Source organism: Furipterus horrens, unplaced genomic scaffold, assembly GCF_987537825.1.
Source record: "Furipterus horrens unplaced genomic scaffold, mFurHor1.1.pri manual_scaffold_3, whole genome shotgun sequence".
Classification (NCBI taxonomy): Eukaryota; Metazoa; Chordata; class Mammalia; order Chiroptera; family Furipteridae; genus Furipterus; species Furipterus horrens.
In genome coordinates, this window is record NW_028327173.1 from 109,840,661 (window position 1) to 110,129,018 (window position 288,358).

The 288,358-nt window shown below is 42.1% G+C and overlaps 2 protein-coding genes and 1 pseudogene across 3 annotated transcripts; all 3 read left to right on the forward strand.

Moving 5' to 3' along the window:
- Window positions 1-23,975: 23,975 nt before the first annotated feature.
- UACA (uveal autoantigen with coiled-coil domains and ankyrin repeats) lies at window positions 23,976-123,339 on the forward strand. Of its 2 annotated transcripts, none has more exons than XM_090270073.1 (19): window positions 23,976-24,208; window positions 68,183-68,316; window positions 73,915-74,003; window positions 77,445-77,509; window positions 78,306-78,363; window positions 95,141-95,211; window positions 95,313-95,419; window positions 100,256-100,437; window positions 101,772-101,809; window positions 105,487-105,555; window positions 106,617-106,724; window positions 107,835-107,867; window positions 108,384-108,482; window positions 110,503-110,539; window positions 111,356-111,408; window positions 114,171-116,909; window positions 118,606-118,758; window positions 120,637-120,702; window positions 123,193-123,339. In XM_090270073.1, exons 1-19 carry the CDS (start codon window positions 24,134-24,136, stop codon window positions 123,262-123,264), a joined length of 4,248 nt encoding a protein of 1,415 aa, XP_090126199.1. In that variant the 5' UTR covers window positions 23,976-24,133; the 3' UTR covers window positions 123,265-123,339. The 2 variants fall into 2 exon arrangements, with proteins under 2 accessions (XP_090126199.1, XP_090126200.1); XM_090270074.1 differs by lacking the exon at window positions 23,976-24,208 and adding an exon at window positions 66,035-66,085.
- On the forward strand, window positions 112,366-113,053 carry LOC150015739 (GTP-binding nuclear protein Ran-like; annotated as a pseudogene).
- A 58,761-nt stretch (window positions 123,340-182,100) lies between the features above and the next one.
- LOC150015740 (large ribosomal subunit protein uL22) lies at window positions 182,101-182,706 on the forward strand. Its single transcript, XM_090271819.1, has one exon. The coding sequence runs from the start codon at window positions 182,118-182,120 to the stop codon at window positions 182,670-182,672; it is 555 nt and encodes a 184-aa protein (XP_090127945.1). The 5' UTR covers window positions 182,101-182,117; the 3' UTR covers window positions 182,673-182,706.
- Window positions 182,707-288,358: the final 105,652 nt, after the last annotated feature.

Sequence of the window (288,358 nt, forward strand, 5' to 3'; positions counted from 1 at the left end):
AATATATATTATATGTATCATGTGTATTATACTATGTATAATATATTCTGTATATCACAAATATATATATTTACTTAGGAGGGTATTTTAATGATTTAATATGGTTTTATTATTGATTCTATAAAGTAGGTGAGATTATGAATATTTTGTTATTTGTTTTTTGAACTTATCTACATATTCTAGTTTTTCTATAATAAACAGCAGTGCTTTTCAATAAGAAAAAGCAATAAAAGAAACTTTATTTTTAAAAAATAAAATGGGGTTGACTATGATTATTGAAGTTCAATCATGGCCGAGAATTCTGTACGGAAAAACTGTTCTTTCCAAAACCGAGGTGTGATGGGGTGGGGGGGTGCCATGCCCAGGGAGAGAGCTGGGGGTTGGGGAAGCAGTTTCTCCCTCCAAAGGCTCCTCTGGCACGCGCTCCTGCTCTCCCTAAATACACTCTCAGCCCAGCTCCTGCGTGCTCCAGCCGGGAGTTACTCATCTCGAAATTTCTGGCCTCATTTTGACTCACTCTTCAGACATCACATAAAAGGAATTTCTGTTTAACCACAGTACCCACAGGAAGAATCTTACTAAAACTTCATTTCAACTAAGTTCTAGCAGACAGATGACTTAAATTAGCTCCCCCGGCCTCTCGGAGGACACCCCGAAGTCCCCAGCCGTGGGAGCAGTAGTTGGGCCAATCAAACCCCATTTTACATTGACACACACTCACACTAGCTGCATTTGGGGTGCCTCCATTCTCCCCCTCTCCTCTGAATGCTGATGTTCCTGTGTTTATCTTTCCCCTGGGACCCACCCTCGGGAAGCTCTTCCACCCTCTCAGCATTAAGAGAAGTTCATGTGGGCTTCAATGACATTCACTTGGCCCGCCCTTTGGGAACGCCTTGATGTGCTGTTATTTTCCCTTTTGTGTTTAAGATCCCCTGGGTTGCCCTTGACCCTTGTGGGTTGGTCACATGGGGCTCCAGCCTGGACTCCACTGTGTGTGACCAGAGCAAAACAGCAGGGTGGGGATGGTGGGAAATGGGGGTGGGGGGCTTTTCCACATTTTTAAAGATAATATAATACAATCATGGTTAAGACTAATATGGAAATATGTTAGAGGAAGCTCGATTGTGAGACAGATGGAGAAACGCATCTCCCACTACCCTGCCAGCCAATGGTAGAACCCTGCCTTGCCCAACCCTGCCACCAGGCATTCTCCCTGCTTAGCCCCTAACCATTGCCCTGCCTGTGACAACACTCTCCCTGTGATTTCCCGAGTCCCCAGGATGATTCCCACAGATTCTGTCTGCTCCCAGCGCCTGCAGTCTTGCTTGCATTGTGTCTCAGTTTTTCCCATGACGACGCAGAGGCTAACCTCAGCCCTCCATCATTCCAAACAGCATCTCTGCGATATGAGCTAGGGAGCTCCCAAGCAGGCCTCGTGGGCGTGGGCGAGGGCTCCAGTCCCCTTGCCTCTGCCCACCACACATTCTCTTGCTGACTTGGAGAGCCCTCACTTCCTGCCCCCACTCTTCACTTTCCCATTTCTTATATGCAGCAAACTCACCCCTTCCTCTGAAGCCTGGGCACCTGTCCCTCTCTCTTCAGCTCTCGTTCAACTGTGAACACCTACCATCCATCATGCAAGTTGTTCCTCCTCAGCATCAGTTCAAAGGTGAAGGTTTGCCTCATCCTCCCATCTTTCTCCTGGGCCCCCTAATCTGAAGCCCCAGGAAGCACTTGATACAGACTTCTACTTTACATCTAGTACTTTGAACCATAACTAGTTCTCTCTCCTCTGACTAAACAGTGAGCTTGGTGAGGACCAAAAAGTGGTCTTCTATGCCTGTTTCCAGTTTCACTTACTACCTATTTCTTTAATACGTGCTTAAGCAGACCTTGAATGAACTTGTGCTGGGTGACACTGGAGATGAGACCGAGTAATGTGTAATTGTGCACTGGATTGTAGACTTGTGTCCCCAACCAAGAGGCAAGCCAGAAAAAGCTTGCACCGGGCAGAGGAAATTTGTCTGGGGTCAGTCTGGTGTGGTAGGGGAGGGAGTGCCGCTACTGTTTCCTCCCAAAGGGGAGAAGTCCCTGTGAGCTTGTTCCTGGGCATGCTTCATGAGCCCTCCCTATCTCACTCTTTGTCCTTCATTCAACACTGTCGATCCAGAATTTATGTCTGTAAGCAATGTTAAATGGGGAAACTGAGGCACAGGTCAAACAGCTTGTCCAAGGTTCCCCAGATAGTTAGTAGAAGAGCTGGAAGACAAATGTGACTCTCATACTTCCTCTCAATGCCAAATGTTTGAGATGAAGGGAAAAACTCCTCGTCGTTTCCTGGGATATTTCCAGACTGCAGTCTGCTAGGATCTGACCTCCTAGCTGCTGGAATCTGCCAGCCTTTAGGGCAGTTAGAGGGAAGCAGCAGAGCACACCCCAAAGTCTCTAGGTGGGGTCACCCGTTTAGCTGGCTCCCTGCCTCAACTCACTCCTGCTGGTGGTGCACAGGATGGGCACTTGTGGGGACAAGTGAGTGCGCCTCCGGTTCTTGGGACGAGCAGTGTGGCGAGGGCTGTCCAGGATGTTTGAAAGTAGTGTCAGCATTCAATAGCATAACCCAGATTTGGGTTCCTGAGATGTCCTAGGCAGCTGCCCCTTGGATCATTCTCCTTCTTCCTGCCACCTGTAGTCTAAATTTAGTGACAAGCACAGTAGAGCATCTTCCAACTTTGGCAGGCTACTAAGCTGCACCAACTCATCAGGCCACCATGGGGGTAGGGAGTGGGATGGGAGCCCCATGATAATTATCCTGGTATGGTCTCCTGAACTTAAATTTTTTGCTTTGGTTATATAAATAGTATATAATTTGGAAAAGTGAAGAAAAATATGAAGAGGAAAATAACATTTGAATTCTTTCAATGAGAAGTTTTATTATTAATATTTTGTCCAGGCATGTTCCTTTTTATTTGAACCATACTTTTATTTTATAATAATAAAAGCTTATTAATAAAAATAGATGAACATGAGCAACAAAGAATCCCAACATTCAGAAATATCACTGTTAACATTTTGCTGTACTTCTTTTCAATATTTTTTTATTTATATTTTGTTTACAGAGTTAAAATCACACCATATAGCGAATTTTGTATCTCTCTCTCCTTATCATTTTGCAAACTAAGCAGTCTCAAAGTTGTTATTTCATACTCTTTAAGGCCACTTATTAACACAATATTTCACTGTTTTTACAAACTATGACTTATTTAGCCATTCCCTTATTCCAGACATTTAGTTTGCTTCCACTTTTTGCAATTATAAATTATACAATTCGACGATGAACATCTTTATGCCTGAATTTTAAATGATATTCAGAATTACTTCCTTAAGGTAGATTTCTGGAAGGAATTATAAGATAAAAGGCTATGAATATTTTTAAGCACTGTGATCCTTCATGCCAAAATGGCTTTGCAAAGGAGCTGGATCATCTTACATGATGTCCCCCCAGCAGCGCAGGGGAGTGAATAGACAGCATTTGTTTTGTAAATGAAATCAGGTTCAAAGAAAGACAGAAATTTGATTCACTGGTAAATTTTAGCCTAAAGGAAAAGGTCAGAACTGGAGAGAGTGAAGTGTTATCTCTTTGAGAGAGATCGACTTTTGCAGAAGGGTTATAGGAATGAGAGCCTCCTGGAACCTTTTCCAGATCAGATGGCAAAGTCATCTGCTTTCCCTCTGCTCACCTCCTGGGGCAACTCCCTGCCCACTTCTCCTGGGTCAGAGGGCTGAGTAGTGGTAACAGCCAGATCCCCTGGAAACAGAGGGCTTGTCCCGCCACAGTAACCATCCAAAAAGCAGAAACATGCCCGTAGACGAGACCTTAAAGACTCTTTGCTCCAACCCCTTATTTTATCTGTGGAAGGCCTAGAAAAAATAAAGTGACTTGCCCAAGAAGTTATGTAGGGCAAGTGTGTGACCAATCTTGGACTAATATCCACATCTCCATCCACATTATGTGACAAATAGAAACCATTGCACTTCATCTGCAGGCACAGTCCTCATACACATGATTCCTTGTACACATGTATGTTTATACACACGATTTCTTCATTTAGTTTTGAGGGTGTGGGATATTTTCACAGTTGATGGTAGAGCTTAAAAGATGTTTTTAAAAATCTGATCAAATGAGTTTCAGAGTTTTTCAACTGATTGGTATATATTCCCAGAGTGAATGGTTTCTCAAATCAGCTAATAACCTGGATGCTCTTAAAGGAAGTTAATTAACCTGAGATTTCCATCCATCTGTGCTCCAATTTGTCTGTGTACCTTCTATTTTTGAAGTATTATGATAGATCATGGAGAGAATTGTAGCATGAAGGTATGAGTCTTGAGGCCTTTACCCTCTCAAATACATTGAAACTCCTGAAATGGGTTGAGCTGCAGATAAGATCCTGCTGTTAAGAAATTATTATTCAAGGCTTAATTCAAATCTGATCTCTTTCAGGAAAAAAAAAAAAAAAAAAATCCTTTGACCTGCCCAGGTTTAAGTATTTGCTTTCTTTGCTACATTTCAGCTGTCTATGACAGTGATTTGAATAACCCTATTTGATTATGATAATGTTTAACTTCAAAAAATGTTCACAGAACCCACATGACAATAATTGTTCTTTTGGTACCTATTTTAAAAGTTCTTGATGACCAAAGCAAAGCATGAAATCCTAAGCTTTTCAGTGGCTCTTTATTTTGCCAATCACAGTACACATTTGAAAAAAGTAAATATATGCATCTTCTGGTATTGGCTGAGTCATCTTACTGATATAAGGATTGTGATACTTAGTCCAACTCATGGACAACAAAGGATCCAAGGCCCAAAGTTTGGGACCCACTGGTCTATTGCATTTATTTACAGTGAATCACAGGTCAGGGGATATTTCTTGTGTTGTCCTTTAACTCTTCTGGTTGGACTATATCCTTCATTTTGATTGACTCTTTCCTGAGGACAAGAACTTTTACTTACATGCCTTTGTACATACACAGTGCTAATGGACCAATCAATTAAGGATTATTAATTAAGCATGAACAATGTGTAAGACACTGTATTTGAATCTGTGGGGGATACAAAATGTAAGAGCCAGTTCCTACCCTTGAGAACGCACAGTCTGGTTATAGAGACATAGCAAATGGGTGGATTTGCCTATAAATCTATGGGCAAGAAATGGATTAATGGATTAATGGATTAAGTCTCTGAGAATAAGTCTTGAGAAATAAAGTAACAATATACTGGCTAACCTCTACAGGTTATAGGATTAATTGCGAAATTAGTTGAAAAGGATTTGAGAGTGTGCCAGCGAGCAGGGAAGCTTTGTGGAGAGGAGAGCTCTGAGTATGAACCTGAAAGATGGTTAGGACTTGGCTGCTTCTTTCACACCTGGAAGGTGAATGAATGCACGCATAAGAAAAGCACGTTGGGTCATGTTTTACCAGCTAGGTACAAAGTGAAACCCTCATTCTTTTAAAGAAATTTTTTTCTAAAACACAGAGGAGTCAATTTCTTGGAAGGAACAGTGGATGAAGAGGAGACGTGCTTTCCTAGTTTCTTCCCTGAGACCTTGAATCCCATAATCTCTTGGACTGATATTATTGGGGTCTGGGATCATAGTAACTATTAGTAGCAGAGCAGGGACTTGACCTCAGAGTGCTGGACTTCAAGCCTAGTACTTGTTCCATTTTATCTCTACGGCTGGAATTCCCTCTCCTTTAATGAACGTGTCTCCAGTGAGTTTGCCTGAGGCTAAGCCTTCCCACTGCCTTCCTAACTCTAATCAAAACTGCTAGACTGGCCTTTCTTCTCTTGCTATGTAAACATGCCCTAAATTAGAAATTAGAAGCAACAGCTGGGCCCAGGCCAATGCTTCAAAGAGACTGTGTACAGGGGCCCAATGTGCCAAAACAATCTTTGTGAAAGAAAAACTATTAATTACAAAATCCAAACCATTGTTTTGTGGGTTGTGGGACTCCCATGAACGTGGGTGGGTGATGGGGGTGGTTTTGGATGAGTCCTCTCCACTGCCATTAGTTTTCACCCACAACAAAGAGCTGCCTCCTCTGGATACTACAATTACATTGGGACCCTTCCAGAAAAGCTGCCACCAACTGGTGAATATTTGGGCAGCCTGGGTGATCTGAAGAGTCGGTGGGTGGGCACTGGGAAACACAAGCATGCTTTCCGGCCAAGGATGCTCAAGGCTCAGGAACCTGGAGAGCAAATGACCCCTAGAAATTATCTCCCCAAACCCTGATCATCTGTAGGCTGAAGTCAAACTATTGGTTTAGCCTGTTCCATTGTGACTAATTGGCAATTTCTTTGCTAAGGGGTCTTGGCCTCTCCTAACTGTGTACTTTTCTTATCTCTGATAACTTTTTTTATCACTATCAAAGACTCCTGGGCCTTCAGCAACAAAGCCTTGCTCTCTGAGCCTTCATTCATTAATCCATCCACTCAGCACCTATGTATCACGCAGGGTTAATATAGTGCAGTCACTACTTAAATTGACCAGTAGGTGATGTGAGTTCCACCTCTAATTCCACTGCTCACTAGCTGTGATTTAGAAAAGGCATTTCTTTTCCTGGTCTCTCTCCTGGCCTCTCTGGTCCAATTTCCTCAACTATAAAGTGAGTAAGTTGTATGAAATGATCCCACTTATTCTATCTGTGTTATTCAGGGTCCAGTAAGGAGAAACCACACAGTACTTGGAATTAATAACAGAGAACTAGCTACTTTGGGGTAAAGTGAACTCTGAAGAACATTGGAATAGCAGACAGAGCAGCCTAGCGCCTACCCAAGGGCTGAGGCAGAGTACTTAAGGAAGAGACAGATTCAAAGAGTCCCCACTCCCAAGACTGAAATAACGATCTTACAACCATAACATGATGAATGACACAAAAATTCTTGAAGGTGTCACAGGCTGGGACTGGCAGGCAGGGAGTCATCCGCTGGGGTGCCAGAAAGTTGCTGAGAGGCTGCCCATGGGAATGCTGCTGGTCTCACTGGAAACCAGCACAAGCAGGGGCGGTGGGGAGTATGCTGCTTAAACTTACTTGAAGTGAGTGTGCCCCCTACCTTGTCCTCTGCCACAGGAAAGCCACAGGAGAAAGAAGCAAACAAAAGCACACCAGAACCAGGAAGATAACTCCCTTTCTCTTGTTGCCCTGCAGTATCCCTCCAGAACCTCAGCTGACAAATCTTAAATTAACATCATGCCACCCAGTAAAGAGAAATGTTTTCAGGTCCAGCTCTAGTACCACACATTGGCAATGAAGGGTAGATTCAGAGATGAGAAACAATAGATCAATAACTGACACAGTATCATTCTATAATATATATATTTTAAATTCACTCAATTTTAACATTAAAATTAAAATAAGTGAATATGAAATAAATAAATCACTTGTACCTAGCCTAGACATGATTGTAGTCTATTCTTCTATGCATCCCTCACCTCTGTTCCTCAATAATTAATGAATTGTTTCAGAACAAAACATGCCATAACCATGTTTATATATGATTATAAATATGCCCATATTTTATATTTTATATAATTAAAAATTAGTTATTAGTTGTATCTATACCAAGGATAAAGGAGGGTCTGATCTTCCAGGAGAATGAATAAAAGATGTCAAGTCTTTCAATATCCTTCCTAATGACAGCAAATAACTCAGAGGAAAAATAAGATTAAGTGAAGTTAATCTCCAACCAGATATTACCAAGAACCAGGTGAGTGACAGAAGACATGATAAAAGTTCATAGGAAGGAAAAAAATCCATAGGCTGAAACGGTCAAGGAAAGATTAGCGATGGCAACCAAATCTGAGAAGAATGTTGAGTAACAGGCAGAAGTCCTATGTCAAGTGCAAAGGGAAATAGCCAAGATATGGCTACAGAATGAGAAACAGACTAACTGGTCCCTTGACCCTGAATCCACTAGCCCAGCGGTTCTCAACCTGTGGGTCATGACCCCTTTGGGGGTCAAACAATCCTTTCACAGGGGTCGCCTAAGACCATCGGAAAACACATATATAATTACATATTGTTTTTGTGATTAATCACTATGCTTTAATTATGTTCAATTTGTAACAATGAAAATACACCCTGCATATCAGATATTTACATTACGATTCATAACAGTAGCAAAATTACAGTTATGAAGTAGCAATGAAAATAATTTTATGGTTGGGGGGTCACCACAACATGAGGAATTGTATTAAAGAGTCGTGGCATTAAGAAGGTTGAGAACCACCGTGCTAGCCCAAGGTTTGAACTGAGCCAGTCAGCAGCCAACAGATGTGAAATGCACCTAGGACAGATCCCAGTGAGACCAGCACAAAGGCCTCTGAGAGTCACTGGATCCCACATGGCCTCCTTCCAGAAAACACCATTATACAGTTTATCATTTAGATAAGCCCGTGGTTCTCATATCAGTGGGTTTATATGAGATCATATCAGAGCATTTCCTAGTATAGAGGATTTACCATTATTATAATCAACTTCTGCTCTGCATATCGTTTAATTGAAATAGTGAAATACAATACCAAAAAAGAAGAACAAATTAATGTCCCAAGTAATTGTGATCAACTGTGCAAAGACAGCATTGCTGTGTTGGGTGCCTTAAGTTTATTTATTCTCTCATGAATGAACATTGAGCAGGGGTGTGGCTCAGAAGTGTTCTGAGTGTTTGGACAAGCTGTGCTTTGTGTGAGGATGGCAGAAGGAAACTGGCTGTTGACCTCTGTCAATATCACTTGCACTTGATATTTACCTGAGAATTGGCTGGTGTGGGTTTCTCCACCCGTCCTCTTAAAGCTGCTGTTCCTCAGTCTCTGTCCTAGCCTTGCATCACTCTACACACCTCCTGGGCGCTTTCATCCATTGCTACAGCTAAAATCCCATTTGTATATGCTGACAATATTTGAGTTTTTATCTCTGCTCCAGACTGGAATATCATCCTTGCTGATGGATGTGGATGCATTATAGGTGACGTAGCTCAGCACATGCCAAGCTGAGCAAACTGCCTTACCCTACAAACCTGTTTCTGCTCCTCTGTGCCCTCTTAGTAAAGGGCAACCTTGTTTCACTCAGGTATGCAAGTTAGACACCAGGAAGTCATCCTTAACTTTCCACTCCACCTACCATCTCCAAATAAGTCATCAAAGCCTGCTGATTATCCTTCAAAACCCCTCAAATCCACCTCTTACTTTCCTCCCCACTCTAATTCATATGTCAGGACCTCTATCCTGGACTACCACAGCCTCTTAAATGGTTTTTAATCCTGCAAATAGTTTACTTACTATAAAATATATTAAGAAGAAAACTGTCAAACCTGGGCTGAGGGGGTGTCCTCTGAGCTGGTTTTGGTTGGCTTCTGCCAGGGGTGTCAGTGGCTTAAGAACAATTTTTAATGCAGATTTCTTAGCTTCAAGGTGCCTAGTCCATTCAACTGGTATAGTTTCAACCCCCTCAAATGATGTGAGGCCAGACATAGGCTTAAGAATCCTAGTGGAGACTACCTTGTCCCCACCTGAAGACCAGGCTGACCCTGACACACTTCCCCATGCGTCTCTTTGCTGGAGAATGGAGACCTTCCACTGCATCCTGGAAGACCCAGCTTTAAGAGGGTTTCCCAGTTCCAGCTCCTAGTCTCTTCTCCCCTCCGCCCAATATATTTGGTAGATAGCATACTACTACTTACTGTTATGGCCCTGGCTGGTTTGGCTCAGTGGATTGAACGTCGGCCTGCGAGCTAAGTGTCGCTGGTTCGATCTTCCAGTCAGGGCACATCAGAGAAGGAAAACTCTGACTCCAAAAAACCTCCGCTGCCTTGCGGCATACCTCTTCAGGGGGAAAGGCTAAGGGAGTAAACCCCGACAGAAAATCCGGAGCCGGAGTCCCTAAGGCGGTTTGACGTTGTAGTCAACACCGGCAACTCCTGCGGCGCACCTGAACCCAAGCTGTATCGACTCCGTCTTTCCCTTGGACCCTTCAGCTGCGAAGAGAGGGGGGGTCTGCTGCATGGGCAACAGCAGACCCTCCATATCACCCTGCCCAGGCTCTGTAGCTTCAGCTTCACTGGAGAGGACACTCCAGCGTCATCACAAGATGTCGATTCAACACGGGAGGAGACAGAATTCGAATACCGTGTCACTCCCGAGTCGGACTGCACAGCCATTCTCGGCGGTGCAGATAGACTTTTAAGAAGCTACACCATCGTCTCTCGAGACGGACGGCTGCCGCCGCTGACGACTTACTGTTATTTTTCATCATCAAAAAGGCTAGTAAAGCTGGAAAACGTGTAGTGTTGTAAAATAAAGTGCAATCTCATCTTTTGGTTAGAATTTACATTCTTCCACAATCCTGCTTTACAAAGTGGTGTACAAAGTGGTGTAAAGATTCTACTAGTTAAAGGTCCTGTTTTCATAAAAGCAGCCACATTGATGGTATCTTAGAGCACACAAATGAGATACGTAGAGCTATACTGAAGTCCAATAAGAAGCAGGCATCTCCCTCAGCCCCCTGCACTGAGGAGAGTCTGTTATTCCCTCAGCACCCACCACTCATGGCGTGCTACCTGGGGCCTTGACAGAGAGAATACAAGGGATGTCACCTGTGTCGGTCCACATAGGAAATACTAGTAAAACTTAATTTCTTTCTTATTTTTTTTTTTTTAGGAAAAATATAAATAGAAATAAAAATTTCAATATTTTCTTTTCTTTCCTCAAAGGATCATCTTGTGTACTCTGTGGGGTTCTCACCCCACTTTGTAGATCATTGCTTTATAGGAGGGTGGTACAGGTTGAGCTATGTCCCCCTTGATTTTGAACTTCCAGCCTCCAGAATTGTGAATCAACACATTCTGTTGTTTCCAGCCACAAAGTTTGTGGTACGTACTTGTTATAGCAGCCCTAGGAAACCAATACAAAAGGGGATCCAGAGAAAATCAAAGGAAGTTCAGAGAGGCAGCAGGAATACCAGTAGGGCAAGGTGACTCAGGAAACTGGGCAGGGGAGAGCTCAGGAAGGAGGGTGTGGGCAATGGTTTCAAATGCATCCGGAAAAGCAGGAGGATGTGAGCAAACCTACAGGAATGTGCTTGGGAGGCAGGGGAGCTGGAGGAGGACATGTGCCTGCTTTGAGGGGTGTGGCACCGAGGGAAGTAGAGGGAGACGCACCTGGATGGGTTGGGTGGGCAGGAGCTGCGAAGGGCCCTGAGGGCCCATTGCTTCTGCTCTCTTGGGCTTCCCTCTTCTGGCATCCTCTTCTTCAGTGGCCTCCTGGCTGTTGCAGCCCTGCCTACATTGCTTTCCTTGAGATTTGCTTGTGACACACGTCTGGGCTTCTGGGTGCCTAATCTACACCACAGTTCCCACCAGTTTTTTCCCACACAGGACCAGTCATATTTACTGCCTCGAATGCCTGAAATTCTACCATATTCGAGTCACCACTTTAGTGTCCTATATATAAAGATTTAATAAGTTGTTGAAGCTCTACTTAATAACACACTAAGCAGCTGATGGAAATATTGACATGGTCAAATAAAAATACAAGGGGTAGAAAAGCTTGTCTTAGGATGCTTCCATTTTTATATACAAGAGTTGTATGTGCATAGAGTTAGATTATGCATAATCCTGCTAGATTAGACATAAGAGAGGGCAAGGAAGAAGAACTGATCCTGTTCCCAGAGAGGGCATCCCCTTTCCCTTGAAGGGATTAGATATCATCTGTTGTGCCCAAAGAAGAGATCGCTCCTATAGCAGCTTACATGAAAGTACTGGTGTACTCAAATTTATTTGTTCATTCAATCATCCAACAAATACTACTTCAGCGCCGACTTCATGCCCTGGGCTAAGTGCTCAGAACAGGTGAAAAACAAAAGTGAAACAGTTTCTACTCTGAGAAAGACGATAGTCTTTTAGGGAATCCTGGCCTTTATAATGCAGTAAGGTAAATGTCAAAAGGAAAAATGCATGTTTTATATTCTTAATGCTTATTTATCTATGTGTCAGTCACTGGATGTGATAGGCAGAATAATGACCTGGATAGATGTCCATGTCTTATTACTCAGAACCTGTGAATATGTTACCTCACATAGCAAAAGGATCTTTGCAGATGGGATTAAACTATGGACCCTGAAAAGGAGATATTGTCCTGGATGGTCTGGTGGTCCCAATCTAATTATATGCCTCCTTACAATCAGAGAAGCTTTCCCAGTTGATTTCTGAATCAGAGGGAGATGTGGCTATGGGAGCAGAGTCAGAAAGATGCAGACATGCTGGTGTTGAGGATGGAGGAGGGGCTGTGAGCCAAGACACGTGGGCAGCTTCTAGAAACTGGAAAAAGCAAAGAAAAAAACACTCTGCTGACATGTTGATTTTAGCCCAGGGACTTGCGTCAGATTTCTAAGTAACAGAGCTGTGTTGTTTTAAGCCACTACGTCTGTGGTAATTTGTTACAGCAGCAATAGAAAACCAATATACTGAGTTAGCCTATGTGCATACAAAGTTGAATAAAACAGGGTCCCTGTCCTCACAAAACTCACAAGTTATTGGGGGAGAGAGACATGTAAACAGTATAATGAAAGTGCAAAGATTAGAGTGTTTATACAGAGCTATGTATACAAAATTAATTTTGAGACATCCTGTTAATCTCTACCATCTAAGAAAAGCTTCTCTTGATTTTATTTTCTCCGCCAGGTAATGCCCCATTTCCTCACTTCCTTTTGCACCAAAACTCCTTGATGAAGTAATCATTTATTGTAGTTTCCAATTCTTCTCCTCCCATTTCCTCTTAAAGCCACTGCAGTTAGGCCTTTGTACCCATTACCTCATCATCTCTTTGCCTGTGGTCCAGGTCAGCAATAATGTCCATGATGCTATACCCAGTGGTGATTTTTGGTCCTCACAGGTACAACTAGTTAGCAGCATTGACACACCTGACCCTGTCCTCCTCCTTGTTACAATTCCTTTATTTGGTTCCCAGGACTCCACACTCTGGGCTTTCATCTTTCACTGGATGCCACGTCTCCCAACCTGTTAATATTGGAGTGTCCCAGGGCTCAGTCTTTGGTCTTTTTTTCCCTTATATTTCCTCCTTCGGTGACCTCATACAGTCTCATCCCAACTATCTGCTGACGACCCCCAAGTGTATCTCTCTATTCCAGACTTCTCTCTTGGACTCCGGTTGCATCCATTCAGCCTCCTACTTGTCACTGCCACTGGAATATGTACAATAATAGACATCCTGTACTAAATATGTCCAATAATGAACTCCTAATCTTCCCTAACCGCTTCCCACAGTCTGCTCCACCCACAGCCTTCCCCACTTCAGTGGACACAACTCTATCCTTCCAGGTACTCAATTCATAATTGACTCTCTGACATTTCACATCAACCCACCAGGAATCTGACCATTTCTCTACTGCTACTACTCTGGTCTGGTCACCAATGCCTCTTGCCCAGGTTACTGAAAAACCCTGATATAGTTTTCCCATGTCCCTTAGAGAATGGTCTTGAGCCCTGACAATATCCTACCAGGCACCACATGATCTACGTCTCTCTGGTCATCTCCTCCATCTCTTGCCCTTTCTCAGTTTGTTCCCACCATAGGGGCACTTATTTTCTGATCTTTGTCATTTAGGAACAATGATTAATCTCAGCAAGTCTGAACAATGTCTAGAACTTAATAGGTACTCAATAAAAATTTAATAAATTAACGAATGAATTGTTTTAATCATAAGTGCACATGTCGCTTAATTTTTCCCTTTCCAAATAATGCTGTTTGCTACTTCGCTTGTTTTTTTGAGATATTTATCTAGAACCTCAATTTTGGACGGCATTGAATAAATTTTTATTTAAAATGACAAAATAATTCAGTGTTCCTATAATACCAGGAACACTGACATAAAAAAAAAAAAATCTAGGGATCACATATAAAAGAAAATTTGATTCTGCCCTAAAGTCCTATTTCAACCTTAGACTCTAAACCATACTTGCTCTGGCATGAATCAGAAATGGAACCGAAAAGACATAATTCTGAAAGTTCACATGACAATCAACCATGACTTGGTAAATGCACTACTCTGGTGAGTATTCATAATCTTAAATGTGAAACTAGAAGATCAATGAATGCTTTGTTTAAGATGGCATTAAGCTAAATCTCTGTGTGGATTGTTTCCATACAGAAAACTCAGTCATTTACATTATCCAATAAATCAACAGCAACTTCTCAGGCACTTACGTGAGTCTCAAGCTATATAACTACTGCTTAAGAACATAAAGCCTTGAATTACACAAACATGTTGAAACATAGGAAGTGACCTCTCTGAATTGTTGTATGTGATTTTATCTTATTCACTTAGTTTTTTCAATATTTTTGGAAAAAAGAGAAAATACAGACACCTGTTCTTAACCTTAATATCAAAAATATGTTAGAATCAGTAGAATTCATGTCTAGAGTGTCCTTTTTATTTTATTCTCTTGGCCCATAGGAAGAAAGCTACAATCTCAGACCAACTGAAGCTCTGAGGTCTCAAAGTTGTCCTTACTAGACATACCTAAGGGAACAAGAGGTCTGCTGGTACGAGAAGGAGTCATGCTGGCTTATTCCTGTGGTGTGCTGGAGCTCACGAACAAGAATGAACTGGTAGTTTTTCAAGACTTTTTGTGATTTGGTTGAAGTCACATTGTTAGCTTGAACTCCATGGTGGAAGTATTTACACCACAGAAATTGGCAATTACTACAAACCAGCCGTCACCCCATACTCCCCAAAGCCAGCTGTTAAACACTTTACAGGTACACCAGTGACTGAGTTTCTTCTTTAACAGACTTTGTTATGTCAACAGGGGTTTCTAAATGCCCATTTTTTGACTCTGTCTGAAGTATTTCAACTTTCATGTAAATCATTTACAGGTATATGTCATTTTATTTATGTTTTAGCTTTATAGTTCTGTTTTCCTATGGGAAAATTATTTACAAGCATGAATACCTTATTAAATTTTGGCTTTGCATTTATTTATACAACTCCATTCATAACTACATGCTGACTCTGTCCTTCTGTCTCATGAACAACTACATGGTTGCTCATATTGCTGTAACTTAGCCTTTGTAAGCTTCAGCTTCATCATTTATAAGATTTGGATAATAATAGTACAGGCTGCTCATTTAGTTGCTGGGGGTATTAAAAGAAATTAGACATGTAAAGAACTTATCACAGTGCTCGGCATATAATAGTATCTCAATAAATTTTAGTTATTATATAGTAATATCAGCAGTAGTACTTTGTACTATGGGCTATACACACAAAAAGAGTGAGATGAACAACTATTTTGGCCAATCCCTGTACAGTTTAGGAACACAAATTAACCAGTACTTGTTGTTCAGTGATTTAGATATTGGGGGTCCCTATCTGAGCTGATCCCTTTGCTCTTAGAAAGATATATATTAAGTAATTATCTTCATGTTCTCAAAATAACATTGGGGATTTAGTAGATCAGGCACACCAAGTTGATATTTTGGAGTTGAAAAACATAAATATTGGCCAGTTATTACCTTCTTGTTTCTCCTCAAACTTTCAAAAGCCCTGTTTCCTCACTACCCATCTTACTTTTAACTGATGATCGTGATTCCTGAGAAAACAGAAGCAATCTACTTAAGACCTTCTTCTTTTCCTTCCACTAAATACGCCAACCTGTATGTATCTGTACCTGTGCTTTTTGCCTTTCTGTTACTACAGATGATGGGCCCAAGCTCCTATCTCAGGGATCACATCCCTTTCACCAGTTTAAGGACTTAACTCCTTTAGATGTCCTCTTTCTCTGCTTCATCAGTCCTTCCCTTCTACTGGATCAGACCCCTCCCAGCTTACAACAAATGTTAGTAAAACACACCCTAAAATGAAAAGATTTCTGACCTCTTGTCGCCCTCCAGCTGCTATCTCCATTTCTCTGCTCCCCTTCACACCACATTGGTCATAGCCTCCATCTCATTTCCTTTCGTTCTCTCTTGAACCTACTTTAGCCAAATGTCTCTCCCCCAGACAGATGGAAGCTGGTTTGCTAAGGCTTTTAGTAGCATCCATGATGCCACACCCCATAAGCACTCATCTGTCTTCGTGCTTCTCCATCCTTTGGCAGTATTTGTCAGGGCTGACCTTCGAAAAACCATCCTCTCTTAGCTGCTGTGCCACCACACTCTGGTTTCTGCCTGGTCTCTAGTCATTTCCTCTCAGTCTCCTTTGCTGGTTCTGCTCCCCTGCTTGTTGTCTAAATATCGTGGTACCCACATCTGGGTCTTTGGCCCTCTTCTTCCATAATGGATCTCATCTTGTTCCATGGCCTTAAATTCCATTTATTTGCCCTTGAGTCATAAATGTGTATCTCCAGTCTCACCTCTCCAGTGAGTTTCACTCTTGCTGTTTAGGCCATCTTCTTCATATAACCCCACTTGGATGCTCAATGGGAAGTTCAAACCAGGATGGCCACATTAAAACTCTTGACTTTCCCTTAAAAACATAGCTCCCATAGTCACCCCACTCAATAAATGGCACCAGCATCCACTTAGTTGTTTAATGTCTCACTCTGTATACAATCTACCAGCAAGTTAGCTCTATTTGTAGACACTATCCCAGTCTTGTTCATGCCCTCCCACTTCCCCTCTTTGTCATTTATGATCAATTCTCTCTCCAGAGCAAAAAGATATTTTTAGTATATAAACAAGATCCCATCATGCCCTGCTTAATTAGTTCCCATTAGAAAAACTTAATTAGCTTCTCATTGGAATGATCCAAAATCCTTACTTTGGCCCACAGACCCTACTTGTGTTGGCTCCAGTCTGCCACTCTAAACTCATCTAGTTCATATTCTTCTCCCACTGTGCTCCAGCTACACTGGCCTTCAATATTCTCCTGAGACATGCCAAGCTGACCCTCCCCTCAGGGCCTTTGCATGTACCGTTTCCTCTGCCAAGAGTGTTCTGCCATCACATCTGCACTTGGCAGGCACTCTCTTTTCCACCGTTCTGAACCTAGTTCAGTCTCTTCTCTAGAATGACCTTCCTTGACCACTCAAACTACAGTAACCCCAACCCTCTTGTTCTCTAGCACATTACTCGTTTTATTTTCCTCATGTTCAGTATTTAAATTTATTTGTTTATTGCTGTCCTTGAATTTGAAATTTGACTTTCAGCTTCCAAATAGCCAAGGTAAAACAAAAATGGAAACAATTAATGATAACTTCAATACTGGAAAAGGAAAGACACAGCAAGTTCTCAATAGAGGTAAAGTTTTCCTGATGCTGCTTTCTAAAATAAACTAATTTGAATTTATTTGTCACTTATTTGTTTGTTTACTTTGTCTCCTACCTCCCACTACTCTTGCTGGAATTAAATCCCTTGAGAGCAGATCCTTTGTCTATCTTGTTCCCTGCTGTTTTCCCAACATTTACATCTAAATTATATACAAATGTATTCACACACAATATTTACATATAATGTATAGTACATATGTCTCAATCATTGTGACTAACCAACAATTGCTATATGAATGAATGAACATTCTAGACACATAACAAGGATATTTCTAAATACTACAAAATGAATGTAGTTGAGGAGATTGTCTACTACACTGCTCACTGTTTTATAAAGCCACACGCCCATATGAGAAATTTGTTTTAGAAAGCAGCATCAGGAAAACTTTACCTCTATTGAGAACTTGCTGTGTCTTTCCTTTTCCAGTATTGAAGTTATCAATCATTGTTTCCATTTTTGTTTTACCCTGGCTATTTGGAAGCTGAAAGTCAAATTTCAAATTCAAGGACAGCAATAATAGTTGTTCTAATAGTAAACCAAAATTCTTCCTTCTTCAGGTTTATTTCTTACTTTAGTTATCAGAATTACGGTAGTGAAATTTCATATAACTTACTGCAATTTATTTTTTGGAGAGAAGTGTGATTTAAAGAAAAGCACTCACAGTGTTCAAATTCTGGCACAGGCTAGAGAGTGCTGACTTGGAACAATGTGATATTGTTTGGGAGCTTTCCGGCTGTAAGTGTTTACATGGTAGTGTGAGCAATCTTTATTGTTGTAGGTGATTTGCTGTGATTCATATTAGGGATTCCCTGAGGTTACTTTAGTTAGGGTTTAGTTGCCTAACAAGATCCCAACCTTCTGCATGTTAGAGTTTTCTGGCTTATTTTGTTGACTTGATGAGTATCACTTCAGAGTTATGAGCTGAGAAGTTGGTGGCTCATGAGAGTTTCTGATTCTCTTGGAGCTTGATGTCTCAGTAGTGGGAGAGACATGGCTTTTAGTTTAATGTTAAAATGCTACACCTTGATCTTAGGCAAACTCATGGACTACACCCTTCTAAGATTCAAAGGAACTGTTCTTAATTGATGTTTTGGTTTAGGAACAGATTTGAAGTTTATGGAGCACAATACATAATGCTTCTCTCTAGCATGGCAAAATAAAACTGTAACTTTTAAAGCCCAGAATATGTTGGTATTTTAATTTATTAATTTTTAAATATATTTTGCTTGTGGCAACAGAATTCATAAAATAGCAATAGAAAAAGCACACATTGTTCCTTTATTATTGAATATCTTTTGATACTTGTATAAGATTGATATAGATGATGTAAAAATATATACGTAGTTAATCCATGAAGGCCTAATAGTGAACAAACCTCTTCAATCTGTATGTTTTAAAAATAGCCCTGAAGGCTTATATGCGATGTGAATAATGCTGCTGTATGCAAGAATTGTACCTTAATTAAAACTTTTCTCTCAAATAAACATTGCAATTAAAGATTACTTAACGATTTGATACAAGATTGTATCTTAACTTTTAAAATTTAAACATTAGTGCAAGTAGTTTTAAAGAGGGAGCTTGTAGAAATTTTTTCATAAGCTATTCTCTTCCAGGAAGTAGAAGTCTGGGTTTTTTGGTAACCAAATCCAATCATACGTACATCATACATACATCCTGTATTATGCCATGCAAGGAACTAATTTTTAAGATTAACCTTTAAAAATACACATATTCCCCATACAAATAAGTGTAAAGAACCTATATAAGGGTTCAATTTTTTATATAAAAATCAGGACTTACATAAAGATGTACTAATTCATAAAGACATTTTCTGAAAAATTCCAAATACTACATTAAACATATAATACATAATCTTATATAATATACAATATACTAATAAATGTGTTTACATATAACTTTATTAAACATCTACATATCCAATATTGGTCCTATGACCCTCCTTTCAGTGTAACTAAGCCACATAGTCAGCAGTAATTCTAAGTTAAATGACTGTAAGGTCATTGTTAAACGTACATCATAATAAAGTTTGGGCCATTTACCTAGTCCATTTGAACATTATATTTGCCATGACTTTTTCTGTCTGCAATGTTTTACATTAGGATAAATAACAAAGATTGGCATGGAGTAACTGGTGGTATAATAGTCTCGTAATTTACTAGTAACTTAAATATCCTATCAACAGTATTCATGAATACTTTGTCAGAATTTTAAAAGGCCCCTGTAGATCTGGAAGGAAAAAAAAAAGATAAGGAGGACAAGTGAAATTATCATTTATAATCTGTAGAGATTGTCTTTATTTGCTATATTTTCAATTCAAAAGCAAGAAACTTTTCTATTCTAATTATCTAACAGTGCTAAAGTCTTGAAATCTTTTTGTTTTTTGTTTGTGTATATCCTGGTATCCTGCCTAAGATAAGTAAACTCCAAGGTCCAGGAAAGTTTGTCATGGAGTCAGTTACTGAACCCTGAACCAAATTCCTTACATTTATCTGGGCTCCCGGATGAGTAGCCTGTTTTAAAAGAGGCAGTCATAAGCTTCTGCCTTTGAACCATACTGACTCAGGACCATCAATCTTCTCATTAAAGAGAAGCCAACAGTATTTCTGGAGCTTTCTGTAAGCAAGACTTGATAACAAAGGTTAATTTTCACCAAATGAAATGAGTTCAGTTTACTTGACATTAAAACTGAATTCAGAGAAATAATTGTGGGTATCTCAACTACTTTTATGTGTAAGCTCAATTTTGACAGCAAAGTCTAGTTTTGTTCCTGACTGAGCTCTCGGCTTTTTTTTTTTTTTTTTTTTTTTTTCCTGCTTCCTCTTTCAGTACTGAAATTAATGGGACACTTGCTGTGAATGGCAGTCTGTAAATGGCTAAAGACAGAAGGACAGTGGAAAGTAAATGTCTTTGGGAGGTAACTGGTAGGTTCAAGATGGGAATAGCGGAGCATAAAACAACACTCAGTAGGGAAGATTAAAGAAGTTTCTGTAAGAGGGAATTGGTATCTCAAGTTTTAGTGCTAAGTAACTAAGAAAACTCACATAAGTGTCTGTGGTTATATGCAGCAGAAGCTATCTCCTCTTCCCACTTCTTCCTACTCTAGTTTTCCGGGATGGAGTCTTTAGAGAGCTTACTAGAAATGCGGATGGTTTCACAATTAGTGCCCAAAATGACTTATTATTATTTTTAAAGCTCTCTTATACAATGTGTTTTAGTGTTGATTGTGGCAAGGGAAGAGGGTGTGAGAACTGCCTCAGATCTTTTATTCCTGGGGCTGCCATATGAGTTGTGGGTGGAGGTGCCCTTGCTCATGACCCTGTGGCCCTGAGGTGGGAGAAAATGACTGATGTCCTGGGCTCCTCCAGGGAATATTGACTGACTTTGATGGCCAGGCTAACTGGAGCTACCAGGAACAGCAGGAAGCTCAGAAAATGAAGAAGGAAGTCACTGGATATGGAATTCATAACTGAAACTGGTCTGGAAAATATTCCTGTTTGAAATGGATCGTTTTATATGTAAATTTTTGATTTTGTGTGTTAATTCTTTGTTCTCTTCCTAAGGAATGCATTTGTCACCTTGTTGCCATTATTATCACATCATTATCAATGAACACCTCCCGAGGGTGCTTTCCTACTGCTCTGGCTGGTTCCCTGAACATCTGCCTTCCTGGTGTTCCTTCTTATCAATGTGCTCTCAATAAAGCTCCCCCCAACCTTGAGAACCCACCCTTTATGCAAACTTATTTCATAATTTTCTTTCTTGAATACTAGGTACATCTACTATCCTACCATACAGTTCAGTAAGTAGTTATTCTCCAGTTGAGCTTTGTTCCCCAGTCTAGAACACAAGTTCTTTGACAGCGGAGGCCAAAGGATAGAGCTGGTAAGGAGACTAACTCTTACTCTTGCATTATTTGATGTTTGTTTACATTGTACATGTATAACTTACTAAAATAATTTTTAAAATGTATTTCCCTTCCTGGTTTTATATTGTAAAACATGAAGACTTAAACAAAAAAATTCATAGATTCAGAACGGTAATAAATAAAAACCTATCTAGGTTTCATAAGTGCCTTTTGTTCTGAGGGGAAGACAAAAATAAGTAATACCAATAATAGTTAACCAAACAAAACAAAACCTGTCTGGCTGAATGCTAATAATAGTGACTTTACTTCATGTAGGGGGCTTGCAGATCAACATGAAAAAAAGCCTTACTGCACATTCAAACCAGTGCTATTTACTTAGCTGCTCTCAAATGGGAATAAGTAGACATTAGCTATCAAGTTTCTAGTGTGGAAAAATCCATCAAGGCCTCTGGATACAGACACCATGGGGACATCATGCAGACAGTTCATAAAAATAACTTGTCTAACATTTTTGGAAACTGATGCAAGCTGTATTTGTGGCTCTGTCTGTTGCTTTTGCTTTAACCAGTAACAACAGAAAAGGTCCCGTTACCAGGGCTGCGAGAACTTGGATGCTACAGGAGACACGCACTATTCACAGTAGGGGGGCTATCAATCATTACATGAGCATGAACAACAAGAATTCACTCCAATAAGCAAAAAGAACACATCAGTCTATTCAGAAGTATTTATTGAGCACCTAACACACGTTAAGAATTCTAGAGAATTCAAACATCAGTTTTCCTTGGTTTTAAGGAGTCTGAAGTCTAGTAGTAAAATAATGCTTGTTCAGAACAGATGTATTAGTATCATATGAGATGTACAATTTAACTATTCAGGAGATGGAGAAATCACTTTCAGTTGAATGACTATTAGAGAGGAGGGCACTTGGAATGGATGTACAATTAGAAAAAAAAATTTTTTATTGAAGTATTATATACACCTAAAAGTGCATGTATCATAAACACTGCAGGCTAACTGAATTTTCACAAACCGAGCACACTCTTTATGTAACCACAGAGAATAGTACAATACTCCAGAAGCCCCCTCGTTCCTCTTCCTGTCATTCTTGTGGGGAGTAGAATTTTGTTAGATGAATGTAGACAGAAAGAAAATTACTGGAGGCGGGATCAGCATGCATAAGTATGTGGAAATTAAAAGGCAAGACCGGTGTTTGAGGAGTGAGCTGAAGAGTAATTTGCTCGGAATATCAGTTGGCAGAGGGGGTTGGGTCCATATTGTAGCCTTACATGTCAGGTAAAAAAGTTAGATTTTGTTCATCAGCCACTGAAGTTCTTTGAGCAAAAGAGGAATAAGGTGTTTGATGACGGTTGGTTATTTTATGGCAATGTGAGAGGTGAGACTGGAGGTTGGGTGACTGGTTGGGAAGCTTCTATAACATCCAGGTATGAAGTAAGTTTGGCTCTGCAGTGGCAGGTGAGGAGATAGAGTAACCATCCACAGACACTATAATGAGCCAACAAAAACTGAATGGCTGTGAATCTTGAGGAAGGAGTAGAAGTCCAAGAAAATCTCCTTCTGTAGAACTAATCAAGAGAAAATTGTTATTTATTATTTTGTCAAGAGATACCATAGTCTTTGAATGCTGTCTCTCCAAGAGAATTCTAAAAACTTTCTTACAGTATTTGAACAAAGCCTTGAGTTACTCTAAGGAGGCTACAAAGAAAGCAACTGACCTTTCCCACAAAAAAGAGTTCTTTGTTAGTCAGAAATGTGGATTGTTTGTCTTTTCCTATGGGTGCATGCTAGAATAAACATTTTGGTGGGAAAAACTGGCTGTAAGGAAGACTTTTGAGCAATCAAGTTAAAAAAGATTATTGAGTGTTGCTCACCTATTTGTTCTTTCTTCCTTTAAGTTATTCTCATCCAGATTTCTGGATAGGATGAATTACTTTCATTGTATACTTCTACCTCTGATGTGTTTCTACAGGAAGCAAAAAAATTTTGGAAGTAAAAACCATAATATTTTTTGACAGCTTCTCATATCACTGGCTATGTGGGTCATTTTTCATTAAAGGCAATCCCAGCCCGCACATTCCATCTCTTTCCCTCCAAAGCACTGGGTTCTTGACGGAACAAATAATTATTGAGTACCTGACTTGTGCTTTGGTTTACTATAAGGTCTTTCAAAGTCTTTCTTAACTGTTTGTCCTTCTATACAACTGGCAACTTATTCCTAGAGGCTTTTTGTGCAGTCTTTGATAAGTGTGGTTGTTCCCACGTACCGGGATGAGTGTAGTGAAACATCAGCAGATGGAAAGGAAGTTGAAAGCCAGTGTGTGTGCAGGTAACCTGAAGTCCTTTCTGGAACCAGGTGGCAGGAAGGGAACCTGACTAACTTTCCTTAAGAAGGAGCACGGAGATGGGCAAAGGGAAGTCCAGTAAGAGGAGCGCTGGCGTAGGCTGGACCGTGTGCTCTCTGTAAGCCTGAGACTCCACCACCCAGGTAGGTGGGTGCCGGGGGTCTGAAGCCTCGCTCGAGCGTCTCTCCGTGCCACTAGCTCCCCACCCCCGCACCTCCCGTATCCGAAGTTTCAAACTTTTCCTCCCGCAGGGAGAGAGGAAGAGTGTTATTAATTTCGGAAGGGAAGTCCCTCCCTCTTCCAGAATTTCGATTGGCCGAGGCCAATCCTACCCGCGCCAGGGCCGCGGGCGGATTGGCTGCGGGGGTCCGGGCGCCGCCGCCGCAGGGCCGGAGCCCTCGGCTGCCGGGGGCCCCCAGGTGGCAGGTGGGGTTGGGACGCCTGTTCCTCCGCGGGCGCTAGCTTTCCGCAGACTTGAAGGTTCGCCTGCGGAGCAGGCTCGCTGCGCCCGCTGGGAGCGGGACTGTCCTGACTTGGTCATGAAGAGCCTCAAATCCCGCCTGAGGAGGCAGGACGCGCCCGGCCCCCAGTCGTCCGGCGCCGCCACCAGCGCGGTGAGTCCCGCCACCCGCGCGCGTCCGGGCTTCCCGGGCTACCTTCCCGCGGAGTCCTCCCCTGCTCCGAAGCGCGCGCTCCTCTCTTGGTTTTCCCTCAGTGCGCCCTGCTCCAGCGGCCCCGGCGACTCCACCCCCTTCAGGTCGGGGCTCCGCGTTGGCTCTGAGACCCTTCCCACCCGCCGCTCTCGGGCCTCGTGGGGCCCCTCCCCCGCCGCTCTACCCGAGGTCTGCGAGCTCCTGGCCCTTCGGGATCAAATCGCCCCCTTCTCCTCGGTCCAGTGTTTCTAGGTTGTCCTCCACCGCGGCCCTTACCAGGCGATCCTGGGGCTTGCCCCGCTCCCTACGGGCACTCTGTCCGCACCCGGCTCCGCGGGGTCCTTGCGGGAGTCCCTCGGTCCCGGGGGTTGCGGGCCGGGCAAGGGATTCGCGCCCCGTAGCCAGGTGGTCGGGGCAGCGCACCCGGCGTCCTCCCCTCCCGGACACTGGACCTTCTGTGAGTCAGAGACTCATAGCATTGAGCGCTGCACCGCTGGGTGGATGTTTTGTTCTGGCCGCTGTCGCCCGTCACTGGGAAAGTGCTTTCTGAGCGAGGCAAATGGAATCAGGCGTAGCTGGAAAGACAGAGCCCCAAAAGGGTGTTAACTCTGGAAGTGGGGGTGAAATTGGGAAGGTGGTTATTCTGTTGGGCCGTGTAAGCCTCACCTGTGGGACAGACCCGTATCACAGAAGCAAGTTCCACCTGTGGGACAGACCTCCGTTCTGCACTCACGTGGAGCCTGCCCTCAGTGTGCACGCTGGCAAGTACTAGGGCCTCTTTTTGTTGGCAGGAGAACAGAAATCTTGAGAAACAGCCTGACTGCAGATGTTGGGATTTAGATAATTTGGTAAATTAGAAGAATGTCTATATCATCAAAATTTTATATTACTGAAATAAACGTTATTTAAAAGCCTTGAAGAGTCAGAAACGTAAAAGAGATGTGCTCGAACTGCCCTTTTGCCCATTTGGAGTAATTAAAATGGACCTTTATACTTTACATAGATTTTACCAAATGATTGTATGCTTTTTGTGAGAATACTAATTAATCTGCTTTTGAGTTAAATCAGAATTGTGCCTTTCTCTCCAACTATTTCTAAGATGGTTTTCCTCAGACTTAAAGGAAATTGTCGTGACTAGGTTCTTTCATTCCCAATTTTTTTTTAAAGGGATAGCATCAGGTCGTATATTTGATAATTTGATGTTGTTTATTAAAGCATGAATGTTTTTACTAATATAAGCACCTACAAGGAGAGATTACTGTGTTTCACGTTGTTTAAAAAAATAATTGGAAGAAATGTTATTTAGTGATGTCACAAGTCACTATAGTTGAGTTGAAGATTCAACTTATTTGTAGTACAGGTTATGTTTTCAGCTTTGAAGATATACTTTTCCCAGGGGAGGGGAATAAAATGGTAATGGGAAAAATACAATTAAAAAAAGAAAAAAAGAAACACTTTTCCAGGTTTATTCACTGTATTTTCCCACTCGTTTTCCACTAAGGATTCACGTCACCCTTGGAGGTTCATACACCTTAATTTTATCTTTTTTTTTTTCTTCTAGAAATGCAGAGTAGTTGTTGGTATTACCAATATGCCAGTTTGCATTTTGTACATTTGGAACATGAAGTGCATCTCTTTGAGCTTAAATCTTTAATACTTGCTAAACTGAGCATTTTATTATTTTTCTTAAAATAAAGAGAAATATGTGGTCTAAAAAATAGAACCTACCTGATTAGAAAAAGTGAACACCTTCCAGTTTAAGTTAAATATTGCAATAAGTTTTGTAAAGTAGTCAATGAAAATAAATGATGTGATGACTAATAATACCAAGCCAAGCATTGATAACAAAATTTTGTTGGCTGTTAGCTAATTCTGGCAGGAAAGGCAAAAGAAGAATGAACTTGTTAACTCCTAACAGGGTAATTTCTGAAGATGAAACTTTATAGCTCCAGTCAGCAATCTCTGTAAGCAATGGTTTAAACTTGTAAGGAATTCAAAATTTTAATTCAAATTAAAAAACAAAAGAAAGAAAGAAAAACCTTCCTTTGACTCTATGCCGCAGCTGCTGTATCCTCTCTCCTTACCTTCACTTCTCCACACCTCATTTGTGCCATCTGCTACCATAACACCAAACTTAGTTCCCAAACCTTGTACTCTCTCCCCAGGATATATAATTCCACTGCTCCTCATCCTAGCACTCCCTGTTCTTTTGCTTGGAAAACCCTGCAAACTGTCTTTCTGGTCCAGGTTCAAGCTTTACCTTTCTACCTTTTCCCCTGAGCTACCCTACCCATCCATGCTCCCACAGCAATTTATACACACCACTCTTACGGCTCTGAACGATACTGTATTGTTATTTTATGTCTAGCTCTCTTTAAGTTCGTTTTATTTTTTCAGTTAAAATCTGATTTACTGAGTGAGGCAAAGGATGTTAACTAACCTTAAAATTCTTGAAGGCTAAGATCTTTTTCATAATAGAAATTTTAGAACATATACAAAATACAGTAGTGTCACAAAAGTAAATACAATAGTTACAACAATTATTAGCTTATGACCAATCCTGTTGCAACTATACACCCCACTTACTTTTACTACCCACAGATTATTCTGAAGTAAACCCCAGACTTCATATCATTTCACCTGTAAATAGTATACTTGCTAAATGTTTCTCTGAAAGACAGGACATTTTATAAACATACCCACATCAATACCATTGGCACATTTAAATCTTTTAAAATAATAATTCTATAATATCACCAAGTACCAGTTAGTGTTTACTTTTCCTCAATTGTCTTATAAACTTTTATTTTTTACAATTATTTAATCAGGGTCTAAATGAAGTTTAACATTACAATTGGTTAATGTCTCCTAAATTTCTTTTAATCTGTAGATTTCTCCTTTTTTCCCTCCTTCTTATAGTTTATTTTTGAAGCAACCAGGCCATTTGTTCTTTAGAGTTTCCCAAGATCAGAATTTTGTTTGTTGCATCCCCCATTCCTTTATCTCCTGTATTTTCTGTAAAATGATGCTTAGATCTAGAGGCCTATAATATTCAGGTTTGGTTCTTTTGTCAAGACTATTAATAGAAATGAAATTTCTGTCAGGAGATAAATTATGTCTGGTTGTTTTCCTTTCTGAGACATTAGTAGCCACCGATAATCACTGTCTAGACTCCAGATCTGTTAATTCACTAGGAGCTGCAAAATTGTGATATACTAATTTGATCACCCCATCTTCATCTATTAGCTAGGATACAATAGCTTTTAAAAAGAAACTCCCCCTTATTGGATATTTGGTTACCCTGAGAAAAAGCATGATGTTTCTTTCTCTTGATTTTCTGTATATTAAAAGAATACATTGGTTTCCCCGACATTTTCCAGAAGTGACATTTCTTTCTTTCTTTTTTTTTTTGTAATCATTATGAACTCATAGATTTACAGATTTCAGTCTACTGCTGTACTTACTATCTCTAATGAGGATCAAACTGTCACACCGTTTGTCAAGTGGTAGCCTTTTTGCCTTTGTGTGTGTGTGTATGTTCATCCAGTATATTATCCTATTATCTTTGGCTTTAGATATTTAGGAGGACATTTAGGTGAAGTAGGTCCTGCGGATCCAAACTAAAAATCATTGGCTTATTATCTGGAGGGATATGTGTGTGTCTGTGTCTGTCTTGCCTGTCTAAAAGGGTATGCATACTTTTTGGGAGCAGGAATGATAGGTTTTAAAATTAACCTTATTGATATGTTTTCAAAGTTTGACATTACCTCTATAGTAAGGTTTTCCCTTTCAGGTGCACAAATATATATATATGTTTTAATCTTAGAGACTTCTGGTTATTTTTCTTCTTACCAAATTGTGACATTATTAAAGACAGAGGAAGGGGTGGGGAGGGGAGGACATATACATCATGCCTACTAAACTAAAAATGCGAGTGTGTAATATTTCTTCCAGCTTGTTACTCCATGTTTTTCTCATCTGCGGAGTATTTACCCTGTGCAGGGGTTGGGGCGCTATGAAAATGAGTCTCCACTGGGGAAGCCATGTGGGTGTGGTTCTAGTGAGGCTAGCACATTCTGATCTTTTCAGCTGTGTACATGAAGAATAGGTCACAAACACTTGCCGATTTAGTGTTTTAATGGGAGATCTTTTTAATAAGAGGGTTTTAAAAAAAGGGGGGGCGATCTTGTTTATGAGTCATCTCTTTTTAAGAAGTTAACATTTTGTATTTTAAAAAAAGTACTTTATGGTATATAAACAGCATTCATGGCAATTGATAAGTAGAGAAATACCGAAAAAGGAGTGTTTTCTCAGTCTTACAAAAGGCAAATTGTACCCAAGAGTATCCATTCACAGCCTTTAAGCAGTATGAAGGGGCAGGGTGATGTCTTGTTGTTATAGGATCGAGCTCTGCAGTCTAGGTGACTTGGGTTTGAATCATGCTGCTCCCAGTGACCAGCTTTGTGACCCTAGGCAACTTACTTAAATATATTTGTTTCTGCATTTGGAAAATGGGAAAGTAGTTAAGAAAGCAATAAATGTTCTTATTACTAGTAACTGGAAAACCTCACCAGAAGTCATTTCATTTTTGTCGTTTATAACCAGATGAACTGCTATCTTTCCTGATCTTTCCCTTTCCAATTAATACATGCCTTGGCTTTTGTGTAACCTAGATCTTCGCATCATCTGTTCTAGCCTTCTGCCCCAAGGGAAGTAAGTGGCATTTCTGTTTTTCATTTATTTAAAAAATTTTTTTCTTGAGGGCCTAGGCTAAGCACTGGAGGATGAGAAGATGGAGGAAGACAAGAGTATAAAAGTATTATGGGGTGCTCTGTAAACATCATATAAAGTAAGAACTGCTGTGAGAGATCAGTGTACAAGGTGCCGATTCAGTCTGCTGCTGAGGAGTCAGTGCAGGTTTTTTTTCAGGATGAGGTGCTGCTGCTGCTGCTTTTGAAAAATCGAAGTGAGATTCATAAAACATAAAATTAACCTTTTAAAGTGAGTAATTCAGTGGCATATTGTATATTCACAGTTGTAAAACTACCATCTCTATCTAGTTCCAAAACACTCATCACCCCAAAGGAAATTCTGTGCCCATTAGCAGTTGCTTCCCATCTCCCCTTCCTCTAGTTCCTGGCAACCACCAATCTGCAGGGCACCTTTCTTAATCTGAAGCTAAAAAGAAGTGGGTTGGAGTGATCCAGGAAAGGACCAAATTCCTTTTAGAAGAAACAATAAGAGCAAAGGCTTGCAGTTGAGACATGTCACGGACTTGGGGGAGGCTTAGCTCTGGTGGGTTCTAGAATAGGCAAGGGGATTGGGTGGGAGATAGGCAGGAGAGGGGAAGGTGGGGCTAAATTTTGGGATGGTTTACAATTTTCCTTGTTTTAAGAGTGTTGGGCTTTGTCCTGTATATCCATAAATGGGGAATTGCATGGTTAGGTGTGTTTCTTAGATGGACTACTGTGGTAGCTCTGTCAGGCCTGGAGACAGGTGGGTCATTTATGATGCTGCTGAATAGTAGAGGCAAAAATTATTGAGAGCCTGAATCATTAATTACTGTGTTGGAAGGATGGAGAGGAGAGCACATGTTAAAGAAACAGGAGTCACCTGAGACCCAGAGGTGTTGTGACTTGCCAAAATCACATAGTCAACAGACAAGTTATCAGAGCCCTTCCCAGCCAGCCCTGAGTGATTCCCACTAAGCCCCCTGGACTTGATATAGTGTTCGGAAGCCTCAGTCCCTGACTTGAGGTAATTTCATTCTAGGTGAGAGAACACTCTCTGCATCTTCCTGTATGCTAGCAACTTAGTGTTGTTGTAAAGTGTACCTGTAATCAGTTTGGACGAACAGCTCATTGTCCTGATGATGGTGGCTGAAAATACTTTTGAAAGTTTAATTTACTATGCTGATGATCATTATAATCACAGATTTTAAGCAGATACCTAATTTTCTCCAACTTTTTATTACAAAAAATTGAAACATACATAAAATGAGAAAGAATAGCACAATAAACTGGGATCCGCCTGCTCACTACTTAGAAGTTAACATTGTGCTGTGTCTGCTCTACATATGTGTGTACACATGTTCACTGAAACTTTTGAAAGTTGCAGACATAACATTTTACCTTTAAATACTATAGCATCCTTCACTTAAGAATAATACATCTTTTTACTTATCTATAATATAATACTGATAGTTTAAACTGTAACCTGTATTTATAGGTGAGGAAACTGAAACTTTATATAACTTAAAAGGATGAAACAGTTGGAAGAAATAATATTTTCCAGTTCCTCAGACTGCTGTATCTTATATTGTACATGATAATATGATACTCAAACTTTGGTATTATCTTGATGATTTTTGTCTCATTCATGGAACACTGTGATAATTGTTAATATTCTTTTAAAATGACTTTCTTGAGCCCTGACTGGTGTGGCTCAGTGGTTTGGGCATTGTCCAGCAAGTGAAAGGCCGTGGGTTCCATTCCAGGTCAGGGTACATTCCTGGGTTGCGAGTTCGGTCCCCGGTAGGGGCGCATATGAGAGGCAACTGATCAATGTTTCTCTCCGTCTCCATCTCCCTCTCTTTCTTTCTCTATAAAAATATATAAATAAGATTTGTTTTTTTAAAGAAATATTCCCAAGGGTTAAAAAAAAGTGACTTACTTAAAAACACTTAAATATCAATATTTATTTAGAAAGGAATCTGTATGAATAACAGGAAGAAAACGGGATCCTATTCATTCTCTGAGCTGCGGAAATAATCTCTTTGAGATGAGCATCTATCTCCAGGGAAGGGGCAGTAGTAAAGGGGCGGGGGCAGGTGGGAGGAAGAGGCTGGGTGCAGGCAAGTCGCTACAGACTGTGTGTGAGTACTTGCATTCTGCCGATCCTGTCACTAGGTTGAACCAGGGGCCAGGACTTTGGTGCTGGCTCCTGTTGGGCATTTTTCTTTATTTCTCACTTCATGCTTCAGGCCCCACTGCTGCACAGATCCTTGCTGCAGGTTGATATTAAATGATCTGGAACCTTAGAAGGGGCTGCTAGTAGACTGGGTCACCCACGTTTGTCCTTGTGCTGGTGAGGCCTATACGTACATCTGCATAGTGGTGTATAGACCACACTCTGAGAAAAGCTTAGTATCAGCATTCTGCTACTATGTAAATACTTTGTGGATCGATTTTTTAAAACTTTGCTTTATAACTAATTTATTGAAGTCCTTAATTTATTATTATCCAGTCATGTAAATTGGAGAATGTACATTTTTTAAAAGTCAGCACATATTCTTTAGGGACTGTTTACCAGGTACTGTGTTGCCTGGTAATGTAAACAAACTCGTCGGCAGCCGTCCGTCTCGAGAGACGATGGCGCAGCTTCTTAAGAGTCTATCTGCACCGCCGAGAATGGCTGTGCAGTCCGACTGGGGAGTGACACGGTATCTGTCTCCTCCCGTGTTGAATCGACATCTTGCGATGACGCTGAAGCTACAGAGCCTGGGCAGGGTGATATGGAGGGTCCGCTGTTGCCCATGCAGCAGACCCCCCCCCTCTTCGCAGCTGAAGGGTCCAAGGGAAAGACGGAGTCGATACAGCTTGGGTTCAGGTGCGCCGCAGGAGTTGCCGGTGTTGACTACAACGTCAAACCGCCTTAGGGACTCCGGCTCCGGATTTTCTGTCGGGGTTTACTCCCTTAGCCTTGCCCCTGAAGAGGTATGCCGCAAGGCAGCGGAGGTTTTTTTTTTTTTTTTTGGAGTCAGAGTTTTCCTTCTCTGATGTGCCCTGACTGGAAGATCGAACCAGCGACACTTAGCTCGCAGGCCGACGCTCAATCCACTGAGCTAAACCAGCCAGGGCTTGTAAACAAGCTACTCAGTGTATATTGAAGATTATTTGAAGTTCGTTTTTCTTCAATTCCTTTTCTCTGAATTTAAAAATCACCTGCAATTATATTAAAGAAATACAGCAATACCATTTTTGCATAACATATAAGTTGCTAAATATTCGGAATCACTTATATGAATGTGGAAATTATTGTATCCAATATTTTAATTTGACTACTAAATAAATATTCTAGTTTAGAATATTAGATGCATGGCCATTTTTGTTTTCTTTTATTGGTTTATTTCATTAAGATTTTAATAAAATCAGTGATTAACATAAACTGTTATTTTACTTTTCCTTGTATAAGTAGAAGGAAAAATGTGTTGCAATTTAAAAAGTATTTTCTTTCATTTTTGTGTCAATACCATTGAAGTAGGCAAAATAGGCAAAAAGATTAGGAATGACAAGATGTCAGGAAATCTGGTTTGAGTCCAGGCACTTTTTCCTGAAAAACTGTGACCTTGCATGGATCACTTTACCTCAGTGAGTTTCAATTCTTCCTCTTGGAAGATGGGGATAATACCACTTGCCTTTCAGTGCTACCAGAGATTGTACGTACTAATGGTTATCATTGCTTAATCCATTAAATTAGGTTTTTTAAGCGTGCCTAAAATTGTACCAATCCAGTTCTGAAAATACAGAAAATGTTGTTTTTATTTTATAAGGCGAAGAGTAAAGTTTATTGTTTATATGTAAAATGAAAATATATTTTGTATTGTAATTTGAATTGCATTTTATATTGATTGCATGAATGGGGACTAAGAAGAGTACAACTTTTGTTTCTTACAAAGGAGTTTTGAGTTGATTAGCTAAATATAGCACAGTTGGGATGGAAAAATCCTTTGTAAGGTGACAAAAATACATATTTTCCCCAATGAATTTTCATCATAGAAGAAAGCAATGAATGAGGAAGAGTGTTTTGCAAGCTGTGGAAAACATTACGCTTGTACATTTGATAAAGAGTTGAAGCTGTGGTTAGTGTTTTATAGTTATGGCTTTTATGAGCTTCTCATTCCATGGCATCATTCATTGCTGTCAATATTCTCCTTCTACTTACTGGTTAATACCAATAGGCAGAATCCTGGCTTATTTTGCTGGGAACAGATCTTTGGAGTTCTGTTGAGGGATACTGTACTTGCTTCTGTATTTGCTGTTGTGTAAGTTGTAATTACTTCAAGACTAAAAATTGCAGCAAAATTCAGATCCAATAATAAATAGCAGATTTTTTTTTCTTTTTCTTTTTCTTTTCTTTCTTTCTTTTTTTTTTTTTTGTCTTAACACTTCTATTGCTTGCCTTCATTTTCTTCTGTGAACTCCTAGGAACTGCTATCCAGTCCCCTTGCAGACTGCCCCACCTTGGATTCAGTGTCAGTGTATTGGCAAGTTGTTAGTAGTTTTTAGTCCAATAGTAGCTGATATTTAGGAAGAGTTCACTTCTTTGTCTAGGGGGTTAAAGTTCCAAGGCTAACATTTATGCTATATTACGTTTTACTTCAATTCAACGAATATTTATTTGGCACCTATTATCTGACTTTTTTCTTTCTTCACCAGAGGTTATGACTAGAAAAATCGGTCCCCTAAAAGGTGACAATTTCACAAAAACACATCTCTTTGTCTTTTAACTAGGAGAAAGTTTAGTTCCCCCCTTTTAAAAAAGATTTTATTTATTTATTTTTAGAGAGAGAGAGGAAGGGAGGGAGAAAGAAAGGGAGAGAAACCAATTGGTTGCAGTCTGGTGCGCCTCCAACCAGGGTTGGCCCTCACCTCAGGCACCTGCCCGTGTGTCCTGACCGGGAATGAAACTGGCAAACTTTTGCTCTGTTGAACAATGCCCAATCCAACTGAGCCACACCAGTCACAGCAGTTTCCTTTTTGATTTAACTAACTTTAAAAGTCATATGATTTTATATTCTTTCCCAGTTTTAAAATAATTGCATATTTTATTTCTTTAATGTGTTTATTAGACTTTTAGCATTTTAGAATTGGAAAGGACCTTAAAATTTTTTAGTCCAGTGGCTAGATGACCTTTAAACTTTGTTACTACCACCCACACTTTGAAATACACATTTTCTACTGTGGTGTAGAGATGTGACAGGCAGAATTCTAAAAATTCAAACTGTCCCCACTCCACATGATCTCTTACTCTAATCCGTAGGACTTTGAATATGATGATAAAATATGCCCATGATTATGTTATGTTACATGGTAAATGAGGTTTTGTGGATATAATTAAAGTTATAAATCACTTGAGTTAGTTAAAACAGGAAGATTGTCCAGGTGGACCTGTTCTAATCGCATGAATCCTAGGGGAATGAAAAGAGCCAGAGAGAATTGAAGGAAGAAAGACTTGGGATGTTGCTGCTGGCTTGAGGATCGATGGGGCCTTGTGAGAAGGAATGTGAGTGGCCTTAAGGAGCTGAGAGAGGCTCTGCACCAATGTGCTGATAGCCACCGAGGAAATGGGGGCAGGACCTCAGTCCTACCGCTTCAGGGAACTGAATTCTATCAACCACCTGAATGAGCCTGGAAGCAAATTCTTCCCAAATAAGAGTCCAGCCTGGCTGGCATCTTGATTTTGGCCTTGACAGACCCTAAGTAAAGAACCCATACTACTTCAGCTGGACTAATGACCTGCAGAGCGGTGAACTAAGTTGTTTTAAGCCTCTAAGTTTGTTGCAATTTTTTACATGTAATAGAATATTAATATGCAAGGCTATTTTGCATTCATATGAAGAAATTCTGTGGAAAAAATGGAACTCCTATATGTGAAAAAATCAGAATGAAAAATAACTTATGTTTATATAGTCATGTAAAATATTCACATTATATTAATATCAGTTATAATAGAATTTAATTTAAACTAAGAACTTAATTTTATTTGGGAATTTGTTACTGGAAGCATGCATATTAATAGTCCTGAAAGACTCCTGCTGGCAAATGTTAAACTTGAACAACAAATGTTTTCCCTAAAATTGCTTAATTACTGAAGATATCATTAATATGATTGGTATCAAGAACCTGTAGGTAATAAATGAAAAACCCTATATTCCTTAACACTCACCAGTTCACTAATTTGCTGAGGAAATAGACTTTGCTGTCCTGTGTTGAGGAGCATGCTCAGGCCTGCATGTTTTTTTGTAAAGAGATTCTAATATAGCGGTCTAGGAGTGGCTGTTTAAAAGATAGATTTAAAGTTGCTTATGTATGGCCTTTAAAATAAAGATGTCAAAGGACTTGTCTTCAAGACACTTCCAATCATTTAGCCTTCTTAAAGAGCGCATTGCAAGGGGTCCTGTAAGTTAAGTTTTATTAATCACATTGAGGAAATAGTACAGCAGTTTTCCTAATTGCTTAGATCTAATTACATGCCTGCTATTGAACTGTTTTATAGCTCGGGAAAGGGTGAGTCACAAAGGAGGAAGGAACTACACTTAGGACCCATTCTGAACACTTCTGGGAGAGGTGGTGTGTTAGGGTGTACTCTAAAGACCAATGAAGTGTCTCATCTAATGCAGGGAAGCTATCATGTAGGGTTTTTTGTTGGTATTAACCTGTAGGGTAAGCTTTTCCTTAGCATTGAAGATACACCTTAAAGAGGACCATAAGTAGGGATGGAATAGTATTGTACTGTGAAGTGGAAACCCTATGTTGTAATAATTTTTGTGTGAAACTTAAAATGAACGTTCCTAACCACACAGTATTCAGTGTTACTGGGTAATAACATTGATTCAGTTAAATAGCAATAATTGGAAAGATTGACTAAAATAACATTTCCATTAAAAGTGAATACAGACACTTAAAAATTATAAACCATTTTTAAACACAAGGCCAACTTTATAAAGGGAAGAGTTATGAAGTTCTAGAATGCCTGTCTTTTTTACTGTCATAATCTTAAAACTTTCAAGTAATCCAATTGTGTATGTGTAGTGACCCTTCCTTTCTGCTGGATTCCTCATTCCCTGTTTGGTGCCATCACTGTAGCAGGTGAGGCAGGCTATGTGGTTCTTTGAGGGGACACAGAGACGATAATGAGTAAAGTGTAAGTACTGAGGCTTAGTATAGGACATGCTTTGGGGATGCAGAAATCCGGGAGCTGTTTTCTGCTGTGAAATGCATTTCCTGCTGAACTGGAGGTGGGATGAAAACAGCTGGCTCTTAACTAATATCCTGGGTCAGTGCTGGCCTTGAGAGTGCATCTTTCCCTAAATTTGGTGACCTAAGCACTTCACTCCTCTTACCCTGGTCCCAGCTCTGCTCATTGGTGCATCACTGGGTTAGCAAATTACCCCATTTTCTTTGCTCTGAAGGAGAAACTTATTTTTCACCAGAGAATCCATAGTGAGGGTCATTGGTTGATACTATCACAGATTTATGCATTATTGTAATGTAGAAAATACTTAGTTTACAAAGATTCTCAAGACTTCCTAAGCATCTGAAATGGTTTCATTTATATATAGAATTTCAACAACGTAAGTATTGTGGAAACAGTATAGATCCATCAATATTTCATGACTATGACTGCTAGATCTCTAGTATATTTCCTGGTTTTCTTAATTGTCTAGGGATATTCTGATTTGTTATTTTCCTTTTTAAAAAATATTAATGCTTTCTACTTCTGTAATTTATTACAGAGGCTTTCCAAGGTGTGTTTCACATTTATTGTATTTATTAATCCTCACTCAAGGATAGGATTACTGAAAGAAACAGAGAAACACACACACATTGATGTCAGAGAGGAAGAAACACCGATCAGTTTCCTTCTGTATACTCCCTAACCAGGAACCTAACCCACAACCTTTTGGTGTACTAGATGATGCTCCAACTAACTGAGCCACGTGGCCAGGGCCAGTAATGATTTTAAAGCACCACAACTGTTCTGGATCTCACATCTGCTCATTATTAAACATTTTCTTCATCCTTAAAATTCAGAAAAATAATATGATGGATAAGAGACTCCCCATACCTATCACAATACCTTAGAGTCCCACTCGTCAACATCTGAGAACCAGTGAATTGAAATTTGTTACACACAAAGCCTGGGGCTTCCATTAGCAAAGTCATGAGCTGTGTCACTGTCAGCCAAATGGTTGCAAGTATAAGCATTTATTAAGTGGGATTAGAATAATCACCTCAATATACTTCTCTGTTAAGGTGATAATAAAGATATTGAACTTTAACTAAGGACTGTAATCTCTCAAGTACAGGACATATTATTTAAAGCATGTTGACTATATCAGCATTCTATTAAAATCAATATAAAATATTTTAATTCTAGTGGTATAGTAAAATATAATTTTTAGAAGTTTGCTACAAATAGGAATTTGACTATAAAAACACAATAATTAAAGCACACTAATTAATATGGAAACTACTTATTACTCCATGCCAAATTCAGTTTATTTCTCATATACAGCTATTTGACTGATGCACAGTATAATGTGAAACATTCAAAATTGCTTGTAAGAATTATTAAATATTTCTAAAACATGAAAACTAATTTAATTAACCAATTCAGAAATCTGGCAATTAACTTCCAAACTTCAAACCAAGGGTGTCTCTGATAAAGGTATCTATGAGTACAATATTCATATTATTTTCCCTGACATTAACTTCTAAATTCAATTAAAAGTACTCAAAATAACAAAACTAGCAAAACTAAAATATTTGTTATTCACCCCTTAAAAATGTATTTTCTCTGATTATAGAAAATTGAAAATCCTTAGAAATTATCATTTAGAATGTGAAAATCTTCCATATTTACATATATGTGACATGTGAAGATGTCCAAGAAATATTTGCGATGTGAAAAAGCAAGTTGGAGGACCATTTATTAGTCTAGTTTGTTAGTGGAGATGTTTTTTAAATTGGAATAATTTACACCAAATTCTTCACCAAACTCTTAAAAATAGTTATCTATGTTTAAGGTGTACTGAATGAAATACATAGGAAACATAGGGGTTCTCAAACATTCCTGGACCATACTTCCAGAGATGGATTTAGAAGCTTGGGAGTGATGTCAGTCTACATTTTGAATAAATACATGCGCCAGGGCATTTTGATACAAAGTTTTCTACTACAGTTTCCTTCAAACAGAGCAACTCCTCTTTGTTCATTTCAATGAAGAGTAATGACTTCTTTGAAGAAAATTTTTGAAATTAAAAAGATTTGAAAACCACCGTCTCAGATAACTGAACATATCAAGTAGAAGTTCTAGGACAGTTTGAGGGTGTTTAGTAATTAAAATTTTAAACATAATACCTTATCTATATTTGGATTTTAGTTTTTGAGAACACTTTCTCAATTATTTTTATGTTAGCCAATTTAACCTGAGAAGGACAAATGAAAAACATACTAGGAATTAAAATATTTCTACCATGATAGAATATTTCAAATAATTTATAAATAGGCTGCCAATCTAAATTTATCTGCTCTGGATGGTATAACTCAGAAAAATATCTATTTAAAGTAGAATCAACTTTCCCGTCAAGATGGAGGCCTAGGCAAACAACTTCACCTCCTCTCACAACTATAGCAAAAATTGCAACTATACTCCAAAACGTATCACCCAGATTTTTCAGGAAATCAAGCCGTATGGAAGTCCTACAACCAAGGATTTGAAGAAGCTACGTTCATCCAAATGGGCAGGAGGAGCAGAGAGGCATGGAGGTGTGGAGTGGCCTGGAGAGGTGAGAGGATGCCTAAGCGGGCTGTCCCCCACTCGCATGTGGTGGATTAAATTGGGAGGGCTACCTCAGGTGGGAGGGATCCCAGCCCTGGATGAGACCACCCAGCCTAGGGTTCCAGCGCCAGGAAGATAAGTCCCCATAACTTCTGGCTGTAAAAACTAGTGGGGGTTGGAGTGGCAGAAGAAACTGAGGATTCTCAGGAGACTCCTCCTAAAGAGCTCACAGTGGTCTTAGGACTTAGCAAAACCATCCCCTTTGGGATTTGGCACCAGGGAAACAGCTGGAAGGGCAGCAGTGGCATATTGGGAGAAACTGAAGTGACTGGCAACAGGGTGAGTGCTGGGAGACAGCTTCCTCCTGGACAAATATCCAGAGACCAGGCAGTGACATTATCCCCTCTTTGAGCCCTCCCCAATAGAGCAGTGACTCTGGTTGCCCTGCCTGGCAATTACCTAAGCTCTGCTCCATCCAACTTTTTGGTGCGCTTCTCTATAACAGGCCATGCTACTAAGACAGGGAGTCACAGCAGCTCTATCTAATACACAGAAACAAATGCAGGGAGGCTGCCAAAATGAGGAGACAAAGAAATATGGCCCAGATGAAAGAACAGAACAAAACTCCAGGAAAAAAACTGAACAAAATGGAGATAAGCAACCTATCAGATACAGAGTTCGAAACACTGGTTATCAGGATGATCAAAGAACTTATTGGGTATTGCAATAGGATAAAAAAGACTCAGGCAGTAATGAAGGTTACATTAAGTGAAATAAAGAAAAATTCACAGGGAACAAATAGTCAAGGGGATGAAGCCGAAAATCAAATCAATGATTCAGAACATAAGGAAGAAAAAAAGCATTTAATCAGAACAGCAAGAAGACTAAATAATTCAAAAAACCAGGGACAAACTAATGAGCCCCTGGGACATCTCCAAATCTACTGACATCCGAATCATAAGGGTGCCAGAAGGAGAAGAGGGAGAGCAAGAAATTGAAAACTTATTTGAAAAAATAATGAAAGAAAATTTCCCTAATTTGGTGAAGGAAATAGACATATAAATCCAGGAAGTACAGAGAATCCCAAACAAGTTGGACCCAAAGAGGACCACACCAAGATCATAATTAAAATGCCAAAGGTTGAAAATGAAGAGAGACTCTTAAAAACAGCAAAAGAAAAGCAGATATTTACTCACAAAGGAGTTCCCATAAGACTGTCAGCTGATTTTGCAAAAGAAACTTTGCAGTGAAGAAGAGACTGGCAAGAAGTATTCTTGCAGTGATGAAAAGCAAAGACCTACAACCTAGATTACTCTAACCAGCAAAGCTATCATTTAGAATGGAAGGGCAGATGAAGTGCTTCCCAGAGAAGGTAAAGCTAAAAGAGTTCATTATCAGCGAGCCATTATTATATGAAATGTCAAAGGGACTTATATGAGAAAAAGAAGATCAAAACTATGCACATTAAAATGGCAATAAATTCACAACTATCAACAACTGAATCTGAAAAAAAAACTAAGCAAACAAGCAGAACAGGAACAGAATCATAGATATAGAGGTCATTTGGAGGATTATCAGATGGTAGCTGGAAGGGTTTGGAGATTGGGGGAAAAGGTGTAGGGATTAAGAAGTACAAATTGGTAGGTACAAAATAGACTGGGGATGTTAAGAACAGTATAGGAAATGGAGAAGCCAAAGAACTCACATGCATGACCCATGGACATGAATTGAAGAGGGGGATTGCTGAAGGGAAGGGGTTTACAGGGCAGAGGGGAGAAAAGGGGGGAAAATTGGGACAACAGTAATAGCATAGTTAACAAAATATATTTTTAAAAAAATAGAATCAAATTAGAGTGTTTCATATCATTTCTATATGTATGATATCAAGTAATTTTAAAGTATTCTTTTTTCATGTACATTTTCTAGTTTATACAATGATTATTTAATAATGAATGAGGAAAAAACTTTAGATATTGTGCTTTGCTAAGTAATATATTTATGATTTTTAGAAATATAAATATATTTCTTTTATAGATTACCGCCACCCCCAAAAAAAAGTCAAAAGAGGAGGGAAACTTTCCTTTTTTACCCTTCTCTATGCTGTTGGCTCTTTCTAAAAACCATGCATATGTATTCAATTCATAATCTAAAAAAGTAAAATTCAGTCCTTCAGCCTTATACTTAAAGTGGAAGAAATTTGGAGTTTAAGATGGCAGCAAAAACAAAACAAAACAAAACAAAAAACATTCATCGCTGATTATGAGAGTGGAAGGATGTAGCCGGACTAGAGGTGAGCAGTTTATTAGGCAGAGCATTGGTGGGCTTCCTACAACAGAATTGACTCCAGTGCCATCCTCAGTTCCAGACTTGGTACAGCTCAGCTCAGTTGTGGTCCCATTACTTGATTTCTGTGAGATTTCCATAGTAGCACATTGTATAGCTTTATGATAAATGTTTTTTTAACCACAACTCAAAGGATGTTTATTTCTTGCAATTAAAGAAGCCTGAACAGAACAATATTCATTGTAGAAAATTTAGAAAATAAGAAACCATAAAGAATTCAATTCTTCTCTAATCCCACATTCCTAAGTTGTTAACTCTTTATTTTCTCCCATTATTTTTCTGAATGTTTATTTCTTAAAATTGTCAAGATTAACATTTGCATGCCTTTTCGTTGTACTGAACTCTGTGATCTTATTTCTAGTTAAGATGAAAATTAAAGCTAAGTGAAAGGAGATTAATTGGAGAAACTATTTAATGGATATGTACTTTTAAAACCTGAATTTTGGAGAAATTAAGTATCATGAAAAGAACAGCAAAGAATATGCTGCTAAACTAATGAGAAAAATCAATGATGTTTACAGTTTGTATGTACAGTTTCCTCTCTTCTGGTCATATATTAACATATCTTGTAAAGGTGTTAAAAGTTTTGTTAGGGGAGACCCAATTCTCTGTTGCCATGGCAAGGCCTTCTGTCACCTTGATAAATTCACTTTTGGCTTGTTTAAGATGAAACTCAGTTTTGATTGGATTCAAAGATGCTGATTTACAGTGGAAATTCCCTGAGGTATTATATGTCATCTTATTAATGTATAATGAGAACTAAATAGCTGACGAGTAGGCTGGATACTTCATCCAGTTTCTCTGTACTGTATAGGGAAGCAAGTTTGTCAGAAGCTTGCTTGATGAAGTTACCATCAGAACAATGGGAATGAATGATAGGACTCACATGTTTAAAGCCATGGTGTTTTGATGACTTGTCCCCATCATCTTTTTTGGATTGTTCCTGCGTGGTTAGTGTCAGAATTCCTGAAATGCACCTCTGCACTTGTTCAGGTACATTTATAGGTACCTGGTTCGTACTTCTTGGTTAAAGTAGGAAATAGATTGTTTAGTAAGATCACAGCCCATCCACCTCTGTGGACTGTGGTCGAATTTAAGAGATCTAACACCAGAGATCCGGAAGGACATTGTGAAAATTGAAAGATTTCCTTTTCGAACAGGGAGGAAGGACGTTTGCCAGTTGTGGCTACCTCCTTGCCCAACCATTAGCAGCATTCAGTGCTCTCTTGGCATTAAAATGACCCTGCTTTTCTTTAGTTAGTGCTTTGTTCTCAGGAAACAGGAGGTCTGTGGACATTCTTCTGGGTCAAAAGGAGAGTGCTAAGATTGGTACCTGTATACACTGTGGGAGTGGACACATTTAATGCCAAGCATTTACCTTTCCTGGACAGGATGATCCCCAAAGGGCTTGTTTCTATTCTATGTGAGATATAGTTTAAAATTTAATTCCCTTTAAAATAACAAAGAAAGAAACTAATTTTTAGATTTATTAATATGATAATGCAGCTTTTGGGGAAAGTGACATCTGCTATTTTGAAATCATAGGATTTGCTAAAAAATCTGTCAAAGATAAAAATATCAAAAAATCTGTTAAATATCCTATCAAATGAAGATTTAACTCTAAGAGATGTGTTGTAAACCTTATTGCTTTTTTGGGTTGGTGTAAATGAATAGGGGAAATGCCATTGAGGCCAAAATTTACTGTATACTTGGGAATGAATGCTTATTATGTAAGAATGAGTTTACACTCTTCAAGTTCATACTCTTTAAGGCAATCACAGGTATGCTTTGGTTTAAAGAAATGCAGTTTGCATAATTTCCAAAGAAACTGTGAAGCATACCTTTTGGCTGGTTTTAATTAGCTCTACTAATTTATTTACCACAGATTTCCTGGAAAAATAAAACTGTACTATAGTATAAAACACTCAGTTTCAGACAAATTTTCACTTAAATATTTGTTACAAAACCAAACCACATACACCTTAAAAACTTTTTAAATTTAAATCGTGTTAAGAGGACTATCATATATTCAGGTTTCTGTCCTCTTAAAGATGCTCTTTTTGAAGAGCACAACTTATTCAGTGAGTTTATGTGTTAAAGATATTTCTGTGTATGATTCTGTATCAGACCTTAGCTAAATATTTGTAATGTTATTTTATACTTATATGGCCACCTTTAACTGATGTAGTCATGTTTAGAAAGAATTCTTTAATTCCATATTTGATAATTTCAGTTTGTTCAGTTATTGAACAGATACCTAAGGGCCTATTCCATGTAGGTAAGTGCTAGATTATGAGGATACAATGTATTCAGTACTTCCCGGCTCTTGAGGAATTTGTGGACAGCCAAATGGGGGAGACAGTATTACCATGCTAACACATTTAAAGATAAAGCTACAGCTCTATGTAATAAGCTGTGTGGAGGAGAGGTATCATCCAGAAGGCCTGACTTGGTCTGGGAAGTCAGAGAACATTACCCTGAAAAAGTTGAACCAAGATCTACAGAACAAGTTATTGTTAAGTAGCAAAGGGGAAGGGAATGCTGTTCCCCGGCGCCCTGTCGAGGGAACTTGGTACTTTTGAAGAACTTCACTATGAAAAATGATTGGAGGGCTCAAGGGAGGGTATCCAACTTGAAGATTACACTTCTGAGGTCAGTAGGGGCTGGACTGTGAAGAATTTTGGAAGTCATATTAAAGATTTTGATCTTGAGAAAATGAGAATTTATTAAAAGAGTGTAATTACAGTAAGTTTATATTTTAGAAGTTATCTATTTGAATTTAGTAGCTCTATAGAACTTCTTTAGTAGTTATGCTATCGAACCACAACTCTGCATCTTGGTAGGGGCGTGGTTTATTTTGCACTTACTCTGTATCAATGCTTTGGAGCATAATCAAGTATAAATATATTAGCTCATTCTTCTAATATGTAAGGCAGTTGAGATTAGCTTTATTTTACAGATGAGGAAAATGAAACTCAGAATTAAGTAATTTGACCAAATAAGTGATTAAGCTGGGAACTCAATCCAGGTTTTTTCTGATGCCAAATCCTTGCTGGCTAATAGGAATTCACTAAAAAATTACTCACTGTACACTTTCTGGCCAAATTTTACATTTAGACAGGTTCCTAAAAATGTTTTTAGTGATAAATTAGTGCCTCAGAGTTTGATTTTTCAAATCAAATTGAATTTTAAAAAAGCTTCTCTTAATTACCAGCAGAGGGAGCCAGAAAGATTATTTTAATAAACTTTGGAATTCTCCAAGTTGGGACTATTCATTCATAAGTAATTCTGTTGAACTCATGTTAAGCATAATCATTTAAATGAAATATGTATGTACCTGGTAGTATGATATTTTGATATAAAGTAAATGTGTATCTAGGTATTGAAAAGAAGTCTGGAAAGACATGTAACAAAATATATTGTTACCACTTAATGGTGACTTCGCTAGGTTGTCTTTTCCTCCCTTTAAAAAATATTTACTAGTCTCATCTAATTTTTCTATTAATATTTATTAGGTAATAAAAATAATTATTTGTAGTACATGAGCAGTATAAGGGCTACTAAATGGTTTATAAACTATTTACAGTGTTTGTTCTTGTAGTCTAAAATGCATTGCCCGCCACTTAATACATTATTAATTTGCTTGGGAAATCTTTCATATTGATGGGGTAAACTGAGGTCAGCACTTACCTGAATCTTTAAAATCCTTAATTACTATAGCTGAAATTTAAGAAAATTTAGAAATAAAATTATATTGTTTTAGATTGTTGTTTGTCACATTAATAAGAACATTATAGAGTATAAGAAAAATTTGTTATGAATAATATATTTTATAGGATTCAGACTTAGATCCAAGTTCATGGTATCAGCATTTTCCTGCATCCATCTTGTAGAATGGGAAAATAATATAAAATTAAGTTATCACTTTTTTTTAAAGACTTTATTCATTTTTAGAGAGAGAGGAAGGGAGGGAGAAAGAGAGAGAGAGAAACATCAACGTGTGGTTGCCTCTCACACGCCCTCAAACGGAGACCTGGCCTGCAACCCAGGCATGTGCCCTGACTGGGAATTGAACCGGCGACACTCTGGTTCTCAAGCTGGTGCTCAATCCACTGAACCACACCAGCCAGGGCAGTTATCACTTTTGTAGAACTATTTATTACTAAATAATCTGTACTTTGGTTGACAGCATGATATAGTAAAAAATTGAAGAATTAGTCTTCAGCTTCACCAACTATTAGGGGAAATGCAAATCAAAACTACAGTAGTCCCTCTCTATATCATGGTTCACTTATCGTGGCCTCACTGTATCGCGGGATTTTAAAAAAAATATTGTATTTAATTATTTATCACAGATTTTTTGCTATATCGCGGGATTTTGCGGTACTGTATACATATGTTGTTAAAGTTACGTAGGTTTAAGAGTGTAGAATATGTTTAAGAACATAAGTAGTGTTTATAGAAGTGTGGAAAAGGTTAATAAGGGACTGGGAATGGTTTATAATTGTGTGGGAAGAGTTTATAAAGCCTTAAAATATATATAAATACTAAAATGTGAGGTTCCTACTTCACGGATTTTCACCTATCGCGAGGACATCTAGAATGTGATACCCGCGATAAGTGAGGGAATACTGTACAGTGAGGTACAGCCTCGCACCTGTTAGAATGGCTATTATCAACAAGACAGGTAATAACAAATGTTAGAAAGGTTGTGGAGAAAAAGAAATCCTCTTTCACTGTTGGTGGGAATGTAAACTGGAATAGCCACTATGAAAAACAGTATGGAGGCTCCTCAAAAAATTAAGAATAGAGTTATCATATGACCAGCAATCCCTCTTCTAGTTATCTACCCCAAAAACTTGAAAACATTTATTCACAAAGATATATGCACACCTATGTTCATTGCAGTGTTATTCATGGTGGCCAAGACATGGAGACAAAGTGTTTTGGGAGAGCAGTGGATAAAGAAGATGTGGTACATGTTACAGATGAGATCTGTCTGGAAAAAGTCCAGCCATTGCTAACACAATGAGAGCTGTTTACGCAACATCACTGTAACCTGGAAGCCAAGGAGAATGGACGGGAATGCACATGTGTGAACAATGAAATTAGTCAGTGAGGGTAGTAGACGCTGCTGAGGGAGCATGTGTACCATTTGGCTGTCACGTCACAAACTGAATAAGTAGAGCAATGAGTCTGCATCAGATTTTGCATTGAGCTTGAACATTCTTCCGTCGAAGCTATTCGGATGACTCAGAAGGCTGCAGCTATGGGCAGCTGGTGATGGGCAGCTTCATCACAACAACATGCTTGCTCATGCATCAGGTCTCCTGCAGAGTTTTTTAGCGAAACATCAAATCACACAGGGGACTCAGCACTCCTGCAGCCCAGATTTGGCACCCTGTGACTTTGGGCTTTTCCCAAAGCCTTTGAAAGGGAAGATATTTCATATTGTCAATGAGATTCAAGAAAATGCGATGGGGCAGCTGATGGTGATTGGGAGAACTGGGTGAGGTCATCAGGTGCCTATTTTGAAGGGGACTGAGGTGTCATTGTCCTGTGTACAGTTTTTCTTGTATCTTCTTCAAAAATGTGTCTCTTTTAGAGTACATGGCTGGATACTTTCTGGACATACCTCCTATGGACTGCTACTGAGCCATAAGAAAAGATGAAATATTGCTATTTGTGAATACATGGATGGATCTTAAGAATATTATGCTAAGCAAAATAAGTCAGTCAGAAAAGCTAAGAATCATATGATTTCACTCTTATGTAGGATATAAAGCTGAAACTCAGACACACAGACAACAGTATGGTAGTCGCCAGAGAGAAGGGGATGGGGAATGGTAGAGGATAAAGGGAGCAAAATAATACGGTGATGGAAGGAGATGATTTGACTTTCGGTGGTGAGCACACGATACAATATATAGATCAAGTATCATAGAAATGTACACTTGGAACCTATATCACCCTATTAACCAATGTCACCCCAATAAATTTAATTAAAAGAAGAATTAGTCTTGAATTTGAATTTCAACTCTGTCACTTGTAGCTATATTTAATGTTAGCAAGTTACTGAACTTCTCTAAGGTTCTTTTTGTGTGGAAAATCGTGGTAATGAAAGTCTTTTCTATTACAGTTGAGGACTATATGAAGTGTGTGTGAAGTGTTTATTATTAACAATAAATGTTAAAATATCAGGTAACAACCTTAGATTTATCTTTGCCACACCATCACCTCCAGCAAGTAGCCTGATTAATCCTTTATAGAATCTTATATACCCATACCCATAGGCCCTTCACCAACTGTGCGTATGTACAACCATAGGCATCTCACACTATATTCAGCAACCAAAATAATAGCTATGCATTACATAATTCCTCCCCCTTTTACCTTTCATTTCATTTGATTTCTGTATTAATCAGCTTTGCTGCAGAAACAAATAACCCTCAGATCTTGGTGGTGTATATCAACATTACATTATATGTAGACTGGGCTGCTTTTGCAGAGTGACTCTTCCACATTTTAAAAAGATTTTATTTATTTATTTATTTTTAGGGAGAGGGGAAGAGGGGGAGAAGGAAAGGGAAAAAAACATTGATGTGAGAAACACCGATTGTTAGCCTATTATGCACACCGACCAGGAATTGAACCTGCAACCCAGGGATGTGCTCTGACTGGGGATCAAACTGGCAACCTTTCGCTTTGTGGGACGATGCCCAACCAACTGAGCCACACTGTTCAGGGCTCCACATGTTTTTATTCTAAGTCCCAGGCTTAAAGCAGCCTTTATCTGGACCTGCCGTTTGCACGGTAGTAAGGACTCAGGGGGCTGGTAGAAGTGTGTGATACCTCTTAAAGCTTCTGTTCAGGGGTGGAGTGCTTCATGACTTCCAAAGCATGTCACATGGCTAGACTCAAAGTCAGTAAGGCACAGTGAGAAATACTCTTCACACTGGAGTTATAGCCAAGTTATAAATCAGTGAGCAGGGATGTGTAAACTTCTTCCAAGGATAGCGATGGCAAATAGTGAACAATAATATAATCTACCACAATGTCCTCTTGATCAAAACTGTTGACTTTTTTTCCCTTCTGCATACAAAATGTATTTATCCTTTTCTCAAGGAAAATACTTTAAGACTTTCAGTCACAAGCTTGAAGTCTAGAACCTTACTAGAATTTCTGCATTTAGGCATGTAGATTTTCTTGATCCAAAGACCAGTAATCTCATACCTGCCGTCTTTACAACATACAGTAATGGAGCAGAGATAGAGCGTCCACAGTAAACGTGCCTGTTAAGAAAGGAGAAGAATGGAGGCACACTGCAATCACAGGCCCTGGCCTTGTAAAAATCCTGCTGCATACATGTAATGTGGGCTTCTTTTCTTGGCACTAGGGGTTGTTCCTTGATGAGGCCCTGGTTTTGCTTCTGTGTGTAGCTTCCTAGTCCATTGTTTTCCATGGCTCTTGGCTGTGCCCTCTACGGGGTATTTCCTGTAATATATCATCCTTGTCCATATTTGAAGAGTATTAGAGGATATTCCCTTGGCTAGAAAATGAGGTAAGAGTTGAACAGCTGTCCTGGCCTGCCTCTTGCCGGTAGAAATCTGGGACCAAGGATGATCTAGAAGAGTAGCAGACCCTTAACTTGAGGTAGGGGTGGCTTTGGAAGTTGTCTTTGGTCATTATCTATTTGATGTCAGATCCACTTGCTAATAATTATATTCTCAACTCTCTGGAGTGTGCATTTTTCTCTAGGCTTCTGCAGTTATCTTAAGCTTATTTGGCTTCTGTGGGACCACATCCTTAGTCTTTTCCTGTGGGGAATCTCCCTCCAAGTTTCACGAGAAAGGGCTTAGTGGGTGAAAGAAAACACGTGTTTCCTTTGCTCACTATTCACTGAGTACCTTCGTACTACAAGTGTGTGTGGGATTTTTCTGCACCAAGCAGTTCTCTGTCGGCACAGACAATTTAATTCCGTTCTGAGACTAAGCACCCAGAGTTAGCTGAGACACCGCAGGTTTAGGGCTCAGCCCCACAAAACTGCCCCTCTCGCACTTCAGATGCCAGTCACATGTCCAGTCTTTTTTACCAAGTTATCTAACTTTTTATATGTAACAGTTTCATTTACCACTACAAATGTGCTTTACCATTTTTTCAATCTCCAATAACAGTTTCTCTGCTGTCCGCCAGCTAGCTGGCTTCAAAGCTTACATCACAAATTTTTTTTTATTTTTGGAGGCGGGGGTTGTTAAGATAGTACACCACTTATGTACCAATTTTGTGGTGTTCAGCTTTGTCATAATAATTGCTTCTGAATTTCAGTGGCTTCTCAAAATAACAAAGTTATATTTCATACTAAGTTTAGGTTGTAGACTGTGGCTCAGCCCTGTAGAAACAGCCTGTGGCTCCCCTCCAGAACCAAGGGTGAAGAAACAGCCCTTCTATAAAGTATGCCAATCTCTTGACAAAGTACTGAAGCAAGAAAGAATGGCCCAAATTCATAGTGCTGCTTTAAGTTTTTGCTCAATGTGATGAACAGTATATCATATCATATTCTGTTGGTCAAAACATATCACAAGGGTGATCCCAAAATTGATAACTTAGGGATGTCCATTCTTTCTCTGTGAGATATACACAAGTCACCTGTTTACATATGGATATATGAGGTCTGTCTGGAAAAAGTCCAACCATCGTTAATATATAACAAGAACGGTTTCCGCTGCATCAATGTAACCCGGCAGCCAAGGAGAGTGGACTGGAATGTGCATGCGTGAACAGTGACGATTTCGCTGCACTAGTCAGTGGGGGCGGTAGACACCATTAAGTGAGCATGTGTACTGTGTGGCTGTCACATTCAAAATGACTGAGCAAGTAAAGCAATGAATCTGCATCACATTTTATATTAAGCTTGAACATTTACTTGTGGAAACTATTTGGATGATTCAGAAGGCCGCAGCTGTGGAAAACTGGTGATTGGCAGCTTCATCATGACAGTGTGTCTGCTCACACATCACGTCTCGTGCACAGTTCTTTGGCAAAACATCAAATCACCCAAGTGACTCAGTACCCCTAATAGCCCAGATTTGGCACCCTGCGACTTCTGGCTTTTCCCAAAACTAAAATCTCTTTTGAAAGGGAAGAGATTTCAGACCATCGATGAAATTCAGGAAAATATGATTGGGCAGCCGATGGTGATTGGGAGAACTGTGTGAGGTCTCCAGATGCCTACTTTGAAGGGGACTGAGGTGTCATTGTCTTGTGTACAATGTTTCTCGTATCTTATACCTTCTTAAATAAACGTGTCTATTTTTTAGAGCATGTGGCTGGATACTTTCTGGACAGACTATACACACATGTGTGTATATATATTCATTATCTTGCAAGGAAGCAAGGGACTGAATATGCCAAATAATAATACAGTATACCTAAACTTTCTTACATAGTTTTGGATGATGTATAAAAAGAAATCAGAGTATATTCTTTTTTAAATTTAAGGGTATATTACATTAAAGTACATATCAATAGATCTATATATCTACACTTATGAGAGAGATATATACGTTAAAGAATTAGCTTACATGTTTTGGGGGCTGGAAAACCTGAAGTTTGTAAGGAAAATTGTTACAGTCATTAGGCAGAATTGTTCTTTGAGAAACTTCAGTTTTTGCTCTTTTAAGTCTTCAAGTGATTGGATGAGTCCTACTCACTTTATCAAGGGTAATCTCCTTTATTTTAAGTCATCTGATTTTAAATGTTAGTCATATATACAACATCATAGCAACATCTGACTCATGTTTGACCAAAAACTGGGCTCCATAGCTGAGCTAAGTTGACACATAAAATTTACCATCATATATACATAGCATTATTTTGAAGATAGTGGACTATGGATACAGAGAGTAATTTTTAATAGGTCTCATAGTAAGGCAACAAATTAGCTTTATCACAGCTAGTAAACTATGTGTATTTTGGCTGACGATAATTAAGCACCTAAAACAAAAGTTGGCAAACTATGGCACACTGCCTGTTTTATTAAATAAAGCTTTATTAGAACATAGTCTTACTTATTCTTTATATATTGTTTATGGCTGTCTTCATTCTACAGTGGCAGAGTAGTTACACCAGAGTTGAGTAGTTAAAACAGATCACATGACCTAAAAATCCTAAAATATTTACTTATCCAACCCTTTACAGAAAATGTTTGCCAACCCTTAAAGAATGCATAGAAAAGGCACTTAGGGTTCTCACTCTGTCAAGGTTCCAGTGTAGTGTTCCATTTAAATATGAATGTGGGCTTAGTAAATGTTACAGTAGCACTGGTTTGTTGTTTAAAACCATAAATTTTATTAGATTCATAAAAATTAATAATTTCTCTCTTTTTTTGTTTCACAGCCATTCAGATTTTCTTTTAGACACGTGGCAAGTTCAGTTTTTGTGGATAAAATATGTATGAACATTATTAAGTTTTAAATGAATATTTGTGTATCTTTGGGAATGAAGAGACAGTACTTCTATAAAATTTACCAGCTTCCAGCTATTATAATTACAGATTTCAATGTATGTGTCTGTTGTCCTTCTTATAAGGCAGTGAAAATGTGTGTTTCTTTTTTTAGATAATGAATAAAAGATGTAAGCTGTTATTTCTCAATTTGATTGTTCTTGTATTAGACTATAAAATTATTTGTTTTCAAACCAAAGAATAAATTGCAGCTTTAGTTAGTGGAGAGAGTCTAGGCTGTGGATTCAGACAGTCCTAGGTCTGAATGTAGTGGCTTAAAACAACAGCTATTTTATTTGCTGCTAACTTCATGGGTCAGCAGTTTGGTCTGGGTTCTGCTGTTGGTTGTGCCTCTGGTCTTGTCTGAAAGGTTACTCACATGGCTCTGTCATCTGGTTGCTTCCCCTAAGACTGGATGTTCTAAGATGGCCACACTGTTATATCTGACACTTTATGGTGGCTGGGCTCTTTCAAGATCTCTAATGCTCTAGGAATCTAGCTTATTCACGCTGTGCAAGTGGCATCCCAAGAAGATACTGAGACCTATCCTCAGAGGTCCTACAAGGTCACTTCTGCTGCATTCTCTTTGTCAAAATAAGTTATAAGGCAGGCCCATATTTCATGGATCAGGAAATAAATGCCATCTCTTGGTAGAAGGCATGACAGTGTCACATTGTGAAGTGATGGACTTAACAGGAGTGAGAGGAGTAAATAGCAGCTGTATAGACCACCACCATAAATTGCTTAGTTTCTTTTTGCTCCTTTGGAAAGTAGAAATAACAATATGACTTGAAGAGTTCTTCTTATAGTTTAACAATTATGTATATGAAGAACTTAGAAGTATTTCTTAATTCTGAAATTGAATCCTAATATTACTTTCTGTTTTTTATATACCTAAATATTATAAGAGTATGAATTCTTTCTTGTTATTAATTTGACCAAGTAGTTTAAATATGGGAGACATATTACGACTCACCAGAAGGAAATCTGTAAAACAGCTGTGTGGGAAGAGTCACGCATTTGTGTATACTTGTTCTTCATTTAATAAATACAAAAAAGAAAGCAATTAACTTTTACTGTCTTTACGGAGACATACATTTTTTCTATAACCCTCTTTTTATATACATTTCTTTATATTTTCCATTTAAAAATGTAAAAATAATTGACTTGTAGCATAAGGTTTGTTGTCAGTTTATTTCTTGAAGAGTCTTTTGAATCTAGCAAACTTATTTTTGTTTACCTATTTTTTTTTTTTTTTGCAAAGCTGAGAAAAAATAGAAAGTCAAAGAAACAAAAATCTCTTTTTTTTTTTATTGTGGTCACATCATCAGAGGCTCTATTATAAGCATATCTGTTTTTGCTTAGTCAGGAACGTGGAAGGCTTCCTAAATCTGTTCTGTTTTGAGATAAGTATGTGTATATGTACATATCTGATATATATATCAGACATTGGCAAACATGTTTGCTAAAACTCACCAGAAGTATTCTGTTCATTGGTGTATGTAGGGTGGGGTGGGAACATAATAGACCCTACTTCGTTTTTTCCTTTGTATTTTAAAAATTTCACTCATGACATTTAGGCATTTTAAGAAGGCTAACTTGAATATCTTTTTCTACAAAATATTCTAAAGACAAAGTTTTTATTTATTTTTCCCAAATAACTGATTGCTTAACATTTTAAAGGGGATATTAAACAAAATCTTACTTAATCCAGCCTGAGAGCTCTATTCTTATATGGTATACATTACAATTTGCTGTGTTTAAGACCCATGTATAAGACAGGGGAACAATTTTTAACATAATTCCTGTTGAGTTTGATTTTTCAGCTGTTTTAGACTTAAATAGGCATGCTGATATCAAAACTGCAGTTAGTTTTCTTCTATCACACCAAGTTTTTCTCTACAGCTTATCTTAATGCGAGCACCCTAGGCTGGATCGAGCCTGGATCTAGGGAAGCACTAGTGCTCTCCTATTGGCTGACAGCAAACCTCCCTTGAGTAGGGAGGGGTCAGGGTCAACCTGGGAGACCAGAGACAGGTTCATACTTGTCTAGGCTATTCAGTTACACATGAGACAGTGTGGTGAGAGGTTGTGTGCCACTGTATATAGTGAATTGTATTCTAAAATGTAGTCCGAGTTCTTGTCTGTATACAAGGAGTTAGCAGAACTTATTTTTTTATTTACAAACGTACTTATTTCCTTCCCTTCGGATCATGTCTGCCTCTGCTATTTCTCGTCGTAAGTGCCTAAACCACCCTGATTCCTTTGTTATATCTGTGGCAGTTTCACCATTCCCAGTCAAAGGACAAACATCCGCGCTTTTGTCAGGCAAGCCTATTTTGCATATTTTAAAGTAAAACTTGGTGATCAGGGTAAGCCTTGGGCCCCTCACAAGGTGTGCAAGCAGTGTGTCAAGAGTTTATGGAAGTGGACGAAGGGAACACGTGGTAAATTGCCATTTGGTATACCTATGGTTTGGCGAGAGCCCAGAGATCATTCAAGTAACTGTTACTTTTGTATAGTGAAAACGTCAGGATATAACAAGAAAAATAAATGTAAAATAGAGTATCCTAGTCTACCATCAGCTATATGCCCAGTGCCTCATTCAGCTGAAATCCCAGTGCCAGTTTTCATTGAAATACCCTCTTTCGAGGAATAGGAGTATGGTGAAGAACTAAGTGACAGCAACAATGAAGATTTTGAAATTGAAGATGACTCAGTTCGTAAGGGATTTGATCAGCATGAGTTGAATGATTTGGCACGAGATTTGGGACTATCCAAAGAGGCTTCAGAACTCCTAGCATCAAGACTGCATGAGAAAAACTTGCTTGAAAAAGGAGCGAAGGCACCCTACTTTCGATCAAGAGAAAGTGCATTCCTGCAGTACTTTTGAAGTGATGGTGGCTTTGTGTATTGCCATAACATACATGGTTTAATGGAGGAATTGGGAATTCCAATCTATAACGCAGCTGAATAGTAACTGTTCATCAATAACTCAAAGCGGAGCTTGAAGTGTAGCCTCCTTCACAATGACAATTTATTTGGTGTGGTCCCAATTGGCCATTCAGTTTGTTTTTGTGAAGAATGTGAAGATATAAAGACAGTCAATGATCTGTTGCAATATCACAAGCACAATTGGATCATCTGTGTTGACCTTAAAATGGTCTACTTCCTTCCTGGTCAGCAACACGGATACACCAAGTATCCCTGTTTTCCATGTATGTGGGACAGCAGAGCTCGTGAGAAGAATTGAGTGGCGTCATATTGGCCTCCAAGATCTGACCTCAAACCTGGTGATCCAGACTTTCTACATGAGCCACCTGTTGACAGAAAGAACATTATATTCCCACCTCTGCACATAAAACTGGGTCTCATGAAGCTATTTGTTAAAGCTTTGCCAACTGAAGAAAGCTGTTCCAAGAATCTCATTTTGGCATTTCCTAGCCTGTCATTTGAAAAGATAAAATACCTTAATATGTGTGTTTGGTAGCAGAACTTAACTACTTGTACACAATTTGACTTACAGTAACAATACATAGCCTTTATATGAATAAAATAACTCTAAATAGTCTATTCAGTAATTTTTTTCTTTATTTTCCTTTGTATATACACTTTGTACACTTTTTAGGACAAAGGGAGGGTATCCTGTACCTTAAAAAGTTGACGTGATAGAGAAAAGCGGCACATTTTTGGATTCAGATGCCAAAAGTTAGTCAAAAAGAAGTGTCAGATCTAACTCAACGAAAATTGTGTTCCCCAGTGTAATCACTTTGAAATTTAATGCTTCTCGTAGTGAGGAAGGTGAAATTAGTAATATTACAGAAAATGACACATTAAAATTGGAAAGACAATTTCCTGTCTATATTTTTAATAAACTCTCTTGGGTGTCTAGACAGATCTAATAAAGGAACAAGTACCTGCACTAGGGAGGGATAGACAGTCTGGTATTTATACAACAGACTAGAATAGAATCAAACTGGATGGTTAGGAAGTCTTATTAAAACAATGCTTTCTAAGTCTTTCCAACTCTAGTTCTTTAAAGTTTTTCTTTTTTTTTCAAATTTCATAGCCCCCTTCTGTCCTGAAGATGTTAGATTTATTATTTAAATAATCATCACTGTCATTATCTTTTTGTCCTTGACATTTTTATGTAGAGAAATACAGTAAAGCAGGATGAAGCCTGTTACTGTCTTGGTCGGAAAAATGATTGATGCAATATAATTTTCCCTTTCCTCTGTTTGTTCCATTGAGTCCTAACTATATACTTTCTGATCATAAAGTGGAAGGCTTGAGAGGATAAGAGGAGTGGATGGGGCAAAATTTAAAAGGTAAGGAAAAAACACGAAGGGAAAAGTTGGGGGTTGGTGAGGAAGAAGCTGGTTGGTTGTACAGTTTTTGTTTTCCTGGTTTATTTTAACATTTTTCTTTTTCTATTACGTAAGCTCAAATTTGCTGTTATATAAGAGGGAGGAATAAATAACCTTTGGACTAAATGGAGCGGGACAACTATTTCTAATTATCGTCAATCCAGTGAACTGTTGAACAGTTCTTAATTGTGGAGCCTAATCTTCAAGGAATGTGTATGCTTGGTGAGCTTTGCTTTCTGCTCTTTGCTCAGCTTTCAGCTCTGGTAGAGCTTGTCTCTTGTTTAGTAATGGGGGATGTCTATAATTGTAGGGTACTACAGAAGCCTGTTGTAATACTTTGTTTCAGTTAGATGTGTAGGGGACCCAGTTTTTATTTAGGATTTTTTTTCCTCTTGGAAAAGATTTTATTTAGTTCTTTTTCTTGAAGAGGCTTATCTTGAGGATGTGATTGTGAAATTCTGTTTTGGGGGGGTGATATTTTCTTTGTAGTTCATTGCAAAGTCTGGGTTTTTAGGTCTGAGGAGGGTGATAGAGATTATGATAACTATTACGGTATGGTAAAACAATTTTATAAACATTTCAAGGCAAGTTAAGATTTAGCAGTTATTGCTCAATATAAATTTTTCAGAGCAAAAAACAAATAGTATGTGGGATGAATACATTTTTTAGACTTGATTCTAAAGTGGCCAAAAGGACCTTATGGAAGAGAGCTGCCTTAGTTCCTGAAGAAGTACCTTTTGAAAAGTTTTTTAGAGAAAACTGGGAAATCCCACATTTTAGTGCCAGCCTCGCCACACCCTTGTCACATTTTGTGATCCTTCATACTCGTTCTGTGGCACTGCACTGGCCTCCTTTCAAACAGGCCAGCCTCCTTTCCCTCCTTGTTCCCTCTGGAATGTAAATGGTCACTGGCTGGCTCTTCCTTTTTTTTCAGATAATAGTTATCAATACCACTTTCTTAGAACTTTCCAGGTTACCCAACCTAACAGTTTATCCTTAGTATTCCCATCACTTCTTCCCTAGTCTTACCTGATAGTTTTTCTTATTACCTTATCATTTCCCCATTAGAACATCAAATGCCATTAGAAGAGAGACCTTGATAGGTTTATGGCCTTGATGGTGGTGATGGTTTCACTGGTATGTTCTTATCCCCAAATTCATTATAGCAGTAAGTGTACAGCCTTTTACATGTCAAACCTATCTTAATAAAGTGGTTAAAAAAAAGAGACTTTGGCTGTCTTACTCATTGCTGTGTCCCCAGTGCCATACATGACATGTGGTAGGTGCTTCATAAAACTTTCCATATGCAAATGTGGAAGCTTTCTTTCTTTTCTTTCTTTCTTTCTTTCTTTCTTTCTTTCGTTTCTTTTGGCTGTAAAGGACATCTCAGTTTATGGTGTTTACATTTTTTAAAGATACTTACATTTTTACATCAAAGATTTATTTTCAGGTGGTTAGAAAAACAGAAATATCTTAATTACTGGGAAGTAGTATAATTAGTGGAAAACACTGGACAAGAAATCATAACAATAGGATTCTCTAATCATTTGCAACTAACTGTAATTGCCTTATAGTGGACAAAATTCCATAATGTCCTAATGACTCAGTTTCTGCCTGTATAGCATGAAAAATGGTGTTACTGTTTCATGTGATGAGGCTGAGGTTGTAGTAGGGGCAACACTGTTCAGGGACTGTAGACCCCGTTAAGGAATTTTGTCTTTATCCTACAAGAAAACTACCGAAGGATTTTAAGTGAGGTGGGACAAGTTATATGGAAGTGACTGGTAGTGGTGGTGGTGTGATTGGTTTCCATTTTGGAAGAATCGCTCTGGCTGTCACGTGAAGAACACAGGGCAAGGGGCTGGAAGGAAAATGGACAGAACCTTTTAGTAGATTGATGCAGTTGTCCAGGTGAGGGATGGTGCTAACTTGAAGTAGAGTGATGTTGGTGGCTGTGGAGCTGAGCAGGTGGATTTGAATAATAATGGGGAGGTGAAATCACCAGCATTTAGTGATAGAGGACCAAGAAGAGGAAAGACTGATTTCCAGGTTTCTGTTTTATACAACTAGAGGGATCATGGTGTCATTTGCTGTGTTGGTCAAAGTTGGAAAAGGATCAGATTTCAGGAGGAAGAACATGTTTTTGGTTTGGGAGATGGAGATACTTTTAGGACACTAAAGAATTGTCAATAACAACTGTAATGGAAAAAAAACCAAAAATTTTTAGTGGGGGAAAAATGAAAATATGAAGACTGGAAATGCCAGTTTAGTGAATATCAGAAGGACAAGGATTTTCCTTCACACTGTATATTTTTCTCCCTTTCTGATCCCTCCAGAGTTTGGCATTCTAAAGAAGTAAGTAATGACATAAGTTTCTTTGCATAAAACTAGTAAGACCAGTTGTTAATAGAGGTTTTTTTGACCAAGACATTGACTGGAATGTCATGCCTAAAGGAGACATGCTTGGGCTCTGGTTGTTACCAAAAAGCCCTGAGGAACTGGGAATGACTTTCGAAGGTAATAAAAGCCCACGAGAAAAAAGGCCTGGTACCTTGGTTGGATGTGCGGTCCATGGCAATCTTTCCAGGGAAGGAATGAAGGTTGTTTTCCTGAAAGATGGCTAGATGGGACCTTAAGGCACAATGGAAAACCAGAAGGACTTGGAAGAGACAGGTGTATACAAGCAAGGCTGAATGCCAGGTATGTGGCTCAGCTTCTGTGCCCTGAAGGGCAGGCTGAAGGTCACCCTAAATGTTCCTTGTGTAAGTTCCAGCAAAGCAGAACTAAAGATCATAAGTGATTATTTGCTGCTCTTGTTGTGTTTATGCAAATGAACAGGATAAATTAAAAATGGACTTAATGCAGTCCCTTTAATGACAAGGAGGGTAATCTTAGGGAGAAAAATCATTATTCAAGGAAAATCACAATGATCAGTGGTAGACTATAAAGTAGTGCAGCTAACCGTCTTTAACGTTTCTTTTCATTTAAAATATGTTTTCATTTGAAAGTTAAGCTATGTCTATGGTATCTCAAAGATATTTAATTTATAGGCAAGAAGAATATCAAATGCCTTGCAACTGGATGTCTTTCCAATAAGACAGTCTTACAGATTTAGAGACTTGTTTGTGGGTTTTGTGACATAAATTAACATGTGGTTTCTGTTTTCAAAGAGCATAAGCCTATGATCTCATTACCTGAGTGATCATGTGTACGTATAGGCCTCACTTAATCCTGTCTGCATTGCTGCCTCCTGAGACTCAACGGTTTAGCTGAACTAAGTGGCTGGGTTGGTGAAGTATGGGGTGGTCTGTGGGCTTCACTTTAAAACTGGTTTCTCTTTTCTATCCTAATGGCTTGGACAGAAAGGGCCCAGAGGTCTGAGAGGGGGGAAACCTAAAATATTTCCCTCAGTCCAAACTAAGTATAATGGGCAAAAGGGTTTTAGACGGGTGAGATGTGCCTGGCACACCTTTCTCCAAAGAAGCCCTTTTTTCCCCTAATGCAAGACATTGAAAAATTAATTTCTGTCTTTTGTCATCTAGTGGTTATGGATTGAATGATGTCTTTTAACCCTTTTGCCAAATCTGTTGCCCCCAGAATACAACAAGGATGCCAGCCTGTTAAACCAAGCATGGTGTTGTCCGGGGAAAGCCAACTGACCTGAAGTCTGCACGATCCTTCCCCATGTGGGAAGGCCACCCTTCCCTCCACACCCCGACTCTTATTAGGGATTTCTGGACCCAAGGGTAGGTAGGTAGGATGATGACCATGTCCAGCTTGAAGCAGCTAGAGGAGCTCGAGACCTTTGCCCATTGTCCTTTATAAGATTATAAAGGGTCTTAATATCTGAGAGGGAGGGATTGTTATTTTTTTATTGTTAAATTAATTAATCATTTATTTAATTAATTTAATTTATTTAATTAATTTATTTAATTAATCATTTATTTTTTAAAAATAAAGAATATATGAAAGGGTGAAGCGGGAGAGCTTGTATGTACAAACCATGGGCATGGACTTGTGGGGGGATTGCTGGGGGAGGGGGCATGCTGGGTGGAGGGGAGCAAAGGGGAAGAATTGGAACTATTGTATCAATATAATCAATAAAATATACTTAACAAAAAAAAAAAAGAATTGTCAATAAGGTAATTGAATACACAGGCCTGCCTGGTGTTTAGAGAAGCCTGGGTTGCAGATGTGTGTGAGTCATTCACATAGAGGTTTTAACTGACATACATGAATATGAAATGCTTTGTAAACCATAGAGGGCAACAACTTGTGTTTGTAGTTTCATAATTTTTGGTGCTATTTCAAACTACTCATCTTTTAGGAGGTGCTTTAGTCACTTTTTTCTGTAAAACTTTCCTGATTTTCTCCCTTTTGAGTTACTTCCATACTTTACATGTAATTGTCATGGTATATTGCAGTGTATTATGATTAGGTGTATGTTTATGTGTGTCTCTCTTTAAATTGTGAGATCAGTTGGACTGGGTTTTTGTTCCTATGAACTGCCTTAGGCCAGGTCCTGTGTCTGCTTTGTTTCCTGTGGCATATCTAGCACTCAACATGTGGGGTGGCACATACCAAATGATTGTACGGATGTGAATACTGAGCGAAGTATTTGTATCTCTTTAAACATAGATGCTAATTTTCATATTTATTGAACAAATAAATTATCCAACTGTCTGGCAGTTTTTTATTACTTATTTTATAAACATTATGTAAAAGACAAAAGTCGCTGCTTTTCAAACCAGTGCAATGCTCTAGTATCGAGGTGTATTCATATGTTAATATGGTATATATTAATGCTCCTTAAAAACCTTACTGCTTCTTTTAGAATGCTTTTATTAGCCATCACGGGGCTTATCCTAGAAGTATATGATTGTGGATTCACCAAGATATGTTGAAATGCCAATAGCTTCATTCTAATCCAGAGAGAATTGAGCACATCCTGTGCTACATATCCTGCCATACTAATGAGTCAATGAAGGGTCTCGGTGATAAGCATGTAATGTAGTTTAACATTTTATACACCAACCAGATTTATTGGACCATGTGTCAAAAGTGCATGAAAAGTACAGAAGGGGAGAGAATAGTTTAGTATAATGATCCTTGATGAACCTGTAACTCAGCTTTAACAATTATTAACCCCTATGACTAACCTTACTTCATCTATACCCTGACCCACTTGTGTTTAAAAAATTGTTAATTCATATTAATCGTGTTAATGATACTGTGAGAGATTGCATTTCTTTTGTTTCATTATTTTTTTAAAGATTATGTTTTTTAATTTCTAGAGAGAGGGGAAAGGGGAAAAGAAAGGGAGAGAAACATTGATGTGTGAGAGAAACATCAATCAGTTGCCTCTCACATGCCCCCAGCTGGGGATCTGGCTTGCAACCTAGGCATGTGCCCTGCCTGGGAATTGAATTGGTGACCTTTTGGTTCACAGGGCAGCACTCAACCTACTGAGCAATGCTAGCCCGGGCTCATTATTTTTATTTTTAATTGTGGTAAAAATATACAGTTTACTGTTTTAACCATTTTTAAGTGTACAGTTCAGCAGTGTTAACTACAACACATTCATATTGTTGTGCCGTTGATCACCAGATTTTTTTCATTTAGCAAATCTGAAATGCTGTATCCGTTAAACAACAACTCACCATTTCCCTCTTTCCCTAGCCCCTGGTAACTACAATTCTACTTTTTGTTTCTATGAATTTGATGGTTAGATACATCATGCAAGTGGAATCATACACTATTTGTGATTTTGAGACTGGTGTATTTCATTGTCCTCGAAATTCATTTATGCTGTACCATGTAACAGAATTTCCTTTCTTTTCTATAGCTGAATAATATTCCATTGAATGTATATACCATATTTTATTTATACATTCATCCATCAATGAACGTTTAGCTTGCTTCCAGTTCTTGGTTATTGTGAATATGTTGCTATGAATCTGAGTGTGCAAATACTTCTTTGAGACCCTGATTTCAATTCTTCCAGGTATATACCCCCAAAAGGGGTTGCTAGATCATATAGTAATTCTATTTTTAATTTTTTGAGGAACTCCCATCCTGTTTTTCATAGTGGTTGCACCATTTTTTATTCCCACAAACAGTTCACAAAGTTTCCAATTTTCTCCACATCCTTGTTAACACTTAACTATTTTCTGTTTTTTTTTTAATAGCAGGTATCCTAGTAGGTATGAAGTGATAATACATTATGATTTTGATTTGCATTTTTCTAATAATTAATGATGTTAATCATCTTTTTATATGCTTGTTGGCCATTTGGATGTCATCGTTGGAGAAATGTCTATTCAAGGCTCTTGTCCATTTTTTAATTAGGTTTTTTGTTTCTTTGTTATTGAGTTTTTAGAGCCCTTTATATATTCTGCATACTAGCCCTTTATCAGACATTTTCTCCCATTATAGAGTTTGCCTTTTCACTGTGTTAATTATATCTTTTGATGTACAGAAAGTTTTAAGTTTGATCTTGTTCCATGTGTCCATTTTTGCTTTTGTTCCCTGTGATTAGGTGTTAGAATATCTAAGAAATCATGGTCAAATCCAATGTCATGAAGCTTTTCCCTGTATTTTCTTTTATTAGTTTTATACTTAGATCTTAAATTTAGGTCTTTAATTGCTTTGAATTATTTTGTATATGGTGTAAGACAACTTCACTCTTTTGCATGTGGATATCCAGTTTCCCCAGCACCATCTGTAGAAGAGACTGTCCTTCACCATTGAGTGGCCTTAGCACTTTTGTTGAAGATCATTTGACATATATAATATATGAAGGTTTATCTTTGGGCTTTCTGTTCTGTTTCATAGGTCTGTGTAGCTTTTTCATGCCAGTGCCACACTGTTTAATTACTGTGCCTTTGTAAGATGTTTTGAAACCAGAAAGTGTGAGTCGTCCAACTTTGCTTTTCTTTTTCTGGACTATTTGGCTATTTGGGCCTCCTTGAGATTCAACATGAGTTTTAGGATGGATTTTTCTATTTCTGCAAAAAAAAATTAAGATTAGAATTTTGATAGGGATTGTGTTGAATCTGTGGATCGCTTTGGGTAGTATTGACATATTAACAATATTAAGTCTTCCAATCCATGAACACAGATGTCTTTCCATTTGTTTGTGTCTTCTCTAATGTCTTTCAGCAGTGCTTTGTAGTTTTGGTGTACAAGCCTTTTACCTTCTGAGTAGTTCTATTCCTAAATATTATACATTTTTTGATGCTACTATAAGTTAAATTGTTTTCTTAACTTTGTTTTTGGATTATTCACTGTAAGGATATGGAAACTCAACTGATTCTTGTGTGTTGATTTTGTATCCTACAACTTTGCTGAGTTTATTTATTTGTTCTAAAAGTTTTTTTGTGTGGAATTTTTAGGGGTTTTGATATACGCATAAGATCAGATTATCAACAAACAGTTTTACTTTGGATGCCTTTATTTCCTTTTCTTGCCTAACTGCTCAGGTTAGGACTTCCAATGCTATGTTGAATAAAAGTAGCGAGACTGAGCATCCTTATCTTGTTTCTGACCTTAGAAAAAAAATTTTCAGTCTTTCACTATGGAATATGATTTTAGCTGTGTGCTTTTCATATATGGCATTCATTATGTTGAGAGAGTTTTCTTCTATTTCTTGTTTGTTGAGTGGTTTTGTAAAATCATGATAAATGTTGAATCTTGTGTAATGCTTTTTATTTATCATTTGAGTTAATTGAGTAATTTTGTCTTTAATTCTATTAGTGTGGTATATTGCATTGTGATTTTCATATGTTAAATTTTTATTTGGTCATGGTGTATAATGCTTTTAATGTGCTGTTGAATTCATTATTTTGAAGCAAATATCAGACATGGGCAGTAAGCTAATAAACAAGTAAATGTATGATGTAATGGCAGATAGTGATAAGTATTACGAAAAAAGTAAAACAGGGCAGGAAGCTGAAGAGTGGCTGGGGTAGAGTGGGGCTGGGGCTGTTCAGAGACAGACCTTTGAGAAGCCTTGTGAGGAAGTAACGTTTGGGAAGAACTGAATGAAGGTGAGAGAAGAACCTTACAGGCACAGGGGACAGCAAAGGTGGGAATTTACCTAGAGTGTTTGGGAAATACCTGGGAAGGAGGGTGTGAGAGTAGGAGTAGGAGATTAAGTCACAGAGGCTGGGGAGGCTCAGGACATCTGCAGTACAGGAGGGCACAAACTTGTCGCCTTAGCAGGGACAGCTCCTTATATGGTTTTGAATACTTGTTACAGGTTTCCCCTATTCTTTTTATTTCCTTTGCCGTTGCTGTCCTATTTGTAGAAAGAATGTGCTTGCTTTGTTAACCAAAGGACAGAGACTGAGTTCTATTCCAGATTTCCTTTGAAGATGGGTGAAATACAGTGGGTGGAGTCTCTGGGTCTAGCCAAGAATTCATCCTGATGTCTAATGTGATTTGAGAAAAAAATACCACTGTTTCAAAAATAATACATTATGGTGTGTGACCTTATATATACTTTATAATTAGAATGTGTACCTAATATTTTAATTTAAATAGTAGGAAATGGATTTCTTGATGAAGTTCATAACAATTTAACTGGCAGCATGATCTATAGTATAACAGTTAGCTCCTTTCTATATTGTTGTGTTGGAATATTTTGCGTTCCTGTGAAACACTTTTCCCAAATCTGTCTTTTTGGAGGAAGTATAAATTATTCTCATGCTGTTGCAGTAATTAGAAAGTAAAAAACACCCTGGAGCTTGCAGATGTTTGATAGGGTCCTTGGTAATATAAGGAATGTTGATACAAGTATGCTAAACATCATTGAGAATGTGGAGGAGGTATCTGCTTTGTCTCCAAATGGAGTTTTATTTACAGTCTAGTTCGGTGTTTAATATACATTTGCCTCTTTTAGTGTTTAATCAGTTTATTTTTTAATCCTTGAATCCTGATAATTGGATTTTCCACTGATAAAATATTTACTTGTCATATCAGGCAGGGCACTAAACTTGGAAGTTAAGAGTACTGAGTTAAATTTAAAATTTGTTGAAACATATTCATCATAATGCAGTCTATTTAATGTCTTGGCAGTACCTCTGGCTCTTCTCATTTAACATGTTAGGAGACAGACTGGCAGCAGTTGTAAACTGAAACCTGGTTGTGTCCAGGAGACTGATAGGGGTAGGAAGGAAAATGGAGAAAATTTGAAAGTGGTACTCTGTGTGTGTTTCCTTAAATTAAAGTGTGACACATTTGCTTAAAATAGAATTTTATATTCTGTCCATCAAGGCTATTATAAGTTCACTGTGGATAGTCCTAAAACTGAAGCTGTGTTAAATATTATTTTGTGAAATAACCAAATTTGACTCTTAAAAATATTGTCATAATGTCACACAAGGTGTTTGATATAAAATAAGCATCTTTTACAATATGTTTTGAGTCTTGGGTCCCCCGGTAGACCTGAAATGTATTACTCAGAGGAGAAGCATGCATTTACTGAATATTCTTAGCTGCTGCTTTCTGTTACTCAGCTGTCAAGTCCTATGGAATCTGAAATAGAACCTGACCAATGGGAGACAGCCTCCACACTGTTTACGGATGATTCGGATGTGGCCAGTTTTACCCTGCACTACAGCGTCTGTGTTGCAGTGTTGAAGCAGCAGGATGCAGAGTGCACTTCAAATTTTCCACCGGAGTCCCTGAAAGGGAACAGCTTTGAAAGACAGCCTTTAAGAATAAGAAATAGGAGGAGTTACAGTACCTGAGTTGGGGCTGCTCTTATTGAAGTTCTGCACAGCAAAGAAGATAATTTTCAAGCGTTATGAAAGCGGAGAAGGATCCGGAAGATGAAGAAAATATTGTTGGAGATCCAAGCTAAGTGTAGAACAGCATGAGGACTGTAGAACAGGAAGAGTTGCAAAGAGAGGGAGGAGTCACTGGTTAGGAGTTTGTCTGCGGGCTTGCTTTGTGAGCCCCTGAGATTTTGTAACTTAATGCGAAGTAGTTGCTCCTAGCAAAAGAAACTAAATCCTGTCTATGATGAACTGTTGGTTTTCTTGTGCTCCTAGGAAAAGAGTAGGTATCCCCGTCATCCAGTCTAACAAGATTCTCTTAGGCTTTCTGAACTGTATTTATTTAAAATGTACTACTGTTTTATTAATTTTGGTTTCTTTATCTGATTAACAGATTGGTGTTAGTAATAGAAAACAAAATTTCTTGTTTGTTTTTCTAGGTTTTAAAAGCACATAATAGAATCTTAATTCGGCCGTATTTCTGTCAACTGGCAATGGAGTAAAGTGAAAACCTACTTGGTAGAGTAGACATGAAAATCACGTGATAGTATGAGACTAATCACCTTGAATTATCTTTTTAAAAGCCTTACTTTCGGATTTTACCTTTTTTAGTATTTTAAATAGCTCCTTTCTCCCCCAGAAAGTTTACTTGGGAATAAAGTTAAGATTGTTTTCACTGCAAGGATAAAGTAATCAGTTTAGATCTAGTATTTGCGTGACTTAATCCCTTAGGCATTTGAAACAGTCTCCTAAGCCTACGTTACTACCACTCTCCAATTTAGAGTCTGTAAACTGTGTTTTGTTTTAAAGCTAAAGAAGGGGGTACCTAAAATATGGTTTAGACTTTGAGCCAATACGTAGGGCTATCTCTACTCTACTCATAGTTGTCAGTTTGATTTTTAAAGTTAGAAGGGAGGGAGTTCATCTCCAAATTTGATGAATTTAGAGACAACAATTCTGAAGTCCGTGTAGGTACTTGAACCAGATTCCACTGAAATATTACATTTCAGGAGTAGGTCAAAATTTTAATGTATTTATCTTTTCATATTTCATTTTCATTTTTATTTTTTGCTTCAAGTATTTAATAAACACATTGTTTATTTAGCTAGAAAATTAGTGATTTTTCCTTTTGGTTTGGAGGGGAAAGTATATAAAGTAATCATACTGGTCAAACATTTAGAGGATATCTTATATAAGTGATTCATTCCCCCTCCCACCCCAAGATTTGTTATGGTATTTGTGGACATAGGAATTGCTTTGTTAGTTAAGTCAAAATTCTGTACATCTTTTATTTTTGGTCTAGAACTAATACTGGACTTAACACAGTTTAGCAATAAGTTTACTTTATAATATTTTAAAAGTACAATAATGTATATTTTAGTTCTACTTTCTACATTTCTGCTTACTAAGAGAAGATCCAAGTTACGGGCTTGAGAATATTGTGACTGTATTTTCTCCAAAGCTAAAGATAGCCTAATACAATTAAAAGATTTTTTTAAATTGCCTTTGCTCTTTTAAATACACGTGCACTGAGGTTTTGTTAAAATTAAAAATTATTTTTTTAAACAAAAACTCTGTGTTGAATATAAAAAGAAGGAAGAAAATGAAAGTCACTTATAATCCTATTATTTTAGGATTTTTAAGTAGTTAACACTTCAGAGTCCTTTTTAAAGTTTTTTTTTCCTCTGTAGAAGTTTCTTTTTATCCTAAGTATAATGAATTGTTTTCTCTATTGAGTTATTTGTGTGTGTGCATATATGTGATTTGCCTCCAAAGTATATTTCTAATTGCACCTTTTAAACCAGTTGTGAGGGAGAGGGCTTTTTAAAAAAATGTGTACAGAAACCCACTGCATCTAAAGGTTTTTAGAGATATGTAACCAGAACCAAATCTGAATTCATGGGTTAGAGAATACGGAAAGTACACTGATTTTGAAAATCATGAGAAATCGTGGTTGGGTTTGTCCACGTAAGTCATTTAATGTTTCTGGAGCCTTGACTTTTCTCATCTGTTAACTGGGGATGTATACTTTAGTGTACTAGGGTTGTTTGAGTAATTCATGCCTGGCACAGAGTAGGTGTTCAACAATTATTAATTTCCTTTTTTTGCTCTGAAGTTAAAGAAAATAGCAGAGAAGATGAGAAACATGCTTTTTCTCAAAAGTATGATTTGAAATTTTTTCTCAAAGTATGATTTGAAATATTTCTTGTATGTCATGTAGTTTTGGAAGGTTCTTGGTGAAATTAGCACAAAAGGGGAGAAGGAAATTTGGGATACAGTGGGAAACTGAATGGCGTAGTATGCAATACTGCTTTTCCTTTCTTTAGAAGGTGTTACTAGTATAGTATATACAATATGCTATTTTTTTTCATTTTTGTAGCATGCTGCAGATTGGAACAAATATGATGACCGATTGATGAAAGCAGCAGAAAGGGGAGATGTAGAAAAAGTGTCCTCAATCCTTGCCAAAAAAGGGGTCAATCCAGGCAAGCTAGATGTGGAAGGCAGATCTGCGTAAGTATTACTCATGGTATCCTAAAGGGAACTTGGAAGACCCTTGGGATACAAATGAAGTTTGTGAATTGTGGTTACTAACTTTTAATATTAAAAACCTTTATGAAAACTTACATAATAAAAATTTTCAAACATCACTTTAAAAACTCTGGACTAATAATTGTTCTCAACTTGAAAGATTTCCAAGCTAGAGAGAGAATATTAAAGTACTAGCAGTGGTCTAGTTGTTTAGGCCTTGTGGCAAACCACAGCCTGTGTTATTTGGTGCATTTTCTTTATAAGCTTTTTCATATTCCTGATCATATTTAATCCTCACAGTAGCCCTCTAGAAGAAGTAGGAAAAGTTTACAGAGGTTAAATAACTTGGTTTAATCTCACGGAGCTAGGATATGAACCCAGGTTTTTTGTCTTGAGAGAATTCTGTAAATTGCACTGTCTTTTCCTCTCAACTTCCAATTTATTTGTATATTTGGGTAAATGAGAATTAAATTTAGTTTAACTGAGAACGTTTTTAGCAGAAAGGGAGGCAGAGTAACTTGTGTGGCTTAGGGAGACACGGGTGGTGACCCTTCCCTTTTGTTTTTGTGTTGCTGAGGACTGCTGGCTTGTTTCCGGCTTTGCTTTTCTCCCCTCCCCAGTCATCACTGCCCTTCCTGGTCAGGATGGGGATCGGTTGGGTTAAAGGGTAAGGTCTAAGTTCTGCTACCATTATCTATAATTATAGCAGTTAAAACCACATCTGGGAAACCTTCCAAAGTTAGAGGTGAAAAGTCTTATTTCCTGAAATTCCTCTCTGTTTTATACTTGCATGAATTTATTTGGACTAACATAACTGGAAATGAGATACTAAATATAGAGGTGAGTATTAAGAAGTGAATAGTAAATATTTGATGTGGGTCACCACCTTAGAATGCTTAGATATATAAGAATAGTAAAAATAACAAAGCATGACTTACAAATTAAGTAGGTTTTAGGAGTTTTTCTATACTGTTCTAATTTTATCAAGTAGGCAATTTGATAGCTACAGAAACATTGGTTATTTTGAGTCCTGCTCCTATTTTGGGTAAATTTTAAGCTATTTATAGGACTCACAGTATAAGTAGTGAAAATTTAGTATTTAAAAATGACTTTGCTTTTCATGTTTCTTTTTCCCCCCAAACATCAAGATGTTAAAAAAATAAAAGGGAATCTTTGGGATTGAAAATTTTCACTGAAACCTTCTTTCTTCAGTTCTGCCGGTCCATGCTTTGAATGTTTTGAACGAATTGTTGCTGAGTTTTTCAGATTTTTTTGAGCTAAGGTTCAATTTTGAGGGAAATTATTTGTGTTAATGATCAGTTATAAAAATATAGTGTAATTTGATGAACTATGAACTTTATTTTGTGAAATATTTGAGTAGTATTAGGCTTTGAGGTTTTCACTATAGGAAGTAGAGGTCTTTCTGGAATTTTTGGATAAAATATTTTCATTTTGTTACAAACTGTATTCTTCCTTAATTTAAGCATTTTATATTTAGCCAAATATACAACCTCTTACAAATATATTTTCTGTATTATCTATAATTATAAAAATAATTTTATTTTTGATAATGGGGGGTGGTTAATTTGGAAATTTAAGACAAAAGTAACAAGTGCTCCTTGAGCTCAATCTCGTTTCAAAAATGGAATATTTGGAGCCTGGCCATAGTCACTGCAAAGAACAATTTTCCTCCTGTTCACCTCTCTTAGGATGCAGTCTTTTGCTATTTAATGATTGCTATATCTTCTTTATGAAGCACATCTATTTATAGCATACCAGCATTAATAATGCATTGTGGATTGTTGTGATTTCTGCCCTTTAATACATCATTAGTGTATCATGTTGACTTATTTTGAAGAAAAAAGTCTTCCAAATTTTGTGAGCTAAGAAATAAAAAAGACAAAAAAAAAAAAGGCAAAATGGGGCAAATTCACCAAGAAACCCCCTACCACCTGGAGAGTTGTGGATTCCAGTTCACATCTCTCCAGCCCCTCAAGCTATCAGAGGTGCTGTTCAGCTTCCCAGCTATTTTCTCTGAAATCAACAATTGCTCCTAGCCAAAAATGGCCTCAGACACCAAGCTTACCTCTCTGGGGTCTGTCCTTTCCTGCATCTTGACCTTGTAATTTTTTACTATCTTGTTAGCTCAGTGATGCCTTCATACATATGTCTTACATATTTTAAAAAATATTTTATTAGAGAGAAGAGAAACATCAATTTATTGTTCCACTTATTTATGTATTCACTGGTTGATTCTTGTATGTGCCCTCACCAGAGATAGAACCTGCAACCTTGACATATTGGGATGATGCTCTAACCAACTGAGCTACCCAGCCAGGGCCAAACATATGTCTTATATTTTATGCAGCTTTCCTAATTGTTCTTAGAGGTTGGGATTGTCCAAATTATCTGCATTTCTGTTATGGAAGAAGTAGTACATGTCTTGTTTAAAAGAGAAAATGTATTGACTTTTTTAATTGCAAAAGAATATTTCTGTAATGCAGTTTTTTAAATTTCCTTTACAACTCTTTGCATACAATTTAATGATTGCTATATCTTCTTTACGAAGCACATCTATTTATAGCACACCAGCATTAATAATGCATTGTGGGTTGTTATGATTTCTGCCCTTTAATACATCATTAATGTGTAATGATGATTTATTTTGAAGAAAGAAGTCTTCCAGATTTTGTGAGCTAAGAAATAAAAAAGACAAATAAAAAAATCTCTAAGATTCTTGGGAGAATAAAACCTGTGCTTGAAGGAAATTGTCATTCCTCAAAAGGTGCCATGCAGGGTATAATTCCCCACTTTAGTGTTTCAGGGAGATTGATACCCTCAACCTTATGTCATTTTAATTCTACTATAGGGAGAACTTACCTAACTTAAGAATACTATATTACTTTTATCAGAAACATCTCTTTCTCTCTAATTCAAATTGTATCAAATCTATTTAATTAGTAGTGCTTAGTCTCTAGTTTGCACTTATATCCATCATAGAGATGCATAACTGAATTTTGTAGTATCTGGAAATGAATTTGTAAGCTATCTCCAGATTTTGTCTTTAAGCATTCAGTTATTCAAATAGAGGGCCCATCATCTGACTAGTACTTAGATTGGTTCTGAGACTATAACAGGAAGCAAAACAGACAAAAATCCTTGCTTTTATGGAATTTATACTTGAGTGGGAAGGGGTTGATAGACTATGAAGCAAATAAATCCTGAATTTACATATTATGTTAGGAAATGCATAATTCTATATAGAATAATAAAGGCAGGGAACTAGAGTACTGAGGTTTCAGGGAATGGGGAAATGTCAAAGGTTTAAATGATGCCGTGAGGAAGGACCCCTGCAGAGGTGTGGTCCAGAATGCATCTGTCCAGGCGCCTCGCCGAGCCCTTGCGCACCCGGCCATCTCCACAGTGGTCATTATGCTCGTTTAGCGACTCCGTTCTATTTCAACCTGAATTCTATGTCATTTCCCAACAAGTCCTTCTGTAATTACTTACCTGTTTTGATTTGGTGGAGTACAGTCAATGTCAGTTCTTATTGCACGGAAAATATTTCTGTCAATATTTGTTGAATAAAGTGTTAGATGATCAAAGAAACAACGGGATGTTTTATTTTGTATCTGGAATACTTGATGTTAAGCTACTTTTTAAGCAGGCTTTACTTGCCTTATTAGGAAAATTGTTCAATTATGTTTATGTGAAACTTCATCCAGTCATACCAGTCCATGAGTGAAAGGAAGGATAGATGGTAGTCGTTGGTACTTTTGGAGAAGAAGATGCCAGTTCTTTTATGGCTTTCAAGTGTAGTTTAGTTTGCTGTCTTATCTATGCCTGGTTTAATTTGATAATTCTAAAAAAGAAGGGGTAGTATTTTGATCAGTCTTTGGTCTTAGTATTTTACTATAACTTCATTTGTTTTGGCAGTCTCAGTATATTTGAAACTAAGCAAAGTAGACATTTAATTTATTTTATTTATATCACCGCTGATTGAACTTTTTCAGTGCGTTTATTTGCAAGCACCAGTGCCTTCTGTTGAAGTAATAAACTATAGAGTTATAGAGTTAATTATACATGAGGTCTGTCCAGAAGTATCCAGACATGTAATATGAATAATAGAGACATTTATTGAAGAAGATACAAGATACAAGAAACATTGTACATAGGACAGTGATGCCTCAGTCCCCTTCAAAGTCGTCGGCAGCCGTCCATCTCGAGAGACGATGGTGTAGCTTCTTAAGAGTCTATCTGCACCGCCGAGAATGGCTGTGCAGTCCAACTCGGGAGTGACACGGTATCTGTCTCCTCCCGTGTTGAATCGACATCTTGTGATGACGCTGGAGTGTCCTCTCCAGTGAAGCTGAAGCTACAGAGCCTGGGCAGGGTGATATGGAGGGTCTGCTGTTGCCCATGCAGCAGACCCCCCCCCTCTTCGCAGCTGAAGTTTCCAAGGGAAAGACGGAGCCAATACAGCTTGGCTTCAGGTGCGCCGCAGGAGTTGCCGGTGTTGACTACAACGTCAAACCGCCTTAGGGACTCCGGCTCCGGATTTTCTGTCGGGGTTTACTCCCTTAGCCTTTCCCCTGAAGAGGTATGCCGCAAGGCAGCGGAGGTTTTTTGGAGTCAGAGTTTTCCTTCTCTGATGTGCCCTGACTGGAAGATCGAACCAGCGACACTTAGCTCGCAGGCCGACGCTCAATCCACTGAGCCAAACCAGCCAGGCCCCCTTCAAAGTAAGCACTTGAAAACCTCACACAGTTCTCCCAGTCACCATCAGCTATCCCATCATATTTTCCTGAGTCTCATCAATGGTCTGAAATCTCTTTTATTTCAAAGGTGATTTTAGCTTTGGGAAAAACCAGAAGTTGCATGGCATCAAATCTGGGCTATAAGAGGGGCTGAGTTACCTGGGTGATGATTTGATGTTTTGCCAAAAGACACTGTGTGAGATGTGATGCATAAGTGAGTGCATTGTTATGATGAAGCTGCCAGTCATCAGTTTTCTATAACTGCGTCCTTCTGAATGAATCATCTGAATAGTTTCCACAGGGGAGAGTTCAAGCTTAATGCAAACTGTGATGCAGATTTGTTGCTCCACTCACTCAGTCATTTTGAATGCAACGGTCACACAGTACACATGCTCACTCAATGTTATTACTCACCCCACTGACTAATACAGTGAAGTCATCATTGTTCACATATGCGCATTCCGGTCCACTCTCTTTGGCTGCCAGGTTACATCGATGTCGTGCAAACTGTTCTCATTATATTAACAATGGCTGGACTTTCTGGACAGACCTCTTACAGTATAAAATTTTTGTTATTGGCTATTGAATATTTGAATTGGTTCTAAGGAGGCATTTCTAGAAAGTTTTGGCTCCATATGTATATTTGGGTTAAAATGAGTTTTTCAGTAACATGGGATAGGTTTTTTTTTTCTTATATTAAAAATATGATGCATCAGCCTTTAAAATGTGTATGTGTTGATTGAATAAAGGGTGATGTTACTATAACATTTCAGTTGACCTTTGGTAGTTTCAATGGCATAACAAATATTTTCTTTTTGTTTAGCTTCCATGTGGTGGCCTCAAAGGGGAATCTTGAATGTTTGAATGCCATTCTTATACATGGAGTTGATATTACAACCAGTGACACTGCAGGTATGTTTGCCTCCATAGTCAATTACAAAACTGAAAGGAGATACGAGCATTATCCACTGCTGATGTTCTTACTCAGACCTAAATGTGATTTTAAAAGTGAAGTGCTTAATTTTCTGTTTTTAAGTAGTTGGGAAAAGGTTTACTTCTGAGGTATTATGGGGGAGAAGTCAGGTACAGGTATTTTAGCAGGAAGAATTACTGAACTGATGGTCAGTTGAAGACCTGAAGTCTTGGTGGTGCTATAGGATCCTAACATCTAAGATTTTGAAGAACCATGAGGAGCCATTTAGTTTATGTTCATATTCTGTTCAGTATATGAATACTCTGTTGTAAGGGCATTTGGCATTTGGTTGGGCATATCTTGTGATGGGGAACGTTATAACTGCCTCTTAGCAACAACAACATTACCAATAATGATTGTAATGAGAATAGCTGACACCTACATAACAGCCAAGTGCTTTCCACGCACTAACTCCTTTTATCCCTACATCATCCCAGTGAGGCTGTGAGGCACTGGGTCCTGCAGTGGATGCGTCACCTTCAGAGTCTGTGTTCTTTATGATACCTCATAAGAAAACCTGTTCTGTGTTTGGTTAGCTAAATTTATAAAAAATTATTTCTTGTAGCTAGTTCAAGTCTTTCCCTTACCACGTTTTCTGCTTAAACTTAGTCATACCTATGTCTGTCTTTCAGAATCTTTCAGCATAAGTCTGAGTGCACATTACAAGGTTAACCTTTAAGCATTTGAACACAACTGTTGCTTTTCTTCAATGAGTGTGTTAGTTCTGTTCATCAAGATAACCATTCTCAGTTCTGTGGGACTCTTGACAGTTTATTTCTCTGCACTTCTACTCTGTTATTCAATTAAATAGGAGGTGGCCTAGAACAGAGAATCTCCATACAACTTCAATATTTTATTCTGTGAGGCCCTATCTGGATAAATAAATACATTACTGTTAACGAGCACTGTGTTTAGAAATGGAAGGGAGGGAGAGGAAGAGAGATACCACAATTGAGTTAATGAGGAAAATCTTTACTTAAATTTATCAAATTCTAAATTGAAGACCAAACTCTGCCACTTTTGAAAGAATGTAAGAATGGGTCTATTACTTACATATGCATTCCATTAATGTAGAGGAATATTTATTTTTAGAAATTTGAACTAACTATACCACTTCAGAACTCTTACGACTTTTAAAATTTATTGTGCTGATTCAGGTATCTTGGTTTTGTCCATGTTCTTTCTACTCTGGATATTTTTGCCTAGTGGCCAATCTAGAAACTCTTGCCCTCCTTCCTCCTGTGTGGGTCAAGCGCAACTGCTTCCCCGACCCCAGCATAAATCATATTTTGACATACCTGCTTAACTTTAGGTCTTATGTTTTTGCTGTTGTTTAGGGATACTTATTTTTATTTTCTTATTTATTTTTAGAGAGAGGGGAAGGAGGGGGAAAGAGAGGGAGAGAAACATTGATGTGCGAGAGATGCATCAGTCGGTTGCCTATCTTGTGCCCCCAACTAGGGACCTGGTCCGAAACCCAGGCATGAGCCCTGACTGGGGATTGAACCAGCAACCTTCTGGTTTGTAGGCTGGCACTCGGTCCACTGAGCCACAGCAGCCACGGCAGTCGTACTTTTATTTACTCTGTTTTATTATGTTTGTTCTTAGACTTGTCCTTTTCTGAGGACAAGGACCTTGTCTCACTTGTTATATTCTTTGTAATAATCCATCCAAATGTGGATATTTGCTAAAAAATTTGATTAAAAACTATGTATTTTATCTTCACTTTTTTGTTTGCAAACAATATGAAAGTGTATTGAAAATAACCAGATTTCAGGTTCGTGTGATTTTGAGGTATTTGTGACCAGGGTCTTACTAGGTTTGAACCTTTGTACAATTTATAGTGGCAAGCTTTAGATCTGATGTTTCCTTGATTTTTACTGCCCTGTCTCAAGTGGCTTGATCTGAATTTGGCTAAGAAAATACCTGACCTGACATTTTTATGTGACCAAGTGTCTGTGGGATTTTGTTAAACTACAGGGACTGGCACCATGGTGCCTATTCCCACCATTCCACTCTTTCTTCTCCTCTCCCTTTCTTCCTTTTTTCCTTCCTTCCTTCCTTTGGGAAGGGAGGGAGAAAACCTTCGATGTGAGAGAGAAACATTGATCAGTTGCCTCTCACATGCGACTGGATACTGAACCCACAGTTTAGGCATGTGCCCTGACCAGAAGTCAAACTGGCGACTTTTCAGTTTGTGGGACAACACCCAACCAACTGAGCCACACCGGTTAGGGCAGTACCCCTTCTCGTGTCAACGCAAATGACAGTTATTGTAGTCACTTTTTATAATGTAAGATGTTTCTCGGAAAGTTGTCCATGAGGTAGCAAATTGAAATTTGAAATCATCACTTTGACTTATTTGTAATTAGAGAATTTTAGGTGGATGAATATATTATATTTGTGCCTGTCTAAAGACCTGGACTCACTGCTTTTTGTTCTTCAACCTGGCTAGTCAGCTACACAGAAATGGTCAGGCCCAGGAAAACTTACTCACGTACCTAAACTCATAAAACTGAATGAGAGTTAAAAGTCAATTTATTTACTCAGGATGAATAGAATGTAAATTTACTTATTTTCTAGCAGAAAGATATACTTGTGAAGTCAGATTATTTTTTAAGAAGTTTGTGAAGTTGGAAATTGAGAGCATTAAAGATTGAAAACTGGAATAGCCTGGTGAAACCCTTACATCTTTCACCATCAAAAAGACACGTATGGGTGAAGAAGCATAATTAGAAATAGTGTTTGGAGGTAGAATATTCTCTGCACGTTGACCATTTTCGGTATTCAGAGTTAACCTTTCAGATTATCTGGTAACCACTTCCCCTGCCCTCCTCGTTATTTCCTTTAAATTGCACATTTTAATACACACAGTTGAATAAGACTGATTTTAGGAGACACAGAATTTTGAATTTTAGTTGAAACAGAAATTAGAGAATACCCTTTCTTTGACATATCTCTTAATTTACTTCTTTTTAGTATCCATGCTGCCTATTTGGAAATGTTATGAGAAATCTAGGTCTCTTCCCTTTTCTTTATTCCCCATTCTCTTTTTCCCACTCTCTTTTCTCCCTCTCTCTGCCTTCTTTGCTATGCCAGTATGTAATTATTTACTTTATCTCAGGCACTGCTGTAGGTATTGGAAGTCCAGGGCAAATAAGACAAAGTGCCTGCTCTTTATGCATTTTGTGTGTGTGTAATTTTTCTTCCCACCTTTGTTGTTTTGGTGTGTACAATTATATCTTATTAAAATATCAACCCAGGTGAAACATCTTAGAAACTGAAAGCATGCTTACAAATTAAGTAGCCTCTCAATTTATTTTGAAAAAAATTAATCACATTTCCATGGAAAACTCACATATATTTTAAATCTTTTATAGGAAGAAATGCTCTTCATCTGGCTGCAAAGTATGGGCATGCATTGTGCCTACAAAAGCTTCTACAGGTAGTAAAAGTGGTTAATATTTTGGCTTTATTATTTTGACTGTAAATAATTGATGTATTTTTAATATGTTTTCAGAATTTGAGATAAAAGAAAACAGTAGGCTAACTCTAGTAGTTTACATAATGTTTTTTCCATAGTTTGTGAAAGAATGTGAACAATAAAGAGCAAAAACTGAGGGAAGTGAATTACATAACTCAGTGTATTAAAAATAAATAACAAAGACGTGACCTTCCTGTTGACATTGGCTGGAAATTGGAATTTTCTGTTGTCTGGTATATAACATAACATAACGTGAGGCATCATAGAATCTATGTATTTCTAATAAACATCAGTAACTTACACTAAATAATGTTAACCATTACTGAAACATGTAAACAGGCAGCCACAAAATTTTATGACTTAGTGGGCTGAATTTTCAGTTAAAGGGTCCAGTCATACATTTCTGTAAACATTTTTGCCACTAAATTTAACAGCAGAACTCATTTGTTTTTCTGATTCAGTTGTTCAAGTTTTAACCCATGCTGGGAAAAAAATACAACCAAACAATACCATAACTTCTATATCCCAGGCTATTGTAATATACCATATGTTTTCCTGTTTGATGAAATATTGTTAAATTTACAGCATTAAGTTGTATTTGTTTCATTTCAAAATATTTAGTGGTTTGTTTAGTAGTCTTTGTTTTATTTTGATAAATGGAATATTTGAAGATTAAATAACTGCTGTTCCTTGGAGTTTAGATGTTTAATTCTAAAATGAAACTCTTCTAGATGACTGAGTTTCTGTGTTTTAACAGTACAATTGCCCCACTGAACATGCAGACCTGCAGGGAAGAACCGCACTTCATGATGCTGGTAAGCTAAGGTTGCACTTGGACAAAAACAAATATTTGTTAAATGACTAGGCACTTATATTAATTTTAAAGTTTTAGTATGCATGTATTTGTATAATTCATGGAGAAATACAGTATTACAGATTTCTTTACTTGAATTTGAATTTTTTTTAGATCCTACAGGTTAAAAAGATTTATTCAGCCAATATTTACTAGCCAGTTTGCTAGATACTAACAGGCCAAAAATTAATAAACCATAATCTGCTCTCAAGGACCTCCAAGAAAGGAGGGAGGGAGGGATGGAGGAAGGAAGGGTGAGAGAGAGAGAGAATTAATGAGTTAGTGGGTTAGTTTGGGAATTGGCAGGAGAAATGGGAGGGAGGAAGACTTCTCTTTCTTGAAAACTACATTTACCTATTTAACATGTCTGAACTTCATTTTTCTCATCTTCAAATGAACGTAATACTTCTGCAACAAGTTTTATCATTAAATCATAAATAGTGCCTGGCATGTAGTAATTTCTTAATTAAGGGTGGTGGTGGCTATTTGGTTAGAGGTGTCAGTGCTGAATTTCATACCATTATAATGTGCTATATTTTTTAAAAGGTTTATACTACTAATTTCACAGATTTTATTACTCATGGTTGCATATCTAAACTTATCTGTATTATTCTTTAGGTGTCTTAAAATACTTAGGAAAAAGTTGAATATTAAGTATTTTTGGAATGTAATGTCTGACCTGTGGCCTGACTCTTATAAGCCCAACAGTCCTACAGTTTATTAGGAGGCCAGAGGAAGGAAAAAAAAAATACTTACCCCTCTTTTCATATCTGTGGACTGTCTGCAGTAGATAAAAGTGGTTTGTGTTAAACATGCATTGTACTTGAAATTTCCTTCAAACATTTTTTTAAGTATATTTTATTATGTTCTTACAGTAGTTTCAATTTTTTTCCCCTTTGCTCCCCTCTGCCCAGTACCCCCCTTCTCTCCAGCAATCTCACCCCCCTTAGTTCATGTCCATGGGTCGTGCATATAAGTTCTTTGGCTTCACCCTTTTCTATATTATTCTTAACTTCCCCCTGTCTATTTTGTACCAACCGATTATGCTTCCTAATTCCTGAACCATTTCCCCATTTCTCCCCCTTCCCCCTCCCAGCTGATATCCCTCCAGATGATCCCCATACCTATGATTCTGTTCCTATTCTGGTGTGCTTAGTTGGATTTTGTTTTTATTTTTTAGATTCAGTTGTCGATAGTTGTGAGTTTGTTGCCATTTTTGTGTTCATAGTTTTGATCTTCTTTTTCTTAAGTAAGTCCCTTTGACATTTCATATAATAATGGCTTGGTGATGATGAACTCCTTTAGCTTTACCTTGTCTGGAAAGCACTTCATCTGCCCTTCCATTCCAAATGATAGCTTTGCTGGATAGAATAATCCTGGTTGCAGGTTGCCTTTCATCACATTGAATACTGCTTGCCAGCCCTTTCTTGCCTGCAAAGTGTCCTCTGAGAAATCAGCTGATAGTCCTATAGGCACCCCCCTGTAGGCAATTCTCTGCCTCTCTCTTGCTGCCCTCAGGACTCTGTCTTTATCTCTCACCTTTGACATCTCAGTCATGATGCATCCTGGTGTGCTTCCCTCTGGGATTAGCTCACCCGGGACCCTCTGTGGTTCCCAGACCTGTATGTCCATCTCCTTTGCAAAATTTGGGAAGTTTTCCTCATTCTTTTCAATTCTTGCTTCCTCATTCTGCACTGGTTGACTGTTTTTTTTCTTCCTTATATTCCAAATCATTGATTTGAACCCTGGTTTCCTTCCCTTCCCCATTGGTTTTGTGTGGATTTTCCTTCGTGTCACTCAGCATAGACTTCACTTCTTCTTTTATGCATTTGCTGTAGTCAAGCATATCTGTCAAGCCTGTGAGCATCTTTATCACCAATGTTTTGAATTCTTCGTCTGTTAGGTTGTCTATCTCCTCATCTGTTAGGTTGGCTATCTCCTCATTGCTTAGTTCTCGCACTGGAACCTTGATCCGTTCCCCCTTTTGGGACATACTTCTATGTCTCCTCATTCTGACAGACTCCTGTGTTTGTTTGCCTCCGCGTCACGGGTAGAGCTGTCACACCTGTTATGTTGTAAGGGGCAGAGCCTTAGGGATTCATCAGTACAGGGAGACCTGTTTCACCACGTTGTGGCGCTGTATGTGGAGGAGGGGATTGAGAGGGAACAATGCCGCCTGCCCAGCACTCACCCCTTTTCCAGGCACCTCTCCCACTTCCACACTGGACTGGCGCCTCTCTAGCTGCTGCCCTAGCTGTTGTTCCAAGAGTGTGTGGGTCTGCGGATGTTCCAGGACCGTGGGGGCCCTTTAAACAAGAGGACTCTACTGAGAGACTGGCAGTTTCTGCCTTCACCCCAACCCTGCTGGTCAGCACAGTCAGAAGCAATGAGGCTTGATTTTCCCTGGTGCTGGGACTGTGAGCTGAGAGGTCCAGTGAGGAGCTGGGAAAGCTCCCCAGATGTCCCTCCTGACTTTTTAAAATGTATGACTGCACTTTCCACTGGCCTGCCGCTGCTTCCACTGCTGCCGTCACCACATCTCTCCGCCCGGGCTCCACCCCTCCTTACTGTCTGGATGAGTATTTCTTCTTTATATCTTTGTTTGCTGGACTTCCATGCAGTTTGATTTTCTGGAACTTCTTGTTGTTTCTAGTTTTGAGGTAGTTGTATTCCTTCTTAGTTGTGGAGGGAGATGCAGCATGTCTGTCTATGCCTCCATCTTGGCCGGAAGTCTATATTGATCCAAACTTTTTTTTTTTTTAAGATTTTATTTATTTATATTTAGAGAGAGGGGGAGGGAGAGAGAAAGAAAGGGAGAGAGAAAGAAAGGGAGAGAAACATGAATATATTGTTGCCTCTTGTGCATCCCCAACTGGGGACCTGGCTTGCAACCCAAGCATGTGTCCTGACTGGGAATTGAGCTGGTAACCCTTTGGTTCACAGGTGGGTGCTCAATCCACTGAGCCATAGCAGCCAGGACTCCTTCAAACTCTTTATACCTTAATTTTCTTTTTGTTTTTTCTTTTTACATTTTATGTGCTTTTATGGTAGTTTAATTTTTTACACAATGCATTTTTCTTTTATATTGGTATAGAACAATATTATTTTTAAAGCATTTTTATATACGTTATCACTTGAGCCTCACAGTGACCCCTGTTAGTTACTATAAATTTTATTTTTGATGATAATTTTTGATGATAAATTTTATTTTTGATGATAATTATTCTCCCACTCTTATGGCATATTTTATATTAAATTCAAGACATCACATATTTTTATCCATAATAATTTAGGTTGTATCTCTAAAAGGTAATGATTCTATTTTGTAAGCTAAGTACAATACCATTATTACACTTAATGCATTTGAAAATGTTTTCCATGTTGTCTAGTCAATGTTCAGTATTCCCCAGTTTTTATTTTTAGTTAATGTTTTTGAGGTATAGTTATATAAAAAAATTGCACTTAATACATAATTAATCTCTTTAAAATATAACAAGAGGTTAGATCTCATGTTCTGTTCTTACCATACACAAAAATAAAAACAACCCAAAATGAAATTTGTGGATGTGAAGAGTGTATTTACTACCTTGAATGTGGTGATGGTGTTACCGTGTATGCCTATGTCCAGACTCATCAAAATGTGTATGTTAAACATGTGCGATTTTTGGTATGCTATAGATTTTATTGCCGCTGTATTTAAAACTGATACAACTTAACCAATTGGAATCTTAACATTTGTTCAGTAGTTCTATGGATAAAGCTAGAATGAAGTTGATGTGGTAAAAGAACTCCAATATCAACTGCTTATAAAAAGAATTGTTAAGTGGTAGAGGTTGGCAGATGACTCAAGGTTATTCATGAACTGACTTCTTTCCCTCTTTTTGCTCCGCTTCCTCTGAGTATCTTCCTAAGCTACATGGCTGAAGCAGAGTTGCAGTCATATCCATGTGCCAGTGAGCAGGAAAGGCAAAAAGGGCATGAAGAAGCACATGCCCAAAGTCTATGGCCCAGATTTGGAAGTGATAGATAGCCCTCTACTCATATTCCATCAATAAAAGCTAAGTGAACAAGCTGCATCTATCTTCATGGAAGGCTCAGAAATGTAGTCTCTAGGTCACCAGTCATGACTAAGCTGCTATACTGTAGAAGGGAAGAACAGATTTTGTTAACAAATTGCATTTTCTGCCACAGTCCAACCCTCTGGCCTTCCAGACATTGCTGCAGCCCCTACTTTCCACACACAAATGCTTTAACCCTTCCCCAAGGGAGAGGGTACACAAGCCAGCCCAGTTACTGCAGCTTGCTCAAATTCTATGATTCCTGGGCAATGGGCAATTTTTTTAAAGTATATTTTATCGATTATATTGTTACAATAGTTCCAATTTTTTCCCCTTTGTTCCCCTCTGCCCAGTACCACACTTCCCCCAGCATTCGCACCACCACCCCCCACCCCGAGTCCATGCCCATGGGTCGTACATACAAGTTCTCTGGCTTCACGCTTTCCTATATTACTCTTTTTAAACAATAATTAATTAGTTAATTTTTTTAACAATAAAAAATAACAATCCTTAAGACCCTTTATAATCTCATAAAGGACAATGGGCGAAGGTCTTGAGCTCCTCTAGCTGCTTCAAGCTGGACATGGTCATCGTTCTACCTACCCTTGGGTCCAGCAATCCCTAATAAGAGTGGGGGTGTGGAGGGGAGGGTGGCTTTCCCACATGGGGAAGGATCGTGCAGACTCCAGGTCAGTTGGCTTTCCCCGGACAACACCATGCTTGGTTTAACAGGCTGGCATCCTCGTTGTATTCTGGGGGCAACAGATTTGGCAAAAGGGTTAAAAGGCATTATTCAGTCCATAACCACTAGATGACAAAAGGCAGGTATTAATTTTTCAATGTCCCACATTAGGGAAAAAAGTTTTTTTGAAGGAAGGTGTGCCAGGTACATCTCATCTGTGTAAAACCCTTTTGCCCATTATACTTAGTTTGGGCTGAGGGAAATATTTTATGTTTCTCCCATCTCAGACCTCTGGGCCCTTTCTGTCCAAGCCATTAGGATAGAAAAGAGAAACTAGTTTTAAAGTAAAGCCCACACACCACCCCAGTCTTCACCAACCCAGCCACTTAGTTCAGCCAAACCATTGAGTCTCAGGAGGCAGCGATGCAGACAGGATTAAGTGAGGCCTATACATAAAATCACTCAGTTAATGAGATCATAGGCTTATGCCCTATGAAAACAGAAAACACATGTTAATTTATGTAACATAACTCACAAACAAGTCCCTAAATCTGTAAGACTGTCTTATTGGAAAGACATCCAGTTGCAAGGATTTGACATTCTTCTTGCCTGTAAATTAAACATCTTTGATGATGCCATAGACATTGTTTAACTTTTAATGAAAACAAACTTTAAATGAAAAAAAACTTCAAAGACGGTTAGCTGCACTACTTTATAGTCTACCACTGAGCATTGTGATTTTCCTTGAATCACGATTTTTCTCCTTAAGATTACCCTCCTTGTCATTAACGGGACTGCATTGGGTCTATTTTTAATTTATCCTGCTCATTTGCATAAACACAACAAGAGTATCAAATGATCGCTTATGATCTTTAGTTCTGCTTTGCTGGAACTTACGCAAGGAACATTTACAGTGACCTTCAGTCTGCTCCTCAGGGCACAGAAGCTGAGCCACCTGGCATTCAGCCTTGCCTGTATACACCTGTCTTTTCCAAGTCCTTCTGGTTTTCCATTGTGCCTTAAGGTCCCTTCTAGCCATCTTTCAGGAAAGCAACCTTCATTCCTTCCCTGGAGAGATTGCCATGGACCGCACAACCAACCAAGGTACCAGGCCTTTTTTCTCGTTGGCTTTTATTACCTTCAAAAGTCAATCCTAGTTCCTCAGGGCTTTTTGGTAACAACCAGAGCCCAAGCATGTCTCCTTTAGGCATGACATTCCAGTCAACGTCTTGGTCAAAAAAACCTCTATTAACAACTGGTCTTACTAGTTTTATGAAAAGAACCTTATGTCATTACTTCTTGAGAATGCCAAATTCTAGAGGAATCAGATAGGGAGAAAAATATACAGTATGAAGAAAAATCCTTGTCCTTCTAATATTCACTAAAATTGCATTTCCATTCTTTATATTTTCTTTTTTTTCCCCCACTAAACATTCTTTTGTTTGTTTTTCCATTACAGTTTTCTGACTTTTTTTCCCCTATTGCTTCATTGCACCCTGCCCACCCCTTCTCCCACAGTCAGTCCCCACCCAGTGGTCCATGTCCGTGGGTCATTTATATATGTTCTTTGACAAGACCCTTCCCCTTCTTACCCACTTCTCTCCCTCCCCGCTCCCCCCTTTGTCACTGTTAGTCTATTCTTTGTTTACATACCTGTGGTTCAGTTTTGCTCATTTGTTTGTGTTGTTCATTAGTCTCCTGTAATAGGTGATAGCATAAGGTATTTTTCTTTTGTTGCCTGGCTCATTTCACTAAGCATAATTCTCTCTAGTTCCATCCATGTTGCTGCAAATGGTAGAAGTTCTTTCTTTCTGCTACATAGTACTCCTTTGTGTAAATCTACCACAGTTTTTGATACACTCATCTGCAGATGGGCACTTAGGTTGTTTCCAGCACTTGGCTATTGTAAATAGTGCTGCTATGAACATAGGGGTATATAAGTTCTTTTGAATTGGTGTTTCAGGATTTTTCGGATATAATCCTAGCAATGAAATTGCTGGTTCAAAAGGCAGTTCCATTTTTAGTTTTTTGAGGAAATTCCAAACTGTTTTCCATAGTGGCTGCACCAGTCTGCATTCCCACTAATAGTGCACCAGGGTTCCCATTTCTCCACATCCTCACCAGCACAAGTTGTTTGTTGATTTGTTGATGGTGGCCATTCTGACTGGTGTGAGTGGTATCTCATTGCGGTTTTTATTTGCATCTCTCTGATGGCTAGATATGTTGAGCATTCTTTCATATGCCTATGGACCCTCTGTATGTCCTCTTTGGAGAAGTTTTTGTTCAGGTCCTTTGACCATTTTTTAATTGGGTTGTCTGTCTTCTTGGTGTTGAGTCATACAAGTTCTTTATATATTTTGGAGATCAATCCCTAGTCTGAGGTTTCATTGGCAAATACAGTTTCCTATACGATTGGTTCCCTTTTCATCTTGCTGATGTTTTCTTTTGCTGAGCGGAAACTCTTTAGTTTGATGTAGTCCCATTTTTTTATTCTATCCTTTATTTCCCTTGCCTTAGGAGATACATCTGTGAAAATTTGCTATGTGGGATATCCGAAATTTTCCTGCCTATGTTTTCCTCTAGGACTTTTATGGGGCCACAGCTTACATTTAAGTCTTCGATCCATCTTGAGTTTATTCTGGTGTGTGGTGTAAGTTGGTGGTCTCGTTTCATTTTTTTGCATGTCCCTGTCCAGTTCTCCCAACACCATTTGTTGAAGAGGCTCTTCTCACTCCATTTTATGTTCCTTCTTTCTTTGTCAAATATTAGTTGACCATATAGACCTGGGTTTATTTCTGGGCTCTCTGTTCTGTTCCGTTGATCTATATGTCTGTTCTTATGCCAGTACCACACTGTTTTTGATTACCGTGGCCTTGTAGTATAGTTTGATATCAGGTATTGTGATTCCTCCTACTGTGTTCTTCTTCCTCAAGATTTCTGTGGCTATTCGGGCTCTTTTTTGGTTCTATATAAATTTTTGAAGTATTTGTTCTAGGTCTGTGAAATATGTCATTGGTATTTTAATAGGGATTGCATTGAATCTATAAATTGCTTTGGATAGTATGGACATTTTAATGATGTTGATCCTTCCCATCCATGAACATGGTAGATGCTTCCATTTATTTGTATCTTCCTTAATTTTTTTCTTAAGTGTTATGTAGTTTTCCAAGTACAGGTCTTTTAACTCTTTGGTTAAGTTTATTCCTAGGTGCTTAATTTTTCTTGTTGCTATAGTAAATGGGATTTTTCTTTTAGTTTCTAGCTCTGAAATTTTATTGTTGATGTACAGAAATGCCTTTCATTTCTGAATATTGACTTTGTACCCTGCTATTTTGCCGAAATCACTTATTAGGTTCAGTAGTTTTTTTGTGGATTCTAAAATTTTCTATGTACACTATCATGTTGTCTGCAAATAATGACAGTTATACTTCTTCTTTCCCAATTTGGATGCCTTTTATTTCTCTTTCTTGTCTGATTGCTGTGGTTAGGACTCCCAAGACTATGTTGAATAGGAGTGGAGAGAGTGGACATCCTTGTCTTGTTCCTGACCTCAGGGGGAATGCTCTCAGTGTTTGCCCATTGAGTATGATGTTGGCTTCAGGTTTCTCATATATGGCCTTTATTATGTTAAGGTATGCTCCCTCTATTCCCATCTTGCTGAGAGTTTTCATCATAAATGGGTGTTGTACTTTATCAAATGTTTTTTCTGCATCTGTTGATATGATCATGTGGTTTTTGTCTTTCATTTTGTTATGTGGTATATTATGTTTATTGATTTTTGAATATTTAACCACCCTTGCATCCCTGGGATGAATCTCACTTGATCGTGGTGTATAATCTTTCTAATGTGTTGCTGGATCCGGTTTGCCAATATTCTTTTGAGGATTTTAGCATCTGTGTTCATCAGTGATATTGGCCTGTAGTTTTCTTTCTTTGTTGTGTCTTGACCTGGTTTTGGAATTAGGGTAATACTGGCTTCATAGAACAAGTTTCAGATTCTTCCCTCTTCTTGGATTTTTTAGAATAGTCTGAGGAGGATAGGAGTTAGTTCTTTCCTAAGTGTTTTTTAAATTCGCCTTGGAAGCCATCTGGTCCAGGACTTTTGTGTGCCAGGAGTTTTTTGATTACTGCTTCAGTTTCACTAGTCGTTATTGGTCTGTTGAGGTTTTCTGCTTTTTCTTGATTCAGTTTTCGAAGATTATATGTTTCCCGGAATTTGTCCATTTCATCTGGGTTGTCAAATTTCTTGCCATACAGTTGTTTGTAATAATTTCTTAAAATCCTTTGTATTTCCGTGGTATCGGTTGTGATTTCTCCTCTTTCATATCTGATTTTATTTACTTGGGTCCTCTCTCTTTTTTTCTTGATGAGCCTGGCTAAAGGCTTGTCAATTTTGTTTATCTTTTCAAAGAACCAGCTCCTACTTTTGTTGATCTTTAGAATTGTTTATTTAGTCTCTATGTCATTTAATTCTGCTCTGGTCTTTATGATTTCCTTCCTTCTACTTGCTCTGGGCTTTGTTTGTTGTTCTTTCTTTAGTTCTTGTAGCTGTAGGGTTAAGTTTTTTATTAGAGATTCTTCTATCCTTTTTTAGGTAGGCCTGTATTGCTATGAACTTTCCTCTTAGGACTGCTTTTGCTGTATCCCATAGGTTTTGGGTTGTTGTGTGTTCATTATCATTTGTTTCCAGAAACTTTTTGATTTCTTCCTTGATGTCATTGTTAACCCATTCATTATTTAATAGCATGTTATTCATTCCCCATGAGTTTGAATGTTTTTGAGTTTTTTCCTTGAATTTGATTTCCAATTTTAAGTCATTGTGATCTGAGGAGATGCTTGACATAATTTCAACTTTCTTGAATTTGTTGAGGCTTGTTTTGTGTCCTACCATGTGGTCTATCTTTGAAAATGTTCCATGTGCACTTGAAAAGACTATATTTTGCTTTGGGGTGAAAAGTTTTATATATATCAACTAAGTCCATTTGATCTAGAGTCTTGTTCAATGCCTCAGTATCTTTGGTGTTTCTTTGGTTCGAAGATCTATCCATTGTCGACAATGGGGTGTTAAAGTCCCCTACTATGAGTGTGTTGCTGTCTATATCCTTCCTGAAGTCTTTCAAAATTTTCCTTACATATTCGGGTGCTCCTAAGTTGGGTGCATATATGTTTACAAGGGTTATATCTCCTTCATGGATTTTTCCCTTAAGTATTATGAAATGTCCTTCTCTGTCTCTTTATATGGCTGTTGCTGTGAAATCTGTTTTGTCTGATATAAGTATTGCTACCCCAGCTTTTTTTTTTCATGTCCATTTGCTTGAAATACTTTTTCCATCCCTTCACTTTCAGTCTGTACAGATCTTTTGTTCTGAGGTGGGTCTCTTGTAGCCAGTATATATGTGGGTCATGCTTTCTAATCCATTCAGCTACCCTATGTCTTTTGACTGGAGCATTTAATACATTTACATTTGAGGTTATTATCGATAGGTACTTATTCATTGTCATTTTCCCCCTTTGTACTCGTGTTCCTCTCTGTCTGTCTCTGTTTCTTCATGTTCTTAAAGAGACCCTTTAGCATCTCTTGCAATGCTGGTTTGGTGGGGATGTATTCTTTTAGCCTTCTTTTGTCTTGGAAACTCCTTATTTCACCTTCCATTTGGATGAGATCCTTGCTGGGTAGAGTATTCTTGGTTGTAGGCTTTTCTTTTTCATTGCTTGGAATATTTTTTGCCATTCCCTTCTGGCTGGTAATGTTTCTGCTGAGAAATCTGATGATAGCCTTATAGGAGCTCCCTTGTATGTTATTAGCTGTTTCTCTCTTGCTGCTCTTAGGATTCTCTTTGTCTTTCAGTGTTGCCATTTTAATTATGGTGTGTCTTGAAGTGGGCCTGTTGGGTTTCCTCTTCATTGGGACCCTCTGTGCTTCCTGGACTTGCATGACTTTCTCTCTCATCAAGTTAGGGAAGTTTTCTGTCATTACTTTTTCAAACAGGTTTTCTATCCCTTGCTCCTCTTCTTCTCCTTCTGGTATTCCTATGATACGGATATTATTATGTTTCATGTTGTCCTGCAGCTGTCTTAAAACCTCTTCATTCTTTTTCAGTCTTTTTTCGTTTTGTTGCACTGTGTTGGAATTTTTTGCTACATTGTCCTCCAGCTCCTTGATTCGATCTTCTACTTCCTCTAGCCTGCCTTTAATTCCTTCTACTGTGTTCTTCAATTCAGAAATTGTATTCTTCTTTTCCTCCTGGCTTTTATTGTTAGCTTCTATGTCCTTTTTCATGCTGGTGTAATTCGCAGTAAGTTCCTTGTATTTTCCCTGGAGTTCTTTGTAGTTTTCCTTGAGCTTGCTAAGCTCATTGAGCTTCCCCATAATCCATGTTTTGAATTCCATATGTTAGTTTGCTTCCCTCTATTTCATTTAGCGCTCTTTCTGGAGATTCTTCCTTTCCTTTCAATGGGTGGTTGTGTCTCTGTCTCCATACTTTTGTTACTCTTCTTGTTTGTTGCTGCTTCTTAGATTGATCTGCACTTTCTGGGTCTGCCCCTGGTGGCATCAGATCATGACCCATTCTGGGCTAGGGAACCTGTTGCAGACTACCAGAGTTGTACTGCCTTTGTCTGTCTCCTTTAGTTGTTAATCTATTCAATCTGTGATCACCCGTCAGGCTTAAGAACTGAAGCTGTGGCATATTAATTCTTGTAGGCGGGGCTTTTTCTACCTCTCAGGCTGATGCCACTTGGAGGGGAATGATCTGCCTGCAGTATGGGGAATGAGTCAGCACTGGGACCCGATCAACTGCTCCCCCAGTTCTCCCCTCAAAGCCACCGCACCAAATTCTCCCCAAGCGTCTCTAGTCCTTTCTGCCCTCCCTCTGCATGAGCCCAGGGTAAGTGGGGGCTGAAATATTTTCATACGTGATCCACTTAAGAGCTCTTTTTCTCCAGCTGTTTCTCTCAGGCCAGGAAGAAACCCTGTGGCTTTTCGCTCTTCACAGCTGGATGCTGTTTTACTTTCAGCTCTGTTGCTGTAGGCTCGGAAGCCCAGCTGGGGGTTTAGACCCTGCCCTTCTCAGGGTGAACCCTCGGCTGCTGAACTGTTTCTCAGTCCCTTCAGCTGCCACCCTTGTGAGCCCAGCCAGCCCTTTCGTGTCTTCGCACTCCCTACTGGTCACGTTGTGATGTAGCGGTCTTTTCTGTCTCTCTGTGGTTATAAGACTTCCTCCAGTTAGTGTTCAGTTGGTTATTCCGGATGATTTCTCCACAATTAAGTTGTAAATTCAGACTGGTCCTGGGAGGAGGTTAGTGTAGCTCCCACTTACTCCTCCGCCATCTTGTATCTCTAGGCAATTTTTTTTTTTGTTTTTTATTTTTATTTTTATTTTTCTGATGCGACTCTTCATGGTTCTGCAACTTGTAAACTCAGAGAAGAAATCTGCTTCTCACAATATATAGTGATGGAGCAAGAACATGATAAGTGAAAGACAAGACTCGCTTTCAGAAAAGGGAGAACCTGGAAACTCACAGCAGGTACTTATTGATACTAGGTATTGAATGCTTCTGAGCAAAACTTGAAAACTTCCTGCTGAGGTCTTGGAGTACATTTCTTGGTTTGCTCCTCTGGATGCCCGCCTAGTCTTGTTTTCTGAGGGGAAATTCCTTGTCTGTTGTCTTCTGTGGGCCCTAGCTCTGCTTCCCAGGAGGTTCTCATTTGTCCATTGTTCTCCAAGATAACAGATAAATTCATGTTGAAAGGCTTGCCCTCTGTGGAGGCAGCGGAAGGGCTGGAACAATCATGGGTTTTAGCCATCTGGGCTTTTGGGGTCTCAGGTAGTATAATTCCCTCCCAACTTTGCTACATTTCTGGTCTCTTTGTTGCAAGAAACTTTATTTAATATGCCAGGAACCATCTCCAAAGTTGTTTCCTGGACATAAAGTTCTTAACCCTCCTCTATTTTTTGCCTTTACTTTTAGCTCACAAGTCTCTATTTTAATGGCTGCTTTTCTCAAAGCTGTCTGAAATAATAGTCTTGAATGGGAATATAATATCTTTAATCTGATGTTTATTCTAGAACTGGATCTTTTTTCCCTTTTTATTTTTTGGGAGTTCTCTGAGAAAACTTGTGACTTATAATAGTTTTACAACTTGTTTGATACAGAGACATAATTTTCTCTCCATACACGTGAGGTTCTAAATATCTAGACATTCTCTTGTTTCCTTCCATCTGTGTTCATAAATTGAATAATTCTTGCTTGACCTCATCTCTTTCTTATAATACCTTACTAAGAGCAGTAAGCAGATGCCAATATGCACTAAAATTTTGTCTTTCTATTACTTCACCTAGAAAGCTTCCATAGTCACATGGGGTACTTTCTAAATTATCATAGATGGTAGTAGCTCTGTCCAGTGTTTTGCTACACCATGAGAAAAAATGTAAGGTTTCTAACCTGAAATATGTTTTTTTTTTTTCATCTAATACCCAACCACTAAACCAGTGTCATATAATTTAGGTATTTGTTATAGCAGCACCGATTCCGGATAGCAGTATTTGTCTGAATCAGGGATAAGGCTGGGCTGTTGTGACAGAGACACTGTAAAGTAACTTTGACTTTAAAAGAACCCTACAAAATTTTTCTTTCTTTTTTTTTTTTTTTTTGGCTTGTAAAATGTTTTTTTGTTTGTTTAATACATCTGAAAAGAATGCATATACAAAGAATTGAGACATGAGAAAACATTGTTTCAACACTAATGAGTCTACAAGAATTAGGATTTGGGAAAGTTGGAGATTACCTAAACATTTTTAAAAACTGGAAACTGCAACCAAAATAAGATAATAAATTCCCTATTAACACTTATAAAGAGTCTTCATAAGACGCTCTTTGTGATTTTTTTATTAAACAAGAGAGACTCAATTGGCTGCTCTGGGGTTCCTCATGCAAAACATAAATAAGGGGAGTTCCCTGTCTGATCCCCATATTGTTAAATGTTGTCCCTACCCCACCCCACCTGCTAACAGGAAGGGGAAAGATTGTGCAGGAATGTAAAACCACTCTTTTGAGCCCTAGACTAGAAAGTGGCACACAACACCCTTGTCAGGGTCCACAGGCATGATATAACTCATGTGGTCATATATACATGCAAGGGACTCTGGGAACTGTGGTCTCTAGGTGAATCACTATGTCCTCAGCACAACTTTACTGCCATCGATGAAGGTGCAATCTCAGTTTGGTGATCAGCTGCCACTCTCCACCATGACATCTTTAATAGTTACTTTATTCAATATATCATCACTCAGGCTTTTATCATGCTTTACATTTTTTATTTTTATTTTTTAATTGGACCTGAATGCTTCTTAATTTCATTTCTGAATTAATGTATTTAGTTTTAGTTTATCTTTTTTTAAGTTTATGTATTTTATATAAAAGACTTGCTAGATTAAAGACATCCAGAAATGAACATTTACTTGATCTTATGTATGCATAGTTTAGTTCTATTGAATTCCACAAACACACACACACACACACACACACAAAGAATGCTGACTTTGTTGGTACTTTTGTGCTAATAACCTAGTATTAACACATAGGCTTGAAAAAAATTCATGGGGGGACTTTCGGTTAAGATGAGACATACGTAGACACACTTAGCTTCCTTGAGCAACCATAGAAAGAATTACAACTGGATCTCAAAACTATAACATCCACAACCATCAGAAAGTTGAGCTGTATGGAAGTTTGACAACCAAGGATTTAAAGAAGACACATTCATCTATATGGGTATGGGGGCAGAGTCGCAGAGACAGGTGGAGAGGCGCTGTGGTGCAGAAAGGCAGGGCTGCAGTGACAGCAGAATGGATGGGAGGGATATCTTGGGAGGGAGTGATCCCAGCCACAGGCCACACTTCACAGCCCGGGGTTCCAGCACCAGGAAGGGCATGAAGTGACTGGAAATGGGGCGAGCACTGGGCGAACTGCCAGAAACCAGGCGGCAGCATTGTCTCTTCTCTGAGCCTTCCCCACAGAGCCACAAAGTGATGAAGCAGGTTGCTCTGCCCTGGCAATTACCTAAGGCTCCACACCATACAATATACAGGTGCCTTTTTGACACAGGCCATGCTACTAAGACAGGGAGTAAAAGCAGCTCTACCTAATACACAGAAACAAACACAGGGAGGCTGCCAAATTGAGGAGACAAACAAATATGGCCCAAACGAAAGAACAGAACAGAACCCTAGAAAAAGAACTAAGCAAAACGGAGATAGCCAATAATCAGATACAGAGTTCAAAACACTAGTGATCAGGATGCTCAGAGAACTTGAGTACGGCAAAAAAAATAAAGGAAGAAATAAAAGTTACACTAAGTGAAATAAAAAATAATCCATAGGAAATCAACAGAGAAGGGAAGGAAGCTGGGATTCAAACTAATGATCATTCAACCAGAACAAAAAGAAGAAACAAAAATTTGAAAAAACAAGGATAGGATTAGGAACCTCTAAGACATCTCCAAACATGCCAACATCTGAATCATAGGTATGCCAGAAGGAGAAGAGGAAGTGCAAGAAATTAAAAACTTATTCTGAAAAATAATGGAAGAAACCTTCCCTGCTTTGGTGAAAGCAATATACATACAAGTCCAGGAAGCACAGAGAGTCCCTAACAAGTTGGACCCAAAGAGGACCACACCAAGACACATCATAAGTAAAATGCCAAAGGTTAAACAGAAAGAGAGAATCTTAAAAGCAGCAAGACAAAAGCAGAGAGTTACTTACAAAGGTGTACCTATAAGACTGTCAGCTGAGTTCTGAAAAGAAACTTTGCAGGCAAGAAGGGACTGGCAAGAAGTATTCAATGGGGTGAAAAGCAAGGACCTACAACCTAGATTACTCTGTCCAGAAAAGCTATCATTGAGAATGGAAGGGCAGATGAAGTGTTTCCCATACAAGGTAAAGCTAAAGGAGTTCATCATCACCAAACCATTATTACACTTATTTAAGAAAAAGAAGGTCAAAACCATGAACATTAAAAAGGCAACAAATTCACAACTATCAACAACTGAACCTAAAAAAACACACAAAAAAACAACTAAGAAAACAGCCAGAACAGGAACAGAATCATAGGTATGGAGATCATTTGGAGGGTTATCAGTGGGGAGGGGGAAAGAGGAGAATGGGGAAATAGTACAGAGATTAAAAGTATAATTGGTAGCAACAAAATAGGGTGAAGTTAAGAATAGTATTGGCAATGGAGAAGCCAAAGGACGTAACATACACGACCTATGGACATGAACTAAGGGGGTATTGCTGGAGGGAAAGAGATACTGGGAAGAGGGGGGCAAAGGGGGAAAATTGGGAAAACTCTAATAGCGTAATCAATAAAATATACTTTAAAAATTCACAGGGAGTAAACAATTCTGTTTTATGAATTTATTTTTTCATAATACAAATATGAACTCTTGGTCAGAGGAGAAACATCATGCAATTTTATAATTTTTGGCAAAATTACCCTGCTTTGTGTCATTAAGGGCAGACTTTGCAATTTCTGCTTTTGAAAGGAAATATGAATTGTATGAGTCATACTTTATCTACTGTGGCTGGCTATTCCATAAAAATGTGAATATGGTTCTTTAATAAAGCTCAGTTAACACTTCATGGATCAAGGCAGTTATAGCCATGTTTAAAAACATACTATATATAGAAAATTTAAGCTTGATTTTAATATCTGTGTTTTACCCTTAGAAAAGCAGTATATTTTTGTCTTCTACAAGGATGATAATATTTGTTGGTCCGAAAAATTTATATAAAATTTATAAGATGATCTCGATCTTGTCTGATCCATTTTCAGATAGAAAATTGATGCTTATAATGCTAACCTGAGAGTAAATGATGTGAAGCTTGGTAGTTTAGAAAACAAAGAATTTATCCCTTATTTGGATGGACCTAGCAAAACTCCACATGTCTTACCAACAGATGTTCACCATTTATTATTTTCCTTTTTCCCCAAAGCTATGGCAGATTGTCCTTCTAGCATCCAGCTGCTTTGTGATCATGGGGCCTCGGTGAATGCCAAAGATGTAGTAAGTCAATTTATGTTAATTCTCATTTTAACTCCTGGGTTCAGACTTTTTGTTGTGGGAGATTTGTTGTCTTATGCTGTTTTATTTTTCTCATTGCTTAGGATGGGCGGACACCACTTGTTCTGGCTACTCAGATGTGTAGACCAACAATATGTCAGCTGCTGATAGAGAGAGGAGCAGATATTAATTCCAGAGACAAACAAAACAGGTAATTTTCTTTATCAGCTTCCCACACCATCTGGGTGCACAGTGATTCTGAAACTGCTGCTGTGACTTGGCGTTTCCATCCCCTTGGGTTCTCCCCTTCCTTGGAATTAGCTCCACTTCTTATTTTTCTTCAGTGTTGGCTGAAGGAGGATAGAGAGAGGCACACACAGGAAGATGACAGGTACATGCAGAACACACACAATGGTGATGGCCTACGTTTGAGTCAAGGAATTAAAGAAAGAGTCCCAGTTATTTTTAAGCTTTCAGAAGATGTGTAATGAAATGGGCTCAAATAAGAACTAAGGGAGAAGAATAAAAATTACATCTATAGTCCACTTCATCATTAGTGAGTCCTTTGGTTCTTGGGTGTCCTGGACAGGTTTCAGTACAGATTTTCTCAAGGTGCTTTCTCTCCTTACCCTGCCTAGGCACAATGCTACCTCCGAAACTAAGTTCATTCTCTAGCCCAAGTTAGTTTATTTTTGCTTATTTATGATGCCATTTTAGTTGGTTGCACTTATCGTTTCTATCTGTGATTTTCCCTTTCCCCTTTTGTAGGCCTCGTGTATCATGGCACTTGCTGTATTATAATTCTGGTATTTTTGGTCATAAAGTTCCTGACAACAAAGTATCTGAAATATAGCCCCTCTACTAGTTGAAGCATTACACTTTATAACAAGTTTCTGGGATTTTATAGATGATAATCAGTGAAGTTGTTGATTTCTTAATTTTATTTTTTTAAACATGTATCCTATTTTTTGTAGTTCATTGGAAGTAGGAAGTATAATAAAATAGTCTTTAGATGTCAGATTTTATGGTTCTCATTGTTTTTATTGTTTGGGTATCTCAAAGAAGGAAATTCTTAAGCAGTGAAATCATTGATGTGATTATTAAGAAAGTAGCTTTTTGTATTACTTGTTTTTGCAGATATTATAATCTGGTTCCAGACATGACAGAGAAAATTTGATTTAAAAATAAGTTTAAGTATCAGAGAGGGGTAATCTGGTTGATCCATGAATAAAGCCTTATTTTTTAAAATTGATCTTATATATTTTTCAAGCATTTTTGTTTGTTTGTTTCATTGGAATTAAAAAAAACAAACAAACAAAAAATAAACTTCCAGCTAAGATGGAGGCCTACACAGACACGCTGCATCTCCCTCCACAACTGCTCAAAACTAGAGACAACCAGAAGTTCCAGAAAATCAAGCTGTATGGAAGTCCAGGAAACAAAGATATAAAGAAGAAATACTCACCCAGATAGGTAGGAGGAGCGGAAAGGGTGCAATGTGGTGGCGACGGCAGCAGCAGGCCAGCAGAAAGCACAGTCAAACATTTTAAAAAGTCGAGAGGGACACCTTGGGAGCGCTCCCAGCGCCAGACCATATTGCACAGCTCATGGTTCCAGTGCTTGGGACAATTAATGCCTCATTGCTTCTGACTGTGCAAACGAGGAGGGGTTGGGGCACAGATAGAAACTGCTGGTGTCTCAGCAGAGTCCACTTGTTTAAAGGGCCCCCATGGTCCTAGAACATCCACAGATCCACTCACTCTAGGAATAACGACCAGGGCAACAGCTAGAGAGGTGCTAGTCCCATATGGAAGTGGAAGAAGTGCTGGGAAAAAGTCTGAGCGCTGAGCAAGCAGCACTGTTTCCTCTCAGACCGCACCCCCACATACAGCGCCACAATGTGGTGAATCAGGTTGCCCTGTACTGATGAATACTTAAGGCTCTGCCCCATCCAATGTAACGGGTGCAACAGCTCTACCTAAGACATAGGGCAAACAAACACATGAGCTTGTCAAGATGTGGAGACAGAGAAGTAAGGCCCAAAAGAGGGAATGGATCAAGGTTCCAGTGGGAGAACTAAGCTGTGAGGAAATAGCCAACCTGACAGACAAGGAGATAGCCAACCTAGTAGTTGTAGAGTTCAAAACACTGGTGATAAAGATGCTCACAGGCTTGACAGATATGCTTAGGTATGGCAAACGCATAAGGGAAGAAGTGAAGGCTATGCTAAAAGAAATGAAGGAAAATCCACACAAAACCAATGGTGAAGAGAAGGAAACTGGGGTTCAAATCAATGACTTGGAATATAAGGAAGAAAAACAGAGTCAACCAGTGCAGAATGAGGAAACAAGAATTGAAAAAAACTGAGGAGAGGCTTAGGCACCTCTGGGACAACTTTAAACGTGCCAACATTCGAATCATAGTGATGCCAGATTGAGAAGAGGAAAAGCAAGAAATTGAAAGTTATGTGAAAAAATAATGAAGAAAAACTTCCCAAATTTGGCAAAGGAAAGAGACATACAAGTCCAGGAAGCACAGAGAGTCCCTAACAAGCTAGACCCAAAGAGGACAACATCAAGACACATCATAATTAAAATGCCAAAGGTGAAAGATAGAATCTTAAAAGCAGCAAGAGAAAAGCAGAGTTACCTACAAAGGGGTGCCTATAGGACTATCAGCTGATTTCTCAAAAGAAAGTTTGCAGGCAAGAAGGACTGGCAAGAAGTATTCAATGGACTGAAAAGCAAGGACCTACAACCAAGACTTCTCTATCCAGCAAAGCTATCATTTGGAATGGAAGGGCAGATAAAGTGCTTCCCAGAAAAGGTAAAGCTAAAGGAGTTCACCATCATCAAGCCATTATATGAAATGTTAAAGGGACTTATTTAAGAAAAAGAAGATCAACACTATGAACATTAAAATGACAGCAAACTCACAACTTTGAACAACTGAATTTAAAAAATAAACAACAAAAATGAACTAAGCAAACAACCAGAACAAGAACAGAATCACAGGTGTGGGAATCATTTGAAGGGTCATCAGCTGGGAGGGGGAAGGGGGAGAAATGGGGAAATGGTGTAGGGACAAAGAAGCATGATTGGTTGGTATAAAATAGACAGGGGGAAATGAAGAATAATATAGGAAAGGGTGAAGCCAAGGAACTTATATGCACGACCCATGGACATGAACTAAGGGGGTTGGGGTTGCTGGAGGGAAGGGGAGTACTGGGCAGAGGGGGCAAAGGGAAAAGAAATTGGGACAACTGTAACAATATAATCAATAAAGTATACTTAAAAAATTATGAGGTAGGGCAATGTGTATTACAGTATTCCCTCGCTTATCGCAGGCATTATGTTCCAGACCCCCCTGCAAAGTAGGAATCTTACATTTATTCTACACTCTTAAACCTACGTAACTTTAACAATATATGTATACAGTACCACAAAATCCCACACTATAGTGAAAAATCCACGGTAAATAATTAAATATAATATTTTTAAAACTCCTGCGATACAATGAGGCTGCGATAAGTGAACTGCGATATATAGAGGGGGACTACTATATATAGAGTAAATAGCAGATGGTTTTAAAAATAAGTTAAAATCTTAGGCTCTTACACTATTCAAGCTTCTTTTTATTCCTTGTCTTACCTATATATAGAATTTTCCCCCAATGATAAAAACTTTGTTAATTCCTGTTTTATATAAAATCATATTCCAATAATATCGGCAAGTATAAGAGAAATAGAACATACATAGCAGAATAAAGCAAGAATCAGTTTCCTTATAAAATCTAATATTCACAGTTGAAGGCAGTTAGATATAGGATAAGTCACTTCATTAGCTGTTGGTTTCCTCACAATAAAAATAGAGAATTGGGCAAAATAATTGCTAGGATCCTTCTACATTTGCATGATGATTTAATTGTTTTGCTGCATTATTACTACTTGCCAATATACTGTTAAGTGTTTTAAGTGCTGAAGACTGTCACGGCAGAATAATCCAGTGGTCCATGTTAATGGGGTTATTTGAGGAAGATTTACTTGAGGAGGCAAGTTTTAAAATTAAGTGTGAAGATGTGAAGGTGCCCAAATAGGACAAGCAAGGGGCTCTGCTAAAAAAAAGAAATCATGAACAGGAGGAATTTGATTCTCATTCTGTTTGGAGTGGAGGGGATTCATTGAGGAGGTTTGCATGCTGTGGTTCAGTTCACGAAGGCACTTGAATAGTTTGGCTTTATTGTTGCAGGTTTTGAGCAGGTGGGTGACAGTATCGGTTGTGGAAGATTTCTGTCATAATTTGTTTGTAGGACATAGTAGGACTGGAATAAAGGGAATTAGTTTGGTACTAGAAGTCGTCGTCGTCGTCGTCGGCAGCCGTCTGTCTCGAGAGACGATGGCGCAGCTTCTTAAGAGTCTATCTGCACCGCCGAGAATGGCTGTGCAGTCCGACTCGGGAGTGACACGGTATCTGTCTCCTCCCGTGTTGAATCGACATCTTGCGATGAAGCTACAGAGCCTGGGCAGGGTGATATGGAAGGTCTGCTGTTGCCCATGCAGCAGACCCCCCCTCTCTTCGCAGCTGAAGGATCCAAGGGAAAGACGGAGTCAATACAGCTTGGCTTCAGGTGCGCCGCAGGAGTTGCCGGTGTTGACTACAACGTCAAACCGCCTTAGGGACTCCGGCTCCGGATTTTCTGTCGGGGTTTACTCCCTTAGCCTTTCCACTGAAGAGGTATGCCGCAAGGCAGCGGAGGTTTTTTGGAATCAGAGTTTTCCTTCTCTGGGTACTAGAAGTAACGTGTGTGTGTATATATATAAAGTGATAAAAGATTTTAGCTCTGCAAACTAAGAAACAAAGCAAATGTTTTTATAAATGCTGTGAAGTTAAAACAAGAGATTAAAACAGAGTAAAACTTGAATCTGTAGTAAGTTAAGACTTTTTAAAGTAATATTTATTCCTTAAAAATGGGGGCTCTGGAAGAAGATTTCCGAAGTGTTTTCTTGGATCTTTCTCAAGGTCTTTTATTCTTCTGTCTTCCCTTTTAGAACTGCTCTCATGCTAGGTTGCGAATATGGTTGCAAAGATGCTGTAGAAGTCTTAATTAAAAATGGTGCTGATGTAAGCTTGCTGGATGCCCTTGGCAATGATAGTTCTTACTATGCAAGAATTGGTGACAATCTGGACATTCTAACCTTATTGAAGACTGCATCAGAAAATACCAACAAAGGTACCAGAAGTTTTCTGTAACTAGGAAAGTCCAGGTTAATAAGGAGCAGCTTTTAAAGATTTAGATGGTAGGACTACAGTTTGTAAGAAGCAAAATATTTGTTCTGATAAATAATATTGGCTTATCTCCCTTTATACGATGGCTTTTTGCACTTGACATTATTAGTCACTTGTTTTGAGGCAGTGTGTGTTGTGTATATTGTCTAGTTTATCGGTAAACACTACTGTGGAATAAGTTAAGAACTGAGTAGAAAGAGTCAAATCAAGTGTTTTAGTAATATATTTTGAAGTGCTTACCTTTTATATTTATAGGGTTTTTTTTTTAAGATTTTATTTATTTTTAGAGAGGGGAAGGGAGGGAAAAAGAGAGGGAGAGAAATGTGAGTCGGTTGCCCTCAATCGGTTGCCTCTTGAAAGCCCACAACCCAGGCATGTGCCCTGACTGGGAATCAAACTGCTGACCTTTTGGTTCGCTGGCTGGTGCTCAACCCACTGAGCCACACCAACCAGGGCTATATTTACAGTTTTAAAGAATAATTGTTCAAACCTGTATATATAATATTCAACCAATATTTATTGAATACTTGTGCCAAGTATTTTTCTCTGTTTATTAAAGAGAAATTGGAAAATACAGAAAAGTACAATAAAATTAATCACTCAGCCAACTAGTAAGGATCCTCTGTTAACATTTAGAGGAATATCTTTCCAGTCTTCTCCCAGTGCATATCGAGGACACCCGGAGTGAGCTGTAGATTAGTTTTTTGTGTAATGCATTTTGTAGACTTTTCCATCATAAATAAATATTTTTTATGGTATCATTTTATTGATGCATAAAATTTTATCTGTGTACGTTTAATCTGATTAAGCAATTTTCTATAGGTGTCATTTAAGTTGTTTATAGTTTTTACTAATATAAATAACAATTTAGTGACTGTCCTTATACATAACTATTTCAGCATATTGTTATTATACCCTTAGGATTAGTTCCTAGACATTGGATCATGGGGTTTCCGGGTATGCACATTTCTTTAAGCTTTTAATATATACAGTATTGTCAAGTTGCCTTTCAATTTAGGAGTGTTTTAAATACTGCATTTGCAAAGGTCTCCCATTGAATATTATCTATCTGGATGTTGTCATAGCAAAAAAATTGCCAATTTTACATGCAAAAATTATATATTATTATTTTAACTTTAAAGTAGTAAGCTTGAGAGGCAACTTTAAAGTTAATTATTTTCATATTGACTCAATTACATAGTTAGGAAATTCATACCTACCCAAGTTAACTTACTGTTTCATTGTTCATTCCTCTTCCTCATCTCTTTAAATCTTCAGGGCGAGAACTTTGGAAGAAAGGACCATCATTACAACAGGTAGATCTTAATTATAATTTGAAAAATTATATATATGAGGTCTGTCCAGAAGGTTTCCAGCCACGTACTCTGAAAAATAGACACATTTATTAAGATACAAGATACAAGAAACATTGTACACAGGACAATGACACCTCAGTCCCCTTCAAAGTAGGCACTTTGGGACCTCACACGGTTCTCCCAATCACCATCAGCTGTCCTGTTTTATTTTCCTGAATCTCATCAATGATCTGAAATCTCTTTCCTTTCAAAGGTGATTTTAGTTTTGGGAAAAGCCAGAAGTCACAGGGTGCCAAATCTGGGCTGTAGGGTCCAGAAAGTCACCTGGGTGATTTGATGTTTTGTCTAAAAACTCTGTACAAAATGTGATGTGTGAGTAGGCATGTGTCATGATGAAGCTGCCAGTTACCAGTTGTTCATAGTTCCAGCCTTCTGAATCATCCAAATAGTTTCCGTGGAGGAATGTTCAAGCTTCATGCAAAATTTGATGCAGATTTGTTACTCTGCCCACTCAAGTCATTTTGAATGCGGTGGCCACACAGTACACATGTTCCCTCAATGGCGTCTACTGCCCCCACTGACTAGTACAGTGAGGTCATCATTGTTCACGCATGTGCATTCCAGTCCACTCACCTTGGCTGCCAGGTTACATTGATGTCATACAAACCATTCTTGTTATATTAACAATAACTGGACTTTTCCTGGAAGACCTTCGTATTATGCAATTTAAGTAAAGTGCTTAATAAAAGTGATTAATGGTTGTACATAACTGTTTGAGTTTAAATGCATGCTCCTCTCTCTGCTCAGTTAATTGTACCCGCATAGAACCCTAGGTATTAAGATCTAGAGGCTTTATCTAAATACTGTCACTCAGCTTGAGTCAATGGGTTTTAATTACAGTGAATGTATCCAATGGGAAATAAATAGCCTCCTGATTGCTGACATTAAATATTCAGCCCTTTCAAGTATGAGATATTGCGCCTTGTTGGAATTCTTAAATAATGAATTTTAGCCTGGCAGATCATGGACTGTTTTTCCTGTTCCCCCTTAATGACAGATCAAATATTTACCATTATGGGAAAATTCTTCCTACATAATAAGAAATGAAGAAAACAACATAAAATTGATTATGTATTGTGATTTCAATACCACTGTTAACATTTTGATTCCCTTTTTCTCTGTGTCTTTAATTTAATAAGGACTTTTCTTTAAAAATCACAATACATGAAATAATTTATGCCTTGCACTAATTTTATTATCAAGTCGCCATTTAACCCTGTTTTGTGACCCAGTCTCAGAAAATGTCTTACCATTTTCCCCTAATCTCTTCAAGTTACAGTGAGATTGGTTTACGGCACTCCATCCACCTTGCTCAAAAGCTAGTGTAGGGAGCTTTCCTCTTCTGCTGGCTGCTTCCTTCCAGGCTTTCAGCTTTTCTCTAGTGAGAGGATCTGGGCACTTCCAAACCCTGAAGAAAAAGTAATCAGGTACCTTCTGAGCAATTCTGATCATCATTCTGCATCATTTCTCCACATCTCACCTGAATCTGAAAGCTATATTAAAGCATGCTTTCCATTTTAACCTGTCAGAATTAAGTAATACATTTATGCATGGGTCGTATCTGCTGTCACTTCTCTTTTCTATCTGGAGTACTATTTCTGCTTCCTCTCTCGTTCCTCAGATAACTTAAGTGGCGGGTAGAGTGAAATAAAATGGACACTATTGTGTCTATACCAGCCATCTTACATAGAATCAGAGAAAAGTAATTTTGAAACATAGATATTTTTAAAACTTGAATATTAATATGGGAATGGTATTGTGCTTAGTGTAATCTAAAAGAATGCATGGAGTTAATATTCTGCTAGGAACTGTAAAACTCATTTGTTTCCATTATTTATTAAATACATTAAAATATATTCTGTATATATGATATTTTCCAATACTAAGGGACAGATAATTCCTGTAAAGAAGACTACAATATAGTTTAAAAATTAAAACTTACTCAGTTTGCTTAACGGGTATCTGTAGAGCACTTATTTTACGCCAATTACTGGGGAGATCATAGTGTTCAAAGTTTCTGAATCATGGAAGTGATGGAACTCACTCCCAGCCTAGTGAGAGAGATGATCAATAGGTAGATGAGTATTTAAGATCATAGCAGAATCTTTGAAGAACAGTGGAACAGGATTAGGAGATGAAGAGGGAGAGAGCAAAAAGCTGTTTCAGATGGTGTGGTCAGCAAAGGCCTCTCCCAGGCCGTGACATTGGAGCAGAGATCTGAAGAAAATGAGGAGGGAGCCACGGGGCTCTGTGGGAGATGCCTCACTGAGAGAGGAAAGGGCAAGTGCCCGGTCCTGTGAGGGAGCTTGCTTAACAAGGTCATAGTGACAGGAGTGATGTGCACTTCATGGAGCAGGAGAAGTGACAGGTCCGGTAACCAGGAACCAGGTTATGAGGGACCTTTTAAGGGAAGGGGTGGGGGTGAAAGTGTATGAGACTGGTCAGATTCCACACGAAGAACAGTCCTTTTGGCAGAAGGAAGGGGGCTTGAAGTGTAGTTTAGGCCAACTTGTGAATACAGAATATATTCTTAATGGGAACTTGTCCCTCAAATTCTAAATCCAAACTGGTTAAACACTTTGTTAAACAAAACTCAGCAAATAATACAAAACTTTAAAAAATTATCTTGGAGAATTAAAACATTAGTTGCTTTTTATTTATTTATTTTTGGTCTCAAGTAGGAAAAAGGAAATAGCTTTCTAAATTATTATGTAGAGTTAAGGTCAATTTGGATGAAAAAAAGAGGTTGTTTGCTTTCTTGTATAACTGTGTTTTTATTAAAGCAGATCTCTAAGCTGGAATAAGGTTTCAAAGCAGTAAGTGTACAAAACAACACATACTCAACCAAGTCTTTAGAGATCATTTATATAGCTCTGGTCAGAGCATTCTGTCTCTTACTTACCACAGCCCCTTGGTATTTTATTTCATCAGTGCTCAAAGAAGAATAATTTCTATATTTTCCTTTCAACATGTACCTCCTCTCCTGCTTGTTTTAAAGACTAAATTCTTCCTTTGGGAATGGTTGATGAAGCTTTATGGCACAACTTTAGTTTTCTGTCTAGTACAAATTCTCCCTTTCAGAATTTGGTTACATTGGTTAAAATAAATCCTTAACAGTAAGGATTTCAAGTTGTGTTTTTAGCCTTTTAAAATAAATTATTCTTGATTTATTTAAAACCAATACAGTATTCCCTCACTTATCGCGGGTATTATGTTCTAGACACACACACACACACACCCCCGCGAAGTAGGAACCTTACATTTATTCCTCACTCTTAAACCTACGTAACTTTGACAACATACGTATTCAGTACTGCAAAATCCCCCGATACAGCGAAAAATCCGCGATAAATAATTAAATATAATATTTTTTAAAATCCCACGATACAGCGAGGCCATGATAAGTGAACCGCGATATAGAGAGGGACTATTGTATCCTTAAAGATGCTTTCCATTTGGAATTTTAAATGGAAACACTGATACCTTGTGTTATGTACACCGAAATTTAATGTTGGATAAACTGAAAATCACTAATTGGGTTTATTGCCTATTGAGGAAAATATGTATCTGTGTATTCTCGTACTTGCTAACTTGTGTTCTCTTTTGTTTTACCAAAGCGAAGTTTGACACACATGCTAGATGATGTAAATATGAAGTCAAATCAGAGGGAACATCAAAGCATTCAGGTAAAAAGAAAAAATATTGGTATCTTTCTTTGCAAAGAATTCCAGTGTTGTTTTTTTTTTCTGTTTGTTTTTTGTAGTGGAGTAGGGGCAAAAGTGAGGGAGTAAAAACGTGGTGGAAATGAGTAGGGGAAGCAGAGGTGGCTTGTTATGTTTTGTGACTCTATTTTCTTATCCAGTCCCTTCTGAAAGAATCGACTTCGATATGAATGTTTGGGTCAGTGTTATCTTACATAAAGTATTGTTATAATACACGTTAGGAAGCAAATAATTTAACAACTTTACATAACTTCTTCATTTAAATATATCTGTTTTAGGTCATAAATCATAAGTCACTATTCATTTTAGATAATTAACTATAATGATAAAATGATGGTTGTTAATGTAAATAAAATCTGAACTTCTGAAAGTATTCTAATTTGGATTAAGAAAAATAATTTTGTTAACCACATAGCACTTTTTACCTTGCATGTTCGTCAAAGGGTTCAAAAAATAATAGTGTGGATTATGTTGGAGGAAGATTCCATAATCAAATGGTTTATCTTATGACTGAAATACCTTTAAAATACAAGTTGAGTAGCTATTTTCCATATGCTAAAACAAACATTTTATTTGGGTTTTATAGTTTATTATATAGTGTTAAAAAAGTGAAATATATAGCCTTAAATTGGAGACTTAATTTTTTTTTCAGAGCACTGAAATGATGATTAGTTTAACAAAGCATTAGAATAGTCTTGTAAACTTGAGAGGTGTTAAACAAAAGTTAAAATGGCATGTTCTGCTATTTTCTATTTCCAGATGATGCTTTTACTTTTTATTAAAATCATGATGGTTTGCTGTCTTGTATGTACTTGTATTCATTTGGTATCATAGGACTATATATTTCTCTATTATTTCCAATCTATGGATTCATTTGAATGTCATTGAAATTATTGTATCTTTGTAGTTAAAGCTCTTTTATGTGTGTAATATCAGTTTGCGATAGCAAATTGCTTTTGAAAATTTCTTTCATAAGAATCAGTCTTTTAAGGTTGGTCTAGCACCTGTTACCTTTACTATTTAAGGATCTGGAACTTGAAAATGGAGAGCTGAAAGAGAGGTTGAGAAAAATTCAGCAAGAACAGAGAATATTATTGGATAAAGTCAATGGTTTACAATTACAGCTAAATGAGGTAAATAATCTGCATAATAAAAATTCCAGACTATTTTGCTACTAGTAATCACCATAGATAATAAATTGTTAATAATTACCTGTCAAAGCAAGTCAGATGCTGTGTGCTAAAATTTGATTATTGCTCTGAGGGAAGTTCTGTCTCACCGTGACCTTTACATAAAACTTAATGTTTGATATATGAGGTGGGACCCCCAAATAACAGAATTATCTTCTGTAGGGCAGGCCCTTTGTAGTACAGGCTTAACCCCCCCTCCCAACTAAATGAGTGTTCTAGGAACCCATCTGTATCCTGTATACCAGCTGGCATTGTTGTGAGAGGCTGCATTCAGTTTCAGTGAACTTTTTTTTGAAAACTCTTTCAATGCGTTTGCCCATTTCACGATGGGTGATTTACAAGTGCACCTGTCCATGCCACACTGAGTGTTCAGCTCTTTTTGACCAAAAACGGCATGACCCCCATGCCCCACCCTCCCCAGTCACCTGATCTCTCCCTGAGTGACTCTTTTTGTTTGTTTCCCTGGATGAAAAAAGTCCTCAAAGGGAAATGTTTTGCTGATATGGAAGAGGTGAAACAAAAAACTGCAGAAGCACTAAAAAGGCATCAAAATTGATGAGTTCAAAACCTGTTTTGATGAGTGAAGTCTCAATAAATGTATTGCATCAAATGGAGAGTACTTTGAAGTTGACTGAAGTTTAAACATGTAAGAATAAATACACAATTTTTATAAATAAATTTCATTTTTTGAGAGTCCCCGCCTCACAAGAGCAGAGAATACTGTTGGCATGTGGTAGTAACAAAGGACTGAACTATAGTTGGGGCTGTGGGATTGAAGAGGAGGGAGTAGACAGAACTGTGACAAGGAAGAGCAGTGCAGGCAGGAGTTGATAATTGATGGGTTTTCAGAATAATCAAAGGTGCTTCTGAACCTGGAGAGTGAGAAGAAGAAACTCAGCAGAATTGGGTGTAGTATATAGACATTGAGAGTGGGGCATTCTTGTTCCCACTCTTAAAGACATGTGCCAGTCTTTTTAAGATGTTTGCCACATTTAAGTCTTTTAAAATAAACTTTCAATAATGAAACTACATTTCTTTTTTTTTTTAATTTAGGAAGTAATGGTTGCTGATGATCTGGAAAGCGAGGTAGGATGATAATTTTTACTTTAAAACTGTGAAATGTTATGCAAATTGATGATATTGCAGTAGAGTTTTAAGTCCTGAATTGAGATGGAGACCAGGATTCTATTTCTGGTTATTGCTCAAAGTGAATAACAAAACTTACATGTGGCTGTAAAAGTGTGTTTTGAATATAGTAGCATGGATTATCATTGACATTTTGTTGTTATTGTCTCTGAATATATCATTTTCTGGGAAGCTTTTTATGAAAAGATGTAAAATTATAAACATTTTAAATAAAATATCTGAAAATATTTAAGACAAACAGAAATTGAAATTTTTCATATTGTTTGTATTATTAAGTGTTTTATTAGTATATTTAAAGAATTTTTTACTCTGCTAATAGTTAAAAATGCACTATGCTAGAGAATTCATTAATTGCAATCCTCAAAGTAGTTCTAACTCATGTTTCATAAAACACATTTTAAACTCAGTTTCAAGCACAGTGTGATTTTGTTCTGTATTTGTTCCTCTCCACTTCAGAAAGAGAAGCTGAAGTCCCTTTTGGCGGCTAAAGAAAAGCAACATGAAGAAAGCTTGAGAACTATTGAGACTCTGAAAAATAGATATAAATATTTTGAGGTATAGAAAGCTTAAATTATTTTATATAACTCATAATGGATAGTGTTAAAGGGCTTGGAGTCAGACTTGAATTTGTATTATTCTTTTCTCTATAGTTTAAATACATTGACCTGGACAGCTTTTTATTTAAAATTTCTGATCTTGTTACCTTTTGGCAAAATTAGAGTCATCGTGTCTTTTTCCAGAGCTACTCTGAAGGTTAAATGAGATCATTGAAATGGACTAGCGTGTAACTGACATTTAGTGTAGTTCCAGGTTCTCATCCCCAGCCTGCCTTATAGTCCATTCTTACTGTTTAACACTTCTTTTTTTTCCCCCTGTAAATTTGCGATGATTATGATGGAAATAATAACAAAGCATTATATCAGTGAATAGTGGTATTTCTAGGATTATCTGGAAATTTTATACTTATCCGAATTAAGTAGAACACGTTGTTTAATGAAGGATAGAGTGTTAAAAAGGCTCAGACCATATACTCGTCTTTGGTTGGATCAATTAAGTTTTAGTTTCTCCAAGCCCGTGTTTTTAAAAAAATTTTTAATTGAAATATTAAAAAGTACACATGCTCAAGAGTACAAGTTGAAAATTTTTCACACATTGAACATACTTGATCAAGAAACAGCATTATCAGCATCCAGAAGCCTCCTCACACGGGTTTTCTGTCAGTACTCATGCTCTCCGCACCAAGGATGACCACCGTCCTGACTTCTAACTGCATATTTATTTTAGAAAAATTAGAAAATGTAGTTATAAAAGCAGAAAGTAAGCATTCCTGTCATCCAGCGCTCCTAGCATCTGACTCGTGTCCTTTCAGACCCTTCCTGTGCGCAGCTTGTCACATGCACGTTTAGCAGTTGGGAATATTGGATGTTCTGTTTTGTAACTTTTTTCACTCAATATAATGGGGACATTCTGTCCAGTTATTTCATATTCATTTTGATGAATTTTTATACTAGAAATGATTTTTTACTTTCAAAAAGGAAATTATAGGGCCCACTTTATATGTGACTTAGTATTTATGAAAGCAGCCATTAAAAACGAATAATTCACCCTGGCTGGTGTGGCTCAGTGGATTGAGTGCCAGCCTGTGAACCAAAGGGTCGCTGGTTTGATTCCCAGTCAGGGACATGCCTGGGTTGTGGGCCAGGTTCCCAGTTGGGGGTGCGCAAGAGGCCACCACACATTGATGTTTCTCTCCCTCTCTTTCTCCCTCCCTAAGTTTACAGGCATATTTCTATACATTTGGGGCAGTAAGAATTAGTGGAGGTAGCATTAGTTTAGTTATAGAACCATGGACCATTTTTATTGTAGTCACCTGTATCAGGGTTTGACACAGAACCGTTAGTACTAATATACACAAATACACAAACATAAACTTACATATGCATCTTTTCATTCCTGAAGTTATAATTTTTTAAATTTATATGTTAGATTCTTTGTATTTGGCTTACTTGGAAAAAGGAGTAATCCAAATATATTTTATTCAGAGTATCTAGTTTCTCTCTTCTTTTCCTGATACATTGATGGGATTACTGAGTAGAGGTCTTTGCCTCAATTTCATTTCCAGCTCTCTGTCTCCTTTTGCCTTCAAAATAAATGGGTATTCTATAAATTCTGGAAGGAGAGGTGAATGCTAATATTTCAGTCAGTGAGGCAGGGTTCCTGCTCCCAACAGTGGTGAAGTGATGTGGTGCAAATGTGGCAAAGAATATGCTTTGAACATTATTTCAATTCATTTGGAGCTGACTTGTTTTTTTTCTGGCAAGCTATGAAGTTTTTCCTTGAACACTTGGCTGCTTTTATTAAAATGCATAGTGAAGTAGTTTATTTCCAGCTCATCTCTAATTGTTGCTGGTGCTGTGTCTGTGGGTTCTAGCAGAATAATAATACCCAGGAGGAACAAGGAATGTTTAACATGTGGTTTTAATGACTGGATCATTTGGACGTAAATTTGATACAAAATATAACAAAATGAAGCAGTATTCCCCTAAAATGTTTTAATTTGTACTTCTGATTTTAGAGTGATCACGTCGGATCAGGAAGTCATTTCAGTAACCGTGAGTATAAAAATGTAAATTATAATTATAGTTCACCCAGTTTAAGCAAAGAAGAATGTTTATGACTATTTACTTTGACTAACTGTATATGCTACTCCTGCTGCTTAAACTTCATCCAACTACTTGTGTGTTATACCTCAACACATGGAACTCTGTGGCCTCTAACGTAAAATCTGGTAGTCACCGAGGCTGACTTTCCATAGCGTGTATTTTAAAAATTGTATATGTTATGAATTAGCAGATTTGCCTTGTTGGTTATTAGACATTTATCTTGTGATACTTGGGACTTGTTTTTTTATGGAAATAAACAGTTTTCTGATTCGGAGAATTCTTTGGATATAGTCTCAATGCAGGTAATAATTTTAAAATTAGTTAGAAGTTCCATAAACAGTTATTTATTTCAAAACCATAAATAATTAATCTTCACTTTTGTTTATTGTTTTTCAATTTTAAATGATTTCTCTAGAATATTTTTTGCTTCCCATTGAATATTAATATTTATCCTGTAAATTGCAAGAACATCGTTTTTATTTTGATTGATTATAAGGTACATATATAATAATAGGTAGCTTATTTAATTTAACAATGTTACAGATTTCTAAAAGTGAACTTATCTATTCAGAAGAATATAGATACTTCCTTTATGTACAAAGAAAAAAGGAAAACTATGGATATTTTAGAACAGAGATAATTTTATACTGTAACCCATGCTTCTCTTTTGTTTGAAAAATATAGAGAGATAATAACACCAAATTAATACTTAGCCTGCTTTGGTATGGATATTGAAGTTGATATCATTTATTTGGATTTATTTAGGAAAAGAAGATATGCTTCTTAAACAAGGTCAAATATACATGACAGACTCACAGGTAATACTACTTTTTAATTAAAAATGTACAAAAATATTTCAGCCTTCAAAAAAAGAGAACACCTTGTATATTTATCAAAAATATATGCACTGAATATGTCATTATAAAAAAAAGTTCGCCTTGCATTCTTTAGCAGGTATTGCTGTCTCTGGTGCCCCCTAGTGTGTTTTTGATGACAGTGGCCTAAATTTGAATTAACAATTTCATGATCTTTATACAGTAAGCCTCTATTACAGTAGTGACTAAGTCTTCATTTTTTCCCATAAAAAGAGGAAAACATATATGAATAATTAAAGATTCATTTGTTTTGCTTTGAAATATATATATTTTCCTTGCTTTCAAATATACTGTGTTTTAGAAATTCACCTCAAAATAAACCTTCTAAGAAGGGAGTGTTGTCTGATTTTCTCCCTTGTTTATCTGTTCCTCACTTTTAGTTTCCAGTAGTAACAAGGTTTACATTCCTAGTACCTCTTATGGACTTCAGAACTGATCAATATTGGGGCTTTAAAGGCCTTTTTACATGCCTTCATCTGTAGACACAGTGAATTAGTGTACGTGATTCTAAAATCACTTTAAGCTGAAAACTTCCAAGATTCTAAGTTGAGAGAATGGATATCAATCAACTGAATGTTATTTAAGATTAGATAATATTTGATCGTAGTAAAACAAGTATGGAAGTTGTGAAGCTGTGTAAGTAACTTGTTGGTAAATTATAGTAGTTTTAGTCTAACAATAATTGGTAAGTTGAAAGATAATTAGAAGCAGATTGAGGCTGGGAAATTATTCCATGTTGTTAACTTTCTTGATCCATGGCAGGGTAGTGTAGCTTGAGCTGCGCAACACTAAAATAGCAGAGTGGGTCAGCTGCGTCTCCGAACATTTGAATTGTGCTTCTGCCGTCTTTCCAGCTCTCAGTCAGAGGGGCCGGGAGACGCTTCTGGAAGTCACATCACAATGACCATCCAAGGAGAACCCCAAGTGCAGTTCAAACTTGTATTCTTTGGTGGTAGTGGGACTGGGAAACCACATTTGTGAAATGTTATCTGATGGGCAAATTTGAGAAGTGTGTAGCCAGCCTGGGTGTGGAGGTCCATCCCCTGGAGTTCCACACCCACAGAGGGCCCATCAAGTTCAACGTGTGGGACACGGTGGGCCAGGAGAGATTTGGTAGGCTGAGTGACAGCTACTACATCCAGGCCCAGTGTGACATTATAAAGTTTGATGTCATTTTGAGAGTTACTTACAAGAATGTGCCAACCTTGCATAGAGCCCCAGTACAAGTGTGTGAAAACATCCCCATCATATGTATGGCAACAAAGTGGATATTAAGGAAGAAAAGTTAAGGCAAAATCAATTCTCTTCCACTGAAAGAAGAATCTTCAGTACTATGACATTTCTGCCAAAAGTAACTACAACTTTGAAACACCCTTCCTCTGGCTTGCTAGAAAACTTAATTGGAGGCCCTAACTTAAAGTTTGTTGCCATGCTGGCTCTTGCCCCACCGGAGGTTATCATGGACCCAGCGCTGGCAGCACAGTATGAGCACAGCCTTGAGGTTGCTCAGACCACCGCTCTCCCCAGTGAGGATGATGACCTGAGAGAAAGCAAAGCTGGAGCCCAGCGTCGGAAGTTAGTTTTATAGGCAACTGTCCTGTGATGTCAGTGGTGCAGCATGTTTGCCACTTCATTACATAGCTAAGCAGAACCTGTGCTTGATCTCTGGGATGCTGAAGGAGCTGAGTGTGCTTCGGAGTGAATGTGGCAGTTTAAAATGCCTTTGTTTTTTGGACCCGCATATTTAGCTGTTTCGGAACACAGTTGTTTCCTTACTGAGTTTCAACCATAAGAGTGCTGCAGCCGCATCACATCATTCAGCGGTTAGACCTTGTTAGTTACTGTCATTCCCATTCCTTTTCATTTGGAATAAGAATAAAGTTGTATTTCAAACAAGAAAAGTAAAACAGTGGAATACACTCATAGCCCATGGCTTTTTATCAGTGAATTAGTACTTGTAAAGAGCCCTTATTGTAATAGGCTGGCTGTATGGGGAAAAACATAAATTGTTGGTCTTTCATGATTATATGTTTCACTGAGTTTAATTATACTTCTTTTTTTAGTTAGCATTTACTAGAGGGAATAAGATATAAATCAAATTTTGTAGTAAAATTATATGCAGAGTTCTAATTTATCTTTCTATTTGAGAGAAGAAAAATTTGTTTCTTTTTTGTGGGTTGATTAACCTCATTCTCTTGACTACTCTCATGCTAGCTAGGTTTATTCTGGTGGTATTTTTATAACTTAAGAATGTTATCTTGGAGTTAACAATGGGGATACTCAGAAGCCAGATTTTTTTAGAAATTAAATGATTTTTAACTTTTTTTCAGAACTTGAAGTTCTAAGCACATTATATGTCATAAAACATAGAGGTAATAAATGTGTTTTGATTGGGTTTATAGTCATGTGTGGGGTAGGTATTTTGAATGGGGAAAGAAATGACAGTTTCCAGAGGCCGTAACTATTTTCTTTGTTCTGCTAGAAATACGCTCAATAGAACAGACTTTAACAATGTCACTGCTTAAGTGTGCATCAAGAAGATCATATCCAGAACTGTTCTTACCTCACAAATTAGTACTATATTTTTAAAAAATACTAGTATGAAAACTCTTTAACTACTGATGATGTGGCTACTTTAGAAGTTCGGCAGGTAAGTAAGTGTCTTTGGCTTTTGTGATTGATACCTTCTTCTCCTCCCTTTTCAGTGTACTCCCACAGGTATGCCAGCTCATATGCAAAGCAGATCTATGTTAAGACCACTGGAGCTGTCCTTACCCAATCAAACCTCATATTCTGAAAATGAAATTTTGAAGAAAGAGTTAGAAGCAATGAGAACTTTCTGTGATTCAGCAAAACAAGACCGACTCAAGCTCCAAAACGAACTGGCTCACAAGGTGGCAGAGTGCAAAGCTTTAGCACTAGAGTGCGAAAGGGTCAAGGAGGATTCAGATGAACAGATAAAGCAGCTAGAAGATGCATTAAAAGATGTGCAGAAGAGAATGTATGAGTCAGAAGGGAAAGTGAAACAAATGCAGACACATTTTCTTGCCCTTAAAGAGCATCTTACAAGTGAGGCAGCTACAGGGAATCACAGGCTAACAGAGGAACTAAAGGATCAGCTGAAAGACATGAAAGCAAAATATGAAGGTGCTTCAGCAGAAGTGGGAAAATTAAGAAACCAAATCAAACAAAATGAGATGTTAGTTGAAGAGTTTAAGCGGGATGAAGGCAAGCTGATAGAAGAAAATAAGCGACTGCAGAAGGAATTTGGTATGTGTGAAATGGAGCGAGAGAAGAAAGGGAGAAAGGTCACAGAGATGGAAGGCCAGTTAAAAGAATTGCTAGCAAAGTTGGCCCTTTCTATTCCAGCAGAAAAATTTGAAAGCATGAAGAGCTTATTATCAAATGAAGTAAATGAGAAGACAAAAAAGTTAGTTGACATGGAAAGAGAATATGAAAAATCACATAGTGAAATTAGACAGTTAAAGAGAGAACTTGAGAATTGTAAGTCCAAACTTTCTCAGCATGTCAAACCAGAAGAACATGAGCACCTCAAGAGCAGGTTAGAACAAAAATCAGGAGAACTTGGGAAGAAGGTCACTGAGTTAACGTCGAAAAATCAAGCTTTGCAAAAGGAAATTGAAAAGGCTTATCTGGATAATAAGCTCCTTGGCCAGCAAGTGCATAACTTAACAATCGAAATGAAAAATCATTATGTTCCTTTAAAAGTAAGTGAAGAAATGAAAAAGTCACATGATGTAATTGTTGATGATTTGAATAAAAAACTTTTAGATGTAACACAAAAATACACAGAAAAGAAGTTGGAGATGGAGAAATTGCTGACGGAAAATGACAGTTTAAGTAAAAATGTTAGTCGCCTAGAAACTGTATTCATACCTCCTGAAAAACATGAAAAAGAGATAATGGCTCTAAAGTCCAGTATTGTTGAACTTAACAAACAGCTATCTGAACTTAATAAGAAATGTGGTGAAGACCAGGAGAAAGTATATTCACTCATGTCTGAAAACACTAAATTAAAAAAGACTATGAGTAATCAGTGTGTGCCAGTTAAAACCCACGAAGAGATTAAAACTGCACTGAGTAGCACATTAGATAAAACTAACAGAGAATTATTAGATATGAAGAAAAAATTTGAACATGTAAATCAAGAATTTATAAAAATAAAAGATGAGAATGAAATATTAAGAAGAAACCTGGAGAACACTCAGAACCAAATAAAAGCTGAGTGCATCAGTCTTCGAGAGCACGAGGAAGAGGTGTGTGCCATCAGGGAGAGCATGAGGAAGGTGCAGGACGACAGGGCTGGAATCCTGGCCGACTACAAGAAAGGCCAAGAAGAGATTGTGACTCTGCAGGCTGAAATTGAAGCCCAGAAGAAGGAACTTGACACAATACAAGAATGCATTAAACTAAAATATGCTCCAGTTGTCAGCTTTGAAGAGTGTGAGAGGAAATTTAAGGCAATAGAGAAGGAACTAAAAGAACAGTTATCAGAACAGACACAAATGTGTAACGTCAGGGACGAAGAGAACAAGAAGTGCAAACAAGAGAACAACAAGTTAAAGAAGGAGATCCTCGCTCTTCAGAAGGAGTTGAAGGATAAGAGTGCTCTCATTGAGAATTCTCACGAAATGGAAAGAGCATTGAGCAGAAGAACAGAAGAGCTGAATAGAAAGTTAAAAGACCTGTTAGAGAAATACACCGAGGTGAAGAACGAGAAGGAGAAGCTGGTAGAAGAAAATGCCAAACAGACTTCTGACATCCTTACAGCACAGACACTTTTGCAAAAACAGTATGTCCCATCGGAACAGGTAGAGGAGCTAAAAAAATCTCTCAACAGCACAATTGAGAATCTAAAGGAAGAACTGAAAAATAAGCAGCAGTGTTTCGAGAAGGAGCAGCAGGCAGTGACCACCCTGCATCGGCTGCTGGAAAACCAAAGGAGCACCTCTGTGCCACTGGCAGAGCACCTGCAGGTGAAGGAAGCCTTTGAGAAAGAACTTGGGATTGTGAAAGCTGGCTTGAGAGCCAAGGAAGAAGAAAACCAACACAAAACTGAAGAAGTCTCCAAACTCCAGTCAGAGGTTCAGAACAGTAAGCAAGCATTAAAAAATTTAGAGACCAGAGAGGTAGTTGATTTGTCTAAATACAAAGCAACAAAAAGTGAGTTGGAGACACAGATTTCCAACTTAAATGAAAAATTGGCCAATCTGAATAGAAAGTACGAAGAAGTATGTGAGGAGGTTTTGCATGCCAAAAAGAAGGAACTATCTGCAAAGGATGAGAAAGAATTACTCCATTTCAGCATCGAGCAAGAAATCAAGGATCAGCAGGAACGGTGCGATAAGTCCTTGTCAACAATCACAGAGTTACAGAGGAGAATACAGGAATCTGCTAAGCAAATCGAAGCGAAAGATAATAAGGTAGGCCCTGTGTAGTCTGCGTGCCTTTGCACTGGAAACCCCAAAGCGGAACAGGGAGTTCTTTTAGCATCGTGCAGAGAAGTTTACAAAAGCATTAACATGGTGACCATTAAATGCCACCTTTCTGTTTACTGGTGTGCGAGAAAAACTGAAATTGAATAAAAAAGTATACTCACAGAAAAATCAAAAGCATTTTGCATTTTGTTTCCTCAGCTGGTATAGCCAAGAACTGAGGAAAGACGAGGGGATGCAAGGTTCATGTACCTCATAGTGAATCCAGTGGGTTTTAGAGTACGTGAAGGACAGTGAGGGAGGAAAGGGAAAAAACTATGTGTCTGGCCTGTAAGACACCAGGGATGCTGGGGAGCACCCGAAGCTTAATTTTGGCATTCACCCATACCAGCACACCTAGTCCTCCAATTCACTGTACATTCTGTCTCCGTATCTTTCTACAGGCTGGTCCCTTTACCCAGAATGTGCTGCCCCTCCTTTGTATGGAGTCCAGTTCTGTTCATTCCTTAATGCCCATGTCAACACTGTTCCTCCTTCCTGAAGCCTTCACTGTCCAGTCCAGTCCACAGTAAACTGTTCCTCTTCCAAAATGCATGTTTTGTTTTGGCTTTGCCATCCACTTAAAACATACATATTACAATGTCAGAATTATGTGGTCAATTTTCCCAGCCAGTTGTTACGAGAAAAATTATAACTTTTCTTTTTATCACCCATTCTCATGGTATAATTTACAGAATAGGTGCTCAACAATATTTTCAGAAGTGGTAGCTGCATAAAGTATGTACCGTAAAGATGAGAAATCAAGGTGACTGAGTACAGTTTTATTAGTTTGACAGATAATTGCTAAATGCCTTCTACATGCCAGGAGCCATGCTCAGTGCTGGGGACGCAGCAATGAGTAAAAGGAGACACGGCCCCAGCCCTTGGACAGGTGCAAGTACTAACTTGACACATCTGCCCTGATGACCCAGAATTTAAGTGCTCCCTGCTTGTCTGGAAGGTGGTTATGAATAGTAATATATCATTATAATAGCAAGTTATTAATTTCTACTTAAATTGTTGCTATTAATTGAGCATGTACTATGTACCAGGCCTACATATCTTTATGATAACATTTGATTTTCTTAACCATGAAAGATTTTCCCCCTTTCACTGATAATGAAATTAAGGCTTAGAAAAAGAAAGGAAATCAACCAAGCTCACACAGCTAACAAACATCAGATCTGTCTAATATAAAGCCTCAAAGTCTGTGCTCTTTCCAGTATTCTAAACAGCCTCCCTGGTTTTTCCCTCTTTAAGACAAAGTAGTCTGAAATCCAGCATTCTTGAAAGGAACAAGGCACAGGAGTTAATGCCAGATGTACATGAGCCATGCTTTTTTACTTTACAAACTTTGTTGGAGAAAATCCCCTCTACCCTTTCTATGTTTCTAACGACCTCAAAGATAGTCTGTATAACTTCATAGGTACTTATGTATTATCTGAAAACAAGAAGACTGAGGTCACACGTGAATCTTAGGATATACACTATATTGATTCTTAATTTTGTAATGCTTTTGTAAGGAATTTCTGAGAGGAATATAATTCAAGAAATTAGATATGTTTGTATGGACTATGTAAAGTGTTCATTGTAAATGAGTGAGTAATATATGTTTCTCTCACAACTTTTTTTCTTTTTTTATAAGATAACTGAGCTGCTTAATGATGTAGAAAGACTAAAACAGGCACTGAATGGCCTCTCACAACTTACCTACACAAGCGGGAGTCCGAGCAAGAGACAGAGCCAGCTGATCGACACTCTGCAGCACCAAGTGCGGTCCCTGCAGCAACAGCTGGCTGTGAGTACCCGGACCTGCAGGGGCCATGGACTGTTATGTGCAGGATCACAGTAGCTTGTCAGTTTATAAAAGCTGATTGAAAAATCAGATGGATTTTTGGCTGTGTTCAGATCCAAGAATTAATTGTTTTTGCTAAGTTACTTACAGCAGTGGTATAATATACTTTATTTGGTGCCTACTATCTGCCAGGCACTAAGCTATACATTTTACATACTTTAAATTTGATCTTCATCACAATCTTACAAGGTTTTATTTGTCCAATTTAACATTCCGTGTTAAGGAAACAAAGATGAAAATACTTGATGCCTGGAGTCAAATAGCGGGAGTCAAATAGCGAGGATTCTATCCTGGGACTCACTGACTCCAAATCTGGTGTCTTTCCAACTGCAGCCCACTCTCTATAAAGTATTGTGCCACTCAACTAAAGGAAGTTTTCTTACACTCTTTTATCTTCATGAGTAAAGATAGGCGTTGTTTTATACCTTATATTGTTATATATTAAAAGAAAACATCTGGATATATATATATCCTTATAGGTATCTATATGTATGCAAATACCTATGTGGATATATATCTCCTTTATATATTAAAGAAAACATCTGGATTTAGAAGCTGAAGGTGGGAGCTCAGTTCTAAGCCTTTCCAGTTAAAAGTGAGTGACATAGAACATTCCCCTTTGCACTTGGCTTCTTCATCCATAAATTAGGATAAGAGGATCACTGCTTGTTTGTTTGTTTGCTTTTTTAATTGAATGAACTTCTTATATGCATGGAAATACTAAGTAAAACATAGCCCAATCAAATATAAATTGTTGCTAATAGTTTCCTATTCTATAGGAATTGGTTATGAATTATTTTTTAATAGAAGAAAGTTATTTTATTTAATGTTCATTTTATAACACTGTAGGCCTGTAGTACTTTGTCAGAATTGCTGATTTGGGTCTTATCAAAGTGATATATATGGCAGTCCCCTCAGTAATTGGTAATACTTATTACTTATTATGTCCATGACGTTGTACTAAACACTGGCAGGGACAGAGTATGCAGTCATGTCCCCAAGGAGTTTTGGGTAGTTTTAGAGGCAAAATATCCAACAAAAGTAAAATAACAAGGCAAAAAATACCAAATATAGAATTGTGAATATAGTCACAGATTCTAAGTGATAATTAAGTCCCAGGAAAGAAAAATTACTGGTATGGCAGGAGCTAGTTTCCATGAGGAAGGGCTGAAATTGGAAGATAGATGGTGTTTTGGTAGGTGAAAAGGAAGCAGAATCTTCGAGGCAAAGGCAGTCATGTGCAGCCAGGCATGGAGGTGCTGTGCACGTGGCATGCCCCGGAGCAGTGAGAGGCCGGCCAGCCTGGCCAGTAGCAGGAGCTGTATTTGCAGCCAAATCATGGGGGCTGTTGAGAACCAAGCTGAGATGATTTTGGATTCTCTCTTATATGTAACAAGGTGTCACCCAAGGTTTTTAAGCCAAACATGATAAGAGGAAAGAGCTACCTCCATCTCTAAGGCATGACAGGGAGTAAAGTCTAGAGACGGGGACAAGAGAAGCTTTGCAGTAATCTAAAGCGTAAGTTGGTACTTGTCCAGATTATTTAGTGGCATTAGAAGGTGAACTAAGGCAGTCATTTCCTGTGACCCAGGATAAGTAGGACTGCTTTCACTATGAATGTTCCCACACATTCGTAAGGAAAGTTCATGCTATGGAATTTGCATGTGGTGTGTCCAAGGCAGTCTGTCACAAGCAGCAGCAGGAGCACTTCAATAATGCCACTGTTTTGTAGCCTCACGCCCCAGGACCGCAGTGTTACAGGCCTCCATGTGTTTGAGAACATGAATGCTGATATTCTGCTCTGTCTTTCCACATTTCTAGGATGCTGACAGACAGCATCAAGAAGTAATTGCAATTTATCGGACACACCTTCTTAGTGCTGCGCAGGTAAAGAGCTATTTCTCCTTATTATTTTAGAGAAAATAATTTTTTATGTTCAAGTAAATTTATGTAGAAGTCATGTTTAAAGTAGTTGTACCCCGTATGCTTGTTTTAAAATTGTTGTGTTTCTTTTCATCATGGCTTGCATGTCTCCCAGAGAAATTTACAAAGCTATATGGCAATACAGTATCTTAAATTTAGTGTTACTTCCATCTGCTTATCACTCATTTTATAGACAGCGTGGCAACATGTGACGGCAGCACACGTTAATGGTGTTGCTGACTGGAGGTAATGCCTTGACCACCACATGTGACTGCCAGCTAACAGGGAGAGTGGGAAAGACTTCATTGTGTCTTGGTAGTGCAGGAGTATTTCTCTGAAATGTAGAGAACTATAAAAGTACAAAAATGACAAGTCAGATATGCACAGAATTGTAATAATTTAAAGAAAAAAATGGTTTTGTTAAGAGATTATCAGTAATATTTATTTATTGAGCCTTAAACTCAGTGAACCATAAGATTAAGAATTCCCTTCTTGGGTGTCTAATGAGAAAGCTATTAAAAATAAATAAATCTCACTAAGAAAATGTTTAACATATGAAAGATATTATACTTAATGCTCTGTAGAACCCTGTGATCAGCATCTCTAACATTCTCATAATAGATTTTTCAGGAAGATGTGCTAAAAGAGACTATGCTAGGATAGCGAGTGAAATATAAGAGGATTGTTTAGGACTTGAAGTGTGTCAGGCCACACCTTTAAAAGAAAAAACATGGGTATTCAGAGCAAACTTCAAAGAAAAGTCATTTAAAAAAAGAACAAGATAAAATAATAAAAAGGAAGAAACTATGACATTGAATTATTAAAATGAAAAAGCTGGCTTGTTCTATAAGAGATGAATGGGAAAGCAATGGAAGAGAGTGAATGGTATAATCAAAGAAAGTATCTCGGGCTACCTTCTTTTGAGTAGGTAGAAGATAAGCTGGAATTGGAAAGATGTTGCAGTTATTGGAGAACACTGTTAAGGGACCACACGGGGCAAGTTTAGGAGGGGAAATAGTAGAAATGTATATAGACCTGTATTAGAGAGGGAAGAAGAGCATGCTCTCCCAACAGACACTGCAAACTAACAAGCTTCTGAAATTATTGTACTGACTCCTAATGAAGCATAACAAAAGCAGTTGGCATCTGAAATAGTCTTACCTTCTGGCATCAAAAAGTTAACTAAGAAATTCAGTTTAGTCAACTATGGTTAATGTTTGAAATTTAAACACCCTGCTGTTATAGAAACAGATTTTGGAAGCAAAACTTCTTATATTAATAGGAATCATTATGCTGAAACCTATTCAAGTGCTCCAGCAAAGAGAAAGAAGGGGGAGCTGTAATAAACCCACCATACTGACTTGCATCTAATCAACCCTCTTTTTAAGTTTAAAGTGTTCCTTTCTAAATATATGACTAAATGTCTAAGAAGATCTCAACCTCACAAGTAATGGGGGAAATACAAATAAACAAGGAAGTACCATTTTCTCTTACAGGATTAGCAAATATTAAACAAGGTGGGGGGCTATAGCATTGACCAGGGCATTGTGGGAAATGGGCATTTCCCCCTGTTCATGGGAGTGTAAACTGTCATAATCTTTATAGAAGGAAATTTTGTAGTACTTAGCAAAATTAAAAATTAAGCTTTTTCTTTTTTTTAAATTCTCACCCAAGGACATGCTTATTGATTTTAAAAGAGAGAGAGAAAGGGAAGAGAGAGAAACATCGATTGGTTCCCTTCCGTATGCGCCCCGACTGGGGATTGAACCCCCATCTAGGTATGTGCCCTGAGCAGGGGTTGATCCCAAAACCTTTTGGTGCACGGGATGACGCTCCAACTAACTGAGCCACCCGGCCAGGGCTGAGCTTGGTTTTTGGTCCATCAATTTGTTTTCTAGGAATCTGCTCATAAACATTGGAAACACCTTAAAGTGCCCATCATTAGGGGAATGATTAAGAAGTTATGATATATCCATACAGTGTGGGATATTATACAATACTTTAAAGTAATTAGGGGAATAACTTGGGATAGATTTCTATGACATCAGGGAAAAAGACAAGTTGCAAAATCATATATATGATTCTATTTATGTAAAATATTTAAATATGGGGATTTTTTTTATTAATTATCTTTCTAATTAAAAAACAACAACTCTCAGCGTAGTAAGAATAAAAACTTCCTTGCAGTTTACTCTTCTCATTTATAACTCATGCTGTGCTCTATCATCCGAGCTGTTAATAAGAGAGAAGTGTGTCTGTTTTCTGATAATAGATGTTAAGAGCACTACTCCATTTTCCAATAAATCCTTTAGAATATAACCAAGGTGGTGAGGATTTGGCATTTGGTGAATCACAACCAGTTAGGCCCTATTATAAAGCCTTTGTCTTTAGTTAGAATTCTTGTTTAAATGAAGATGACATGAAATATTTCTCCCCTCTCTTCTTTGTCTCAAGGGTCACATGGATGAAGATGTGCAGGCGGCCTTACTCCAGATTATACAGATGCGGCAGGGGCTGGTGTGCTAGTGACCAGTGCTGACCCATTGCCTCCGCTCCACCTGTGGTGCTGGACATTCTCTTGCAACTGCATGGCCTTTCTGAGCCTTCCTGTACTAGTATAATTGAAATAAAATATATTTTGTGCCATCACTAGGTTTTTAAAAATTAGATGAGTATGTTCCTGAGTTCTTAAATATCAGTTCAAATCTTACCTTCCATATGTGTTAACTTTACAGTGAGGCAAACAGTATAACACTTCGCCCTGGACTGGCGACATACTTTTAAACCATTGCATCCCTGATAAAACAGGAGCCATCTAAGTGGGGTTGAAGAGGGGTTAGGCTGAAAAATATTGCTTAAAGATTTCTCTCGCAGAATTTTAATTTGGTTGGCGGCCACTTTTAGGTGGATCAAAAGATCTCTCAGATCTTCAGTCTGAGCCATGAGACTGGTGCAGTTTCAAGGAATGCGTTGTAACTTGGCTGGCCAAGTTCATTTTTACTGAAGTAACTTAATGAGTGCCTTTGACTTCTTTTGGAGTTACAGATTTTTTCTTTTTACACAAGTAACTTTTGTGCCTTTTAAAATAAATTTCTTTTCATAATAGTTTGCAGTGCTAAATTACATTTAGATTAAGAACAGGCCAGCATGGATATATCAGGAATTTATAATAAAATTGCCTCATAATCTCCATAACAGTACCTTAATTTTCACTTGAGAACTTTTCTTGCTGCAGTATTGAGAGAAGTATAAATGGTATGCTAGATTTTTCAGTGTCAAAAGTTTTAGATTTTTTTTTTTTTGGCAATTACTTTGACATTTGCAACTATAATAACCAAGTACTCATTACACATGCATCCTCCAAATGTTTGTACTTATTTATAGGAAAATTGCACTAATGAGATTAATAATGTGAAATGCAACTTTCGTGCAAAATTAGCATGAAAACATCTTTAAGATTTTAGACAAAAATGGAATAATAAACTTTAAGAATATAGCAAAAAAATAATTAATAAAATTGGACACGTTTATAGTAAATACCCTGTTGTAACCAACCATTTTATTAACTACATCTCATTAAATAAAGTTTATATATTTTATTATTTTATTAATTTTGTTTATCATTCATATTGAAAATCACTAATTTGACTATTAGCAAATGAACTGAACAAACGAATTATTTCTGCCAAGTTTTTTTTAAATTACAAAATATACCTTAGCAATAATCTTTGAGCATCATGAACCAGACTTTTGATCCCATTTTTGTATAATAGCAAGGACATAGGACCATCAAAATAGCTTTTCCCACCAAAGAAGTCATTGTATTTCTTCAGTGTAAAATCAACAGTGAAGAGTCAGGACTGGATTTACTCTTAACTCTTTAGGCAGATATACACAATTTACATAAGCAGTATTTGGATTCTTTAATTTTTATATTTAATGTTCTACAACATGAGTATTAGGTTACCTACTGAAGCTCTGGAGTGGAGAAAGTTCTTAACTGAATGGTCACCTTTCAGTGCTGTATTTTCCGTATTAGGGGTGGGAGGGGAACCTTATGTGTATTTTATCTTGTCTTCCACCATCAATAAAGTGTTTTCTGTGGATTATTGTTTTGAGCATCCTTGTAAGTAAACAAGTCCATTTGCTCTCTTTGGAGAATTTGTTGTAGAGACCCATGGGGTTCAAAGTACAGATGGTGCTGTCCATTTGCAGTTACTGTATGGAGTGAAAGCAGTATCAGGTAGCCTTGAATTCATCCCTTCCTTTCATTACTCACCTTTTGATGTCAGAGGCAGAGGCTGCATCTATAATACTGGAAGCTAACGCTTTTTCGATAGTAGGCAAGTGGAACATAGAGAATGAGTGATGCTGGTCTCTGCTGTCCTGCATTCGGAAAGCCTGTGAGGTCTGAACTTCTGGCCAGGAGGAAGAAAGATAGGTGGTTGTCTGAGACGTGAGTGCTCGCTGGAAGAGCTGCCGAGTTCCTGTGGGAGTGCGGTCCTTTGTTGAAAGCTTTATTACTGCTCCATTGCTTAGTCTTTTATTAGTACTCCTGATTCATCAGAAAAGCTTATTCCTTTTGACAGAGGATCAGTGTTATAAAAAACTATTAACATAAAATCAAGTATTTATCTGATGAGCAGCTTAAATTTTCATATTACAATGAGTAGTCTGTCACTATACCTGTGTTGTTTTAAAACTCCAGATTAAATTAGTTTAATCTTTCTAATGGCTTGTTTTTTGTTTTAACCTTTTCTCTTGACCCCAACCAAATGCTATAGTTTAGATTGTTCTATTATTCTAAATGCATGGGATTATTGCTGCTTTAAAAATCTTGCAGTTTTAGAACGTGCGCCCTTGTTTCCCCAGTGGTACCAGCTGTCCGCTTACAAGGACGAAAGCACTGTTCTCACACACGTGCTTCTTCTCTGTCTGAAGGGCCATGCTCTTGGTTTACTTGTTTCAGGAGATTCAAATGAGCTGTTGGTATCCATGGAGACTGCTCACCTGATGGCAGGCAGTAGCTAGCAGTGGTGACGTCTGCTTCGCCGCAGTGGAGGAAGACTACTTCTTAACTACTTCTGCGCTTTCCTCATCGCTGGATTCTTCAACCTTGTGGCGATCCGTTTCCCTCCTGCTTGTTCTGTTCATCACAGTAATGGCAGTACCTCTGGCCCTAAAATGAGGATTGAAAGAGGATTCCTGTGATGAGCATGCAAAGTGATTGCACGTGTCTGGCAGAGAAAGAACCTGGACCTGACTCCTGGCTGCTAAGTGATGTGAATAATTTTCAGAAAGGAAAAAACAAGTGGCACCAGAACATAGATCATGCACAGACTACATTGTGCACAAAATACAAACTGGAAACGAGGCATTCCCGCTCTTGTCTCAGTTCCCTGCTGAACTGGCTCTGACGCTTCGTCGTTGGAAGCTCTCCCATGTTTCAGGCCTTGGCTCTCTGAAACAAGGCTGTAGACCAACCTCTCCAGATGCATATTATTCTGCCCTTTAGCATCACCTCTTTCTTATTGGGTGTAGGGACCTTTGGCTGACAGGAGTCATGGATGCAGAGTTTTTTGTTTTTGTTTTTTTTTTTTAAAGATGAAGCTGCAGCAAAGATGGCATTCCCGCAACTCCCTGGGCAGTGAGCGCACTTGGGTTCAACATGATTGGGCATGTGGCACACTTAGCATTAGAAGGCATTTTCATTATTTATGCCTGCATGAACAAAAATTGATGAGGAATGAATTCAACCAAAGGGGGAAGGTTACAAAAATGTCATGTAAGTGACAAAGAGCCAAGACCTGCGAGGGTTGCTGCCCCCATTGTGTGTGTGTGTGTGTATTCCACTCAATGAAATGAGACATCAATAAAAATATGCCTCTTATAATTGATATTTAGCATCAAATGGGCCTGATTTTTATATTTTAAACAGGTTTGTGATTTTTTTTGATATAACAGTCCTGGGAATATTCTGAATTCGGGAAGGGGTTTAGAGAGGTTATTGCCTTATTAATAATTTAGATGACTTCTATTGCTTTGCCAAGTCAGAAGATTAACATTTAATAGAAAAAAATTATATATCTATAATTCAGTCACAGCTATTAGATCAGATGGGTTTTACATTAAGTGAAAAAGATGTTGAGCATTTAAACACCATTAAGCTACAGGGCTCTTCCATTGGATTTTCAGGCCTGGGTCCTGCTGCGAGGGACGTTTACTTTATGTGCAGAGTGCATGAAGAGTAGGGAAGGGCATGCATTTTAAAAGAAAATAGGCCATGAAAAGTATCATTTTCCACACTGTGAGCAGCTACTGTACAGATTCGGTCTTTATAATAATTAGTTTTATGCATCATTAAGTTGCTTTCTTACAGGCTAGAAGAATATGGTGAAGGCCCCTTTAAAAGTGGTACCTGCAGGAAATCCAAGTAGCCGGGAACCCTTTGTTGATGCTTCATTTCGAGAAACCACATTTCTAATAGTTTTCAGAATTTGAGTTTGGAAATGCCTTCTCCAATGCTCCTTAAAGACCATGGTGGGGAAAAAGACCTAAATGGGGTGAGTTACTTCTAATAAGTGTTTAATGATACCTAAATGGTCAAGGAAGGACTGGAGTTCACTCGCCTGTGGGGAGAATGCCGGCACCGTCCTGTTTATTAAGTGCTTGTAGCGCAGTTTTCATAGTTGCAGTTAAAACATGACAAGCAATACCTTAATACAAACTTAACTTACTATTTACACCACACCTCCTGTCCCGTTCCCACCTCTAAAAACCAAGGACCAGTTTTATTTAAGAGTATAAAAGCAAATAGACTCAGGGAGCATGTGGGAAGGAATGGAGCTATTATAATTTGTAAATTTTCCCCCCTACAGTCTCCAGACAAATTTCGTGATTTCTTTCTTGTTATTCTAGGCCTTTTAAAAATTGCCGCTGACTAAAATGGCACTTTATGGGCAGCTTCAGAAATTCTCTTCAGGATTTAAAAATGAAGCCAATTCATATTCAGAGTAGTCCTGCTAAAATCTGTTGAGCCAAAATAAAAAGGACTGCTTCCTAAAGTTTTCCCTCTTTGTTGTTGCTAAAAACATTGACTCACTTGCAGGAGTTTCAAGTTGCCTGGGAGCACAGTGCACAATTATAAACTGTTCTTGGTGGGACTGGAGGGCGGACTGGAACCACAGAACCACCTCAGGGCTGCCAGCAGGGCCCTAAGGACTGAAGTGTGTTTGCCTCAATCAAATAAAGGGAAGCTGCTCTCTGGCGCTCTGAGGCTTTTTAACTTTTTAAAAGTGAATTAGTCCAGTTGGCCGTAATCCCTAAATTCTTCTAAAACCATCTCCATTCATGCACACCAATTGACCCTTTAAAAAATGCCCCCAGCTACTGTTCTTCTAAGTCTAGATATATCTTTTAGAGTTGAGAGGGTCTAAGAGGATTTGCAATCTGTGATGATCCAAAATACTATTCATTGTCAACATTTTTGCCATGCCATAGCCAATCATGTTGTTACAATGCGCACAGCCTCTTTAATGGCAGCAAAGCCCAAGCACATTACAGCAACTGGGCTAACCGTGAGGAGGGCTTTTCTCTGACTCCATGCTACCATCTGGCTCAGCTTGCTGTGTTGGTTATAAACATGAGAAAGAATTCCTTAATAAGCTCTTGCTCTCTTTCCAGACCCTTTTGGGCAATTTCAGCCTCTGTTCTGTAAGTAGAAAGCAGTTACCAGGACAACAGAATTTGAGGTAATTTCATTGTGATCTAATGTCTAAAGAGAATAAGGAGCTAGTGCCTTGAACTTACAGTCTAGGTTCCCAAGCGAATGTCAATGTGCATATTTAGTGTTTTTGCCCTACCTCATTGCAGAAAGGATTTTAAGGTGGCATGCAATTTTTTTCCTTAATATGGGAGAGGAGAAGGGGGATGATAAGTACTAAAAGGAGAGGAAAAACAAGCAGCAGCTGGGGATGTAGAAAACATGTCATGAACACCAAGTATTCTGGTTAGTTTTCTGCGGCCACCTCAATTTGACTCAACTTCCCAGCAGTCAGTGTAAGGAAGAGAGCATCCGACACGCGAGGGACAGCATCCATTAGGAAGAGCGGTTAGTTATTGCCAGTTCCCAGGCTAGCCAGCCTCTCCTGTGGCCCCAGCACATCAGTCGGTACACTTCTCACCAGAGCGTGCACTCCCTCCAGGACGCGGGCCCTGGGTGAACAGGCATCTTCCTACATGCTTCTGTCAGCCTGATGGTAAGAAGCTTAAGCTAGTTTTTAAATAATCTTTTTATTCTGGACTAATTTGTAGACTATGAGATCACTGAACCCAGAGTCATAGTAGTCCACATTTTGGGTTCTTTGGGTCCATGAGGAAGAACTCTTTTTCTTCTGTCTTATACTTAGTCTACAGATGTTTCAAACAGATTTTTAAAGTCGATGTCTGTCTCTGGTACTTTCTGCCTAGTTTCCTTTCTTGCATTCATTTCCTGTGTCCCTTCAGGCCTCCTCTGCTCTCACCACACCTCAGCTACCCGTCTGCACCTCCGCATCCCGCCTGCCAGGGGCTGCTGTTTCCCTCATCAACTTCACCCCCATTCCAAGATAGAAAAGGGTGTAGCCTTCTGAGGCAGGAATTTTTAAAAAGTTCACCGATTTACACCAGTTGTAAATTACAACATGTTAACTATTACAAATGAATTTTCATTTTTAAAACATGTTTACCTCCAATAATGCATTAATCAGTAGAGAATCTTATGGGAAAACCATATTTTAAGAGGAAAGAATGTAATTTGCAACAATTCTGCCTGAATTATGTTCACCCACCCTGTCTTCACAATTCTCTCTGAACTATTGCTGCTTTCCATAGATTTCTCCCTCCCTCTATATTTTTGAGGAAACTTTTTAAAAAATGTATTATGTAATGGCCTCTGTATTATGTACTATTCTCTTGACTACCCAGGGAACATACATACATAACATATAACATTCTCAAAATGACAAAATTATAACAATGAAGAACAGATTAGTGGTTTCCAGGGGTTTGGGGTAGTGAGGGAAATGGAGTAGGTGTGAATAGGAAGGAACAGCGCAAAGGCGATGTTCATGGCAATGGAATAGTTCTGAGTCTTGACTGCAGGTGGCATTACATAATTATATGAATCTATCCAAGTGATAACATGACCCAGAACTATACATACCCTCTGTATAAGTATCAAGTTTTTGGTTTTGATAATTTATTATATCTATGTAAAGTGTAATAATGGAGGAAACTAGGTAAATAGTAAGCAGGGTCCCTCTGCAATATCTTTAAAACTTTCAGTGACTATAAAAACAAGCAATGACTTACAGAAATATATATATATATATATATATATATATATATATATATATATACACAAGGTAAAAGTAGTTATATTAGAAATTGAGGGGTAAGATAAAGTAGGGGGGTACTCTTTATATCATAACTAAACTTGGGCTGCGAAGTCAACTTTGGCCTTCCTAAAGGCTAAAGAAAAACATGAGTCTGTACGGTTTTCTGTGTTTGCTACTGAACTGCTTCTCTAATTCAGAGGACAGCATCTTTAGAACCTGTGTAGATCAGAGAGCTTTTTCTGTTATTTTCTGTTACAATGAAAACATTCTTCAGTAGCCCCTGTCAATCCTCTCTCTTCTGCATTTGTAGCTGAGTGTACTCAAGAGATCGGTCTGTCCAATTTATGCTTTGGCTGTGATGGTTGGCAGGAAAAGCCAGGGCCTGTGGTAGAAAAACTAGCACAGTGGATTCCTAAAGTTCAAAGCTTACTGAGAACCTTCTAAAATGGCCCTGTTCCAGAGAAGAGGTTAATGTCTTGGGGAGAGAAATCAACTTTAAATCAAGAGAAGAGGTGTCTCTCTCTAGTGGTGAGTGCTCTCAGTTGGAAGTTGGGACTTCTCTTTCTGTAGAAAGTCTCTTTGTCTTACTGCATAGAGCGAAAGAGAAAGTGTGTGTGTCTGTGTGTGTGAGATCATGTTTGATAATAACTTTGGACCCTCCAGGACATATTTAATGATGAGAATTTATAAGGTGTTGTGAAATGTACATCTGTGAGCAAGATTTGGTTCTGGCCCCTGGATATACTATAATCCTGATAACAGGTATGACCTCAGTTAAATAACTGAACTCCAGTATCTAGACCTGAACAGAAAGAGAGATGCTTTGATTACTACGAAAGTACTTCTGAGCACAAAAGTTTTATGAGGTTCTATTCTTGGAATGATTATTGTTTGTTTTGGCATATGGACCCATCATGTTCTTACTGTTTTCTCTGAATTGTGAATTTTGGGGTTGCTTTCTTTGATACCGAGTTTGGTTGAGACGCATGTGTGCTCGTCTGCATGTCCATTCTCCCCTCCCCTCAGCTGAGATGCAGTCAGGCCTTGCTTATGTACATAAACAAAGTCAGCGAAAAACACAGGGAGAATCGGGCAGCTGTGGATTTAAGAGCTCCTCTCCTGCCTATACAATAGTGACTGGAAGACAAGCCATATGAAAAGAGAGATTAAAGGCAGAGGATTCAAAGAACTCACCAAGGAGGTTGCAAATTGATGCCAGAAGCAGACTCACTCAAACAAATTTCATAGTTCCTCAAAGTGACTCATCATTTCACTTCCACCCATTGTGTATCCAGAATGCTCAGTGGGTAGCCCTGTTTCCTGGGTCACTAGTCCAAAAGTTAGAATGGAACTCTGCTACTTCCCTTTAGAAATTATTTAAATAGTATTAACCAAAGAATTTAGCTACAAGAGCAGTTGTCTGATTTAAGAAGTAAAGTAGTTTATTGAAAAAAATATTAGGAAGCTCATGGAATCACTGGGAAGATGTCTCAAGGCAATGCAGCCAAACCATGTCTCAGACCTGGTTCAGGGCTGGATCTTGGGCAGGCTTGCACCCAGCGGCACCTAACTGTACTAACCCTGAGGGAGGCCAGGAGAGTGGGCATTGGGCATCACCAGCTGGGCCTCATGCTAAGACTCATAAGATGGGAATTTCTCAATGATGGAAATGGACTTAAATTCAAAGTCAAAATTCAAACAGATAAAATACAAATATCCACTAACTTCCCTTTGCTGTCCAATACCATAAAACCATGTTGTAATGCTATGAAAAATTTCCCCCCGGAATTCAAGTCTTGTAAAATGGGGGCTGTATGATTGTGAAACAAACTTAATAACTGGGCGGGACAGCACAGCTGGCTGGATGGCTAACCTGAGAATCCTGCTGTATGATTCAATGGGGTCTAGGTCTCAGCTCATGTGTATCATTTGGGGCAGCTGTCAGCTCCAGCCAAATATCAAGAGAATGGTTCTGGATTCTGCAATAGGAAGGGATTCTAGACCAGCTGCAGTGATTCTAAAACTCTCCTACATGGCCAGTTCTCATTGCATTGTCCTGATACGGGAAGAATAACAGTAACGTGGGAGTATACTGTCCATGTCTTTACAATATGGGTTGCCTGCTGTTTCCTCACTCAGCTTCATCCTCCTTCCATATTCCTTGATCCCGCTGCAGAAGCAGAAGATAAACTAAGCCTGCCTGGCAGAGGGCAGAGGCAATTACTAATTGTGCTATATCCAGATTTGCGTTATGAAGTAATGTGTTATTGTGAGATTTTACCATATCAATAGTATCCCTTCTTTAAAACAAAATAAACATAACTCCCTCTGTCCTACCCCTCATATAATAAAAATGTGTTGTTTTTATCCATTTTCAAAGGAAGACAACCCAGTGTCTCATAAGAACTGTAACCAGTTCCAAGTCCAAGTACAGGGTCTCTGGGGCACCCTCCTCTTCTGGTTTGTCACACGCCTTCAAAATCCTGCGATTTCACGTAGGACTTAATTGTAAAGTTAACTACCCCAAGAGTGACCAAGAGTGAGAGAGAATGACATCAAAGACAAGGAAAATCAGTTAAAACCCATAAATATATACATGGAATGAGAGGAAATATGGGTAGCTATTGTCATTTTAGGTTTTGAAGATGGATCCAAGCCCAGGAAGAGTATTTGTGACATTTCTCCTCCACGATATTGAAGATTCCCTTTCCCTGCAGCCAGAACCTCAGCTGGCTTATTTCACCAGGAAAGGTGGTCCAAACCTTCATTTCTGAGAGGTCTGAGCCCTTTTCTCTATGGAATGGCTTCTTAAGAGTGTGCTGAATCTATTTTGTGAGAATAGATTAGTAAATTTTCAGCAATGCTGTGGGTCATTTGTTAAAAACAGCCATTATTAAAAAGCAAACTATATAAACTCACAATTAACTAAGTATATTAAAAACAATATAATGTCCTCGAACTCATCACTTTCTAATTATTTGACTATTATTTATATTTTTTGGGTTATTTACATCCTTTAAACGTGTGGTAGAAGTACTACTATGCATCTTATCCCAACTGCTTTTCATAATGCAGTAGTGTCCTATTGGTAGCGTGACATTGGCCATAACAGGAGTTTTTACTCTAAGGAAATTGGCAAACACTACAATTGAATACCACTGGCTACAGGTTCCATTCCTCTTTACCAGTGGTCATTGCAGTGCCGAGAGCAGTCCCAGGGGCTCTTCTAGGCTCCATCCTGTCTTCCTGCCTTATGTGGTGGCTATGTTACAGCACAACAGTGACATAGAGGTGACCTGGGCAAGTTTCTGGAATGGTCAAGTTTGAAAGCATTGTTTAGTCTCCTGATGGACATGTTCTTCTCTCAAGACAAAAATATTTAAACCATATGTATAAACCCTGAACTTCCGGCCAAAATGGAGGCATAGGTAGACATGCTGCATCTCCCTCTACAACTAAGAAGGAATACATCTACCTCAAAACTAGAGACAGTCAGAATTTCCAGAAAATGGAGCTGCATGGAAGTCCAACAAACAAAGATATAAAGAAGAAATACTCATCCAGACAGGTAGGAGGTGCAGAGCCAGGATGGAGAGGTGGTGGCAGTGGTGGTGGCAGTGGTGGCAGCTGCAGGCTGGTGAGAGACACAGTTACACATTTTAAAAAGTAGGGAGGGACAACTAGGGAGCACTCCCAGCACCAGACTGCACAACTCACGGTTCCAGCACTGGGGAAAATAAAGTCTCATTGCTTCTAGCTGTGAAAACCAGTGGAGGTCGGGGTGGAGGAAGAAACTGCTGGTCTCTCAGTAGAGTCTGCTTGTTTAAAGGGCTCCCACAGTCCTGGGATGTTTGCAGACCCACCCATTCTGGGAACGACTGCCAGGAGAACAGTTAGAGAAGCACCAGTCCCATAGAGAAGTGGGAAAAGTGCCTGGAAAGGGGACCAGTGCTGAGCAAGTGGCATTGTTCCCTCTCAGACCCTGCCCTGACCACAGAGCCACAACATGGTGAAATAGGTCGCTCATACTGATGAATACCTGAGGCTCCGCCCCTTACAACATAACAGGTGCAAAATCTCTACCTAGGACACAGAGGCAAACAAACACAGGAGCCTATCAACATGAGGAGACAGAGAAGTATGGCCCGAAAGAGGGAATGGATCAATGTTCCAGTGGGAGAACTAAGCCACAAGGAGATAGACAACCTAACAGAAGAGGAGGTAGCCAACTAACAGACATAGAGTTCAAAACACTGGTGACAAAGATGCTCACAGGCTTGACAGATATGCTTAAGTATGGCAAATGCAGAACGGAATAAGTGAAGGCTATGCTAAATGAAATGAAGGAAAATCCACGCAAAACCAATGGCGAAGGGAGGGAAATCAAGATTCAAATCAATGATTTGGAACATAAGGAAGAAAAAAACAGTCAATGAGTACAGAATGAGGAAACAAGAGTTGGAAAAAATGAGGAGAGGCTTAGGAATCTTGGGGACAACTTTAAACGTGCCAACATCCGACACATAGGGGTGCCAGAAGTAGAAGAGAAAGAGCAAGAAATGGAAAGCTTATGTGAAAAAATAATGAAGAAAAATGTCCCAAATTTGGCGAAGGAACTAGACCTACAAGTCCAGGAAGCACAGAGAGTCCCCAAAAAGCTAGACCCAAAGAGGACCACACCAAGCCACATTATCGTTAAAATGCCAAAGGTTCAAGATAAAGAGAGAATCTTAAAATCAGCAAGAGAAAAGCAGAGTTACCTACAAAGGGGTTCCCGTAAGACTGTCAGCTGATTTCTCAAAAGAAACTTTGCAGGCAAGAAGGGACTGGCAAGAAGTATTCAATGTGATGAAAAGCAAGGACCTACAACCAAGATTACTCTATCCAGCAGATGAAGTGCTTTCCAGACAAGGTAAAGCTAAAGGAGTTCATCATCACCAAGCCATTATTAAATGAAGTGTTAAAGGGACTTATTTAAGAAGAAGAAGATCGAAACTATGAACAGTAAAATGACAGCAAACTCACAATTAGCAACAACTGAATCTAAAATGTAAAAAAATCCAACTAAGCAAACCAGAATAGGAACAGAATCACAGGTATAGGGATCATTTTGAGGGTCATCTGCTGGGAGGGGCAAGGGGGAGAAATGGGGAAATGGTGCAGGGATTAAGAAGCATAATTGGTAGGTACAAAATAGACAAGAGGAAGTTAAGAATAATATAGGAAAGGGTGAAGCCAAAGAACTTATATGCATGACCCGTGGACATGAACTAAGGGGGGTGGGATTGCTGGAGGGAAGGGGGTACTGGGTGGAGGGGAACAAAGGGAAAATAAAATTGGTACTACTGTAACAACATAATAATATATATATTTTTAAAAGTACAAATAAGAGTTACATAATAGCCATTGGGATGTAAAGTATAGTATAGGAAATGCAGTTGCCAAAGAACACACATGCATGACCTCTGGACATGAACAATGGTGTCTGGGTTGCCTGAGGGACTGAGGGGTGCTGGGTGGAGGGGACCAAAGGGGGAAAAATTGGGACAACTGTAATAGCATAATCAATAAAATATAATTAGAATTAAAAACAAAACAAATGTATAAACCCTGAGTTATAGGGATGGGAAGCAAAAATGTTGTGAGTGGGTCATCAGCATGATGACAAGCAAGCACTCCCACATCAACTGCTTGGTTCCTGGTCCATGTGTTGGTTGCTGGTTCCAGGCATACACTGTGTACTATAGATCAGCACTCTAACCTCAAAGGTGTTGTCTCCCCAGTGGTGCTATAACCTGAATTTTCATTAGGGGATTACACCCTTCTAGCTAGCTCAGGGTGATTTGGTAAATGGTAAAAACAAATGAATGAAAACCATCAATCAATTTTCTAACATTGCAGAAAAATGGGTTCCTTAGAAGCAAGGTTGTCTTTGATACCTAGTCTGTGTAGAACTTGAGTCCACAAAAGACTATGCTGGCAGAAGCGTCCTGGGCGTGGAAGCAAATCCAGATGTGTTTTGGTGAGAACAAAACACTGTATCCGCATGGTGCTCTGCAACGTCTCATGTTGGTCTCTGCTGGCAAGTTCACCCCATGAGATCAAGAATTTAGGGATCAGAGCTTTCCATTCTGTCTTTCAGCTGATCATTGCCCTTAAAAGGAACTACCTACCCCATAGTCCTTGAATTTGTCAGGTTTTCCATATTGTTCTCTGACAGTGGCTCCCCATGGCCTTCAGATTAAAATCCAAGTTCCTTGATATGGCTGTTCTTATTTGGAGCCCCATCTGCCTCTCCAGCCTCACATCCCACCCGCCCTTTTTTGCATCACCTCATCCCCAGCCAGACCAAGCTACTCACTGTGCTGACTGCTTTCTGCCCCAAACCCCTCCCCCTCCTGTGCTTTTGCACTTGATCTTTTTTGTCAGAAGACACAGCCTTTCAGATGTCCTCTGCCTTGGTCCTGTATGACCTGTTGTCTCTTGACCCCTCTCCCCAAGGGAAATGGAGACTTTCTCTCAGGCACCCCTGTAGACCATCCTATACAACTGGCCTGCAGGAGGAAATTTGTATTGGATGAATAACAGGCAAGTGTCTGTTGGAGCTGCTGTGGCTTATTTGAGTGCAGTGCAGTGACAGCCGCAGAGCATCATGGGGCCAGCAAGGAGGTAGGGTGGGAGCTCAGGGAGAGCGTCCTCGTGAATGAGATCCTGGCACTCTCTCACTCTGCCAAGGTCCAGCCACTAATTGTAAAGCCTGCCTTGCACCCTGGTCAGGGCCTGTGTCAGAAGCAACTACACACCTCACTTAGCCTTTGAAGGTCTCTGGGCTTGATTACTCCAGGGAACAGATTGTATAATGAAAGCTTACCAGTAAACCCAGAACTCACACTTCCCATGGATGGTGAGGGTGTTTTCTCTCTCTCTCTCTATCTGTGGTCATTAAGAAGTGTGAGTAATAGGAGTAACATATTTGTGTTGGTAGCAATTGAATCTTCGAGCCATAAGGGACTCCATCTTTTTGAACATTGCCAGTGGTGGGCAACTTGCTACCAGTCTGTGAAACTCCTTATTTTGACCTGACTTCTTATGACTTCCTTCTGTTGGTCTTGAGGCTAAAAACATAGGTGGCTGGAAATGACATTAACTTTTTTTTTTTTTTTTTTTGACAGCCACATTCCATTATTGATTCTTATTGGGCTTGTTACCAAGTAAAGCCCCTAGGACTACTTTCAGATGTGATTAAATCAGGCCTCTCATAGTGTTAATACACAGATAACTGAGAACAGAGTAAATATAAGACTTGATAACTAACCTATTAAATGTTGTCATGTTGCTTTATGCCTGTCCACTCCCATTTTGTTCCAGCACTGTACGAGTTAAGCCAGGGTGCTAGAGATGTTGCAGGTGGACAGGGGTGGCAGGAAAGAGCCAGGAACTACTATGGGGTGCTCCAGGAAGATGAAGATGTGGAGTCCTGGAAACTGGGGAGGAGACAGGGAATTGGAGCAGAACTTGCCCTTGGGGTGAGGAGTAGGGAGAGGGCGAGTTCACACATAAACCTGGAGCAAAGTACCCAGAAAAGGAGAGTTTGTGAGCACTGAGCACAGATGGGCTAAAGGGGGAAGCAGAACCAGGCAGCTGGGGAAAGACTCTTAAGCCCCAGGTGGGAAATGCAGATGAAGGTGTCACCAAAGCCAGTCTCAGATCCAGGGAAAACTTAAGGGAGCAGAGAGAGGGGAATAAATCATGAAACTGCCCTGAAGATAAAGGGTGTTTCCAAAGAGTTTTAATCACAGATTTCTTTCTTAAGTTGAAACTGAAAGTGCTACTGTTGATCCTAATTATGTAGTAAAGATCTTTGGTGTATGTGTGTGTTCTATGTATGCGAATGAATGATTGAGTACTCTGAGCATACATTCTATATTGAGAGAGAGAAAAAATTAATCAAAAGTTAACATTGCTTATAATTTCCAAATCTTCCTTGGAGATCATATGCTATTTCTATAATTAGAAATTATAGTGACCGTTATCAGAATTTACAGTTCCCAAGAACTGGGGCACAATGAAGGAGTACAGTGATAGGATCCTTGCTTACTATTTATAAATCTGAACTGATTCCTTGTAAGGCAGGTATCCCTCCTCCATGTGGTTTGTGTATTCATTTGCCCTTCAGTTAGTTATCAGACACTTAGCACAGGCCAGGCACTCTGCTGGCATGAAAGGATACTGTGCTGTTGTTGCTACTACAGCGGCCACCTGTTGTGTGCCAGGGCTTGGGATAATTCCCACACAACACACAGTCACGGTTAAGGGACACACTTTACTGGCAGAAACACACAAAGGAAAGATAAACAAGTAGAGATGAGGTCCTCATCTTTTCCACATTGCACAGAGAGGCATGCTGGGCTTGTCGTCCGATGGGGGGAGGCCAGAGGAGTGGTCAACAAAGTCACCTTACACATGGGGACTTGGGGGGCCTGTGCGAGTTTCAGACAGGCACAGACCCTCTTGCTGAGCAGAGGAGCTCCTGGTCCCATAACAGGCTGAGAAGAGGAGGTCTTGACAACCTAGAGCAAGCTACTGGGGTCATTTTCACACAATCCTCCTTATATCCCCAACCTCCGACACTGTCCTTGTTCTCACAAAGCTCACAGTGTCCTAGGAAGACAGGCAAGTATCCAGAAAAACACATTCCTCTGGCAACTTCAGGTCCTATCACTATAGAACTGGCGAGATGCTGCCATGGCCCATCATTTGAGCCGACCAAGTTTTGAATTTTGTCATCCCAAATTTGCTATCCTTCACAGCTGATAAATGTTCTCAGTGTCTTCATCCCAGTGGCCCAAGGAGCAGGCAACCAGGAGGGTCCTTGGGGTGGATGGCTTCTCATCTTCCCCATAAAGCCCATGTAAGCAAATTGCCTCCAGGCCCTGCGAACTGCCATGCCTTCCCTCCCCTCTCCGCCACCACACTGCCAGCTCAGGCCTCGTCTCCAGCCTGAACAGCCACCGTGGTCTCCAAGCCAGTCCCCTGGCTTCTAGTGTCTTCCTCCTTCTATCTGTCTTTCATTCTAAATCCAGTATTGTCTTTTTAATAGACCTCTGAAGGGAATATCATTCAGCAGTAAAAAGGAACAAACTGCTGATTCATGCTCCCACATGATAAACCTCAAAACACAGTGCTGCTTGAAAGAGGCTGGAGGAAAAGAACACATACTGTATGATTTCATTTACAGGAAATGCCAAGAAATGGCAAATATACAGAGGCAGAAAGCTGATCAGTGTTGCCTCAGGCTGAGGGTAGGAATGGGGATTGACAACTAGTGCACATGTAGGATGCTTTGGGGTGATATAAATGTTCTAAAACTGGATTATGGAAATGGTTACACAACTCTGTCAATTTACTAAAAAATAATGTATTGTACACTTAACAAAATCTGGCATGTATTAGGGTAAAGGGAGAGAGAATGATGAGTGTGGATGTGCAGAGTGTTTTGGTGTCCTGTGGAAGGTTCCAGTATATTCCACTGTATTTTGGTGTGAGGTCATCACGGTAGACTTATTAATGAGATTAATGTTATACTAATTCTTTACATGCGGGAGGAATTTTTTAACCAAAGAGATATAAATATATTCTCATTTTATTTTATTTTATTTTATTTGTTTATTGTTGTGATATTACAGTTGTCCCAATTTTACCTCATTGATCTCCCCAATCCCGTGCACCACCCTCTCCCACAGTCAATCCCCACTCTGTTGTCCATGTCCATGGATCATTTACTAGACCCTTCTCCTTCTTTCCCCCCTTATTCACCTCTCCCCTGACCTCTGGTTGCTGTCAGTTTGTTCCTTGTCCCCATGTCTATTTTACTCCTCTGTTTTGTTCATTAGGGTGCTCTTATAGGTGTGATCATATGGTGTTTGTCTTTCACCCAATGGCTTATTTCACTCAGCATAATACTTTCCAGCTCCATCCATGCCATCACAAAAGGTAAGAGTTCCTTCTCTCTGCTGCATAGTATTCCATTGTGTAAATGTACCACAGTTTTTTGATCCACTCATCTACAGATGGGCACTTAGGCTGTTTCCAGCACTTGGCTATTGTAAATAATGCTGCTATGAACACAGGGGTGCATATGTTCTTTTGAATTGGTGTTTCAAGATTCTTCAGGTAAAATCCCAGCATTGGAACCAGTGGATCAAAAGACAGTTCCATTTTTAGATTTTTGAGGAAATTCCATACTGTTTCCCACAGTGGCTGCACCAGTCTGCATTCCCACGAATAGTGCAGTAGGGTTCCCTTTTCTCCACACCCTCGCCAGTAATTGCTATTTGTCGATTTGTCAATGACGGCCGTTCTGACCGGTGTAAGGTGGTATCTCATTGTGGTTTTAATTTGCATCTCTCTAATGGCTACTGTTTTGAGCATCTTTTCATATGTCTTCGGGCCCTCTGTATGTCCTCCTTGGAGAAGTATCTGTTTAGGTCATTTGCCAATTTTTTAATTGGATTGTTTGTCTTCCTGGTGTTGAGTCTTATGGGTTCTTTATATATTTTGGAGATCAAACCCTTGTCTGAGGTATCATTGGCAAATATATTTTCCCATACAGTTAGTTCCCTTTTCATTTTGATGGTGTTTTCTTTACCCAAGCAGAAGCTTTTTAATTAGATGTAGTCCCAATTGTTTATTTTTTCCGTTATTTCCCTTGCTTTAGGGGATATATTGGCAAAAATATTGCTGCATGAGATATCTGAGATTCTACTGCCTATGTTTTCCTCTAGGACTTTTATGGTGTCACAGCTTACATTTAAGTCTTTTACCCACCTTGAGTTTATTGTGGTGTATGGTGTGAGTTGGTGGTCTCATTTAATTTTTTTCCAGGTACCATTCTAGTTTTCCCAACACCATTTATTGAAGGAGGCTATATTTTGCTCCATTTTATATTCATGCCCCCTTTGTCAAATATTAATTGAACATAGAGACTTGGGTTTAGTTCTAGGTTCTCTATTCTGTTTCTTGATCTATGTATCTGTTCTTATGCCAGTACGAGACTGTTTTGGTTACAGAGGCCTTGTAGTATAGTTTGATATCAAGTATTGTGATTTTTCCTACTTTGTTCTTGTTTCTCATGATTCAGAGACTTCTTTGGTTCTATATAAATTTTTTTTTTCAGATTTAATGTGTTTTATTGATTAAAATATTACATTTGTGCCAATTTCCCTTCCCTCTGCTCCCCTCCACCCAGTGGCCCCCCTCCCTCCAGTTGTCCCCCCCTTTTAGATTATGTCCATTAGTTGTGCATACAGTTCCTCCCAACCTCTCTCCGTCTATTCCATTCCCTCCTACCTTGATCCCCAATTCCTATATCATCTCCCTCCCTCTCCCCACTCCCCCTCCCTGTTGACCTCCCCCCAATATGCTTCCCGTACCCACAGTTCCTTTTCCACTCTCGTTGCCTATTTAGTTTGCCTTTGTTTCATCTCCCTAGCTTCTGTTTTTTTTAAACCAGTCCCTTTAACATCTCATATAACAGTGGTTTGGATCTAATGAACTCTTTCAGTTTTATTTTGTCCTGGAAACACTTTCTCTGTCCTTCTATTCTGAATGACAATTTCGCTGGGTAGAGTATTCGTGGTTGTAGGTTTTGGATTTTCATTACTTTGAATATTTCTTGCCAGTCTCTTCTTGCCTGTAGGGTCTCCCTTGAGAAGTCAGCTGATAGTCTAATTGGGACCCCTTTGTACATAATTCTTTTCTTCTCTCTTGCTGCTTTTAAGATTCTCTCTTTATCTTTAACTTTTGACATTTTGATTATAATGTGTCTTGGAGTGGTTCTCCCTGGGTCCAGTCTCTTGGGAACTCTCCTTGCTTCCTGGACCTGCAAGTCTATTCCCTTCCCCAAGTCTGGGAAGTTCTCCTTTATTATATTTTCACTCAATTTTTCAAGTTCTAGTTCATCTTCCTCATTCTCTGGCAAACCAATGATTCTTATGTTGGGCCTTTTATAGCTGTCCCAGAGGTTTCTGATCCTCTCATTGTTGCTTCCCATTTCCTCTCGCTGCATTGGTTGACTGCTTGTTCCTTCTCCATATTCCAGTTTGTTGAAATGAACTCTGGATTTTATTTCCTTTCCTTCTGTCTCGTATGTGGTTTTGTTCCTTTCGTTATGAAAGTTTTTCGCTTCTTTCATATCTTTTTCCTGCTCTTTTGTGAATTCTGTAAGCCACCTGATAACAATGGCCCAGAACTGAGCCTCTGACAGGTTTCTTATCTGTTCATCTGTCAGGTTCTCTATCTGCTGTCTGCCTCATTTTGACAGATGCGTTTTGTTTTCTTGGGCTGGCTGTCGGGGGCAGTGCCTGTGTACGCGTCACAAATCAGCGACCGGCCGGCGCCTGCCTGTCCGCGACCTATTTCGCAGCCCTGTGGTGCTTTCTTTGGGGGCGGGGGTCCAAGATGGATTCACACAGTTATTCAGCTAGGAGACCGGGATCCGTCCTCCCGCCCCCCTGGGCCTCACTGTTCAAGGCGATGCGGTGGCTGCTCTCCCCAGCGCCGGGGTCGCGCACCGCCAGGGGCTTGCGCAGCCGGGACTCCTCGCCGGGTCGTGCACCGCCAGGGGCTTGACGGATCCGGGATTCCTCGCCGCCCCGCCGCTCCAGGTGCGACCGCAAACAGCACTGCCCTATTTAACTCTTACCTGCCCAAATGGCACCGCTGGTTTATAACTTCATATGTTGGACTTCCGTGTAGTTTTATTTTCTGGAATTTCTAGTTATCCTTTGTTTTGAAGTAGTTGTATTCCTCTTTAGTTGTAGAGGGAGACCTAGCGTGTCCGTCTAAGCCTCCATCTTGGCCGGAAGTCGGTTCTATATAAATTTTTGAAATATTTGTTCTAGATCTGTGAAATATACCATTGATATATTAATAGAGATTGTGTTGAATCTATAGTTTGCTTTGGGTAGTACAGACATTTTAATAATGTCACTTCCTTCGGTCCATGAACATGGTATACACTTCCATTTATTTGTATCTTCCTTAATTTATTTCTTCAGTATTCTATAGTTTTCCAAGTACAGATCTTTTACCCCTTGGTTAAATTTATTCCTAGGTACTTTATTTTTCTTTTTGCAATAGTAAGTGGGATTTTTTTCTTAGTTTCTCTTTCTGATATTTCATTGTTGATGTATAAAAATGCCCTTGAACTTGGCCCTAACTGGTGTGGCTCAATGGATTGAGCACCAGCCTGTGAACCTAAGGGTCACTGGTTTGATTCCCAGGCAGGGCACATGCCTGGGTTGCTAGCTAGTTCCCTGGTTGGGGGCATGTGAGAAGCAACCACACGTTGATGTTTCTCTCTCTTTCTTTCTCCTTCCCTTCCCCTCTCTCTAAAAGTAAATAAATAAAATCTATTTAAAAAATAAATGAAAATGCCCTCTATTTCTGAATATTGACTTTTTATTCTGCTATTTTGCCAAATTCACTTATTAGGCTCAGTCATTTTTTGGTGGAGACTGTAGGGTTTTCTATGTACACTATCATGTAGCACTCATTCTGGGGACTTCTCCTTTCCTTTTGATTAGGAATTATTTCTTTGTTTCCCCATTTTAGGTGACTCTTCTTGTTTGTTTCTGCTTCTTAGATTGATCTGTTTTGACTCCCTGTGTTTGTGGTGTGACCTTCTGTGGTAGGAAACCTGTGGGATTCAGTAGTGCAATCTCTGATCTCCTGTGCTTGAGCTCTTGGGATGCCTCTTATGCAGTTTACATGGGTTTTGGTTGTTGTTGGGTCATTCTTTTGGTGGGTCCTTCCTCTCACTAGCTGACTAGTCACTCCACCCACCACATTATGTATGCCGTTGTACTGGTGCTGCCAGAATAAAATCAAATAGCCCAGGAAACAAACCCACACCCACAAAAATAACTCCACCCACAACCACACTATCAACAGCACAGGAACCAATATTAACAAAGGTGTAAAGAGATTAAGATTATTATAAGAAAGGATAAACAAATATGAGGTCATTAACTGAAAGAAAAATGATTTTGAGAGGGTAGAGGGAGGAGCAATAAAATAATAGGAAATAAAGACTTGGTGAAGAGAGAAAGTAAAATTTATATTGTAAATAAAAAAGGGAGGGGAAAAGGCAGACTAGAGTAAAAGAAGGGAAGCATATAATATTAGGTTTAAACAGAAATTTTAAAAATATGTATATATAGTGAGGGACAGAAAAAATAGGAACAAAATTGGAGAAAAAGATCCACTACAGCTCTAACAACACAAATAAGCAAAGATTAATATAGGAGGGATAGGAATAAGAGGGAAAAAGAAAGAAAGAAAAGTTTAAGAGATGTCTAGAGGAAAGATAAATGATTTTGAGAAGATAGAGGGATAAGGAATATTAAGAGTGAGGAATGAAACCCATGCTAAGACAGGGAAAAATTCAAATTAAAAAAAAAGAGGGAGAAAGAAAGGCAGGAGGAAAGAAAAATGGAGTAGGAGAGGGGAATGGTAAAATTTGAGATTTGAAATACAAAAATAGTGAAGACCTAGAAATAAAATTGAAGAAATGCAACAACCACCATATATACAACAAATAAGCATGTTATAAAGGTGGAGAAAGACTAAGGGTATTTTAAAAATGGGAAAAAGAATGTGAGATGACTAATTACAAGAAAAATGGTTTTGAGAGCCTGAAAGGGGGAGAAATAGTAAGAGTGCAGAATGGAAACAAGTCATAGCAAGAGAAAAAATAAAATTTAAAACAATAATAAGAGGAAAGAAGAATGTATATGGAGTAAGAGAAGGGAGGAGCCAAATATGCAAGTTTAAATAAACTATCATATAATATAGAAATTAGTGACCTAATATGCACAAACTTGAAGGGCAAGAAAAGAATGATAAAAAGCTATGCAGGAGAGAAAATAATGCAAATGATGAAGACCATGGTGGAATTTGTCTCAGTAAAATCTAGTGTTTACCACTTTCTTTTCTTTCTGCATCTGCCCCTTGGTGATATCAGATGGGTCCCAGCCTGGGCCTAGGCAGCCTGTTCGAGAGTACAAGCAATCCAGTCTGTGGCTGTCTCCTTCTGTTGTTAGTCTAGTAAATCTGTAATCAGCAGTCAGGCTTAAGAAACACAGGATTGGGAAGAGTAATTCCTGTGGGCAGGGATATTGCTTCCCCTCGGGCTGATGCCACTTGGAGGGTTCTGCTCTGTCTGAGCAGGATGGTTCCTACAGTATGGGGAATGACTCAGCACAGTGATCCTGGTGGCTGCTTCCTCAGTTCTCTCCACAAAGCCACAATCCTCAGACTCTCTTCAAGCATCTCTAGTTCACTCTGCCCTCCCTTTGCTGGAGCCCAGGATAAGTGGCTGCAAAAGAAATTTTTTGTTGGCCCTTTAAGAGGCTCTCTGTCTCCAGCTGACTCTCCTTGGCAGATAGAAACCCTGCTTCTTTTCACAGCTAGATGTCATCTGGGTTCCTTTCTGGCTCTGGTGTTGTAGGCTAGGGAGCCCATCTTGGGGGAAACCCCTGGCCCCTGAAATTTCCCTCCAGCACTTCAGCTGCTGCCCGTGGGAGCCCAGCCAGCCCTCTCACATCTCCTCTGCACTCCATACCAGCCACATTCTGGTGAAGTAGTTCTTTTTGTCTGTCTGTGCTCATAAGGCTTCTCTCCAGCTATTGTTCAGCTGGTTATTCTGGATGATTTCTCTACAATTTAGCTGTAATTCCAGATTGGTCTTGAGAGGAGGTTAGTGGATCTTCCACTCACTCCTTCACCATCTTTGATCCCCCCATTCTCATTTTAAAGAGATTGGTCTGAGCACATTACTATCTGCTTAACAACTTTCTCGAACTCTGTGTCTGTGCCTTTCTGACAGAGTTGAGGGTCCCTTCTGTGGCATTTGGTGCCTTCCCACTCTGTCTCCAATTTTTTCTTAAGAACCTGGCAATCTAGTCATACTGGATTGCATGTTTAATGTCTCCATTGACCCCTCACCTCCACCATGTGTCCCGGCCAAATTTCCACTCATTTTTCAAAATCTACCTCATGTAGGTTTAGTGGTATTGGTGGTACTTTAATTTTTTCATCCTCACCCAAGGACATATTTTTATTGCTTTTAGAGAGAGGAAGGGAGAGAGAGAGAGAGAGAGAGAGAGAGAGAGAGAGAGAGAGAGAGAGAGAGAGAGAGAGATCCATCAGCTGCCTTTTTGTATGTGCCCTGATCAGGAATCAAACCTGCAACCTTTTGGTCCATGGGACAACACCTCAACCTACTGTGCCACACTGGCCAGGGCTGGTGGTCCTTTTATCTCTGTTCCCATATCTCCTCCATTAGAGAACATTTCACACTTTGATACAGCTGTCTGCCTCTGTCTCTTAGAGTATGAGCTCTTGAATGAAGAGGCTTTTTCACATGTGCATTCTCAGGGCACATAGTGAATGCCCAATTGCTCCCTCATCTATTAAAAGTAGTCCATTCAGAGCCAGGCATCTCAACCTTGGCACTGTTGACATGTTGGACCACATAAGTCTTTGTTGTCTTGTTCATCATAGAAAGTTAAGCAGCATCCTTGGCCTCTACCCACCACTTATCAGTGGCTCCTCATCTGTGAAATGTACATAAATCCTTGTTGTGAGAACAAATGAGAAAATGAATGTGAGACTTGCTCACCAAAAAGTGCCATACATGCACACTGGTGGCATCATTTGGTCATTATTTCAGAGTAACTATAACATATCAAGGGTACCCTGGGAGAGAGATTGGGCACTGAAGTGCCATGTGCAATCATATACAATTTCTTAACTTTAGTTTCTCATATTTCAAATAGACCCAATAGTATTTGCCCCATCAATTTCATAGAGCTTTATGAGATGCAAATCAAATAACAGTTGGGGGAGTCCTTTGGCAAAGCATTAAGTTATATAAATGTAGGATGCTTTACAGAATCACTCCTTTTCTTAAGTCTGTTGTTTGTGGGGGGGGGGTTGTTTGTTTGTTTTCCAGTCCTCCTATTTCTCTGGTTTTCAGTATGATTGAGAATTTTCCTAAACACTTCTTAAATTAATCAAGAAATTTTGGGCCAGTTGGTTTTTTGGAAGGAAAGAAAAAAATCATTGTTGAGTACTCACTATATTTTAGGCTTTCCAATATGTCAGCTCATTTAACATCCCTTTAAGACTAGTGTCATTTGTCTCTGTTTTCACAAAGAGGAAACCGGTGCCAAATATCTGCTCAATGTCACAGAGCTGGAATTTGAGCTCAAGGCTGCCTATCACCCTACACAAGAGACTCAAGACCACTGTTTTTCTCTCATTAGAGATATTCTCAAGTTATTCATGTTTTCACCACTCCCTCCCCATTTTGACCTTTCTTATCACAATTAAGACTCCTTTAGTTAAAATTAATTTATGAATTCAAGTGTCATATGAAGTTATTGATACTCCAAGCAATCAATGGTGACAAAAATATGATGAGCTGCTTCATGAGATGGAAAATATTTCCCATAATGCATTCCACCTATATTCCTCTGCACCGTGAAAGCACACAGTAGAACCACAGTCTCTCTATGGAATGTTTGAGATCATGAGAATGTTTTGTTTTTAAGCAAAGCATGGATTGATCATGTCAGGAAGATAATAGGCTTGCATATCTCCTGGGCTTAAGGGAACCTAGCAACTTGCACCTGCTTACCTTACCCTAGTTTCTGAGTTGACTGAAAAATAAGGCAAGAGAAAAGGTCAGATAAACACCCCAATAGCACTTTTATTAATTGTGAGCTTGACATTTGGTATTTCTAATCCTGAAGTTCATATTTTGATAGATCTATCCATTCAGAAATATTGGCTTGGGACTTTTTGTTCTGGGAAGAGTGGAACAGAGGGTGTGCTTCCTTAGGGCCACCTGTTCCCAAGGGAAAAGGAAGAAGAGGCTGTATCACACATAGCCAATTTCTCTTTCCTCCTTTTTAACTCACCAATCTGAGGCCAAAAGTGTTACAAAAAATTGGTGCCTCTCCATGTAGAATGAGACCTGAGTGGGGAATAATCTCTTTCTTTTAACAATGACATTGGGTTTTGAGAAAATTTGTAAGACTAGCTAGAGCACTGTAGAATTTTTTAAGAAAATATTATATTATTGAAGAGGAATGCAGTCCAAAATGAGTCTCTTAGTTTGATAAAACAATAATCAAGGAATAGTAGAAGAATAGAAAAAGAATTTCTCTTTCCTCAGAAATTACCACTTAATAAATGTCAAAGACTGAATAAACAATGAAAAATGGTTAAGACAGACTTCTGGCCAAGTTGGAGGCCTAGAGAGACATGCTGCATCTCCCTCCACAACTAAGAAGGAATACGTACAACTACCTCAAAACTACAGACAACCAAAAGTTCCAGAAAATAGAGCTGCATGGAAGTCCAACAAACAAAGATATAAAGAAGAAATACTCATCCAGACAGGTAGGAGGGGCGAAGCCGGGGCTGAGAGGATGCGGTATGGTGGTGGCAGCAGTGGTGGCAATGGTGGCAGTGGCTGGCCAGTGGAAAGCGCGGTCACACATTTTAAAAAGTGGGAAGGAATACCTGGGGAGAGTCCCCAGCTCCTGATGAGACTGAGCAGCTCATGGACCCAACGCCAGGGAATATCAAGCCTCATTGATTCTGATGGTGCAAATCAGTGGGGGATGGGGCGGAGGAAGAAACTGCCAATCTCTCAGCAGAGTCCGCTTGTTTAAAGGGCCCCCACAGTCCTAGATGTCTGCAGACCCACCTACTCTGGGAAGGATGGCCAGGGCAACAGCCAGAGAGGTACCAGTCCCATACAAAAGTGCTGAGCAACTGGCATTATTCCCTCTCTGACCCCTCCCCAACTTACAATGCCACAATGTGGTGAAATGGGTAGCCCTGGACTGATGACTACCTAAGGCTCAGCCCCTTACAACATAATAGGAGCGACAGCTCTACCTAAGACACAGAGTCAAACAAACATAGGAACCTGTCAACATGAGGAGACAGAGAAGTATGGTCCAAAAGGGGAAATGGATCAAGGTTTCTGTGGGAGAACTAACGGACGAGGAGATAGTCGACCTCACAGACGAGGAGATAACCAACCTAACAGATGCAGAATTCAAAACAATGGTGATAAAGATGTTCACAGGCTTGACAGATATGCTTGAGTATAGCAAACACATAAGGGAAGAAGTGAAGGATATGCTAAGTGAAACGAAGGAAAATCCACACAAAACCAATGGTGAAGGGAAGGAAACTGGGGTTCAAATCAATGATTTGGAACATAAGGAAGAAAAAACAGTCAATGAATACAGAATGAGGAAACAAGAATTGAAAAAAATGAGGAGAGGCTTAGGAACCTCAGGGACAACTTTAAACATGCCAACATCCAATTCATAGGGGTGCCAGAAGGAGAATAGAAAGAGCAAGAAATGGAAAGCTTATGTGAAAAAATAATGAAGGAAAACTTCTCAAATTTGGCGATGGAACTAGACATAGAAGTCCAGGAAGCACAGAGAGTCCAAAAAAAGCTAGACACAAAGAGGACTACACCAAGACACATCATAATTAAAATTCCAAAGGTTTAAGATAAAGAGAGAATCTTAAAAGCAGCAAGAGAAAAGCAGAGAGTTACCTACAAAGGGGTGCCTATAAGACTATCAGCTGATTTCTCAAAAGAAATTTTGCAGGGAAGAAGGGACTGGCAAGAAGTATTCAATGTGGTGAAAACCAAGATTGCTCTATCCAGCAAAGCTATCATTTAGAACAGAAGGGCAGATGAAGTGCTTCCCAGACAAGGTAAAGCTAAAAGAGCTCATTATCACCAAGCCATTATTGTATGAGATGTTAAAGGGACTTACTTAAGAAAAAGAAGATCAAAACTATGAACACTAAAATGACAACAAACTCACAACTATCAACAACTGAATCTAAAACATAAAAACAAAATCCAGCTAAGCAAACCAGAATAGAAACAGAATCATAGATATAGGGATCAGTTAGAGGGTATCTGCTGGGAGGCAGAAGGGGGAGAAATGGGAAAATGATGCAGGGATTAAGAAGCATAATTGGTTCATACAAAATAAACAGGGGGGGGGGTGTTATAAATAATGTAGGAAATGGTGAAGCCAAAGAACTTATATGCACAACCCGTGGACATTAACTAAGTTGGGTGGGATTGTTGGGGCACTGGGTAGAGGAGAGCAAAGGGGGAAAAAGTTGGGACTACTGTAACAACATAATCAATAAAATATACTTTAAAAAAAGAAAAATGGTTAAGACAGAAAACACTGATTTTGAACTCCTTATGGAAGTCCTTGTAAAAAGAATGTCTAAGCTTGATGCTGAAGATGTACTAGAAAAAGAAGAAAATAGTTTTGACCCAAACTTCATTTGAATCATGTTTCAAGTGCTGAGACAATCTATCCCATATAGAAAACTTCCACCAAAAGAATTTATGCTTTTATGCTACTTGATTGATTTTATCTGAATGTTTATAAAAGCAGTTACAGTGGCATCTGGTAATGATGAACTGGGTAATTTGGATTACTTACCACAATAAAAAAAAAAAAAAAGACAAAATAATATTTTTAAAACTCTGCTTGACTTCTGGCCAAGATGTAGTTCTAGACAGACACGCTGCCTCCCTCCACAACTAAGAAAGAATACAACTCCCTCAAAACTAGAGAAAACCAGAAGTTCCAGAAAATCAAGCTGCATGGAAGTCCAACAAACAAAGATATAAAGAAGAAATACTCATCCAGACAGGCAGGAGGGGCGGAGCCAGGATGGAGAGGATGCGGGGTGGTGGCAGTGATAGCGGCAGGCCAGAAGAAAGCACAGTCACACGTTTTAAAAAGTAGGAGGGACATGTGGGGAGCACTCCCAGCACCAAACTAGACCAGAGGACTCATGATTCCAGCACTGAGGAAAATAAAGCCTCATTGCTTCTGACTGTGCAAACCAGTGGGAGTTGGGGTGGAGGAAGAAACTGCCAGTCTCTCAGTAGGGTCCGCTTGTTTAAAGGGCCCCCACGCTCCTAGAATATCTGCACACCCATCCACTCTGGGAAAGATGGCCAGGGCAATAGCTAGAGAGGCACCAGTCCCTTATGGAAGTGGGGAAAGTGCCTGGCAAAGGGGTGAGTGCTGAGCAAGAGCATTGTTCTTTCTCAGACCCCTCCCCCACATACAGCGCCACAAAGTGGTGAAACAGGTTGCCCATACTGATGAATACCTAAGGCTGACCCCTTACAGCATTACAGGAGCGACAGCTCTACCTAAGACAGAGTCAAAGAAACAAAGGAGCCTGTCAAGATGAGGAGACAGAGAAGTATGGCCCAAAAGGGGGAATGAATCAAGGTTCCAGTGGGAGGACTAAGTGACAAGCAGATAGCCAACCTAACAGATAAGGAGATAACCAACCTTACAGATGTATAGCTCAAAACACTGGTGATAAAGATGCTCACAGGCTTGACAGATATGCTTGAGTATGGCAAATGCAGAAGGGAAGAAATGAAGGATATGCTAAGTGAAATAAAGGAAAATCCACACAAAACCAATGGTGAAGGGAAGGAAACTGGGGTTTGATCAATTATTTGGAACATAAGGAAGAAGAAAACAGTCAACCAGTATAGAATGAGGAAACAAGAATCAAAAAAAAAAAAAAAAAAAAAAAAAATGAGGAGAGGCTTAGGAACCTCTGGGACAACTTTAAACATGCCAATATCTGAATCATAGGGGTACCAGAAGGAGAAGAGGATGAGCAAGAAATTGAAAGCTTATGTAAAAAAAAACAATGAAGGACAACTTCCCAAATTTGGCGATGGAACTAGACATACAAGTCCAGGAAGCACAGAGAGTCCCAAACAAGCTGGACCCAAAAAGAACAACACCAAAACACATCATTATTAAAATGCCAAAATTCAAGATCAAAAGAGAATCTTAAAAGTATCAAGAGAAAGCAGAGAGTTACCTACTAAGGGGTTCCCATAAGACTGTCAGCTGATTTCTCAAAAGAAACTTTGCAGGCAAGAAGGGACCGGCAAGAAGTATTCAATGTGATGAAAAGCAAAGACCTACAATCAAGATTACTCTATCCAGCAAAGCTATCATTTAGAACAGAAGGGCAGATGAAGTGCTTCCCAGACAAGGTAAAGCTAAAAGAGTTCATTATCGCCAAGCCATTATTGTATGAGATGTTAAAGGGACTTATTTAAGAAAAAGAAGATCAAAACTATGAACACTAAAATGACAACAAACTCACAACTATCAACAACTGAATCTAAAACATAAAAACAAAATCCAGGTAAGCAAACCAGAATAGAAACAGAATCATAGGTATAGGGATCATTTGGAGGGTATCTGCTGGGAGGCGGAAGGGGGAGAAATGGGAAAATGATGTAGGGATTAAGAAGCATAATTGGTTCGTACAAAATAGACAGGGGGAAGTTAAGAATAATGTAGAAAAGGGTGAAGCCAAAGAACTTATATGCACGACCCGTGGACATGAACTTAGGGTGGTGGGATTGCTGAAGGGAATGGGGTTACTGGGTGGAGCAGGGCAAAGGGAAAATAATTGGGACTACTGTAACAACATAATCAATAAAATATACTTTAAAAAATATATATATTTATACCTTAAAAGTGAAGACAAAAGCACCAATCAGTATACGGTAGATCAAATGACACAAAAATCAATAAGGTCAAAAGTTGTTTCCTTAAAAAGATAAACACAGTTGGTTAATTTTTATCTAGACTGATCATGAAATTATAGACAAAAGAGAAATGGCCAGTTTCAAGAACAAATGAAAGACACCAGCAGCACAGCACAATGAGAGAACCTCCCCAGGTCTGTCCCATTGAAATTACAACAGTTGGACAGCTCAGCACATAAACACATCTGAGAAATCTGCACATTGAGACATCTGAAGGTATATAGGAATGAACAGGGGAGATGGGATGGAAGAAAAGGGCAGACATAGAAGACTTGCACAGTCTGGTGTTCCCCGTAACCCCAGTGGGTGCAATAACAATGAAGGGTCTGGGGCAACCCACTTGGGCAAACTGAAGGGACAGAGATAACAACCAGGCCTGGGTGGCTGACACATGTAGAGGCTGGGCCCAGAGTCAGGAGCAGAGAAATGACGCAAAGAGTTGCAGTGTTCTACAGCTTGCCAGCACCAGACAAGACGTTCTGCAAAGGTGATTTTTTCATCTCAGAACACCAGAATATTCCTTCCTCTCTAGTGCACATGGAACATTCTCAGGGATAGTCAATTTGTTGGAGCACAAAACTAGCCTCAACAAATTTAAGAAGATTGAAATCATACCAAGCACATTCTCCTAACCACAATGCTTTGAAATTGGAAGGAAACTGCAATATTTATGGGAAAACCCATAAATATGTGGAGACTAAACAATATGCTATTAAACAATGACTGGGCTGGACCAAAGGAAAAAATTTAAAATATATTAAAAGATGCATAGAGACAAATGAAAACAGTAATACAACATATCAAAAAATTTGGAATAAAGGAAAAATGATAATAACAGAAAAGTTTATAGCATTACAGGCCTACCTCAAGAAACAAGAAAAATCTTAAATAAACAACCTAACATTCATCTTAAGGAACTAAAAAAGAAGAATAAATGAAGCCCAAAGTTATTAAAGAAGGAAATAATTAAAATTAGAGCAAAATTAAATAAAATAAAAGACAATAGAAAAAAATAATCAACAAAGAGCTGGTTCTTTGAAAAGATTAACACAATTAACAAAACTCTCATTACACTCACTAAAGAAAGAAAAGACTCTAATAAAAAAATAATCAGAAATAAAAGAGAAGTTATGATGACCACCACAGAAATACAAAGAACTACACAAGAATACTATGAAAGGCTACACAACCAAATTTGGTAACTAAAAGAAATGGACAAGTTCTTAGAAATATGTAATTGTCCTAGACTTAATCATGAAGAATTAGAAAAGCTAAAATATACCAACGATTTTCAACCTTTCTCATCTCATAGCACACAAACTAATTACTAAAATTCTGCAGCACACCAAACATTTTATTATATTTTTTTGCCAACCTAAGTAAAAAATAGGTATAATTTTGATCCATTCACACCAAATGGTTATAGTTGTGTTGACTGTTGCCATTTTTAAATTTGACCACCTAAGGAAAAAGAGGTCAGTACTCTGGACTGAATAGTCAGATATTGCATGTTTCAAAAATTCTTGCAGCACACCAGTCTGCTTCTTGAGGCACACCAGTTAAAAATCACTACAGTAGACCATTCAAGAGTAAGGAAATTGAAAAAGTCATCAAAAACCTCCCAAAAAGTTCAATCTAGGACTAAATGGCTTCGCAAGTGAATTATACCAAACATTCAAAGACGATTTAATACCTATTCTTCTCATGCTCTTTCAAAATAATGAGGAAGAGATAATACTTCTTAATTCATGTTATGAGGCCAACATTACCCTGATACCAAAACCTAGCAAGGAAAACACACAAAAAGAAAATCACAGACCATGCTGATGAATATCAATGCAAAATCCAAAACAAAATAGTAACAAATTGAATACAACAATACATTAAAAAGATAATATATCACAATCAAATGAGGTTCATTTCAGGGGTAAAAAGATGGTTTAACACACAGAAATCAATCAATGTAATATACCACATTAACAAAATAAAGGATTCAAATCGTATGATCATATCAATAGATGCAGAAAAGCATTAGACAAGATACATCTATTTATGTCTAAAACATTCAATAACATGGGTATAGAAGGAAACTACATCAACATAATAACAGCAATACATGAGCATTCCTCAGCTAATATACTCAATGGTGAAGAACTGAAAGCTTTTCCTCTAAGATCAGGAATAAGACAAGGATGCCCACACTCACCATTGTTATTCAGTGTAGTACTGGAAGTCCTAGCCAGAGCAATCAAGCAAGAGAAAGAAATAAAAGGCATCCAAATAGGGAATGAAAAAGAAAAATGGTTACTTTTGGAAAATGGTGTGATTCTTTAAATAGAAACCCCTAAAAACTCCACCAAAAAGCTATTAGAAATAATAAACAAATATAGTAAAGTACAGAATATAAACCCAATGTACAAAAATTCATTGCATTCCTATATGCGAATAATAAAATATCAGAAAAAGAAATTTAAAGAACAATTCCACTTGCAATTGGAACAAAACAAATAAAATATCTAGGAATAAATTTAACAAAGGATGTGAAGGGCCTATGCACTGAAAACTACAAGACAGTGTTGAAAACAAATGAAGAAGACACATACAAAAATGGAAAGATATTCTGTGTTCATGGATTGAAAGACTCAACAGTTGAAATGACCATCTTACCTAAAGCAACATACAGATTTAATGCAATCCCTATCAAAATCCCCATGGCATTTTGGAAAAGAAAAAGATTTTCAAATTTGTATGGAACCACAAAATACCCTGAATAGCCAAAGCAATCCTGAGAAAAAAGAACAAAAAGAACCAAGGTGTCACATTCCCAGACTTGAAATGATACTGCAAAGGTACAATAATCAAAACATGATGGTACTGTCAGAAAAACACGGACACACAGAACAATGGAACAGAATTGAGAGCCCAGAAATATAACTACATGTATGTAAGCAACTGATTTTTGATGAAAGGGTCAAAATCAAACTATGGAGAAAAGAAAGACTCTTCAATAAATAGTACTGGGAGAATTGGAAAGCCACAGCAAAAGAATGAAACTACACTGCTATTTGATACTATACACAAAATTTAGCTCAAAATGGATCAAAGACTTAAATATAAGACCCAAAACAATAAAGTAGTTAGAAAAAACATAGGTACTAAACTTATGAACCTCAGTCTCAGAGAGGATTTTATGAAGTTGATCCCAAAGGCAAGGGAAGTAAACACACACACACAAATGGGACTACATCATACTAAAAATCTTCTGCACAACAAAAGAAACCATCAACAGAACAAAAAGGCCACCAACCAAATGGATGAAGATATTTATAAACAATACCTCTGATAAGGGAATAATATTCAAAATATATAAAGACATCATGCAACTCAACAACAACAAAAACATCTTGCTAAAAAATGGGCAGAAAACCTGAACAGGCACTTTCCCCAAGAAGATATACAAATGGCCAAAAAACATATGAAAAATGCTCAACTTCACTAGCTATAAGGGATTTGGAAATCAAAACCATAATGAGATACTACCTCACAAATGGCTATTATCAATAACACAAGAAATAACAAGTGATGGAGAGGTTGTGGAGTAAAAGGAACTCTCATACACCACTTGTGGAAATGTAAACTGGTACAGCGATCATGGAAAACAGTATGGAGGTTCCTCAGAAAATTAAAAATAGAGCTACCATGTGACCCAGTAATTCCTCTACTGGGTATCTACCCAAAAATTTGAAAATGTTTATTCATAAAAATATATGTACCCTTCTATTCATTGAAGCACTATACAAGGTAACCAAGATGCAGAAACAACCTAAGTGTCCTCTGATGGATGATTGGATAAAGACAAGTAGGACATATACACCCTGAAAACTACTGAGTCATAAAAAGGATCAAATACTGACATTTGCAACAAAATGAATGGATCTTGAGAGTATCATGTTAAGCAAAATAAGTCAGATGGAAAAGAACAAAAATCATATGATTTCACTCATGTGGGATATAAAACAGAAAGCAACAAATGAACAAACAAAACACTCATTGACACAGACAACAGAAATGTGATTATCAGAGGATGTGGGTGGAGGATGAAGAGGATGAATAGGGTCAAATTTATGGTGGCAGAGGAAGACTAGACTTTGATGGTGAGCACCTGGAGCAATATACAGATGATGTATTACAGAATTGTACACTTGAAATTTATATAATGTTATTAACCAATGTCACCCTAATAAACTTAATTTAAAAAAATAAACTTATTACTACAGATACTATAGACATTAAAAAGTTACTAAGATAGAACTAAAAAAATGAATTTAGAAAAGCTGTAGGCAACTATATAAAAATTTATTGCAATTTTATGTACTAGTGGCAAACCATTGGAAATAAAATACATTCATTTAATACAATGTCAAAAACATAAAACACTTGGGATTGAGTAAAACAAAAACATGTACACTGAAAATTAAAGAATATTGTTGAGAGAAATTAAACATCTAATTAATAAACATATATATTATGTTCATGTATCATAATACTCAACATTGTTAAAATATCAATTCTCTCCAAATTGGGACATTGAATCTATACATCAATCTAAATCAAAACAGTCTTTTCACAACCAGAAACTGACAATCTGATTTTACAAATCTGAAGTTGCAAAGGACCATTAATAGCATATACAATTTGAAAAAGAAGAAAAAAGTTGGAAGACTTAAACTATCTGACTTCAGAACTTACTATGAAGCTGTAACAAGCAAGAGGATGCAGTATGTACACATGTAGATTAGCAGAACAGATAAGAGTCTAGAAATGAACCCATTCATATAAGAGTAAGTTATTTTTTGACAAAGATAATAAAGGGTAGTCTTTACAACAACTGATATATACACATGTAAACACTCACTCAACTATCATTTAAAATGGGTCTTATATTTAAAAATATAAAAAAATTCTTACAAATCAATGAAAAAATAAGCAAGCAAAACAACCTCTAATGGAAAAATGAGCAGGAAACTAGACACTTAAGAAACAGCCCACAAATATATGCAGATGTGCTGAACCTCATTATCAAAGCAATGTGATTTAAAACCCAAGTGAGTTTCCACTACCAATCCACCAGAATGGATAAAATGAAAAGATTGCCCTGGCTGGGTGGCTCAGTTGTTTGGAGCATTGTCCCATACGCCAAAATGTTGTGGGTTTCATCCTTGGCTGGGGCACCTATGGCAGACAATTGATTCATGTTTTTCTCTTACATCAATGTTTCTCTCTCTCTCTCTCTCTCTCTCTCTCTCTTTCTCTCTCTCTCAAATCAATAACTATATTCTCAGGTGAGGATTAAAAATGAAAAGATTGGTAATACTAATTATGATGTTGGTGGAAATGTGTAGTGGCAAAACCACTTTGAAAAACAATTTGATCTTATTTACTAAACTTCAAAACACACATGCTCAATGACTCAGCAGTTCTGTCCTGCAGTATGTACACAACAAAAGTGCCTACACATGTGTACTAGAGACAAATGCAAAAATATTTACAGCAGCATTATGCATAATAGTCCAATGGACAATCCAAATGTTCGTGAACAATAGAGTAAATAAATTGCGAGCTATTCAGACAGAAATTCTCACAGCAAAAAAACCAAATAAGCTACGGTTTCAATGTGCATGAAACTTGCAGACACATGGTGAGTAAATAAAAGGAACACAAACTAAAACACTGAATGATTCCACTCACATTGTTAAAAGAAAACAGGCAAAATTAAACTACAGTGTTTAGGGATGCATACTTAGTTGGTAAGAATTCTATAAGGAAAAGCAAGGAAGTGGTCCCATGGAAGTCTGTATCAGTCAGCACTCCATCATGGGAGTGGAACCCTATGAATACTGTGGAATGCAGGATTAACCAGAAGAATTAGACTTTATGAAGCTGAGGGAGAAGCTGGGGGAGTAGAGGTCCAGAATGGGGAGTTGAAGGGGACAGAAAACTACCAACCAAACCTGTGAAGCAGTGTTTGCCACAGAGCTTTCCAGGAGTCCAGGAAACAGCACACCAGCCACTGGACTGGGGCAGGCGGAGGGAGGAGCCTGTAGAAGGCTGGTGCCTCTGAAATTCTGCCATGTTTGAGTTCACTGCTGGGGACGCTGTTTGTTCAGCAGGCAGGAAAAAGAGGACGAGTTGGGGTCCACCACATCTATGAGACCTTCAGAAAGTCATTACTTTCTGTGTTTCACTTCTGCCTTCCAAATCTTGCAAAATAAAAAAAAAAATTGCAAGAGGAGAGAGAAAATTTTGAGTTATCCTACATGTAACTCAGGGAGCCCAGGAAGCTCAATTCCAGCTTAGCTAGGCTGGCATAGTCCAAACTCCAGAGTCAGCAAGGTGATATTGGTGACACAGAGGGGACACAGGGAAACCTCTGGGAGGCTGGAGACATTCTATTTCTTAGTTTCGGTGGTGGCTACACGGATACTCACTTTGTAGCTGCACATCTTCATTTTGTGAACTGAATGTATATGATACTACAAAATCAAAGTGTCAAAAAAAAAAGCCACTGTAACATGTCTTTCCCACTCCACCTTCTACTTGGAAACAACTAGGCCATTCTGTGCTGGTTCTTTGAGGAGAGGAGATGAAAACAAAAATGCTAAGAAAGAAAGAATCCCTCCCTACTCCAGCTTTTTGCATTTCAAAACGTAAGCCCTTTGGCTAAGGGAACTGCATAGACAAATGTCATTAGTGGACTTGGATTAGAGGAATACCCCACACAGACATTACTTGGGTAATTTGGTGTTTACTTACCTGAAGTATACAGAAGGAAGCCATGTAGTCAGGACACAGGACAGAGAGAGGAGCAACATTGTTTGAGACTGGCAGGGGTGCCCACACAATTGACCTGCACTTGTGCATGATAATATCTGAGTGAGAGTCACGTAAGATGTTTTTTAAGCTCGACCACTCCCATTTGAACCAGCTTTATGTACTGGAAGGAGTGTAGTTCTAGCTACTGAGGCTGGTGATGGGATCTTTATCAATTCAATCAAGGAAGGTACTTCTGGGATTAAAAAGGTGCAGTACCACATGTGGGTGAGTGTGATTAGGTCCCAGGGACCAGCTCACCTGAGCTGTGCCTTCATCAGTCTTGGGGTTGTGCAATGGGCAATGTGATCAGTCCACTTTGCCATCCTCTGGCCACCCCACCCCACCCCACAACAGCCCAGTCTCCATGACCAGGGGTCTCTGGGAATCATGGTAAGTGGCACTAAGACCAGGTAGAGGACATATTACAAAAATACTTGCAGCAGATACAAATTATTTGGAAGAAACATCATGGGTAGGAGCAAGACTTCTGTCATCCCTGTCCTCCAATCTCCATATAAAACATTTCCCCCTGGGCTGGGTTTCTGCAGAGAGCATTGGGAGATGTGGGGTTATAAAACTATCACCTCTCATCTCCTAACAACTCTTCTGTAGTCTGCTTCCCAAAGGTGAAGCTGTGATGTGGCGACTTTGCTTGTTGCCAGCAACTCCCTGTGAGGCCCTGCTGATGGGGAGCACTGAAGGGAGCTGGGAGGATGGAGGAGGCACATACCCCTTTCATGCACTTGCTGGCCTTGTCAACTTTATTCTGGCATCAGAGCTGGTCAGTTTCCAGAGTTTCTTTAAGTTCCCACGATCAACCAGCTCATTTCTCCCTCTTAGGGTAACTTAGAGAGATCTGTCCCCTGAGCTCCTGTGCTACAATGGCATGTAACTCATACCCCTCCTCAGAGATCCACATTCCAGCTCTGTAAGACCCCTCCTCTAGGGCCCTCAGTGCCCACAACCCCAACTTCCTCTCTTTGTTACCCCAGTCCTAGAAGTGGTAGCTGCAGTTACATGTTTGTATTCCATCATTGTTCCCTTTCTTCCTTATCAGTCCTTTATCACTTATTCTGTCCAGCTAGTTCCCTATAGTAAATCCTCTTGTTGACTGCTAATAGCTATAGGTTTTGTTTTTTATTTTCAGAATGAAAATGTTCTGGACTCAGAGAGTGGTGGTGGTCACACAATCTTTGAATTTACTAAAAACCACTGAATAGTACATTTTAAAAGTAATGGTTTGTGAATTACTTCTCATTAAAAATATCAATCCTCCATGTTGAATTACTTGACTGGCTCCTGATTAATGCAGCATTAACCAAGGAGAGAGTGGTGGTTCATTTCATGTGTCATCTTGACTGGGCCACAGGACCCAGATATGTGGTTAGACATTATTCCAGTGTTTCTGTAAAGCTTTTTTTGGATGAGATGAACATTTAAATTGGTGGGCAGATTGCCCTCCATAATGTGTGTGGGCTTCATCCAATCCGTTGAAAGCCTGAATAGAATGAAAGGAGCAGTCTCCCTAAGCAAGAGAGAATTCTCCAGTAGACTGCCTTTGGATTTCACTGGCAACATCTCTTCCTAGCCCTACAGCAGACTGCCTTCAGACTTGAACTGGAACATCAGCTTTCTTGGGTCCTCAGCTCACCAGCCCACCCTGCAAATTTTGGACTTTACAACTTCCATAATTATGTGAGCCAATTTCTTATAATAAATAAATAAATAAACACACACACACACATGCGCGCATGTGCACACACACACAGACACTCACATACACAGCCTGTTGATTCTGTTTCTCTGGAGAACGCTGATTAATACAGAGGTAGCTTTGGTGGTCCCAGGGAGAAGAGAATAAATCCTGTTGGAACCCTAAAAGATTTGATGGATCTGTGGCACCTGTTCCCAGTTTTCCTGGTAGTTTTGAGAGGCAGCAAATTCCCAGAGAACCGATTGGTTGTATGGAGCATCTAGGCAGATGGAGCCCCACAGTATATTCTCTCCCCTTCATGCAACCACAGACTGACTGCCAGGAGCCCAGGAGAGGAACAGAGAGTGATCTTTGGGTACCATCAACTAAGAACTAGGTGGGATGATGGACATCTAAAGATGGACATCTTAATAATATGAAGGACTTAATAGATCTCCCTCTTCCTTTGAAGCCTTGTTTCTCTGTAAGTCCTTTGGACTCTAATACCACCCCTGAGAAAGTGGGAAGAATCCCCAATTTAACAGAAGTTAAGTTTCTATTACCCCAGCAGAATAGGGGCTATAAAAAAAATCAGTTCACTTTTTAAGATAGTAGAAAAAGTGCTCTTTGCACATTGTACGTGTGAAGTAGGATTCAATCACTTCACAAATATACTTTAATTTTTCTATTTTCAAGACACATTTTGGCATTTTTGTGGTATCCGAAGGGAGTTTTCAGAAACAGAACCCACATTTGTAAATTTTCTGCTTAGTGTCACAAGCCAGTTGTTACTACAATGGCTGGCTGTGGGCAGAGCAAGGAACTTAAATCTGATAAAAGGCCCCCAAAAGTTGTCAAGTTTGAAAATAAGAGCAGAGAGAAAAAACTTGATTGATTAGACAGAAACATGTAAAAGCATGTGGCCCAGACATGCAAGAGAGAAAGAGGGAGCCTGAAGACAGCCCCCTGTATGTGGGTATGTGATGGACAGCAGAGTGCCACAACCACCTGGGACAACTAACTGTGTGTTTAATTGATGGCGTTGGAAAACCTTGCTCACTCTATAATAAAAAGGTTGAATCCTACTCTTACCCTATACAAAGGTGAACCCCACTTAGATTTAAGATCTAAATTTTAAAGGTAAAACTGTAAAACTAACAGGAAAAATTGTTAGAAGAATCTTTACTATTTGGGGATCACCAAAAACTTCTTAAATGAGACCCTTAAACACCTCTGCTTAGGGGGAAAAATCAATGCATTTGGTGATATCAAAGTTAAAGATTTTGTTAAATCATCTTCATAGATGACATTAATAAATCTATGACAGATTGGGAGGTTTATTTCTTCTTTTCTTTTTTTATTTATTAATTTGAGACAGAGAGAGAGACAGGCATGCATTCATTGATTCTTTTTTTAAAGTATATTTTATTGATTATGTAGTTAATATAGTCCCAATTTTTTTCCCTTTGCTTGCTTCCACCCAGTACCCCCCTTTCCCCCCTGCAATCCCACCCCCCTTAGTTCATGTCCACAGGTCATGCATATAAGTTCTTTGGCTTCACCCTTTCCTATATTATTCTTAACTACCTCTTGTCTATTTTGTACCTACCAATTATGCTTCTTAATTCCTGCACCATATCCTTATTTCTCCCCCTCCCCCCTCCCAGCTGATAACCCTCCAAATGATCCCCATATCTACAATTCTGTTCCTATTCTGGTTTGCTTAGTTGGATTTTGTTTTTACATTTTAGATTCAGTTGTTGCTAATTGTGAGTTTGCTGTCATTTTACTGTTCATAGTTTCGATCTTCTTCTTCTTAAATAAGTCCCTTTCACACTTCATATAATAATGCCTTGGTGATGATGAACTCCTTTAGCTTTACCTTGTCTGGAAAGCACTTCATCTGCTGGACAGAGTAATCTTGGTTGTAGGTCCTTGTTTTTCATCACATTGAATACTTCTTGCCAGTCCCTTCTTGCCTGCAAAGTTTCTTTCGAGAAATCAGCTGACAGTCTTATGGGAACCCCTTTGTAGGTAACTCTGCTTTTCTCTTGCTGCTTTTAAGATTCTCTCTTTACCTTGAACCTCTGGCATTTTAATGATAATGTGGCTTGGTGTGGTCCTCTTTGGGTCTAGCTTGTTTGGGACTCTCTGTGCTTCCTGGACTTCTATGTCTATTTCCTTCGCCATTTTGGGGATATTATTCTTCATTATTTTTTCACATAAGTTTTTAATTTCTCGCTCGTTCTCTTCTCCTTCTGGCACTCCTATGGTTCAGATATTGGCATGTTTAAAGTTGTCCCAGAAGTTCCTAAGCCTCTCCTCATTTTTTTTCAATTCTTATTTCCTCATTTTGTAGTGGTTTGTTACAGAGCCCCTGGGCTGCTCCAATTGAAAACAAACACACGGGCTCTTTAGTTAGGGGTCCGATTGCCCGCCACCAAAAATTACAACTCTGAATATTATATTTGAGTGAAAAGAAAAATTGTTTATTTAACCTTTACACATATCCTTGCCTCCCCTCTACCAAACCTAACCAGTTTTAGGGGGGGTCAGAAACACCATTTCCCTACTTTCTAGGCACAGTTCAGCTTTACCAGCAGCTGCCAATCACTCAATCTGATTGGGGAGGTCCTTTTTGTGCTGTGGTGCCCTCCAGCTCTCAATGCAGGACCACCTGGATTCTCAGCCTCCTTGCAAACTGTCTTCTTTCTGTAAACCGCGTGGATCTCCTCTCCTTCTCCAGAGCACCTCTGCGAACACTCACCAGTGAGGGAGACAGCCCCAGAGCGTGCCCCCCCTAAAGTGTTCGCAGCTGCCTATATATCCCTGACTGCGTCCTCTGACGCAGTGGGTGTTGCCAATAGTTCTGACCATTCACAGAACCCCATGTAGGCTCTGTGTGCTTTCCATACCATCACCTGGTTCAAGACTCCTCCCATCCACCTGAGGCTTTGGATGCATTAAAGCAATTTACATAATGAAAGACACCGGCCATCAGCCTCAGGCATGTGGAGGCATTCTGAAAGCTGCTTCCTTCTCCCCATCCCCCAGCCACAAACTCCGGGGATTTTTGGACTCTCCTGTTTCTGTAACAGGTTGACTGTTTTTTTCTTCCCTATGTTCCAAATCATTGATTTGAACCCCGGTTTTCTTCCCTTCACCATTGGTTTTGTGTGGATTTTCCTTCATTTTGTTTAGCATAGCCTTCACTTCTTCCCTTGTGCATTTGCCGTACTTAAGCATATCTGTCAAGCCTGTGAGCATCTTTATCACCAGTGTTTTGACTCTACATCTGTTTGGTTGGCTATCTCCTCATTGCTTAGTTCTCCCACTGGAATCTTGATACATTCCCTCTTTTGGGCCATACCTCCTTGTATCCTCATGTTGACAGGCTCCTGTGTTTGTTTGACTCTGTGTATTAGGTAGAGCTGTTGCACCTGTTACATTGTAAGAGGCGGAGCCATAAGTATTCATCAGTACAGGGCGACTTGTTTCATCATGTTGTGGTGCTGTGTGTGGGAAAGGGGTCTGAGAGGGAACAATGCCACTTGCTCGGCACTCGCCCCTTTTCCAGGCACTTCTCCCCCTTCTGTATGGGCCTGGCGCCTCTCTGGCTGTTGCCCTGGTCGTTGTTCCCAGAATGGGTGGGCCTGCGGACGTTCTAGGGCTGTGGGGGCCCTTTAAACAAGAAGACTCTGCTGAGAGACCAGCAGTTTCTTCCTCCATCCCAACCCCCACTGGTTTTCACAGTCGGAAGCAATGAGGCTTTATTTTTCCCAGCGCTGGAACCATGAGCTGTGTGGTCTGGTCTTGTGCTGAGAGCGCTCCCCAGGAGTCCTTCCCTACTTTTTATAACATGTGACTGCATTTTCTGCTGACCTGCTGCTGCCGCCACTGCTACCGCTATCACACTGTGTCCTCTCCGCCCTGGCTCTGTCCCTCCTACTTGTCTGGATGAGTATTTCTTCTTAAATCTTTGTTGGACTTCTGTGCAGCTCGATTTTCTGGAACTTCTGGTTGTGTCTAGTTTTGAGGTAGTTGTACTCCTTCTTAGTTGTGGAGGGAGACGCAGTATGTCTGTCTGGAGAGGTGTTTTTCACAATGTCAAAAATTATTGGGACAAGTGTGAAAATTGGATATAAACCCTAAATTTGACATTAGTGTTGCATAAATGTTAAATTTATTGAGTGGGGGGATTGTATTGTGGCTTATGTAGGAGAATGTCCTCATTCTTTGGAGATTTCACAAAAATACTTAGTCATGAAGTGTCTGAATGTGAGCAACTTACTTTCAAAAGTTTCATCAAAATACATTTATATATCTATATACTTATATCATAGAGATAGATAAAGCAGACATGGAACAGTATCAACTGACAAAGCTACTGTGATATTCACATAACTTTTCGTTAGTTAAAATTTTTAAAAAATAAAACAGGAAATATCAATAAAGTAATATTCAGAATATACAAAGAATTATTGAAAATCAACCATTAAAAGATCAAGAAAAATTTAGAAAACTGGAAAAAGGAACAGGCAATTCACTGAAGGGAACCTGATTATATCAAGTGCATGAAGAAATGCTGAACATCAGTGATAATCACAGAAAAGAAAAACTAAAGCAAAAATGAGATAGACACACATTATGCCTGCCCTGTTGACGAAAGTTCAAAAGCTGGGTCATGCCAAATGTTGGGGAGGCTGTGAGGCACCAGGAACCACCCTTGCACTAGTCCAGTGGTCTAGGAGAGCAAGCTGGCAGTGCAGAGTGAAACTGGGCATATGTGTACCCCTCTACTCTCAGATGCTAGAGAGTCTTGCAGGGACCCAGGCAAAGATAGTCTTCATAGTTTTGCTTATCTTAGGGAGGATGTGAAGCAACCTAGGATTGGATCACCAGAGGATTGGATCAGGCAGATTAGGTAGACACTGTGAGAAATGGTCATAATAAAACACCGGGACACAGGACTTGAGCAGTAACTGAGGCAGTTTATTCACAGATCTGCAGCTCTGGGCGCAGCCTAAAAGCCAAATCAAGGTGTGCGCCACCAGAACTGAGCTGGCTGTTTTTATCCTAATGCAAGTATAGCTCCCCCCCTTCCCCTCTCCCAGTCCTTCTCCTTTTCCGTTTTCCCACACTGGATACTCCGGAGTTACAATCTAATCCAACGTGATTAACTAAATTAACCGAGGGTGATAATTAACTCAGGGTGATTTGGTTATGGGTCTGTCTCCAGCTCTTCTTTGAAATTTCCCTATCTTGTTTGCTGGGCTGTCTAGCTACATTTTCCCATTTCCCAGAGTCTGGTGATGACTATCTCCCCTTCTTTGATCTCAAATATCCTTTGTCCTCAGAAGCATTTGTACTGAGCTGTGGAATGCCCCTTTTCTGATTTGTAAATATGCTAATACTGTTAACTCTGGCTCAGAGACCCTTTAATTACATTTGCCCTTTGCTGCTAATTATTTCCTACTGGTTTGGGATTCATCAGTTTCGTTGCCCCTTACAACACCCATCAGTGGGGTCTATTTCCCACCCAAGTCTTATGAGAATAAGGAGACAGAACTTCAGGAAGACCCCGGGGAATAAGGCAGAAATCAGGAGAATGGGAGAAAACTCTGGAAGGATTCAGGACTCAGAGGTCTGGAATGAGTCTGAGCTGAGGAAAAGAAATACAATTTTTTTTTTTTTGCATGTTAAATTACTGCATCCAGAGATTTACTCCTGCTACCTTGTCACTAGCTGCTATTAGGCTCCCTAACTCCCGAGGAAACAAGTGAAAGATTATGCTTAACCTCAAGTATTGGATCCACGGTGGAAGAATTTTAGGCAGAGGACAGTCTAATGGGGGATGTTTCTGCATGGGGCCGGGGGACTGGGGAACCCATGGCAGCACATAGGAGATCTTATGCATGGTCTAAAAAGATCTTTACAAATCCTGGGACTTTTTTCTTTTAAGGGAAAATATAATTGTGTCCTAAAAATAGATACCCATTGTTTGAACGGATGCCAGCAAGGGCTGAGCAGTGTGTGTGGAGGGCTCATCAGGGAAAAAAAATATATGTGTTCATTTACTTTGTAGGAAAAATCCCTCAGGTTTTTAAAAATTAATGTATCAGTTCTTTTTGCAGGCATTGATCATTATCTTTTAGTCTTCAAAGGAACTTAAATTCCAATGCCTTAGTCTCTCTTGATGTAAAGCAAGAGACTGATATTGAAATTGCTATGACCAAGGGTGAGGACATAGAGAAATTTTCTCTGTTGAGCATCAAAGGAGTCTTTGCTTGTTGAATTTATGCAGGTACAAAACCTTGGGAGAACTCTTCCGAGCAGTGAGTGTCTTCTGAGAACTGTTCTGAACCCTCGCAGCTCCTAGGAAGAAGGCCTGGGTGGGAGGGAGGAGCCCACTTGGGCTGAGCGCCCCCACGTGTCAGGGGCCCGCCAGGCATCCTACACAGTCTGTTGGGCATTTTTCTTAAGTCCGCTCAGGATGCAGGCATCCTCCCGGGACAGCTCTCAGATGAGCACTCTGAGGTCCAGAGGTCACACAGCAGTTCGTCAGCCTGCTAGAATTCAAACCCTGGGTGTTTTTTTCTGCCCAACACCTCCTTCCCCGCTGCTGCACTCAAATAAGCACTGTAAACTATTTTGAGGCTTTATACCAGGCCCCAACATGGCTCCAGCTAGTCTGTCGGCTCTCTTAAAAGTGTCCTGACCCACCTTAAGATGCTTTGGCAACCTGACACTGTCAGCAGAAAATATCTTCCAAATCGAGTCTATACATTTCAGACAGGTCTCCATTCATATGCAGACTTTTATCACTGCCCCAGCTTCGGATTCAAAATGTCTTGTTCACTAAAAAATGGAAAAAAAAAAAATCAGAAAAAGTCTCTCGTAGCCACTGGGGCCCACGCGGAACAGGGCGAGGCTCAGTTTCAGGGAAAACACCAACTGCCCTGAGAGATAAAGCAGGAGAGACCATCGGGTTTCCAATCCCTTAAGAGGCTGTGATGTTGAGGCTGTTTGCCTCTAATCTTACAAAAATTCCTGCTCTGCAGGGGGAAAGGAGTGTCAAATGGAGATCAAGGTTGATGAAAAGTCGAATATTCAAACCGACATTCACCAAGAATGATGAGGCAGGAAGCTTTAATAGCATAACAAACGACTCTCCTGAAATAAAATGCCAGGCAGGCTGGTTTTTTTTTTTTTTCCTGGACTTTCTTTCCTCGTCATCTCTCAACCCCTCTGACCCCCCATCTACTTAAACTTCGGCTTATTTAAACTTCTGGGGAGTTGCCAATCAGGCAGGAAGAAGTGAAATAAGGACCGTTCCAGAGCCTTGCTTTTCAGACACTAATTAATTAGGTGAATGATAAGGCACTGATGAAAACCTGCAAGGGGCCAATTTTAAAGTGATTCTTCTGCCTGGGTCAGCACTGGCCTTGGCAGGGTTCGGGATCGTGGTAGGGAATCTCTTGGGGTATGTGGGCTCTGAGCTTAGCATATTTTGGGATGGAGAGATGAAACTGATCCTGAAGTGGAGTCAACGAAATTAGGTCCAAAAGAATTGTTCTGCTTCCAGATGAAATGTTTGTTTCAAACTGAGCCGTTTTGCAAGTATGTTGCTGAAAACCCTGACTGTCCTATTAGGAGAGAACAAGTCTGCATGCAGTTAGTCTGTGGCTCATTTGGCTTTGCCTGGTGTTGGAGTCTGATTATGGGGCCAGGCCTTGTTTTGTATTTTTTCTCCAAAGAGGAAAATGATTCACTCACTATGACGTTGTTATTTACAGGAGTGTGTCTAAGTCTCATAAAGAAGTTTCTAAATGTCAGTGTTCCAAATTGAGACTGTAAAATTTTACAGTGAGTTCTATCTATTTATCAATGCTCCCCCCTCAACCTCTCCCCCTCGCTCTTTCATCTGCCTACCATGGTCTAAGTGCTTGCCCCACCGCCTGAAAACTCTTATTTTAAAATCCTAACCCCAACAGGTGAAAGTATTAGGAGGTGAGGCCTCTGGGAGGTGCTTAAGTCATGAGAATGAAGCCATTATGAATGAGTTAGTGCCCTTATAAAAGAGACCCCAGAGAGATCCCTAGCCCCTTTGACCATGGAAGGATGACACAGTGAAAAGGCTCCAGCTATGAACCCCAAAGAGGGCTCTCACCAAACCATGCTGGTGCCTTGATCTCGGACCCTTAGCCCCCAACACTGTGAGGAATAAATTTCTGTTGTTCTTAAGCACCAGTCTGCTGTGGTATTTTGTTACATAGCAGCCCGAATGGACTAAAACACTTTCTTTACCTTCTCCTCACCCCTTTCCTTTCTTTCTTCCTTCCTTCCTTCCTTTTCTTTTTTCCTTTCTTTCTTTTCTTTCTTTTTTATCTGTCTATCTTTCTATCTATCCATTTATCTATCTATCAAATTATTCAACAAATACTTATTATCTACTATCTGCCAGGTCATAGGAAAATCACAAGACAAGCTTTTTTTAGAGGCCCCAGGAACCAACACTTGAATCACCTCCCAGAGTCCATTAAAAATGTGGCTCCCAGGCCCCTTTTGCAGAAATTCTGATTTACTAGCTACTATTAATGAAGTTCTTACTATGTACTACACAAGGTATGTAATCTCATTTAATTTTTTCAACATCCATTCCAAGGGGAACAATTACTCTTTCCACTTTATAGAGAAAGCTCAGAAAGTTGAATAAGTTTCCCCAAGTTTCACAGCTACTTATCCGTAGGATTTCAACCCAGATCCATCTGAATCCGAAACTGGCGCTCTATCCATTATCTCCTCTTTGTTTAGGTCAAAACTCTGCCCCAGTTCTGATGCCAGCCCAACAACTGGCAATGCAGCTGGTTATTATGTTGGTAATGGTTTTCCTTCTTGTGGACTTGATTTGGGTTCTCCCTCAGACATATGGTCTTGTGTAATCCTCTGGCTGGAAGCATTTGGCCCCAAAAGCCAGTGTCTGCAGGAAGAGGTCTGAGTCCCTTGGGTTGGCATTCAAAGCTCTAAACAGTTTGGCTTCCTCTGGTTTTCTCTCTCACAGTTCCCTGACACAAGCCCTGAGGCCCAGTTCCTTGGCCCTCTTGAATGTCAAGAGGGTGTTATTGTGAAGGCAGTTTCTCTCATTCTGTTGAAGGCCAGCCCTTTTACCCACTCTGGATCCTGTATCCTTATGTTCAAGGATTGTTCTTCAGTTAACCTCTCTTTTCCCTCCAATTAATCTCTCTCTTTCTACAGCATCCCTTCAGCAGGTGAACTGCTCTAAAGTCTCCCATCTTTAGACTGGATTAGATTTAGGCTGGGTGATTTTTGAAGACTGCAGATTCCTGCCCAAAGACTACAAGAAGAAAAGAGCCTCTTCTTTCTTAGCTATATCCCCAGTGTTTACAACAGTGTCAGGTACATAGTAAGTGCTCAACAAACACCAGTTGAACAAACGAGTCCCCCAACCCCTCTCTTCATCTTGGTAGGGTGGGTGTGATGGAGCAAGCATTAGTCTGGCGCTGAATGTGCTGGGCTCCAGATGGTGGCTCCATATCCAGGAGACTGGTGAGGCCTTGGGAAGAGTGGCAGCCACCAGCTAGACTGCCTTTTCCTACCTAAATGAACTGTTACCAAAGGCAAGGAGGAAAGATCCTCTGTCATCCTCTTTGTCACCATTTCTGATCACTGCAGAAAACACCCTTTTGGGGGCTGATGGCCACACGCTTTGGCTCCACCTGTGGCATCATCCACTTGAACTGACCAGGCAGGAGCAGCTTGGCAGGGCACCTGGCTTCCATTTTAAAGTTGAGTCCAGAAGTTCCAAATGTATGTGACCCTGAGATTCTAAGCTAAGATGGAAGGTTTCCTGGCAAGCGTGGCTGATGGCTGCCTTCTTAAATCCTTGTACCTGGGCCACCGCGAAGGCAGAAGAAAGCAGGAGCCATCTTTAAATTCAGCCTGCAGTCTGCACCCACTCCCGAGACCTTACTCTGTAATTTGGACACCTCCTTTGGAGCCTAGCAGCCCCCGGGGCATCAGGGGTTCCAGCCTGCAAACCACCACCACTGCTGCCTCCCTGCTGAGTACACAGTGTCAGCCCAAAGGCTGGGCAAAGCTTCTAGGGCTGCTCCCCACACAAAGATCAAAGCTGGAGTTTATAAGCATAGAGTTCCGTCCGAGCTGGTTGAGCTCCGAGGAAGCCCTGGCCTTTCCACCAAGAGGCTCCTCCTTCCTCTCCTTCACTTCCTCCCTCCCTCCCTATCCTTCCCTTCTTTGGCCTTGGACTATGATTTTCTTTAAAGGAAGAAATTATTTTGCCCCAGGATGCTCATTTATAGCGAAATAAGTGAAAGGCCTGGGCATCTCGCCCCACGTGGAGCACGTTTTCCGGTAATTGCTTCCATGCATCTTCCTCTGGCCTGCTGCAGCTTGGAACCTCCCCCTGCTGACATCACACCTGGTTTCAGCTGGAAGGGGAAGGACTTCAGCTTTTCATCTTCTGGGCCTCTTTGTTATTATTGAAGCCAAGGTTTGGCGTGGGGGTTGTAAACGGGGTCTGGAAACTGTCCCACAGCGGGGGTTGGGAGAGAAAGCCTTGGAATGACTGCCCCTCCTGGCCGGTGTGGGCCACTGTAGCCAGACCAACCAGGCAAAGGATGGAGCTTCAGGCCTTCTGGTTGTTGCTAGTTTTAGATCCAGGAGGAAAGGCCTTCTGAGGCCCCTAGTGATGCGGGATTCAAAGTGATCTGGCCTACATGAGAGACACACGAAGGCGCAAAGAAGCTCGAGGGTTAAGCTCGGAGAACCATGTGCTAAATTTCTTGAGTAGGGAGATTGCTTTTTGAGATAGTTTATAGGTTAGCGGTTAATATTTCCTTAAAAGCTGTCTTATTTCTATCCCTTATTTTTTTTTAATGTAGCTTTGAGGAAAAACCAAATTATCCTTTAGCATGCCTAAGAGGATTTTGCCTGTCGTCTGTTTCAGGATCTTCATGGTGTGCGTATCTAGCAAAAACCATTTCCCATAAAAATACCAAGGGAGGGCATTTTGATGGGATTTTAAGCTTATTTAAAATTAATTGCAGATTCATTTCACTGCACATTCGTTGAGGGTTTTTCTTTTTTCATTATTAATATGAAGAAATGGTGTGGGCTCTGCCAAAAGCCTGGGAGGAGGAAGCAGCAGCAGACATCTGCCGGCAGCGCGCGTCCTGGGCCTAACTGGGCTCTGGCCGGGCTCTGGCCAACAGAGCCTGCAGCCTGGACGGAGAGCCTGACTCCTGGGGCCGCCTTCTCCCTTCCTGCCTGGCCCACAGGGCACAGACAGCATGTTTGGGGACAGCTGAAGGCAGACTGTGTGGAAGAGCTGTGAGTGGGGGAAATGAATAGTCCATGGACTGTCCCAAGGCAGGAGTCATGTAGGAGTTCTTAGTTCTGGGCTGTGTATACCTGGGAACTTGGAAGGCACCTGTCACCAGAAACAAGTTGGACACTTGTGTTAGATAAATAGAGTCACTGTGAAGGTCTTTGTGAGATGACAGTTATAACTAGGTTGAGTTTCTTTGACCTGCTGAGGCCCCAGAGATGTTTCTTCAGTATTTCTTATTTTAGGGGTCTTTTGATTATTGGTTTAGGGACCAGCTTTCTTATTACTAACCTATAAAGTAAATGAACAATCATCCCTGGCCAAAGTGGCTATGTAGTCATCTCCCATGAACATCTCATTTAGTTAGCACAGTTCTGAGGCCAGTGCCATCATGATCACCTTTGCAGAGGAGGCCAAGGGCATGATCTTCAAGGGTCTACTCCTACCTCCATCCTGTGGTTCCTCCTCTCCATAAGTCTCCACGCCACCTGGACAACCACAGTGGCATTTCAGCTTCCCTCATATCAGTGCCAGCTCAGAGCCCCTTGTCCAGAATTCCTTGAAGAGTCAGGGTGTTGTTCCTTCCTGGTGTACAGTTTCCATGGTAACTGGAAGCAGGACTCTCAGTGAGGGAATCAGGAAATGGTTTACCGTATATACTTGTGATGTCATTACAGGGTCATTTCTTGAGGAGATCTGGCTACCTCTTCAACTGATGGGCCCCAGGTTTGTGAACTGACTTAGATCTGGAAACTATACAGACACATCGCAATCTAGTGTGGCAGCTGATAGCAGCCTCTGCTTGTTAGCTTTTAGTGTTATTCGTTTATTTACTTTCGGCTATTTATCGTGCCCCCCAGAACAGCATGATCAATTAGCAATTATAATGATCCCTGAAGGTCAGGGCAGTCTGATTGCTGCTCCAGCCTTGCTGCCTCTTACAGTAATTATCTACTTCGCTGTTGCTGATTAAGTGCTCTCCTCAGCATCAGCCTTTCTGGAATTCCCATTATCCCCATGACGGATTCTGGGGATCTCAGTTCCATGGCAGCATCTCCTACTTTCAACCCTGTCCTGCAGAGAACAGCCACCACTACTGAGCTTCTAAAAGATGCTGGTGGTCCCCTTTCCTGTGCCATCTTTATGCCTTATAATGGGAGGGGGCTGTGGTTGCTTTGAGGAAACAAAGTGAGGTCTGTGCTTTCACATAATACATCCATTCTAACATTCTCATCTTCCTGAGAATTCTACTCCTTCCTCAACATCATACCAAACATCCCAGTGTTTCTATCTCCCAACCATAGGCCTTCATTGAGTCCAGCTTTGAAGAAGGAGTCAGTAGCATCTTAGGGCTGGCTCCAAAGACCCTTGCCAAGACACTGGACCCTGTGTTATGACATGTTCCCATGTCAATAAATATAAAATATATTCATCCTTATCTTTAACCTACTGGAGTGAGCCCAAACTCAAGATTCACTCCCACAAGTGTTCCCATGGGTCTTGCAGGTGTTTACTTGCAAGATGTGTAAGCTGTCTCCTCCCAGAGAAGGGACTGTGTTTCTCTGCTTGGGCTGTACTGAATCCTGATCCTGGTTATTGGTCTAAGGCAACAAGTGATGGTGGGGAAAGGTCTCAAGAAAGTCAAACTAATTCTGGGAGTTGCCTGTCTCAGGTGAGCTTTGTGTATAGTCTCTAAACCTGGGGAGGCCACTCTTGTCAAAAAAATAGAAGGGAGCTTCTTCTAACCCTGAGGACTCAGGGCATCTGAAAGCACAAGATTCTTAGCTTTGTTCATCCAGCATCCCTGTTCCATATCTCAGGGTCTCACTCCTCCTGTGAAGACTTTGACTTTGATATGGGAGACTTATCCTCTACTCATTGCCACCTTTATGTGGGGCCTGAGTATAAGCCCAGGAGCCCTATGGGTAAAAGGGATGAGTCTCCACAGAGCCCCTCTGGCTCTCACAGTGAACCCTGAGTTCATCACCACCTTATCTGGACCAGTCATTTTATTGTCTTTCTTTTTTAACCCTTTGAGTGCCAGCATCACTGTGAGCGACACTGACAAATTTTCCCAAAAGTGCCAGGGTCACTCCCAGTAACTCTTTTTTCAATGGCTATAAATGTAAATAATAATGGAATAATTCATATTTTAGGTTTTGTTCTTTTTTTTGTACCTCAGGTTATATATAGATATAACTTTTTCTCATGTTTATCCACATTTTGAATTTTTACACTTGTTCAAATACTGACATATTAATTCTGTTATAATTATTACTTACATTTTAAATGGTCCTTTTAATTTCATTTATTTTTGCAATAGTCATCGAAACTCTATGCAGTGTGCATGATAAGGAAGCTTTTCCTGATGGACATTTTCATTGCTTCATGGTGTAGCGTTAGCATTTTGTTTATCAACTGTTTTCACTATCGATATCTATTGATATATGTCTCTAGTGTGAATGCCGTTTGTGTTCACTTTTTTGTATGTTATGAAGTTTTCTTTTTTTCAAAAATTTATGCTGTATTTGGCATAATTCTTGTTATACATGTTGCTATGTGTTTTTTCAAATTATAATAATAGGTTTATATTATGCCATATATTTCAAAAACCATATTGAAGAAAAAAATTTACTTTTTCTAAAATTGTTATAATAAAATAATTATCATGCAATAAATTTTTTGCTAAATTGCTTCAGAGAACACTGCTGACAAAAGAAGAGTGTATTTACTGTATGTCATGAAATTTTCAGCAAATTATTATGGATAATCATGTTTTTATAGACATTTTTCATAATTCTGCATTTCTCAGCAAAATAGCCTGGCATTTCTCACATGAATTTTAGCAATTACGCATGGCACTCAAAGGGTTAAAACAGAGTAATGTTAGAGTAGTTTGAGTCACAGCAGAACTCTCTACACTCCACCCACCCTCAGCCTCCGCCACTCACAGCAGACAGCACTAGAGTGGCACATTGGTTATAATCAATGAACCTATTTTGACACATATCACGCAAAGTTCATAGTTTATATTAGGGTTCACTCTTGGTGTTATATTTTTTATGGGTTCTAACAAATATATAATGATATCTATGCACCATGATAATATCATACAGAATACTTTCACTGCCCTAAAAATCCTCTGTGCTCCACCTATTCATCGTTCCCTTCCCCCCAACCACAGATCTTTTTACTGCCTCCACAGTTTTGCCTTTTCCAGAATGTCATATTGTTAGAATCATGCAGTATGGAGACTTCAGATTGTCTTGTCTCACTTATTAACATGCATTTAAGGTTCCTCCATGTCTTCTCCTGGCTTGGGAGCCCATTTCTTTTTACCACTGAATAATATTTCATTGTCTGGACATAACAGAGTTTGTTATCCATTCACCTACTAAAGGACATCTTGGTTGTTTCTGAGTTTTGACAATTACAAGTAAAGCTGCTGTAAAAAGAGGTGTAAAAGTTTCTGTATGGGCATAAGTTTTCATCTTCTTTGGGTAAATACTAAGGGGTGTGATTGCTGGATCATATGGTAAGAGTACATTTAGTTTTGTAAGAAACTGCAAACTGTTTTCCAAACTGGCTGTACCATTTTGCAGTCCCACCAGTAATGAATCAGTTTCTATTCCTCCTCATCCTGGTCAGCATTTAATGTTGTCAGTGTTCTGGATATTGGCCATTCTAATAGGTGTCTGGGGTATCTCATTGTTTTAATTTCCATTTCCCTGATGACATGATGTGGAGCACCATTTCATATGCTTATTTGCCATCTATATATCTTCTTTGGTGAGGTGTCTGTTAAGGTCCTTGGCCCATTTTTTAATCAGGTTCTTCATTTTCTTATTGATGAGTTTTAAGAGTTCTTTGTACATTTTGGATAACAGTCCTTTATCAGAAATGTTTTTTGTAAATATTTTTTCCCAGTCTATGGCTTGTCTTCTCATTCTATTGACAGTATCTTTAATAGAACAGATGTTTTTAATTTAACATAGTCCAGTTTACCAATTATTTCTTTCACGGATTGTGCCTTTGGTGTTGCAACTAAAAAGTCATCGCCAAGCCCAAAGTCATCACATTTTTTTCCTATGTTATCTTTTAGGAATTTTATAGATTTTGTGTCTTACATTTAAGTTTATAATCCACTTTAAGTTAATTTTGGTGAAAGGTCTGTCTCTAGATATACTTTTTTGGATGTGGATGTCCAGTTTTCCAAGCACCATTTGTCAAAAAGGCTGTCTTTTCTTCACTGTATTGCCTTTGCTCTTTTGTCAAAGATCCGTTAACTATACAGTCATACCTCAGTACTCATTAGCTTCAGAACTTGTCAAACCCTGTACCCATCACATTTTGATGAGGAAAAAAGTGTTTCAGCACTTGGCACTTGCTCAGGACTCATCACACTTGCTGGAACTTGTGTGAGTCACAGTGCTGCCCCACAAAAGAAAATGCTTCATCACTCATTGCTCGGTACTCATCAGTTTTGGCACTTGTCCCGAGTTCCGGAACAAATTATCAACAAGTACCAAGGTACCACTGTATTTGTGTGGGTCTATTTCTGGGCTCTCTATTCTGTTTCTCTGATATATTTGTCTTTTCTTTTGCCAATACCTCACTGTCTTGATTACTGTAGCTTCACAATAAAGTTTTTAAAGATTTTATTTATATACTTTTAGAAAGAGGGGAGGTGGGGGAGACAAAGAGGGAAAGAAGCATCAATGTGTGAGAGAAACATCAGTTGGTTGCCTCTCACACCAGGGACCTGTCCTTCAACCCAGGCATGTGTCCTGACCAGGAGTCGAACCAGCAACCCTTTGCTTTGCTGGCCAATGCTCAATCCACTGAACCATGGCAGTCAGGGTTCACAGTAAGTCTTGAGACTGAGTATTGTCTGTCTTTTGACCTTGTTCTTCTTTAATATTGTGTTGACTATTCTGGGTCTTTTGCCTGTCCATATAAACTTCATAATCAGTTTGTCCATATCCATGACATAACTTGCTGGGATTTTGATTGAAATTGCATTAAATAAATCAAATTGGGAAGAACTGACATCTTGAAACTACTGAGTCTCTCTGTCCATTAGCATGGAATATTGCTGCATTTAGTTAGTTTTTCTTTGATTTCTTCCATCAGAGTTTTGTAGGTGATCATCTTTCTAAAACTTCCAAACTAGTTAACAAAAGCTATATATTTAACACACTCTTTATACTTAGTGTTTAAGTGTCAGAGCTACTGCATAACCCAGTACTTTACTGTCCACTATAGGTGAGGGTCTTAGAAACTGTTATATGCTGATTTCTAGGGGTTATCAACACCTCAGTCACCACCAACACCAGGTCCTTATTGCTGTAGGATGGGGAAAGGTTCAAGTTCCCAAATCCTGTTCAGGGGTGTCTGAGTGCCAATTTTCTTATTGCCAAGGATAGTAGGGTGAGCAGGCTCCAAAGAGTTCCTCTTGATAAGCCCAGTCCTTAGTATCTTTCTTTTCCTGTCAATATGTGCTTTGGGGGCACTGGCTGACCTTCTCTGACTGGGTTTGCTGGTCTCTCTCCAGAACAACTTTAAGGCTAGTGTCTCACTTCATTGTTTCATCATCTTCAGTACTGTGTAGAAGACAGATAGACTTGAAATCAGACAGTGCTGGTCTGAACCCCATGATCATGCAGGATAAGTGATTTAACTTCTCAGAGCTTCAGCTGCTCCATCTGCAAATGTAGCAAGAATATCCATTTTATAGGGTTGATGTGGAAGCACCCAGCTCAGACTGTGGAACATAACAGGTGCTACATACATGATAGTTTTTTTTTCCTTCTTGCATTGCCAGCCATTCTACCCTATTCACAGAAGTAAAGGGTTAAAGACACAATGCCTTCACCTGAAAGGATGAATCTCTAGCTTTATAGAATGTCTCTTTAAAAAAATATTTATTTTTTAGAGAGAGGGGGAGGGATGGGAGAAAGAGAGGGAGAGAAACATCAAAGTGTGGTTCTATCTTGTGCACCCCTAACTGGGGACCTGGCCCACAACCCAGGCAGGTGCTCTGACTGGGACTTGAACTGGTGACCCTTTGGTTTACAGGCCAGTGCTCAATCCACTGAGCCACACCAGCCGGGGCATGAATCCCTAGCTTTAAGGGCTTCCGAAGGCTGGAAGTGCTTTGGGATGGATAAGCTTTTGAGCTTTTTCAGCCATGCATTCCTGCCTGTACCATTTCATGCTTTCTGTGGCTATTGGTCATCATGGCCATGGAGCCATTATTCAAACAGTATAGACAGTGGTCAATAGCTCTGGTTCTGAGTCAGACAGAACCACCTGGGATTCAAACTTAAATCCTGCCTGGTTGGTGGCCTTGGGTGATTTACTTAATTACTTAGACTTCGGTTCCTTCCATATTAAATGAATATGATAATAATTGTGTTACTTCATCAAGCTGTTGTGGACATAAAGTGGGATTATGCACTCAGTGTAATCACTGGCGTGTACTAAGTGCACACTAAAGTAAGCTGTTCTTATCACATTAGAAGATGACTTGAAGACCATCCATTATTTCTGTAATTTCAGTACTTTTCTGGGCTCTGCACAGACAAAAATAAGAGTCACTTGGCATCATCCACAAGGTCTGGTGTTGGGAAAGGTGAAGGGGGCATGAAAGCGAGGCTATGAAATCACTGCAGTATTTGTGGGACTCAGGTGTGCAGACAATACGAGTTACGGACCCATTAGGGAAAATTGCCACCATCCAGAAATGTTTTCAGGCTTTGCTTCAGGGAGTTTGGTGGACTGGACACCCTGAATTAAATTCTAGAAGAAAATTATTTTTTTAAAACTGGATAAATTATTTTTATCTTTTTATTACATTTATTTGGGTGATGGTGGTTAAAAAGATTATATAGATTTACTGTGTACATTTCTATGATATGTGGTCTGTTTATTGCATTGTGTGCCCACTAATCAAAGTCAAATAATCTTCTCTCACCACATATTTGCTCCCTTTCACCCTTTATTATCCCCTGCTTCTCTCTGGTAACCACCATTCCGTTGTCTGTGTCTATGAATTTCAGTTTTATATCCCACGTATGAATGAAATTATATGGTCCTTCACTATTTCTGACTGACTTATTTCATTTAGCATGATATTCTCAAGGTCAGCCCATGTTGTCACAAATGACAGTATTTCATCTTTTCTGACAGCTGAGTAGTAGTCCATTGTATACATGCACCACATCTTCTCTATCCAGTCATATACTGAAAAACACTTTGGTTTTTTCCATGTCTTGGCCACTGTGGATAATGCTGCAATGAACATAGGGGTGCATATATCTTTGCAAATAAATGCTTTCAAATTTTTAAGGAAGATACCCAGAAGAGGGGTTGCTGCGTTATTGAATAAACTATTTTTTAAGGTTTTAAATGAAAAGCTTAGATGACAAGGAAATAATGAATATTCAGAAAAAGAAAAAGCAGAGGAGGAGAAGGAGCAATAACAACAATAACAATAGCAGGGGAGCTGGGTAGGGAAGCTACACAGAAGCCTGTTCACCCTGAAGGTATTTGCCAAGAACTGATGACTATGAGCTTCAGTTTTTGAAAGCTGAATGTTATATGGAGAGAGAAAGTCTGGGGCCCACACAGGCTGGTAAATCTAATACAGGCTTTCACATAGAGCTGGGACTCAAAATGGCTGTATCCCTAGTAAAAGGAATGTGGAAAATGAACCCACCATGCAGGTGGGGGTCGGAGGGACAACAAGCAAACTTGTGTTTGCCTGACAAGACTTTGCACTGAGTGGAGAAAAGAAATACCCTTTGAGAAATCATAATTACTGGCTGGCCTTAATGTAAATCTGCAGCCCAAATTCATTCTGCTTATGTCATCTGAAAACAAACTTTAAATAGAGAATTTAACTTAAATTACTCTTAGGTTGGTAGTGCCCCAGACACTGGCAGGAGCAGATATAAATTATCTGGAGAAACAAAACTTCATCCGAAGACTCAAATAATTCCCACCAATAAAATTCTAAAGAATTTGTGTTCATAGTCAAAAATCACAGAACAGGCACACACAAAAAAGGCACCATAAGGAAGAAACATCAAAAAGAAAAGACAGTAAAATTAGACCTGAAAAGACTTTAATGTTGGAATTTATAAATATAGCATAGTCAAAAGTATATTTAATACATTTAAAGAAACTTAGGAGACACTTGAAAATAATTAAAAAAAGAGATACTTTGAAAATAAGCAAAGAAGAAGAGAGTATTAAAATGAAAAGACCAAGAAGAATTATAAAAGAACTAAGTAAAACTTGTAAGAACAAAAATATAGCAACTGAAACTTAAAATCAGTGTATGTTGACTACAGTAGATTAGAAGCAGTTGAAGAGAGAATCATGAACTAGAAAATAGGTGTGACATAATTAACTAGAACGTAGACCAGAGAGAAAAAAACATTGGAAAAAGATGAAAGAAAAATTAGGCAACATGTAGTATACTGGGATATCTAATCAGAGTTTCAGAAAGAGAAGACAGAAAAATTATACCTGAGAATTTCCCAGAATTGTTGAACAATGCTAAACCTTAGAACTAGAATATTCTAAGTATCAAGGAAAAGAAAAAAAATTTACCCATAGTGAAATCATAGTGAAAATGTAAAACACTAAAGATAAAAAAACATTACAAAAGCCAGAAAGTAGATTACCTACAAAGTAATTACACTTATGAGCAGAACAGAAGTGAGAAGACAGTAGAAAAATGTGCTGAGAGAAAATAACGGTTAGTCTAAAGTTGTATACTCAGCAAAAGTGTCTTTTGAATGAAAGACAAATTAGAGTCACTTTTTTACAAAAAAAAAAAAAAAATCAGGGAGTGGAAACCAACAAATTTTCATTAAAGGAAATTCTAAAATCATGTATTTCTCAAAAAAAGAATGTGATATCAGACCCTGGTAATTACACACAAAAAAAGAAATTAAGAGCCAAGAAACTGGTAAATATACATAAATGTTGGCTGTATAAAATAAAAAAATGCCTACTTTTTAATTAAAGTATGGGATGAAACGTAGATCCCAATACCTTGCAAGTAGAGAGGAGTGATCAGAGTTAAATATTTTAAAGTCAATGGATTGTTCAGAAGAAGGTAAGAATGATGATTAGCTTTAAAAATATGTATATTAAACTTTCTAGAGTAATTACTAAATGATAACGGTAAAAAACTGGAAGAGAAAAAAGTCAATCAACCCCGTTGCCCCCCCCCCAAAAAAGGACAAGTAAAGAAAAACTAAATAAAAGAAAAAATGTGGATGTCAAGAATAAATTTGAGACCAGAGGTGACCTCTGAAAATGGTTCGCTATTCGCTTGACCCAGAAAACCCCACGAAGTCATGCAAATCGAGAGGTTCGAATCTTCGTGTTCACTTTAAGAACACACGTGAAACTGCCCAAGCCATCAAGGGTATGCACATTCGGAAGGCCACCAAGTATCTGAAAGATGTCACTTTAAAGAAGCAGTGTGTCCCCTTCCGTCGATACAATGGGGGAGTTGGTAGGTGTGCCCAGGCCAAACAGTGGGGCTGGACACAGGGTCGATGGCCCAAAAAGAGTGCTGAGTTTTTGCTGCACATGCTGAAAAACGCAGAGAGTAATGCTGAACTTAAGGGTTTAGATGTGGATTCTCTGGTCATCGAGCACATCCAGGTGAACAAAGCTCCCAAGATGCGACGCAGAACTTACAGAGCTCACGGGCGGATTAATCCGTACATGAGCTCTCCCTGCCACATTGAGATGATCCTCACTGAAAAGGAGCAGATCGTTCCTAAACCAGAAGAGGAGGTGGCACAGAAGAAAAAGATATCCCAGAAGAAACTGAAGAAACAAAAGCTTATGGCCCGGGAGTAAATTCAGCATAAAATAAATACTAATAAAAGTAAAAAAAAAAAAAAAAAAAAAAAAAAAAGAATAAATTTGAATATGTCAGTAATCATAATAAGTGTAAAGTAGCTAAAATCTGCTGGTAAAAGACAAAGAGTTTCAGAGTTTATTATTTTTTAAATAAGCAAAATTTAGCTTATATGCTGTTTAGAACAGGCATACCTAAAACATAAGGATACATAAAAGCTGAATGTCAGAGCATAAAAAATCATATGCCAGGCAAATACCAAGCCAAAGAAGAGAAATGGTGTGGTGATATCAATATCAGACAAAACAGTGTTTAAGGAGAATGCATAACTGCAGAAACAGAGTATCATTATCTGATGATAGAACATTCTTCTCCAGAAAGATGTAACAATTTTAAAATGACATGAACCTATTATATTTATATAAAATTGACAGAATTATAAGGGGAAACCAATAAATTCATGATCAAAGTAGATTTTAACACTCTTCTTTTATCAATTGAGTTTTCTAAGAAGAAATTAACAGTGATATAGAATATTTGAACAACACAAAGTTTGACCTAATAGAAATTTACAGACTTTTGCACACAAATAGAGAACATACATTCTTATCAAGCACACATGGAACATGTATGAAAATTGATCCTGAGAAATGCCATGAAGCAAGCCTCAAAATTTTCAAAAGAATTATTGTCATATAGACTATTTTATCTAACTACAATGCAATTAAGTTACTAATCAATAACCATAATGACAAGAAATTACAACCTCCACCCCTCTTATTTTGTAAGTTGAAAAATACTTCTCAACAACTCATGGGTTAAAGAAATTATAATAGAAATTAGAAAATATTTAGAATTAAATCCAATGAAAATATTACACATCAAAACATGATGATGCAGCTGAAGCAGTATGTACAGGAAAGTTTACAGGCTTAAATACCTATGCTGGAAATGAAGAAAGCTTAAAAATTAATGAGCCACTTAAGAAGTTAGAATAAATGTGAAAATTGAGGTAAAGTGGTAATAAAGATAAGTGAAGAAAAAAGGGTATAAGTAATAAAATAGAAGCCAAAGTTAGTGTTTTAGAAAGATTAATAAAATAAACATTTGCCAAGATTGATCAAGAAAAAAAGGCATGGTCTAAGGAATGCAAAAATAGCCCCAATTTATAAAGGAACCTTGTATCATTTTTAGTTTTTGTTAAGATGAGATTCAAAATTCCTTCAACTTCAGTCTGAGTTCTTCATGGGAAACCCGGGCCCAGAGATTAAATGTGATTTGGACACGACAACCATGGACCTGTCTGCCTCTTATCTTGCACTTGTCTGACCTTAGCTCTGATCTCTCCTCTTTCTCGGCCTGACATTTCTGGTAGGAGAATTAATTTTTTAAATCAGTGGCCATAGCAGCTTTTAAAATAGGCGGGTGAATATCAGGGGTGTGTGTACCTCAGTATTCCCTACTGACCCAGTCATTCAACTCACCTTCATGGAGCCCCTAGGTGTGGAATAAGGTGGAAAGACATATGTAGAGAGAATGAAAAATTAATGATCTTAACCTCTAGTAATTCCTCTTTAAAAAGAATAATAGTGGGCAAGCCACTGGAACAGAAGGTGAGGGTGCTCAGAGGAGTCCAAGCCACAAACACGATAGTTAATATATAGCAGAGGTACTAAAAAACAATGTGAGCGAGAACATGAGAGGAACTTTATTTTTCGCTCTTTTGAGGATCAGGGAAGGAAGATGGGAAAGAGGAGAGAGAAAACAGGAGCATGTGATGCTGGAGAGGACATGGACTCTTGTGGTCAGAATATATTCTCTAAGGGAAAGGAGAGTGGCTGAAGAACTTCTGAGAATAAGGCTTACTACTCTTTAGTTTGAATAAATGTGAGATGTAACGCAGCATGTCTATGTCTTCACAGTAATACATTTTCAGTTCACCTACTTCCCGCTGTGAATTGTGAAAATGGAAGGGTGGAATTTTGTCACATCATGCTCCAGGATGAAAGAGAAAAATGAGCAGGAGCTTAATGTCAGTGGTGACCATGAGCACGTGAGCCCCGGGGAACTGGCAGATATTTTGTAAGAGAGGACTTTGAATTTCTCCTGGGTGTGGAAGTGGTGTTCGTATCAGTTATGATTACATGTGGCTGCAAGAAAGAGGAAAACCTCCAAAAGTGGTTTAAACAAACCAGAGGTTGGTGCAGTGTTTCAAGGTTCTCAGGGGAGGCCCAAACTCCTTCTGTCTTGCTGCTCTAACTCTGTGTGGCTTTTGCCCTCATGGTGGTGTGATGGCTGCTGCTTCTGCAGACATCTTGCCCATATTCCAGGAAAAGAAAGAAGGGGAGAATAAAAGGCCAGATGCATGAATCTGTCCTCTTTTGAAAGCTTTCCCAGAAGCCTCATCCAGTGATGTCTCCAGGTGTGGGTCACATGGTCACACTTAGCTGCAAGAGACTATGCAAAGGAGACAATTTTAGCTGGACTTATTGCTGCCCTGAACAAAATCTGGGTTCTTTCATTAAGGAGGACTTGGAAAATGGCTGTTGGGGAGGCAATTAGCTGTGTCTGCCATGAAGCTCATCTAAACTAGAGCTAAGTGGGCTGAGAGATCCCAGGAGCCATCTGGATTATTTGGAAATGAATAAGACAGCCCTTGAGGAGTTAACAATTTAGAGGGGAAGACAGACATCTAATTGAAATAACAAGAGCACTGAATTACATTTTAATATAACGTGGTTAGGGGAGGCAACAGAGTTAAGCAGAGGGGGCTCAGAAGCACAGAGGCAAGACAGCTGGCTGGGGAGAGAGAGGCACCAGAGCAGAAGTTAGTCACATGATAATGTTCTGTGGGTGCGGGGTGGGGTGGTGGGCTCTTCTGTAAGTGAAGCACAGGGGTGCCAGTTGACGTGGTGTGTGTTGAATCATATGCAAGTTTGTATGTGGAGACTCTCAGGTCTAAGGTGGGAAGGGACAGGATAAGACCTTGGAGCAGTGTCAAGGACTTTCTCTACTAGGGTACTGCGGAGCCATTGGCGAGTGTTAAGCAGAGGAGTGACCTGGTCAGACTGTTTTGGATGGCAAGTGTGGGTGGCTTTGCTCAACCAGTAGGCAGAGGCAGTGAGGACTGAGAGGAGATGAGGGCTGTCCTGGGGGAGAGAGGGAGAAAAGAGAGGATTTCTGAAGACTCTCAGATGTGGGGAGAGTCTATGCTGCCCCCTCCCAGGTGTGTAGTCTGGGTGATGAACATTCAGTGGTGCTCCTCATTAATTCAACCCAGGAGAGGGACCAGGAGGTGGCAGCAGCATTGAGGGAGGGGACTCAAAATGAGATCCTCCCAAAATGTATTGATTTTGGAAAGAGAAATTGAATCAAGGAGTAACAAATCTACACAGATCCTCTCCTTTTTAAAAGTTGAGGAAAAGGCCCTCAGAGGGGCAAGCGAATATCCACGGTCATAGCTGGTTGGCTGAACTAACTGGAGTCCAGCTTCCTGACCTCTAGATCACTTGCTGGCTGTCACTAAGAAGAGGAACGCTTGTCCTGGGAAGATGGCATTCTAGGAGCGAGGCTTTGAGGCCTAGCTGCAACTAGACTTGGTTGCACAGCTCCGGGTTTGGGGAGGGTGCTGGGAGAGGGTTAGAGCTGGCTCCCTGAGGTGGAGGGGTGGGACCACCTGCACATCAAAGTGGGGTGTGGAGAGGTGAGGGTGGGGGGCAAGGCACTGTCAAAGACGTGCCTTTAATTGCTTGTGGTCCTTGTAGCAGCTCCAGAGGTTGGGGGTGCGGGGAGGGGGGTCCTTCATCTATGGACCGAGTGGTGCTCACAGAGGCCAGCACGTCCCAGCTGCCCAGGTTCAGTTTGTCCAGGCTGGCCTCAAACCCAGAACTCCTTGACGCTGAACACTATGCTCCTCGAACTTGCTAATATCCAGGTCCTCACCAGTCGCGTTGGGCCGCTCTTGCTCACTGATGGACACGACCCCTCCGCTTTAAAGGGACCCACGATCGGTCCGCAGGTGGCGCTGCGCACCCGAGCAAAGGCGCCGCAGGGCCGCAGGTCCGCAGGTCCTAGGCTCCCTAGTTCTCCCGAGACCTGCTGGGCAGGAATTACTGGGAAAGGGTCCCGGAATGAAAGGGCTTCCAGACTTCAAAGGAGATTAACAGAATTTCCAGAGTGCCGAGGACCGGGAGCGCGTGCTTTCAGGGCGGGAGCGGATACCTGGGCGCCAAGGCAGGAAGGGAAGGCAGCCCGGGGCGCAGTCCTGAGGAACATCTCCGCGAGCTGTCTGAGATCTGTGGGGGGGGGGGGGGGGGTGCCGCGGGGCTCTGCCAGCTGCTACCTCCCATTGACCGGAGCCGCCCACAAGTCCTGGAGAGTCAAGTCTTCGATGCACGCAGAGTCTACCCGCATGATTCTCATCAAAGGCTGCAGCAAAGGCTGAAGCCGCGAGGAATTTCTCTCAGGAAAGAATTGGGAAGGGGTTTATGACCAGGTTTTGCTAAAAAGCATGGCTCAGGTATTCAGGTGGAGTTTATTTATTTTGCTGGGGTTCAAGTGTCAAGAGGCTCCTGGTCCCTTGCTAGCTTGTAATTGGGGCGCATTCCTCCTCCCTTGGGACTCAGCTTCCTCTTTTTAAGTGAAGGGAAGGGGTTTGACCTTTGAGATCTATCTAACCTTCTGAAATTCTGGGAGAGACTTGATCACAACCACCCCCACCACCCCCAACTGTTGACTTGAGGCCCAGTCGATTCAGCAGAAGACTGAAGAGTTGTTCTGGAAGATTTTCTAGCCTAGTGTGAGAGGTAGAGAGGGCTCTGATGTCAGGCTTTAGTGGGGGCAACAAAATTTTGACACCTTGTATGGTGCGAGGCCTCATGGAGGAGAAAGTGGCAAGGCGGGGGTTGGGGTGGTGTGGATATGGTGCTTTGGTGCTGGCCAGGACCCCCAGAATTACAGACCACCAAAGGAGGGACCACAAGGCTCTATGCTCTTGCTTAGCTCATCATCCTCAGGTTTCCTTGGAACACCCAGCTGCAAACCCCTGAACCACTTCAGGAAGTGACCCGACATTGTTATAGCAAATGTTGGGCACTTCCCTGAAGTGTGACCTGTGAGGCGGGGCCAGCCTGTATACTCTTGCTGTTCATTGCTCACCATGTGCTGAGGTCCAGGGTGGAGGTGACTGAGTTACCATGAGCGAGCATGGTCTGTGACTGCGCCCTGGTCACATAAGGTCAGGCGACTTTGGGAAGACTGAGATAAAGTTGGTGGGTGGAGAACTGAGAGCCAGCAATAGGGTGAGGTGCCTCTTATCAGAAGAGTTGAGTCAGGAACCTGGAATCTCGTTAGGGTCAGCTGCTCTTCACTTCAGCTGGAGGCGAAATCCTCACTGAGAGGCTAGGGACATATCCCAGATTCTAATGCTCACAATCTTCGTTATAATGTAATTATTATTTCAGTTTTGATTATTAGCACCTTCCTTTTATTGGGTGCTTCCTGCAGCATCTCCATAAATCTTCGTAGCAATCTGTGAGGTAGGGGCTGTTATTCTCCTGCTCCATGCCTGTCTGGGCGCACACCCAGAGCTCATGCTGAGTGGGCAATAGCCCTGGGCAGCAGGCAGGGCACTGCTGGGCCCCAATTTATGTAACGGGGAAAGTGTGCTCCCGAGAGGATGGCTGCTGAGTGGCTCACTCCTACCAGGTCGTTGGATTTCAAAGTATCGGCAAGGCAGGGTAGTTTAGTTTTGAAAAAGGGGCTGAAGAAGAGGGACTTGAGCAAGCACTGGAACTGCAGTGTGCAATTTCAGGCCTCATCGGGGTGAGAGTGTGATGATGACCCACACTGCCTCCCCAAGGGGCCAATCAAGAGCCCCTGCACTCCTACCAAACATTCTTGGCCTTGCCTTTTTACCACCTGACCTGGCCTTGTAGAATCTAGCCTGGGCTGAGTCATCTAGACTCCGGTGTGATCTTAAGGGACCCAAAAATAGAAGCCACAACTATCAAAGAAGCACCCTCTCCATCCAAGAAGCAAGTGGGACGTGTGTTTATGGGAGAGGTGGCAGGTCATCCGTGGCCTGCTGAAGATATTTACAGAAACGATGGACTCCTCCTCTTCACCTCCATCTTCCCTTCTGCCTTCATGTTAGAAGGAGGTCTTTCTCTGGTTGACCAAGGAAGGCTAAGAGGACCTTCTCTTACCACTCCAGCTGTGTGTGGTATGGATTAAGCCAAACATGACCAAGGCTAGAAGCACTCACTCTACCCACCTTCTCACCTGCTGCCACTCTTTTGAAATACTCATTTGAACTGTTCCCCAAATGTGGTCCTCACTGTTTAGGTGGATACTTATTCCAGCTCCCTCTAAGCCTCAAGACCCCTCCTGACTACCTCTTTAGGCCTTATCCTGAACTTTTTGAAGATACTTCTGTTTGGGGGCTCATACTATCCTTAAAACATAAGGTGTTTGGGATTTTCTATCCATTGTATAAAGTTTTCTTTATGAAAGAATGACGAAGTTCAACCTAATAATATGAATACTGTGCTCCAGTTAGGAAGGGTAAGACAGACACATGTGGCCCATGTGGACAGGTCTCTAGACATGCCATGAATGAGGAAAGCCAACTGTAAATGGAGGACACAGCTATTCACAGCAACAACAATAAACCAGCAAACAAAACTCCCACAAAACAATATTACGTACTTTCTGGGGAAACATTATGTGCCCACATAAATAAATAGTGAGAGGCTTGGAAGCATGCTCAGGAACCTGAGGACGGTTGCCTCTGGGAACAGGGGAGGAAGGGACTAGAACCAGAGGTGGGTGCAAAGGGTCTTCAAGCCTTATCTGTAATGTTTTAATTTTTCATGAGAATTAATTGTCTATTTAAACATTAATATTTAAAAAACTTTGCTTTCTTGCAGTTGTCCCATACTACTTATTTTAAGCTCTGCAACATGGAGAGCGTGCAGTGCTCCGTCAGGGCTGGAACCCCAGACATGTGCAGAACACCTTACATACCAGGTGCCTTACTTGCGTGAGGTCACTGCAGGCCTCAGGTGCCCGCAGCATGACTTCAGAGCCTTTGATCTGGTCCCTTGCAGCTCATGCTTCTCCAGAATCTGGACCTATTTCTTTAGCGTCTCCAGGGATGGCAGCCCCGCCAGCCCTGGTGTGTTTTGTTGTTCTGCCTGAGGTTCATCCTCTCTCTTTGTCTCTATCTCTGTCTCTGTCTCCCTCTCTCTGTCCCTACAGGTCATGTTTGTTTGCGGGGGAGGACCATGTATAGAGAAAGGCACTTTCTGTTTCGTTTCTAATCAGCTTCCTGAAACTGCCCCAGGGCTGGATGCTACAGGAATTTGCCCAGAGCCCCTCTGAGGCTGGAACTCATCCCTGAAAGACCTGATTGCTGCACCCCATCCCCTTAGTTGTTCTTCAGATATTTATGGGTCACCTACAGTGTGCTTGGAGCCATGCTAATCACAGTCTCCTGCTCTGTGGACCTGGAGCCCGTGGGCCTCTTCCTGTTTGTGTTGCCGCTCCTTGGGCCAGGCCGCTGTCACCTCTCACTGGGAGACTGCAGCAGTGTCCGTTTTCCCTTCCACCATTTCTCCCCTCTCCAGCCAAAGAGAGCTTTCTAAATCAAATCTGATCACACTCCTTCTTTGCTGAAAATTCTCAATGGCTTCTCATTGCTGTAGGGTCAAGTCAAATGCCTTGACAGGGCTTACAGGACTGACTGGTGAGTCCCCAGCTAACATCTTCAGCATCCATGCTCTAGCCACACTGAACTCCCCAGGCCCCCTACCCCAGGCTCTGGCCCCTGAGTCTCAACCCGCGCTTTTCCTTCTGCCTGCAACACTCACCCTACTACCTCATTTCTTTTTTCTGGCTAATTTCTTGTTAAGTTTTAGGTCTGAACTTAGGTAGCATCTCTTCCTGGTAGAAGCATTCCTGACCCTTATCCCCCAACTCCTGCCCCTAAGGAGTGCTGTGCATGCATCTCTCAGGTCACTTATCACCCTTCTTTCAATTGCATGTTAAATTTGTCTGTTTTTCCCACCAGACTATAGTATCTTGAATAATAACAGCGACAGCCCCACGCTAGAGTGAGCTCTCTTACCTTAGCGCATGTCAGGCAGCACGCTGAGCATGTTTTACACCTTCTACCATGTAATTCTCAGTTCTCTTTGAGTTGGGAGCCATCGTTGTCTCCATTTTACAGATGAGAAATTGAGCCTTAGAGACGTCAAAGACATGCCGTAGTCATGGAGCCAGCAGGCTGACTTCAGAGTCCACATCCTGCCCCACTGGGAAGGGCAGGGCTGTGTCTGTCTGCTTCAGAATTATATCCACAGCTGAACGCAATGCCAACCACCTAGAAGGAACGCAATAGCTGTACGTTGAATGAATGAATAAATCAAGAGAAGTTCAGCAATGGTCGGCAAATGTAATCCCTGCTGGGACTGGTTCCCTTTATTTTTTTTTATTTTTTATTTTTTGTTTTGTTTTATTTTTATTTTTATTTTTATTTATTTATTTTAAGTATATTTTATTGATTATATTGTTACAATAGTTCCAATTTTTTTCCCCTTTGCTCCCCTCCACCCAGCACCCCCCTCCCCCAGCAATCCCCCCCCAAGTCCATGCCCATGGTTCATACATACAAGCTCTCCTGCTTCACCCTTTCATATATTCTTCTTATTCTTCTTTTTAAAAATAAATAATTATTTTAACAATAAAAAGTAACAATCCCTCCCTCTCAGACTTAAGACCCTTTATAATCTTATAAAGGACAATGGGCGAAGGTCTCAAGCTCTTCTAGCTGCTTCAAGCTGGACATGGTCATCATCCTACTTACCCTTGGGTCCAGGAATCCCTAATAAGAGTTGGGGTGTGGAGGGAAGGGTGGCCTTCCCACATGGGGAAGGATCGTGCAGACTCCAGGTCAGTTGGCTGTCCCCAGACAGCGGTGTGCTCAGTTTAACTGGCTGGCATTCTTGTTGTATTCTGGGGGAGACTGGTACCCTTTAAATGCAGTGAGCAGAAGAAGAGCTGGTCATCGATTCATGTCAGAAACCACAGGGTACACGAGTCAGACAATCGGAAACCCCCTAGCCAGGCTGTCCACCGAGCTAGGCTGGGCTGCTTGGCCAATGGGATCAGATGGAGTCTGGGGTCGGGCTGGGGGCCCCCACGACCAGGTTAACAAAGAGCCGTCTGGGGAGTTTCAGGTTAGCAGATACCTGATAAGACCTGAAAACAGCACTTAATGTGGGAAGAATGATGGGGAGAGAAGTATCTACAGGACTTGACTTTGTTTTATTTTGTTCAAAGTGGGATTTCTGATTTTTTAAATTAGTGGTTCTCAATCAGGATGATTTTGCCCCTCAGGGGACATCTGGCAACATCTGTAGACATTTTTGGCTGTCAAAACTGGGTGTGGTGCTACTAAACACCCTACAATATACAAGACAGACCCCCAACCCCCACAAATAATTCAGGCCCAAAATGCCATTCCTACCAAGGTTGAGAAGCCCAGATTTAGACAATGGAGTGTGTGAACCTGCGGAGTAAGTGACGTCTGTGTGCCTTCTCTGATGGCCTCTGAGTCCTCTTTAGTGATGTAGCCTGTGACAGAGTGAGGACTGGAGGGGACAGATGCTCCCCTATTCTTTTCCCCAGCCTGGAAAACACACCAGGGATTTGGCCCTTCTCTGTGGTTTCCCTTTCCTTCTCCATTCTTCACAGTTCTGTTATCACTTTAAGATCAAAGGTTGGAAACATTTGTGTCCCATATTTGAGAAGAGGAGTGGGTGGGTGTCAGATGTGAGCATGCTTGCATGGCTCGCTTCCTCCTGGGGACTCTGGGGTAGGAGCACGCACACTGCTCATAAGTAGCTGGTAACTCCCAGGGGGGCAGGGTTAGAAGGCGGTGGGAGAGGCAGTTGAGGAACATCATGGAGATTCGCACAGGCAAAGTGTAACACATGCTTTTCCCACGCTCCTGACAGCCTGACCCCTTCTTTGCGCCTAGGCACATTCATGCTGTAAATGTATCCTGGGTGCATCCTATGTTCTGGAGACATTGTCAGGAGCTGTTTTGTTCATATGGAAGCCTCAACCCATGAAAAATGTATATATAATCTCTTAGGAGACAATAGAATTCTCTGTCTGTTACTATGTTATTTCAGTTCCTACAAAAAGCAAAGCTCAGCCCTAGCTGGTGTTGCTCAGTGGGTTGAGTGCCAGCCTACAAAAGGTCACCAGTTTGACTCCCGGTTAGGGCACATGTCTGGGTTGTGGGCCAGGTCCCAGAGGTGGCTAATCGATGTTGCTCTCCCTTTTTTTCTCCCTCCCTTCCCTTCTCTCTAAAAATAAATAAAAGCTTTTTAAAAAAAATCAAAGCTCAAGACATAATTAGATGTGTGAGAAATTTATTGGGGGAAACACCTGTAAAGGCTAAAGGGCTGAAACAGGCAGGACTCTGAACCCTGCAAAAGGAGAGAGGGAGGGAACAGAGTTGAACAGGATGTGTCAGGTAGGCTGCGTGCCTGTCAGAGGAGCCTGCATCTGGCACGGAGGGTACTGGTGCCCTCCACACTCAGCCACTGGCTCCTCCTGGCCCGTGACCCTGGGCATTGCTCCTGAGGGTTTTTCAGGCAGCCACAGTAGGAACCCCGGACAGCTTTTCATTCTTTTTCAAACAGCAGAAAAACTACTGAAGCCCTAATTCCTGCCTTCAAGCTGTCCAGGCCCCCACATGCTGCTCTTGGCAGCCACCACCCCCTTAGTTCTGTCTTCCCCACTAGCCCAGCACCCTGAACAGGTGGATGGGGTCTGTTGCCCACATAGCCAGGCTGCCTCCTTATCCCCGTCTTTGCACATCTGCTCAAAACACCCTCCCACTTGGAGTGCCTTTTCTTTTCTTTTAGTCTGAACTAAGTATGCCCACTGCCTGGCCCAAGCCAACTCCCACTTCTTCCAGGGTTCCTTCAGCCCCAACTGATGTCCCCACTCATGGAATTTCTGTTTTATACAGGAATATTGCCATCATTTAGCATCTCATTGCTCTCTAGTTGTTTCAGCTGCCCTTGGTTTATTTATTAAACTAGCTTATAAATTCCTGGAGGGTCAGGTCAGGGATGAAGCAGTTCCCTCTCCACCACTTCTTCTTTCCTTTTCCTTCTCCCTTCCTTCTATCTATTAGGTATCAGGTTTGCCAGCAGATACTGATAGGACTTTCTTGCAAATTGATTGGTCCCCTCCAAAGTCCTGCCTTGGCTCCAGGCCGGCAAAGTTAGTATACATATAAGTTTTTTGTTGTTCAGCTGGCCTGATCTTGCTCTTTCTCATTTTTCCTTGGTCCCAGTGATCTCCAGTGTCCCCCTTTCCAGCTTCCTCAAAGTAATCTCTGCTCTCAGTACCTGGATTCATACTGAGGAACCAGTGACTCAGAACAGCCCCACATTCAAATACATTTGATACATGAGCTAGGCTCTGCCATGTCCAACACAGTAGCCACTAGCCATGTGTGGTTGCTTAAATTAATTAAAATGAAAATATGGTTCTTTGGTTATAGTAGCCATATTTGTTTCAAGTGCTCAGTAGCCACATGTGGTTAATGCTCCAATATCGGCCTGCACAGATATATTTCCATCATCACAGAAAGTTATACTGGACAATGTTGAGAGAAGGAAAGGCAGTTTTTAAAAAGCAGGTGTCATGAACTTCCTTTTAGTTCTGAGTCACCCCAGTTTGGAGATTCTTGCCTTGCCTAAGAGAAGAGCTAGTTTTTTGGGTTTCCAGTGGAGCTGAGGGGAGACCCCTCTGAGCCACACCTAGTCACTAGAGATGCCTCTGCAGTGAATACAGGCCTTGAGGTAACAGAAGGGGTGGTCTCAGGGTGTAACAATAGGTGCCATCATGTTCTGGGCCTGGGTCCCTGCCTTCTGGCTCTGGATGCACCTTTGGGGGCAGAGAATCCCACTCATGAACACAGCTCACACAGCCTCCCGGGAAGAGGGCCACAGCGGCCTAGGAGAGGAATTCCTAATGCATGGGCAATCGACATTCTGCCGCACTTGGTATCAATTATTAAGCAGAAAGCCCAAGGAGAGTGTGTGAAGCAGTGGAGAGTTGGGGAGGAGGTGGGGAGGGAGGGAGGGAGCCTGCTGGGTAGGGGATGAGCATGGCCAGGAAGGAGGTACTGGGCAGAGGGCTGAAGTGCTACCCCCCACCCCTCCGCAGAGAGGATACCCTCAGGGTCAGGAGTGAGTATTTGGGGGTGATGCTCCTCCCTTAGAGGGCTTCTGGCAAACCTGATTGTATTCAGGAGTTAGACACCGGGATGCGGAAAGGACCCGACACCCAGCCGGGTGGGAGAGGTGGCAGGCTGAGACGGACAGCTGGGAGGCGCGTATGCATCGCTGGGCTGTGCTCTTCAGAATCTGCAAGCAGTCATCTAGAGTGTGGTCAGCAATCCTGTATGTAAAGGGTCACCTATTTCAGGCTTTGTGGGCCTGACAGTTTCTGCTGCAATGACTCCCCTCTGCTGTCACCCCGGAGGCAGCTGTACACGGTGTATAAACAGATGGGCATGGATGTATCCCAGTAGCATGCTCTTTACAGAAACTGGTGGCAGGCTGGGTTTGACCCTAATCCTCATCCTGGACCTCAGTCCTCTAAATCAGGGGTCCCAACTCCAGGGCTTCGGACCAGTACAGGTCCCTAGCCTGTTGAAAACCAGGCCATACAGCAGGAGGTGAGTGGGGGTGGGGGTAGGGGGTGGGAGGTGGGGTGAAGCTTTGCTTGCTTTACCTCCTGAGCTCCTCCTCCTGTCTCCACACATCCCGCCCCCACAGCCCCCGACCCCCATCAGGCCATGGAAAATTTGTCTTCCACAAAACCGGTCCCTGGTACCAAAAAGTTGGGGGACCGCTGCTAAGTCAGGTCCCTGGAACAGCTCTGTGGGCATCACTTGTTGGCTTGTGAGAAAGGCAGAACCTCAGGCCCCAGCCGAGATTATGGAAACAGATCTGCATTTTAATAGATTCCCCCATACCTTTGAAGTTTGAAGAAAGAGTTTAAAATTGTTCTGGGAGGCTCCAGTCAGGAGCAAGACCAATGGGTAGAATCAGCAGGAAGAGAAATTCCATCTCAACGTAAAATGAACTTTCAACGAAACAGAGCTGCCCTCAAGTGCATCAGGTAGTGAGCATCCTGTCACTAAGCTGTTCAAGTCAACGTTGGACAACCACTTGTTAAGCATGGCAGAGAGTACTTGGGCAGGACCAGTAACATTGTGGTTGAGTGTCCTTGCTGGGAGGTGAGCTGCCTGGGTTTGAACCTGGTGAGGTGAGAGGAGGTTTCACTGATCCTTACTTCAGATTCCTTCTCTGCCCAATGGGGTCATTTAATACCTCCCAGGGTTGTGTTGAGGATTGATTCACTTAAATTATTGCAACAGCACTTCCCACACACTAGGTGCTCAGTGTTACTAATGTTACTACCGAGTACATAATTCCCTAACAGATACCTATATTTTTGGCTGGATCAAGGACCAGTCATTGCATCTAGGATCTGTTCCTTTAGCTCTGAGATTTAAGGCCGGGGTGGGGGAAGATTCTGGGACTAACAATCATAGCCAGTGTTTTTAGAATATTTAGTATGAGCCAGGCATTATGCAAGCAGCATTAATGGCTCTCAGATTACTTTCAGATACTCCTTGGCCTGGGAGAGCAGATAGATTATAATCTGTTGTCTAAACACTCTGCATGTTTCTGCTTTAGAAAGTCAAATTGAGCCCAGAGGTGACGTGCACCGCTTTGCCACCAGCTGATTGATGCTACGTTGAAGGCCCAGAACTACTTAAGACAGGTCACAGGTCTGCCTCTTCTGGCCACATAACCAACCAGCTCAAGCCTCCAGATGGTGGGGATAGAACGGATTATCGCAGAAAAATAAGGTGCCCACTCACTCCCCATCTTAGCCACGTGGAGGCATCCAAAGATTTAAAGCCTTTCTGTCCTCATTGTTTTTGTGCTTATGACCCCAGCTACAGGTTTTAATGACAGACGTTGCTTGGATTCTTGCTTCACAGTTTCATAGCTGTGTGGTCAGGGGCCAGCCGCTTGACCTCTCTGAGCCTTGGTTCTTTCCCTTATAAAATGGACTGGTGATGCTGCGTGCTTCCTAGTGGTGTGGTGAGGTTTAGATGAAAACGGGATGCTGCCAAGAGTGATACAAAATCTGGTTGTCGTTCTGATGAAATATGTACGCCCCGTGAAGCCTCCCCCTTCCCTCACAGTGCTTGCCCCATAATAAGGGTTAAATCATACTGATTGAATGTGAGAGGAACAAATGACTCTCCCCTGCAGCCTGGGGAGGATATGCTTCCCAGCAGGGGTGAGGAGAATGGCTCCCCTGTGCCCTGCCCTACTCTCCCCACCCAGCCAAGCCCTGCCCGCCTCCCACCGTAGCTTCTTCTCTAGTGCCTGTTGTGTGCTGCCCAGGGCCCCATCAGCCAGTAGCAGGCCTACCCAGCTCTTCTCCTACTCATGGCTTTGGCTTGCCTTAGTGGAAACCAACACAGAGTTCTTATCTTCCCAAAGTAAGCTTTCAGAGAACAACATGCTGAATTTTTTATGGCGTATGTGCGTGTTTTGGTTTCCAAAGCCAGGTGGGAAGAAAGGGAAAGATTGCCCTTCGTACTCAGGGACAGAATTTAGCCAAGGGTCCTTTCTTGCTCCTTAACACACTCTCATCTCCTTCCTTGCCTCCTGCCCCCATCATATAACTTTTGGTACATTTTGGTTAATTAATTTAAAGTGAGGATAGTCCCAGATGAAGCTGTAAATTACTTTCGAATGGCGCAGCCAGGCCACCCACTGCTGGCAGACCCTTGTGCAGTGACAGCATTAAAACTCGAACAGCCCTCAACAAGGCGGAGGAGGGGAATCCTGAAACCGCAAGTAAAAACACATTTCCAGCTCTATTCCTTGCTGCAGCCCTTAAGAAAGTGGAAACAGATGGATGGTGGCTTTGATAATGAGAGAGGCAATCAACTTTAGATTAAAAAAAAAAACCCTAAACTCTACCCAAAAGGGATGAGTCTGACAGTAAAATCCCAGACACATAACGTTCTGTTTAAGAGGCTATTGACATATTAGCCGGGAACAGAGGGGGTTCTGAGAGGGGTCAGTCCTTCTGTCCTGGGGCCGTCTCCATTGTTCCCCGCCGCCCCGCGGCACTCAGTTCCCTAATTGAAAACACTGCAGTGTCTTTGGAAGCTAGTGATGGTCAGATTTCCCCTGGAAATCACTGTGTTCTCAGGAAGCCTGGCTGCCGCCCACTGCCAGATTCTAGAGAAAAGACATTTCTGTTTTTAATTTAACTTAATTATTATTATTATTATTATTTTTTTTTTTTTTGGTTGTGGTGTGTGTGATTTTGGAGGTGGGGCAAGATGCCAGGAACAGAGACAAGCAGCTCAATATCAAGAGAAAAGAAGGCACTGATGTCCTGATGTCCGAATGCACACCTCAATGTGGCAGCCCGCCAGCTGTGTGACTCGGGAAAAATTCTGACGTTGTTTGTGCCTCCATTTCCCTGTCTGTAAAATGGGGGTGAAACAGCCAACCTCGCAGGCTTGCTGGGGGACTCAGGCGAGACAACGGGTGTGAATGCTCTGGGTAAATGCCAAAGGCCAGTGCGGTTCTGGGAGTGGAAGGTTCTCAGTGATTGAACTGGGCAGAGTGTGTGTGAAGGAAGGTGTTAGGATAGGAACTTGGGGTCTCGGGCTTTTTTCCCAGCTCTGTCACTTGCCAACTGTGGGTTTTGAGGTCACTTCCTCCTATGACTGACCTTGCTTTCTACCTATTTAATCAGGGCTGCCGTTTCTTCTCTGCTCCCTGGCCAAAGCCTGGAGGAAGAGCTAATGAATGGTGTGCACCTGCTGGGCTGCCAGCCCTTTGTCCACACCTGGCACTGGCGGGCACTTGATAAATCACTGTCGAATGAGTGAATAAATGCGCAAAGGGCTTGGGAAGGGACAAAGGTAATACTCCTGGAAAGTGGTGCCATTAAATTGATTTCTCAGTAACCGCAGCACATTCCTCTGGGGACTTTGTCAGAAGAGAGGCCACGTTTGAGTGTCTCTTATTCAGCAGGTTGTTTGAGGCCTCAAAAGAAGAGAGGCTCAAATGGGGTGGAATCTTGGTTTGGTCCAGAGAACATCTGCATGAGAGCCAGTTCAGTGTTTTTGGAAAATATGGAGATTTGGTTCTGATTCAAGCTTCTTCTCAGGCTTTTTTCAAAGACTGCTTTTGGTAATATTTATAAGCATTATTGATTGGGACAGGGCCTCACTTATTCACCGAGGATTCTAAACATCTAACAGGTGCCTGACACCCAGGACATGCTCAATAAATAACTAATAAGTAAATGCAGAAATCTCTCTCTTCCTTCCTCCCCTGCTGAGGTGAATGCTGAGCCCTGGCAGTTTCTGTACAAAAGGGAATGTTGGAGCTATGGCCTTCCAGATGGAGAGTAGTTGAGAGTACAGTTGGTTGGGGTGAGCGGAAGTCCCCAGTGGGAGCTGGTGACCCCAGGGTGGGGGTGGGGTCCGAGAACTTGGGGCAGAGCTCTGTTATTATTCATATTCTCCTAGGCTGTAGCCAAGATCTCTTGAAATGTGCTTCTTGGATTGACCGCTGTCTTTTCTGGGGTCTGGCTCCATGCTCTGGGTAGTTCTTGACTTGAGAGCACATTCTCAGTCAGAAGTCCAGGTCTCACTCAGTCCATTGACTTCTCCATGCTTTCAGGCTCCTCCCACATCAGGAGCCACTTGCCCTTCTGGCAAGAAGGTTGTTTACGTCCAAGGTCCTCCGGGATGGAAGTAGCAGCAAGCCTGAAACAGGGTCCTGTTGACAGCACTGTGAAGGCTTAAATCTTGTTCTGATGGACTTGTTTGGACCCCGATTGGGGTGCCCCTGGCAGGACAGCAACTGGAATGTGTCCTGTTTTCTCTTCCCCTTCCCCTCCCACCCCTGTTTCTCTCCTCTTCCCTCCTTCTCATCCACCCCATTCCCCTCCCCACCCCCACTCTGAAAATCTAGACCTTGGGAGCCATTGGGCTAAGGGGAGATCAGGAGGGAAGCTGGAAAGAATTCTTCCATGCTTTATAATAAGGAGCTCTGGCAAGAGCATTTTCCTCCAGCCATGCAAAGTGTTGATCCACAGGCTGTTTCTTTGACTCTTAGAGCAGCTCAGATTGTGGCACTGGGATAGTTTTGAGGCTAACTGGTTATTGTTAGAAATATTTACAAATGTTTCCCCTTTGCTCCAATTTCCCCCTCTCTGCAGTCTCTGCTCTAACAGCTGGAAAAAATTTCTCCTTCATCTATTCAGTCTTTCACTAAGCACCATCAATTTTGCCTTTGAAATTTCTTTTGTACCAGCCCTTGCTCTCATTCCCACTGCTAATCCCCGAGGCCTGGCTCTCATCCCCTTTGCACGCCTGAGCTGCCTCAAGAACCCCTTGGCAGAGTTCCCTTCCTCTGGTGTCTCCATCTCCCATCCATTCTGCACAACGAAGCCAGACTCATCTTTCTCTAGCCCTTTTTGCATCTTAGGGTATCTCAGCTCAAAATCCCTAGGCTCTGCAAAGTACTTGGCATCACCCAGACAGCTTTTATAGCTCCCTTTGCCTGTAATTTCTTTCCAGAGTGGTGGCTATATTAGTTAATGTGGTTACTATAACAAATTACCACAAACTTGGTGGCTTAAAACAGCAGAAACTTATTCTATTATGGTTCTGGTGTCCGGAAATTTGAACTGAGTCTTATGGGCCTAAATCAAGGTGTCGGCGGGATCATACTTCCTTGAGAGGCTCCAGGGGAGAATCTGTTCCCTTGCCTCTTCCAGCTTCTGGTGACTGCTGGCATTCCTTGGCTTGTGGCCACATCACTCCAATCTCTGCCTCCATGGACAGTCTTCCTGCCTCTGTGGTCACATTGTTTTTTACTGTTCTGTCTGTGTCAGACCTCTCTCTTATAAGGATACTTGTGAGTACCTTTAGGACAATCTCAGATAATCTCTGCATGTCAAAATCCTTAACTTCATCATATCTACAAAGCCCATTTTATAATATTCACAGGTTCGAGAGATTAGGATGCGGATATCTCTGGGGGCCATTATTCAGCGTATCACAGGCTTCTTAGCATTCAACATTTCAAGAAATATCTATTGAGCACCCACTATGTGCTAGGCTCTATTCTAGATAATGAGTCATTAGACCAATGAGGCTTTTCAAATCCAGTCCCCTGCAGTGAGAACTACACCTAAAGTGGGCCCTTTCCCTCCTACAGTGTTATTACATAGCATGAGCATCACACTGTATAACACTGATTATTGCTATGTGCCTCCTCCTCCATTTATGTAAGCTCCTTGAAGGTAAAGCTAACTTATTTATACTTGTACTTAATTCTAGATGGGATGAGCAAGTTTCTTCCTTTCTTTATTCTTCCTAAATATGTTTATAATTTGTGTGCTAAGAAGGCTCCAGTAATTTATTTCTGCCTCAGAATTAAATGTTCAGGGTCTGGCCTTCTCGGTGATCATCTCCTTGGGTCTACGTGACTTGAGGTATAACTGTAGTGGGCACTTGCAACCCTGCTTTGCCTGATCCCCAACAGAGTCATATGCAATTACTTATTTAATGCTTTCCATTACCCATTTCTACTGCCCATTGGCTTTGGAGGCTGTGCAGGAGAAGGGAGGCAAGGATATCGGGAGACCGCAGATGCCTATGTCCCAGTTTACGAGGGCTTTTCCCACTGGTGCTGTCCTAGTGCGCCCATCCCCTCCAGCACTTCTGAGATGTCATCTCAGTCCATCCAGAGCCGATACACAGCGCTCATGTCCATGAGCAGGTGGGACACATGCCCTGTAAGTCCTGACACACACAGTGGGGAAGCGGGACAGACTGTTACCTACTGCCGTGGGTGTGGGTTTATTATTTCAAAGTGTATATACACTTTTCTGCCTTAGGAAACATATGTAATACAACAAGCAGGCAGTGCCAGCGGGAGGCCAATGGATTTGCATGCAGCCCTAACAAGTGCTGGCTTGGTGGTAGCCTAATGTCCAGGAAGTGTTTTAAAAGGCAGTAACTCAATTGAGGGAAGGTGGGAAGAGGGTGCTGCTCATGTAGGCACCTTCTGCTCGCCTTGTACCAAAATTCCAGGCTCCTGAGGGAAAGCCAGCGCTCAGCATAAATCACATTGTTTGGACAGGTTAGACACAGTGAGCCACTCTTACCTGTGAAAGGTGGGGACCTTCTCAAATCCAAGCACCTGGAATTTTTTTTTTTTTTTTACTTTATACTTTTCTTTATTTTCTAAAACGCATGATTACTTTTACAATCAGAAAGAACCCCAAACTTTTCAGCCTCTGTCAGGACCTTGAGGGGCCTCTGTCTGGCGAGTGTCTCGGGCAGCTCCTGGTCTCCCTCCGCAACCCTTCAGGCTCTGCGCCGTGGTCCAGCAGGTGCCTTCACACACACCTCGCCCAATGCCCCCAAATGCCCTGCAAGTCAAGGGCTTCACATCCCACTTTGAGCAAGAAGGTCACGGGTGTACAGCTGGGCATCACACGGCCCTGAATGAGCTGCAGCCTGTTTCCCAATCAGAACACTCCCAAGTTTTTAGAGCCAATTTCCAACTTTCACAAATGTAAAGGAAACCCCAAAATGTCAGATTTGTGCTTTATCTCCCTTACACATGTTTTAAACCACATGTCATATAAAAGATTAATTTAGAAAACTGGGGCCAGTCTTGCAAGTAGCGCTTTCTAAGGAAAACAGTCTCCAGCTCTGATAACTCTTTTCTTATAGGAAGTAACTGGAGTGTGAAGGGTGGAGGGAGGGAAGCCCTTTTCATTTCATCCCTCTAAAATTTTATTTCCTAGGGTGAAGATAGAAGTCCGGGCTGGCAAGTGGAATGGGAGTTGGCATTCAGGACAATTTTTACCTGAGGAGGGAAAAGAGAGGCAGGGAGGGGGAGGGAGGAAAGCAGGGAATGAAATGAGAGCAGAGCACACAGTTATTAATAATGTCCTTAAGACAGGAGGTGGGTTTATAGGTTTATAGGTTCACAGTTTCATTGTATAATTATGGCTCATAACTTCACATGAAGTAAGTTATAAATACATATATTCTTTTAAATGTACCAAAAATGGATACTAAAACATTATAATTGTTTAAAGTTTACCATCTGGGCAATGATAAGGGGCCCTTTCTTACTCTGGATGCATGTGAGCTGGGATTCTCAGTGCTGGTTATGGTCAAAACTAAAAAATGTTATAATTTAATTGATGTAGAAACTGATAGTCATTGTAAATCAAATGACATCAAGCTAATATTCTTTATATTACTAGGTCATAAGCAATTCTATTTTTTTTTTCACAGAGGATTTCATTTTTGTGAATCAATTAGATTTTGTTAACTAACTTTTATTACTCTGAATTCATTATTTCAATTTTTAGGTGAAAACATTATTTTGTTTTTGCTATATTGATTTTTACAGTTCCATTCCAGTTATGATAAATGATGCTGGTTTTCTGTGTATGGTAAAGATGAACTGTCTTCTTTTAAAATAAGTTTATACAAGCTAAAATTTGAATACATTAAAATATAAATGTTAATAAAATGATAGCACAAGTGGTATATGGATGTGACAAAAGTCGTTGAAGAGGTGAGTGAATGACTCCATTTGGAAAGCACTGTGCAACACTATTTAAAATCCAAAAACCTGTCACCCACCCAGGTTCTCCTTTGTTAGGTTCTGTGGGAGCCCAGAGAGTTACAAGGCTGTGTGTGTGTGTGTGAGAGGGAGGGAGTGAGAGGGAGGGAGAGAGAGAGAGAGAGAGAGAGAGAGAGAGAGAGAGAGGAGAGAGAGAGAGAGAGAGAGAGAGAGAGAGAGAGAGAGAGAGAGAGAGGAGGAGAAAGAGAGAGAGAGAGAGAGAGGGAGAGAGAGGAGAGAGAGGAGAGAGAGAGGAGAGAGAGAGAGAGAAGAGGAGAGAGAGAGAGAGAGGGAGAGAAGCTTGTGATTTTTATTCTTAAAGCGTTTCCACCTGGAAAAGCAATGTGCGCTGCTGCGGATGAGGAAACAGTTACTGACGAGGCCTCAGTGCCAGTGCCCGCAGGCAGCATGTAGTAAACTGAAATAGGGGAAGGGCCAGGACTTTAAGATAAGTGTGACATTGGGAGTTATTAAGAGTTACTGCCTTTTGCCCTGACTGGTGTGGCTCAGTGGGTTGGGCATCATCCCACAGACCAAAAGGTTGCCACTTCGATTCCTGGTCGGGGCACATGTCTACGTTGTGGGCCAGGTGCCCGGATGGGGGTGTGCGAGAGGCAACTGATTGATGGATCTCTCGCACACAAATGTTTCTCTCCCTTTCTTTCTACCCCCAACCTTCCCCTCTCTCTAAAAATAAATAAATAAAATCTTTAAAGCCATGGGCACAGAGTCCCTGACCAGCTGCCCTGGTAGACGACACTCCACATGTATCATGTTGTTGCAACCCACTGCTGGGGAATGAAGTGTGTCCTGTGCGACTCTCCTGGGAGAGGACTCTGGGAATGGAAGCTGGTGCCTGCTTTCCTCTGGACTTGTCCCCATGTGCGCTTTTCTCTGCTGATTTTGCATTGTATTCTTTCCTTGTAATAAAACACAGCTGTGGGTACCACTATGTGCTGAGCCCTATGAGTCCTCCTGAGGATGGTCTTGGGGGCCCTAACACTCCTCCAAGTCTTTGTTTTTTAATCCACCCTGGGACTCTGAATAGAGGAGTCTCTGCTCTGAGATTATACTTTGGAGGCCCGGAAAGCTCAGGTGTGTGTGCACACACACACGCATGCTACTCTGGCACTTGTGTACTGGAGTGCAGGATTGGCCCAGTACAGTCTGACCCTAAAGGCCAGCTCTTGGAGGTATCACCATTCGGGTCCCAGGAAACGCTCCTGCATGTTTCTTGCTCTATGTCTTGGGAAACGGTACCAAATACCATGAAGGTCATGTGCCAAACAATTCCACCAATGTCAGAAGACGACACAGCTTCAGAGAGCAGAGAGGAGCTGAACAGAAGTGCTTGTGTAAGAGAAAAAGCAATTTTTTAAAAAGTATATTTTACTGATTATGTTGTTAGAGCAGTCCCAATATTTTCCTTTTGCTCTCCTATACCCAGTACCCCCCCTTTCCCTCCAGCAACCCCACCCCCCTTAGTTCATGTCCTTGGGTTGTGCATATAAGTTCTTTGGCTTCACCCTTTCCTATATTATTCTTAACTTCCCCATGTCTATTATGTACCAACCAATTATGCTTCTTAATCCCTGCACCATTTCCCCACTTCTCCACCTTCCCCCTCCCAGCTGATAACCCTCCAAATGATCCCCATACCTATGATTCTGTCCCTATTCTGGTTTGCTTAGTTGGATTTTGTTTTTATTTTTTAGATTCACTTGTTGATAGTTGTGAATTTGTTACCATTTTAATGTTCATAGCTTTGACCCTTTTCTCAAATAAATCCCTTTGACATTTCAGCTTGGTGATGAAGATCTCCTTTAGCTACACCTTGTTTGGGAAGCACTTCATCTGCCCTTCCATTCTAAATGATAGCTTTGCTGGATAGAGTAATCTTGGTTGTACGTTGCCTTTCATCGCATTAAATACTGCTTGCCTGTCCCCTCTTGCCTGCAAAGTCTTCTCTGAGAAATCAGCTGATAATTCTATAGGCATCGCTTTGTAGGCAACGCTCCGCTTCTCTCTGGCTGCCCCCAGGACTCTGTCTTTATCTTTCACCTTTGGCATCTCAATCATGATGCATCCTAGTGTGGTCCCCTCTGTGTCCAGCTTGCCCGGGACCCTCCGTGCTTCCCAGACCTGTATGTCCATCTCCTTCGCAAAATTTGGGAAGTTTTTCTCATTTTTTTCAATTCTTGCTTCTTCATTCTGCACTGGTTGACTGTTTTTTTCTTCCTTATGTTCCAAATCATTGATTTGAGCCCCAGTTCCCTTCCCTTCACCATTGGTTTTGTGTGGATTTTCCTTCATGTCACTTAGCATAGCATTGACTTCTCTTATGTGTTTGCTGTACTCAAGCGTATCTGTCAAGCCTGTGAGTATCTTTATCACCAGTGTTTTGAATTCTGCATCTGTTAGGTTGTCTATCTCCTCATCTGTTAGGTGACTATCTCCTCGTCACTTAGTTCTCCCACTGGAAACTTGATCCATTCCCCCTTTTGGGACATACTTCTATGTCTCCTCATTCTGACAGGCTCCTATGTTTGTTTGCCTCCATGTCCCAGATAGAGCTGTCACTCTTGTTATGTTGTAAGGGGCGAGGTCTTAGGGATTCGTCAGTACAGGATGACCTGTTTCACCACCATGTGGTGCTGTACGTGGGGGAGGGGTCTGAGAGGGAACAATGCTACCTTCCCAGCACTCGCCCCTTTTCCAGGCACCTCTCCCACTTCTGCACTGGACTGGTGTAAGATTCTATATCTTGAACTTTTGGCATTCTAATTATGATGTGTCTTGGTGTGATCATCTTTAGGTCTAGCTTGTTTGGGACTCTCTGTGCTTCTTGGACTTATACGTCTATTTCCTTCACCAAATTTGGGAAGTTTTCCTTCATTATTTTTTCACATAAGCTTTCCATTTCTTGCTCTTCCTCTTCTCCTTCTGGCACCACTATGATTTGGATGTTAGCATGTTTAAAGTTGTCCCAGAGTTTCCTAAGCCTCTCCTCATTTTTTTTCAATTCTTGTTTCTTCATTCTACACTGCTTGACTGTTGTTTTCTTCCTTATGTTCCAAATCCTTGATATGAACTCTGGTTTCCTTTTCTTCACAATTGGTTTTGTATGGATTTTTCTTAATTTCATTTAGCATAGCCTTCACTTCTTCCCTTAGGGGTTTGCCATACTCATGCATATCTGTCAAACCTGTGAGCATCTTCATCACCAGTGTTTAGAACTCTATGTCTGTTAGGTTGGCTACTTCCTCGTCTGTTAGGCTGGCTATCTCCTCATTGCTTAGTTCTCCCACTGGAACCTTGATCTATTCCCTCTTTTGGGCCACACTTCTCTCCTCATTCTGACAGGCTCCTGTGTTTGTTTGTCTCTGTGTCTTAGATAGAACTGTTGCACCTGCTACATTGTAAGGGGCAAAGCCTTAGGTATTTGTTAGTATGGAGTGACCCCTTTCACCATGTTGTGGTGCTGTATGTGGGGGAGGGGTCTGAGAGGGAACAGTGTCACTTGCTCAGCACTTGCCCCTTTTCCAGGCATTTCTCCGCTTTCCCTATGGGACTGGTGCCTCTCTAGCTGTTGCCCTGGCTGTTGTTCCCAGAATGGGTTGGCCTGTGGAATTTCTAGGACTGTGGGGGCACTTTAAACAATCAGACTCTACTGAGAGACCAGCAGTTTCTTCCTCCATCCCAACCCCCACTGGTTTACATAGTCAAAATCAATGAGGCTTTATTTTCCTCAGCGCTGGAATCATGAGCTCTTTGGTCTGGTCTGGTGCTTGGAGCGCTCCCCAGGTGTCCCTTCCTGCTTTTTAAAACGTGTGACTGCACTTTCTGCCAGCCTGCTTCTGCCACCCCTGCTGCCACCACCACACGGTGTCCTCTCTGTCCCGGCTCCACCCCTCCTACCTGTCTGGATGTGTATTTCTTCTTTATGTCTTTGTTTGTTGGACTTCCATGCAGCTTGATTTTCTGGAACTTCTGGTTGTGTCTAGTTTTGAGGTAGTTGTATTCCTTCTTAGTTGTGGAGGGAGATGCAGCATGTCTGTCTATGCCTCCATCTTGGCTGGAAATCCAGTAAAAGCAAATTAATTAACTTCTCAGGTCCTTCTACTCAGTTTGAATGTAAAAGATTCCAAAAGAACAAATTACTGTTTCTCAGCAGTGCCCAACATTGATTTCCATACTTCTCTTCATGTTCCAGTTTCTGGTGCTGGAGATAAGAATTAACACAGCTTTTGCAACACTTGCATATGGGTGTTGAGGCATATTTAACTACAATAAACAATTCGATTACTCTCAAATTTTTGTGCATATACAACTAAAGACATAACATGCATGAAATCTGACATTGATTCCTTACACTGGCAGCTAGAGGGACACTGAATCATGAGTTATAAATATTTAATAATAAAATATTTAATAATATCTGCATTTTCAAGAAACAAAATTTAAAACTTGCAGCTTTATTTGTATCTTTGATTAAACATTTTACACTCATTAATTATAATTTATATTGCTTTTTAATTTTTTAGCTATTTAATTTTCTTTCTTTCTATTTTACATATATTTTAAGACACTTAAAAATGAAAGTACATTCAGAATTTATATAGTTACATCTTTAAAATTCTTAGGTATTAGCAATAAAATATAATTGTGTGAAAATTAGCATACTTGGATATTTTGCTGAGATGAAGACAAAAATTTTATGAAATAAATATGAAATAATACATGAATTATGTCTATATTTTACTACTCATCCAAATATCACCATGCCATTAATAGGACATTCAGATGCACACAATAATAATTAAATTCAGTTGTCTTTGATATAAGACTTTCAGTCATATAGAGACTGAAACTTTATTTTTTTTTTTTACATTTTGTTGTTATGACAATATTTTCATCAAGGATTGAGCACAGGACCTTGTATTTGATGTAACACATGTAGACACATGGAGTTGGGCCTGTGTCTCCAGCCCTGACCCTGCTGGTGTTCAGCCAGGCCTTCTTCCTGAACTGGAAGTGTTACAGAACCCCTGGGCTGCTCCAACTAAAAACAAACCCACGAGCTCCTTAGTTAGGGGTCCAATTGCCCGCCACCAAAAATTACAACTCTGAATATTATATTTGAGTGGAAAGAAAAATTGTTTATTTAACAGTTACACATATCCTTGCCTCCCCTCTACCAAACCTAACCAGTTTTAGTGGGGTCAGAAACACCGTTTCCCTACTTCCTAGGCACAGTTCAGCTTTACCAGCAGCTGCCAATCACTCAATCTGATTGGGGAGGTCCTTTCTGTGCTGTGATGCCCTCCAGCTCTCAATGCAGGACCACCTGGATTCTCAGCCTCCTTGCAAACTGTCTTCTTTCTGTAAACCGCATGGATCTCCTCTCCTTCTCCAGAGCACCTCTGCAAACACTCACCAGTGAGGGAGACAGCCCCAGAACGTGCCCCCCCTAAAGTGTTCACAGCTACCTATGTATCCCTGACCGCGTCCTCTGACGCAGTGGGTGTTGCCAATAGTTCTGACCATTCACAGAACCCCACGTAGGCTCTGTGTGCTTTCCATACCATCACCTGGTTCAAGACACCTCCCATCCACCTGAGGCTTTGGATGCATTAAAGCAATTTACATAATGAAAGACACCGGCCATCAGCCTCAGGCATGTGGAGGCATTCTGAAAGCTGCTTCCTTCTCCCCATCCCCCAGCCACAAACTCCGGGGATTTTTGGACTCCCCTGTTTCTGTAACAGAAGGACGTGGCCAGGTGTGGTGGGAGCCCCAGGGGCAGAGTGCTGGGCAACTGTGTGAACTAGGCCACAACTGACAGTGTGCGAATTGCACTAGGGCCGAGGGCCACAGTGGCCAAGGGAGAGAAAAGCCCCGGAAGCCTCCCCAGTGGCCTCTGCAGGAAGCCCAGAAAAGTATCCTCCACTCACAGCCTGTAGCCGCTTCACACCATGTTGGGAACGCAGGTGCTGGGACAGCATTCAGGCTTTGGGCTGAGGTGAGGGGATGTGAATTTTAACTCTGCCACTTTTGGGCAATGTCACAACAAATTTCCCCAACCTCTGATCTTGTTTTGACATAGGTAATATGGGAGTACTCATTCTCACTGTCAGCGTTGCTGTGAAAGTTGGAAATTTGTCTTTAAAACACACAGCATGGTCCCTGGAATGTGGCTTAATGCATGTTAACCAATGTTTTGGGGTAGGGGATCTGAGGGAAGATGTTAAGCAAGAGGCTAAAGTCATGCTGGTGGCTCATTGAGGAACAAAGACACAGACGTTTTGATGCTCAGTCCCATGGTCTTTACATTATCTGGGCCCTGAATACCACAATTCCCCTATAGCCTGCCTGCTCTTCTTCCCACACCTGGGTTAGGAGAGATGCCTGCTTTTTGAGCTGCGAGGTGTCCAGATCTCAGCACCAGTTCACTTTCCTCAGGCTCTAGCTCCAAGGATTTACAGCAGGTTGGGCACACACTGGAGGTCCCCTTACCTGTAAGTTATTTCACCAATAATTAGATTTCTTTCTATTGTGGGAAGCTAGCATGTGTAAGTCCATAGAAACCTGGGACCAGATGATATAAGGGTCACCTGAGCCTCCACGCTGCCTAAAATGCATCTTCCAGGAAAGTGATTTCTCTGGGCACATAAGTTACTGTGGTCCCAGGGTAACTATAGCTCAGGCTCTGACCGTTCCCATAATGCTGTGTTCAATGATAAAGTGTTCACTGCCCCCTCGGCGGCGTGCCCACCTCGCTCTGCTCTCTGAGTGGAAAAACCTCACTGGCACCTGCTGTAGCTGCTGGATGTGATCAATATAAGGGAAGGGTGAGAAAAGGAAGGAAGACTACCTCCCCTCCTAGCCAGCTTTTCTTCCCAGGCTAGATGGACTCAAGTCCAGTGATTTTTAGTCCTTCAGGTGCGCCACTTGGAAGTCAAAGACACTTTGAACCATGACACAAATTGCTATTCATTTGCAAAAGAATAAAATCAAGTGCCTACCTCAAGCCATGTGCAATAATTAATTCCACATGGATTAAAGATTTGTAAGTTAAATATAAAATATCAACAGATTAAAAGACAATGCAAGACTGTATATATAAGATTCTATGTAAGGCTGTCTATCTGTCTATCATTTCCCTACTTATCTATTTATCCCTCAAGGCCAGATAGAGGACATATGTCATATCTTCTCCACCTCCATCTCTATCTGTCTTTTTCTCAATCTCTGTATCATCTATCTCTATCACATATCTATAGATCTATATTTCATGGTGGGGAAGGCCTTTCTAAGTCTGGCACCAATCTGAGAAGCCAAAAGAGAAGTTTGACAGATTGGACCTCCTTAAAAACAATCAAACAAACAAAACAAAATTAAAAACACCCAAACTGTACTGTGAAGGTACCATAAATAAACCAAAACATAAAGCTATAAGTGATTACCTAGGATAAAAGTCTTCACTACACATTCTAGTAGGAAAATTGTGAATATCCGTACTATAGAAATTATTTTTTCAAATCAGAAACAGCAAAAATGAACTAATGGGAAATCCTCTCTCTCTCTCTCTCACACACACATATACCCCATTTGACCTGTCAAAGAGAAAAAATTAAAAATACCTAACCTCACTATAACTAAATAAATTTAAATGAAACAAACGATGTGCCAGTGTTTTTATTTTTGCCTACCCAATTAAAAGATTGATAACCTTCAAAATGGTGAGAATGAAGAATTGAGCGTGTGCACACTGCTGGTAGGAAGATAAATCCCTATGGCCTTATAGAGGTTGTTTGTCAATAGATGTATAAAGTTAAAGTGTGCTATTGAGTAAGCCAGTGATCTTCCCTCCTGGGATTTATTCTCCTCAAATCATAGCATGAATAAACAAACATATACATACAAGGACTTTTATTATACCATGGCTTATAAAAGAAAATTTTCTAAAAATTAAAATTTCCATTACAGAGCATGGAATATCTATGTAATGGAATTCTGTTCACTGTTTAAAAAAAAAAAAAGCAAGGTAGATCTATGTAATAAGAGGTAATATTTTTCTGAGCATTTGCCATGGGCTAGGCACTGTTCTTAGTGCTTTATATATGGGACCTCATTTAACTCTCTCAACACTTTATAAAGTAGATAATGTAATCACCCATATGTTTCGGAAGAGGCACAGAGAGGTTATTAACCACCACAAGATCACACAGCTGTGAGAAATCGGAGCTGGTATTTGAACCTGGCAATAAGGCTCCCGAGGCACTGACTAGAAAGCGTCCCCAGTAAAAGTTAAGTGTTGCCCTGGTTGGGTAGCTCAGTTGGTTGGAGTATTGTCCTGTGCCCCAGAAGGCTGAAGGTTTGATATCTGATCAGGGGAAATACGTAGGTTGCGCATTGGATCCCGGGTTGTGGTGCATATAGCAGGCAACCAATCGATGTGTCTCTCGCATTGATGTTTCTCCCTTTCTCTCTCTCTTTCCACCCCACCCCGCCCTTCCTCTCTCTCTGAAATCAATAAACACATGCTTGGGTGAGGATTAAAAAAACTTTTTTAAGTGTTAAGTGATTTAAAAAGCAAGTTGTAGAAGATACAGTATAACTGCATTTTGGTAAAAATATGTGACTATATATACATTACTTATGTGTATGTTTGTATTATTATAATTACAGAAAGGTTAATTTGGTGGGAACAACAAAAGGGGTGGTGGGAGCAGGTTGACTTTTTAATTTTCTCTGAAAAAGAGGTAGGATAAAAAAAAAAAGAGCCTCTCAGTTCCCTTCTCTTTTTATTTTTACTTTTTTATTGCCCATGCCCACTTGATTTGAATGAAATAAAAATGGCCCTGTCTGGTAACAAAAATAAGCCTTGAAAAATAATATCTAGTTCATGCTAGAAATAAAAATCCCAGTTTGGAAATACAGCAGTTCCTCCTTATCCATGGGAAATACATTTGAAGACCCCCAGGAGAGGCCCGAAACTGCAGATACTGCTGAGCCCTATATGTACTATGATTTTTGCAGTACGCACATGCCTATGATAGAGTTCGGTTTATAAGTTAGGCACAGTAAGAGGTTAATAAGAGTAGCTTCCACTGTGGAAGTCTCCCCAGCATGTGTCAAGGAAGACATGCTTCTCTTCCAGTGCCGTGGGATTCTGTGACTGGCGAGCTTGGCTGGGGGGTCAGGGTCCATGAGATTGAATGGGTGAAGGGTGGGTTTCATGCACCTTGATAAGTGGAAGTTTTGAGAAAGGTGGGCAAAAGTAGACCAGAGAGGCTGGGGACACGAGGCATGGACTAAGTGCCACATGTCAGGCACTTTGTACACAGTATTTCACTGGTTTCTCATGACAACGCCTTGGAATGGGTTTTATGATCGTTCCCATTTTCCGGAGGAGAAATTCAAGCTCCGAGAGGTTAATTAGCTTGACCAAGCTCATGTAACTGGAAAGTTGAGCTCCCGGAAAGGGTGTGTGGCTTTCTGGGATATCATGGCTTCAGCAAGAGCAAATGTGAACTGCATAAGGGGCAAGAGAACCATGGACCTGGGGAAGGTTAGTCCTAGGTTAGTGGGCAACATCAGTCTGGGATGAAGGCATGGGATGAGAGTGGCCATTGGACAGAGAATCATTTCTCTGGGGATTGGAGGAGATAGGATGAGGGAAACTGAAAATGAACAAGCGAGGCCTCCAGGACAGGTGCTTAGAAGGCCTGCAGACCAGAATAGGAGTGGAAATAGCACCAAGGGAGTGAGAAGTTCTTCTCACTGCATCATGAGCATGCCTATGACTAGGAGCTGAGACATCATGTTAAATAGCACATGACCCCTGAGGCATTTCCTTTCTGCTGATGAGTGAATGGTCTACAGTCAAATGTACTACCAGGGTGCCACTAGCTTCTTGGCTCCTTCGAGTGAATTAGAAAAAGGCATTGCTCTAAGCAGGTGCATAGCTCAGAGCATGGGTTGGCTTTCTGTCCCCTTGGCCAGGTACCCATGTAGATCAGCTGTAGAGGAGTCCTGTGTTCCACGATGGGCCTGGCAGGGAGGTGTGTGCCCAGAGAAGAGGAATTGAGGAGGACAGGATCCTGAGCCCAGGACTCCAGAAGGGCAGGGACAAGTTGGTCCCTGCCCTGGCCCTGGGCTGGCACAGGGTGTGCCCAGGAAGTGTTAGCTGAGGGATGAGTAGAAGAGGATCACCTTCCCTTTGGTTCCTTGGCGTGAGGCCCCAGCCTTTTTTGGAAGGAGACTTGGAAGTGAGGAAGAGGATGCTATTGATCATGTGAGATGAAGGCTACAAAGAGGGGAAGTTTGACTCATTGCTTTGAGGTCACTAGTAAATGCCTTAGAATCCTAAAAGAATAATAGCTGAACTTTATTGAGTGATGGATTCCTGAGCCCTTGTGCTAACCCTTCTGTGATGGGCAGTTTTATGTGTCACCTCACAAGGCTATTCAATGAAATGCTAATCTAGGTGTTGCTGTGAAGGTATTAATAGATGTCATTAATGTCCATAACGGTGACTTTACATAAAGGAGATTGTCCTAAACAATCTGGTTCTGATACAGTTGTCTGTTGAAAAGTGTTAAGAGCAGAGCCGAGGTTTCATGAAAAAGAAGAAATTCCACCCTGGACGGCAGCTTCAGCTTGTGCCCGAGGGTCCCAGCCTGCCCTCCCCGACCTCCTGACCTCTCGCCTTCAGACCTGCCCAGCCAGCACCATGATCGCACAAGCCCATTCCTTGTAACAAACCTCTTAATATATATCTGCTGGTTCTGATTCTTTAGTTGAACCTGGATGGATGCACCTTCATGAGGATCAATTTATCTAACCCTCTCAGGAACATTGATAGTTACTATTATTATTTCCATTTTAACGTGAGGCCCAGGGACCTCACATTAAAGTTCACAGTGCCAACAAGCAGTGAAGTCAGGACTCAAACCTCCAGCCTTCTTCCTCAAGGGCCCACGTTCTCAACTGCTACACCGGAGAGTCACAGGGGGGCCATGTCATTAGCAGCTAGCGCTGTCTATTGGACCACTGACCAGCTTTCAGAGGGACTGAGCAATTGTGATTGGCTGGTCGGGACCAATGTTGTGAGGGAGGTGGGAGCAGCTGCCCAAAGCAAGTCACTGTGGCAGCAGGACCTGGGTGGCGCATGCCGCTCAACACTGCCTCCCAACGCCGAGTCCCCGACATACTGAGTGCACACAGAATGTTCCCTGGATCTTACACTGGCTTCTATTTGCTTTCGAGTTATCCTTTGATGGTTTGTTCTGTTTAAGTGTTTTCTCACAGGACTGAGCTTATTAGAATTCATGGAACTGTTGACTATCAGTCCTCTAAGCTGAACTCTTTCCTCTGATCCATTCCCTCAGAGTGACACCTGAGTTATCCTCCTTAGCAAAGCAGCACCCAACTCTCTGTGAAAAAGAAAGGAGTTCAGGGATATCAAGTGGCCTGGCAGTGCCACCTGGCTGGGCACCCACCGCACTTGGGCAAAAATTACTCCTCAAGAGCAATAAGCTTAAGAAAAGTCTTTGGGTCCAATGTTTGAGTTTACATCATTTAGCACTATGGAGTAGATGCCTTCTGAGGCATTTGATTTGTCTGCATGCGACACTCAGAACCTGAGTGCTGATCACCTCCAATTGCCCCCCACCTAGGGCGTGGTTCCTTCCTTCACTCACCTGCTGCCTTGGGCAAGGAAGACTGGGCACAAGCAGGCCAGGAGTTGAAGGATGACTCTGTGTCTCTGTCTCTTTCACATTTGTGTGCCTGCATGCTCTTTATTTTGAAGCAGAAAAGCTATTGGGTGGTTCCCAGAACCACCAGAAAAAGGAACACTCAGGTCTTCCAAAGGCACAGGAATAAGAGACAGAACCACAGGCAGAATCTCAGCCCAGAACCAGGGCTGCCTGCTGCCCATGGACACGTGGCTGTGCAGAGGCTGGGCCTGGCACCAGAACCTGGGAAGCTTTTCAAAGACTTGGCATGTCTCTGCTGGGAGCCTTAGAGATGACGTGAGTCCCCAAAGAACACGGCTGGCTAGGTGGGGCCAGCTAGATACAGCCTTGGTATTCTGGTTTATTGCTAGAAATAAAAGAGACAATTATGGGTGGAAAAGGTGAAGGGATTAAAGAAATAAAACCTCAAAGACACAGACAACAGTATGGTGATCACCAGAGGGAAGGGGGTGGGGGAGGTAGAAGAGGGTAAAAGGGCTCTGGGGACGGGGGAACTGACAGAGCCCTGCCACGTGTCTCCAGGTTCCATCCGGAAAAAAAGCCAAACCCTAGAAGAACAGGTGAGGAGCAGCCTCTGCATTTCCCAGCCATTTCTGTAAAGGTGACAGAGATGGCCCACTGTGAGTTTGGTCTCATGGAAACCATGGGCTGTACGGCCCTTGGAATGTGTGGACTTTCTGGGTTTCTTCCTCTTTGTACCAGAGAACCAGACCTGTCTGCGCTGGGTTTGGGGCTGAAAATGGAACCTCTGAGACGAGCTGGAGTCGGGGAGACAGCCCAAAACCTGTGGCCTTTAGATGAGAACTGGCTCTTGGATGGTGAGAACTGGCTGTGCTTGGGATGGTGTACACTTGTATGTGCCTCTATCTATACATCATGAACATGTGTGTATATATGCTTGTAGTGTGTATTTGTGAATAGAGGTATGTGTGAGAGAGAGAGAGAGAGAGAGAGAGAGAGAGAGAGAGAGAGAGAGAGAGAGAGAGAGAGTGGTGGTCAGAGGCAGAGCAGAGGGCCGTGCCTGCACCCTCTTCATAACCACCAAGGGAGCAGGGCCACTCTTCCGGATCACCCCTGGGGGCTGTGGAATCTGAGAGCGGACACGTTCCAAATCAAAACCCTCAAAGGGTCTTTCCTGTCTGTGATTCCAGAACATTACTCGCCCTTTCACCTGCTTTTCACATTCACGCCTGCCCACGACCCAGGCATTGCAGTCCCCATCCTTTCTCTTTTCTCTCTGTCTGTCTGGGCTGGTCTGTTTCTATGTCTCTCCAGGGCCTGCAGACCCTGCCTCTGTCTGTCCCTCCCTCCGCCTTGGCCGATCCTCTTTCAGTCTGTCACTTTTCTCTTCTCCTGGCTTGTGCTGAGCGACATAGCTGTCAGGCACATCCCTCACTAGAGCTGAATCCCAGAGAAAAACAGTGTTGGAACTGATGCATGATTTTGTCTTTGTGTCTGATCCTAAGTCCCTCCAACTTGGTTTTCAACTGTCCTTGTGGCCCTGGGATGTCTGGAGGCCAGCTGAGATGCACTGGGCCCTGAGGTTCAAGGCCCCCAGCTCAGAACCTGAACCCCACTGCTTTTCCTCACTTGGAGTGATCTCCTCTTCCTGTCCTACAAATTGGGATCGCTCCCTGCATGCAGACTTTGGTGACAGCCACCAGATGGCAGGGACTCATTTTTATAGTAACTCATTAACCTCTTGCCATCCTACAATTAAGAAAGCATTTAACTGCTTTTTCTCAAGCCATCCTATGAGTGATTTGGGCAGCTTGTGTTTGCCATGTGAACCAATTTGCAGCTATCGTCTCAGAGATTGGGAACAGGGGAGTGTGGCAGTGAGCTTAGAATCAATGTGCACCCCGGGTGGCCCTGGGTGACCTTTTGAGTGGGGAGCACAAGTCTCAGGACCTTCCTCACGCTGGTTGGTTTCCTTCTGAGTTGATAAGAGTCCTATAGATTAGTTCTGAATGCTCCTTAGAGATAATACTCTAGGGACATTATCTCTCTCATTTAACTGTTGAATGGACTAAGGCAACACAGGTCAAGGGACTTGCCCAAAGTCACGCAGCTAATCAGTGGCGGAACCCAGGCTGCAGCCTGAATCTGCTCATTTTTCATGTGCTGTGTGCTGGGCTAGCTCCAGCATCCAAAGGAGATTGTGCTGCTGGAGAAACTCAGAAAGGCGTTCGCTTGTGTGCCTGGACTGCCTTTAGGTGCAGAGTGCCTAGGAGTACATTACTCAGGAAGCAGCTCAGAGCCTCCCTGGAATGAGTAGCCAAATCCCTCCTCGCCCCACACTGCCAACCAGCACACCCAGCAAACTCATTGCTGCACTGGAGGCTCCCTGAATTCCAGCCCAAGGCAGAATGCCCACCAGCCTTGCTTACGTGCCAACACCACTCAGTGTCTACCCCCACACCAGCTGAGCAGGCTAAACTGGAAAGATGGGGGGCTTTCCCTCTAGCTCACAGCAGAGGCCACTGGGTCAACAGCATGCCTCCCATCTCTTTCCCCCGGGACCACCTCCAGGCATCTGTCGCTTGCCGCCCCCTCTTATTCCTTTACTGCCAGGTTCCTTGCCCACCACATGCCTCTTCTCCCTCCTAAGCCTCACATCCTTCCACTGAGCTCGGGTGCTTCTGCTCCACAAACGCAGATTCCTCTATTCCCAGCAGGATGGACACACAGATGCAACATCCAGACCCTCATTAAGGAAGGTTTTGCTTCGACTGTTGGGAAGGCCGTCAGTAGACCACCTTTAGCTGTCTGTCAGTCCCTTTGGGGACTGTCTTTGCTGCAGAGGGCCGCCCTGCCCAAGGTCATGCTCTTCCAGGGTCAAGCCACATCTGATGACTGAACCATGAGGGAGTATAAAGGTCGCTATTGTGGTCCAATGCAGGACAATGCTGATAGATCTCCACTCCAGAGTGAGCCAGGGGTTGGTCATTGGCTGCGTCATAGCACCATTTCTTCTTCCATCCAGTTCTGGGCCCTCTGCATCATGTCTCTGTGTGTTGATCCCTAAATATGGTATTTTTATATCTAACATTTTGAGGAAGTACAAGTTATTTTCCACAGTGGCTGTACCATTTTATATTCCCACCAACAAAGCACAAGGTTTCCAATGTCTCCACATCCTCATCAGTACTTGTTTGTCTTTTGAATATAGCCAACCTAGTGGGTGTGAAGTAGTGTCTCCTGGTTGTGATTGCATTTCCTCAATAACTAATGATATAGAGCATCTTTTCATGTGCTTTTTGGTCATTTGCATATTTTCTTCAGGGAAATGTCTATTCAGATTCTTAGTCCATTTTTAATTGGGTTGTCTTTCTACTGATAGTTGTAAGAGTTCTTTGTATATTCTGGAGAATAGACCCTGTTCAGATATGTAACTAGCAAATATGTTTTTCCATTCTGTGGATTGTCTTTCCACTTTTTTAATAGTATCCTTTGACACAAAAAGGCTGTTAATTTTAAAGAAGTCCAACTTATCTTTTTTTCTTCTTCTGTTGCTTATGCTTTAGGAGTCACATCTAAGAAACTGTTTGTCTCCTAACTCGAGACTATAAAGATTTACACATGTGGGAGAAACAAGATGGCGGAGGAGTAAGTGGAAGCTACACTAACTTCCTCCTAGAACTAGTCTGGATTTACAATGTAATTTTGGAGAAATCATCTGGAATAACGAACCGAACACCAGCTGGAGAGAAGTATTATAACCACGGAGAGACAGAAAAGGCCGCTACATCACAACGTGACCGGTAGGGAGTGCGGAGACGTGGAAGGGCTGGCTGGGCTCCCATGGGTGGCAGCTGAAGGGGCTGAGAAACAGCTCAGCAGCCGGGGATTCCCCCTGAGAAGGGCAGGGTCTAAACCCCCAGCTGGGCTTCCCAGCCTACAGCGACAGAGTGGAAAGTAAAATAGTATCAGCTGTGAAAAGCGAAAAGCCACAGGCTTTCTTGCTAGCCGGAGAGAAACAGCAGGAGAAAAAGAGCTCTTAAGTGGATCACATACGAAAATATTTTGGCCACCACTTACCCTGGGCTCAAGCAGAGGGAAGGCAATGAGGGCTGGAGACACTTGGGGAGAATTTGGCACGGTGGCTTTGAGGGGAGAACTGGAGGAGCAGCTGACTGGGTCCCAGTGCTGACTCATCCCCAGTACTGCGGGTAGACCATTCCCCTCCAAGTGGCGTCAGCCTGAGGGGAAGCAAAAGCCCTGCCTACAGGAATTAAGCTGCCACACCCACAGTCCTTAAGCCTGACAGCTAATCACAGATTGAATAGATTAACAATCAAAGAAGACAGACAACAGCAGTAGATCCCTGGAAGTCTCCAACAGGCTGCCTAGGGCCAGACTGGTACATGATCTGACGCCACCAGAGGCAGATCCAGGAAGTGCAGATCATTCCAAGAAGCACCAACAAACAATAGGAGTCAAAAAAATGGGGAGACAGAGAAACAACCTCCCATCAAAAGGAAAGGTAGAATCCCCAGAAAGAGTGCTAAATGAAATAGAGGGGAGCGAACTATCAGATATGGAATTCAAAACATGGATTATGGAGAAGCTGAATGAGCTCAGCGGAAACTTCAAAGAACTCCAGAAAAACTACAAGGAACTCACAGAAAATTACGTGAGCATGAAAAAGGACATAGAAGCTATCAATAAGAGCCAGGAGGAAATGAAAAATACGATCTCTGAATTGAAGAACACAGTAGAAGGAATTAAAAGCAGGCTAGAGGAAGCAGAAGATCGGATCAGCGAGCTGGAGGACAACCTACACAAAAACTCCCAGACAATGCAACAAAATGAAAAAAGACTGAACAAGACTGAAGAGGTTCTAAGACAGCTGCAGGACAACATGAAACGTAATAATATCCGTATCATAGGAATTCCAGAAGGAGAAGAAGAAGAGCAAGGGATAGAAAACCTCTTTGAAAAACTAATGACAGAAAACTTTCCTAACATGACGAGAGAAAGAGTCACGCAAGTCCAGGAAGCACAGAGGGTCCCAATGAAGATGAACCCCAACAGGCCCACTTCAAGACACATCATAATTAAAATGCCAACATTCAAAGACAAAGAGAGAATCCTAAAAGCAGCAAGAGAGAAACAACTAATAACATACAAGGGAGCTCCAATAAGGCTATCATCAGATTTCTCAGCAGAAACACTACAAGCCAGAAGGGAATGGCAAAAAATATTCCAAGCAATGAAAAACAAAGGCCTACAACCAAGAATACTCTACCCAGCAAGGCTTTCATTCAAAATGGAAGGTGAAATAAGGAGTTTCCAAGACAAAAGAAGGCTAAAAGAATACATCTCCACCAAACCAGCATTGCAAGAGATGCTAAAGGGTCTGCTTTAAGAAGATGAAGAAACAGAGAGACAGAGAGGAACACGAGTACAAAGGGGGAAAATGACAATGAATAAGTACTGAAAGAAAGAAGGAACTTCTACCATTTGCAACAACATGATTGGAACTAGAGAGAATTATGCTTAGCGAAATAAGCCAGGCAACAAAAGAAAATTACCTTATGCTGTCACCTGTTACAGGAAACTAATGAACAGCACAAACAAATGAGCAAAATTGAACCAGAGGTATGTAAACAAGGAATAAACTAACAGTAACAAAGGGGGAGATGGGAGGGAGAGAAGGGGTAAGAAGGGGAAGGGTCTAGTCAAAGAACATGTATGAATGACCCATGGACATGGACAACTGGGTGGGGACTGACTGTGGGGGGGGGGGCAGGGTGCAGGGAAGCAAGAGGGGGAAAAAAAGTGAGACAACTGTAGTGGAAAAACAAACAAACAGAAAATTTTTTAGTGGGGGGGAATAAAAATATAAAGAATAGAAATGCAAGTTCAGTGAATATTAGAAGGACAAGGATTTTCCTTCCGATAAGACAGTCCTACAGATTTAGAGACTTGTATGTGGGTTATGTTACATAAATTAACATGTGTTTTCTGTTTTCAAAGGGCATAAGCCTACAATCTCATTACCTGAGTGATTATCTGTATGCATAGGCCTCACTTAATCCTGTCTGCATTGCTGCCTCCTGAGACTCAATGGTTTGGCTGAACTAAGTGGCTGGGTTGGTGAAGAACGGGGTGGTCTGTGGGCTTCACTTTAAAACTGGTTTCTCTTTTCTATCCTAATGGCTTGGACAGAAAAAGCCCAGAGGCCTGAGATGGGGGAAACCTAAAATATTTCCCTCAGTCCAAAATAAGTATAATGGGCAAAAGGGTTTTGGACAGGTGAGATGTACCTGGCACACCTTCCTCCAAAGAAGCCCTTCTTTTCCCTAATGTGGGACATTGAAAAATTAATACCTGTCTTTTGTCATCTAGTGGTTACGGATTAAATGATGTCCTTTAACCCTGTTGCCCCCAGAATACAACAAGGATGCCAGCCTGTCAAACCAAGCATGCCGTTGTCCAGAGACAGCCAACCAACCTGGAGTCTGCACGATCCTTCCCCTTGTGGGAAGGCCACCCTCCCCTCCACATCCCCACTCTTATTAGGGATTTCTTGACCCACGGGTAGGTAGGACGACGACCATGTCCAGCTTGAAGCAGCTAGAGGAGCTCGAGACCTTCATCCATTGTCCTTTATAAGATTGTAAAGGGTCTTAAGTCTGAGAGGGAGGAATTGTTATTTTTTATTGTTAAAATATTTAACTAATTAATTAATTAATTTTAAAAAAGAAGAAGAAGAATATATGAAAGGGTGAGGCGGGAGAGCATGTATGTACGACCCATGGGCATGGACTTGGAGAGGGGATTGTTGGGGAAGGGGGGTGCTGGGCGGAGGGGAGCAAAGGGGAAAAAAAAATTGGAACTATTGTAACAATATAATCAATAAAATATACTTAAAAAAAAAAAAAAGAAAGAAATATGTCACCAATGATTAGTCACAGGTCAGGGATTCTCCACCTAGAAATGAATCTACATCAGTGACTCTGTTCTAGAGAGAGTATGGAAGAAAAAAGTTTCTCTCGCATGAATTTGGGAAATACACGCATATCTCAGCACACAAAAAGACTGGTTAGTCTCTGGAGCAAATTCCAGTAAAATTTATATTTGTTTGTTCTATAAATAAATTATAACAAATTCTTAAAAAAAAAAAAAAAAAAAGATTTACACATGTGAAATTCATAGTTTCAGCTCTTACATTTAGATCTTTGATCCAGTTTGAATTAATTTTTGTGTATGGTATAAAGGTTCAAATTTATTCTTTTGCATGTAAGTATCCAGGTGTTCCATCGCCATGTGTAGAAATGACTGCTTGGCCTCCTTATTGAAAATAAATTGACCATAGATGTATGGATTTATTTTTGGACTCTCAAGCTTGTGCCATTGATCTAAATGTCCATCCTTATGCCAATATCAGCTGTCTAGACTACTGTAGTGTTGTGGTAACTTTTTAAAAAATGATAAATAAAAGATTTTCCAGCTCTTGATATGTGACTGACATGCAACACTCTGTAAGTTTAATGTGTACAGTGTGCTGATGTGATACATGTATACATTGTGAAATAATGATCACAACAGGCTTCACACCTCTATCATCTCACACAGTTACGGGGGTTTGTGTGTGTGTGTGAGTGGTGAGAATATTTGACACCTACTCTCTAAGCAACTTTCGAGTAAATAATCCAGTATTGTTAACAATAGTCACCATGTTGTACATTAGACCCCCAGAACTTATTTATGTAATAATTGGAAGTTTGTACTTTTTGACCAACTTTCCCCACCATGTAATAAGATTTGAAACTTGGAGGTATAGGTCTTCAACTTTATTTATTCTTTTTAAAGATTGTTTTAGCTATTCTGGGTTCCTTGCATTTCCATATAAACTTCAGGATCACCGTGTCTATTTCTGCAAAACAAAACAAAAGAAGCAGTTGGAATTTTAATAGGGGTTGCATTGAAACTGCAGATCAGTTTGGGGAGTATATTGCATCAACAACAATAAGTTATCCAACCCATGAAAACAAGGTTTCTTTCTACTTACCTTTTTAAATTTCTTTTAACAATGTTTTGTAGTTTTTAATGTACAAGTCTTGCTTTTTTTTTTTGGCTAAATTTATTCCTATTTTATTCTTTTTGATGCTATTGCAAATAGAACTGTTTTCTTAATTTTATCTTATGGTTGTTCATTGCTAGAGTACTTCTACATGATTTTTGTGTGTTGATGTTGTACCCTGCAACTTTGCTGAGCTTGTTTATTCATTCTAATAGTATTTTTTGTAGATTCTTCAAGACCTTTCTATATATAATAACATGTCATCTACAAATAGAAATAATTTTACCTCTTTTTTTCTCACCTGAACAGCTTTTATTTCTTTTTCTTGCCTTAATTTCTTGTGCTAGAACTTCCATTGCCGTGTTAAATAGAATTGGAGAGAGCAAATGTGTCTGAGAATTTCTGACTGTATACTGGACAACTTGGATTTTACCTTTTTGGGTGCTGAATTTTGTTGTATTCATTTAAATACAACAAAGAAATTGCAGTTAAGTTACTTGAAATCAATTTGGTCACTTCAAAACTTGTTTATAAGCTTTCTCGATTGGGGTCCAGGGCAGCCTTTCTTTGGTCTGAAGTTAATTTGACCTCACTACTAAGGCAACACTTTTCTGCTATTTTTGCTACTTTCTTGTGTATCAGGAGGTCTTTTCACTCTGCAAAATGGGATTACAGACTATCCCAGTCTCTGCATGAGCTCTGGGCTAGAGATTCTCAAGGCCTGACTCAGCTCTGGCAGTCTGGAGCTGTGGTTTTCCTGGCCTCTGACCTCTACTCCCACCTAGAAACTGCACGTACAGAGCACTGTCGTGTGTCCCTAAGCCAGTCAACACACAGGTTACCCCCAAGGAGCCCTAGAAGCCAGATAAGAATGTCAATGAGCAGTCTGGTATTTCGGTGTCTCCTGTTGTCAGTGATGGAACTGGCAGAAACCAGCATCGATACGATGGTATATTTTTAGAGAACAAACCGTCTGGATAATTACTGACTCTGTTTCAGGAGTGGTGAGGGGGAATGGGGAGTGACTCACTGGTATGATCTCAGTCTACAATACCAGAACAGTCAGGTGGGAGTCCTGATTCTGTCACTGACCCATTGCCTGTATGACATTGGGGAGGAGACTTCACTTCTCTGAGCTGCTGGAGCCTTGTCTCTAAAACTGGATAAAAGTATTCACCACCAACCTCACCAATGCTGACTACTAAAAATGCAGTGACTTTCAGACTTTAGATGAAATTTTATGAAGACTTCATACATACTCAGACACGCACGCATGTAAACAAGAGGGGAAATGCATTGATGAAGAGATTGGGAAGGAGGAAGCAGCCCCAAGGGGGACCAAGGAGCACAGTTCTGCTCAAATGGGACAGGACCACAGCTTGAATGCAGCAAGGAGAGGATTTCTGCTGCTCATGAGGGGAGCAGGGTAGAGTGGGGAGGAGAGGAAGGCGGGACGCTATGTAAGAGAGGAGCCCACGGAGGTCTGAGGGAAGCACCGAGTGGGAGGGCAAACACTAAGCAGCACAGGTGGTCAGAGGGAGCCAAGGGAACAGGAACAAGAAGAGGGCTTTTAAAGTTGCTGGCAGTAGGCATGAGATGGGGTCCATTTGGAGGACCCCCAAGGTCGAGTACATTCAGTGTGGTGTGATTAAGTGGGCAGGTATGTTTGCCTAGCTATTTGAGTATTTATGTATTTATTTCCTTATTACTTATATACCAGTGGAACAGGGGAAGGGGCTAATTGTGGTGTCCCCGCTGACTCAGTGTGAAATGGAGACAGACCCCTGGAGGCAGGAACCCACAGGAAGACGCTAGGAGTTGCCCAAGCCTCGGAAGAGCTTCTGGCTTCAGAGGCCGTGCCCCTGGAGAAGTCTCCACTGGATGGTATGCCTGAGGCAGCCCCTGATGGCCTCCCAGTGACAGATGACACCCCCATGTGGAGGCGCTCTGTGTGCTGCAGGCGGGAAGAGGAAGAAGTGTGGCTGCCAGCCCTGCAGTGCCCCCAGATGCCTCCCCAGAACCTCCAGCCTCTGTGGAACAGACTTGGACATTCTGTTCCCTGTGGAGCTTTGAAACCTGTGCCTCATTTGGAGACATTGTCTCTCTTCTCCCCAGTCTGTGGACAAACGGACTTCACCAGCTCCCAGCTCCCCAGTCTCTTTCTCTCACGTCTTCCCGCAGCCCTGGTTTCTCCAGAGCTGACTGCAACAGCAGGCCTGGTGCCCCTGGGCAGTGGCAGCCCCTCTCCCACCTGAAGCCGAGTTCCTTTCAGCGCAGGCACTCCTGGGTGAGCTCCTGTGGCCACAGCCACAGTTAATGCTGGATGATTAATGAGACGGGAGAACTCCTGTCCCTCGCACAGAGGGACAGGCCTCTGCATAGACTTCAGGGCTGGTGTCTGAGACCTGGGAGGACAGCGGTCCCAGCTAGGGTGTGCAGGCGTGTGTGAGCATTACAGGTGTCTCTCTTTCAGGCATGCTGCTTACTTCTCTCCTCAGAATCCTGCAGGGATAAAAACAAACAAACAAAACAACAGCAACAACATTCTGCCTCCTTTCCAGGTACTGGGATTCTTTCCCATTCAGGGCTGCCTAGACCTGGTCCTCAGATGCCTCTTAGAATATCTCAGTGGGGGACTGTGCAATCGCTCCTCCTCCGGCCTGGAACAATTCTGGACACTCAGGACCTCAGGTGAAAGTCAGCCTGTTTCGGGAGAAAGGCCACAGACTTCAGAAACATCCTGACCTGGATCCAGTCCCAGCTCTAAAACCCACTTGCCACAAGTGACCTTGGGCAAGTCACTTCATTTCTCTCAGCTCCCATTTCATCTTTGCAAAGTATCAGAGAGGATTGCTGTGATCATGAAATGAACATGCTGCAAAATGGCCCATGACCTGTGGTCCTGAAATACTGCCTTTGGATCTGCTGAAGGGAGGGTTCCCAGGCAAGCAAACTCTGAGACAGAGGTTGGCGCCCCAGTGTTAATTAGGGAGTGCCCTTAAGGTCAGCTGCTATGGAAGGAGAAGGAACTGAAGCAGCAGTGGGCACAGGGAGAGAGGTTCCACTGTGAGCTGGGGCCCACTGCAGTGTCACCTGACCCTCAGGAAGCTCTGAAGCCAAAAGGGCCTTTTATACCCACTGCAGGGGTCTCCAGGTTCAATGATTCACATACTATTTATTACAATAAAAGGATGAAAGCAAGCTGAGCAAACTTATGGAAGAAGTCCAGCGGAAATCAGGGCTGCTTCCAGAGGCCTCTCCAGGTGGTGGAGTCACGCAGAATGTCCTCAATACCTCCAGCAACAAATAATTGTGACAACATGTGAAATATTGCCAACAATGGAGCCTTAATAGAGACTAAGTGCCCAGGATTTTTGTGGGGGGGTGGCACAGGGCTGGCCATACACACACCCTCTCCCTGCCTTGTACCAGAATTCCAGACCCCCAGGGGAGGAAGCAAGTGTTTTGCATAAATCATATTGTTTGGACAGTTTAGGCACCGTGAGCCACTCTTACCAGGGAATGGCGGAGACCTTCCCAAATTTAAGTTCCCAGATGCCACCAAGGGCAGGCCTAGCAAACAGGCCTTTCTAAGGACAGCAGTCTCGGGGGCCCTGCTGACTCTTTCCTGCACATATCCCTTCTTGTGTCATTCATTGGATGTGGCCCTCTGGGGGAAGAGGTGTGACCTGAGCACGGCCGCCCTCTCAGAGGAGGAATCCCTAAAGGGGCTGACCGCTGAAGCCTGACTGCCACAGCCCTCCCAGCAAGACCTTCATCTGGGGGGCCCTACCTCCAAGTGTCCGCCACAGGCACTCTGAGTAAGGCGCATTCCTTGCCCTGCGGCTGTGGGACACCAAAGAGCTCAGCTGCTGGGAATCTGGCCGCCTCAGAATCAGGACACACGGCTTGGAGAATGAAGCCAGAAGGGCGCCCCAAGCCTCGTTCATCCATGAATCATGTACAGAAAGAGAGTAGGTCAGGCACAGCGGGGGCTTTGGTGCTCAAGGGGTGAGTGAGCCAGTGCTGGGGAGTCAGCTTGCCTGTAAACACAGGCAATCAGAGTGGAACATAATAAACGGATAGTAAAGATGTATTTTGCTGAATTGACTGGATCCCACTGAGTGTCTTCCCCCATGCCGAATGCTGTGGAGTTAGAGACATAAATAGGTCTTGGTTTCTGCTCTTGGGTATCTATTGACCTGTAATCAGAAGGATATAATAACTGAGAGAAGCAAGATAGGGAGCAGAGGGAGGGGAGGGCCTGGGTGGCTCATATGCCTGAGTGAGGAGGGAAGGCTTCCCAGAGGAGGCATAATTTAGGTTGGGCCCTGAAGAATGGGTAGGAATGAGCCGAGTACAAGAGGAGAGAAGCAGGGGATTTCAGGAATGGCCAAAACAACAAGTTTAGGGTTATTGGAAGCCCACAAATTTTTGCAGTTCTCAGTGTCTGACTCTTGTGAGCAATTTTTTCTAGATCAAGAAAATTTTCTAGAGTCATAGAATCTTAAGTTGGAGAAAACCTTAAAAGTTCCCTTAGCTGAGCATGCATCTATACAAAGTTGGGAAGATTCTTCTTGCATCCCTCCAGTGACAGGGAGCTCACTACTGTTTCATGGACCATGCATTCATGTGGATGGCTCAGCTGTTGGCAAAATCCACCTTCTTCTAAGCTGTAATCTATTTCCTTGTTTCTTTCTCTCATTGGTCTTAATTTTATCCTTTGGGTTGACCCAGGACAAGCTTAAATTTTTATGCAACGAGGGTCTCTAGGTTTTCCAGTACTACCCTGCAAGTAGTTGGTGCCACTGTCTAGTCTTAAGTAGAATGGCAGAGGCTGAAGCTTAGTGCTACAGGGACATTATACAATAAAGGAATTAAGTATGAGACTCTGGGGTCAGACTGCCTGGGGTGGAGTCTCACCTATGCTTCTTACTGTGTAACCTAGACAGGTGGCTTCACCTCTATGCACCTCAGTTCTTCCACCTGTGTGATGACATAAGTGATGACAGTGACCCACCTCGTTGGGTGACGGTGAGGATTAATTGACTTGATGCTTGTGCTGTGCCAGAACAGTGCTGGCATTTAGTGAGTAGGCAATGGCCAACCTTAAGTTGCTATTAGAAAGTAACTATAATTGCTGCCAGGTCACAGGAACGGTGCTACAGAATCACTAAATAAAAGTAGACAAAATTAGCCAGCATGGTGTGATGCAGATATGGCTTTTTGCCTGTGAATGAAAGCCACCTACCTCATTCGTATTCTTTGTGCCCACTATTCTCTCTCCTTTCATAACCTAGGTGTTAGCCATTTGGCTGTCCCCAACTCTCCCATGTATGGAGACACCCTTTGCTATTTAAATGGAACTACTGGGAATCCCCAATTCATGAATAATGGAGAGCCCATGGCCCTGCCCTTCCCGCCTTGAATCCCTAAAGCATCCACAACTGTAGGCTGTTGCATGTTCTGCGGTGGGTCAGGGGTGTGTGTTTGTGATATAGCACGGCACTCTCAACTTCAGCTTATTGTCACTCGTGGCTGCTCTGAAGGTCCACTCCTTTCCTGGGAAACTCTCCCCAGGTTCCCCTCCTGCCCCTGGTTTCCCTGGCTCCTCGTTCCTTTGGGACCCTCTTCATAGCCTCCTCTCCTTGTTTTCTCTGACCTTTCACCCTTCTCCCTTGGGCTGCCCCCAGAAATTCAGGAGTCCTTTGCTTTATTAAGAAAGCAGTTTTTGGCCCTCCCCCCACTACGTGGGCTGGGGCCCATTTCTGTCAATCAGAAGCTTGGGCAGGAACACAGAGGCTCTGACGCGTCACCTTCCCTCTACCACGATCAGTTTTTCCACGGGCCTCCCCGCCCACCCGGCTCTGTCAGTAAAGTAGTCCAGGCAACGAAGTGATGTTTCCCTGATATAAATTATTCTACAGCTCTGCCTGCCTTTAAAAGCAGATGGAGTTACTGTCTTTTACTTTTTAAAGCAATTTAACATTTTGCCGGCTAAGCCTGGAACATCTTCCTTCCTTTTCCCTGGCTCTAAATTCTGCCTGCCTCTACCCTTCGGGAATGAGCTTAGAGGCTTCCTACTCCATGAAGTCTCCCTGGTCACTTGGCTTTGAATCTCAGGATGAGGGCTCTTCTGGCCATTCCTTACCTCCTACCTGAAGCTAGATAAACTAAGTCCCAAGCCTGTGTGATTTGTTGTCCCAGTTAGAATGTTTTTCTTCCCCAGAAGCCTCAGGAGAGGCTTAAAGTTCACTGCAAGGTGGGCTGGTGACAGGAGGGGCAAGGAGTCAGAGAAGCCTCATCAGTTTAACCCTAACTTCCCACCCACTGGCTGCGCGGTCCTCCGCCAGTTACATAGCTCTCTCAGGTCAGCCCTCCATCTATCAGAGGGGGGAAGAGTGCTTCTGTCTCACAATTGCTGTGAAAACGAAAGGCAGTCAGGTGTTATCAAAGACAAAACAAAACAGAAAATAACATGTGTCGGTGAGGACGGACAGGAAAGGGAACTTCGTGCACTGTTGGTGGGAATGTAAAGTGGTATAGCCACTATGGAAAATAGTATAAGTGGTCCCTCAAAAAATAAAAATAAGCCCTGACTTATTTTTCCAGATTGTTGGAACATTGTCCCACAAACTGAAAGGTTGTGGGTTCGATCCTTGTCAGGGCACGTGCCTGGGTTGTGGGATCTGTCCCTGGTTGGGGCACGTATGAGATGTTTCTCTCACATATTGATGTTTCTCTCGTTCTTTTTCTTTCTCCCTTCCCCTCTATCTAAAAATAAACAAATAAAATCTTTAAAAAAATAAGTAAAATTAAATTACCATATTACCCAACAACTTCACTTCTAGGTATATACACAAAATAATTGAAAACAGAGTTTCGAAGAGATTATTTGTCCACCCATCTTCACAGAAACATTACTGACAATAGCCAAGTGATGGAAGCAAACCAAGTATTCATCGAATGATGAGTTGATAAGCAGAACATGGTCTAGCCGTACAATGGAATATTACTCAGCCTTAGAAAGGAAGGGAATTCTTCATTATGCTACATATGGATGAACCTGGAGGACATTATATTAAGTGAAGCAATCCAGTCACAAAAGGGCAAACACTGAATGATTCCACGTAGCTGAGGTACCTAGTGGGGTCACACTCATAGAGGAAGAAACAGAAGGGTGGCTGCCAGAGTTGGATGGTGGTGGTGCTTGCACGACAGTGTAAATGTGTTTAATGCCACCAAACTGTGCACTTAAAAATAGTGGAGATGGTAAAGTTTTTGTTGTGTATATTTTACCACAATAAAAAAAGAAGAAGAAAAGGAGGTCAAGTGTGTCATGTGAGCCACCGACGTCTTGCACACAAGAAGGGGTTTGATAAATTTCAGGTTCCTTCCTTCCTTCCTCCCTTCCTCTGGAAGAGCCCATGGAATTGGGGGGGGGGGGCAAACAGGCAACGGGTCTTGGATCATGCTGTAGAGGGACTAAAGACTGAAGGAAAACTGTATTTACTGAAAAAAAATGAGGGTCTGGTGACAAGAACAAGCTGGACCCAGAATGCCACCTGACAGACATACGGAGCCTGCGTCTGGGGGCCTGCAGGGAGCCGACACACGACAGAAACACCAGCACTGCCTGCCTCTCCTCTGTGCTGCCCGGCCTGTCTAAAGGCAGCTCTCAGACCCCTCGTGGCATCTCCCTCCCAGAACTGCAGACCGCTGCCCGAGGAACTAGGCTTGCTCCCACCCAAAGGGAAGGAGAGTCTGTGGTCAGCAGCCACCAGGGAGATAACGCACAGCTGATGGACTGTGATAGCAAGGGTCCCTCTGAAAGGATGACTGAGGCATGAAGGGTGGAGAGGGAGCTGAGAAGAGTCCAACTCTGCCCCCTGAGCCTCTGTTTCCTCATCTGTGCAAGGAGAGCATTGGGCTATGTAATCACGAAGCAGACCCTTCTGCTCAGCAAGCTCAGGAGTTTGGCTCTGTGTGTGTGTCTCCTTGAAGAGGTCTGTGCACTCAAACAGGCCTAATTCAGATGTTATTGATTCTGATTTTGATTTGGACTAGGCTGAAAGCTACACTTGCATAATTCACACAGGAAAGGACTTGATTCACTCATGAATAGGGTTGGTGAGATGATGAAAGAGCCATTGCCATTACACCACACTGCCTCTCACAAAATTTCTTTCAGATCCCACCATCATGGCTGAGCCTCCACTTTCTGCAGGCCCCCCACTCTTCCTTAGTGTTCTCTGGCCTCTCCCCTGGTGTCCTGGGAGACTTCTCCAACTCTATCACCCAACTCACTAATCAGAAATTCACTGTGTTCATTCATCTATTCAGTCCACTGATTATGACTGTAATTTTATAGTATATTAATATTCAAGAATTGTGACTTTTCATCACAACTTGTTATTCTCCATAAGTGTGTCATCATCTTGAATCTTTCTGAAATATGAATTATTATTTTATTTTTTAAAATATTTTAATTTATTTTTAGAGAGTGGTAAAGAGAGGGAGAAAGAAAAGGAGAGAAACATTGATATGTGAGAGATACATCAATTGGTTGCCTTTCACATGAACCAACTGGGAACCTGGCCTGCAACCCAGGCATGTGCTCTGACTGGGAATTGAACTGGTGACCTTTTGGTTCACAGGCTGGCACTCAATCCACTGAGCCACACCATCCAGGGCAGAATTATTATTTTAAATTTGCCTTCTGTTTCCCCTACTGATGCTATTCCCTCAGGTGTTACTTTTCTCTGTGAGGTCAGGGCTTTTCTTTTCTTTTATGTGTATATATACTTTTAAAGATTTTATTTATTTATGTTTTTAGAGAAAGGGAAAGGGAGGGAGAAAGAGAGGGAGTGAAACATCGACGAGAGAAACATCAATCGGTTGCCTCTTGCACATGCCCCAAACAGGGACTGAACCTGCAAGCCAGATATGTGCCCTGACCAGGACTCAAACTAGAGACCTTTTGCTTTGTGGGATGACACACAACCCACTGAGCCACACCTGGCAGGGCAGGGCCTTTCTTTTATATTGTCGGTTTTTCTCAGCTGTCTGGTGCTTCCTGTTTGGTGTTCACATTTGTATATGAGAATTCCTACTTGTTTCTCTTGGCACCCCTCCTGTCTTAGACTATGATTTTTCTCTGCACCTGTTTCTCTGTCAATTCAGTCCCTTTTGCTTTCCATCTTTCAGGAATTCCTCAAAGTTTCTGGTCTTCTAACTCCACTTTCCTTCTCTCCTTACCTCCATCCCTTCCTTGCTTCCTTCATGTTTTCAGACTGGTATAGATAGAACCTCTTTCTCTTCCTTCTCTTCTCCTTCTTTCTCAAAATCTATGATTTCGGTAGTTGCAAGAGACTGTGTAGAGCCCTGGCTGCTGTGGCTCAGTGGATTGAGCGTCGGCCTGCGAGTCAAGTGTCGCTGGTTCGATTCCCAGTCAGGGCACATGGCTAGGTTGCACGCCAGTTGGGGGCGCGAGTGAGAGGCAACCACACATTGATGTTTCTCTCCCTCTCTTTCTCCTTTCCCCTCTCTCTAAAAATAAAAAAATAAATAAACAAACAAATACATAAATAAATTATTTTAAAAAGAGAGAGAGAGACTGTGTAGCCAGAGTAGAAGGACGTGGCTCTGTTCAACCTGACCTCTCTTTTGGCTAGATCCTTTTGTGTCTATTTTCACAATCCTTAGAAAAATCACAAGACGAATATCACTTTTCTTTTTATGGATGAAGAAACAGAGAGATTAAATGACTTCCTTGCAGGTGACAGTGACTAGGGGACAGCTTGCAATCAGGCCTTCTGACTCCAATTTCGGTCTTTTTTTTTTTTTCCTTTCCACCTTTCTCAAATCCCAGAGACATTTGAACCTGTTTGCCTCAAATCAGTAGTCAATGTGCGCTGGAGCACGAGAGGGCAGCACAGCCTGCGCTTCCTGTGGGCGCTGGCCCAGGAAGACCCTGACGCCTTGCGTGGCAGCGGAGATGGCTCGGGTTTTCTCACAAGCTGCAAATCTGTGTTTGTTCGCAGCTACTCCAGAACTTAAATTATTCAACAAGTCAGAATGACTTTCTTCCCCCAATAAACCTTAACTCATGATAATTCAACTACACTGTCTGGCAGTAGTTCTTAATAAATTAAATTTTAAAAATCTTCACTTGAGGGTATGTTTCCATTGATTTTGAGAGAGAGAGAGAGAGAGAGAGAGAGAGAGAGAGAGAGAGAGAGAGAGAGAGAGAGAGAGAAACGTTATTTGGTTGCCTCCCACATGCACCCCAACCAGGTATCAAACCTGTAAACTAGGCATGTGATCCAGCCAGGAATCAAACTGGCATCCTTTCAGTGCACAGAATGATGCTCGAACCAACTGAGCCACATGGCCAAAGCTAAAGTAAAAATTTTTTAAAGTATATTTTATTGATTATGTTGGTACAGTAGTTCCAACTTTTTTTCCCTTTACTCCCCTGTGCCCAGTACCCACTTCCCTCCAGAAATACCACCCCCCTTAGTTCATGTCCATGAGCCGTGTATATAAGTTCTTTGGCTTCACCTTTTCCTATATTATTCTTAACTTACCCTGTCTATTTTGTACGAACTGATTATGCTTCTTAATCCCTGCACCATATCCCCACTTCTCCCCCTCCCCACTCCCAGCTGATAACCCGCCAAATGATCCCTATTCCTATGATTCTGTTCTAGTTGGATTTTGTTTTTTATTCTTCAGATTCAGTTGTTGATAGTTGTGAGTTTGTTGTCATTTTAATGTTCATAGCTTTGACCCTTTTCTCAAATAAATCCCTTTGACATTTCATATAATAACAGCTTGGTGATGAAGAACTCCTTTAGCTTTACCTTGTCTGGGAAGCACTTCATCTGCCCTTCCATTCCAAATGACAGCCTTACTGGATAGAATAATCCTGGTTGCAGGTTGCCTTTCATCACATTGAATACTGCTAGCCAGTCCCTTCCTGCCTGCAAAGTCTCCTCTGAGAAATCAGCTGATAGTCCTATAGGCAGCCCCCTGTAGGCATTTCTCCGTCTCTCTCTGGCTGCCCCCAGGACTCTGTCTTTATCTTTCACCTTTGGCATCTCAATCATGATGCATCCTGGTGTGGTCCCCTCTGGGTGAAGCTCTCCCGGGACCCTCCGTGCTTCCCCCGTGCTTCCCGGACCTGTATGTCCATCTCCTTTGCAAAATTTGTGAAGTTTTCCTCATTTTTTTCAATTCTTGCTTCCTCATTCTGCACTGGTTGACTTTTTTTCTTCCTTATGTTACAAATCATTGATTTAAGCCCTGGTTTGCTTCCCTTCACCATTGGTTTTGTGTGGATTTTCCTTCATTTCACTTAGCATAGCCTTCACTTCTTCTCTTATGCATTTGCTGTACTCAAGCATATCTGTCAAGACTGTGAGCATCTTTATCACCAGTGTTTTGAATTCTGCATCTGTTAGGTTGTCTATCGCCTCATCTGTGAGGTTGGCTATCTCCTCGTCGCTTAGTTCTCCCACTGTAACCTTGATCTGTTTTCCCTTTTGGGCCATACTTCTCTGTCTCCTCATTCTGACATGCTCTTGTGTTTGTTTGCCTCCACATCCCAGGTGGAGCTATCACTTCTGTTATGTTGTAAGGGGTGGAGCCTTAGGGATTCTTCAGTACAGGGCGACCTGTTTCACCACCATGTGGCACTGTATGTGAGGGAGGGGTCTGAGAGGGGACAATGCCACCAGCCCTGCACTCGCCCCTTTTCCAGGCACCTCTACCACCTCCGCACTGGACTGGCGCCCCTCTAGGGGCTGCCCTGGCCGTCATTCCCAGAGTGGGTGGATCTGCTGATGTTCTAGGACTCTGGAGGCCCTTTAAACAAGTGGACTCTGCTGAGACCAGCAGTTTCTGCCTCAGTCGCAACCCCCACTGGTTTGCATAGTCAGAATTAATGAGGCGTGATTTTCCCTGGTGCTGGGACCTTGAGCTGAGCTGTGAGATCCTGTGAGGAGCTGGGAATACTCCCCAGGTGTCCCTCCTGACTTTCTAAAATGTGTGACTGTGCTTTCTGCTGGCCTGCTGCTGCTGCTGCTATTGCTGCTTCCGCCACCACATCGCATCCTCTCTGCCATGGCTCCACCCCTCCTACCTGTCTGGATGAGTATTTCTTCTTTATATCTTTGTTTGCTGGACTTCCATGTAGTTTTATTTTCTGGAACTTCTGGTTGTTTCTAGTTTTGAGGTAGTTGTATTCCTTCTTAGTTGTGAGGGAGACACAGCGTGTCTGTCTACGCCTCCATCTTGGCCAGAAGTCCCTAAAGTAAATTCTTACCTTAAAAATATTTTATTTATTTTTAGAGAGAGGGGAAGGGAAGGTGAAAGACAAGGAGAAAAACATTGATGTGTGAGAGAAACATTGATTGGGTTGTCTCCTGCATGTACTCCCAACCAGGGACCTGGCCCACAACCCAGGCATGTGCCCCAAGCAGGAATTGAACCAATGCCTTTTTCAGTTCACAGGATAATGCACATCCACTGAGCTACACCAGTCAGGGCATAAAGTAAATTTCTTAATAAAGTAAATAAAGTACTGTGGTCATGGTGTGGGGTATAACGTGGAAATCACCTCTCAGAAATGCTGGAACACAGCAGTAGCTGTGTCTACACTGGAAATGAGAATTTCAAACAAAAACTGAAATATGTCCTGTGGACTGGGAGAAGATTACCAGGTCCCATGAAGGCTGGGACTTGAAGTAGATGCGGGTCAAAGTCTGGACATGAGCAGGAGAAACAGAAACTTCTATCATGTCATTGTGGCAATGGCCCCTGGGCTTATGAAGAGAGCAGACCCTGGGACTGGAGTCCAGGGAGGGATCTGGGTAGAGTGGGGCTCAAATCCAGGAACTTTTGTGGTTCTCAGTTAAGTCACCCTGGTCACTATTGGGGAGGGCCTGGGAAACAGGAGCCACATAAGAGAAAGTATAAAGAAGCAGAATTGGATTTCATTTGTACCCTAGTCTTCTCCCCACTGTCTTCTCTGTACCTCTCAAGATGAGGGCAGCATAGCTGTCTATTGCTGCCTTTGAGAAAATGACATGTAGCCTGTCCTTTCTTGGGCTCCAGGCTCTAGAGCCACTTGCCTGGGATGAAGCAGTCTGTGCAGTGTCTGCATATGAGGCTGCAGCACCCTGCCCTCCAGGGAATGAAGTCTTCATGGGGCTGCACTCCATCAGGTGCCTGGTACAGGTGGAGACATGTAGGTAAAAGGTGGTGTTCTAAGCCGAGTTACACACTTTTAAGAAAATCATTAAAAGTAACAGCCATTGATATAAGAGACTCTTCCAGGCAAAGTGTAGTAGAGGTGCACTCATGCACTGGCACCACTTCCTGGGGCCAGGTGCCCTGTTGAAGTGGGGACTCCAGGGATGGTCTCTTCAATGAGACCAAGGGCACTCCCTCCCCGATCACAGCAGGACTCTGTTCTCCCCAGCAGTCCAGAGGGTCCTGAGGGCAGGCACTGTCTTTCCCTCCCTTCCCTCCCGCAGGTGGTTGGCCTTCCCCGCGGGCTCAGGGCAAGTCTTCTCCACCCAACCAGGAGCTTCAGAAGGACATATGTCTTCAACAAATTTGAGAGCTTCCCAAGGATAGGGAATGAACCATCCCAGGGAGGTTCCCAGAAACGGGCAGTGTCCCCTGAGCAAAGCAGGAGCTTCTTGAGTCCAGGCACCATATGTTAAATTGTTTCCTCTGAGCGTGTGCAAGACTGAATCCTTGCAGTGCTCAGAGCTTACCCTTGGTTGCCTGGGACCACGGTGGTGGGTTCAGGGATGGTGGGAGCTTAGTGCTGACATGGAGAAAGGTCTCACTCTTTCGTCACCTGAGCCAGGTGTTTCCTCAGGTCTGCTTTCCCAGGTAACCTGGGCCTTCCCACTCCGTGGCAAAGTTCTCAGGAAAAAAGACAGTGCTCACAGCTTGTGGAGGGCACTACACACAGGGCTTTCACTCAATCTTCTTTAAGTGAAAGTGTGTTTTCTGGGAGTTTACCCTTAGCACTGGGAATGACCGAGCAGCCACTAGAGAATTCGTTATTTCACTAACAACCTTTCAAGAACTCCCCACCTGTAATGCTGTGACTGATGCTATAACAAGTCACCCCAGAGTCTAGTTAATTTGTTCTGGGAGGCTTTATGTGTATGTGTGTGTGTGTGTGTGTGTGTGTAGTATGAGTGTGTGATCTTCAAGGTAATGATGCAAGCAGTAGAGAAGAGGCAAGAATCATTTGTGAGTGTCAGGCAGCAGGACTGCAGTCCCACAAGTTGTGAGACCTTGGACAAGTCACTTGGCCTGTCTGGGCCTCAATGTGTTTACAGCCTGGAAAGCAAACAAACCATCCTGCCAATCAACTGAACTTTCTATTACATAGGCTTCTCCCCTCCCACTTTCACCACAATCAGAGAAAATAAAAGCAACAAATAATTGCTTCTCTCACATTTATAAAAATATTTAACTTAATTAATTTTTTTTTTAGAGAGAGAGGAAGGGAGGGAGAAAGAGAGGAAGAGAAACATCAGTGTGAGAGAGATACATCGATTGGTTGCCTCTTGCATGACCCATCCGGGAACTTGGCCTGCAACCTAGGCATTTGCCCTAAGAATTGAACCTGAGACCTTTTGGTTCACAGGCCAGTGCTCAACCCACTGAGCCACACCAGCCAGGGCTTTCTCACTTTTTTTTTTTTTTTTTTCTTTTGAGATGATAAGGCAAATCACATTTCTACTCCAGGTCTTACTTCTTGGTTTCCCTCCAATAAAAAGCAAAGTAGAATATGCTTGAGATGAGAGAGCTAATGTAAATCTTTGATGTTGGCCATCATGGTGGTGGTGGCACTCAGACCTGTATAAAGCTGCCCATTTCATTTGTGCCAAATAGTTCAAGGTCAGGGGAGCCAGGTTCAGCGGCTACAAGGCCCAGGGTTGGCCACATATTGAATCTAAAAGACTTAGAAACCAAGTCCCAGGTACAAGGTAGAAACACATTTCTACCTGTTTTATCTCATTACTGATTGAACTTCCCACTTCAGACTTGTCTCTCCCAAGTTTAAGGTCGTCTTTAGTGTTCAAGAGCTCCACATTTGCCCATCAGTGCCTCCTAGGGAAGATCAAATGCCCACTGGTCCTTGAGTTCGAATCCCTGCTCTACTATTTGACCCTTTGCTAGTTACTAAGTTTTTTGAGCCCCAGTATCTTCATTTGTCTATCACAAGGGATCCAATGGGGACTGCATGAAAAGTCATTTGAGCTGGAAGAATACCATTTTAGAGACTAAGTAGTTCTGTCTCCTAGAGAGGTGTCTGGGAGGGGCTGCTGTACGTCTGGGACACAGGCACTCAATGTTCTCCTGGAAGCCCCATCGAAGGATGCTTCAGGCTGGTGTTCATGCTGTGCTTTGCACTCCGCTGCACAGGGGCACAGGAACAGAACAGCTCCCCACAGAGATTAAGAAAACTGTTCACTTCTCTAAGTTTGTAGTGAGTGTGTTCCCTTCCTATAAATTATTTCTCATAGGATATATTTGTTGGTATTTGTGCACACATATGTATGTCGAGTGTGTGTGTTTGTCTGTTTGTCTGTTTGTTCTTTTCTGAGATTTTGCTCTTAGGTGATAGAAAGTAAAGACTGTACCAAAGGAACGCATGGGCCTGGCTTTGGCCCTTCACACTGGTGAAAAGGGACAGTCTTCGGCTTGGCACAGCTCAACCGTGCCTGGGTTTCTGGCCTCTTGTGAAACATATTATGTGGATGTGATTTGGGACAGTGTGCTGTGCACTCCTATCAGTATCTTATCTGGGTGAAAGCCTATTGGGTGTCCATTTCCCCCTGAAACAAATATAGGTTGGGACTATCCATTGTCTTGTCTTGGGACTCAAGTCAGAGGCAGCCTGGAAGCCAGGCTAGGGAAAACCCCAGTGACAGCCTTGGCTTGGGGTTGGGTTTGCACCATTGGGCTTAAGGACTAGTCACTTCTAATAACAGCCATACATTTTCCTCTGGGTTGCAGCTTCCTTTGCTTACCCCCAGGCCTTCACTTAAGTAAGCTGGCAGTGTGGGAACCAAGAGGCACAGTGTTCCCTCGCTGATGCTAATGGGGAGATTCAGATGCAGGGAGTACGCTTTGATGAACTCTGATCTTAAAGAGACAGCACGGTTCCTTAGCTTGGCATTCCAAGCTCTACAAGTCCTGGGCCTTCCCGTGTTTTCTTTCACCGCATTGATACCTCCTCCCCACTCCCTCTGCCTCCTCACACCTAACCCATGCTGTGCACACAGCAGGTGCTCCGGACATGTGTGCTATATGAATAGAACTGAGCATCTATCTTGGCCCAAACCCTGGAGGTCCCTTTGGCTCCCCCTTTCCCTCTGCATCCACCTACTTATCGATGCCAGGCTCGCAAATGTTGCACTGTCAGGGTTTGTCATCTTTGTCTTCTTTTGTATTCCCTCTGTTAGTCTCAAGTGAGGGGTCATGCATGGACTATTGCAGTAACCTTCAAGCAGGGTGAATTATGCTCAGACTCTCTCCACCTCTTGTTGGCTCAGCAGGCTTTGCCAGGGGGGGGTCTCTGCAGATCGCTGCTTTGATTGTGTGCTCTGGCTCCAAGTCCTAATGGCTCCCCACCAAGAACTGGTGAAACCCAGACTTTTTATCCTGGCTTTCCCAAGCGGACATCAGCTACCTTCCCATCCTGCCTGGGACTGAACGTGTACAGTTGAATCAGACCACTTGCCTTTCTTTTTGCCCCTGTGTCTGGAATTGCTGTCAGTGAGGCCTTCTTTCCCTTCAAGGAGCAGCTGCAGAGCCAGCTGCTGCCCATCGTCTTCCTTCCTCCTTGCTGTGCTTCTGAACTCCGTGCCTGTTGCAAGCTCTTGGCACAGGTCACGCACTGTGTGCGCTCTCTCCTCAGGCTCATATGCAGGGCCTGTGACTTCGTCACTTTAGTCTTTCCAGTACCCAGAACAGATATTTGCATGGAATAGGAGCTCAAATAAGTGTTTGTCTAGTGAATAAATATATAATGCTAATTCAACACCCTGCTTTCGTACAATGACATTCACACATCCTAGGCAGAAAGCATGTTTACTTCTAACATCACCCCTCACTACCAACCAAAATTAGAATAAGTACTTCGTGGATTAAGACCTGAGCTGCCACATTGTATCTGGCATCATTAAAACTGAAGCTTGGGAGTGCCTCCCATTTTACTATCCAGGGGTCACAGTTGATGGCAACAGTGTCATCTGCTTGACAGGATGATGTCTGGTCCCGACTTGAACTCCAGGGAGGATCCCCTTGGGCCTAGGACATGCTTCTCTTTCGCTCTCCACTGCCTGCCTTCGGACTGGTTCCTGGTTACCAGCCCACCCCTCACAGGTCCATCATCCCTGCGTCCCCACCCGGGCCTGTGCATTTGTCCCACACAGGGTTTCCAGAGTCGCCTCCTCAGCTGCTGGGGGACCCAGCCCTCTGAGCACTGACACAGCAACAGCAGGACCGTTACCCACTGAGGGAACCATCCTCCTGCTTACCCACCATTTTAGAAAGGAAAGTGTTTCCTCGTTTAGCCAAAATGACGGGTCATTCATGGCCAATAACATAAAGCAAATTTGGATTCAATGAGTCACTTTAAATTTCACAAGCCTTATATTGTCTTTCCCTTTGCATGAAATGTATAGGCCAATTCTGAAATTTCACAAGTGATTTGTTCTTCCAACGTAAGTACCAACTTGAGGATGATTTACTAATTAGCTAATTGTTTCTCCTTCCTGGGCATTAGCAAAGTGATCTTCAGACACAATACATACAAACATCCAAATTGTTGATTCCAGTTGTTGCAATATCAGCATGAGCTTCCTGGTGACTGGTCTGCACCGGAGTCATAAACACAGTGTTCTTAATTTCTACCCATTGGAATTGTGTGTTCATTTAATGCTAGCTTTCTCCCTAATGAAGGGCAAGGGAAATATCATCTAGAAATCTCATAATCAGAGTGTTTGCCTGGTTTGCTATTTTTAAGCACCACAGGCTTTGCTGTAAATGAAGGATGTGCATTAGCTCAGCAAACGCTACTGGTGGATGGAGACGGGCTCCTGTCTGCAAAGGTGCAATTGAGAGGACAAAGAGCGGGCGTAAATAATGGATTAAGAGTGGCTCTCATTCGTCCAGCCGCCTCAAAATGAAAACGTGCCGCCAATGACTCTTTGGATAATAGTAAATATGACGGGCTCATAAAGCCGCTGGTTCCCACGGGGGCTCTTTGGCTGCCTTTGTTATGTTCAGAAGCTACCAATTTAAACCTCCCTTCCCCCAGCAAAGACAAGTCTCTTGGACAGAATTATTTGAATGATTTCCAAAGTCTGGACAGCACAGTGAGAGGTGGCCTGCCCCCCACCCCTGGGTGCCTCGGCTCCCCTGCATGTGTCCTGGGCCTGGCACCAGTTCCTCACTGGGCTCCATGGAGGCCTGGATGCTGTATGGGCTTTGTTACGGGGAAGGCAGAGACCTCGGCCCCAGGGAGCCTGAAACTGAAAGGAGACATGGACTTGACGTAAAGTAAGGGTTCTGAATCCAGCCTGGGAGCTGAATAGAGCACATAAACATGACTTCCCTCCGCCATCCTAAGAATTTTCAGCTGCGGTACGACTGATTGTAACAACGGAAAGAACACGCATTCTGCAGGACTATGGTTGCATTGAAAGTGGTCATCTTCACATCCGGCAGGCCCTGTGGGCAGAGGAAGTGAGCTCGTTCCCTGCCTTCTCAGAGGCTTCCCTGGGGCCTGTGAGGGGAGGGCGTAAGCAGAATGAGTCAGAGGAATTTGCTCATCATTGGTGTTATCTGAAAATGGAATGAAGAGCCCTATCAGTGGAGGTGTGCAGAATACATTCATCCATTCACTGACCTGCCTACAGCCACCTAACACTCATTGATGTCTTAGGCATAGATTGGATGTCTATTTATGACAATAAAATAGAAGGACTTCTATCTGGCTTCTCTTTGCAGGTGGGTTGGATGCCCTAAGTGGCAAGATCGTAACTCAAAATCATCAAGTGTGGGTGTAACTGATAAAGAGGAAATTTGCCTCAGCTCTGTTGTCCGATCACACAGGCAGAGGGAAAGAGAGGAGGGAAATTAGAATGTACTGAGTGTATATTTTATTCCACGTATCAGGCTAGAGGCTTTGCATAACAACTGTGGACTAGAAGTCAGGAATTCAGTGAGTTGTGACCTTGAGCAGGTCACTTGCCTTCTTTGTCCTTTAGTTTCCTTTGCAGTCACATGGAAATAATACCTACACTTAAACCTCCACAAAGCGGTGAGGAAATGAATTAATTAATCAATTAACTACCTAAGTAATTAATGCATGTTTCCATTCAACACTTTCCTGGCACCTTGATGCCACTGTATTCAGTGCTGGGGAAACAAAGACAGTTGGGACCCGGCTTGCCTGGATTGGCTTGCAGCCTCACCTGGGAGGCCAGTGTGCAGGTAGGAGGGTGTGGTCTATGAGGTCCACCAAAATGGAGTGACAGAGGAAGGAGAACTCAGGGCAGGGAGTGGGAGGGGGTGGCGGGAGACGCAGGCAGCTTTCCACACCTGCGGACAGCTGAAGAGAAGCATAAATCCAAGCCTATTATTATTGTGATAAGCAGAGACTAACAGAATGCAGCAGACCTTGTCATCAACAGGAGGGGTTCACCCTGAGATCTGTGTGAAGCCCCAGTGCCATAAATTTCACCCTAGCTCTAGCTCTCGCCTTTTTTTTCCTGGGTGATTTTCCAAAAGGAAGCAAACTCTCGATCACTTTCCAATAGAACTTGCCCCTGATGAGAAGAGAACAAGGAACCAAGCCCCTTGCTCATGCCCCTCAGTGGTCTCTTCCCCCATGCCAGCCTTGCAGGGCCTGGGATTTAAGTGTATGACTCAGAGAAAGGCAACTGATTATAGACCTGGGGATTTGGGCTTGCCAGCAAACAACCAAAATCAAGAATAGCAATCTGCAAATGACAGGGGTCAATTATCTGAAGGATGTGGCTCCTTGTGGGACACAGGGAGTTGGTACAATAAATTTCTTGGGGTAGGAAGAAGAGAAAAAGTTTCTTTTCATCTGTGAACAGAACCTTACACACTATGGATACTTCGGTGTATGATGGTGTTTTGCATGGGATAATTGTTTTTGCTTTACAGACACCTAACTGGATAACTTGGTGGTTCTGGAGGGAGGCAGACCCATGCAAAAAGCCCAGCTCTGCCCCTGGCTAGATGTGAACTGAGCGAGAATGATAACCTCCTCCTGCCTCAGTTTGCTCATCTGCAAAACGAGTACAACAATAATGTTAACCTCATGCATGAGGAATACAAATAGTAATTGCTCAATAAATGGTTCTCACCAGCAATATCTTGTTATTGGTCTCCATCTTCATCTTTCCCACTGCCACCACCATCACTACCATCATTCTGGACTTCTGAAGACCCAGAGATGGCTGGGCCCCCAGAAGTCTTCCCAGTGCCTTCTTGGACCCTGGATTCTCACCCCGGCACAGACAATAGGGCCCAGTCAGAACCATACTTTTCTCCAGCTTAGTGCTTCCCGAACTGGAGTGTGTGGCAGAATCAACAGGGTGCTTGTTAAAACACAGATGGCTGGGCCCTACCCGGAGGGTACCTGGTTCAGCTGTTCTGGGGTAAGGTCAGGTCTGGAATTTGCTTTGCTAGTGAGTCCTCAGGATTATACTCGGAGAACCACTGTTTAACCCCAGTTTACTTTCGGCGCTTCATCCAATAGCCAGCACACTGAACATCATTTGCCTGTTCGCTAAACTAGCTTTCAGAGGCTGGCTGTTCCTATGGGTGGGCCAAGGCCAGTTACCACCATGGGTTTTGTCACTTCTGAACATTTTCCACTTTTCTGCGCAAGACCACTCACCCAAATTCTTAGCCACCTCCCTCAAAGAGTAAATCAGAAAAAACACAGGTATCCTGGATTGTATGTTCCGCGAGGGCAGGGACTGCTGTGCCTTGTTCTCCACTGTCTTTTGGGTGCTTAGGACATTTTATCAGATGGAATTGTGGACAGGTCATGGTGGGCAACCACACCCCAGGCAGACAACTTCTTGAGTAAAAGGTTTGTCTTTACCTTAAACACACCCTGTTCATTTTGTGTGTGTGTGTGTGTGCATCTACGTTAATACACCTTTGAAATGCTTCTTTTCAAACCTCTCAGAAGCAAAACATCCCTCAAGAGAGCACATTAATCTTAACTCTCCTGTAATCTAGTCCCCGCTTTATAATCCCTGCCTTCATGTAATCTTCCTTATGTTCCCTCCTTGATTCCAAATGCAGAAAAAAAGATGCAAACCATCATTCTGAGAAACATTTTTCTCAGTCTGTTGAGATCTTGTCCCTAGACATATTCTCTGTTTGGCTCAAATACATTTTTATAAAAAGTCTCTCAGTCTTACATTAGCAGAATGAATAAATTTCTGGAGACAGATGCCCAGTGGTTGATGCCCATGTGTCTGGCAGGTCTAAGGCCCTTTGTGCGGGCAGTTACTAGGCTTCCCTCAGTTGGTCCCCACTGGACAGTCCAGGCCAATTTAGATCTGCAGCCTGGTGCTGAGGGACCCAGAGGGAGCCCCGCCGGGAGCGTTACCCAACATTGCTTCCTTCAGAAAGCCTTCCCTGAGCATTCCCTCCCTTGTTGGTCTGGTGTTCTTCCTCAGTGCTCTGGCAAGAGGCTGTGGGAATCCCCTCCCATCCCATCTCACTTACCCATTGCTTTATAAATGTTGTCTCTGCTTCAGAGTCTCCTTTCCTACTTGACTGAGAATTTTTGAGGACAGGAACTGTGTTTTACTGATGTTCAATGACTGTTTGTTGAACAAATGAATGAATGCAGAATCATCAGAAGTTAGGTGCCCAATAAGCATGGAGTGAGCAAATTCTGCTAAGAGGTCACAAGGGTCTCCTTGTGCTTTTCTGCCTCTCTCATCCCTGGGAGACCCCACAGGGGCTCCTGTGCATGAGCGTTATGAGCACAGTGGTGAAGGAGCCTTGATAGAACCCCACCTTTATAACTCAAAAGACCTTCGCTTTGTCCCCTGCTCATTGGCTTGAGCCTCCAGGCCCAGCACTCCCTACCTGTCCCTCCATGGTAGCTGGGGCCTGCCCTGACCTTGTACTGGGACTTGGACTGATGAAAAGCAGTGGCTGGAATATGTGCAGGCTCCTTACCAGATCACCGAGGGTTGATTACTGTATGTCTCTGAGCCTCAGCTTCTCTGTGTAATGAGGATAATAATAGTGCCAGCCGTATACAGTTGTTGGGAGGATTAAATGAAATATTTGTGAAGTACATGGAATACTGCCTGGCATATAAGGTGTGTTCAATAAGTGTTAGCTGCTATAATGACAAGAGTGGTAATGATGATAATGATGATGATGATGAAAAAGAAAGAAGTCTGTGTCACTCCCTGTGCCTTGCCAACCTGCACGGTAACTGAGGTCCTCTGAGACCAGGGCCTGCCTGGCTCCTGGGATTTCCCCTGCAGGAGCTGCCATCCTTCCTGGGTCCCCAGCACCTGCTGTTTCACCTCCTCCAAGCTGGTTTGTGGGATCCCAGCATCCTGCCCCGGGCACCTTCCTGACTCGGTTGTGTGTGACACAGCCCCTGCCTCCTGCCACCACTTCAACCCGGGGCTCCACCTGCCTGGCTCGTTGCCCCTGTTCCAGGCATCTGTTCTCATCCCTAAGCACCTGGTACTGCTGCGGGACCACCCCTTCCTGCCTCTGCCCCTCCACTCCCAGAAAACACCACCCACCTGGTGCACGTAGCTGCCTTTTACTTCCTTGGATTTATTTGTCTTGAGAGGAACTTCCAGGAGACCATCCATGCCCTTCCTGCCTGCCTTCTCCTGGAAACTACCATGCAGAGTCCCTGACCCCCAGCGATGCAAGAGGGCCAGTTGCCTGGTTCTTATTTATTACATATACCTGGATAGTCAACAGTGGAAGGTGGACAAGAGAGCCAAACCCAGGACTCTCTGGGTCCACCTGGGGTTCCTTTTCTTTCCACTATGTAAAGAGAAGAGGCAAGTCTGGCTGAAAGTCAGAGCCTTGATCTTAATTCTTGCTTTTACGAAGCTCCCCCGTCCCCACCCCCCCAGCCCCATCACGTTGGTTCAAACACTGCTTGGGGGCAGCTGAATATATCATATGTTATAAGGCTGAGTTTGGGGAGCAGAGAAATGAATTGTTGCTATTATGGATGAAGCAATTACCATAAATCTATTTTTAATCTCTTCTTCCTTTTAAAATAATCGAGGCTGTCTTTTCATATGAGGAAGAATCAGGCTTTGATATGCAGGAAGGTGCAGGAAGCTCTCCTCTTCTAGCTGCAAATGCTAATTGAGCAGCCACTGATTTTTTTAACCTCCATTAACTGCATTAGCCTGCATTAACACCTTTTAAAACCTCTTTAAAATTGTGTTCAATTCAATTTTTAAAATCTCTTCCTTTCCCGGAGTGTGAATCACTTTGATCCTCATCTTTTCTTTGATGACAGCTTTGGATTTAATTTGTATTTGGGAATTGAATTGCAAATTTGCAATCACCCACAACAACCTCCCCCCCACTCCGCCCCAACACACACACACACACACACACACACACACACACACACACTCACACAGGGCTGGGTGCCAGTGACCCTGACCAGAGCACCTGTCCAGCCCTTGCCAGGTCTCAGAAGTGGTGGGGGAAAAGTTTACTCTGTTAATGTAGGTTCTGAGCCCTCCAGAATGTTTATAAAGTGCACAATATTATGTCTAACAATTGTAGATACAGTTTTTCAGAATTTTATAAGGACAATGTTCTTGTCTCTGAACATTGTTTTTTTTTTGTCCTTTACCACGATGTCTTGATGTTGGTGAGAAAGCTATGGAATTTTCAAGAGAAGAAATACATAAAACAATACTCGTTCCTCATGAAGTTAAACAGAAAATTACCATATGACCCATCAAGTTCACTCCTGGTACCTAATCCAAAGAATTGAAAACAGGCATTTAAACAAAAATACTGTACATGAATTATGTTCAGAGCAGCATTATTTACAATGGCCAAAAAGTGGAAACAACTCTTTTGTCCATCGACTGAGGAACGGGTAAACAAATGTGGTATATCTGTGCAATGGAATATTATTTAGCCATGAAAAGAAATAAAGTACTGAAACACACTGCAATGTAGATAGACCTCGAAAACATTATTCTAAGAGAAAGAAGCCAGACACAAAACGCCACATGTTATATAATTCCACTTATATGAAATGTCCAGGGTCAGCAAATCCACAGAGACAGAAAGCCATGCTGCACTGGGGGAGGGGAATGGAGAGTGACTGCTTAAAGGGTACAGGGTTTCCTTTTAGGCTGATTAAAATGTTCTAAAACTAGATAGTGGTGATGGTTGCACAACATTTTGAATGTGGTGCATGACAATAATGATAAATGTGCTTTGTATATTTTAGCACAATAATACCAATTTCAAAAAAACATTGGTTTCTCCAAAGGGAAATGGGTTTAACTCCAAGCTAATATTAGCATCAGGCCTGGAATTATGGGGTGTGGAGAGAATGAGGGGGCGAGGAAGAATGGAGAGAGATGGATGGAGGTTAGGTTGTCATTAATGCCACTCCTTCCTGGCTAGTGTGCTTGGGCTCATAAACCTGGTCTCGGGAGCCCAGCCTCAGTTTCCTCATTTGTAAAGGAGGGATAATAATACCCACCCACATGTAGCTATGGGGAGGACATAGAGACGACTTGGTTAGTGTTCCTAGCACATGCGATGCTCTTTGAGAGAACTGCCTCCTTTCCCTATGTATCAGGTTATTTTTAGTGAAAGCAGCAGACAAACCAATGTCAATGAAAAAAAGGAAAATAAGGAACTCCATTGGAAGATTCCTGGGGTATTCCAGAAATCACAGGTGAAGGGCCTTGAGCAAGGCAGGAACCAGGCTGCTCTGGGGCTTCTGGAGCCTCAAGCTTTCCTCTGTCCTGATCACCTTGTGCCTCCCAGTTCCTTTTCTGATTGACAAGGGGAGAGGGTCTGATTGGCCCAGCTTGGGGGTGGGGGTGATTGTGTCATTCTTGCCTGGAGCAGGGTGTCGGAGTGCCCTTGTGACCCTGGCAGCCCAGCCCCACATCCATCAAGGGCTGCTTCCTGAGGGTGAGAGTCCTGAAGCTGTCGCCCTACGAATGCCTAGTACACTCTCCCGTTGGGGCTGGGGTTGGGCAGGGCGTGAGGAGGAACAGGACATGCAGAGAAGCAGAGCAGCCCGGATGCAGGCCTGACCTCCCCTGGCTGGCATCACCCTGGTGTTCGAGAGTGTGTGTGTGAGCGTGTGTTCTCTGCAACCATGATGCGTGGGCTCCTGTGCTGCATCGTCGTTTGTAGCTTTTCTAGTACCAGCACAGTGCTTAGTGGTGTCAAGGGGTGATTAGGAGTCCAGGGTGACTTCCTGGTTCTCCAGCTGGAAGTCAGAACCTCAGAGGCACAGCCATAGCCCCGCATGGATGTGGGGATCACAGAAGAAGGCTTGGCCTCCAGAAGTGCAGTCTCAGGAAGGGCCTCCTGGCAAAGGTCTCACCCTACAGGGTACAGCTGGTCGATGCAGATGCCTGACCCTTCTTGGAGCTGGGGCATTTTAAGTGTTCCTCACACCGTCCACTGAGCAGGCTCACAGAAGGAAGAGCCACATCTCTGCCCTGTAGGATCCCCACTGGGAAGATAAGACATCCGGGAAATGACTGAATCTCGCTGTGCCCCTTCCTGACTGTGTGGCTGAAACCACGCCTTTTAATCTCAGTTTTTTACTCAGTAAAATGGGCAGTAGAAACACTGATTTTGCAGGGTTGTTGAGAAGATTAAAGGTACTGAATTCAAAGTACCTCCCAGCATGTAGTGTACCATTGCTACTCTGTAAATATAAGTGACTTTAAGACAGGGCTGGTGATTGTGGCTCTGGGGAGCGGAGGAGTTTGGGGAAACCATGAGTAACTGGGGGCATCCTTGAGGAACCCTGGGCCTGGGCTCCCTGGTTGTTGGCTCCTTTGAGGGTGAAGGACGTCCCTCAGGAGGCAGGGCTGGGAAAACCCTGTCTGCTCTGAGGGGATGGCATGGAGATTCATTTAGAAAAGGTGGCCCGGCTGCTGTGTGCAGGCCGAGACCTGTGGCTGCTGAGCTGGGAGAGGCAGGCAGCTGGGTCAGGCAGGGCCCTTTCCTGTTTACTCCCACAAGTTGGCTAAGACCAGTTTGTTTTTTCCTATTCCAAACTGAGAAATGATAAAGACCTACATCTGCTTAGGTGGTTATGGAGAGGGACACTTATTTTCACCCTTCCACAAAAGCAGAGTGCCAGGAAAGCAAACCCACAGGAAAAAAAGAATAGTATATCTTCCTGGAAGGGTAATTTTGCTGGAAGATTTTAATATTAAATCAAACATCAGAAAGCAAAATTCCCATGAATTTTTTAGATGGAAATCTGGAAGGCTTTCATGATTAGAAGGGGCCCTTTGGTTATATTGCAGCCCAGGAAGGTATACACTTATTTCCATCCAAGACTTACTTTCCAGGAAAAGTCTGGATCACTGGGACCCCTGGGGTGGAAACGCCGGGTATGGATTCCAGATTCCACCATCTCTGCAGGATCTTGGGGTTGCTCTCAGGGCAAAGCTGTGCTATTGCCGTGCCTCTGACATTCTGACTTCCAGGTGGAAAACCAAGTAGTAGGAGACACACACAGCCTGAGGCCATGATTCGGTGACCCTCCAGCTGCTGTATCCAGAGGACACTTTTTAAGGTGATACAGGAGGTGTCAAGAAATCATGGGCTCTACTGTCACTCAGGAAGGAGGAGGGGTCATTGTAGGTCATCATCAGCCTACAAGTTGTTCTTTTCCTTCCATAAAAGCCTGTGCTGTCAGCAAAATCTCTTTCCATCCCAGTGTAGGCACAGCGAAATGGAGAACAAGCTGTTCTTTTAACCTCTCTGCTGGTTGGTGACCGAGCTTTCTGTACTAGCTGGTGACTTTGGGTAAATTACTTAAATGTTTTAGGCCTCAGTTCTCTCATCTTTAAAGTGGGACTAATTAATAATACTTTCCCTAATGTACTGTTTAGAGAATTTGGTGAGGTGATAACTTTCAAAGGGCTCAGTATGGTGATCTAGAACATGACACACACTCAGGAAATACTTTCTATTATCATTAAATTTAATAAAGCTACCAAACTGTCAGAAAGATTGGGGAATATGCAAATGGAAATGAAATCTCAGAAGTTCCCTCCGTAATAGTTAAGATAATGAATGCTAACATTGAAGGCTAAGAAAGAGAAGACTATGGAATAAGGTGGAGAGATTCAGTATGGTAAGCTCCTCTTTAATTAAGTAACTAAAAGCTGGAGTTTTGTTTTTTTTCCCCAATAAAACTCTGAAATCTGGAGAAATGCAAGGTGACTGGGCTTTCTTCCCTTTTCCCTCTTCTGTCGAGGAAGCTATGGGGAGGCTGTATGTAGAGGGTGTGAAATGGGGGACAGTGAGGCCACTCCCCTCTCACAGGGGATGGAGACTTCAGGGCTGTATTCAGAATTAGGGGGATGGTTCCTAGCTTAGGATATTACCTATGGTGACAAAGCAGGTGGACTAACCCTGGGACAGCGCGCTTAACAAGCTTATGGGGAGAAAGCAGAGCCCATGACCCTAACCCCGCATATGTCCCGCTTTAGTTGGGCTCCTTCCCCCACCCCGCAGGCTGAAGAAAAGGGGACAGAATTGCATTATCAGCCCTTAATCAGGAGTTCAAAACTCAAACAAACTGGCCTCAGGTGTGGAGAAAAATTGTGGAGAAGCACAATTATCAGTGCAAACAGGAAGTTCAGAACTATTCAAGCAAGACTATACAAGTGTCCTATAGTCAAAAGAAGAAAGCACCCAACCTAGAAGAAAAGACACTCATTGAGCAGAAGGTGATTCCTCACTACTTCTGAAAAAAAAAACCAGAATGGGATAGAGATTGCAGAGCTAAAACAGTAAACTGAGGCCCCAAAACTTCACCATGCTAAACAAATTAGGAAGTACCAATACAGAGTCAATAGTTGAACCATATGGTGAAATTAACGGCATAGAGAAAAGTCTTGATGAGGTAGATAAAAAGACAAAGATATTCCAGCAATGAGAGAGAAATCGCTACACATGAAAGTGAGACAGGGATGGTCTAATATGCACACATGATAGGTGTTACCTGAATTCCAGAACACAACTAAGGATATAGAAGATGCAACTGAGGTACTTCTGGCCAAGATGGAGGCCTAGATAGACACATGATGTCTTCCTCCACAACTAAGAAGGAATACAACTACCTCAAAACTAGACATAGCCAAAAGTTCCAGAAAATTGAGCTGTATGGAAGTCCAACAAAAAATATATATATAAAGAAGAAATACTCATCCAGACAGGCAGGAGTGGAGGAGCTGGGGCGGAAAGGACGCAGTGTGGAGGCAGCAACAGTGGCGGCAGCAGCAGGCCAGCGAAAAACATAGTAATATGTTTTAAAAAGTAGGGAGGGACACGTGGGGGCGCTCCTAGCACCAGACCATACTGAGCAGCTCATGGTCCCAGCACCAGGTAAAATAAAGTCTCATTTCTTCTGATTGTGAAAGCCAGTGGGGGTTGGGGTGGAGGAAGAAACTGCCAGTCTCTCAGCAGTGTCCATTTGTGTAGAGCCCCCCTCCCCCTGCCCAGCCCTAAAACGTCCACACACCCACCCACTCTGGGAACCATGGGCAAGGCAACAGCTAGAGGGGCGCCAGTCCCATACGGGAAGCGAGAGAAGTACCTGGAAAAGGGGGGAGTGCTGAGCAAGCAGCATTGTTCCTTCTCAGACCCCTCCTCCACATATAGCACCACAATGTGATGAAACGAGTCGCCCTGTACTGATGAATACCTAAGGCTCCTCCCCTTACAATGTATCGAATTTGACAGCTCTACCTAAGACACAGAGGGAAACAAACACAGCAGCTTGTCAACAGGAGGAGACAGAAATATGGCCCAAAAGAGGGAACAGATCAAGGTTCCAGTGGGAGAATTAAGTGATGAGGAGATAGCCAACCTAACAGATGCAGAGCTCAAAACACTGGTGATAAAGATGCTCAAAGTCTTTACAGATATGCTTAAGTATGGCAAATGCATAAGGGAAGAAGTGAAGGCTATGCTAAATGAAATGAGGGAAAAGCCACACAAAACCAATGGTGAAGAAAAGGAAACCAGGGTTCAAGTCAATGATTTGGGACATAAGGAAAAAGAAAACAGTCAACCAATACAAAATGAGGAAATAAGAATTGAAAAAAATGAGGAGAGGCTTAGGAACTTCTGGGACAACTTTAAACATGCCAATATCTGAATCATAGGGGTGCCAGAAGGAGAAGAGGATGAGCAAGAAATTGAAAGCTTATGTGAAAAAATAATGAAGAAAAATATCCCCAAAATGGTGAAGGAAATAGACATATTAGTCCAGGAAGCACAGACAGTCCCAAACAAGGTGGGTCCAAAGAGGACCACACTAAGACACATCATCATTAAAACACCAAAGGTTCAAGATAAAGAGAGAATCTTAAAAGCAGCAAGAGAAAAGCAGACAGCTACCTACAAAGAGGTGCCTATAAAACTGTCAGCTGATTTCTCAAGAGAAACTTTGCAGGGAAGAAGGGACTGGCAAGAAGTACCCAATGTGATGAAAAGCAAGGACCTACAACCAAGATTATTCTATCCAGCAAAGCTATCATTTAGAATGGAGGGGCAGATGAAGTGCTTCCCAGACAAGGTAAAGCTAAAGGAGTTCATCATCACCAAGCCCTTATTATATAATATGTTAAAGGGACTTAAAAAAAAGAAAATCAAAACTATGAACATTAAAATGACAACGAGCTCACAACTATCAACAACTGAATCTAAAACATAAAAACTAAATCCAACTAAGCGAACCAGAATAGGGACAGAATCATAGGTATGGGGATCATTTGGCGGGTTATCAGCTGGGAGGGAGAAGGTTGAGAAGTGAGGAAATGGTGCAGGGATTAAGAAGCATAATTGGTTGGTACAAAATAGACAGAGGGAAGTTAAGAATAATACAGGAAATGGAGATGCCAAAGAATTTATATGCACGGCTCAAGGACATGAACTAAGGAGGGTAGAATTGCTGGAGGGAAGGGGAGTACTGGGCAGAGGGGAGCAAAGGGGAAAGAAATTGGGACAACTGTAACAACATAATCAATAAAATATACTTAAAAAATAAAAATAAAGTAATAGAGAGAGGGGGAAAAAAGATGTACCTGAAGGTGTTCCAGACAATTTCCCTGAAATAAAGAAAAAATAATTACACAGATAGAAAGAGTGTAGGTATTCCAGGAAAATGTGACTATGCATATTCATTGGTGGGCATAACCTAGATAGGCTATTGAACTTCCAGGATAAAGAAAGGTCATTCAGGTAGTGGGTTAGGGGGAGGGTCAGGGAAGATCAGGCTGAGGGCCGGCTTTCTCCATAGCAAGCATCAATTCCTGAAGATGGTAAAATAATGTCTCCAAAGCTCTTGGGAAAGTAGAATGTTACCCAAGAATATCACACTCAGACATGCTATCATTTAAGAATAAAGACTAGGCAGACGGATCCTCTCAAGTGTACAAGAACCTGTGAGCACATAATCCATGAACCCTTGGACAGTGTGCTGCTTGGTAAGGAAATCCAGCTGGATAACTTACAACTAAAAGCAAAGAATTCAGGAACTAAGGAGGACTGATAGTGATCACAGAATCCATTTAAAAAGAATTTTAAACAACTATGGGAGTTTCGGCTATCAAATATAAATATTGTAAACTTTATTAAAATAATATAACTAATAAAAGTAGAAACTTAGAGGAGATATGAAAATATTAATGTTTTCACATAGAGTGAAAGGACCAACTGATATTATTTATAATATAAACATGTAGTTAAGAAAATAATGATCACATCGATAATGCTTTTGATAATCTCTTTAGTTAACCTTATAGGAATCTTTTCATAGTAAAAAAAAATTATTTGAAGTTCAACTATTTTTTCTATTTCATTTGTTTGTTTTCTGATAAAATTCATGTAAAAACAAATTTATGCTTTGTATTAAACTAGCATATTTGGTATTATCTCTTTTGTATTAAAGTAGTTCTGACTTTCTTCTACATACGTATCCAATTATCTGGATTTTTCCTCATATAAATGCAGAGAAAATCATCTGCAATGATGTTTATCTAATGTTAATAATGGCTACTTCTGGGTAATAGTTAACTTTGATTTTGTACTTTTCTGTATTACTTAAGTTCTTTATAATGATAACTCTACAATGATTTTTTCCCCCTGTTTGTTGTAATAAAGTAGAAAACCTGAAAATAATTATGTCCAGGGATTTACAGTGTTTTAATTCTGGGTATTGGGAAGAATGTGTTTCTCTTTAGCTTGTATCTTTTTCTATATTAAAATTTTTTTAATAATAAAAAATTCTAAGTTTAACAGGGTGATGCAGATAAAGAGAAATAAGCAGGCATTTTGCATAAGGCACACTTTGAAGGAAAGCAAATCATCCTAATTTAGGGTGTTGACTAAGTCTGCAAGTGACAGGCATAGAGCTGTCTGGTGCTGCAGGAATGTACTGGGTGAGGCTCAGAATTTCAAGTCTCACCCCTGAGCCATTCAGACACAGCCTGTGATTTCTTTGATGCAAAATGTGACCATTTCAGCAAAGATTGGTATGTGCTAATAGATAGGTAGATAGATAGGTAGGTATTTAGATAGATAAACAGATAGATTGATAGATAACAGATGATTGATAGATGATTGGTAGGTAGGTAGATAAATAGAGAGACAGATAGATAGATGATAGATATATGAATGATAAGAGGAAAGGAAAAAAGGAAGGAAGGAAGGAAGGAAGGAAGGAAGGAAGGAGGAAGGAAGGAAGGAAGGAAAGAAAGAAAGAAAGAAAGAAAGAAAGAAAGAAAGAAAGAAAGAAAAGAAAGAAAGAAAGAAAGAAAGAAAAAGAAAGAAAGAAAGAAAGAAAAGAAAGAAAGAAAGGAAAGAAAGAAAGAAAGAAAGAAAGAAAGAAAGAAAGAAAGAAAGAAAGAAAAGAAAGAAAGAAAGAAAGAAAGAAAGAAAGAAAGAAAGAAAGAAAGAAAGAAAGAAAGAAAGAAAGAAAGAAAGAAAAGAAAAGAAAGGAAGCAAGGAAGAAAAGGAAGACCCAGAGGAGAATCCTGGATGGAAAGGAGCCAGAAGACAAAATATAGAACAAAAGAATCTTAATTGGAACACTTCTTCCTTCCCTCCATTAGACAAAGGGTTTTTCAATTCTTCATGTATTTAGTGGGGTATCTAGTAGAGATTGGATTTTAAAATAAAGTTGGAGCTGGAAAATTGCCCTTGGGACCTGTAAACATTTGCAGCAGTCCAGGATGGATATCTGAATTAATCTTTTGGGCAGCTGTGGGAGTGGCCCATTTGTTGTGGCCTTTTAGTCATGGCAGCAAATACCAGCCCTGTTTCCTTGAGGAATCTCTGAAACTTAAGCAAAGTGCACGAAAAGCCAAGGCTGCAGCAGGCAGAGCTCAGTGTCTTGTTTAGAATGCACCTGGTATGTTAGGGAAACCTGATCCCATGGAGTTAGAGTCCTACCTGCACCCCACTCCTCTATTCAACAACTGGATTTACAGCACTCTTGCACTGGATTGTTCATGTCCTTTTTTCTCGAATTTTCTCCTAGGAGATTGGGAGCCAAGACTGAATGAGGTGTGTAGGCTGCATAGACTCCCCTTTCCCCTCAGATGGGTGGTGTGTGCATGTGTGTGTGACTGTGCAAAAAACTAAGCACAGGCAGTGCTGTACTTTTCTCACCAAATAGGGTGACACCTGAAAGTGGGAGTCATTTGACTGTCAGATGTGGGCCCTGGTGGCCAGCTCACACCTGTGAGACCTGGCAACACTCCCGAAGGCAAGGAAACACTTGCACTTGGGACAGGAGAATTTTCTTGTCCTTCTGGGGCCAAAAGGAGGGAACTACAAGATGTGGAGTCTCCTGGAGATTCCTGGGGACAGAACTGCTCTCCTCCACATGGGGTCCTGCTGGGAGCCGGGCAGACTGTGAGAGGTCAGGTTTGGGCTGTGAGCTTGAAGACCAGCAACTTCTAGTAGCAGTTGTAAATTAACTACCATGTTGTACATATACTCCTTGAAACTTTCAGTAACATTGTGTTAAAATACGAGCTGTGTCTTGCTGAGTTTGAGGCTGGAGACACTGGCTTGCTTCTGGGACTAAGATAAAACAGTAGCGGGTGGCAGATGCAGTGGCCTGGAGACTCAGATGATGGGGTGGTAGGCGGTGCCCCCTGTCGCGGAGCCGCAGCTGGGACAGGACGGTTGGGCGGGCAGGTAATGAGAGACCACTAGGGCGCGCTATTGGACGCGTTTGGATTCCACGGGGAGGCTCAGAAATCCTTGAAGAGGAGCCCCGGGAAACACTGGCACCCCGCTGCTTCGGGAGATGGGTGCTTGGACAGCTTTTATTGGGTTATTAATGGAAAGGTGACCCTTGAAATCTGGATGGTGGGAGACATTTGGGTTACCTGTAAGATTGCTTGGGTAGTGTGCATCTGTCTGCTCTCATTTCACATGAGTGCTCAGTAATTCTAACTTGACGGTCAAAAACCCTGAATTGAAAGGTACTTTCTGTTATCGCTGCAGGAAAGACCTGAGCCAGTTGAAGCCAAATGACCAAGGCGGCCACAGCAGGGTGGGTGTGGGTGCCCATACCATATAGCAAGGGCTGGATGAAGGGTGCTCCCACCTGGGACCCTTTTGCTCACATCAGGGCCTGCAATCCCCTGTCCCACCTGGGCTCTCTTCTGTCAACCTTACTTTTTACGCAAAGTACACAGGAGTTATTCTGGGAACCGCAATTGCCCCATTCTTTACATCATTCTTGCAATGTAACTTGTGGGAAATATATTTTTCTCTTTTCCCACACCAACTTCCCCCACTCTCCATCTCCATGGTGCTCTTTTTTGGGGGGGCGGTGCAGTTTTTCCATGTTTCTTTTTATTTCAAATATGACATATATGCTTACAGTAGAAATCTGGGCAACTATAAGCTTGCAGAAGCCTGGGAGGTATAGCAGCAAGCGGATGGCTCTGTCGTTGTGTGGCCCAATATAGGGCCACCTGCAGCTGTGTCCGGGAAAAGTCTTCATAGTGCCGTGACCACCGTTCACGTGGTGCCAGGAGAGCAGAGGTGGCCACCGTGGAGTCTCGGGCCTGTGCAGGCAGTGGTAGTGGCCAGACTTGACAGGAAGAGGGCGCTGTGAGGCCAAGCACCCAGCATTGTAATTTTGGACCCTGCTAGTTACACCTTCAAGGATTTATCTTGAAAGACTCACCTGGTTTACTGCAAAGCCTCCTCTTGGTCCCAAGTGTGCCCCACCAGCAAATTCTACCATTCGTTGAAACTTTATTATGTGCAGGGGTTTAAGACACCTTTAAGACACCTGGGTAGAGTGCCTTAAAAACATGATTACATTTAATCTTCACAATAACCCTTTAAGAGAGATGTCATTATTTCTATTTTATAGCAGGGAGCAAATTGAGTCTTGGAAGGATATGCAAGTTGTTCAAAGTCAGACTTATCAAGCTAGCAAGGAGTGGAGCTGAGAATCTCAACTCATACCACTGACCCCAAAGCCCAAGCCACAGGCCACTTCCCTGTGTGGCCCCTGGAGCTGGTCTGAGAAAGTGCCATACTCCCCAAGGAGGAAAAGTTTTGGTCACAGCAGCAGGAGGCCCACCGGCCTTGCTCAAACAGCAATTGCTCGTGGGCCTGCCATTTCATAGGCCTTGCTCTGGTTTCTGCAGGTTATCAGGCCTGACCAGGAAGGGGAGGTTCGTCTTCAGGTTAGATCTCACTGGGGTGCTGGTGAGCAGGGCTTGGTGGGGTGTGTGAGGTGTGACTGCTCACCCTGAAGATTCTTGGGTCTGAGCTGGTGGCACCAGGGCTGTGAGGGCTGTTTGTATGCTCGGTACCACTTCAGTCATGGGTGTTCCTGGCTTGTCTGCCAGGTGGGGTGGGAGTCATGATGCAGAGAAAGGTACAGCATCCCTCCAGAAAGCTCAGGCCCACGCACCCTGAGGCTCCTGTCCATGGAGTGCGGGAACAGGAGACTGTTTTGAAATGGGGGCATGGGGAAGGGATGGGAGTGCCCCCTGGGGAATGGGGAAACCTGGGGCAGGTCTTGTCAATCTGAACTTCCTGTGACACCCCATGGCCAACAGAACCCACTTCTTAGAAGCACAGACCAAACAAGCCGAAAGAGGAACTTGCTGATCACTTTGTCTGATAGCCTCATTTTATAGATGAGGAAACTGAGGCTTGAGGGAAGCTGTGATGTGTCCAGTGAGATAAAACCAATGAAGGTTGGAGGTGAACAGGCACCTGACTCCTTGTCCTGCCTGCAGACCACATGAGGCCTCCCCTGCAGTGACCCTGGGTCTCTTCCCACCTTATTACAGACTAAGTCGTCCTGCCCCCTCTCCACCCTCTATCCTAGCCCCTCCTAGGCCAAACCAGACATTCCCTTTTGTTGCATGAGATGTTCTTTTCTACCCCTGGGCCTTTGCTCATACTGTCCCTCTGGCTGACCTCACAGTGGCTGCTCAATCATCCCATTGGCTTGCCCATAGAACGCCTCCTTACCCTTTGCAACCTGGATCAAATGTCACTGCCTCTGGAAACCTCCCAAGTCTCCCCACCTGGAAACATCTTTTACTCCTCTTTATTCCTGACCCCATTGTTTGGGCTTTTCTAAAGCACCAGTTAACTGCTTTCTCTGTCTTCATCACAGTAGTTTACAAAGTGCACATCTTCCCTGGAACAAAGGTAGGTGAGATGGTAGGTGAGACGGGTGAGTATTATAATGCCCTCCATCACTCTCTAGCTTGGATATGAGAAATCTAAGACTTCCGGGTATCCGTTGACAAATGAGTGGTGAGTGGTGGAGCAGACTGGGCACCCAGCATTTGTGCTTCCTCTTCAGGACCACCCCTGCTATCTCTGGCAGAGGCTTCCGTGGGGTTGTGCGGTGCACAGACTGTATTTCTCAGCCTTCCTCAGCCCCACCTTTGTGTCTGGCTCAGGGCCCCAAGTGGGGCAGATGCTCAGTAATGTGGGTGCAACTGCAACTCAGAGATACTCTTTTCTTTTCCTTCCCTCCTGCTTCCTTCCTGAATCTGATTGTCCACCCCGCCCCTTTTATCACCCTGAGTTTTCCACTAAATTTTTCATTGTGAAGAAGCACATTTAGAGGTGTGACGTGCACATTTTGCTGGGCCTCAACTTTGATGAATCTTTGATGCTGACACTGTGGAAGTAGATTCTGTAGAGGGCTGGGGGAAGGGAGGGAGGAGTGGGGGAGGGGCCTCCAAGGGCAGTATTCCCCCTCTGTAACAGAACTCACGGGCTGTTCCGATTGAAACAGAACCCAAGGGCTGTTCAGTTATTAGGGGCCCGATTGCCCGCCACCAGAAGCATAACTCTCAATACCAGAGTTTAGTGAAAAAAAAAAAAAAAGAATTGTTTATTTAATAGTTATATAGATTTAGATTATTTGTGGATTTCTGCTGTTAAGTCTTATTTTCTTTAAAACACCCACAAACACATAGTTCTGCCTCCCCTTACCAAACCAGGCTAGTTTTAGAAAAGTTAGAGATACTGTTTCCCTACTTCCCAGACACAGTTTAGCTTTACCGGCATCTCCCAATCATTCGATCCTGATTGGGGAGGCTTTTCCTGTGTTGTGGTGCCCTCCAGCTTTTAATGCAGAACCACGTGGAGTTCCCAGGATCCTTGTAAACTGCATGGAGTTCTCCCTTTCCTTTCCCAAACCGCAAAGGTGTTCTCCCCTTTCCTTTCAAAGCAGCATGGTGTTCTCATCTCAAAACCACATGGAGAACCCAGCTAAAATGTCTGCCGCTTATTTTTAAATCCCTGACTGCATCCTGTGTACAGTGGGCATGGTAACCAGTTCTGACCATTCACAGAACCTTTGGAAGGCTCTGTGTGCTCTTTCAGTGTCACTCCACAGTCCCAAACCCCTCCCATCTGGCTGGGGCCTTGGAAGAACCAAAGTCATTTGCATAACAGAGACACTAAGCTTCTAGCCATAGTCATACAAAGAAATCTTAAAAGCTGTTCCCTTTTCCCCATCTCCCAACCTGCAAGCTCTGGGGATTTTTGGACATCCCCATTCTGTAACACCTCCCCTCCCCCTTCCAGAGGGAGTCCAAACCTGCCACATGCCTGATGAGCCTAGCTGTGCTCTGCACAGTGACCTTTGTGTGTGTGTGTGTGTGTGTGTGTGTGTGTGTGTTGGGGGCTGGGCTGGGCTGGGGTGGCGGTGAGAGTGTGCAAGCTGTGAGTAGGTGGGGCCAGATTGATGCTGGGGGAGGGGCAGCTGGAAATCGGTGCTGCCCCTGATACCACCCACTCTAACCTCAACCCCCTTCCCTTCCTTTCTCCATGGGTTTCGAGGTCATACCAATTTCTAGCTGTGTGGCATTGGTGAGTAAGGTAACCTCTCTGAATCTTAGCTCTTCAATAGTAAATTGGAGATGCTGATACCTTCATCCTAAGGCCATTGTGCTTGACACATAGGATGTGCTGAATAAGTACCAATTCTCTTTCCCTTCTGCTCAGATCCACTTTTCAAAGTCTGCTGAGACAGGGTTTTCAAGGTGAGTGCCACAAGGCAAAGCCATCCATGGGCCCTCGAAGGGTGGCAGCGGACATTTGGGTGTGGTGGGAACGCCAGCCCTTCACCTCTGACTTGGGCTCCCTCAGGATTGCAGGACTGCGACCAGGTGGGGAGAGGGTGACTTATTTTGTGGCCTTTCCCCTGCAATTTGCTTCATATCTTCTTTGCATGAGTCACCTTTAACCAAAACCCACAGGCTTGGGCTGCTGTGGGCACTGCACGTGCACCTCTGGCTGGGCTGGGCTGGGCTGGGCTGGGCTGGGCTGGGCTAACCTGGGCTGGGCTGGGCTTAGCTGGGCTTAGCTGGGCTGAGCCATCAGCCGCTTCCCTCTCCCGGGGCCAGAGGTCCTTTGCTGGCTGAGGGGGACCAGCTCGCCCACCAAGGCTGTGTCCAGCTGGCCAATCCCTCTGCACTCTCTGGAGTTTCTCCAGCCCGCTCTGGGCGCTTCAAGCAGGAGATGGTTCGAAGACACTCTGGGCTCGGCCAGAAGTGTTGCTTTGCTCCACTGATGTCCCTCAGTGCTCTGACAAGAGTGATGAATGTCCACATGTGTTAGTCTACATGCACTTACATACTCCAGGGGGCCACTTGGTCTGTGAGGTCCTTCTGACTCAGAGGGGCTGTACTTCTATGATGAATCCCCCAAACAGCATAGATGTGGAAGGACTTCCCATGCAGGGAGGTCAGGGACCTCACACACATCCCCTGGCTCTTTCCTTCAGCTGCCTGCAGGTCCACTGCCTGACATGTCTCCCCCTGTTTAGGGTTAGCAAATGCCTCTCTTTGTCCCTTCATGTAGTGTTATTAGTCAGCCACTTGAGTAGGAGTTACTTTAATCAGATTGCTTTCCCTTTAACATCCCAAGGGAAAGGGATTTTGCTAGAAGGTGAGTTCCTAAACGACTCACAAAGCGTCTGGCAGGCTTTGCCTTTCAGAACCACTCAGCTTTGTGTCGTCTGCACACACAGCAAACTGTGACTGCTGAGGAGAGACTGGCCCCTGGTCCTTGGCATCAAAGGCCTTGTTTGAGCAGGTGAACATGCTCTGGGGAGGGCAGGCCTGGGGTACTCCAGGCAGGCCCCAAGATACTGGGAACAAGGGGTCTCCCTCCAGGACTCTGCTACCTTGGTGAGGTATAGATACCCATCACCTCTGTCTGTCCCCATGGCCTGTCTTGCTGTCCAGACTGCCCTGAGTGAATGCCCAGACCTGGTGACACAGCCCCCACCTACCAGCAGGGGCACTGCTTTGGAACCCAAGGACAAACCAGAGCAGCTTTTTCATTTCGTGGCATACATAAACTGATTACTAACATTCCGTGGCACACCCAAAAATGTATTATATTTTTAGCTGATCTGACAAAAAAATAGGTATAATTTTTATCGAGTCTCACTGGATGCTATTGTTGTGTTGGCTGTTGTCATTTTTTTATTTGACAATCTAAGGGGAAAGAGGTCGGTGCCTCTGACTAAGGAGCCAGGTACTGCATGTATTAAAAATTCTTGTGGCACACTGGCTGACAATCGCTGAAGGAGAGGGGTGTTGCTGGGTTTGGGAGGAGGCTGGGAGATGGGAAGTGAAGGGGGTGACACTTCGTTAGGGATGGCAGACAGGCTCTTGCAGGGGACTCTTCTGCAGCCAGATAGCAGATGAGCTTGAATTCGCTCCCAAATCTGAGCCCTCCTCATGGAGATGTGGGATCCCCTGAGCCCCCCCAGGTTGGAGGGTGCCAGGGTGGGGGTCCCAGATGCCCCCATGCCACAGGTGGATGCCCCCGGCTGTGCTGCTGACCTCTGCCACAGCCACATCACACAGGAGCGTGAGCAGGGGAGCAGGGGTAAGTTGCCCAGGAAGGCAGCTCGTGCAGTTAAAAGAGTTGGAGTCTAGGACTCGCTGGGGGACACTGGGAAATGTATGGTCCCTCTTAATGCCCTGTCTGTGCAGTGGGGGCCTGATGAGAACTGTTTCAAGGGATATTCTGTGCCTTAGCTCTGTCCCTCCTAGGACCCGGGGCAGCCACACCAAGGTTCAGGAACAGGCCTTTGAGGAGGGGTTCCTGTGTCATGCAGGGCGTTTGGTTCCAGGGTCTCACTCAGGAGCAGGCCGAGTGGGCAGCTCCTGCGGCCCCCCCTTCATTAGTGGCCAGAAAGTCCTCCATGGAGAGCCTGTATTTGGCTTTCAGAGGATCCCACTCCCCACCTCAGGGAAAGAACTAACACTGCAGCTGCTGTCACTGGCACTGCGATTATTGAAGAGGAGGCCCTGAGGACCCAGGACATCTATGGGAGTGGGAGGGGACCAGGGAGGGTGGGACGACTCAAAGAGAAGTCTTCCTCCTACTGTGTATCTTTGCAGGCAGCACTGCACTGATGCTCGCTAAGTGCTGGTGCACACCTGGTCCTAAGGAACTTATGGAAATGTTGGCGTGAGCGGGTGGGAGATCACAGGTGGGAGCCTGAGGCTCATGGGGACGTGCGGGCAAGTCACAGAGCCACGACCCAGCAGAGCCAGGCCTGTGTCTGAGAGGAAGGCACAGCTGGGCCCAGAGGCCCCATGTGGGCTTGAGGTAATTGAGGGGAAGTTGTGAAGGTTCCTGCAGCATGTGGCCACTTCAGGGTCAGCTGGGCCCTGGGTTCAAGGCTCTGCAGCTGGAACTTTAGTCTGAGGAGAGAAGCCCTGAGGACGGCTGTTTGGGCCTCGTTGAAAATTTTAGAAAGAGAAGGGGCCTGAAGGCCAGCAAGGCTAACCCCACCCCCCAGGTTTACAGCAGAAGTGACTGAGGCCAACAGGGGTCAGGGCCCTGAGCAAGGTGGCCGCCAGCTGGGAACAGGGTGCACAGTGTTCTTCCTGTGTGGCCTGGGCTTCTCAGTCCCCAGGGAGCTTTGCTCGGATGTGGCAGCTGCGTTCCTGCTTCCCACCCCAACACCCACACATGGAAACTTTCTCTTTACGCTTTCCCTTCGGCTTCTGAGTTTGTACCCCTCTCTTTCTAGTCTCTGCCCTCCCATCTCACTGCCTAGTTCAACAGCCATTTATCCATCTGTCCACTCATTTGTCTGTTCATCTGCACACTCATTCACTGAGCAAGGGTTTTGGGGCATCTCTATCTGTCACGCTCCATTGTGGACCCAGCATCCTCTAGAAAAGGGACAGAGACTTCAAATGGATCATCCCACCAATATACAACGAGGTCTGTGATTCACACCACGAAGGAAAGCACAGGGTACTAGGAGAATGTATCACTAAAGTCCGGGCCCGTGCTGGGCAAATCAGGGAACCTGTCTGTAGAAAGTGACATTGTTCTCCCCTCCCTGATGCCGCCAGCTCCTGATCCAACCCTCTGGTGTCTCCTCCTCCAAGGGCACAGCGGGGGTCCCCAGTGGCGTTCCCTGAGGCCATGGAAGACCTCAGGGAGAGTGGAATGAGCACACTTTCCGGACCCTGTTGTGAAAAACCTTGAGGCAAATTCTTTAACCTCCTTCAGCCTCAGTTTCCTTGTCTGTAAACTCAGGACGTAAGTGGCCAACTCTAAAGGGTAGAAACTGGTGACAAATGAACGGTGCCTTCTCTCCTTTGACGTGACACTGCGAGAATCAATGTCTCAAGCCTTCTGGCTTGTTCCTTGTGCTGCAAACGAATGACAAGAAGGCTGACGTGACCTGACTGATACGAGGTGGTGGTGGTTGTTATAGAGAGCACTGGTTTTAGAATCAGAAAGCTAGGGCTCAAGTGCTGCTTCTATCCCAGTAGCTGAAGGGAGTTGGGCAAGTTGCTCTCTCTGGACATTATCTTCCTCATCTGTAAAATGGGTTTGCCATTTTGCAGATAGGGGAGGTGGCAGGTGACAGCCTGTTACTGTGGAGTGCTGAGACCTCTATAAGGAGGTTCTTCTGCCCAGGGCATAATGCTGGGTGCACTTGGTAATAGGCTGAAGGTCTGGTATGAACACAAGTATGTTGCAGGCCAGCCCAGCCCATTGTTGGAACCTGGCCTGGCACCCCAGCCCGGCCGTCAGCCATGTGAGGCCTACAGCTGCTGCGTTGTGGGCTTCTATTGGAATAAACAAGCAGCCTTAGATGGGGGGGGGGTGTTCTGGGCGGGGGGCCCACCTGAAGGACCCAGTGGGACTCATTACTGCTTCTTCCTCCAGTGCTCCCTGTTCTCAACCCAGACAGTGCTCTCCTTCCCGTGGGGCCATCAGATGTTCAGAGCAGAAGTAGGTGGGGCTGCTGTGCACAGGGACAGAGCTCCGTCTGCCCCCAGGTGAACCAGCCCTTCAGGAGGCTGATGTCCGTGCTGGGCATGGGGGCCCTAGCAGCCTGTACCCCCTCTTTATCTTCTTTTCTCTTCTAAACACCCCCCTCTGCTTACCAGTGTTTCTTCTTTTCCTTTTGTCCTGTCCTTCTGTCGTGGCTCACCTTTCCCATCTAAACAGCCTCCTCTCTCCCTTCACTCATTCTGCAACTTAACTGACCACCTCCTCTTACTCGGCCCAGGATCTAGGTAGAGAGATGCCCAGATGGTTGCTTGAGGGCTTTGCAAGAGTCGTTGTTTTTCTAGTGAAGACCCATGGAGCTGCAATATATGAAACAGGAAGGGCTGCAGTGTCTTGGCCTTGCCCCCTGGTCCATGAACTTGCATGGCGGTGGCTCCAAACAGTGCAGTATGAGACCCACAGCTCTGGTTCAATGCCCTCGTTTCACACAAAGGAGAACAAGAATGGACAGGGATTTGCTCAAGATCACACAACAGGTTGATGGCAGAACTGGGACAGAAACTGATGTACCAGTCTAAGGCCCCCTCTTTCCCGACCAACCAAATCCCTTCCAATTTAGCTGTAACTTCTCATAAAGTCCCTCTTGATCCCTGCTCAGATACCTGATCCTCTCCTCCTGTATATCAGCTTATGCTGTGACATTTCACATGCTTTCTGAAGGTGAGGAGAGGCCAGGGGATGACATAGGATGTGGATAGGATCCATGTAAAGGGGACCCTGAAGACAGGGCAAGCTGAGATGAGTGAAGAAGCCCATGAACAAAACACTGACAGCAACTGTGGATATTGGGAGAGGCAGAGAGGTAGGGCAGTCCAACACCTTTCTTGATCAGAAACATTATTGTAGAAAATAATGGATTCTAGATATTGATCTCAAACAATATCTCAGGCACATTTATTATGATTTAACCCATTTGACAACTAGTGAGGCAGCTTTAGTGTCCTTATTTTTCTGAAAAAGAAACCGAGGCCCAGAGAGGTTAAGCAATTTGCTTGAGGTCACACAGCCAGCGGCAGATCTGGTATCTGAAAGCAGTCTGGCTTGAGAGCTAGGCCCAACCACCCCATTAGAAGGAGTTGGGGTGACTGAGCTATTTATGTGTGGAAGTAAATCTCTTGAAGTAACAACAGGTTATATGACTCTTCCTCTTTCCCCTGCCCACGCCCCATTCCTGTTTACCACAGTGATTTTATAGGCTTATTTTGATGAGGGGCTGGTCTCGGCTGAAAGAGCCTGCAAGGGAGCACCTGGCTGTCCTCTCAGCTGGCCCATCCTATGCCTTCTCCTAGGTAAGGAGCCATTGTTTGCAAGTCTCTGTCTGTAAAAAGCTCTATGATCTCAGATGCCATGTCTGCATAAGCAGGGTTCATGAGATTCAAGATGCTCCAGCACATGATGTCAAGACATCTGGCCTGACAAATGGTCACAAGAGGACATGCTCATTAATTTGAGAGAGAGAGAGAAGGAGAGAGAGAGAGAGAGAGAGAGAAACCTCAATGCGAGAGGAAAACATTAGTCAGTTGCCTCCCATATGTGCCCTGACTTGGGATCGAACCCCCCCAACCTAGGCATGTGCCCTGACTAGGGATGGAACCTGCAACCCTTTGGTGTACAGGACGATAGTCCAAACAACTGAGCCACACAGCCACGGCCACAAGGATATTTGTATCAGGTTGCTGGCCTCTGACATCTGGGGAACTCCAGGCACTTATAGATATACTCTTGGGCCTTCTGCCTTGAAGTACATTCGACTTTTAAAATCCTAGGTGTTTCCAGAGCCTAGAAGTGCTTTCGACTGTGAGCAGCACTGTAGGAAAGCCCAAGATCTTTTCACCTCTCACCTCCTGGCATCAGGGAAGAGGGAGGACCCCTTCTTCTCCAGCAGACCTAGGACTGGAGGGCACCAGGGAGCACCTGCTCTTCCTGCCCATGCGCCCACCTAAGAGTAACAGCAAATGTTCTCATCCTGACTGGGTTTATTAAGTCCAGGAACTTGGAAGTGGGAGAGAGAATTTTCTCATTTCATAAAAATTTAAACTTGTGTGCAGAGGCAGCCAGGAACTACCTAGCATTCATCTCTCCTTCCCAGAGATATTTCATTCTCTCTCTTTCTGGTCAGAGATGGGGAATTTGTGTCAATAACCAGCATTGATTGAGCACTCACCACGTGCCAGACACTTCATATATTCTTCATTTCATTTGATTGGTATAACAACCCTGTGAACTAAGGATTCTTTTCCCAGTTTCACAGGTTGGGAAACTGATGTTCAGAGAGATAAAGTAACTTACCTGAAGTCACACAGCTGGACACTGGCAGAGCTGGGACTCAAACACAGGTCCATGTGCCATTAAGGCCTGGGCTGTGAATACCATGTTATGTGGCTTTCTGTAGGAGTGGCAGCTGCTGACAGCTTCTGGTGACAAGATCAAGCTTGGAACATGCTGACTGTGGACCTGCTAGCTGGGGACTCAGACTTTCCTGAGCTGTATCTGGGTGAGCACCTGCTTTGGAGTGGGTGGGATGGAGCTTATTGAGGGAGAAGCTGGAAAATGAGATTCCATCCCATAAGAACTGAGTCCCTTGGTTTGTACTTTTGGGGAAGAGGAGTTAGGACTTTGGAGTCAAACCTGGGGGCTCTGGGTCCTGGATGTTTGCTAACTTATCATGCTGGGTTCAAGCAAAATGGGGCTCATGGCAGCCTTTCTCCCTCAGCATCAATGTGAGGGTCACCGGCACAACAAAGCCTGTAAACAGCCTCAGGCCAAGCGAGGCCTGTGGGAGGCACTCGCAACAGTTAGCTCCCCCTGCAGCTCCTTCCAGGGCCACATGTGCTGTGTTGTCTGCTATGCCCACTGCTGCCCTGTGGAAGGAAGGGGACTGCTAGCCACTGTGGAGGGAGGGACAGGGTCCTCAATCGTGTGAGTTGGCAGTGGAAGGTGCCTCCACAACCCAGGTGCCAGTTGCCCTGGCAAGCTCCTTAGCATAAAGGCTCTGCTCCCCCTAGAAATGCTCAAAAGAAGACACTTTTCTCCTTAGACCCACCAGGAAGGGCCATCCTGGGCATGGGACCAGGCTGCAGAGCTCTCAGTGAGCCCAGCATATGCCCACGGAGCTCAGGGCCTCTCAGGGAATCACATCCTATGCTTCCCCAAACTTCAAGAAAGTTATGAGTCATCTAGCAGTGTGGACAGAGAACTTCTGCTCTAACCAGGACCTGGCAGTGGCAGGGTTGCCTAATCATGGGGCCATTCAGGCAGGCAGATGGCAGTGGGAGGGTCCTAGGACAAGCGGTGGGACACAGTCATGGCGGTCAGGGAAGGAGATGTCCCAGGCCCTCTAGAGTTGTCTTACCGTTGGTTTCTCCCCACAGCCTTGTGAGGCATAGGTATGGTTACTTCTATGCAAGTGAGGGAAATGTGGCTCAGAGAGGCACGTTATGTACCCAAAGTCACACAGCTGGTAGAGAGGTGCTGGAGGGGAACCCTGCTCTAGCTGGTGCCAAAGCCTGGGCTATGGCCACTGTTCCACCAAGATCTGGGCATGACTGGTCATGCCAGCTCTGCTTGCTGGTTGGATGACTCATTATGTCATCTCTCTGTAACAAGGAGAGAAAAGCCAAATAATGGTTCAACAAAACTCTGGGTGGACAAAAGCCACTTCCATTGGGAGAGAAGACCATGGCAGCGGCTCATGGTGCTGCCTTCTCCGAGGTCAGCTGAGGAGTCTCTGGGCAGGTTTTGGGGCTGCATTTCAGACCAGAGCATGACTGTGCGCATATCCAACTGTCCTGCCTAGGGGCTTTGCTGGGCTTCCCCGTCACTTGTTGTCAGTGGGAGGACTGGGACACCTAGTGCATTCCCTTCCCCAACAACCAGAGCTTCAGTTAGTTATTGAGCTGATGGCTTGGACGCCAACCTGAGTGAGGATTTCTGCATCGTGGTGGCTATTTCTGGCTTTGCATCAGAAATATTTGACTGAAGCTGGGCAATCCATTGCTTCACCTGGTTCTGCAGAATTGGAACCTGGACGGTTGGGGGAGAGTCAGAGAATCTGCATTTTAAACCAGTGGATGGTCCACAGAGCCCACTTTGATACGCTGCATTCAAAAGGGGAATGTTCCCCCTGAATTCAGGCCTGGATGGAAGCACTAAATAAATAAAAAGCGAAAGCAAGGAAGAAAATAAAGTTAAAAAGAAAAGGAAAGACGTGTACTTTGTGCCTTTCGCTGTGAGTACATAATCCGTCTGGGGATTATACGTAGAGAAGACTGATGGCCTTGCCCAGCCCAAGATGCCACAAAGGTTCTGCCACCATGAGGCGCTGGCAAACACCCACTGCCGAGATCAGACAGGCAGGGCTGACGCAAGTCCTGGTGGGCCCTGGGACGGATGTGAGGCAGCAGGACAGGACCAGTATGCGCTCACTTCATCAAGCCCAGTTCAACCAACATATACTGTGTGCCTCCTGGGCTACCTGCCAAGGAAATGAGAGAGAGAAATGGTCTCTGCATCTGGGAGGTAACTATTTAGAAAGGGAGACAGACGTGTAAATAAGCAATTACACCTCGGCATGGTACAATGAGAGGAGGCCGTAGTCCAGTCATAGCACAATGCCTGGAATCTGGGATCTGGAATTAGACACAGGGGATTCAGATGTCAGTTCCCTCACAGCCCAGCATGGAAACCTGGCATAAGTTCCTAATATCACTCAGTGTCCGGTCCTCATCTGTAAAACGGGATCATTTTAGAACATAATGCAGAGCCTTTTATAGAGTTAAGAGGAAGATGCATGGAATGAATTGGGCTCCATGCTGGGCCTGGGAATCATGCAGCAACATTCACTCCATTGATTACAGAAGAGAAAATGATTAATTTTGTCAAGGTAGAGGTGAGGAGCAGTGAATCCAAGACAGAATTTTGAAGGATGAAAACGAGTGCAGCAGGTAGGCAAGGACGGAGGGGCTTCGGAGTCAGTGGGAACGCGATACACAAAGGCTGCCTGAAGCACGTGGTTATATATTTATTGTCCTCAGGGATGTGATCAGAGAGCCTTGACCACTCAGGAGTGGCTGGGCTTTAAAGGGCTGGAGGTGAAAAGGATGGGAGAGGAGTGGGAGGTGAAGCTGTGGCCCTGTTGGAGAGGATCCACTGCAGCCTTACCGTAGGGCCACTCTCTGATGCAGTCCCCATAGCAGACATTGCTAATCGAAAACAGAACTCTTCTCTGCTGAGGCAGGACATGACTTTGGCATCATGGTTGAATTCTCTAGGTAGCTAATCATTTGCTACCAAATGATTAGCATTGACCTTTAAATTGCAGCCTGTTTGCATCGTGGAGAGAGGACTAGATACTGGTCCTTCCAGAACCCACTCACACACCCCTGCCCCCAGCTGGGAGTTTTCTTGAGCCTCTCTTGTCTTTGCTGCACTGTGGTTTGGGCTGCAGTGGGCTGGCAGGCTGTAGCCTTTCCTTCTCTTGGGCTAGGCTTCTCTGGGTCTGTGTCCTAACCGCAGGGCTGGGAGACAGCTGGAACAGGCCGCTGTTTGAGGTTTGGCTGGCCCTGGGCTGTACAGCCCCACCCTCCCCACAGCACCATCCACCCTTGGGCAGCATTGACTACATGGGTGGGCAGACCCCTCTCTGGAGTTGGCTCGCCCTCCACCTGTAGCAGCTGCAGCCTGGGGCCACCCCATGAGCCTAGTGACAATTTCAAAGCTTGCCCAAGATGCCTAAAGGCTGGGTGCATGTGTGAGTGAGAGATGTGGGCAGGGCAGGGCTCCCTTCCAGACTGGCCACTGCAGCAGAGGCCGGGAATAGCCCAGACAACTTCAAGTAGTACAGACACACCCCATGTAAGCAAGCCCTGTGCTTGGAGAGGCAGCAGTGAAGAGTTCAGTCTTGGTTTCCAGACAGCCTAGGGTAAATCCTGGCTCTGCTACTTACCCGCTCTACCGCTTATCTTCCCTGTACCTCAGTTTTCTCCTCTGTAAAATGGAGATAATAGTAATTCTGCCTGGATTTGTTGCAAAGATTAACTGGATGATTCTAAAGAAAATGCTGGCACTTAGTAATTACTATATAAAAATTTATTATTATAAGGAAGAAAGGACAGAATGAGTACACAAAATGCTTGTGAAAAGAATGCATGGATCTGAACATACCTTTGTGGGTCATGACTGTCATGGCTCCAGCTCAGTGCTTCCCTCCCAGCTACTGGAGGCCGAGAGCCCAGAGCCTGTCCTGCCCTCCACATTACCCCTGGGAGAAAGCTTGCTTCTCCTCCATTGAAACTGGCCTCTCTGCTCCCCAAAGACATGGAACTCCTGTAAATTCCCCACAGGCTACTCCCCCCAACCTGGTGAGATGGGAAATTAATCTCCCTTTAATCCTATACTTACTGTACAGGATCCATTTCCCAGCGAGACAATGAAATTAAGCTGCCACTAATTTTCTGTTTGCTAACCCTAGGTTTCAGCACTCTCAACTCTTCTTTTCAGACATCTTTAGCGTGTGTGTGTGTGTGTGTGTGTGTGTGTGTGTGTGTGTGGAGGGTGGGGGCGGGTTGTGGTGGGGAACAAAGAACTAATCTCTTCTCTTATTCTTACACTGGCATTTTGCTCTACTGGTTTAGAAAGAAGAGTGAAATGAGGTTTCCCATCTCTCCCACAGGGCACAGATTCCAGGCCCATCACCCCAGCCTCTCCCCAGCCTTCTGGGTGTGTGGGGATTAGGGGCCCATTATCTGTTTGCTTACTGGAAGACGAAGTGTCTCAGTCACAGAAAGAATGACTAACAGCCACCTCCTTGAAAAATGTGGGAGCGGGAGACCTTGAAGCTTAAATATCATACACTGAGGTGAGGACCTGGGCCCTTCTTCCCAGGGTGTTATATGTGTTTGGGGATCGGGACCTGGCCCCGCCTACCTGTCTAGCCAGTTCTCACCCCTAAGGCTCCAGCCTCTCCAGTCGCCCTTCTTCCCTGAGCTTAGCAGGTTCTAAGCTGTTCCCTTGGCCTAGCCTCCAATCCCCCTGCCTTGGGCCAGGCCTTGAGCTCTCTGTGCCTTCATCAAACAGGATGAATGGGAAGTGAGGACTAAATAAGAACCCCATCTAAAGATTCAGAAGTGTGTAACTTTCAAAATTGCTTGATAAATGGGAGCTAGTATTGTCACCTGACTCAAAGGTCCTAGCTCTGGGACAACATCTCAACCCCCTAGCCCAACAGAAGGAGGGTCCTCTCCTCTGGCCCTTGGCACCTCATTCACATCTCTGCTCTAAGTGGGGTCCTACCCTGGGCCTCTGCCCCTCATTCTTCTTGGCTCAGCTCTGAGCCAGGGGACAGACACAATCTCTACATTTTAATTCCCTCAACTGTAGAATAGAATAATGGCACTAATGACCTCATTGGGGTTGTCAGGGGATTAAATGAGATAATGTTTCTTAAGGGCTTAACTCAGGTATGAGTATGAGTGAGCAGTGAGTAAATGTCATGATGTGTTGTTCTTATTGTTATTTTAACAATTGTTATCGATCCAGGGTCTTAGTTTTTCTCAGGACCCATTGTGCCTGACTCCAGAGAGCACAGGTGAGGCCTACCAGGTGGAGGCAAGTGCCCAAGCCCATCTGCCCTGATCTCCCCACCCAGCACTCCTGTGTTCCTGCAGGTCACCTCCTGTGCCCTGTCTGAGCAAGCTTGCCTCCCCAGCCCTGTGTCACCATCACAGATAAGCTATATCAGCAGCCTGATGATGTGAATAACCACGTTCTACTCATTGTCCCAGTCACTGCCCCCAAGTGCCAGCACACTATCAGCACCAAGCCCCTTGTCCTAGAGTGTCATAACTGGGGGAGGTCTTGGAAACCATCTGAAACCAATCCCTATTTAGGTATGAGAAAACTGAAGACCAGAGAGGTTATCCAGCTCACCTAAGGCCACACAGCAAGTTGGAGGCAGCATTAGGATTGGATTTAGTCTCTGGACTCCCCCTGGAGGGCTCTTTCTGTCAGTGTGCTGCCTGTTATAACTTTACCAGAACCATTGTCATTGTGCTTTGGAGGAAGAAGGACAATAGTATTTCCTGAGCATCTACTATGTGGCAGGCACTGTGTAGGCTTTCGTGTGCGTTAGCTCAGTTATTCCTCCCAATAGATCTGGAAGAGGTGACCTATGCTTCCCCATTTTACAAGTTGGAAAACAGTCTAAGGAAGGTCAAGTCACCTGATCAAGTCACAGCAGGTGATGATGAAGCTGGAATTCAAACTCAGATCTGTCTGACTCCAAAGCCTGTGCTCTTCCTGCTCTTCCATCAGCCTCCTGTGGACAGATGGGCATGGCTGGGTCCCAGCCCTGGGTGGATGGGCAGAGGACCGCCAGCCTGGCACTTCCATCCTTCCTTTGTTGTGGTCAGACTTGGACAATCAAATTACAGACAGCCACTGAGGACTGATGAGCAGTCAGGGGTGGGTTTACCTGGTGGAGTTTCCTCTGCCCCGATGACCCAGTTGATGGCCCCTCCACCTGGACAGGTAGATTCCTGCCCTTGCCTGTGGATGACAGGGTGGGTTGGCAGTGGGCTGGGGGTGGGCTGGGACTGGTGGAGCAGCAGAGACCAGGCCTGTGCAGCTGCCACGAGCCTCATGCCGGCAGTGCCAGGAACAGGGCAGGAAGTGGTTTGTGGGAGCAGTGACGAGGCTGAGGGGATGCAATGTGGCTGTGCCTGAGGTTTCTGCTCTGGAAACCTGACTCATGTGGACAAAGACCAGGCCCTACCCCCTTCCCCAGGGGCCAGTTAGTGCAATTATAGCCCTGGCCTGGCAGGGAAGGGGGAGGGCGTGTGGGTCAGTGGTTTCACCATGGCTGAGGGGCAGGGGGGAGGAAGCGGGAGGAACCCGGCAGTCTGTGAGCTCTGCCCATGGGGAGGGCACCCCTTGTGAGCCCCAGCCTGATTCTGACTCACTGTGTGAACTTGGGCAAGGTTTTTTTTCCCTTCAGGACACACTTTCTTTCTTTATCTCTAAAATGAGGTTTCCACAAGCTCTAAGAATTAGATGACTCTCCCCTGCCCCCACACAATCAGAGGCACATACTCTACTTGTACAAACCACAAGGGAGCAAAATAACAACACAGAAAACCACAGCTAGCAAGTAGTAGCTGCTGGAGACATGCTGCTGGGCCCTGATCTGAGTCCTTGGAAGGATTTCTATCGTCTTTCCAGCAGCCCAGCTATGCCCATTTCACAGATTGGGAAGCAAACCAGGGCCGTATCCTGTAAATGGAGAGATCTTACTGGCAAGCCTCACCTGCTCCAGTGCCCCTTCCGCAGCCTACGGCCACTGTATTGCTGATTTCTGCTCATGCTACCTCCTTAGCCATTAGTCAGGCCACATGGATACGAAATTTCTTTCTCTGATTGTTCTGGAAAGAGGAACACTGGACCCGGCTGCACAGATACTCTGTTGTTTTCTGAAGTGTCTCTTACCTTACCACTGCTCCATCTCTCCCCCCAACCCTCGTCAAATCCCAGGATGACAGGATCAAAGAGGAACCTAATTGACCAAATGGGATGAAGCTTTGGGGAGTTCTAGGGAGCTTCCTCTAGGAGTGAGAGGGGTGGAAGGGCTGCATGTGTCCAACTCTGAGAGCCTGGCTGCTGCTTCGGCCACACCCACGATCAACTGTGTGTTCTGCACACGGTTTTATGTGAAGAAAGTGTTGTCCTGCACAAAACAAGTTTGAACGTCCCTGGGGGAGTATAACCCTCCCACTTAATGGATGGTGAAACTGAGGCACAGAGAAAGAAAATCTCTTGCTCACAGGCACTGGATGACAGAGCTAAGATGAGAACTCAGGTTTCCTGACTCAGCTTAGTGCTCAGCACCTTCTTGAGCTTGGGCCAGGCATGGAGCCAGAATAGGAGTTCCCTGCTCTGAGCAAGATGGAAGCTCTTTGGCCAGCAGACAGAAAGTCCAAGCAAGACCATTTGGATTTTGTTAAGCAGAGAATGGCGACTAAATTAGGTGAAGCCCAGCTTGCATTCCCCCCCAGCTTTACTGGGATATAAGTGACATGTAACATGGTGTAAGTATAAGGAGTGCAATGAGATGATTTGATATACACACTTATTGTGAAATGTCTACCAAAATAGGGTTAGTTATCATCCATCACCTCACACGGTTACCATGTCGTTGTTGCTGTTGTTGTTGCTATGGTGAGAACATTGAAGATCTCTTGGCAACTTTCAAGTACATGGTATAGTTATGATAGTCACCGTGATGTAGATTGCATCCCCGGAATTTAATTAATCTCATAACCGAAAGTTTGTACCTTTTGACCAACCCTTCCCTTTACCCTCCTCCCCCCACTAGTCCCTGGTAACCATCAGTCTACTCTCTGTTTCTTTGAGTTTGATGGTTTTAGATACCACATGTAAGTGAGATCATTTATCTTGCTCTGTCTAACTCATTTCAGTCAGCATAATGCCCTCAAGGCCCATCCATATTGCTGCAAATGGCAGGATTTCCTTCCTTTTTATGGCTGAATAATGTGCCATTATATACACAAACCACATTTTCTTTATCCATTTATTTATCAATAGACACCAGCTTGCATTTTTCTTTGGGGAAAATGAAGCAGCTCTGACCAGAAACAGCAGATCTTCTAGGTGAGATAATGCCAGTGAAGCAGTTGCTAAGAGCGTCTGCATAGAGAAGGGACTCAAAACTGCCAACTGAGGCTGAAACAGCTGTGCTTGTCCACACGGAGTGGCCTTCCCACTTGTGGCCCTCACAGAACACTTGGCTCAAGGCCAGGAGGGAAGGCCAGAACTGCCTCCCAGGGCCCTGACCAGGGTGAGCGTTCTTCCCTTGCTTTTGCACCTTTCTCAACCTGGGGCTAAGTGTTGTGTGGCACACTGGTTTGGGGTACAAAGACCCCTAGCTCCAGAGCAGTGGCTCTGCGTCCTAGTCCTCGTGTGATACCAGCTCCTCCTCTGGGTCTCAGTTTTCTTCCCTGTGGAAGGGAGAGCCTGGATCAGACGGTGGCTGTAACCCCGAGTGTCCAGAAAAATCACCCAGCAGTTTTCAAATCATTCTGCAGCCCAAGCCTCACCCCAGGTCAACTGATGGCCAGTGATAGGTGCGAGCCAGTGGGCAGGATGGTTCTGGGCTGCCTGGGGATTGGAACCCGGACAGCTGCCTGGGTTCCCAACGGGCTGCCATGGGCAGAGCTTTGCTTCTCCTTGAAGCATGAGTGTGGCTGAGTGACAGCAGTGACTGACATCCGTTTCAGCCAAGAGCCAAGCAGACAGTTTTCTCCTGCTGTGTAGCCAGTGACAAGTAGGGGTCCCCTGGGTCTTCTCCCCACAGGGATGTCTGGGCCACACTGATTAGAGCATGGCCTCAGGAAGCTCCCGGCTCTGGGGCAAACTATTCCAGCAAAAGTGGGGCCATCCCCAAACTTGGGGTTTGTAAGTCCTGGATGGGGATCCTGGAGGGCTGCTCAGGTTGGGGAGGCAGTGGGAGACCACCAAGGGCCAGCATCCCGAGTTAGACTCCCAGTATCCTGTTTAGGTTCTGCTGCCTCTGGGCTTCAGTGACCTCATCTGTAAAATGGGCCATGTAATCCAAGCCAATGTATTGTTAGGGAGCTGCTGGGGGGGATTCTGATAAAGAAACCTCTGGAGAGAGGGCCAGTCAGCACCAGGATTTAAAGTCTCCGGGGAATAACAGGAGAGGAGTAAAGCTAGGGATCCAGGGTCAGACAATATGGAACTAGGAAAGCCAGACTTGGAGTCTTTATACAGAGTATCACTACGCAAACCCATCCATGGATTTCAGATAAAGATGGAATGTTTTCAGCAGTAGAGCCCTTTAAAAAAAAAAAAGAATTTCACAAAAAGCCCCTGTTTATGAGACATGGATCAATAGAGCTTGTGTGGCTAAAGTTGAGGACAGGTTCCTGGAGTTGCTGAAGGCTCCCCCTTCTCCACCCCCACAGTGGCCTAATTTGGAAATAAGTTTGAAAACCATTGACCTAGAGCAGGGAGATCAGCTTTTTCCATCTCCTGAGCTTCAGCTCAGGGGAAATTAGTTTAAAACACAGCAGGAGAAGTGGGGTTGGATGTCAGGAAGCTTTTCCCAGCAGCGGGGTCGGCAGGTGCCGTGTCTGGAGGACCCAGAGTCTTGCATCTTAGCCCTTCCCAAGGCAGGGGCTGTCGAGGGCCTGGCTTCCTGCCTGCAGGGGCAGGCTGGCAGGCAGCCTCTCCTGCTCTGGTTCTTGGTCCCATGTCGAAGAGGAGGCTTCTCTGAGGAAAGCTGGGTGTTGTCTACCTGGCTGGGTCCTCTGGGGGCAGAAGCCTGGTGGTGAGGAAAGAAAACACACCAGGTGACCTTCCTTCCTCTTCCCTTTGTTGACCTGGCTGCAGAAAGGGAGCAGAACAGCAGATCAGACTGTAATGGTAATGGGTTGTGGAGGAGGGTGAGAGGGAAAGTTAGAACCCGGAGCAGAAACCCAGGACCAGTGTTTTAGAGGGCAGAGTTGGGAAGAACTGATGTGAGAAGAAACAAGACTCAAAGGGATCTGAAGGTGGAGTCCCCCTCCCCAAGCCACCCTGCCAGCCCTCCCCAATCAGCTGCTCCCCCTTCAGCTTCTCCTCCATCTGCTTGTCAGATAATCCCTAAGAAGAGAAACACAGCATGCCCTGCTCAGGGCCTGAAGTGGCTCCCTCCCTCCTGTCTGGGTCTCCACCTCATTTCCCCTCTTCTTCCCTTTGCACCTGGTTAACTGGCCTCCAGGCTGTTTCTGGGACCTCTAACGTACCTGCCATTCTCTCCCATCCACAAATAGCACCAAGTCTGGAATTGCCAGATGCAATACAGGACACTATTAAATTTGAATTTCAGATAAATAACAAATACCTTTTTAGTATAGTATGTCCCAAACGGTGCATTCCTTGTTTATTTAAAATTCAAGTATAACTGTACATCCTATATTTATTTATATTTAAAATAATTTATTTATTTTTAGAGAGAGGGGAAGGGAGGGAGAAAGAGAAAAAGAGAAACATTGGTGTGAGAGGGAAACACTGGTTGCCTCCCATATGCACCCTAACCAGGAACCTAACCAGCACCCTAGGCATGTGTCCTGACTGGGGAATCGAACCAGTGACATTTCGCTCTGCAGAAGGACACCCAACCCACTGAGCTACGCTGCTAAGTGCATCTTGTGTTTTTGTTTGCCAAATCTGGCAACCCTAGTCCCGTCCATCCCCTCTAGACCTCATGTTTATCAGATCAACTGTCCTTTGTTAATGGGCTATTGGGAGAGGTAGAAAGCTATCTTGTGGGTATTTTCTTTTAAATAAATTTATTTAAGTAACTTTACTCTAAATAAATAAATTATTTAATTTTAAATAAATTTTTTTAAGTGGGGTGTCCTAAAGGTCATGTTTCCCTATCACTTTTCTGCCTTTTGTGACTCAGAGGGTGGAGATTTTAGAAAAATTGGGCGGTGGCCTTTTAAATCAGAAACTCTAAGTTCAAGAGTGGGATCTGTGATTAATTCCCTGACTGGACTTGGGGAGTTTCTTTCACTGTTCTGGCCTCAGTTTATTCATCTGTAGAAAGGGGTTAAGGCTGTCTGCCTCCCAGGTGGCTATGGGATTCGTGACTCATGAGCACGACTCATGTGAGGGGGTTTGTTATTAAAAACCTTATGTCTGGGGTTCTGGGGTCACCTGGAGTGGAGGGCTGGGTGGCGCCATCAGAACGTGGCCCCCGTCTGTAACTTGGCCCTGTGGGCTAAGCTGCTTGGCCTCTTGGGCCTGCTTGGCCGGCCATTGCAGTTCAAGGTTAGGTCACCAGGGGTCAGGCTTGCCCATTGATGGCTAAGCCCTGCCTTTATGGTACTGAAGGGCCTCCAGTCTGTAAGCAAGAGCAACAGTGGGGATGGAGCGTGGGAAAGGTTTTATATGGCTCCTGGAGCAGTGAGTCTGTGACCTGCAGATGTGGAAGGTCAGCTGTTATTGTCTCTTGTATTTACATTCTGCTGGGTACTTCCCAGAGGGCTCCTCATCTCTTCGGCCCTCATCAGGAGACCCCATGAAGGAAGCTGGGTTAGGTGGCTAGGGTCTGGAGAGAATTCTGGGCAGGGAGTTTGGAGGCAGTCTTGGTCTCCATTCCAAGTCTGCCTCTCACTACTGTTCTTGTGGTTTATTGCCTCTTAGGCTCCGTTTCTTCTTCAGTAGCATGGGGCAATAGTGCCTCGCCTGCAGGGGGTGTGTCAAGATCTGGTGAGTTGAGGTATGGTTATTAGGCAGGGCTGCCATCTCTAGGCCAGACAAGCCCCTGTCTAGAATGGTGTATGTTGAAGTGGAGATGTGACAGAAGCACAGAAAAAGAACTGGGTACAAGGGCACCATGTTTTATCCCTTGCCAACGCCTGGAAGCAAGCACAGAACTCCAAGGAGGGAGGAAGTGCTGTAGCCCATGGGGGGAGGGGTGCAGTTCACTGGCTTTATCCCTCACAGCCTGGAGGACAAGCTCAGAGCTACCTGGGTAAGCTGAACTGGGCTTACCAGGCAGGTAGCTGAGCTAAGCTCTGTGGCATTTGTGTCCTGGCAACAGGTGTGCCAATGAGCCAGGTCACAGTATGTAGGCTTGTTGGGCTACTGGATTCAGAGCCAGTTCAGTGTATTTCCTGGGCACATGCTGTCACTGTGAGAGTTCAGGCTAGAGGCCGACAGAGGTGTTCCCACAGCAGTGCAGTGTGAGCAGCAGGGAGGCTCCAGCCTCTGGTCCAAGCACCAGACCCAGCACCCAAAGAAGACTTTTCCCACTCCCAGCTGCCTGGCCTCCTTTGAGAACTTCACATATCCACCTCTTTATTATGTAGGGAGAATGGTAGGTCACCCTGGGGGGGGGGGGGGTCCCTGGAGGAGCTGGTGTCTTTGAACTGGGCCAACATTTGCTAATAGACCTGCCTTCCGCCCAGCCCTGCTGCAGGTGAGCAGACACGTACTGGGTTCTGTTCTCTGGCCCCAGCACGGCATGACTGGGCTGCTCCAGGAAGCTTGAGTGCTCTCGGTGGTACCCTTCCTCAGGGTGGGTCCTGGTGGCCCCGATGGAATGCCCTCTTACCCCCATAGGGTTGCTGCGGTTTCCTCATCAGCAGAAATGACTCCTCACCCACAAATTGCATCAGTCTTTCCACAGTTGGAGTGCATCACGTTGAAAGATGTGGTTACAGATGTGCCCTATGCTCTGGTTAGCAGCTGGCATGGCCAGGCCTGGGTAGGGGTTGGGGCTGACCGTGCTTAAACTTGGACTTGGAAGAGGGAGGGAAATCCAGGAGGGAAATGCCAAGGGTGTGTGGTGATGTGGGGTTGTGGAGAGGTAGGTGTGAGAGGATGTAGAACTCATCCACACAGGCAGGGGAGGGGACTGAAGCCAGTGTCCAGTGACCTTGACAGTGAGCACACTGGGAACCATAGGACTTACCCACTGCCAGCCCTACCTCTACCACCAAGAGGAAAGAAATGAAAAGGAGCTGACTCATCTTCTAACACATTGCATTGGCCTGGGGTGAACCCGGGAGATGAGTTAATTTTGCTTCTTCTTCTGATCGAACTCCATGAATGACTTCTCTTTCAGGGGCTGAGGGCTTCCAGCCTCAAGGCCAATTTCTTCCTTCTCTCTGCTTCCTGGGACTAGCCTTAGCTGCCTTGGGCAGAAACTATCTTCAGGAGGTAAAGAATCCAACTGGTTGGGGTTCTTACTATTCTCCCCAGAGGCAGAAAGAGGCATCCTTCTCCCCTCCCAAGGCAGCAAGAACTATTCTGTCCATTTTCCAGGTGGAGAGGATGAGGCCTGAGGGGCATTTACTGAGCACCTTGCTTGCTTCCTCTATTTCTGAACCTCACAGCACAGCTTAGCTTATGGCATCAGGACTGCAGGAGCCATCAGCACCTGTGAGCTGGACAAGGGCAGAAGTGGGTAGCGGTGTCTCCTCTGGGGGGGGGGGGGATAGATGCAATGGCTCACAGGTGACCCAGCAAGGGGTTAACCTCATCAACTCAAGCAGAAGAGAAATGGGCAATGACATATGGAAGTGTAGAACACAGCAGCCTAAATAAAACACAGAGCCAGCACAGATCAGATTGTGTTTGGAGTGCCCCCAGACCCATGCGGATTGCCTGAGTGACAAGCTCCTATAAAACCACTGAAACTTTGGGGGCCTTTATGTTATCATGGAAAAATCTACTTATTCTGACCATAAAATGCCAAGGTAAGGAAATTGGCCTTGAGCCTGAAGGCCATGGGTAGTATATACAGTTGTAGAATGGCAGTGCCTATACCCCACACTGGGGTTACGAAGGGGATCTATCTCTTCTCTGGGTTTCAAGTTCATGGGTGCAGAAATAAGTTTGGTTTTTTCACCACTGAGTATACCTGGGGCCGAGAGCAGTGTCTGGTGCATGACTGGGGCTCATAATAATATGTTTTCTTCCCTTCTTCCTCTAGTTTCCTGTCTCTCCAATTTATTCTTCCTGTGAACACCATTTGCTCCCTCCTTCGTGTCTTAATTTTGACCACAGACACTTACAAAGTGTCTGCTCTGTCCCGGGCACTGTGCTTTGCATGTTATCGCCCTTTTGCACTAATCTTGACAGAGAGGCACTTATCTCATTTTCCAGACCAGGAGTATGTGCCCTGGAGCCTTTCTCTTTCCCTTTATTTGCATCCTTTTCTTGTTCTTTTAGTCTTTATTGGTCCCTACTGGGGGCCAGCAGACAGTGCTAGAGAGAGGGTTGGCATGCCTGAACCTTGGTGTGATGGGGCTGGCTGTCATGTCAGCAGACCGCTGCTATCAGTGTGGTTGGTGCTCCACCAGAAGTGCACACAGGGTGCAATGCACGTGTCGGACCCTTGAGCTGGGATTTAAGAAGTGTCTCCAGGAGGACAAGGTTGGAAGCGGGGTAGAGAGTGAGATGGAATGGAGGGAGGGCAAAGAAGGGTAAGAGAATTTGGTCTACTTAGGGAAGAGCAACTAATTCAATATGACTGCAATATAAAATGAGTAAGGAAGACTGCTGGGAGGCAAGGGAGAAGAATCAAGTAGGGCCTCCATTGTGACATTTAAGGACATTCAGAAAGCTCAAGATAGCAAGAACATTAATCTTGAAAGCCAACTGTGATGAACTGGTGGTAGCTGCTTGGAGCACTGTGTTAACAACGATTCTGAGGCTGCATCCGGTGTTGTTGGAAAGAATGCTGTGACCAGTTGGTGGTGTGTTGAACAGACCAGGCAGTTGGGAGTGACAGCCAGCACATCATGCATGTCCCAGCTCCAAGGAGGAGCTGTGGATGGGTGGAAGGTTTTTGAGGAGGAAAGTGTTGGGGCCTGCAGATCAGATTAGATAGATCATTAATACCTTATCTAACATCAAAGAGCAAGTAAGTGCAAGAGACATGATATGAACCCAGTCTGTCTGATAACAAAGCCTGCATCCTTAAAACTTCTCTGCCTTCTGAGACAACAATTTCTTTCTCAGTCAGTGAAAGTGTATTTCAATGTGGAAGCTCCCAGCTAATTTTGTCAATGATCTTTCTTTTGGCTGCCTCTTGCTTTCATCTCTTCCTCTCCCTTACTGACTCCTCCCTTGAACACATCCCCATCATCTTAAGAACTGCACCATTTCCTCTATATCCTGTTCAAGCAGGGATTCACAGCTGGAGGGCTGTGGCTTGCCAGCGTGCCATGAACCCTTCTCAGCTGTAAGGTCAAACCTTAGTCAGTGGGTAAAGCTTATTTATTGATGTTTCTGGTGCAACTGTTAGCAAGATGTCTGCAGACAGAATATTGAGCTGAATGTGGGGCACTGAAATAGCATATCAAGGTAATACCCAAGGAAGATGGCAGGGAAGCTCTGCTCATCATGGTAATTTTGGGCTCAGGCTGAGAGAGCAGCCACCATCTGGAACCTTGCCATTCCCACACCTGCAGGAAAAGTGAGCCCTTGGGTTTCTCACCTGCTCAGCCTGAAAGTGACATCCATTATTTCTGCTCAAGGCTTATTGGCTAAAACTAGTCACATGGCCTCACCAATAAACTGGCAGGAGTCTATCATGTCCCTGGAAGGTGGCGAGGAGATCTACTGGGTACCACAGTACAGCCAGCGCTTGCAGAGCCTGGGAGGGAATAGATGATGAGCAAATTTTTGATGAAATATTTTTCACTTTAGCTAGTCTTCCCAAAATAACTCTTGCTAAGGCACCAATGACCTCTATGTTGCTATATCTGGTGGAGACTTTTCAGTCCTCATCTCTCTTGACCTTGCCTGTAACAGTGCCCTTTCCTTCTTAATGCATGTATCTTAGCTTCAGGATACGATGCTTACCAGATTTAATTCCTGGGTCACTGCTTCCCTGCTCCTTTGCAACTTGCTCTTCCTCTACCCGGCCTCATGTGTTAGGGCTTCTCAGGGCATGCGCCCCTTTTCTCCTCACTAAACTCTTTTCTCAGCAGGTTTCACCTACCGCCTTTGCTTGAACTGTCCCCTCAACTGTCACTGCTCATATATCTCAATGTCTACTTGAATCTTCTCAAGAATATTTCAACATCACCTCAAATTTAGTATGTTGAAAACCAGAGCCATGAGCTTTCTCACTCTGCCCTGGTCCCTGAAGCTGGTCCTACTTCCAGGGTTCCTCAGCTCGCTAAATGGCAACACAACCCACCAACCTGCACAATCTGGAGGCCCAAAGTCATCCGTGGCCCTTTCTTCTCATTTTAAATCCCTAAAAGGGCCCTAGCAGTTTTACTTCTTCAGTATCCTCCATGCCATTCACCCTTCCTCATCTCCATCACCACGTCCATCTCTTCTCCTGTCACCACCACCAGTCCACGTGGCCCCCACAGTGCTCTGCCGGACTTCTGTATGTTCCCGGTGGCCTCCATGCCCATTCCTGCCTGACCCGTGTGTTCTTCATGCTGCAGCCAGAGGGATTCTTTCAAAATGCAAATTTGGTTACACATCTCTCTCTCCCAAACACTTTAATAAGTGGCCATTGCTCTTAGAATAAATAAAATTCCTGAGAAAATCTATGTGGTGTGCATTGTCAGTTCTCTGCTTGCTTCTTGTCTTATCCTACAACCATTCCAGTGCTTGACACATAGTAAGCATTTGGTAAACATTTTTTGGGTTAATAAACATATGGTATAAGAGAAATAGGCAATCAGTTCTGTGGCATCAGAACTATTTTCACTATTAAACTATCGGACTATTTCACTATCAGACCTTTTTCACTATTAAAAAGTGGCAGAGGTAGCCCAGATGGCTTGGCTTTTCTGAATACCAAGATTGGTTCAGGGCCCCCTGGCAGGGCTGACAAGCACTGATGTGGGCCACTGTCCCGCTCTGGGCAGTTGGTGCAGGGGGCTGGCGGTGCCTGGGATGAGCGTTTGAGGTAGCCTCTGTCTGGGATTGGAACCCAGGCCATCTGAGCCGAGGACTTAGCTCTTGGTGTCTTTGCTCTTCTGTCTGCTCTCTGCACCTGGCACAGAGGAGGTGTCAACATGCAAGCTAATTATATTATTCTTAGACTGCCTGGGGATGGGCACAGAGAAGTGGGGAGAAAGGCTGCTAGCTGGGGCAGACAGACTCACAGGCACCTTCCTTCGTCCTGGGAGATCCGGGCTGAGGTGGGAATCCCCACAGGGTAGGATCAGGGGCAATCTCTATTTCTGGGGTTGGGAGTGAGTTAGCCTTCTCCCTGTGGGCTGACCATCATCAGGAACCATGACAGTCATTAGTCTTTTTGTGGCTTTGAGGTCTAGGAACAGAGGGTGTGGGATCCAGAGACCCCTTGGGCTATAGTAGAAAGAGTTTGACCTGTTGAGCTCCAGGGGATGCAGGAGAGATTCTGGGGAGCCCATGGGGGGAGGGTTTGGGGGCACTGTGTACCTCCAGAAAGAATGAGGACTCCAAGTGTGCAGAGGGTCTCACTCCGTCTTCTGAAAGTCCTGAGGAAGCTGCTGCTCCCGTTACCTCTAGCTTGCAGAAGAGGAAACCATGGCTTGGAGAATTTCAGGGACTGGCCTAAGTTCTCATGGCTGTTGGTGCTGAGCCTGCCTAGTCCCCAAAAGTACTTGCTTTTCCTCATCCCACACCACACCCTCTGGAGATGGCAGCTCTTCCTCTTCTCTGAGGGGCCAAGGAGAAGAGGAAGTGAGGGGTGGGTGGGAGTCAGCATCCTGTCAGCAGGAAAAGGATTTACCTGGATGGTTCAAGTGAGGGAACTGAGTGTAGGGGCTTCTCACCGATGGGGTGATGGGTGGGAAGGATAGAGGAGAAGAACGAGGGGTGCTGAGGCACCCAGAGAATAGCAAGGCTGGAAGCCGTTGCCACTCTTGCCTGATGGGGTGGGGAACAGTGCTATGGGGACCCGGGGAGAACTAGACCCCTGCAGGAGGCGCTGTGGTCATGGAGGATGCAGGGCCCACCAGCAACACAACATCCAGGTATTGCCCCCTTCTCATCTCTGCTGGGCCTCCCCATGGTTGACCACGCACCAGAAGTCAGCAGTCAAAGGAGCCTGGGGAGGATGCAGCCCTAGAGGCCAGGCCCTGGGGACAAAGGGAGAGCGGAGACCCAAGGGAGGAGGGTTGGGGCTGTGCAGAGAAAGGCCTGGGCTGAGGCTGGGAGTGAGTGGAGTGCAGTGTCTCTTTTTGTTCCTGCCGAACCCAAACAGGAGGGAGAGGCAGCCGGCCTGCCCTCTTCCCCAGGCCCTGACAGTGTCTGCCCCCCATGGGCTCCTGCAGGCTCTCCCCGTGTGTGGGCCTAGACAGGTGTTTCCCCAGGGCGGGGGTCACAACGCAGCCGCCCTGCCCTCTCTGGGGTGCTTCCTAGCCCTGTTCTCTTCCTCCCCCCTGCCTTCCCCTCTGATCTCCCCTCACACCTGGGTTTGATAGCCCATCTGTCCATCCCCTGTGGTTTCTCCGTGGCTCCCCTGTCCCCACCAGGGCCCTTCTCCTTTCTTGTTTGGAGTGTGTGACTCGGCAGCCTGAGCCTTCCCGGGCTGAGCCGCTGCAGGGCCCAGGGGGAGGCGTCCTCAGCCAGCAGCTCCAGGAAGTGAAACCACCTGCTGGGCACTGTGTGAGCCAGCGGCCGGTGGGGCAGCGGGGCTGGGGGCCGGGAGGGGCCTCTTGGCCTTAGAGACAAGCTGGCCTCCTCCACCCTGGAGGAATTAACTGTCTGTCGGAAACCCAGGCTGCTCCTCAGTGGGGGCATTAAATAGCTATGAATTAGTGTAGTTCACGTCCTCTGAGCAGTAGGTTTTCGTGATGTGTTCGGTGAGTGAGCAGGCTGCCCTGCCAGGGCCCGTGCTGCAGGACGCCACTTGCTGTCCCTCGGGCCACACTCTTACAGATAACTCAGCCCTGAGAGTGAGCAGGTAGAGAGAGGCGGGTCCAAGCGCTTGTGCGGGGCTGGGAGGGGCAGGGGCATGACCGATGAGCAGGGCCTTGCCCAGTGCTCCTGTCTGGAGCTGACAGGCACGGTTCTGAAATCACTGCCAAGGGGAGCCAGAGTAACAAAACCCTAATCACTGATCATCTTCTCAAGCGGGTGCTCTCAGCCATCCTGGGGCCTGAGGAGCCTGAGCAGATGGCAGGACGCACCACTGGGGGTGGGCAGTGGCTCTCCCAGTGGCCTCCAGTCTCCAGAACCAGGCCCCACACTGGCTGTGAGAGTGTGGTTCCAGGCAAACAGGCTCATTTCCATGTGCCAGACCTCTGTAGGCCTGGTGCTGCTCAGGACCTGGGGTGTCTGTCACACGGGCTGGCTGAGGGATGGCCCTGCAGGTTCCTCTTTCCCTCCTCCTCAACAATTCAGGAAGCAATATAAGGAACAGGCTTGGCTTCGTCTGCTGGTTCCCACTTAGCAGTAAGTGAGTTACTTGGATACTCAGAGCCTCCACTTCCTCATCTGTAAAATGGGGTTAGAAATTGTGGCAAGAAACTAATGCTCTGAGGTTGGCATTAGCTCGAGTGCCCCGGGGATCCTTGGATGCCACCCTTCCCCATGAGTTTCTGGAGGGCTCTTCATAACATAGAAGCAGAACTACGGTGACAGTGACCTGTTACAGAGCTGGCACCGTGGTGCCTGGGCACACTGCAGGGCTCTGGGACTTGCTGCCCCTTAACCTACACCAGGCACAGAACAAGTCTTGCTCTGTCCTGTAAGGGGGTGGAAATCAATGAGGAAGGGCCAGGCCACAGGCAGGAAAAGGCACACACCCATACCTAGTGCCCCAGCCAGATGGGAAGGTTGGTCCAGCTACCATGGGAGGGGAGAGGAGGGTGAGTAACTCCACTCCTACCCAACTCTGGGCAACTCCCTTTGCCCTTGACTCCTCCACCTTGGGAAGGGGTAAGGGGTGAGGTTGACTGGGGTAGGGGTGGCAGTTGTGGGAAGGGTGCCCATGCTCTGATCAGACACTGATTTCCACCTGACAAGAAATCCCCAGGGGGTGGGACCTGGACAAGAGAGTCTCCTGGGGGGAGGAATGGCAAGGGCAAAGGTGGGGGGTGGGTGAAGGGGACACGCTCTGTACCTTTTTCAATGTTGATGGAATCTAGTTAAGCAGGGCCATGTGGGACTGCTCAGAAGAATGACTCATGACAGTGTGGAAAGAGGAGGAAGGAGAGGAAGGGGCGTTGATTTTGTAGTCATCCCGACCCTGGCCCCAGCAGAGCTGAGCTCTTCCTGGCTGGCAGAGGTGTTCGTGAGGGGATGGAGCTCAGGGCTGAGACCACAGCCCTCTGTGTGCTGGGAGGCCTCGGGTGAGTCATTCTGCTCTTCTGAGCATGAATCCTACATCTATAAAATCA

Excerpts from the sequence above, each read along its gene's own strand:
- UACA (XM_090270073.1), top strand. The coding sequence starts at position 24,134 with ATGAAGAGCCTCAAATCCCGCCTGAGGAGGCAGGACGCGCCCGGCCCC. Across the intron at positions 24,209-68,182 it reads CCGGCGCCGCCACCAGCGCG|CATGCTGCAGATTGGAACAA; the intron begins GTGAGTCCCGCC and ends TCATTTTTGTAG. Across the intron at positions 107,868-108,383 it reads CTGATGATCTGGAAAGCGAG|AAAGAGAAGCTGAAGTCCCT; the intron begins GTAGGATGATAA and ends TCTCCACTTCAG.
- LOC150015740 (XM_090271819.1), top strand. The coding sequence starts at position 182,118 with ATGGTTCGCTATTCGCTTGACCCAGAAAACCCCACGAAGTCATGCAAA.